The 268,907-nt window shown below is 44.7% G+C and overlaps 8 protein-coding genes and 1 long non-coding RNA gene across 31 annotated transcripts in view; 3 read left to right on the top strand and 6 right to left on the bottom strand.

Moving 5' to 3' along the window:
- Positions 1 to 1,338: 1,338 nt before the first annotated feature.
- ARHGEF18 (Rho/Rac guanine nucleotide exchange factor 18) lies at positions 1,339 to 50,730 on the bottom strand. Of its 4 annotated transcripts, XM_064637444.1 has the most exons (31): positions 50,553 to 50,730; positions 45,328 to 45,464; positions 44,398 to 44,915; positions 42,309 to 42,519; positions 41,576 to 41,702; positions 40,869 to 40,926; positions 40,610 to 40,654; positions 40,251 to 40,331; positions 39,764 to 39,869; positions 39,080 to 39,254; positions 27,003 to 27,070; positions 25,431 to 25,494; positions 22,258 to 22,402; positions 21,351 to 21,463; positions 21,057 to 21,194; positions 20,348 to 20,598; positions 19,483 to 19,608; positions 18,228 to 18,345; positions 17,171 to 17,419; positions 16,274 to 16,350; positions 14,336 to 14,514; positions 13,832 to 13,923; positions 13,328 to 13,516; positions 12,545 to 12,682; positions 11,406 to 11,521; positions 10,921 to 10,977; positions 10,230 to 10,277; positions 9,198 to 9,671; positions 8,146 to 8,473; positions 6,306 to 6,428; positions 1,339 to 6,214 (listed from the first exon to the last, which is right to left on the bottom strand). In XM_064637444.1, the coding sequence occupies exons 1-31, from the start codon at positions 50,713 to 50,715 to the stop codon at positions 6,054 to 6,056; spliced, it is 4,875 nt and encodes a 1,624-aa protein (XP_064493514.1). In that variant the 5' UTR covers positions 50,716 to 50,730; the 3' UTR covers positions 1,339 to 6,053. The 4 variants fall into 4 exon arrangements, with proteins under 4 accessions (XP_064493514.1, XP_064493511.1, XP_064493512.1 ...); XM_064637441.1 differs by lacking the exons at positions 39,080 to 39,254; positions 39,764 to 39,869; positions 40,251 to 40,331; ... (5 more) ...; positions 45,328 to 45,464; positions 50,553 to 50,730 and adding an exon at positions 32,867 to 32,932; XM_064637442.1 differs by lacking the exons at positions 39,080 to 39,254; positions 39,764 to 39,869; positions 40,251 to 40,331; ... (5 more) ...; positions 45,328 to 45,464; positions 50,553 to 50,730 and adding an exon at positions 32,867 to 32,900 and having other exon boundaries at positions 25,431 to 25,491.
- Positions 50,731 to 55,550: 4,820 nt separating this feature from the next.
- On the bottom strand, positions 55,551 to 114,416 carry INSR (insulin receptor). The gene is made up of 21 exons (XM_064637187.1): positions 114,139 to 114,416; positions 105,417 to 105,968; positions 81,414 to 81,729; positions 79,752 to 79,897; positions 79,029 to 79,173; positions 78,567 to 78,781; positions 76,322 to 76,448; positions 75,500 to 75,750; positions 74,593 to 74,760; positions 73,705 to 73,906; positions 69,069 to 69,340; positions 68,719 to 68,861; positions 67,504 to 67,663; positions 67,102 to 67,201; positions 66,774 to 66,841; positions 65,908 to 66,137; positions 65,519 to 65,629; positions 65,021 to 65,180; positions 63,809 to 63,938; positions 63,445 to 63,579; positions 55,551 to 61,079 (listed from the first exon to the last, which is right to left on the bottom strand). Exons 1-21 carry the CDS (start codon positions 114,215 to 114,217, stop codon positions 60,725 to 60,727), a joined length of 4,065 nt encoding a protein of 1,354 aa, XP_064493257.1. The 5' UTR covers positions 114,218 to 114,416; the 3' UTR covers positions 55,551 to 60,724.
- A 6,314-nt stretch (positions 114,417 to 120,730) lies between these two features.
- Positions 120,731 to 126,015, bottom strand: USE1 (unconventional SNARE in the ER 1). Of its 2 annotated transcripts, XM_064637042.1 has the most exons (8): positions 125,842 to 126,011; positions 125,650 to 125,699; positions 125,011 to 125,089; positions 124,388 to 124,540; positions 124,135 to 124,153; positions 123,396 to 123,426; positions 122,994 to 123,156; positions 120,731 to 122,764 (listed from the first exon to the last, which is right to left on the bottom strand). In XM_064637042.1, the coding sequence occupies exons 1-8, from the start codon at positions 125,941 to 125,943 to the stop codon at positions 122,582 to 122,584; spliced, it is 780 nt and encodes a 259-aa protein (XP_064493112.1). In that variant the 5' UTR covers positions 125,944 to 126,011; the 3' UTR covers positions 120,731 to 122,581. The 2 variants fall into 2 exon arrangements, with proteins under 2 accessions (XP_064493112.1, XP_064493113.1); XM_064637043.1 differs by lacking the exon at positions 124,135 to 124,153 and having other exon boundaries at positions 124,393 to 124,540; positions 125,842 to 126,015.
- A 466-nt stretch (positions 126,016 to 126,481) lies between these two features.
- Positions 126,482 to 170,405, bottom strand: MYO9B (myosin IXB). 11 transcript variants are annotated; one of them, XM_064637038.1, is made up of 43 exons: positions 170,247 to 170,405; positions 164,792 to 164,901; positions 161,280 to 162,173; positions 153,939 to 154,033; positions 152,690 to 152,752; positions 152,474 to 152,573; positions 152,225 to 152,325; positions 151,877 to 152,006; positions 150,795 to 150,884; positions 150,441 to 150,557; positions 150,021 to 150,155; positions 148,051 to 148,172; positions 147,348 to 147,489; positions 146,911 to 147,106; positions 146,142 to 146,217; positions 145,606 to 145,695; positions 144,466 to 144,576; positions 143,337 to 143,376; positions 142,693 to 142,815; positions 142,162 to 142,242; positions 141,923 to 142,033; positions 141,311 to 141,433; positions 140,701 to 140,850; positions 140,430 to 140,596; positions 138,462 to 139,919; positions 137,868 to 137,934; positions 137,370 to 137,500; positions 136,568 to 136,725; positions 136,266 to 136,444; positions 135,720 to 135,818; positions 135,036 to 135,212; positions 134,520 to 134,561; positions 133,873 to 133,984; positions 133,614 to 133,684; positions 132,969 to 133,161; positions 131,515 to 131,643; positions 130,817 to 130,922; positions 130,020 to 130,151; positions 128,980 to 129,103; positions 128,474 to 128,521; positions 127,847 to 127,986; positions 127,490 to 127,629; positions 126,482 to 127,363 (listed from the first exon to the last, which is right to left on the bottom strand). In XM_064637038.1, the coding sequence occupies exons 3-42, from the start codon at positions 162,114 to 162,116 to the stop codon at positions 127,491 to 127,493; spliced, it is 6,705 nt and encodes a 2,234-aa protein (XP_064493108.1). In that variant the 5' UTR covers positions 162,117 to 162,173; positions 164,792 to 164,901; positions 170,247 to 170,405; the 3' UTR covers positions 126,482 to 127,363; position 127,490. The 11 variants fall into 11 exon arrangements, 9 of the variants coding, with proteins under 9 accessions (XP_064493108.1, XP_064493102.1, XP_064493105.1 ...); XM_064637032.1 differs by having other exon boundaries at positions 127,502 to 127,629; XM_064637035.1 differs by lacking the exon at positions 128,474 to 128,521 and having other exon boundaries at positions 127,502 to 127,629.
- A 945-nt stretch (positions 170,406 to 171,350) lies between these two features.
- Positions 171,351 to 191,712, top strand: HAUS8 (HAUS augmin like complex subunit 8). 4 transcript variants are annotated; one of them, XM_064637029.1, is made up of 11 exons: positions 171,351 to 171,536; positions 171,815 to 171,870; positions 172,128 to 172,224; positions 173,175 to 173,285; positions 173,803 to 173,885; positions 174,502 to 174,573; positions 175,058 to 175,216; positions 175,815 to 175,956; positions 177,035 to 177,176; positions 177,916 to 178,060; positions 191,690 to 191,712. In XM_064637029.1, exons 1-10 carry the CDS (start codon positions 171,467 to 171,469, stop codon positions 178,034 to 178,036), a joined length of 1,053 nt encoding a protein of 350 aa, XP_064493099.1. In that variant the 5' UTR covers positions 171,351 to 171,466; the 3' UTR covers positions 178,037 to 178,060; positions 191,690 to 191,712. The 4 variants fall into 4 exon arrangements, with proteins under 4 accessions (XP_064493099.1, XP_064493100.1, XP_064493101.1 ...); XM_064637030.1 differs by lacking the exon at positions 191,690 to 191,712 and adding an exon at positions 184,797 to 185,644; XM_064637028.1 differs by lacking the exon at positions 191,690 to 191,712 and adding an exon at positions 185,753 to 186,013 and having other exon boundaries at positions 171,352 to 171,536.
- Positions 188,568 to 244,023, top strand: CPAMD8 (C3 and PZP like alpha-2-macroglobulin domain containing 8). 4 transcript variants are annotated; one of them, XM_064637024.1, is made up of 43 exons: positions 188,568 to 189,491; positions 191,690 to 191,841; positions 193,067 to 193,089; positions 194,015 to 194,180; positions 194,308 to 194,360; positions 194,841 to 194,858; positions 195,776 to 195,830; positions 195,964 to 196,077; positions 196,395 to 196,479; positions 196,737 to 196,845; positions 197,302 to 197,529; positions 197,668 to 197,838; positions 198,229 to 198,357; positions 200,382 to 200,571; positions 202,138 to 202,310; positions 202,397 to 202,546; positions 202,656 to 202,817; positions 204,765 to 204,907; positions 205,905 to 205,967; positions 208,809 to 209,040; positions 209,646 to 209,799; positions 210,407 to 210,549; positions 210,987 to 211,038; positions 211,715 to 212,013; positions 212,411 to 212,636; positions 213,196 to 213,372; positions 216,138 to 216,219; positions 218,016 to 218,172; positions 218,620 to 218,694; positions 220,542 to 220,707; positions 221,405 to 221,491; positions 222,374 to 222,510; positions 222,826 to 222,981; positions 223,349 to 223,411; positions 223,781 to 224,019; positions 227,105 to 227,192; positions 232,582 to 232,656; positions 233,266 to 233,371; positions 233,461 to 233,571; positions 234,198 to 234,410; positions 234,838 to 234,912; positions 239,706 to 239,885; positions 240,125 to 240,240. In XM_064637024.1, exons 1-42 carry the CDS (start codon positions 189,055 to 189,057, stop codon positions 239,876 to 239,878), a joined length of 5,907 nt encoding a protein of 1,968 aa, XP_064493094.1. In that variant the 5' UTR covers positions 188,568 to 189,054; the 3' UTR covers positions 239,879 to 239,885; positions 240,125 to 240,240. The 4 variants fall into 4 exon arrangements, with proteins under 4 accessions (XP_064493094.1, XP_064493093.1, XP_064493095.1 ...); XM_064637023.1 differs by having other exon boundaries at positions 205,902 to 205,967; XM_064637025.1 differs by lacking the exon at positions 239,706 to 239,885 and having other exon boundaries at positions 205,902 to 205,967; positions 240,125 to 244,023.
- F2RL3 (F2R like thrombin or trypsin receptor 3) lies at positions 243,974 to 248,518 on the bottom strand. The gene is made up of 2 exons (XM_064637027.1): positions 246,642 to 248,518; positions 243,974 to 246,046 (listed from the first exon to the last, which is right to left on the bottom strand). The coding sequence occupies exons 1-2, from the start codon at positions 246,808 to 246,810 to the stop codon at positions 244,968 to 244,970; spliced, it is 1,248 nt and encodes a 415-aa protein (XP_064493097.1). The 5' UTR covers positions 246,811 to 248,518; the 3' UTR covers positions 243,974 to 244,967.
- Positions 248,519 to 251,272: 2,754 nt separating this feature from the next.
- On the bottom strand, positions 251,273 to 267,282 carry SIN3B (SIN3 transcription regulator family member B). 2 transcript variants are annotated; one of them, XM_064637330.1, is made up of 19 exons: positions 267,264 to 267,282; positions 265,433 to 265,539; positions 264,500 to 264,653; positions 262,823 to 263,086; positions 262,278 to 262,421; positions 261,973 to 262,095; positions 261,387 to 261,476; positions 260,838 to 260,956; positions 260,036 to 260,243; positions 259,246 to 259,362; positions 258,643 to 258,881; positions 257,990 to 258,173; positions 257,171 to 257,765; positions 256,515 to 256,684; positions 255,638 to 255,811; positions 255,277 to 255,369; positions 254,889 to 254,983; positions 254,215 to 254,419; positions 251,273 to 253,832 (listed from the first exon to the last, which is right to left on the bottom strand). In XM_064637330.1, exons 2-19 carry the CDS (start codon positions 265,453 to 265,455, stop codon positions 253,602 to 253,604), a joined length of 3,228 nt encoding a protein of 1,075 aa, XP_064493400.1. In that variant the 5' UTR covers positions 265,456 to 265,539; positions 267,264 to 267,282; the 3' UTR covers positions 251,273 to 253,601. The 2 variants fall into 2 exon arrangements, with proteins under 2 accessions (XP_064493400.1, XP_064493398.1); XM_064637328.1 differs by lacking the exon at positions 267,264 to 267,282 and adding an exon at positions 266,158 to 266,280.
- Positions 267,283 to 267,378: 96 nt separating this feature from the next.
- The window catches only part of LOC135403358 (uncharacterized), a 3,850-nt gene continuing 2,321 nt past the window's right edge, over positions 267,379 to 268,907 (top strand). For both annotated transcript variants that reach the window (XR_010425372.1, XR_010425371.1), the window contains exon 1: positions 267,379 to 268,384. This is a non-coding gene — a long non-coding RNA (uncharacterized LOC135403358). The remainder of the gene's footprint in view (positions 268,385 to 268,907) is intronic.

The following is a 268,907-nucleotide window of genomic DNA, read 5'->3' as shown; positions in this document are numbered from 1 at the left end:
GCTGTGTTGACCCTGGATCTCCCTGAACCCTGCATCTCCCTGATCCAGGCTCCTCTGTCTTTCTACAAACAATTCCTACAGGTCTGACACATGAATTTGCAGGAGAACACAGTGCAGCTCCTTGTAACTTCTCTGCTACACTGTCCCTCTCTGCTGCCCCCCACAAAATCACTTTGATTCCATTTCTTGCTGCTGAAAAGTATTTAGAGATGGACATGGAGTCACTGGCCTTGCTCTGGTGACACAGACACGAGGTCTGGAAGCACAGAGGCAGTGACTGCACCACAGCTCAGCTCCTGGGAGCTCAACGGGGCAGATAGAAGGAATATTCTCCTGAAGGAAGCACAAGCAAAAGCTTCTACACACACACAGACAGACACACAGACTGTAAGACATCATTCTGTCACACATCAGTCTGTTAGTTCCCATGAAGACCAAGTTTTAAACACTGGTCTGCCTAGAAGTGTTTGATTATTGACATATGCTGGAAAAGTAGAAAAACTGATATTTTTCCAGTTGAGTTCCAGTTTGTGCTGCAACGCAGATGTCACATGGACTTCAGAGACTGACAAATGCTGACTGATCCTGTACAGAGAGACTCCAGGTCCCCCAAAGCTGCTCTGATAAGCCCCAAAGGCAGGGATGGGCAGACAGCCCTGCTGGCACCGGCACCAACCCTGGCTCAGAGTTCTCAACACTGGCTGCACCGCAGGATTTTGATGATAAAATTCTCCCTCTTCCTTGAGAGCACCAAACCACATCCCAGTTCTCCCACTCTCCCCAGTTCTGCATCTGTTCTCATCTCCAGAAATGATTCCAGGTTACAGCTCTTGGGCTCCCTTGCCAGTGTGCCACGAGTGGGGATTTCACCAGGAAGCACAGCACAAGCCAGAGGCTGTGGGATGGTGCTGGCAGGTAGGGCTGCCAAATTGGCACAGGCACCAGGGAGAAAGTTTCTATTTTTATTATACTTGTTCCAAGGGGGAACCGATACTGCCTGGGACAGAGCCAGGCATGTCTCAGGCTGGCACCATGCAAAGCACCTCCACACTAATGTAAGCAACTCAACTGAGTTCACCCTCTCACCAGTGAGTTCAGATGCTTGGGAGCAGCTGATCTTTCCCTCAGGTGTTCACCTCTCTGCCAAGGGCTGCAGCTATTGTTATCCTCCACTAAACACCTCTCGTGCTCCGTCCTCTTCTTTGGAAAATCATCGGTTTTGCTCATATGGCACATTATTTCTGTCCAGGGCAGAAAATGAGAAGCACGTGAGAAGTGGCAGCTGCTTTGATCTTCAGTTCAAATAGAAAATAATAAATAATTATATAAAGGCAGACAGTTTTGAAATGTTCTTTTTTTATTGCTAGAAGTTGGTTTCAGTCCTATTGCAGCTTTGAAATCCTTCAGTGGAGAAACATTGCAATCATTGTAAAAATCATCATTTGGTGTGCTAAGATCAAGTTTACAATTAATCAAGAGTGCACAATTCAACAGAATATTAACATTTAACCATCAACTTTACAAATAAAATAGACTACAAAGATGTTGCTACTGCAGTATCAACAGTAAAGGAAATATTTACAATGTTTACACCCTAACAAAAAAACAAAACCAAACTCTTCCCCAACAAAATGGTCAATTTAACCATGGACCATGATTATTTATTAAATCTTTACAGTGCAAGGTGGGCCTAGAAACCAGACCTAAGACTAAAGAGCATCAAGAGAGTTCACAGCTCTGAGTGAGATGCACGCAGCTATGCCAACAGGATCTCCATCCGTGAGAGATTTCCTTCCGGGCACAAACAGAAATGGAATTTGAAATAAACTTTTCTAAAGTGCTCCAATTGCTCTCAGTACAAAAATATAAAAAACTGATTTATAAACATGGCACAAATGTTATGAATCAGAGCTCACGCAAATGCTGTCTGAAGAAGGAACATGCTGATGGTGAGTGATGAAGTTGCCAGTGGTTACGGAGTCTGGTCTCAGAGCAGGGGAGAGGCTTGGCTTTACCTACAGCACATGTGTAACCTGGCATCAAGATTTGTTTCCTCGTAGATGTGAGAACTGCTGGGGAAGACAACAAAATCTCCAAATTCCCTTGCACAGGGGCACAACACACAGGGACTCCACTGAGCAGCACCAGGGAGCCACAGCTCCCATTCTGCAGAGTTAGAAGAGAAACAAAATACGGATTTTTAACCCTTTCCTAGTTTAAGCTTCAGCTTTCATCATAAATGCAAATGACAAACACCAAGCTCCATGTATGCAGGATCATCTGACTATTACTCAGCAAGACAAAACTGCCTGCAAATTATTTAGAAATGGCTCCTACCTGTGCAGGAATGCAAGTACCTGGATGAGCAAGCATCTCTAGGAATACCAATTCTTCTGCCTCATGCTGGGGGATGATGAGTGATCTCAATTTGTGGGACAGGCCACAGCTACAATCCACAGACAGCACAGTTAAAAACTAGGGAAGCTTTCACAACACACACAGGGCAGCTGTGCTCAGCACTAGTGACCACAGAGGGATCCTCAGCCTGGAACACAAGGATGACCACATTCCAGGTGGGAAGAGAAAGAGGAAGCCTCCTTTACACCAGCATCCAAATTGAAATCAGAACCACAGAAACAGCCTCTACTCTGCAACAGCACAATATTAAAGGACAAACATGCTGCTAATTTTAAGGCTGTGACACACCAAGCAAACACGGTGGCAATTCAAAGCTCATGCTGGCATTTCCTCCACACCCCAGCTCAGGGAGAAGCCAAAAGGCACCTGGGAGGCACAGAATTTTCAACTGTCTAATCCTCAGAAATCACTTAAAAGAAAACTTTTATCTGAAGTGATTGAAAAGTCCAATGGAAAGGATGTGACTCAGAATCAATAGCAGGTTACTTAGCCCAGGACACAGCAGTATTTTGCGAACTAATTTGCCTGGAAGAGTTATTTTTCTAGGACCAAGATCTGAGCAAAGAGTCCAAAACAAGTTACTCAGCTGGAGTGGTTTGATAACAATTTCACAGATTCAGTTTTGCACAAGTGAAGAGGCTCTTTATTCATTTAAAGAAAATCATATTTATGTAAAGAAAATAATTCACTTGCTTCCCTCAGCCTTCCACGAATCACCTGCCTATGCTCTGGTAGGGTAACCCTGCACTAGCAATGAGGTATCACAACACCTGCTAATTCCAGAACCTTCTCTAAGCTGGGTCCAGTCCCGAGCAGGAAGCCACACCAATACCCATGATCCACACCCAAGTGAGAGAAGATGCTGTCTCAATTCTGGGTGAAAACAGGTTTCATAAAGCCAACTGCAGCCAGACATGTGGACTGAAGTCAGAAAATTACTTTTAAGGTCATTTCCCTATTACAGATTGAAGACCCATATTCCAAGGGGCTTTTGGGGTTGAAAAACGGCCTGGCCTGTCATGGGCCTGGGTCCATTTATTAACAGCCAAAACTTATTCAAAGTACTGCTGACAATGAGTATTAATATAATTATGTTTAAGTTAAAACATTAAAAGTAATGAGACCTCACTGCAGACTTTACTTTCCAGATGTCACTGTTCTACATTCAAATTCATCCATTGCACAGAAGTAGAAAGCAGACAATGAGCTGCTCCAGCCATACTTTAGGACAGGCACAAAATTAAACTAAAGAAATGTTTCCAAAAATTGTTTCCAAACACCCAAACTGACATCCTTTTTAGCTGAGGTGGTTTATTCCACTGATGCAACTTAGCTTTAGGCTAAAACTCCTAAAAACCTGGTAATTTAAGGCAAAGGGGGCACCAAGTTTTCACTAGGAGTGGCCCAAACCACAGCACGAAGGGAAGAACATACAGTGCATTCCTGCTGCTTCCCTGTGTGCTTCCAGGAGAAATTACAGGGAAGCAGAGGTGACTGGACTGTTGGATCTCACACTGCTGGCTTGATCAGAAGTTACGCTGATTTTAAGAATTCCCCTCCATTCCAATCTAACTTTTAGAAACACAAAACTGAATATAGGGTAGAATTATGTTCTAACCAACACTGTATCACAACAACACAAAAATCACCATGTGTAAATTTTGCAGTGCTGCTGATTTACCAAGCAGTCCTTCACAGCAAAGTGTGTCCAGTTTCACAGCACTGCTTTGTTGGAAGCTGAGGGAGCATCCGCAGTGTGGTAACGAGCCACGTGGTTCCGAGTTTCCTCTCACTGAACTCAGTGCCATTGCCTCAGGTTTGTACCAGTATCACACAGCAAAGAAAAAGACCCTTAAATCCAACAAGTGTTCCAGCAGGAGTGCTTGTCCCTAAGACCAATTCACTATTTTGTGGCTTATCTTTTCCCCTGACCAGTGAATTTAGGTTTTTCAATTTCTCATTTGAAGACAATAACCCAAATTATCACCACTTGAAAATAAACTCTGTTTTCTGCTGAAAATTTATGTTTCTTGCACTGTAACTACTGCAATAATTTTTAAACTCTCAAGCAAAGTGAAGTTACAGCCTTAAAGACATTACTAACATCACACAGGGCCTAACCAGAGACAGCTCAATGATTTGAGACTGGCAAATTCCATTGGATCAACTGCCATGGATGGAGAACTGACTAGGCCTTCCATCCACTGCTGCTAAAAATCACTTTAAATCAGAGTGAAAGATGTAAAAATAATTATTATCAATCATGCTCAGAAAGGTATTAATCCAAGTTTTTAAGCTCTGAGATACTGATTTCTTTAATTCTGTAACAATACTCCTAAACAATCTCTCCCGTGCATCATAAATCTGACCAGCCACATTCAGCATATACCAGAATGCACATCCCTGGGTGAGGTGTGTAAAAAGGATCTGAGATACAGAGTGAAAAATACAACACAGAACAATTGTGCAAATCACTACAAAGGAAAATAATGCCTTTTCAGCAGAACATTTACTGTCATCACCATCGCATGATCAAGAACTGACCCATTTAACAAGAGGTATCAAAGCTGGTTTAGCTAAAAGCAGCTAAACACAGGTTTAGCTAAGAGTATTTTTTTATTATTATTATTTTTTTTTAAATTTTAAAACCAAACAGTTCGTATTCCCTTCATTCCTAACACAGTGCTGCAGAGAAGTCTCTGCAGTAACAGCAGCTTTGATATCTTCTGGTACTGGGAGTAAAGTCCCCACAAATTAACAGACAAACAAAAGATGCAGAAAACAGGATTAAACAAGACAATAAATTACTGCATTCAAAAGCTTCTTAGACATGTCTTCAGCTAAGAGCAAAATCCAAGTCTCTAAGCTCATTCTGAACCAAGCCATAAGTATTGCCTGGGTACCTGCACTCCTCTCATCAACACAGAGATAGATCCCAGCCCATGCTGGCAGCCAGTGAAATATGCATTCAGTCCAACTCTTCATCACTGCTGTGAATCCTCACATGTCCAACCCTCCTCCTCTTCTGTCTTGAAGACGCTGTCAGAAGCTCACCTTACCTTCTCTTTCCCTGTACCTGGCCACTAGGCTGGTCCCACTGGGCTCACAGTGCCTGGCACACCTGGCTGGAAGGAGACTGGCTCACTGTCACCTAATTACCAACAACCCAGTACTGACCTGGACCTGGATCTGGGAAAACAGATTTCAAAATATGCAGCCATTCTGGGGCCTACTACTAAAACTTTTTACATAAAAACCTGTGTGATGTTATCAGTTCAACATCACTGATAACAATTCACAAGATGGTGCCCACAAAGAGTGTACATTCTCCAAAAAGAGCACATTGCAATAAATGGCAGTATTTTTTACCATGCTCTGAATTGATATATCCATGCCATGTGTCAATACATTTCCATGTTTGGAGAATTTGAAAGCAAATTGTTACTACTGTGCCCTCATTCTGAGCTGCTGGCAGAAAAGCCAGGAAAGTAGGACAGTTAATCCTGGTCTGGTCCTTGCTAGTAGTAACTGGGCAAGGACGAGAAGACATCCACGTCAGGTCTCCATCACGGTGCACACTGGGGCCTGAGTTCTTGAAACAGTGTGTCAGGAGATTCATCTTTAAATGGAAACAATTAGAAGAAAATTACATCTTCTTTGCTGGTATCATCTTGCACATTCAACAGACTTGGCTGAGAGGTCACCAGGGTCTGAACCTGAACGTTATTGGGCTTGAATAGGTTCGCTGAGGCAGGTGAAAGTGCTTCTGGCTGAGCATCTGTGGAGCCATACAATTCTAGAGGAAAAAAATGGAAGAAGACACAGTCATGACACTGCACAGAGAGCCCGAGGCATTCCCACAGCCAGGCAGGTTGGTTAAGACATACCTGGCTGGAATGCAGTGGTCTGGCTGCTCGGGAGGACTGGGCTTGCTGACCGTCTGCCTCTTAGGACACCCTCCTCTCGTTGAACAAGCCTGGGGGGAAGCAGCTGCTTCTGATCAACAGATGCTGAAGAAAATATTTTATAAATTAGTATTTGAGGTGAGCAGTACCTCACAAACCTCACTGTTTCATGCTGGGGCCCACTGTACTGACACCTTATACACCCAAGGAAACTGTAATACCACAAAGAGCTGGTCCTGCTGTTGCAAGTTAAATTTTCACTTCAGCTGTTTAAACCATGAATACTTTCTCTCTCCTCTTCCTTGAGACTTCTAATTCAGTTACTAGCAGCCCCTGACAACCTCAGATTTAAACCTCAGTATTATCAAGCACAGCAGAGAGAAAAAAATCTTTGTAGCATTCAAATAGCAAATGGCCATTTGTACTACTTCTAACACACAGAGCTGCGATGAACTTTTGTCTCTGCTCTCCATCTGTCTCACAGCTGCTCAGCAGCATAGCACATTGATTCTGCTGTTACAGACTGTCAGTTTCTTAATTCAACAATAAAAGCAATTCATGAAATGGTTATTCTGGACCCAAAGAACTTCTCTCCCTCTCTCAGTACGCATTCCTTACACGTCACAAAACCCAAATTCAATACACAGCACTTTGCCTCTGGTACAGAAAGTTTTGTTCCATTTTATTCTGAGATCTACACATGGGCATAACCAGCGTGCAGCCCACTAATGCTCACAAGAGAATAGAGACCAATGTATTTGTGGTTTATACCTTTCATATAAATTACAGAAAAACACCATTAAGTACATTTCCACTGCAGAGACCATTACGTAAAAGCTATTAAAAATAAACTTGGGGAGATGTGGTATTGGAGCTTTATTTACCATGCAGGGTAAGAGGATATTAGGCTTCATTTACATGCAGAATCATAATGAAGTTTGCAACTGCACTAAACTTCAGGCATGTAGAAATAGATGTTTCTACAATGTGCCAAAGCAGTTACCCCTCCCCTCCCTGACAGCTTTGGCCCCAAGTCTGCTGTAGCAGTGCAGGCCCAAGTGATGGTCAAACTTGCCAAGTCTGAATCCTACACAATACTAAAAAGATAATTTTATAACTTAAAATTACAGGCCATTCCCCTAAGCTGGCAATGAGGCTATTTTAAGTGGTAGAGACAAAGCGGTTTTTACTGCCTCTGTCATTGGCAAAGACCACTACTCCAGTACCCAGCAGTCAGCAGCAGAAATTACACCAGGACAGGGTGACTGTATTTTTACTTGCTTCTGTTTGTGACAAAATTAGCCCTTTCCAACTCTACAACACACGCAGCATCCCAATTCTGGCCTGGAGATCTGTATTTAATGACTGACTGGTGCTAAGAAAGGCACTGCATTCAATGTCACTACAACTCTGGACAGATAGTAAGGAAAGGCTAAGCCAGCCTCAAAAGATCCCACTTGTGCACAACAGCTTTTCTTTGGTTTTGCTGTTTCCCTTTAACACTACAGTTAGACAAGGAGATTTTACATCCAGGTGTACCACCTCTCACCGTCATTCTGTCGTGCTGGAATACACAATTCCATTTTCAACATTATCCCTTTGGGCTGTATTTCTAACTTAAATAGCACTGACATATAAGTCATAACATAAGGATTTTAAGAGGTTAAGAGATTTTAACTGCAGCAAGCACACTAATAACTTGTAGCATATTAATTTCTGGGTTCCACATGGGTAGCCAGAGGTTTAAACTGCGGTGTTCTGTCTCCTTGTGATGCTGTTAGAGAACAGAAATGCATTTAAATGGATTTAAATACACACATACCTGAACTGTCTGTCCTCTGAGATGCTTTGTTCTTCCCACCTTTCTCCTTGCTTCCTTTTGTAAAGGTGGCCAGCTTGGTAGGGATCTGCTGCTGGACTGCAGCTGGTTTCTGGATCTGGTTGGTTGCACTCAAGAGATGTATTGGCACTTCATTCTTGAGGGCCAGAACGGGCCGGTTCTCCAGGGTGGTGCTGTCCCTGCGGACCAAGTCCGGCCGCTCCAGGTAATCCAGCCCAGCCACGCTCACTCTCACAGAGGATTTCAGCATAGGCGGAGAGGGTTCTATTCCTTCCCCGTTGAAGCTGATGGAATGACTCAGCATCTGGCTCTGTGTGAGGAAAAAGGCATTTTAAGTCAAATAGGGGTTTTCACCCTCTCCAGGACAACAAGGAGAGACCGCTTTCAGCCCTGAGAACATGAAGCACTTCCTAGTGAAAAGGAGAATAGATAAGATGAAGCCTGAAGCTTGCTGGGAAACAGAAGGAAGAGCAAGAGTGTAAGTCCTTGGGCACTGAAAACAACCTCAGCAGCTTCAAACTGCTTAATACTGCACGTAGGAAAGGAATGCAAGAGCAGACTGCACTGAGTGATGATAGGATGGAAAGCAGGACCTTCAGATGGTATCAAAGAACCAATTTAATCAGACTTCGAAGTTCCCATTATGAAACACTGGAAATGCTTTTAGAAATCAACTGTACAAAATGCTATAGATGTTGCATAGCTCCTGCAATCACTTGCCTGCAATAGGGCAGTTGCTGTATTTAAAAAATCCTCTGTCAGTCACAATCAAAAATAACTTATTCTCCATTTCTATCTTTAAAAAAAAATATATTCTCATTACCAGAGATTTTCTGGTAATTGTGGAATTTCACAGACTCTGGGGAACTGCCAAGCTCTGATCTCTCTGACAGCAGCCACCACCAGCTATTTCAGGTGGCGGTTCAAGGAGCCCAGTAAAATGCAAAAATGGGTTAGTGCTGTAACAAGTGCAACCTTTATTCGGAAGCAAGTGGGTTAACAGAAATAACCCTCCAAGAAAACAAATTCCTCACCTGGCCCATTTCTGGGGAGAACGTGCCTGACACTGTGTTCTGCTTCTTCAGCTTCCTCAGCTGATCCAGACGCTCTTTCTCTTTCTCGACTGCTCTCTGGGCTTCCCTCAGCCTCTCCAGGTTGTGCTGATAGGCTTCTTGCTGCCTGTCCAGTTCTTCCCTGTCCTGATTCACCTTCTCCAACTTCTGCCGAGCCTCCTCCTCGCGCTCCTGCAGTCGAGCTTCCCTGATTTCAAACTCCCTCTGCTGCCGACTCCTTTCCCGCTCCAGGCGCTGCTGCTCCAGCTTCAGCTGGTTCTGAAGCTTCTGGACATTCATCAGTTCTTCCCTCTGCTTTTCCAAGTTCCTCTGTTTCTCCTGCTCCAGCAGCAGATTCCCTCGGGTGGACTGCAGCCGGTATTGCTTCTCCCGGTCTGCCATGGTGGCGGTGGCTCTCTGCACCTCAATGTAACTGTCCTGCTGAGATATCACTGCCTGGAGGGGTTCAAAAAACATGCACAGCTCAGCAGAAGACAACAGCATCTACCAGGTTAGATCACTGAGTCTTTTGTCTTCCAGAGCAGATCTAAACTCCAGCTTGTACAGCCCATGGTGACTGACACAATATTGAAGATGGCCAAGCAAATAAATTATGCTTATGTGTGTCAAAGTGAATGTTTCTTGCACCTAGAATTGTTACCCCAAATCAAAGCAGGCAAAATATTGCTGATTACAAGGCTGCAGCAAAAACAACTAATATATACACACATGGATATCAATAATTTAAAGAGGAAATGAGCACATGGAGCAGATGGAGCTCAAAGCAGCAAAATAATTAAGTGGGCAGGAAAAAGGGAACAGTTACTTCAGACAACAGCTCTAACCCTTCCTTCAAAATACCAGACACAGTGTTGGTTTCCTTGAATCTCAGGTCTAAACTGCACTTCATTCTAGCTTTAGGGGATATTCTCAAGGTAGCTCCTCTCCACACCTGCATACATTTTATTATATTTAATGCCTAACAAATCTCTTGGATAGCAAACAGTGGTTTACCTGAAGGCTGAAGAGCAACTGTAACAGTGTTTGTATCCTTTGCACAAGCTGAAAAGGAGGAAAAAAAGCATTAGGCACTTAAGCAGAGCTGTTTGGATATATTAGACTTTAAAAAAATGTTTAAACAGTGAAAATAGCCCATGGTATCTGTACAAAAACACACACAATGGAAGCATGGCTACCAGAGACAGTAGCAGCCAATACGCAGGCACAAGGAATTTCAGTGTATTATTCTTGTGCAGATGTGAATCAGTGCTCAGCAACTCTCCTTGGGATTCCACAGATCACTCCTCACCATCTTCTCTACACCTGAGCTGTGTAACAATCACTTCCTCCCATGCTTCAGCCCTGAATCACTACACAGATACAGCCCTCACAGGAGGCTCAGAGGCCAGTTTGGTCACAGGGCTGGGAACATGCAATTGCTCCAAAGATGCAGGAAAAGTAGTCATCCAGCTCCTTGAAATGTGTGCTTACATCCCCAGAACTCATCTTTGGTTTCTGTCAGGACTTTTATCTTTGCATTCATAATGTGTTAGAGATACAGGCTGTTAATCTGCTGGAATCCATAGACATTACAAATAATGACTTTTTGGCGGGTTTGTTTGTTTTTGTTTTGGTTTGTTTTTCCATGCTCTTATTATAACATGGCTTTTTGCCATTAGATTTCTTAACAGCAGAAGCAACCTACCTGTGCCTCTATGGCAGGCTGAAAACCACTGCTCTCATCCAGCCTCATTCCGTCACTCTGTAAAAAAGACATAGAGACACATGTTGGGCACTGGCAGTGCTGCCAGAATAAGCTGGAAGGGTTCGTCCTATGAGGGAACAGGTACTGCTGGAGCACAGATTCCTCCCATGCACTGAAGGACGTACATCAAAAATACTGAAACCAGGGGCCAGGCTGGAACAGGAGCATGGTGATTAAAGCCAGTGTTAATGGTACAGCATCAAACAAGCAAATGGAAAAGCGATTTATCTCGTCTCTCAAGTGCTAAGCTACCAACTTACCCCACAAAGCATCCTTAATAGAGCTGAATAATTTGACAGACAAAACTGTTCCAGTCCAGTCCTGCCAGCTATCAGGACTTTTAACTTTGCAAGATTTGTTCTGCACCATTACTATGATGAGGAACACAAGGAAATGCATTTAAATCACTCATAAAATCAACATACGGTTTGAGATCCTTCTTCTGCATCAGAAGGGAGGTCATGGACTTGCACATCTGAACTTGCTGCAGGGCCTCTCCAGTCCCACTGTCTCTGGTCACCAGCACTGTTCTTCCTACCACCTGAAAGAAGAGAGGAGTCTGAGGAGCTCACACCAGCACAGGGCCTGGGAAAACTCAGTGAGTAACAGAGTAAGCAGAAAAACATAGTGAGTGTGAAGTCAGAACCAATACACAACTGCATGGCTTCTCCATGCTGATTCCAGCTGGCAGATCAGACAACAGTGGACTGCTCAAAAAAGTCTAAAAACTTGAGGAGAATGGGTTAAAATAAATTGGGACAGTAAGTTCAAATTACGTTATACTATTTTCAGTCAAGGAGCCACGATGTCTGCATGAAAATAATTGGCTGTGGCTCCCAGAATTGCAGACTCATAACATGGAATACTGGTTAGTAGGAATATTCTATTCAAAGCAGCACCACTTTGAGTGTGGAAGGAGGTAAAGGAAAATGGAAACTATGCTGTAAAAAGTACCTCTGTTATGACACATACAAAACATTTCAGAGACGACAGAAGTATTTTAGAGATTAATAATCAGTGAAATAAAGACCATTTGGTTTTTCAATAAATGCATGAAGCAAAAATGGAGATAAAGAGTATCTAGTCTTTCCTCACATTTCATTAATTAACTGATAAATCATCTGTGCCATAAGGAGAATTTATATTATTTAAGGATTCAGCAAACCTCTAGTGACTGTGCAGATACAAAGTGGGAAAAAAGTGTTCATGACTCAGTAATAAAAGCAGACAGCTGAATTCAAATTTTCTAGGTTTTCAGGTCAAGCTCATTTTTTTCAACAAAATTAAAATTCTGTGTGGAATTGTGGTAATTATAAAATATGGGTTAAGGCAATAAAGTATGGGTTATGCTCTTAGCATAACACTGACAGCCCTACTCTGCTCTCTAGTGTTGGTATCAGGAGTAAGAAAATCCAACATGCTGCAAATTTGCTCTGATCCTCATTTTAGAGCCAGGTGAAGCTTCCTTACATAAGAGCCTCAATTCCTTGTTCTCATTCTCTGTGCAGTGAAGGCATTAAAGAGCTAAGGAGCTCAGGAAAATGCTGAATGGTCCTTTTCTTACTTTTACTTGAAACTGAGGGACTACTGTCATGTCCTCCAAAGGTCTCTGCTCTCCGGGCGAGTCCTGACCCAGAGCCATCCTCAGGCTGACAGGATCCACTGCCAAAGTGAGTGAAGATAAGGTCCTGGAGGTTTTCAGCTAGGAAAGAGGAGAACGTGTCACGTAAACAGCCATGTCTATGCTGCCATACAAGTTGTCACGCTAACAAGTTTTAAAAAAAACATTTAAACCATCAAGTCCATTAAAAGATCAGGTAGTCAGAGATGTCCTGCAGTACAGATGAGTTTTTCTTTGAGATTCGCTCTGTATGACAGGCTCTTTGTATACAGATGAGCTCTTACCTAACTGCAAGTTAAGATTATTAAGCCTTGAATGTTTGGGTTTTCTTTTTTTTTTTCTCTTCAAAAGAGAAATTATGCTTGTGCTTATTTTCTTTCTAAATATACTATCTTTAGATAGGCTATTTTTTATATATAACCCTCCTATAATATTACATTTCAGGATTGGTGTATTATTAGAGCACCTAGTTACCCTTTCTGAACAGACTCATCCCAAGACTCCATTGGTTGATCCTTAACAAATAAACCAATCCAAGCTGTGCAGGTCTTCTACCTAAATTCACAAGTGCACTTCACCTTTCTTGCAGATTAGTTGTGAGAACAAGGAAGTCTGAACTATGTTACATAAAAGTATTATGTTATTACAGGACGGTTTTCAGGACCTGCTGCTGGTTCCCATCCCTGCACCTGAGTGAATGCCTCCACAGCCTCACATTCCATCTACCTTCAGTCACTGCAGACTTCAAAATCGTCTCTCCTTGCAGGTTTTCTGAGATATCTCCCCGAAAAAGCAGCCGAGCTCGGGATCCTTGGGAATGGTCTTCAAAGCCATTCATTTCAGACATTTCTGCATAGATCTGTTGCTTCTCAGTCAGACTTTGCAGAATCAGGTCGTCTTTCATGTTCAAACGCTCTAAAGGAAGAAACAAATCCAGTCAGAGTACACTCCCTGTAAGAGTAGAGTGTTCAGTTTGGAAGATTATCACTCATTTTATGATCAGAGATATAATTAATTAAATGCAGAGATATAATTAACAGTTAAGGGGAAAACCTATGGAGCAGGTAAAGCTTATTAGACTCTTTAGCTACTATTTCTATATAATCTTACACCATTGTGAAAGACTTATGAAGGAGAAACTTGATCACATCATGTGATAAAGAATTAGACAGTCATAAATCACAGATGATGCTGAAAAGCAGCTCATGGAATATATAACTAAGTCATTACCTTGAAAATCTTTTAACTTTGCAGCTCTCGCTTCAGCCATCCTCCTCTCTGCTTCAGGTTCATTAAATGTTCCTCCTTCTTCATCAGGACAGCTGTACAAAGGGAAAGACAGATCTATGCTTGATTTGCGCATTAGATAATTTAAAACCATCTCAGGATTCAACCTGAGATTCAACCTTTTGCCTTGGATCTGGTTTATCCTGAGTGTCATTCTTCCTCCTTTATCCAAAGCCCTCTTGCATTTGACATCTGTGAACCAAATTTCTTGTCTCTTTTTTTTTTTTTTTTAAAGATAAAAGCAGACTAAAGTCTTTGACTGGTTTTTATTGCATCTTTATCAGTAGCTTCTTCTCAATGAACACAAACAGAATTGCACACTACAGTCTTAAAGAGAAAGTCGAGGGAGAGTCAAATGGATTTTTAAGATGAATTTACATCTGAGTGCTGCAAAAAGAAGACAGATGAGCAAGAAATTAAGCTCTCCTGCTTTCCCTCCTGACTTACCTTTCCACAGCCCTGCGGATGTGTGCCATCCAGGAATTCCTCTCCTCTTTGGAGCTGGTGTGAATTTCATACATTTCTGGTCCTTTTAAGGAAGCACTAATTAAAAACATTGCCTTTTCTTCATTAGCCACCTCTCTCACAATCAGCTTTTGTAATGAGATAACTGGTGGTTTAGAGTCCTGCAAAGTAAAATATCATTTATTGCACTACATTATTTATGTTCTTTAGGATTTCTGCTTCCTAGCTCCCCCCTCTTCCCACTTATACAAACCCACTAGGAGCTGCAATATCACAATATAACTCCAACCTTTTCACATGACACTTTTGACATTGTTATTTTTTTACCATCAACCATTGATGAAAATGTGGAATGAAGAATGTGCATGTCAACACCTGATCGAACGTTAAACTGTGTGTCAATTTAAACACCTGAGGATTCCCATTGGGTCCCAGAAGTCAAGAACAGGCTCAAAAAATTTGCTCAAAAAGAGGCAGATGCAAAATTTGAAAAAGAAAGCAAAAACCTAAATGACACCTGAAGAGAAAGAAGAGATCAAGAGGAAGTGTTAGAGGTTCGAAGTAGGCAAGTTAGCCACAAAAGAAATAAAACCCTAACACAGAGGTGTTACAGAGTGTCACGCCCTGAGAATAATGAAACAAGGTGACAGATAGCGTATTGTATAACGAGGATCAATAGGATTAGCTGTCAGTCTTTGCAGGGAAAACACATTTACAGAGGGATATTAAGTTACTAAAAACCTATCTAGGCTTCATACAGCATAGGTCCAACACATGTAGCCTAGAAAGTTCCTTCCAGGATAAAGCAGCTCTTTGTAACTGCTGAACCTTCACAGAATAATCTAGAACAGTAAGGAACTGAACTGTGAAGTAACATCAGGAACACTAGGTTTTTCCAACTTCCCTGAGCAGCTGCACTGCAATTCCAGCCATGAGCAGATGTCACTGGAAAAACAGAATCACTAAGCAGATCCATTTGCTCCTCTCACTTGCTTGATTTATTAATGGAGAAGTAATATTAAATTTCAATTGAACTGTATACATAAAAATATGCAAAAAATTGGTCAGTCTCTAACTGTAGAGCATGTTTCCAGAGGGGAAAAAAATACCACATAGCACCCTGTTCTGTGCATTAGGAGAAGGGCAATTTGAAAAGCAGTTGCTTTTTTTGAGGTCATTAAAATAGCTTTTGCCATTAGAATTCAGCTTTAATGGTAATGTCTTAAAAAAAATACATTCAAGAAAACAATTACATTACTGGTTCTATTACAGCCATAACTGAACTAGATCAGAACAAAATGTACACAATTAACTGCTCTGATGATACCTGTGGAAATGCCCTGGGAAAGCAAGTAAATCCACTGAATGTTCTAGAGTGCTGCAGTAATATCTGCATTTCCTGTGTTTCAGGAAAGTTCTCTGGCCCCAGTAAATCTCAGGGCACTGTGACCACGGTCACCACATCCCTAATGGAAATGACAGATTCTTTCCCTGCACATTAAACAGAGGCAGGACTTATTTACAAGTGACTTTCAAAGCACAGTTCTGGTGTGTGTAATGTCTATGACTTGTACAAAACCTCAGTCTAAAAAATTTAGTGAAAGGGGAAGTCGCAACACAAGAAGAGGAGAAGCAGAGGTCTGAGTGTGGAAATCACTGGAGAAAACCACTGGAGATGTGGATACAATGGGCTGATGCGAGGGAACACTGGTTTGCACTGGGAGACAGTGGGAGGGATTCAAGAAGGACCAGAACTGCCTCAGAAAAAGTGATTCTTAATAGCTGGCTGATTTATTAACCTAATTTTCTTTCTGAACCTCTAACAAGTATCTACCATCTCTAATTGTGTTTTTTCTGTAGTTACTGTCACTGCCATAAATACTTTAAGTGGATCTATTAAATACGGAGAACAATACCTACCACTGATGCAAATGTGTATTTTTGGTCCTTTTCTTGTAAGAGCAACAGTACATCAGTTAGCAGAACTGCCAGAATATCTACAGTAACAACAGAGACAAGAAAAATCAAAAGAAGTCACATTTTAAAGCAGAAAGACTGGTCCAGACTCAAAAAATCACTTAACTTATATTTCCTGTGGGTCAGGGAACAGCACATCAACATTTGCAGTATTGGGTCTGCTACTGCTGTTCACCTGGGCTGTTCACACTGTTCAGAACCAGCACAGCACAAATAGAGCTGATTTAAAGCTTGAAAACACCTACACAGGCATCCTACCCATGGACTCCAGCACTCCAGAGGGAATGTGTCTCCCTCAACAGCAGATTCTTCTGGAACTGCAGCTGTTCACAGCACCACCTACTCTTGGCTGAATTTTCTGTGCCACTGAAGCTTCTCCTTGAACACTTGAGCAATAAAGTTGTTCAGATATTCCCTGGTGGCCCACTGTTTTGATTTTCTAGCAAAACAGGTATTATGCAGAACGAAGGTGTCATGGGGCTCACACGACACAGGTTTTGCAAAGTGTGAAGCAGATAATGCCTTTCCACAGGAGACTAAGTCAGAATGACTCAAAGCTTTGTCATCCACCTGAAGACCTTCCTCTTGAATTGGGAAGCAGATCAGCCAGATAATAAGCAAACAGCATAAGGAACTTATCATGCACCATTGGACAAGCCAAGAATAGAACAAGTGCTATTTCCTCCAATAGCCTATTAAACAAGCAGGTTATTGTCATCTTATTTTATACCCAATCGATCAGTAATAAACAGTTACTAAAAAAAAACCCAAACAAAACCAAAAAACCACCCAACATAAATCTTGTTTCTCAGTTGCATTTTCCCCCTCCTGGTCCTTTACCTTTGAGTCTCCCTGATGCAGCTTTCCAGTACAGCATCCCATCCAGGAGGAGCCTCCTCTGTCCCATGTCATCCTTCCGGAAAAAAAGCCCATTCTTGCATTTCCCAGATGACTTCACCTCCATTTTGTGCATAATCTCCTTAAGTCGCTGCCCCTTCTCACACTCATTTACCATGGCATCTACATGAGTGATGGTGTCCTTAATTAAACTAAGGGCCTGGGTCAGCTCTTCATAATCTCTAGTTCCAGCTAAGGGAAAAGAGCAGCAGTCAGCCACATTTCCAACTTTGGAATGCAAGATAAGAGCCATCCAAACATTTTTTTAACATGAAGGTTCCATACTGAACATCTAACCGTATTTCCTAAGAGCTTAAGTTTAAGAATAAATTAAAATAAAATAATCTCTAATAAACCAACACGCTTGACTAATATGGGTTTGTGGCTGCAGACTTTGAACACTGTCCTCCTCCGATGAGAAGGGGCTGAGAGAATTGGGACAGTTCGGCCTGGAGAAGAAAAGGCTTTGGGGTGACCTAATTGCAGCCTTTGAGCACCTGAAGGGAGCCCACAAGAGAGCTGGAGACTATTTACAAGGGCCTGGAGTGACAAGACAAGGGGGAATGGTCTTAAGCTGAAAGAGGGCAGAGTTAGATTAGGTATTAGGAAGAAATTCTTCCCTGTGAGGGTGGGGAGGCCCTGGGACAGGTTGCTCAGAAGAAGCTGTGACTGCCCCATCCCTGGAAGTGTCCAAGGCCATGTTGGAGAGGGCTTGGAGCAACCTGGGATAGTGGGAGGTGTCCCTGCCCATGGCAGTGGGGTGGAACACGATGATCTTTAAGGTCCCTTCCAACCCAAACCATTCTGGGATTCTATAATTCTCTTGACCCTCTGATGAGGTGAGACTGCTCTGGATCCACATCTAAAACAGCATCTTCAGTCAACAAAGAAGTGAGAAAGCAGTTACCAGCCTGTCCCTGCTTGTGTGAGGAAAGAACATGCAAAACATGGCAGAAAAGGTATCAACAGACAACTGTGAGGCTTCTAGAAAACACTCTACCTTCTGTGTTCTGAATGATCCGTTCCACCAGCACTGGGTACTTGGTGATGCGCTGGGTCACCAGGAGGATGCACTCCTGGACACCGAGTCTCCTCACGATGGGACAGTTCCCAATTTTCTAGAAAACAAGACACATCACACCCATTGTACATGTTGCTCTTCTAACTTCCTCTCCATTCACATGTTTTCTGTTTCAAATCATTTCTGTACATTAGGCATAGCACCACAAAATTAGCCGTACTCTTTTACTAAGGTAAAATTCCTGACAACACTCAAAAAATGGCTTTTATTGCTGGAAAATATTTTAGGTATTTTTTTCAACTACTGTTAACTAAATGTGGAGTCAAGCAGGGAAAGTTCCAAATCTGAACTGTGTGACTGCCTATTGCTAACTGATTGTCTCTTTTTAAAGGATCAGTCCTTATATACATAGAATAAGTATTTTTTAAAACCAGACACAACCACCTAACAGCCAAATTAGGCCAATAACAAAGAAATTAAGTCTCTATTTTACCACTGTATGTTCCCCAGCAGGTTGACCTAAACATTCCTGTTTAGGCAGGGAGGACTGTAAAGCATAAGTTAGTGTGGCTGCAGACACAGCACACATCTGGCAGGAGAACACAGTACCAAGATCTATCTTTAAAAGGACTGAGGTTACATATTTTAAAACTCTGGTCACTTATTTAGTTCATTGAAAGTAAAGAGCTCTCACTTTAAAGACATCTAGTTAAGATGAGCTATAAGTGTAGAGCTATGCTGGAAAGTTCACACAGTATCACTTACTGGTGACTGGAAAATGAGAATATTTACGCCTCTGCAGAGCCATAAGATTCAGGTTACAGCTTCCACTTTGACCATGTCTCTTCAGTCCTTCCTCCTACTTGCACATTACAGTGTGCAGCAGATATACAAACAACCCAGGAGCCAATCTTCTGGGTTTATAAGGATGATGTCGTGAGCAAAACCTGACTAAGGGTCTCTGCTTTTTCTATACTAGCTTGTCAACAGCATTTCTCATTGATTTAATTTATTATCAAGCCAATTTACCACGATGGCCACGCAGCAGGGCAGCCAGAGACAGAGCCATGAAAACAATCTAAAAATACAAGAAGCCAACAACCCCTCAGAAAATGAGAATATGCCTCCCACCCTGCTCATTCATATTTAAGAGATCTTCAAGTACAAAACAAAGCCTAAAGCAGTGAAGTATATTTTGCATAGTCAGAACGGGAAACCTCTGGTTGTTGTTTACCTTTATTAAGTTTTGGAATTTCTTATTGCTTTGGAGCAGGTCTTTATAGTGACTAACAGCTTCATTGTGTCCACAACAGAACACACCGTATTTTTCTTTCATTCTCTCCCCATTTTCACCTGAAAACTAATCAGAAATATAAAAATCAAAGACATGAGTCACTCAGACTAAACTTATCTCCACTACAAACTCCAGGTTGTAGTGGTTTTTTAACATGCTTTATGGTGACTGATTTCTGAGACATTTCTCCAATATTTCAATTTCTTCTGTACCAGAAATAAGATTTATGCAATTCGACATGTGAGAGCTTGGAATACCAGAAGGTAACCAAAAATGAAATGATTGTAATTATGAGAATTTTTTAAAGGATTTCTGGGCCTCTGCACTTAAGAAGTCTGAGGACTGTAAAAGCTGAAAGGCAAAAAAGGGATCATGATATAATGATAGAAATTTTTGCATCCACTCCATGTAAGAATGGCACTAAAGCTCTCATGAGTTCAATGGATCTTGACTGCATTTTCTAAAGGTTAGAACCAAGAAGTTTGGCATTAACTGCAGGAGAGCCATGTTTGGGATGGACACCAGGAATACGTTACTTTCCTTCTGGAACAGATGAAAAAGAGAAACAAAAAATCTGCAGTCACATATCCCACAACACGTATAAGCACATGCCCAAAGAACATTCAATGAACATTTAATGTTATTTGTGATGATATATTCCTGGGAGTTATGCTCCCACATTGCACTAGGAAGATAATCTTAAACCCAGGATGAAATCAATCTTTACATAACATCGCTTTACCCTTACAGTTAGCTTTTTAGGAGTTTCATAGTGTCAACATCACTGGTAGAATTTAATTCACACCTGTTTTACCAAGAGGTCTCCAACGTTCTGGATTATATAATTCCGGTCACTGCCTTCTTCCAAGGATTCCTTCCGTCGCTCCTTTAACTGGAGCAGGAATTGCCCGTGCATCTCCAGCAGCTCATCCACACAGGGGAAGAGCTTGTTGATCACTACATTTGGGAACTGCAGCTCCTCTCTCATGGCTTTGGAGTACACCTTCAGCATGATTTTCAGTGTTCTAACATGGTGCATTTCAGTCTGCATTAGTTCTGGGCAAGGGGAAATACAAAAATAAAATCAAAAAGTCATTTATATGCTGTGCAGTGACTGCTGAGATATAAGAGCTCTGAAACCCACCATCATCTTCTTCACCACAGTCTTTGTAACACTCATGTGAAGCTCTTAAATTTGCCTTGTTAATGTCCCAACCCAGCAGTGACTGTCCCCACTTACTTAACGACATCTCCCAGTGGCTGTTGAGCTGCTCCCTAATTGTACAGCAGGGCTTTGCTGCCTACAGAGGCACACTGAAACCTGTGGGTTGCTTAAAAGCATTCACAGAAGAAATTCTGCACACTAAGACAGGTAACAGACCTGAAAATCTTCACGTGGTTTTAGTTTTCAGGCACAAGTCAAAATTGAAGCCCATAAGAACGATTTCTGCTTTGTTTCAAAACAGTGGCACTATGAAATAGAAAAAGTTTTAAGAATAACAAATAACTCTTACCATAAATGACATCTTGCCTTTTTTTAACATTTTTGTGTCTATTTGCATAAGCTTGTTCCACTGCAACACTCCAAGACTCTGCCTCAAACTCATGAGCATCTGTTTCTATTTCACTCCGGAGGGACACAGAATATGCATCTAGACCAAAAGCACATTTAATTTCAATTATTATTGTTTCTCATCATATCCTTCATTACCATCATTAACAACAACAAGAATAAAAACATCTCAGTGCTGCTTCAGGACTGTGTAAGAAGTTGCATAATAATCCTGAAAAGCACAGAAATTCCATACCTTCCAGAAAAATGGAGTCTGCTGTTGAAGGTGCAAGTGAGACAATGTCATCTGAAGTCTGCTTAAATTTTATAAAGCCTGAATCCCCTTCATCCATGTCTCCTGCAATCAGTCTAAATGGCCAAAGAAATTAGACCAAAAGACCAATACAGAACATTTACATTTTTTAAGTTACTTGACACAAAAAAAAAACAAAACAAAAACAATCCAACTACTTTAACAAGCATCTTTCCTAAACTATAGTGCAATTATCTTACAGTGAACAAATAAAAGGCATCATTGCACTCTTTAGACAGTTAAATCAATTTAGAAACTCCACACTGAAATATTACAGTTTAATTAGAGCAGCATCAGCAGAGTTTGTAACTTCTGATTCGACAGTTTAAAAGGACATCACCTGGAGACAAGCCACAGTTCAGAGTACAAGGGGCACTATCACTGTGAAAGGAGCATTACTGGGACACAGCAAAAGTAAACAGCTACTAAAAACAATTGATAGCTTTGAGTTAGTCTACTATTTTCATCAAGGTATTCTGCAGTTTAAAACACTGCTGTCTCCTATACCAGTCCCCAGTAGAACAACCTAGAATAGCTGAACTCAGAGGAGATTCCTGAATTTCACAACAATTCCTGACAAATACATCCACAAAATAGATCATTTAGACAGATACTCAAATACTGCCTTATTTATAGGATATCTTTTGTCACACAGGACAGAGGAACTAAAGACAAGGTGATTTAAACAAAAAAAAAGCATATTGTTCAGGGAAATAGCTTTCAGCATTAAAAGTTCAATAAAACCCTTCTAAGCTTGAAAACCAATGTTCTGTAACTGCTTTTCTTTTCACACTGGGGAAGGGGGGCAGCAGCTGAAGCCAGAGAGTTAGAAAAGAAGCAGTTTACTCACCCAAATTTACTAACAGCTCCAGCAGCGTTCAGTGAAGCCTGAGAGTTCCCTCTCTGGGCAATAGTCATGCCGAGGTTCCGGGACAGTGCTGGGGTGCCATCCGCTCCCAGGAGGAGACTTCGGGGCTGCTCTTTCAGGGAAGTGGCTAAAGAGGCAAAAATGGAATTGGTGCTCAGAAAGTGAGGCGGGCACTGCAGCTCGCCTGCCCTCAGCCCTCGCTCAGAGTGCGGCCGCAGCACTGACAGGATCTTGGATGTCAAGAGCTCATTGTCCAAAAAAACATTCTCATTCCATTTTCTCGAAAAGGAACCACAAAAAGACAGTTCGGGATGAGCTGGAATCGCATTGCTCCTGCCGCTGCTTTTTGAATTTGTATTCCCCATGCTCACCACTGGCTGCCCTCAGACTTGGCACAGTAAAGTGGCCCCAGAGATGCTCTGTTTTTATACTACCTGTGATCCTTCTAGAAATGTAAAGCTGCCACTTAACTTACTGTATTGGCTAAATCAGCAGGTCTGAAGTGCAGGAAATTGGTCCCTACTGTGCCCATTTAGTGTGGAAATTGCAAAGTATCTTCTCCTTTAGTAAAACACCAGAACCTACACACAATTATTCACACCCCACCGTATAAGGGCATAGAACATTTCATGGCAAACAAGAAAAATCAGAGATCACAGAAAAACCACAAGTTCTTTGCAATGCTTATTGCTCGCAGCAATTTATATCTGCATGCACACACACTGCACATAATAGATACAAGAGCTAAATTTAATTTTAATAATGCAACTTTTTAATGCTTTTAAAATCTAGGCAGTCTGTGAACTGGAAAGATATTTGAAACTTTAATCACTATTACACAATACGTGGAAGCCTGTAATAGACTTATAAAAAATGGATACAATTATTTAGTACTAACGTATGTAATGAATGGTAAGGACCAGGACACAAAATACATCCTTTTAAAAAAGGAACTTCAGTGAAGTCAAAGACAAAGACTCAAGCAGATGATCTTTAGAACTGGTCCCTGACAAGGTCTGCAGCTGGCCTTTTTTCAAAGTGCTTTTAAGGACATGGGAGTGGGAGAGATCTCTTGGATCCTTGAACCCAGGGCTCTGCCACTGCAGGCACAGACCAAGCTCCTGTCACAGTTCAGTGTCAGGGAGGCGCTCCAGGACCAGGAGGCTGCTGCTGCAGGACTTCAAGGGGGTCTCCAGTTCCCAGACAAGGTTTATGCGTCACCAATTTACATTTTTTCTAGTAAACACTGGCGTCCACCCATCCCCGAAAGTTCCCCCTTCTTAGTCTGCACTCCTCAGTGTACCTTCACTGATCTCTTCCTCCACATCTGCCTTGCTCAGTGAAGCACAGTTAAACCAAGGTATTTGTGGTTCTTCTCATGAAACAGGTTTTCCCACATTTTTTCACATCCCGTGCTCTACATCTGCTTGTCTCTCATTTCATCTTCATCAACACACGAATTGTTTTAGGGCTGCAGGGGAGGTTTCATCAATTACATTTAACAGAAATTATATCACCACATCTTTTCCAGCTGGAAATACCCTTCCCAAAAGCTTGGCTTTGAAAGCTCCTGGCTAAACACACAGCACATTCTCAGTCTACAATACACTGGGTAAACTGAGTCCTTTCCATCAGCTCCAAGTGATGAGCTCCAAGCGATGAGCTCCAAGCGATGAGCTCCAAGCCCCAAGAGGAGACTAATTAGATATTAGCATGATTTGTCAAGGCAGATTTCTTAAACAACGGCTTAATAACCAACACCCTCCCATTTCCATTTGGGGAAGTACTGAAATCATGGCCATCGAGTTCTCTTTCTGTGCTCCACAAGCCAGGAACATCAAGTTCGGTTTCACAATGACAGGCCAAACCTAAAAATCTCCAGAGGCAAAACGTGGGGAGAGGGATAGGAGACACACAGTTTATATCTTTCTTAAAATTAATTTCTCTTTTACATTGATCCAACATCTTTGGGGTTTTTTTGCTGGGCACTGCAGCGTGCAGGGTTATGCTGTGGGTAAGAACATACAATGCCCAGGCTATTAGCTGTTCCTTTAATTTCCAGCCTCTGCTTTTGACTACGGAAAATGAGCACTGGCTGCCTGGCAGAGTCTGCACCGAGAAAAAGCCATTTTCTGAGTTCAATTAGCACTGTCTGCTCACTGCTGAGAGCCCTCATCGATCACTGTTACCCTCACACAGACCAGGCTGTGGTATCACAGAGCTGCTCACAACCAGCCCCACAGCCAACTTCTCCCATTTCATTAGTCCTTTTTCCTATTTTAGCCTCTGCACTTTCTCCTAAATGCACAAACCCATTCTTGGTAATGCAAACAGCCACTTATCTCCTTATAACAATTGTTCCCCGTGTTACTTCTTGGTAAGAATTGTGTCATGAAAAAGCACCTTCTAATGTAAATGTACCTGAAAAAACCTGAAATATCCAGAGCGTTGCCCAGAAACCCATGTCAGCTGTGTTCTGACAGCTGTCAATCAAATAACTCTGCTCTAGTTCCACTCAAACACCTTAGAGGAAAAAAGTCTGTTCTCTTAATGCAGACCTTGTAACGTCTACAAATTAAAATGCCATTTAATACACCTGCGACCATGATGGTCTTTTCCAGGAGCAAAAAGATATTTCAGAGCCTATGTTGCAAGAGAGCTGTTCTTTCTTCTTGGGGTTTTTTTTCCTCTCAGATCCTTTTTTCCTACTTTGTTTCAACAAAGACTTATGTTCTGACTATTAGTGCTAGCTTGTCTTAGAGATTTCTAGCAACCACTAGCTGCAGGCAAGTTTTAAATAGACAATTATGAAAATCTGATGTAAAACAAAGTTCACAGTTCTAGTCTTTTCAGAGGCCAGAGAATAGACAATCAATGAAAAACGAGCTTATTGATCCCTTTTCACCATGATATTTTGAGGTTACACAGCAAGAAGGTATAAAGAAAAATAAAAAGATAAAGAGATAAAAACACACAGGAGATTGCCAGGAGCCTCTAAGCCATTCCCAACAGAAAAAAAAATGAAGCCATCTTATTAAAAGAGACCTTCTCTATACTTCAATAACACACTGTGTATAGCCTTTAAAACATATTAAAGAAAAAAATACAATCGAACAGATAAGCCTTGAGCACAGAAATCACTCTTTAGTACAAACCTGGGGAAATGCACTGGGGCGAACTTTGTGGAGATCCAGAAGGTCTGTGCTGCAAATCTTTCTGCTATAGGAAAAAAAGACAATATTCTTACACATACAGACCAAACTTTCAGTTCAAAATGAATCAGATTTTTCCTATCCTATAGCACTGACTGTAAGTGAAGCTGTACACTGAAAATACAAAAGATTTAACACAGCAACAGCTTCGAGTTTTTTCATGTGTCAGAAGAGTGGCATATAGACATTAACACTTTGAGTAAAAATCCCATGAAGAGTAAATCAGGCTGAAATACAACTAAAAACGAAGCTACAGCTGAACTAAAGCTACGATAATTAATGTATTGAATGAAAGCAGACCTTTTATGTTGACAGTCTTCATCTACTCTTTGTTGTTGTTTAATTTACAGCAATACTGACTAAACTAACCCAGCCAGTTTCCATAAAAATTTCAAACTGCATCTTTGGTAATTCTTGCAACCTTCTTGCATATTAAAAAACATTGAGATACAATTAAATAAGTAACACAGTCTGTAACAAATGGCTTTTGGAGAGCTCCTCTTTGGGGTTCTCATTTCTGACTTCCTTCCTCACCCCCATTTTGTGCCACTCCTCCCTCGCTGCTCTCTTCAAGGGTGGTTTGTCAGGGCTCATTCAGACGTGAAACTTTGGGTGATGGTGATGAGTCAAAATGAAAGCACCAGAGCAAGTGAATCTTTTGGTTTAAAAGGAAAATGCACAATGCCCTGAGATGTTTAAAATTATATATCAAAAACCCCACAAGAATATTTCTGCCCCCAAACGAGTTACATTCTATATCACCAATTGCTGAAAGCACTTCCTCTTACCTCTAATTGCTCAGGTCTGAGCTGCTCTGCTCTCTCTTTTCCCCCTCACAGTACTCCCTAATCTGCTATCAGTCTCTGAAATCATCAGCACTTGCAGGTTAAAACAAACTAAAACTCCCTCAAGTATTATTAGTTATAAGGGGAAGGAAATGCTTTTCAAAACCAATATCAGAATAAAAGACCCTGGCTGGCAGACACACATCTATCTGAAACCAACCTGTGACCTTACATGCAATCACAGGCACCACAGTGACACAGATTAAAAATGAACAGCTTTGCAAGGCAAAGTTCATCACAGTTCACAAATGAAATCACTTATTCTGCATTGCCCAGCTTAGAAACAACATGCAACTGTTATGCCCAAAGTGCCCTCCACTCCTCAGCTCTGAGACGGCACAACCTATTAAAACACAGCGGCACAAAACTCAAAGGTACCATATAATTTAATTATGTTCCCTAAAAAAGTGATGGGTTTGAGCATTCTTATAAGGGTTAGTCACAGTTCTGAAGCACAAGGTAAGTAATTTGCAGTACAGCAATAAAATGTTTCACTTTATTTTCCCTACGTACATTATCATTAATTACTATAATGACAAATTAATAACTACTCGATGTCTTGAAGATGTAGGGCAAGATTCTGTATTGATGTAAATTAAACCACTCACATAAATTAACTTACTATGTCAAGCCTTGTCATTATAAAAGAAGAACAAATGTTAAAGCCCACCTTGGGTCTGATGCTGCTGCATTCAGCCAGCAAACTCCTGCAGTTCTTATGGACATTCACTGCACAATCTGAAACACACACACCAAAAAAAGTCTTAATTATGCTCATCATTCCCACTGAGGGAAAGGAAAAGTGACATGTAATGGATCTCAATTTTGAAAGAGATGCAGAGTAAGCTCAGGTGTTCTGGCAAGCATCCTTGTTGTGTTTGTTGTGGTCTTGATTTTACACCAAACACTCGAGTTTTTTCAGTAAGACTCAGAATCACTGATAGTGCAAGTTGCACATGGAGCTGTACAGAGCCACTCTGGAATGCAGGAGCAGTCTTCTGCTGGACCTGCACTCAGAGCACAGCCTTCCTTATCTTTGGAAAGGCTATTTTCCCCTGTCTCTCCAGTCAAAATTGACACCATTCAAGAGGGCAGCAATTTCTTTGGCTCCATAGGAATAGCTGCCTTTCTGCATGGAGTATTGCTGGGAGCTGAGCTCCAGTAAATTAAAGATCAAAACGCACCCCAGAATCATGAGAGCACTGCCAGCACCACAGCATTACCCCTCTTCCAGCTTCACAAAGGAACCACTCCCAGATTCAGGAATCAAAGCAGCCCTCTCACTCAAAAGCCATAAACCCATTAATAGTACAGTAAAATCCGATCCCTTTTTTTCCTTGTGATAACTACTGCTTGACAAAACAGAATGGCAATTGGTCGTGTCAAATATTTTCCACAGTCTTTCAGCCCATCTAATAATCAAAATCCCTCATAAAAATCAAAGCAGGACACAGCAACTCAGTAAAGGACATTAGGATTTGTGTCTTCCCATATATTTCAGGCATGCCTGTTAAAAGAGAAATTGAACAAAACTGGGAAGATGAACACCGTATCTGCCAGAGAAAAGCCTGTTTATGTTTAAAGCACAGAGGAAAAACTATTAAAGGTCTCTTCAGAACCATCCCCCCTGCCTGGCGCCAGGACTGGTGATCTGCTTTAAGGCTTCTGGCTGGCCTAGAGAAATGCTCACTTGTGTTTTCCATAATTTCACAAAGAGTCTGAAAACAGGCCCAAAACACTTACATGGAAATAAATTAATAAAGACATAAAAACAGGACTGAGAGAAAGACTGAGTGCACAGACCTGCAAGATGCTTACACATTATGCAACTTCCTCGAGTGTGGGAAACAAAGTGCACAGTTCTGCTCACCAAAAAATTCCACAAAAACAATCACCTCCCACAACTTTTCTCTTATTTGAGATATTCCTACCACTACCACACCACAAGCCAAAAGGCACTTCATCTAATTTCAAATGTGTCTCTGCAAACGCATGAGAAAAATGTATTGAAATTATTCACTTGCTAAAACCATGTAGAGAATAACATATATTCGTTATTTCAGCATTGATAAGGCCCCCCCCCTCACCAGGAAATGAAGAGCTTGTTAAAAGACATGCCTCAACAACAAACAAGCAGTTAACAATGGAAACCACTTTTCTCCTGAGACAAAGGAACAAACTGGACAACAAAAATCACCACACAAAAGGAAATAGAGAAAATTCTCCATGACATCAGAGTCCTGCTCACAGACAGGTTCCTTTCAGGGCAGAACATGAGGACTGCTGGAGGCAGTGTTCCTACAGCCACTGCCTTCCCATACAGTCCTGGAATCCACTGCATTTATCTAGAATTCTGTAATATAGTCATCTTTATGCATTTTATCAAACTTCAACTAGATATTCCCTGACATTTACCTATATTCAGTGATTACATTCAGTAATTCTTTTCCTATCAAAGATTAGTGGGACCAATTCCAGTTCAAAAGCTTGAGAACCTTGTTAAGGTAACTGTAAAAGGGATCTCACTTAAAAATGGGTTTCAATTTTAAAACCACTACTTGCTCAGTTAAAAATAACAACTTACAGCGCTCTTAGTAGGTATTTTTCACTTAATCAGCTGACATATCTAATAGTGCTGTGCATGACTTTCCTTTGCTGCAGAAAGATTCTGCAGCATACTGGAACATACTGGAAAACAGGAAAATGCTACAGAAAAGCCTCAGAAAACTGCAGCTGAATCCAAGGACTTGATTATCCATGAGGTTATTTGAAATGCATTTACTCCACGACTTCCAAGGGGCATTATTTTTGCCCACAATTTTGAAACCTGACAGAAGAATCAGACTGTTTTACAAGCACACTTCATTTTATAAGACATGCTCCACCTTCTCCTATTCAACACACTGTTGCAGTCACTGCTGAAGGAAGGACACCTCAATTCAAGATTAGAACACACTTTTGAATACTAGTGAATGTGGTTTCCTTTTTCTGCATGTAAGATCTCTATATTCTTTATTCCTATTACTCTGCATTCTTATTCAGCCTCTCCGAACAGGGTATCAGAGAACTGCACGGGTCAAGAAACAGTGAAAGGAAGAATGAGGGACAGGGGACAGTGAAGGAGTGACAGGAACCCGCATACATGGAAGCTGATGTTTAAGAATGTGAAGGCTTGTTACAGGTGTATAGAAATATCAGACCTCTAACAGGTGTATAGAAATAACAAAACTCTACCCTCTCCTGCCATCCAAAGAAAAGCAGCATCAGTAAACTCAAAACTGACAAAGAAAAATATTTTTGCACGTACCATCAGTAACTGGTAGCATTTGGTCTTATTCAGATCAAGAATTTGCGAAGGTACAAAAATTAAATGGATAGTTCTTTTGGCAAGCTCTTCCCAAACTGGAGAGGCACAAAAGGTATTCCTGAGAAAGGCAGAGATAAAAACTCAGAGCACTGCAGCTGGGCTCTTCCCTGTCTTTTCCCTCCATTACTCCCTGGAATTGCAGGAAGATTTATTTGGCAACAAAAAGCAGATTCTCTAAAGGATGACAGAAGAGCCACAGCTCTGGCCAGTGCTGAGAACACCAGGTAAAGTGCCAACACACAGAGAGGATCCAAGGATTTGGGTCACCTCGATTGGATGGGAACAGCACCACTCCTACAGCTAAAGGTACAAGAGCCACTGACACCTCACAGAAGGTGGGAGCCGAGCAAACCCACTGTGGTTATGTCTGGGCTTTAATCAACAGCTTTGGAATTAAGGCTGAGAATTTTGGGAGCATCACATTAGCCCAGATCTGCTTACTGCAGGGATTGTCACTCCCTCGGAAGCATTTTGCAGGGGCCAGTGCCAGCGATGACCTAATGACAGAGAAACTGAAACAGGGGCCTCAACCAGCAACAAAATATTTAAGAGTAAAAGGCTCATAAACACCATAAAAGATCCTGTTCACGATTGAGAGTAATGAATTTAATAGCTGGAATAACCAAAAACCTTCCCTTATTAATGAGATGTTTTCCCAAAGGCTCACAGTAACTAATTTACAGCTTAGGAGTATTTTATTGGACAACACCTGATAACACCCAAAAGCATCACCCCGCTCACAGTATGTAAGAGGGCACCAAAACACGGTGGAAAGGAGCAGGCAAATGCATTTTCTTCCCCAGCTGGAATACCTTTCAGGGGATCAGACACTGACAATGTCCTATAAATATCTCCCAGAACTGGATTCCAGGACAAATCTATGACTCACCAGACATTATGAGCACTATGACCCTGACCTTTGGTCTGGAGCGGTACTGCCCAATAAAATAACTCTTAAAAGGCCATTTGCAAACAACTAACACACAAAACCACTGTGATTAATCTAAAATTGAACTGTTGATTTTTTTTTCTCAAGGAATTTTTTTTGTGTGTTTTGTAAATTACAGATTAAAAAAAACACTTTAAAGCAGTGTAAGTTCAGGCAGGGACACCTTGTAACATTTCAATGATAAAAGCAGTTCAAGCACTATTTTAATGCTATTCACCACATATTAAATCCAAGCATCAGAAGAGAGCCAAGGACAAAGAGCTGCCTTGTGAAATTAATAATTTTCCTGTTTTCAAGTGTCCAATGCTTCAGGGATCAAAGAGAACCTCTTCCCTCTTTCTTCACCCTTATACCACATAAGGAACTCCTCCCTCTTGAACTGACAAAGGAAACAACCTGCACATCAATGATTAATCCAGAATACAAAATCTGACTCTATACCCAGAGATACACAAGACAGCAGCTGAGAAACATTTTGAACCGCTACTGCATTCCAGAATAAGCAGAGGCACTTTGTGATAGATCTCCTCAGGAAAGAGGAGGAGTCTCAGTGGACCACAGGAAGTTTCTGTGCTGGGTAAATTCAGGTCAGGTATCTTTAGGAACTTGGAGCAGATTTAACTTTGTCCTAGTGGCTCTGGTGGCCAGTGTTTACTTGTCTTCTCATCTGCTTAATTACGCAGAGGCAGAAACCAAAAGCTGGAAGGGTACAGGGAGATGAGATACTTCACATTCTGAAATAGAGACACTCCACGCCAGAGAGCAACAGCATTAAATTTTCAAGTTTCAGCCTCCCTCTTAGAGCATTCCTCTTTGTCTCCAAAACAACCTATAATTACTTTCTCACTGTATCTGGTTTTATTGTCAAAATATCAGCAAAACAAATCGGGGAGAAGGGTTGTGTTATTCCTAACACTGCAAGTTCTGGTGGCCAAGGGGTTTTCTTTACAAAAACACATAAACAACTGATGTTTCTGTTTTTCAAATGACACCAAGTGAAATTTCCATATTATCCTAAAGAAAGACAAGTCCCAATTCGATTCTCTCATGCTGAAGCCTTCCCCCATTGTAAGAAATGCTACAGAACTGAAGCAGCAACTATGACAATCATAAAAGGTATTTAAAATATTTCATAGGTAAACAGGAGGTGGAACTACAACACACAATGTCCAATGGCTCCTGTTTGAGAACCATGTTTCTTTTTTTTTTTACCATGTCAAAGAGAAACTACCAAACTACCACTTGTAATTTCATAAATTTAAACAAAAAGTGCCAATTAAAAAAGGTACCCACAGAACTCTCTAAAGAGGGGAGTGAGAAGGAACTGAGAAGCAGGCATTTCTCCTCTTGGTTTTACATAGATGACACACAAAATCTTCAAACAATATTCAGAAATTATGCTTATTTATTAGAACAGCAACACCAGATATAGCACAAGAAACAGTCAGAAAGTTATTTGTTCAAATCACTCCCTGTTTCCCACTACCTCCTCCAAAATCCCTCACCGCCCTGACCTCCTGCCAGGGGTTCCTTTCCAACACACCTGAGCTAAGCTGATACCATCTCCCGCTTCTCTCCCTAAGGTGCCAGGGCTGGGGAATATTTAAAATGGGTCAGTCATCGCAACTCCGGATAAAGAGAAGATTTCACTGTTTTTTTTCCAAACACATTTAAGGTCTTTCACGCACATCCCGGACTTCTGAAGGTACACCAGTACCTGCAATGTGTGTAAGCACCCAGAGGACGAGGTGCAGGATTTAATGATCACAAGGATGCTCAGACTAAAACTGTGGCAGAAAGGGACACAACTTCACACCACGCTACAGCCACTCGCCTCCCTAACAACACACAGCAACATTTCACTCCTTCTTTAGCCCCTAAAAGAGCTTTCTAATGTAAACACTGGATCTTCCAAGCTGCGTCCCGCCCCGCAGCTGAAGCCATGAGCTGCAAAGTTCGGGACGGCTGTAAAACCTAAGGGATTGTCACAAAGGGACGATCAACCCGCCGCCGCGGCCAAACTCCGGATCCCCCTCGCGCCGCCCCCCCCCAGCCCCCGGGGGGCCGCGCTGCCCGCCCAGCGACCGGGGGCGGCGGTCCCCGCAGCCCCGGGGAGGGGTCCCGGTGGCCGGCGACTTGCTGAGGCTGGGGGGCCGTGGGGCCGCGGGGAGTCGGGGGCTGGGGCCGGCGGGCGCACTGACACAGCCCAGTCTCTTACCGGACTCCCCGGGGAGCCGCCGGTTCCCTCTCGGTCCCGGGAGCCGCCGCCACAGCAACAGGAAACGCCCCCGTGTCCCGGAAGGAAAAGCGGGATGTGAGGGTGCGCCTGCGCGGGCGGCATGGCCGGGGTGGGTCTCGGCTCCTCGGGGAGGGCGGGTGGACAGTCACAGCCTGTGTCCTGCCCTGGAGGAGAGCACACAGACCCTTTCCAGACCGTGTTTTCCCTCAGGGAGGGCACATGGCCACCGCCGACCAGTGCCTGTCCCTCAAGGAGGACACAGCCACCACAGCCCGCGCCTGCCCCCCCGGGTGGGCAGAGCAACCCATAGCTCTCGCTTTCTTTCAGGGAGGGCACACAGTCCTCTTAGCCCATGCTTTCCTTCACGGAGGGCACATGGCTACTGCCGACCAGCAGGGAGTGCACGGCCACACATACCCTGCATGTTCCCCTAAGGAAGGGCACGACCACCCACAGCCCGTGTTTTCTTCTCGTGGAGGGCTCACAGGCACCTTTAGCCCACACCTTCCCTGAGGGAGGGCACACGGTCCCCCCGACCCACGCTTTCTCCTCAAGGAAAGCACAAGCACCCCAATCCCACATCTCTTCCTCAGGGAGAGCTTACGGCCCCCTTAGCCTGTGGCTTCCCTCATGGAGGGCACATGGACAACCCTGAGCCCATGCTCTGTCCTCTGAGAGGGCTCACAGCCACCCATAACCTGCTCCTTCCCCTCAGGGAGGGCACATGGACACCCATAGCCTGCTCCTTCCCCTCATGGGAGGGTACGACCAGCCCACACTTTTCCCCTCAGGGAGGGCACACGACCACCCATACCCTGCACTTTCCTTCAGGGAGGGCACACAGTGTGTGTCTCTCAGCCCACATCTGCCCCTCAGGGAGGGCACAACCACCCATAGCCCGTGCCTTTCCTGAGGGAGGGTACACAGGCCCCCCCCAGCCACACGTCCCCCTGAGCAAGGTCACAAGCATCCTTAGCCCACATATTCCTCTCTGGGACAGCACATGGCCACCCTTAGCCCATGCTTTCCATTCAGGGAGGGCAAACAGCTCCTCTTGGCCCATGCGTTCCCCTCAGGGAGGGCATGACCACCCCCAGCCCACGCTTTTTCCTCAGGGAGGGCACACGGTTCCCCCCAACATCCATAAAAACTAAAGAGGCCCATAACAGCTGGGATGTGGCATCCCCAGTGACAGCTTTAACATGGTACTTCATGTGTACACAGCACACAGCCTGGCACTTGAAATACATAACTCGATATTAAAAGCCTGGTGGGATTTGCCATCCCAATGTACTGAAGTGTTTATGGACACCCTTACCAAGGCAAGGCTGGGGTGCCCGGTGGGTTGGCAGATGCTGGCTTCCCTATCTGCCCTCAAGACCAAGTGCCTGCCCAGGCCTTTGCCACTGATCCTTGCACAGACAAACGGCGAGAGCAAAGGGGAATTATCTTCATTACCAGCAGATCCATGCACTGACTTGTAGAACCAAACTGTTTGCTGGAAAAACCATCTTTTCCCTGACACCAGTGTGGTTTGATGTATTAGCACCAGGCTCCTGGAGTTCTCAGTGCAGGGAAAAAAACTGGGAAGAGCTCACTATCCAACCATACCTCCCGATTTCACTCTGAGGATTTACAGTACTGATCAAAAGTTTGTCGTATTTTAAATCTCACATATCCAAGTTGCCTGTTGAGCCTGAAAACACAGCATACACGATTGCAAAACAAACTTCCCTCTCAAAATCCACCCTGCGGCTTTCCCATGCTGCTCTGAAAGAACCTGCCACAGGTTGGGCTTGAAATGTGCTGAAATCCTGCCATGGGACCAATACGGTCTCTGGTTTCCACACTGCCACCTGTTTAATTGATTTTATTTTTCTCTTCATCTCATAGTTGCAAGCTTTTCCAAAATGTTCCCTTTTGTGCTGCTTCCCTACAGGACTGAGTACAATGAGGTCCCAGTTGTTTATTTGGGCCTGTCAGCACTACAGGGACATAATCATTAAATAAAGCAGTTTGGGGGTAAACAGCTGGCTGTCACTTGGTGACTGATTCATCCCTAGGCGCTTCAAACTTTGTGCTTCACTGTAATGTAAAAGTAAAGCATTGCAGATTGCCCAACTGCAGCTGTCACAGAGAGGACGTGCTGTGCTTGTGCAGCTGCCTCAGGGCATCACTACAAAATCAGTGCAAGATCTGGCACAGCAGCCAGCTCAAAAACTCCATAGCTTTGAGCTAAGGTTTGGATTGCAAAGAGGAGAAGAGCACCAACTCTCTAATCCTGTGTAATTCTGTAATAACAAAAGGTTTCTTGCTGAATGTGTTAGAGGTAGATTACTGTCCTGCAGCCTTATGTATTTGTCAGCCTGAGTGGACAAGATCCTGAGGTTTTATTAGGGAATGGAATGGGCAGCACTTGGAGATGCTCCAAATGAAGGCAGTACTGCCCAGTTACAAGAAGAAAGTGAAAAGTAGAAAAGGAGAAGCACTGAGAATAGGATGTACTTTGGTTTCCTTTTCTAAAACCTCTTGAGCTCTGTGTCAGCACAGTCATAGCTCAGTCAGTGTTTCCTCTGCAACCAGCACTGCAGCCGCTTTCGCATTTGCTTCAGATCCTTCTCCATTGGCTCATAACCACCTTAACCCACGGCTTGATGCAGTCACTCTGGTTTAGCCTCTGTTTGTTTGTAATTTTGTTAGTAATCATTTATTCCTAGTGGGACTTCCAGTCCATTTATCACTGTCATCATGTTACAGCAGCCAAACCTCCTTTTTTCCACCCAAATAGAAGGTTTTTGGCACCTGTGTCTCTCTCCGGAAACACAAAGTTCCAGGTTGTCTGCTGCTTTTCAGATATCTCAGGACTCTGTGTGGGCTATGAGCAGAAATTTCAGGATAGAAAAATCAAGTAATTCCTGTTTATTATAAGCCAAAACTATCTTCTTATATTAGTTTATTGGTGCTGCACTGGGAATCCAGAAAACAAAACCATGCAAGCACAAGTGCCAAGTGAGAGGTGAATTTCACACAAATTTCAAGTCCAACCCAAAAGCTATTCTGGCCTCTCCTTGGCCATGGATGGAGGATGTTTGCCTGACAAACTTCACAGACCCATGTCCTCTCACTTACCCATTGTGAGAAAGGAAATGGGTCTCCAAACCTCTTTCACAACACGCCTTAAATAAGTCCTAGTGACCAGTTGTTACGGCAGTCTGTTAGAAATCAGCCAGTGCACTGAAGCAGCCAGCAAGGGTCAGCCTAGGACAGTCCAGCATAGCCTGTATGGTTCAGGAAGATTTATTAAATCTAGCACCTTCTCTTAAAGAAGAGGAGTTTGTCTGAAGCCCGACAAACTTTGGTTGCAGCTGCAGGTTTCCTTTTGAGGAGGATGTTTGATCTGACCCCGCTATGGGGCCCAGGCTCTGTCTCTCCTTTAATGTAATAAAGATGTGACTGTCAACTAAAGAGGATGTGGAAGACCCACCTCTACCCCAATGCTCAAGTCACTAGGAAGGAAGCAATCCTTCTCTTCATCTGTATTCCACAGCATATCCCTGGCTTGCCTCCATGGCACAGCCTGCTTGGAGAGCTCTCCTCCTGTCAGGGCTTTCCTGGGACTAATCTAACTCTTGTTGCATAAACTCTGGAAGCATGTTTATAAGAGAAGATTAATTTAGGCACAGAACCTTCTCCACCCTTGACAGCAGAGGCTCAGAAGGAGCTTTCTCATTTCTAGGTGAACAATAAACCCAGAGGCTCTCAGCTCATAGTTTACGTAATGGCAGAGTTTGGGTGGCCACTGTTGTCGAGATCCCAGTGACTGCAACCATTCCTCTTTGTTTTTCATCCCTGCCAGGTTCCTCATAGCACATCTGTGAGCTGCAGAGACTCTCCTGTGTCCATACTCTTGACACACAGCACAACCTCCTTCAGTCCATCCCTGGGATACTCTGTATCATGTGATGTAAGGATAGATGGGAGGAATCAGATGAGACAGGGAAACAAGATACCACGTACCAGGCTACCTGGGCTGCCTACCTTCTTCACATCTCACATGCATGTTTCTAGCAGAACAATGGTTCTTTGTTCTGAATTAAAAGCCAAATTCCTCCTGCTATTACTGTCTCTAATAAGAAGTGCTCTCACTTCTCTAATTCTTAACAGCCATGGAAGCCACCAGACTTTTTGTGTCTGTTTTGCCTCGTACCACATGTTGGTGCTGCAGTTAAGAATACCACGGAGGCAACATCAGCGGCAGCACCTGACCAGCGATGGACCAAGGGCTGGCCGGGGCCCAAGGCGTAGAGATGGTGAAATGTGAGTTCATGACAAGAAAATAAGAGCAGCAGCCAAATCTCCTCAGATCCTGGCAGCAACTACAGCTCAGACCGAGCCCTGACAGAGCAGCTCACACTTCTGAAAAGTAGGCCTGCTGCTCCAGCTTCCTGGTGGCCCTGGAGCTCCATCAGGGACTACTCAGGAGACCATACACTGCTCTGAGCTGCAATAATGGGAGCTGGTGATAGCAGCTACCAGCTCAGAGGCAGCTCACAAAGATTCCAGCCCAGCATCATCCCAATATAGGCACTGTCAGCCAAACAGCTGTCACACAACAAGCCCTAGTTCACATCTCACCGCAGACAGGCCATTAATTTAATGAACATCTCCAAACCCTGCCCAATTCAGCCTCAGTTCAAGCAAAGGGAACACAATAAAACAAGCTATGCTGCCCTGCTGCCCATGTTATCCTGGGCAGCACATCCCTGAGCAGCTGAGAGCCAAAGGAGATGCCACAGAGTCCCAAACACAAACCAGTGCGTCAGCCACCTTGGAGTTTTTCTTCTGAATGTTAACTAGACAGAACACAGGTTCCTCATGGAAGGGCTGAGAAACAAGGTAAAAGTTACTATAACTTATGTCCAATCCCCACACATTTATGATGGATAAAAATATGCTGAGTCACACTCCTATTTTGACAACTACCTCCAACTCCAGACCACAGATCTCCATAGCAGTTGTCCAGAGGAGAATCACTCATACTAACAACATCCTCAGCATTCCCAAGGCCATGCTTGGAGCATGGCTCCAAGCTCTTGATGCACTGGGACTATCTTGTATCCTCTCAGGTTAAGGTATTTTTGCAGGACTGCAAACAGAGGAGGTTCCTCAGACAGGAATGACAAGGCATAACTCTGCCTCCTCTCATAACATTTAGGTTTTCTCTAAATATTCCACAAAGCTTCCTACTTTTTGCTGTGTCACCTGAAAACCATTCACTAATAGCCAGGTCTGTACCCCTTTTCAATTTCCCTCCAGCTGCCCTGAAGGGAAAACACACTTCTCACTACACATGTCCAAGGTCAGCCAGTCCTCTTATGCCCCAGGAAGGTTTTACCGACCTTAAGAACCTCTGAGAGACCCTCACTAGAGAGCGAGCATTGCCAGAGGGTACAGGGTGGAGAAAGAGAGCAATTCTTTCAATTCCAGAAATTTTCTCTGCCCACAGACAATCCCTTTTAAAGTGTTCTTCAGTGCCCTGGGTACCTGCCCCAAAGAGGAGGGACAGGGTTTGTCAGCCAAAGCCATGTCACAGTGGATGCAGTGGGAGCACAGAGGCCCGTGCAGATGGTACCACTACTTACCACTACTCAGTGGTAAAAAGCAACAGTCTCACCCATGCAGGTCCTAGGAGGCACCATTTGACTTTTGTGTTTGTTAATAAAGTTTTGGATGCTCTAGAAATCCCTGTGCCCATGCATAGGGCAGATGCTGAGCTGAAACATCACTGCAGCTGTGACAAACAGCCTAAAAGATCCAGCTGCACTCAGGCAGTTGGGATATTTGTTCAGGCAAAGCAGAACTTCATGGAAAAAGAAAATTAGTGAAGGGGAAGTTGACCTAGAACCCTCCTTGGGAGAAAGGGGCAGGAAATGGTCAAATGACCAAAGAAAATGAGGATAAATCCAGGCAGGATTTAGAGATTGTTTAGACTCTTCAGAGAAACAACCAAGCCAGGCCAAGCAGGGTGGTGGGGTAGAGCCAAGCCAGGCAGAGAAGTGAAGCAATCCAGGAGGCTGCTTTGAGCAATTCAGGAGGCTGGTTTAGGCAATCCAGGAGGCTGGTTTAGGCTGGGCTGGAGGGGAGGTGGGAGCAGAGGCTGGGGCAGAGCCAGGCAGTGACAGCCATACTCACTCAGACACTGCAGACCACTTTTATTCACAAGAGGTTTGGCACACAGTGAGCAGCTGGTGCAGCTGGAGAAAACCCCTGGCACAAGCTGGTGCCCACTGATCTCTTTCCACCTCTCTTTTGGCTCCTTTGTGTCTTTCTCCTTCTCTCTCTCCTTTGGCTGCTCTTTGTTCTTACCCTGGAAGGAGAGAAGAACACAGCTCGTCACAGGCCTTGCACTGCCCACGTGTTCCTTTCCCCGCTGCTACAAAGGAGTGTGCAGGAAGCTGGTGGGTTCAGGTACAGTGGGATGGCAGTGCTTTCCCAAAGGTTTGAGCAAATTCCTCTAGTCTAGGTCCAGTCTAGGTGTGACAAAGGGCAGGATACAGCACTTGGCTGTGTCTCTGCAGGCTCTTCCCTGCCACAGAGGGTGATCCAGGCAGTCACCCAGCCAAGGCACTCCTCTTGCTCTGCACAACTAAGGCAGCACAGGAGCATTTAGAACATGCCCTATAGAGAAGGGTGGGATGGAAGTTGGGGATCACTCTGTCCCGTGCACTATGTTAGGAGGCACAGTGCATCTATTGACCAAGACAGAGGCCTTGGCCACCCAAAAGCAATCCAGCCGACTACTCTCTGGGGTCAGATCCCCTTTTCTACTTGAAGAATTTCACAATTCCTTTCACAAATTCAGCATTTCTCCCTCACCTTATCCTTCTGCCAGGATCCAGTGACTCGGCTCCGTAGGGAACTCAGGCGTCTCATCACCTTTGTGCCTTTCTCTGCTTTATCGCTCTTCCCACTGTCCTCATTTCTGAAATAAAACAAAAACATCTTAATGAAGGGGAAATCCACTGGCCAAGCCCAGCTCAGGGAGATCACTGATAAAGTTCATTAATGCATTATTTTAGAACCCCAAGTCTGAGCTTTCCATCTCCTGGAGGATCTGGTTTGGCATCAGCCATGTCATTTATTAATGAGACACTTGCAAATAAGGAGCTGAACTTTCAAACTGTGTGTGCAAGTTCTGTCTGTGTCTGTGGTGTTATTCAGTGCCCCGATCCTGGCTGAACCCCTGCAATACCAGTGTCCTGCACTCAGGATTAGCAAGGCAGTAGAGCTTAGATGGAGGGGGGCTTGAAATCAGTCTGCTCTGGGAACATGAAGTGTGTGGGTTACCCTCTGTGTCACTTACTCGTTAGACAGGAACTCAAACCAAGTGATGTTCTGCTGGGAAGAGTCACTGCCTTCTTGCACACAAGCTCTCTGCTTCACCCTGGTCAGGGAAAAGGCATCAGACACACAGCAAAGAACACAAGAGCAGAACTTCTGGGTCAGCAGAAAGTCTTGTCTTTGGAGATGGGGCAGGAACACCTTTAGAGTTACAGAAGAGGCATATGAAATGTCCCTTCTCCTTGCAATTCTACCAGAGTTTCGCTGGAAGAAATCAGTGATTCTGGTACCCTGGGGATTTGCCCCTCAAGGAACCGAGTGTCCTTTGCCAGATGGGTCCTGTGACATCCCCATCCACATCCCTCTCCCACACACACTTACCCATGGTAATGTTTCAGCTCCTGAAGAACCTTCTGGACGTTTAAGCTACCAGGGATGGGGCAAAAGAGAAGGGAGGGATTAGAAAATGTCCTTGCACAGACATTCTGCATCCCACAAAGCCTCAAGTGCTGGTTTAAGACCAACTACTCAGCTGTGCCCCAGCATGGAGTGGGATCTCCATTGCTGTTGCATCCCCAGTAGCTCAGATACACCCAAGAATCTCTTTCCTCTCAAAACAGCCGGGACTGACAATACCTACACGTGGTCTGGGGACACGTGGTCCTTCTCCAGCACCTCCAGAGCAGGGGGTTCAACACCTGGAACACACAATGCTCTCAGCAGAAAACCTGGTTTACCTTTGTAGAACACTACATTGCAAGATATGCAACTGGACCCTGTTAATCTTGCTGGGCTCCCACTCTGCCTTTAATGAGGAGGAAGAAATGCTAGGAGCAGTTAGGAAGGAAGAAGCTGCTCTGCATTTCTGTGGGCGAGGTGAAGGCTACATCATTTTCTATGTTACCCCTCCCCTCTCCAGTCTGTATTAAAGTAACTACTGAGGATCCTGCTTTGCAGCCCAGGGATAGGAGCTGATCCAACCCCAGAGACCCTCCCCATGACACCCAGCTTCCCCTCCACTTCCCAGGCTGTGCTATTAAGTCTCTACATTTAGCTCTGGGCCAGTCCTCACATGTGGGCCTTGTGTGAGTAGGGAGTGACCAACACACTGCCACAGAGAGGTTGTGTGGCATTGTGTCACTGGGGATGGGCATGACTGAGCTTAGACTGCACTGTTAGCCAGGGCCAGACTCAAAGTCAGCTTGGCTTTGTATTTCTGCAGCTATTGAGACCATGTGGAAGGGTAAGCAGAGGATGTCCAGGCTTGCAGAGGCTACAGCTCCAGTTTTTTATCTTCTTAATCACACCTTGAACTCATTTAATGCCATGGATATAGTCTATACCAACCTTCCACAACTGGAAGAGAAGTGTTGAAACTGAGAGGTATCTGAGGGGAGGCAACGGTCTCACAGGCAACGGTCTCTGTCTCTGGGACAGACTTGGACCTCAGTCTCTTCCCATTGTTGACACATTTCTGGAGAAGTAAAAAGTCATGGACATCTTTGGTGCTTTGTGTACCAAGGGAGCCTCCATCACAGCTGATTCCTCACCCCTTGCCTCCTGTTTTGTCAGGGTTATGATGCAGGATACATAAGGCCCAACTGTTTGTCGGCCTCAGGTCTGGGCTCCAGGGAAGCTGGAGCAAGTGACATTTGGGACTGAAACCTTCTTAGGCACTTCTCACTTTTTAGAACATGTATCAATTGTCATTGAGTCCAAAGAAGGGGAGTGACACTCCCGCCTTCAATTCACTGACAGAGGATTATAGAGTAGATAGAGCTAGACTCTTCTTACAGGTGCACAGTGACAGGAAAAGAGGCAACAGGCTCAGGCTGCATTAAGGGAAATTCCCGCTAGATATATGGGGAAAGAGGGCTGTGCTTCAGCATCTCCCAGGGCCTTTATCCTGCAAGACAGGGCAGTTTGCCCTGGAGCAGAGGAGGCTCATTCTTGCTGAGATTCCTGCAGACCTCCTGGCATACCCGGTTCAATGCTGGCACTGAAGGAGCCCAGCATGCGGCAGACCCTTCTGCCCCCCCAGCTCTCCCTCCTGCCCCCGTGCACAGCCTTCCCCACTCACCACCTCCTGCAGGCTGGGGCCCATCGTGAGCTTCGGGAGCAGCGGCTCTATCTCCACTTTGATCACTGTGCCAGCCCTGCTACTGCTCCAGGCTCCCAGCACCCCTTTGGGCAGCTGAAGGGACACGTGAGGCTGCGGGCAGGACTGGCTTCTCTTCCCCACATCCTCCTGCTCTGGGTCACTGCCCATCTCTGTGACATCCAGGCTGAACCTGATCAGGGGAGAGGAACAAGCCAGTTTAGCAGGCATGTCCCAATGTGCCGGGCATGGCATAGCTCCTGCAATGTTCTTGGGTGGATGGTCCTAAAGCGCTCATGCATCTGGGACAAGGAGGGTCACAACAACAGGCACATGGAAAAGGAAATGCCAGGAAGCATCAGCCTGGACACCAAGTCCTGAGCCTGTTAAAAACAGCTCCTCTGGCTGCCATCAGCGAGTCCCTCAGCTCCTTGGTCACCCGGGATGTTTAGTGCTGGATGGCTCACACTCATCTCTTAGCAACCTCTGAGACTGTGCAGCCACCTGGGCTGCAGCCTGGCCTGCCTGCCCAAGAGCTGCTGCCCTGTCAGCTGCCACACCAGGAAAGTCCCTCTGGGCATTTAGAAGTGGTAGATGATGATGTTTATCACATCACCACTGTGGCATCATGTCCTAAATCCTGCTCCCACAAGGGCCCAGCTTCGTGGAAGGAAAAAGAAATTATTTTCTGGAAAATGAGGGGTGGACCAGCTCCCCCAGTGCCCACAATGTCCTGCACACCAAGTGCTGTTGCAGTGCCAACAGCACAGGAGCAAAACGATGGATAGAGCTCAGTGGAAAATCTTAGTCTCTGCATGGGTTCTGTTTGCAGATCACAGTCACCTCATTCCTGCTGCCACAGACAGGCTTCAGGAAGTGTTTGCTTAGGGAAGAGTGGGGCATATTACCCTTCCCTGGCCTCATGCTCACACGTGCTTCATCACCCAGAGAGTGGACAGAATATGTCCCTGACACAGCTGCTCCAGGCTGCTGTTCCTCCTGTGCCTCTTCCAGTATAAACTGTGAATGATCCACAGCGCATGGGGCAACAAGAGGTCTGAGAACCAAAGCCTGAGCTTGATAAAGAACTGCCAAGATTTCAGGCTAAGATAATTTTGAGGTACCATATAAGGAGGAGAGATAAAAATAGTCCTTGCTGGCTTGCACCTAAATCCCAGTCAGCTGGGAGATCAATACATTTGTCAGCAGGGAAAGCATTCATGTAGGAACCTGGAGGTCAAGGCATTCTTGTGGCAGGAGCAGAGGATGGCAGGAATTCCAGGCCTGACTCTGCTCCCAGAGCTCAGCATCATGCTACAAAACACAACCTCCTCTGCAGTCACGTGGAGGGCAGAGGGCTGGAGCATACAGAATCACAGAATATCCTGAGCTGGAAGGAACCCACAAGGATCATCCAGTCCAACCCTCAGCCTTGCATAGGACACCCCAGGAGTCATATCCTGTGCCTGAGAGGATCATCCAAACACTCCTTGAGCTCTGTCAGCCTTGGTGCTGTGACCACTGCCCTGGGGAGCCTCTTCAGTGCCCCACCGCCCTCTGGGGGAAGCATCTTTTTCTAATATCCAACTGAAACCTCCCCTGACACAGCTTCAGGCCATTCCCTCACGGTGACTGCAGACACAGGCCTCACCAAGCCAACTCACAGACAAGAAGAAAAAGGATTTGACAGAGCTCTCTTAATCTCTCTGTGATGGGAAAAATTCCCTTTGAGCCAGAGGATGGAGGTCATCGGGGCAGCTGATGCTGTTTAAGGTTACCTCCAGACAGAAATGAGTTCTCTCCAGATGAGAGATCCTCATTCTGGCCTCAAGATCAGGAAAAGAGGACCTTCCTACTGCCAAAGAGACATTAAATCCTCTTGCTGCTCTAGCATCTGCTCCTCCACATCCCACCCAACATGAGCAGTGGGCGTCCAGCTGCTCTGGCAGATGCTGACAAGTGAGGGAGACCACCCAGCAGCAGCCCCAGCCTCACACACCATCATTGCACTGTATATATCAAATATCTCTCACAGTCTCTGTGCTCGCAGTCCTGCGCAGTCTCACTGTACCTGCGCTTGCAGTCCACTGGTGACAAAGGGCTCTCCCAGCTGTGCCTCCGAGAGGTGGACATAGATCTCACCAGTGTGGGGAAGGAATCCTGGGCCTCCTGCAGGTCCTGGGCCTCCTGCAGGTCCAGCTCTTTGTCTGCCTCTGCAGGACACTCAGGAGTGCTGGTTCCATCTCCTGGCCCCGCTGCACAGGGGCACACGTGGCCTTTGTTGAGAAAGCAGCATTCGACCTCGCCGTAACGCATCAAGCAGGAAATGGGGTTGGAGAAAGCAACATCCACAGACAGTTTGCTCAGAGTTCCTGGTCTCTCTTCCAATAAGCAAACAGCAGGCACGGCCTGGGATCCTTCTTCTGGCTGTGCTGCCGTCTCTGGAGCTGTTTTGGCAATGGGCGTGCTCAGGAGCCCCAGATCTTTGTAATACTCAGTGCCGTGGAGAGCAGAGTCTGCGAGGAGATCCTCCGTGCTGCTGTGCGAGTCTGCTGCTGGCACATCCAGCTCTGTGGAAGATGAATCCTCCTGCAAAGGCAGAACAAATCCCACCTGAGAGCCTTGCACTGATCCTGCAGAGAGGACACCTCCCATGCGGAACTCAGGTGCAGAGCAGGACCAGACTTGCAGATGCGTTTCTTAAATCAGATTTTCTAATTGCACCCCTCTCTTACTGCCTCTCAAAGTCATACCTGCCCCAGCCCCACCATCTCAGGGTCCCTCTGTGCTTTATTTCCCCCAACACCAATACAAAGCACTCAGGAATGATTTTTCCCAGCGACAGAAGTAATATAACCTTGTATTCCCTGACAATCTGGATCAGTACCCCTTTCCCCCATTCTTACTCTGCCACAAATCCCTCTGGATGTGGAGCTGACCAGCCAGCTTGCTGACCCTGGCTCTTGCCTCATGGAATAGCAGAAGGAAAGAAGACACTTGCCTTCTCTTCAGCCATGTTGGTGCAGAAGGAGTCATCCTCAGCAATGAGGGATGGGAGGAAGCTTTTGAGGGTGGGATACTCCAAAGCAGGAGTGCGGTGATCAGTGAATTCCCGTAAACATGGCTTGCAGTCAGACCCTGCAAAACAGAGAAGGTCACAGCGGGTAACCAGATAGCTGGGAGAGATGGAAAATCAGCTGCAATCGGGTGTTCTGCTCCCTTGCCCCTTAAAGATAGACAGTGCCAGGCAATCTCTAGACCACAGCAGCCTTGATCCTGGTGCAGGGATTCTGTAACAGCAGAAATCTCATCCTTTGAACTGCAGCATGTGCAAGGACAGAGACCAGGCTTTCGCCATCCCAGCCAGACCCATGTCAGATGTCCTATGCTGCAGAGGCCATTTCCACAGTAAAAGAAGAAGACTCAAACACATTTTGATGGCTGTTATTGATATTATGGACCTTTGAAGCAGAAATCTAGGAATAAAAATACTGTCAGAAATTTTCTTTTCATCCTTAAGGAATAAAGGATACCACTGGGAGGCAACTTGGAGGCACATTATTGACTCCAGACAACACTGAATGTGCAGAGCAATAGTGGGAGCACAGCTCACTCCTGTGCATTTTCCCCACGCAGGAATGTGAACCTGAGTGTGCGTACACCTCCTGATAACTCATTGAGAAACAAAGCCATGGTCTGAATGTGTGTCATGGTACAATAGATCTTCCAACTGAGTGAAGCACATTCCTATGGAGCGAGACACACTGTAAACCTCAGCCACAATCTCTAAACCATTGCGTGACTCACGGAGGTCTTTTTATTCTTTTGGGATACACACAGCTGAGGTGAAGGGAAAACAGCCAGGCTGTTGGCTGAAGAACCATGGTGGATCTCTGAAGATGCAGAGAACAACAGCAAGAGACTGTAAGTGGCCATATCTATCTAGTGGGAAAAACCAGCAGGAAACTGCTAGAAATCGCTCACACACCAGGAAAGCCAAGTATAAAAACATTAATGTGAGGAAGACATTGTTAAGAAACACACTCTTGGAAATCTCGCATCCTGCTGTGGGTTATAAAGCTCCACAATTCAGCCAGGAATTGTGTGGTGCCAACTAAAAAAAGGCAGCAAACATGAGGAATAGTTGGGATGTTTGTTCCTTGGATCCCACTACACACTGCAGATGCCAGATTTTCTGTTTTAAGGGGCGTTTGGTGTGTTTAAATGTCTGTGGTGGTTTCAAGTGAGGGACTATAAATAATATAGAAAGAAAACACTCTGTGAAGGCACTATTTTAATTAAGGGCTTTCTAGCTATAAGAGCAGGGAAAATCTGAAACAGGCTTTCTAGCAAGGTTGTAAAATTTACTTCACAAGACATTTTTAATGAATAGACAAATTCTTGTCCAGGATGTTCCTGAGCCACACCTGCAAGCAGCAGAGGTTTAGTAACTTACTGAACATCACCTTTTGCTTTCCTTGAATTCATCTGGATTCAGCTCGTAATGAAAAATCAGCATTTTGAAGTCAATGCACCTTTAAACCAGCACAGGTTTTGGCATGAGCTTGTAGGAAACAGCACCTAAAAGTGTCAGTGAGCAGTAAAAGCCATTGAAGTCCCCAAACAGGCTGGGATGAAGGCTAAGGAAGAATGGACCCAAGGGAAGGAACCAGGAGGTGGGGAAGGTCCCAGGGGGACCAGGACCCTCATACAAGTACAAGGAAGGAAGAAAAAGGAGATTCCCTGTTCTCGCCATCCCTTCAGCAGCGAACTGCCCACAGTTAAAGCAGCAAAGGCCCGGGAGGCAGCAGGAATGTGGCTGCTGGAGTTGACAAGGATGGTGGCCTGACAAAGACCAGAGCCCTGGCCCACAGGTTTAGCGAAAACAGAGAGTTTTTTCCTCCCATTCAAGGTCTGGCCATCCTGCCAAGGCTACTCTGGGCCTGCACAAGGCTCTGTGCAGCTCTAAAGTGGATCCCTGGAACAGAGTCAGCTCCACGGAGGCCTGGAAAGTATTCCCTGTGCTCTGCCTGTGCCATGCAGGGCTCAGGATTTGGCCAAAGGCATAGGCTGCAGTCAACAGAGCCCCTCCAGACCCACCAAAGGACTTAAATCCTCCTCGGAGGCTTCAGACACTCGGTTCAACACGCGATAAATCAGCTCCAGGGAGCATGGTGGCTGTGAGGCGGAGACACGCAGCTCACAGGCTGCAGCCATGGGGAGACCATTTTAGGCAATATGTGAGCACCAACCACGGCAATTCCGGGCTCCCACATCTCAGTCTCAGCCAGTTGATGCTAGGCTGGCACCAGGAGCAGAGCTGAGCTGTGAGGGTGCTTGGGCAAGGCAGTGATGGAAAGTTGTGGGATGGTGAGCAAGGAAGGAGCAGCGTGGAGCACACACAGGAGGGAGACAGGTTTGGGGGGCTGTGAACATCCCTATATCCACCATCAAGGTGGTCACCCAGTATCAGCAAGTGTGGCAAACTCTGGAGCCCCTTGAGTCTCTTGGACCATGCGAGTGCATGGAAGCCTGTTTGGAAGGATCCATGTCCAGCGTGGTGATAAGGGGATGGGGAATCTTGGCCCCCCAGGCACTGGCAGACAGCAGCAGTCACCTTCCCTCAGTTTAAGCTTTAGACGGGATGACAAAATGACACTTTCAAAAACAAATACTCTTTGCTTTAGGAGAACATTAAGCAGATTAGGAATTGCAGTTGCTTAATTCGCCTCTGGCCAGGAACCATAAAAGGTTATTGCTGCAGGGAGCAGCCTCCTCAGAGGAATTCCCAGGGCAGAGCTGGGGAGGAAGCTGGGCTGGGATGGTCCCTGCACTATGCCAGAGCTTCCCACAGGTGAAACATGAGGACCCTTGGCTGCTGCGTGCGGAGGAAGGAAGCAGTGACAGGTGTCCAGTGCATGTGACAATCTGGGACAATCTCGGGGAGTTTGATGCCGTGGGGACAATGGGATCAGCTGGATGAGCTGCCCTGGCTATAACTTTGTGCAAGGCCACTGGGAGCTCAGCAGAGATTTTAATAATTCCAACTCAGACCTATAGTCAAACCCTCCCTCCTACTGCCACCTCTGCTGCTTTCCCTCGGACAGGCTGGTCACTGGAGATGCACCCACGAGTGTCACAGCAGGTGACAGCACCAGAGCAGCCAGCACTGGAACGAGCTCTGCCAGCAGTGTCCTGTCCTCACCTGCCCCCAGCTCGGTGCTGGATGCTACAGGTCCCCAGTTGACGCTGGAGCCAGGCTGACGCTGACAGGGAAACACGTCAGAGGAAAAACGGATGACAGCTCTCACCACGCCAGTCACATCCTCCAACATCAAACATTGTCTGCGTTCCCACCAGGGAAAGGCCAAACCAAATGCACTGGGATAAAGGCACTGGGCAGTTCTGCTATGTGAAACAATCCCAGGAGGAAGGAAAGACCAGAATGTCTGGGCATTTCCCAGCAGCCAGGGTAGAGACTGTTGGAAAACCAGGGGGAGCATCACAGACAAGAAAAAAAAATGATTCCATCTCCCCCTGGCCCCTGGTCTGCTGGCCCTGCACCAGCTGCCCTTCACGTACTGTGTTGCAGGATGTCCAGAGCCATAGGGAAAAACCTTGGGAAAGCAAGTGCTGAACTCCCTGTGCCAAAATGAGCTGAAGGGCAGACCCTGGCCTGATCTGGGCCCCTCATTGTCCTCGTTGGCAGTGGTGGGGATTGGCTCCTGCAGCCCAGGCAGGGGAGGGGGACGATAAGCTGTCCCACACTGTAACACACTGTACAGGGAACTGCTGCCTTATCACCTTGCCTGAGGCCTGGCTGTTGGGTGCAGAGGAGCAGGCAGCCAGCACTGTTTTCTGCTCACTCTCAGCTGAAAGGTCTTGGCGGGGCTGAGGAGGATTTGCAGCCCCTCTGATTCACTCTGGAGTGAGACCCCAATGTTTTGTGCCCACAGCTCAAGCTCCATTGGGACAAACTGCTCTGAAAGCAGATGCTGAGAGGAGCTGATTCTACCCAGGTCCTCTCCAAAGCAGTCAGTGCTTGAGAGCACTGTGAGGCTGATTCATCTGTTAGAGAAATCAGCTCACCTGAGCTTTCCCAGTGAGCACAACCACCCCAGCAGGCACGGCACTGGGGAGGCTGGAGTGGGGTGTCCAGCTGGACCCTGCCTCCTGCTCTGAACTGACGTTCCTTCAAGTGTTCAGTTCGGATCTTGGTCTCCTGCACATCCACATCAGAAGAGAACTGGGAGGGGTCAAGGAATAATGGAGGAGAAAGAGTGCCAGAAGCTCTAATGCCACAGGTAAAGGTATCCAACATCGTCAGCCTGAAGTAGTGTTTGGAGGCAAGAACAGCAGTGTCCAGCTTCTCTGGAACTGCAAATGTCAGGACTCTCACTTCCCTATTTCCAAGTCATGGCACCACATGCAGGAATGAGGTCAGTTCACTCAATTGCTGTCACTTCCCATCCCTGCTGTCAGACACTGGGAAGCCCAGCCAGGGCCACCCAAACTGCACAGCTCTGGCAGTGCTCACCAGCCCTCACTGGAAGACCAGAAGAATCTTTCCCCAGCATCTGCTCAAACCCCAAGCTCTCTCCAGGCAGCGTGCAGAGACAGCTGTCTGCAAGAACCAGGACCTCCAGCTCACTGCCAGCCATGAAACAAACTTAATACAAAACCAGAAGGCTGATATTCAACCCATTCCTCAGCTCCTGAAGGCATTTATGTGCCTTGAAAAGAAGATGAAGTGGAACAAAAAGCATTAACCAGCACTTAGGCAGTGTCCCCTGCAGGGAGGAGGGGTAGCACCCCAAAACAAGCTCTGCCTGGGGACCCCAATGTTCTTTGGTACTTACTCAGCCCAGGACAGGCTGTCCTCCCATCCTGCAGCAGCCCACCTCCCAACACGCTCTCAGCCCACTCTCCCCACACACAGGCCATTACCTCGCTTAAAGGACCATCTCTTCTTCCAGTGCTTGGAAAACGATGGCCAGGAGTGGTTGAGCAGCGAGTCTGACATTTGGGAGCCCCGTGCAAGGTACAGCCCAGAGCAGGAGACGCCAGCACAGAGCACAGCAGAGCTCAGCGCGCTCTAAGGCAGCGCTGCAGGGCTGCAGCCCAGGGGCTGCCAAGGGGGGAGTGGAGGAGCCAAGTGTTTTGTCAGAAGTATCAGCTGATGGAAGCTGTAGCCAGGGAGAAATTCCTGGTCCCTGGCGTTCCTACCTGTGTGATGGGTCAGTGACTTCCTACAGCTGGACCTGGGGATCAGCAGCCGCAGAACACACACAGCCCCCAAGCACTGTTCAAGGCTTGCAGACTGAAACAGAAAACATGCTGTTAGCACACCACAACCCCTTTCCCCTCTGCCAGAGCCTCCCAGCTCCATTCATGGCTGTCAGCTGTCAGCATGGCAAATCACCACCTTCCAGGCCGTTTGGCAGGAGCAGAACCTGAAGTGACACTGGGTAAGAGTCACCTGCAGTGCAGAGTAAGAGTTAAGACCACAGGCTTGACATTTGTACCTTTGTTCTTGGTTTCAAGTGCTGTGGTAGAACCCCTGCAAGGGACCACACGAAACGCCGTCCGTCTGCAACATCAGCATCCTCCTGCAGTTCACAGCAAGTCCCCATCTCCTGGCAAGGACCTTTCTCCAAGCCCTCCTCAGCTCTCCCATGCAGGGAGGCAGGTGGGAGCAACCTCAGCCAACTCCAAACTGCCCCAAGAGAACAAAGTCCCCATTCCGAGGTCTCCAAGGCCACTGCTCTTGACTGGCACCATCCCCACAGCCAAGACTGGCTCCAAAGTTTGCTCCCAATCCCTCAATTAGGCTGAAGAAGTCAAGTTTTATCCCAGTGCAGCTGCTGGGCTCTTGGGCCAGACCAAACCTCCTCCCTGCTGTTTACCTGACACTTGTGGCCTCACTGAGCAGAGCACAGCCAGTTTGGGAACAACCACAGGTACCTCCTGGCTTGGAGCCCAGGCTGGGCTAGTGTTGTGCAAAGGCAGGTGGCAAAAACCATTCCCTCACCTGGCCACAAAACCCAAAGTGTCATCAGTACACCCCTCCCCACATCCCCTCTGCTTCCATCTCCCCAGTAACTGGACTGGGCAGTTTGGAGTGGAATTTGGGGCTCCCAGGCACGGACCCCTCTTGCACCCAGCCCAAAACCCAGCTGTGCGCAGTGCCAGGGTGTCTTTGCAAACCTTCAGCTGTGGCCCAGCAGCAGCAGGAGCCAAGAGCAGCACCTGAAGGGTGCCCAGCCAGCCCAGAACTGCCCCAGAACCAGCCATGGGGACACACTTCACTCCTAGACCTTGTCTCCTCCTCTTCACTCCTAGCAGAGTGAAGCTCCCTGTGAGCTCAGACTCCGAAGCCCACGTTGTGCCCTTAAGCCTGTGCAGGGGGGAGGCTGCACAAAATCCAGCACTGGGACTTTTGGCTTCAGGACAAGCTGCTTCCTCACAAGGCCTTGAGGAAGACGAATGACAACCCCGTTGTGGCATGGAGCTTGTGCAGGGAGCGACTTACCCTGAGGGCTGGAGGAATCCCTGTGGTGGGTTCCCTGTGCACATCTGGATCCCACAGCCCCGGCTTCTCCAGCTGCTGGAGCAAAGCAAGAAGCAGAGCCTCACCAGGGGAGCAGCAGCCATGAGGGTGGTTTGCTCACGAGGGCTGTTGGCTCAACCCTCTCACCGCTTCCCCTTTCTGACAGCACAAACAAACCCACCTCTCCCACGCTGCATTTTCCACAACAGCGGCCCCAGTGCTGCCCCAACAATCCCTCTCACCCTCCGGAGGGTCTGGGCTCCGGGAGGGTCCAGCAGAGTCCCCAGGGGGGTTGCAAACCCCCAGAAACCCAGCAGGAGCCCTGGGAGCTGCTGAACTTGCAATGGCTGCGAGGAACAGCTATTGCCACAACTGCTTCCTGTTCCCTTCAGAGAAAAACCACTCTGTGTGTGTGCATGTGCCACGAAAGCCCGGCACACCCAGCCCAGCCCGGGGGCTCCTTGCACCATTTGAGCCTCACAGGGCTCCTATGAACGAGTCTTTGCTGTCATGGTTTGACCTTGGGCTGCAGCAGAGACCCGAAGCCCAGCAGGTCTCAGTCTTACAGAGAGTGAAACGACAGCAAAGCACGGAAATGCCTGTGATGGCCAAATTCATCCACGCAGGTGAGAGACAGGGACTTCAGCTCCAGGGCCAGAGGGGTGATGCCCCTGGTCCAGGTTCAGGTTTGTCCACACAGCCATTCCCTCCTTCCCAATGAGCCCCGTGGCTGATGCTCACACACCACTCATCCCAGAGCCCCAAGCACTAACCAGCCCCAGCCAAGCCCTAATCAGAACAAGATCCACTCCACACTCCAATTACTCACAGACCGCAGCTTTGGCAGCACTTAGAATAGCAATTACCCCGTGCTCCAGGAAACCACAAGAGCAAAGAGAAATTAAGGTTTAATTTCTCTGAAGTCCACAAGAGCTCGATTAGCATCAGAGATCAGGGCTGCTCCTAAACACCAGGCAGCTGCTCCAGCTGATGGGATGCTGAGTTGTCCTCGGCTCAAATCAGGACAAGCTCTTCTCCTTCAGCCACGTCTGACACAGTTTGGGGATTGCCGAAGCTGAGCTATGCAGGCAGACTGGAAGGGATAAGGGCAGGAGGGCTGGCTGAGCCTCAGCAGCCTCCCCACAGCATCTTAGAGAGCCCAGCAGGCAGCAAAGCTCCCAGGACAGCAAGGTCAAGCTTTGTGGCTTTCATTTTGTGTTTTAGGATCCCCAGAGAACAAGCTTGTGCCAGAAGAAGCAACTCCAAAACATCTTAAAATACTAGTTTGTATGCCGTCATTCCCCCAGTAAGAGAACTCCAGATGGGCTCAGTAAAGAAATGGCACTGGTGAGGCCTTGAGTTCTGTGTCCAGTTCCAGGCCTGGAAGAAGGACATTGAGGGGCTGGAGCATGTCCAGGGAAGGGAATGGAGCTGGGGAAGGGGCTGGAGCACCAGAAGCAGCTGAGGGAGCTGGAAGGGGCTCAGCCTGGAGAAAAGGAGGCTCCTCTCTGCAACTCCCTGACAGGAGGGGGGAAGCCAGGTGGGAGTTGGGTTCTTCTCCCAGGGAACAAGGGACAGGACAAGAGGAAATGGCCTCAAACTGTGCCAGGAGAGGTTCAGGCTGGACATCAGAAGAAATTTCTTCACTGAAAGGGTTGCCAGGCATTGGAAGGGGCTGCCCAGGGAGGTGGTGGAGTCACCACCCATGGAAGTGTTTTTGCAAAATCGTGCTACTTGCTTTTATAGCAACTCATTGCATGGGTGTACAACTCCCTGTATCCTCTTGAGGGGCAAGTCAGGGAGCAGAGCTCCACATGTGTCCAAAGCAGACTCCAAGGTTGGGCAAGGAAAGAGCATGAGCAGGGCTGAGGCAGGAAGAGCCAGGGCCAGAGCAGCTGTCAGGGAGGAGCTCAGCAAACCACACTGTGGCTGGATGGAGTCACGGGGAAGGAAATACTAAGCCATCATATTCACTCCACCAGATGCTTGGCTGCACCACATCACCTGGCTGGCAGCCCCACGAGGAGCTGGCACCAGCAGCAGCTCCTGCTCCTGCTGAAATGGCCATGGCAATCCCACCTGAGTGATGTCACTGAAGGGAAGGCAAGCAGGACATCTTCAGTAAGCAGATAAGGAGAGGAAGAGCAAGTCCCTCACCTCGTTGGTGCAGCTGAACAGGAGGGAAATCTTGGCTTTGTTGAAACAAAACCAGGTCTAAATTAGAAAGATTTGACACACCGGAAGGGGCCTGGGCATGATGGGAGGCGAGACAGGAGGTTCCTGGTGCACATCCCATTACAGCAGCTCCACCCCAGGACAGGGGTGAAGCTGATCCTCTGACTTCTATGCTTTAAATCTGCCTGTGAGGAGTTTGTCCCCCTCTGAGGAAGGAAGACTTGGTCCATGCACAGAAAATAACAATTACATCACAGAGCCACAGCTCTTACGATGTATCAGGCAGAAGGACCCCAGTACCAATGTCCACCCGATGGCATCAAGCTGCTGAGAACCCTGGGATGAGGGCATGGCACATCAAGGAGAATTGCACTGCCTTCACACCATATGCCTGTGTTATTCGGGTTTATTGGGGCTTATTCCAATAATTATTTAGTATTAATTTAGTGCTTTCTCTATGGCAAAGCAGCCTTCAGGTGCTGCACAGACAGCAGACAAAAAATGAACAGTTATTCTTGAATAATTTATTCATAATTTTAATATAAACAGTTAATTGTTCAATACTCTGACACAGCAAGAATTTTTTTCCTCAATATTCAAAGATATTTTCTGTACATGTCACTGCTTGGCTCTTAGATATGAAAAGATTGAAAAAATAAATCAAGGGGGAAGGTTTTCCTTTCTCTTCCTTTTTAAAAAAGAATAAATTGTGGCACATTTGATCCTTTAGTTCAAAGGAGAGGTATCTGCAGTAGTATTTGTATTCTGGAACCTTAAATATGCAGAGGGAAAAGTGAAAGGAGCAAGAATAAACTGGGAAAGAAAATAAAAAAACCCCAAGGCCTCACAGAATATAGTTTAACATGCAACTGTGGCTTATTTAAGTGCAAGCAAAGAGCATTTGCTCTGGGCTGTGTTTGATGAAGCCGATGCCCAGTTTCCCCATCCATGCGGGTCCTAAAACACAAACCAGTTCTGATACTCCAAGAATAAAATCATTCCCCAAACTTAAGCCAAAGGTAATGCTTTCCCTGTTTAAAGAACACTCTTACTTTTCCAGATTTAGAGGTGGCCTTTCTAAAATTCTCCATCAGTTTTTGTCACAGGAGAAGCCCTTGAAAGCAGAGATGGTGGAAGCATTGGAATCCTTCTGGGAGAGTCTGAATTAACAGAGCTTTGGTGTCGAGTCCAGCTCGGAGCTCTCAGGTAATTAGTCCTAAGCTCAAGACTTACTGGTGCTGCTGGGACTTACCAGGGGTCGGGGCTCAGCTAAGCAAGAGCATCTGTGCCCACTGGCGGGAACCTCCACTGGCGGTTCCTCTTTAGCTGCCAGGACTATCCCAAGTCTTCCCAGCCACCTGTTCCCAAGGGACCTTCAGGGCTGAGAAAAGAAACTATTTGAATCCCACCGGCTGGAACCTGGACTGGGAAAAAAACCACCACCAGGAACAGAATTTTTTGCCGATTGCGAACCTGTTGGCAAAAAAATAATAACGCCATAGGAGTTAATACTAACTTTATTATACAATATTTAAAAAGTCATTTCTCTACCTGTCCCCTTACAGCTTACATTGTGCTGCAGTGAATTTGCCCAAACTGCAAGAATAAGTGCTTCCTTCCAAGAAGGACAAGCAAATTCATTTTAAAAAGAAATACACATTTAATGACAGCAGATTTGCTAAAAACGGTAACTTTAGAGTTGTTTTTCAACAGTCAGGTTCCTCCAGAAGTCAACTGGATGATTGGCTTCACTCTTGTGATGCTTGTAACGAGGCTGAACACATCAAGGCCTTACACCAACACTCACAGACAGAATCCAAGCAGAGGGAACACAGAGCCAAGCAGAAGGTAATAAAAAGGCCAAATTCCATTAAATTCATACAAATAACCAAACTAATCTTATTTCAAATTTCATGAAGTAACTTATTTCTTGATTCCAATCCATTTGACAGTTCCTTTCCCTGGACCACACACACAGGACATTATGAGGGGCTCTTTCGGAGGGACCGGGGTGCCTGCACATCCTCCGAGGGCACAGCAAGAAGATCACAGGGTTTATCTGCAGTTCCTGGCTCACTCCAGGCTCGGAACCAATCCCGCACGGATCACGGGAGCACCTAGTACAGCCTTGAGAGTAAGGTTTTATGGCACAAAGATATTTGACTTTCTGACTTGTAAAAACAAGGTTCCAGTCTTGGTAGCAGGAATCGCCACTTGCAGTGAAGGGCCTGGGGGACCTCAGGGTCCGTCTCTGTGTCACAGTGGTGTTGAGAGGGAACTCGACTGCCTCCCTCCCTCCCTCCCTCCCCTAAAACAGAGGCTCAGCACCCTTCTGGCTCCTGTCGTTTCCTACTTGCCTTCATCACAGTCAGCTCAGTAACACAAGAAGCAACTTTGAGATTTTTTGTTTCCCAACATTATATGCAACATACTAAAATTAAGCAAAGTGTCCCATCGCTATAATACAAATTTAGGAGGAAAGAGATAAACTACCCATAAATTAAGAGTACCCTTTAGCAACCTAAAAGCAGCCTCTTCCACATCCACACAGCTGCTTTACGATCATCGTTGCAGTGTGGTCTAGTTCCCATCACTTTTCCCAACCCAGTGCTGGCACAGAGTTTTAGCTCTTCTATTTTACAACACAATAGAGTATTTACAAGCAGCCAAGACAGACACGTTCCTAACCTGGCAGCCAAGCTTTGCAGCACTGCACTGGCCTGCAAGAGAAGTTCCAGATTGGCAAGAGTCATTCAGGAAGTGGCAATTGAATTTATGTGGAAACCTTTCTGAGAAACCTCCAGCCTCACACTTCAGACATTTTCTCAGTGAAAGCTCAGCAGAGCACAGAGAGCTGTTTCTTGCTCCTCATGATTCACCACAGAGTGAATTTCTGTCTATGCGGGGATGTCAGATTGTGTCCAGGAGGCTCCAGCTGCTCCTGGACAGGCTGAAGAGTCTCTTGTGCTGCGAGTGAGACGTTCTCTGCACACAAAGGGCAGGAGCCAACCCTCCAGTAAATACTAATGCAAGGAAAGAAAGAGCTCCCCACTTGCTGATGCTGGCTGCCCTCCTCCAGCCATCCCACCTGCTCTCCTGCTCCTCCTGAGCAGCAGCAGTGAATGTTATTCTTCCACTGCAGCTGGGAATTCTCGCTCCATAAGGATCTGGTTGGAGCAAAAGCAGCAGCTCACCCCAAGAAAGGCTCAGCTCAACGCCCCTGCCCAGGCTGGGGGCGCTCACAGCACCCCAGAGCTTTCATCTGGCACATGCAGTCTCCACTTGTATAAAGTCCTCATGTCTCTGAGCAGGAATCAGTGAGAACCAAGGAAGGATTGAGGCATCCCTGGGGCAAGGATCGTGTTGGCTATGGGCTGAGTAAGGATCTTCCAGCAGTGAGAGCTGGGCTTTATGGGTGATTTTATTCTTCCTAATTCTACAGCTGAGTGTGATCAGGAACAGCCATGAGCAGCAACTACTAGTGTTATTTGTTTTTAAAAAGGAGAAACACGACACCCTCCCCCACTGGTACCACACACCTCTCCACACTCCGGGCACAAGGTAGGAAGGATGACCAGAGGAATCTTTACACACAGTGCTGGGTACAAACAACTGCTCCGTTTGGTGCAGAGGGAAGATGAGCCATGGGAATGGACTCTTGTCCATGGAGCAACACACGCTCCCTGGTTCAGTGAACTGAGTGTTGCAAACCATGTGTACTCACAGGGCCAACCAGTATCAACCACGTGGAAAAGCCAGACCCAACACGAGGTTCCAATATTCCTTTAGATAAAAGAGCTTCTCTTTCCACAGTTATGATCACTGACACTGGAAATGTTATCAAAGCAAGGGTGTGCTGGGAAAGATTTATTTCAGGAGGTCACTGGCAGGACCAAGACACCCCAATCCAACCCCAAGAGCAAGGGCTGGTCCCAGTCCCCGCTCCATGCTGGCACATGCTGCTCCAGGAGGAAGCAGCCTGCTTCTTTCAGGTCATGAGTTCACTACAGTCCAAACATTTAAATGGCTCTTTTGTTGTGTTGTTTTTTAAAAATCACAACAGAACTAATAGGACAAGATCAGATCCAAATTCGAAAATGGGTTCATTGTCACTACTGCTCAGATTAGGGATCAACAGTGACGAACTGTTCTCTTTCCCATTCCCTTCATGAATGGTCCCTGGTATTGGAATCAGCTGATACTGATTTTCCCTGATCCACAATAGGTCCAGACCAAAATATTTAAACAGGTTTAGAGGTGCGTAGTATTAAAAATATCCTTAAGAAACACTGAGGTAGACTGCACCAGAACAGGACAAAAATAATCCCACCACATCCACCTGCCAAGATTTTACGGATACAAATTTACATGTTCTGTGTGTTTAAGAAAACAAATTGTTTGTTGCTTTTTTTTTTACAGTGTTTTATATATTAAAATAAATAAAAAAATTCTAATAAGAAAAGCTTCTCTTCCTTAGAAAAGTGTGAGAATATGTCTTCTTTCCTGCAGTGTAGTATAGAGCTGCTAAACAGTTATGACTTTGTAAAGCAGAAGAAATGTAAACAAGGCCTTTTGAAATCCAGAGGTTCCCACCCATGTCTGGACTGAGTTTTCCACCCAAAATTTTTGAGCAAGCTGTGCCCTCCACCTGGGTCTGCACTGAGCAGCCTCCAGCAGCAAAGGGCCTGACAAAGGGCTCGTGGTGGTGCCCAGAGTCCGTCATTGCCCCTCGAGGCTGCGCCCACCGGTGTGGGCTGGGAGAGGTGCTTCCCTACGCATTCCAGCAGCCCCTCTCCTTGGGTTACAACAGCAGCTCTGCCCGGGCTGGAATCAAAACCCACACACCAGCTAAGCTTCCCTGCTCTCCCCAGGCCAGGGAGCCTCGTTTTCTCCAGGCAGAGAGCACAAAATGGGTCTTGGACTTCTCCAGAAGTGGAGGACTGAGCATCTCTCCCCGCTTTTAAATCATCTCCTGTCTGACATGGGCCTGCAACATCCATCATCATCATCTTCTTCATCTCCTGCTTCCGCCCTTCTCCAGCCGGACTCGCTCCCTCCACACCACGAGACACACGTAGTTCCACAATTATCCTCTAACATAGTTTGCTATCAATCACCTTTGCCTTTATGCAAACAGCAGCACAACAAAGCACAGTCCAGAAGGCCAAAGCTGACATCCCAACGAGCCGAAACGCCGCATCCCAGGAATTCTGCAGCAGAGATCTCAGGGAACACAAAGTTGGACACCTGCAAGCACGGACAGGCAGAAAACCAGTCACTTCCAGCTTCTGCTGCATGTGCAGAGCCCAGAGCCTTGTGCTCCCCCCTTCACATCGTGTCCCTTTCTCGGCTGCAGTTCGTGCTTGTCCTCTCCTGCTGGCTCCATCTGTGGCACAGAAGGCAAAGTGAGGGAGGAGCAGGATCAGGGCTGGGATGTTCTGGTGTCCTTCAGCTCCCAATGCCCAAATTCAGGCTTCGACTGGAGCCAGCTGACTGCGTTGTATAAAGCACGGAACTATTACAAAGCCTTGTCAAGTATGAACTTAACATGTGCTTCATCGCTCCTCTGAGGCTAAAATTAGTTCGTTCTGAAATCTTTGGACCACTTTAAGACCAAACAATCCCCCAAACTCTCCCTTCCCCGAAAGGATCATAAACAGTCAATAATTTATATGAAGTTAAGATTTAAACTAAAGACATCTTTAAATATGTTACAACAAACAATATATATACTCAATGCTGTAAGGACAGAAAACTCCGTGTCTCAGGTCAGGGGACTCCTACTCCGTTTGGTCTTAAAAGTACCCACAAATCTCAGATTTCTGCTCCTTTGGCTCCCAGCACGTTTTCTTCATTTGTGAATGAGAGAAAACCTACTCCCAAGAGTCCTCGGTATAAAAATAATCTGTTTAGGATTCAGTCCCTCCAGGGAAATGGGAAAAAAGATAAGTACACACTTCCGAGAAGAGGAAAGGTCCTGTGAGAACACAGAACAACTGAGTTGGAAGGGACCCTTCAGGATCATTGAGTCCAACTCCTGACCCTGTGCAGGACACCCCAAGAGTCCCACCATGTGCCTGAAAGCATTGTCACTTGTGTACAAAACCAGAAGTGTCTATTTTGCTATAGGTTCCACCCCACACAGATATACTGCACACACACGCCCACGCACGCACCCCTGGGACTTAACCCCTTGAAAAAGGATGAAAGCAGCAGCTATTGGTCAATCTGAGGATCTGGCGCATCCGACTGAGGTGTTGAATCCTTCAGCTGTAGCGGAGAGTCTGCCTGAAAGCCTGGAATTCTACTGGAAATGCTTTTGTCCTGCAGAAGGTTTGTTCCACACTGTGAGGCTGTAGCTCAGACACCACCAGCAAGCTTCATGTCTTCTATTGGCAAATGCAGATGCTTCTCCTTCAGTTTAGCTCACACAGTTGCTTCCTGTTGTGAAACCATGGTTACAGAAGGGACAGCAGCCATGGAAACCTCTTCCATTTATGTTCACAGATAAGTCCACTGACAACCAGTCAACTTGGCAAAAAAAAAAAAAAAAGATTAAAAATCTGAAGAGTTTGTAGATGTGTGTCATACACTGTGGCAGCAATAACAAGAGTCCTGAGATTTGTGGAGGGGGGGGGAAAGCAGACAGAACCCTGGGGCCCAACAGGAAGTGTTAGGAAGGACTTGACCTGGGCATAGAGAGAATCCGCCCGTTTTTCTTGCCACCGTTCATGTGAGTGTAAGGTATGTGCTCCTCATAGTTCCCCTTGAGGGCCATGGAGGGTCCATTGTCCCTCCCCAGCGCTTTGTCCCTCTGGGAGTACGAGGAGGGGTCAAGGGGAATGCTCTCCATGTTCTCAAAGTCCATCTCGTACTCCTCCGTCTCCAGAGGTTTGTTTTCCTCGCTGTAGAAGAAGGAGACCTCGTGGAAGCTGGGGTGCAAGTCCTCCTTCAGCATCTCGATGATCTCGATGAAGGTGGGCCGCATTTTTGGGTTGTACTGCCAGCACATCTGCATCAGGTTGTGCCTGGAGCAGGAGAACCAGAGTCAGGGGTAGGAAGAGACAATTCCATGTACCAACCAAGGCTGGTATCCATGGCAGACCACCCCCCCTCTGACACCCCGAGCTGTTTGTTTTCTTTCCAGCCTCCACACTGCCTGTAGATCCTGACAGTCCTTTATTTCTGTCTAGATCAAAAATTCCTTCCAGTTCCTTCAATTGTTCTTAACTTGGCTTCCGAAGGAAACAGGGCTGTGGTTCACAGACTCTATGTGTGTGTGCGTGCATGCCCTTACAGCCAGGTCATAGGTTTTTAATTAATTCTATTTTAATTTTAACTCAGCCTGAAAGACAACAAAGCTCCTAAAATTTCAAGGAAAATAAGAGGCTGGGCAGAGGACAGACGTGCTGTAAACATGCCACCCAAAAGAAAGGCTGCAGCAAGAGGTCACATGTTATCAGACACCATGGAGAAAGAACTTACAAATACAAATAGAATTTCAAACTGGAGTTTGTAACTGGCCATGAGACAGATGTCCAGCACAGCAGGCTTTTTTCATAGGGATACTCAGCACAGCAGGCTTTTTTCATAGGGATACTCACAAAACATGTTTATTTTATGACTCTGGAAGTGCTGTTTTGGCCAGAAGCAGATGTGGGAAGAGGTTACCAGAACCAGCAAGTTACCATCTGTACTCTCTTTTCCAGCCAAGGCTCCTTCCCCTCACCACTGCTCCAGTGTGACTCCTTACACAGAATCCCAGGATTGTTTAGGCTGGAAAAGACCTCTGAGATCATCAAGTCCAACCTGTACCCAATGCCCACCTTGTCACCCAGCTGAGAGCACTTAGTGCCACATCCAGTCCTTCTCTGGACACCTCCAGGAATGGGGACTCCACCACCTCCCTGGGAAGTCCCTTCCAATGCCTGACCACCCTTGCTATGAGGAAATCATTCCTGATGTCCAACCTGCCCCTCCCCTGGCACAGCTTGAGGCCATTTCCTCTTGCCCAACTACCACCACGCCCGCCGACTCCCCCCTCCTGTCAGGGAGTTGCAGAGCCAGAAGGTCCTCCCCGAGCCTCCTTTTCTCCAGGTTGAGCCCCCCCAGCTCCCTCAGCTGCTCCTGGTGCTCCAGCCCCTTCTCCAGCTCCATTCCCTTCCCTGGACTCACTCCAGCCCCTCTATGTCTTTCTTAGGGTGAGGGGCCCAGAACTGGACATAGCACTCGAGGTGTGGCCTCCCCAGTGCTCAGCACAGAGGGACAACCACTGCCCTGGTCCTGCTGCCACACTATTTTTGACACACCCTTCTTTCCAAATGCCCCAGCTCAGGTTAAATGCTCATTAAGGGGATTTTTTTAATTACTCTGAGAGCAGCCATTCAGGGAGCTCCTGGGCCGTGCCGGCAGACCTGGGATGCAGGAACCTCCAGACAGCAAAGATCATGAGCAGCTGCAAAGAACAACCCTTGACGTCGGCACAGGGAATGTCTGGCTGCAGTCTGTAACCTCTTTGAGGTGTTTTTCACTGCCTCCCTCAGTGATCTCTTCTCCCTGACCTTGCAGGCAGCCTGGCCTCATCCCTTCAATGGGGCAATGAGAAATGAAATGGCTTCAGGCAGGATAAATAGCTCATGGCTCAGCACAGCATTCCCCTGCTTCTCCTCCTCATTAGCCACAAAACGCATTTGTGAAAATCAGTGGCAAAAAGCTGTAATTCTCCACACTATTTATGGAGAGATCACAGAAAACCTCATCAGACCTTGGAGAAAGGAGAAGCTCCTCTCTGGCCTCTGTAGCCACCTGAATGAAGGTGGTGGCCACCACTGCCATGTGACATGAGTCAACTGCCATCCACCGGCATGGAGTGGAGGAAGAACATTTTCTTTGGGCCATTGACCCAGTGCTTATCTGTATTTTAAGTTTTTCCTCTGCTTTGTACTTTGTTCTCTTGCATCCGCACTCACGATGCAAGGCCTTGGCTGTTTTAATTTCCCTGCCATTGAAACACACTGGCTCACGTCACAGAATCATGGAATCCTAGAATGGTTTGGGTTGGAAAGGACCTTAAAGACCATCTCATTCCACCCCCCTGCCATGGGCAGGGACACCTTCCACTGGACCAGGTTGTTCTGAGCCCTGTCCAACCTGGGTTTGGACACTTCCAGGGATGGGGCAGCCACAACTTCTCTGGGCAACCTGTGCCAGGGCCTCCCCACCCTGTGTAATCCCTGTCAGTGGAATTTCTGTGGGCGGTGCCTCCCCTAAAGTCTGTTTTGGTCCTCCCCAGTCAAGGAGGGGTTAAGAGGTGCCACAGGTGGGGCCATCCCTGTTGGCCACACTTTGGCCCAGGAGTGCAGCCTGGCTGACTGTCCCTGGTTCAGCACTTACAGCCTCTCTGGGCAGTTGTCCGGCTGATCCAGGTATCCTCCATCCATGACAAACTTTAGCACCTGTTCGTTGGAGAGTCCCTGGTACGGCTGCTCTGCCAAACTGCTTATTTCCCAAAGGACCACACCAAATGACCTGAGAAAGAAAGAAGACTCCTGGTGAGAAAAGAACATCCTGGAGCTCTCCAGGCGACAGAGTTATTTTGGAGAACACAAACTTCAAAAGCGCTATATTTTTAACAAGAGGGTTTCAAAACAATGGCTTTGTTTTGTCTGTGCTCTGAACAAGTCAGTTTAAACTATGTGTGTTAAAAAGAGTGAGCTCCTGAGCTGGAATCCATCTGGGATTGCAGCACACAACTTACCACACGTCAGAATAGGTGGTAAAAACCCCATCCTTCAGCGACTCGGGGGCCATCCAGCGCACAGGTAGCAGCCCTTTGCCTCCCTTGCGGTAATAATCCGTCTCATAGATGTCTCTGGTCATCCCAAAGTCTGGGAAAAGCAATTGGGATGTGTTAAATAGCTCCCTCCATCCTGCTTTTCTCATCTCCAGATGGATGTTTCCTTCCCTGTTCTCGTACACCCAGTGACACTCCCCCCACGGCCCTGCCTACAGTCATCTGGCACCTTGTGATTAATGTTCAAAATATTTCCCCTTCCCTGCATTTTTTCTACAGAGACTCCAGAGTTAAATTTTTCAGTGACAGTTTCTATTCTAAACATTATATTATTTGTCCTCTGCAAGGAAAAAAAGAGCTCCCTTTGCCTGAAATCCCACTGCCTTAGCTTTACCTCCAGAGAGCTCTGAAAAACCACCACACTGTGGGGTTTTGGGTTATTTTTAAATGTTATATTTATTTATTTCCACAAGGATTTGGGTTAAAAACCTTTCTTGTGGAAGACAAATGACTTTTAAAAGTCACTTGACCTAATGATGGGATTATCGACACTGTGTTTGTTGTACCAAACGCTTTCTTTGTCATAATTCTCATGGAAGCAAAGACCAGTGAGACAAATTCAGGCAGCTTTTGGATAGAGGTTTGGGAATAATGAATTGTACTTCCTTCTCTTGAATCTGCAATCATGATTTAAGGGCCAGACTGGTTTAATTTCCCTTCTAGTGAAACAGGCTGGTTCATGTCATAGAATCATGGAATGGTTTGGGTTGGAAGGGACCTTAAAGCTCAGCCAGTCTCACCCCCTGCCATGGGCAGGGACACCTTCCGCTATCCCAAGCCCCATCCAACCTAGCCTTGGACACTTCCAGGGGTGGGGCAGCCACAGCTTCCCTGGGAAAGCTGTGCCAGGGCCTCACCACCCAGAGAAAAGCTGCTCTGGTTCTGCAGATGTTTTTCTCACTGAAATCCATTCAATTCTGTCAAGGAGAAGAAAAAGAGAAAGTGCTGCAAAGGTGGCCAGTGAGAATCACCCAAGTTTGCCACATTTGTTTTGGACTTCATCTATTTGCCTTCTCAGCAAATGTGATGCATAGAATCATCTGGTGATCACAGAATCACAAAATGGCCTGGGTTGGAAGGGACCTTAGACATCATCTATAATCCTGCACTATCCACCTCCGATTTTCACAGTGAAGTCCTCTGCGACCATACAGTTCCGAGCTGCCAGATCCCTGTGAACAAACTTCTTGGCATTCAGGTAGGCCATGCCATCTGCAATCTCTGCAGCCATCTGGATCATCTCCCTCAGTGTCGGGGGCGGACGACCAGGGTTGTTCTACAAGAAATCAATCACAGAATCACAGAATGGTTTGGGTTGGAAGGGACCTCAAAGATCATCCAGTTCCACTCCCCCGCCATGGGCAGGGACACCTTCCACTAGCCCAGGTTGCTCCAAGCCTTGTCTCACCTGGGCTTGGACACTTCCAGGGATGGGGCAGCCATAGCTTCTCTGGGCAACCTGTGCCAGGGCCTCCCCACCCTCACAGGGAAGAATTTCTTCCCAATATCCAATCAAACCTACCCTCTTTCAGCTTAAAGCCATTTAATAAAGAAGTATTAAACCTGAAATCAGGTCACCCTGTTGCAAAACAGACCCCCCTCTCCTGTCTTTACCTCAGCTTCAGGTCTCAGAGAGCGGAGGTAACTTTTCAGGTCCCCGTGTGCCATCAGCTCCATGACCACCAGGGTGGGTTGTCCCTTTGAGACCACCCCGAGAAGGCAAACCTGGAAAATAAGGGAGAAACTCCCTCAAGGCTGTGTCCAAACACACTGGACAAGGCCAAGACCCCCTGAAACAGAGCTGAGAACAGCCTCAAAAAGCCCTGTCAGGCTGAGAGGTTTAGAAAGAGCAGACTTGGGCAGATGTGTTCTGCAGAATCTGACAGGGAAAGATCCCAGCTCTGTTTGATCTCTGCTGCTTTGGGGAGCTGAGAGTCAGGCTCTGAAAGAATGACGAGCTGTGTGATGGGATGTGTTAACGAGCCGAGGCACCCAGCGCTTACCACATGATGGCAGCTGAAGCCTTTCATCACAGAGGCTTCGTTGAGGAACTCGATGCGCTCGCGCAGACTCGCGGACTCATTCACGGTCTTCACGGCCACACGGGTCTCAGGCTCTCCCTTCACTATGTCCTTGGCAATTCCTTCGTACACCATTCCAAAGGAGCCCTGTCCCAGCTCTCGGAGGAGAGTGATCTTGTCCCGTGGAACCTCCCATTCGTCAGGGACATAAACTGCAGCAGAGGGGAACATTTCTGAACTGAGCAAGTACCTTGTGAAAGATGCTCCTGTGGCAGCTTAGATTACAGAATCCCAGAATCCCAGAACATACTGAGTTGGAAGAGACCCACAAGAATCATCCAGTCCAACCCTCAGCCCTGCACAGGATCATCCCCAAGAGTCACACCCTGTGCCTGAGAGGATCATCCAAAGGCTCCTTGAGCTCTGTCAGCCTTGATGCTGTGCCCACTGCCCTGGGGAGCCTGGTCAGTGCCCAACCACCCTCAGGGGGAAGAACCTTTTTCTAATATCCAACCCTGACACAACTTCAGGCCATTCCCTGGGTCCTGTCCCTGGTCCCCATGGAGCAGAGCTCAGGGCCTGCCCCTCCTCTTCCCCTCCCAAGGAAGCTGTAACTGCAGTGAGGTCTCCCCTCAGTCTTGTCTTCTCCAGCTGAACACACCAAGTGCCCTCAGTGCCCTCACAGTGTCCTCAAGGCCCTTCCCCATCTTTGCTGCCCTCTGCCACAGGACACTATGGGTATAACTTTTAAAAAAAGACTAGAAAACCCCATGAAGACAATTCCAATCCCATCCTGCTGCACTGACTGAAAAAAAACAATCCCTGCAGGAAGCCCTGGTTACTCTCACCATCACTGGCGCTGATGTATTCAGGGTTGGAGGATGCATACAGGGGTCCGGTTGGTCCTTCAGTTTGTCTGGAAAGGACACAAGTTCTTCAGTACATTTGCAGCCTTTGACACACTCCAGGTGAAGGCAGTTTGATAAACTCCCAAAACATGCAGCAAACACAAACTCTCCCCATTTCCAAAGGCACAAAGTATTTCCTACGCTAAATTAATGTTCCAATCATTAAGGAAATTAGAAAATAAACAAAAACTGACTCCTAGCAAATCAACAAAACTTCTGGATGTAAGTTTTGGTTGCTCTGGTGAAAACAAGATGAAATTGCACTCACCTCTTTTTCACAAGCACGTAAGCAGCTCCAATAATTCCAGCAATTATTATGGCAAAAATAATAGGAACGATTATAACAGCAATATTAGGCTGAGAATTCACTAAGAAAGAAAGAGAGAGTTGGAGGCATTACAAAGGTCCAAAATCCAAGTTTTTTCCTCAATACAATAAATGCAACAAATACGAAACTTGAGCTATTTCAGAATATGGTGGGGCTGGTCAGAATGAGAATGCATGAAGAAAAGCCACGTTTCCAAGTAATTCCAGGTTCTTGAAAGTAGATACTTTGGTAAATACTTAATGACTCCCTGTAGTTCTCTGTGCGCTGCTTGCTAAACCCCATTCTTCAAAAAACCCCTGAGGTTCTATCAGGGATTAAATGTTGAAAATAAAATGAACTCACGATAATCAGCCACGTAAAAATAGGTGGGTTCTGTCCACGAGCCATTTCCAGCCAGGGAGGTCGCCCGGATCCGGACACTGTAGTTCCCAGGCTGAAGTCCTCGGAGTTTGCAGCCGTGCTCGGTGGCAAAGTGCTTTCGGGACACACAAAAATGGGCTTCCTGCAGGGAGAGGAGGCTGTGTCACCCTCCCTCTGCAGCATCTGGCAGCTCCCTGGGGTTCCTGCAGCATCCAGAGCTCCCTGACAAGCCCACTGGGGCTCCTGCAGCATCCAGAGCTCCCTGACAGCTCCCTGGGATTCTTGGAGCACCTCTCTGGCTGGCAAACACACACAAATAAAGGCTCTCACAGGCTCAGGGCTGCTCTAGTTTAGTGCTTTGTGCTGGATTTGTGTTTTACAGAGCAGTAGTTCACGTTACAGAGAATAAGAGCCATGTGCTGTACCAGCCCTCAGCCCTGAAATTGGATCTGGACCGGAGAGTCCTGCTCTCTCCCTGGCACTGACACCAGCACTGTCCCCCTGGCACTGACACCTGTCTAGGCACCAGCACTCCCACAAGCTCGTGGACTGCTCAATGCTTTCCTAATTTCTTTAAGCAACTTAAATGCCACAGAATCATAGAAATATCAAGGTTGGAAGAGACCTTCAAGGTCATCAAGTCCAACCATCAACCCAGCACCGTCATCATCAACCCTAAACCATGTCCCCAAGTGCCACATCCAGACACCTCCAGAGATGGTGACTCTACCACCTCCCTGGGCAACTTGTTTCAATGCCTGACCACTCTTTCTATGAAAGATTTTTTTCTAATATCTAATCTGAACCTCCCCTGGTGCAACTTAAGGCCATTTCCTCTCATCCTTTCACCTGAGACAGAGCAATAACATTTCTAAAAAATTCCATACAGAAAGTTGGAAAATCAGCTAAACTTGTTTGGCAAATGGACACCACAGGGGTAGATTATTTCTTGATGTTATTCCAGACAGATTTCCAGAGGAGACAAATTCAACAGTGAAGTTTTGTGTCCCATTGGTTCCTGCACCAGGAAACCAGACTGGACAGGGCACTGTATGCACCGGGACTATTAAATCCTAAACAGCCTTGGGCTTTCAGGTGGAGTCACTTCTCCAGAGGTGCTGTGGAGAAGCAGAAACTCTCTCTGTCAGAAATTCTCACTCTTCAGCAGAAGCTGAAGGGAGAAGCAGAAACTCTCACCTCTGTCTCCCCGAGCCGTCCGTAGTTCACCTCGTACAGCACGATCAGGCCGTTGGGCTCCTTTGGCTCCTGCCACCTCAAATGCACTGTGTTCTTTTCAACCACTTCATGGGAAACTGGACCAACGATGTCATCAGCCTTAGCTAGAACCAAGTTCATGATTAATAAGTTTTATTTCACACCTTTGGCAAAATTCAAGCCTGCCAACCTCATCCATCATCCTTTCCCATCAGGACTCAAGGACGGCCCTGGTTCTATGCAATTTCTCTATACGGCAGCTGGCTCCCATGGGAAAAGCAGCATTTTGGGAACAGCCACCAACCCAAAACAGAGCTCAGGGAGATCCTTACCTTCTGGCATGGTCCTAGCACTGACATAGGCTGCCACGCTGCACCGGGACTCCTGAGCATCGTGGTTGCAGGCGTGGAGCTCGATGCGGTATCCGGTGAAATGGCGCAGCCCCGAGATCACGAGGGACTCCTTGGACAGGACTTTCTCAAAAGGTTTCTGCTCCTCTGCACCCTCAGCTGCTGCTGCAGAGTTGTTGGGAGAGGCTGGGATGGTGGGGATCACCACGGTGGTGTTTGCCACAGAGGCGAGGTCTCTCCGTTTTCTTGACGGCCTGTTAAACAACACAGGTCACCATGTTATTTGTTACATTCAATGTGAACACATTCACCTGAAACGGAAGAGTTAAAATGAGAGAGCTCAGGGTGCTACAGAAAACTCAAAGCCTCATATTTACAACAAAGAAATTCAGGATTTTTTTTTTTTAACCAAGCAATCTGTCTTTTTAAAATTCTGTATCTATGAGACTCTCTCCTTGCACAACTTCATACAGGGAAATAAAAATAGATCAATCTGAGTCTCAAGCATCTGCTTGAGAATTCCAGTTCTTCTGGATCTCTCAGCTGGATCTAACTTTGCCAGGATGCCTCGTGCAGGGTTGCAATGCTTTGGAGTTCAGCTCCCACATGTTTTAACTCCAAGCAAATGAGGCACCACAGCCTCTGACTCTGATGACCTTAAATGTGCCCCATATCCCAAGTGTCACTAACTTGCATTTATAAAGCCTAAGGCCAGTTTCACAGCTCACTGGAATACATTTGCCACTCTGAACCCTATGGCTGAACCTCAGTGGATACATGAATCAGTTTTAGCTTTTCTTAAGAGAACAAATCTATTAAGTCCTTTTCAACAGATGCATTTAAAATTCATGACCGATTACAAATTAGCTGTGTGGTTTTGTCAACCAAATGTTGCTTCTCAAATTATTGCATTTCAGTCTGAAAATCAATTTTTTGCAGTTGTAACACCAGCACCAGCAGTGTGACCCTGTCACCTTCCCTGTCTGCAGGTGAGTGCCACCAGTCAGCTTTAATGTCAGGTTTTATAAGAAATAAATAGAATAAACTCAAAAAAATTAAGAGCCATTCACAAATTTCATTTTCTTGGCAAAAAAAGAAAAACAAGGGAGCAGTACTAAACCAGAACTACTCCTTCTAACACTTTATGTCCTGCCACACATTTGCCACGGGGAATTCCAGGTTTGGAACCAACACATGGTGAATCAGTAACTGTATTCAGTTACACAAAAGGAATTAACACCATTGAAATCCAGACTATGTATTTTAAGGGGGGTGATGATCTTTTTACGTGTGTGCAGCTATTAAAGGGTACAAAGAGTGACCTGAACTGAACCCACACTTGAGGCATCTCCAGTCTCTAAAAATGTAACGAGCTGTTGAAGCTGCTGAACTGAACTTTCCACTGCCACCCTCTGACTACCAGGCAATGATCAGCCAATTCCAGCCATGGGCAGGGACACCTTCCCCTATCCCAGGTTGCTCCAAGCCCCGTCCAACCTGGCCTTGGACACTTCCAGGCATCCAGAGGCAGCCACAGCTTCTCTGGGCAACCTGTGCCAGGGCCTCATCCGCCTCACAGGGAGAAATTTCTGGATGCCAAATGGCAGGTTCAGTGAGCACATTCCAGTTTATAGTTTTCTCTTTCTTAATTACTAATTAACTCCCTTTGGAGCTGCTGTTCCCTCAGCCTGTGCATTGTTCTGAGCAGTGTCCCCTCAGGAGGGGGCAGAGTTCAGAGACCCAGCTCTGGGTCATGTCACCTCCCTCTTTGGGAAGGATTCCTTATGGTCAACCAGAGCCTTGTTTGCATAAAAGCAAATCTACACCCGCTGTTTACAAAGTGTGGATTCAGCTGGTCCTCGTGTTTAAGGGAATTTTGCTTTTCACAAGTAAAATTTGACCACTGATGAAACACAGAGTAAAATGCAAGAATTCCTTCCTTCCCAAGTCACAGAAAGCAAGAAATACTTGTGAAGGTGTAAAACCCCAATCTTCCCATATTTATTATCCTGGATTTGCAGCAATTTTCTTGCCAAATTCTCTGTATTTTCAAACATTTGATTCTTCTCAGAGTTATCCAGTGCAATTTGCATTAGAGCTATTTCAGCAGCTCCAGTGAACTTCCCTGTGAAATCCTCAGATCCAGGCTTCTCCTGCTGTCACAGACAACCAGTATGGGGCTCACAGAGGCTGGAAGTGACAAGTCGTCACATGCAATATGGCCTGTGCTGGAGGATTTTAAAAATGCCTTAAGTACCTTAAGCTAAGCTTTTCCACCTGAAACTAGCCCGGGACACCTGGCCTGGCTTCCCTCCTGTGCTGGTAAAAGCAGTTCATATTTGTGTGCACAATTAATTAATTGAACTGGGAAACCTGGGGGGGGAAATTAGTTTCAATGTGAGTAATTTCCCAGATCTTACTCACTCTGTAACCCAGGAATACTGAGAATGGCACGAGTGAGTGTGACACAGAGACAGAACAGTGAGTCTGCTCTTTCTCTTTTTGCAGTAATGGAGAGAATACATGGAATGACATCCTAAACAGTTCCCATTTAGTTCCCCTTTGCTTCTCAGGACTTTTCTTACTTTTGAAATCTTTCCATGCTTTCCACAGAATCATGGAGCAGGTGAGGCTGGAAGGCACCTCTTGCCCAAAGCAGGGGCAGCTGCAGCAGGTTGCTCAGGACCATGTTTGAGTATCTCCAGGGATGGAGACTCCACACCTCCCTGGGCAGCCTGTTCCAGTGTGTAACCATCCAATCTGTGCAAAACTCTTCCAAAATAAGAGCAAATAAAACAGGAAAGAAGAAGCAAACCATCAGCTTCTGATGGCCCCTTTGCTCAGCTCCAAAGGGAAGTCACAGAGCAGCTGGTGTGAAGACACCTGCCAGCTCTGCCAGAAACATCTCAAAATCTCTGTTTTGCCTTGTCAGTGCCAGAGCAAACTGACCCACAAGAGTGATAGCGTATCCTGGTAATAAATGTGCACAGGGGGAAGGAACAGTTTCTGATTTCCAGAAGGGTGAGATCAGCCCTGGACTAAGCAGAGCAGGGCAGAGCCATGTACAGGCTGGATCCTGCACAGGGATCAGATGGCTGGGAGCAGGACAGGAGGGGAGAAATGGCACATGGAAAACAAGGAGACAAGGCATCAGGGAGAAACTGCTCTGATTCTGCCCCCCTGCCATCTCATATTCCCTGCTGGCTTCATCCCTGAGATCCCTCCCGTGACTGGCAGGTTTCTTCTCTCCACGAGAGGCCACACAGCACCTCGGGAGAGGTCAATGAACTCTAAGGAGCCACAAAAAAGCATCTTAAGTAAACCACACTCCTTGCCAGGCTTTGTGAGCAGGTGATAGTACAATATTCACAGGAAAAATAATTTTGATTTACATGACAACAGCCTGGAGCTGCTGGGGAAGACAAGCAGGACACATGGCAGCAGGGAGGTATCTTTACCACGGACTTTTAACAGCAAAAGAGCTTGTTTTAAAGGATTAGCCAAGCCTAGGGATGTGGAGATTTGTTTCTTAGCAGGCTGACAAGGTGGCACATCCTGGTGGATTGGTTTCTTCCTAAAATACATACCCCAGAAACTGGCCTGAGAATCATCCTGGGCTGGCTGCACAATAAAATTGGGAAAAAAAGGAAATAAAAAAGAAATCAGATTGTCAGAATTGTCTGCCTGCATCAGGAGGAGGTTGGCTTTTGCACATGGCTTGGACTCTCCTCTGCCTCAGAGTATGTCATGTCCTGGCATCCTTTGGCACAGTGAAACTTGTCCTGATGGGCACCAACAGCCAGGGAATGGCAAAAGGAGGGACTCAGCCCAAGGCACCAGAGCAGCCTCACAGGGAACACCCCAGTAATGCATTCAGTGTATTCAAAAAAGAAAATGTTCAGTGCAGCGACACAGCTTCTGCCAAGGAGCTGCAAATAAAGGTTTGTTAGCTCAGGGCAGCAAGCTGGGAATAAATTTAGAGCACAAAATGCATGACAGGGAAGAGGGTAAATCATCACAGATTCTAACCTGCTTCCCAGCACTTCCTCCCTGAGCTGCATATGAAGTGTGAAGACATTCAACACCACTTAATGTGACGCTGTGTGTGCCACTCAAAACAGGACATTCACCACCCACAGCACTCACATTCCTCATGGTATTGGAGGTATTTCCCACACTAAGTGCAAGGAAGACCACAAATACCATGCTGAAGGACGAGGCTGTGGCCTCATAAACTGCCCTTTTCCTTTCTTTTCAACTCAATGAAAAACTTGACCACAACATTTTTTGACAGAAAAAAAAAGTCGCTATTTTTGGCATCATCCAAGTTTCAATTTGCTGCAGGCATTCAGCTGTTTGTTAAGGATTCTCACTTTATTCTCAAGCTGAGGAGGATTCAGAGACAGGAAATTAAAGCAGGATCTTCCCAATTTGCAGAAACATCAGTGTAGGTGCTCAGCTGTCCCCATTCCAACACCCATATCCAGCTGGAGTAGACAGGTCCATGGAAGCCCAGAGACTGGCCACATGACCACATCCAACCTAATAATTGTGTTTAATAATCAGTCAATCACAGTTCCCTCCCCCTGACCACATGAGCACTGTTTGATGTTCCTACCTTGGCACAAAAACCTCGTTGTGAAGGTAGTTCTCAAATGTCTTGCGGAAAGCAGATTCCTCCAGCTCCTTCTGTATCTGGGAGTCTGTCTTCGGGCAGGAACAACATTCCCCACTGACATCCTCATTTTCACTCTGATTATACTTCTGAGGGTCTTCAGATTCAAAAGGAGGAGACCAGGTCCTTGAGGGAAGTTTTAATCCTGTGGACAAAAGAGTTTTAGTGTCACTCATGCTTAGCTTGGCAGATGTTCAACCCTACAAAGAACCCAAACCAGTGTGCACAGGATTCATGGCACATTGGGGCGTCCTGAGCTTTCACATCCAGGGCTGAGCAGTTCCCTCTTTTCTGATAGGCCTTTGATTCAAAAATATTTTTTGAAACAAAGCTCAGATGCTGCTGTAGTCTGTGAGTTCTATCCCAGTTCATCCCAGTTTAGGTAACACAGGGCAGCAGGTGAGATTTTGGGAGTCCTCAGTGAAACTCTGTGTTCTCAAGGAATCCCAAACCAGGCACAAGATACCTTCAAAAATTAACTTGGCCCTGAGGTCCAGAAGCACTGAAGTTTTTAACTTTACCATCTCCATAGCCGTTGTTAAACTTGCAACTCAGTTTAAAAAGAACAAGGGCAGCAGGGAGATCCCCAAAGGAAAAAAAATGTCTGATTACTCCATAAGAAATGTTTTTGGAGACCTTTTGCACATACCTTGGCAGTAGCACCTAATGTATAATGAACAGGGGGAGGACACAGCTGCATCTCAGCATGTTTCTTGAACAACATCCTTGAAAACAGCAGAATTGGGCCCCCAGAGCATCTCCAAGGCAAACACTCCAGGGAATTCTGAGAGAGACTGAAGGAAAGGCCCAGAGAGAGAAGCAGCCACTCACCTTTCAAGCAGTAATCAAGTTCATAAAGCTCACTGTCTTCTGCCTGCTGCTGCCAGTACACCAGGTAGTGCGTGATGTTCCCGTTGGGCTCCGAGGGTGGTTTCCACTTCAGGATGATTTGGGATGAAGAGTTGGAAACAGATATCGGATCTAACGGCACTGACGGAACTGTGTGGGTGGGCAAAGAGGCACAGGTCACTGCACTGCCCTGCCAGAGGGTGACAGGATGGGGGACAAACACAGGCAAGTTGCCATTCCTATGAGAATCCAGCATTCTCCATGGTAGGTTCCTGCAGCAGAAACACCAGAACACTCAGGCTCCCAAAGGCTGCACTTGATGATCCTGGAGGTCCTTTCCAGCCTTAATGATTCTTACACATGGCCGCATGAGCTGGATAGAAGAGAACGCACTTGGCAAATCTCCCTGTGCAGGGAATCCCACATTCTTCCATTGGTTTAGGAATTCCTTCCTACCAAAGTACAGCAGCAATGGAAAGTTTCATGGATGTGGGACTATCACAGCTCCCAGGCAGAAGACTATTTACATAAGCACAGAATCTGCTGAGTTGGATGGGACCCACAAGGATCATCAAGTCAAACTCCTGGCCCTGCACAGGACCATCCCCAAGAGTCACACCCAGTGCCTGAGAGGATCATCCAAACTCTAGCAGCCTTGGTACCATGCCCACTGCCCTGGGGAGCCTGTTCAGTGCCCCACTAGCCTCTGGGAGAAGAACCTTTTCCTAATATCCAGCCTAAACTTCCTCTGACACAACTCCAGGCCATTCCCTGGGGTCCTGTCACTGGTCACCACAGAGAAGAGATCAGTGGCTGTCCCTCTTCTTATTTAGGACTTATTTAGAACTCTTTCTCCCTTGCAAAGCAACATTAATGTGCTGGTACTGACCCGTGGCGTTGGTCTGGATGTAGATAATCTCACTCTTCGCTCCATATGTCCGCCGCTCATCGGAAAAGGTGACCAGGGTTTTCACAAACACAGCATATTGTGTCCAGGGCTTCAGGCCCCTCAGAAGCCAGCCTGGCTGGGCCTGGGCTTTGGGCTCATTGGACCGTGGGGGTGGGTCAACATCCACAACTGTCCAGCTGTTTGACCCACAAGCGTCCTGGCCATCGAACTCCGTCACGTTTTGGTACGGACTTTAGGACAGAAAAGGCTCAAATTAACAGAGTCTTCACTCATCTTTTAAAAACTTCACTCATCTTTAAAAAGTTCTAAGGACATCACTGAAAGTTACCATTCTTTACTCTTTGGAGAAAGTATTAATTCTCTCGTTGTATTTATTCTGAAAGTGAGGCATCAAAGAGCAAGTCCTGTGCCACACATGATCCCAACAACTAAATCCAGGCTAATTATTTTCAGCTTTATGAAAACCAGTTTCTGAAAGAACCTTTCCCACCTCAAAGGGAATAAAACCCTAAACATCCCATGCAGGTGGTGGGGAGATGAGAAACTTCATGGTTAGAAGAACTGGAAGAACTCATGTTTGGATTGTTCTTAGATGAGGAATTTTGACTGTCCACAGCTCGGTAAGTCAGAGATCTTAATGAACACTTTTACAGAAGGGTACAATTGGGAACTGAAGTGTTGGAGCCACACAATCAGAGATTAAACAGCTTTGCCTACAACAGGTTTATTATCCACTCTTCAAGGCTGATTGTGGGAACCCAACATAGCCACTGGTTTGTGATCGAAGGGTGGGTCACTTACGCTTCTTTGTAGAACAGCATAAATCCCAGGAGATCACGGAAATCAGGAGGCCAATACGGCTCCCACTTTAACAGGATCTTGTCGTGAGAAGTCCTGATGTAAGAAAATTTCAGCAATTCATTTTCACCTGAGACAAATGAGAAGCGACAATGCATTTATTAATGCTAAAAAATAAGGGTTTCAATTTCTATTATCTGAGAAGTGTAAGCTAAAGATGAGAACGCTGGCACTGAGAAGAGCTGCTTATCTTACTTCAATGCTATTCCTACCTTAAGTCAGGGTTGGAATAGATGCCCTACTAAGATTCCTGCCAGCTTAAATTTTGCAATGATTTTATGAAAATGTAGAAGAATTGAACTAAATTCTAAAAAGCGGGAAATCTAAAAGCAACATATTTTACAATTTATCATGATCTACACAGATGAACCTAGCAATGGGGTGTGCACAAAAATGAAGCACATGATTTCCCAGCCTTGCCCAGGAGTAGTTTGGTCCCTTTGCAAACAGGAGGGTGTTTGCAGCTACTGCAGGAATAGCAAATCCAGTCAGAGCCACAGTTTGTCCTTCTTGGGCTGCTGGGACAAACCTCCTGCAAAGGGAGGAAGAACACTCATTTCACTGGCACCACATCCAGAACAAACAAAGGCTTTCTTTTTTTTCTCTATTTTTTTCAGTAAACAGGATGCTGCCAATATGAAAACTAAACTTGAAATGTAAAAGCAAACAAAAAGCCAAACACCCTAGCAAGCTGTGGTTTGAGGTGGGGGTGGCACAGACACCAGCTCAGCAGAGGAGGGGCAAAGTTGGCAAAGAGGAATACAACTGTCTCCTCCAGCTGCCTTCAAACCAAACACCAGCCCAGGAGCTGCCACATGGCAGAGCTGGGTCTGAACTCCAAACCCAGGTTCATCCCCAGTGCAGGAAGAGCTTTTCAGTGTCTCATGGGAGGAGATGAACTTTACAGACAGCTAATTCCTCGTACTCCTTCCCTCTGCCCAGGTTGGAGCTCTGCTGCCCCTGAGGATAGGGCTCTGTGTGTGTTTTTCACTGGTACTGCCAGTTTTTAGGTCATAGCCATTGCATTCCCTTCTCCCATGTGCATGCATGGCTGCATGTGTTGATATGTGGAAAACCAGACCAGCAAACTGAGTCAGCTGAAAGATCTTCACTTTTTAAGTCTGTTCACAAACAGCTACATCAGGGTAACAAGGGCAGAACTGAGGGATCACAGAATCATGGAATGGTTTGGGTTGGAAGGGACCTTTAGCAGTGCTGTCCCCAAAAGCAGAGGGACAGAGCATCCACAGGATGATCCAAACTGCACTGCAGGGTGTGGGCAAGGATCTGAAATCACAGTTTAATTAATACTGGGCTTTTTGCTGGCAATACCTGCATAAGCATCTCATGTTAACCTGTGTGTGCTCCTGTTCTTATGTGCAGGCAAGTAAAGAATCAGAGCAGAGATACCACCAGCTAAGAACAAAGCTGGGTATTTTCTATCCCCACAGTCTGCTTCACCACACGGCCTTGTAAGTGTCTTACTGGCACATACAGGGAAAGGAGATTGTGTGCCACAGAAAGGGAACAAACAGCAGGGTTGGGGGGGCAGAAGGGGTGCATTTATGGCAGCACTGCTGCCAAAAAAACTATCTTCAAAACTACATCTTCAGGAGCACAACTTCAGTGCCTTAACCATGCTGACACAGGCACTGCCTTATCATTGTTCCTGAAGAAAGCCATTAGCTTAAAAACCTCTGAGAAGCACAGCAAAAACTGTTGGAAAATTTCCCTGACTGTTGTATTTGCAATTTCCTCACATGGCTCCAGGGATGGGTGGAAATCCTCTTTCTCCCGTGTTTATTCTGTGTGCCCACTGTCACCTCATGACATGGGAAAAGGAGGTTATGACTATTAATCAGGTACTCGGCAGTAACACGAAGTCCCAGCCGGACCAAGGTTATGTTGTGCTAAACTCTTCAAAAATAATACTCTCAGCCCAAAAAACTTCCCAGCAGAGCCCACGGAGAGCAAACTTTGGGGATCAAAGCTGGCAAGGCAGGCACCTTCCAGAGGGAGAACTGTGAGGACTTTTTCTCATGGCATAGGACTTTACTCAAGTGGCAAGTCTGGTGCTTTACCAAAAGTACAAGGACAGTCCCTGGACAAACATTATGGGCCAGGCTGAGGGAAATAGGAGTGTGAGGATGGTACTGAGGCAAGTCTGGCTGCATTCTGAGACTCTTACATGAGGCTTGATCCCCATTGGTCTTCAGGGCTATGTCATTCCTCTCCTGACGCCCCTTAGTCCCAGAGATCTCTTCCATCTTGTGGATTTCTGACAAGCACAGCTTGGGGTTATAGTGGAAGAAGAGTTTGCCTCGCGCAATAGTGAGGTTGTGTTTACTCCAGTCCCAGAGCTGGCGGAGGTTCTGGTTGTCCAAGGCATAAAATGAATAATTGCTGAAAGAAGAAGAATGAAAACATGGGTTGGGAGGGGATCCACTGAAAACTCCTTTTTCTTCGTGCACTAACCCAGACACCAAAGAAAAGTGAATGCAAACTGTCTCCCCTGGTAGGGCACAATCCGTGGGCAGAAGAATGTTTAAAAATAACTTATGAATTGTTTCCAAATACAAATCGTTCTGATAGCACTGGCACTCCTTGCACTTCAAAGCATTCAAATACAGTGTCTTTTGAGGGAACTCACCCAGCTTCAAGTGTTTCTCCTCTAATCAGATGGAGCTTCCGGAAAAAAGAAAGAGAAACCAAGGCATAAGAGCGGCGAATTTTGAGGTAACCTGAGATTTCTTCTATCAAGCCAAGATTTGCTTCCAGCTCAGCTGCTATGTTATCTATGAAGAGGAAAACATTGGGATTAGTTCTCTGATATCACTGAGAAGAAACATCGATATCAGAGCCCAAATACATTAAACAGAACTGGTTTATGTTAATTCATGAGACCTTAAAAAATTCAATTAACACAAAAATCCAAATAACCAATAACCTCAAGAGCCTTTGCTTAGTGGTTATTTTTCTGAATCCCCCTAAGATTCAGGGTGGTCAAAGCAAAAGAAAATCCCAGAACAGACTGAGTTGGAAGGGACCCACAAGATCATCCAGTCCAACTCCTGGTCATGCACAGGACACCCCAAGAGGCACACACTGTGCCTGAGAGGATCATCCAAACACTTGATGAGCTCTGGCACCCTTGGTGCTGCAACCACTGCCCTGGGGAGCCTGTTCAGTGCCCCACCACCCTCTGGGGGAAGAACCTTTCTCTAATATCCAACCTCAAACTCCCCTGACACAACTCCAGGCCATTCCCTTGGGTGCTGTCACCGGTCACCAGAAAAGCCCCAGCTCAGGGCTGGTGTCACGTTCCCTGCCCTGCCATCCCGTGCTGCCCAGTCCTCACTCACGGAGCACTTACTTCCTCCCCGGATATTTATAACCAGGCTGCCGTTGACAACTGTGCAGCCCCGGAGCTCCTGCGCCGATGTCACTGAGTCGATTGTCTTCTCCTTCCCAAAGTCACAGACCTTGGGACAGGGCCCCGCACAGGGCGTGCAGTGCAGGCTGGAAAACAAGACAGTTGGGATACAGGGATGATGCTTAACATGGAATGTCACCTGGGGCATCCCCAGCAATTCCCAAAAGCACTGGTGTCCTGGGAATACGTCATGGGATTCACTAGACCAGGTTGCTCCAAGCCCTGTCCAACCTGGTCCTGAAAAAAATTCTTTAAATTATCATTTCCACATTTCAAACATAAATCACTCCCTCTCTTCCTACATAACAGAAACCAGGACAAAGTGATTTTTGTTATTCTGAAGAGTCCATTCGCCACGATGCTGCTCAGTGCTCTACATACCAAGGGTTTCAAGACCAACAAACCCAGTCTTCATCCCAAGATCGTTAACCAAACATGTAATTGATGAGCTGGCCCTTCATCTGGGAATCCTCTGATTGAAGACTGTACATAAAGCTGCTTTAAAAAAGGCAAGTATGTGCTTTGTGCTCTGGGGAAATACTGCGAGCTCATCGCTTGCCCTGGTCGCGACACCACAAAAATGTGTTCCCAACTAGTTCAGAGAAAGAAATGCTCTAGGAAAAGCAGGGAACAGAGCTGTGAGGTCCCACTGGCAGCAGCCTGGAACAGCACGGGAGAGGCCATGGTGCTGTTACACAACCAGCAGAGCTACTTTGGGGCTGCTTGTTCATTTTTCTGAAAAGCAAAACAGGAAATGGCATAAAAAGTCCTGTTAGAGTGAATTCCCTGAAATTTATTATGGCAGGAGCAAATACATGCGATCACAAAGCTACCAATACTCATAGGAAATCTGACTCATCACAATATATAATGGTGTTACGGGACAAACAACAAAGTTTTCAGTGATAAACAGCTCAGCAACATAAATTATTTAATTCCTTTGTCGAAAAACCCTGGGAATAGACAGAATGGCTGTCTATTTTGTTTGTTACATTGTGCATTTATGTCTGGCACAGCTTGAACCTGCTCAATGAAAGTAATTACAGGGATGAGGGACAGATATTCTGAGAACGATCCACTCAAAGGATGCTGCACTCTTTTGATTAGCCATGACCTCTCCCTGTTGCACTTTCCAGCCACAACCTCTCCCTGTTGCGTTTTCCAGCCTAGCTTTCTGCCCTGAGGCTGCTCTAGAGGGGAGGAAAACAGGGCTGCTAAAGCCTCTCCACTGCCCATCTCCCTCCTCCCACTCTACTACAGAAAGACCGTTCCAATTTGAGGATGCTCTTCTTCCTTGTCCTCTCTCTCAATCTCCCTTTTCGCACCTTTTCCAAACTTGAGAGGGAACAAGGGAGGCCAAGGGAAGAATAAACTCCTAGCATATGGTAGGTTAGAGCTGTCTGCTTTTAATGGATTGAATTAGCAAGGTATTAGTTTGTAAATCATATTAAAGGAGACCAACCAGGTGATTGTTACAGACGCTCCAAAGCCGGAAACTTTTCTTGGTGTTCACAGAGAACACAAACCCCATGTCCAAGCGAGACGAAAGCACAGCCCCAAAAACCTCAGCATGGATTCTTTACCTGCAGACCATGTACTTACTTGCTGGAATTCATGATGTACCCCGAGGGGCACTCGTGGACACACTCATTGTTGTGGATGACATGACACCCTGACTCCCTGGCGTTCTTACACTTGTTGTGCAGCTCCTGGCAGAAGCTGAAGGTCACACAGCGCCAGCCCTCGAAGCGGTAGTACCCAGGGGGGCAGTTGTCCACACACTTCCCTTCCAGGTAGAAGTTGCGACAGGCCACGCACTTCTCGGGGTCGCTGGGCTCCGTGCAGTCCCCGAGGCACTCACTGTGACAGCACTGCCCGTCCGAGGTGCAGCCCTGGGACTTGCAGGCAGCTGGACAAACTGGGGAGAGAAAACATCAGAGGCAAGTGAGAGTCACAGAACAACCCAGTGATGTTGTGACCCTGAAAGCTCACAAGCTGTGGCACTTGGTCCTGCTTGCTTTGGTATCTTCCCTTTCAAAGAGGCAACCACAAAGCGCAGGTGCCTCATCTCCACTTTTCAGTGAAAATTCCACAGTTTAATAATGTTTTTGAAGAGTGTTATCATTCATCCTCACAACTCATTAATGCTCATCTTCAAAAAGAGAAAAGTGACTTTCCTTTTCCTGAGTTCAGCGCTATGAGGCTCCAGGAGAGCTTTGGTGACTCCAACACTATTTCCGAAGCTCGGGAGTGATCGGACTCTACGGTAAGAGCTGTAGAGTCCCAACCTGGGACAGCCTGTTTCAGCCAGAAAGTTCTTGCTTCTTAGTTTAAGAATTTTAAGTTTCCCATAGTAATGCTGTGAATAACACGTGTCCAACAATTCTTTTAACACAACCCTTCAGCTTTATCAGGAATTTTTTCCCATCTCTCTCTCATCCTGTCACCAGTTTCCCGGAGGAATCCTACTGCCCTGAACCAACACAAGCTCTTCGGTGACTCTCTCAACAGCTCCATAAAGAAGAACACCCATGAGTGTTATTGCTTGAGATTTTTATGGTTTATTTTTTAATTACCAATTACTTAGTGCCCCACAATACCTTTAACGAGCGGTTTGGGCTTTGAAACCAGTGGCACAGCCCAGAGCAAACACTATGAGTAACGCGGTGAGGAGCAGCTGAGCAAACCCAGGGAAGCTCCCGAGGGAAGGTCAGTCCTGCCCCTCAGCACCTCCACGCTCAGTCTTAGTGGTTCAAACAAGGCTGAACCGATTAAATCCAACTGCTTAATCCAGAACACGCCACAGAACTTCACGTCAGGAAGGACAGAACAAAGCTGCAATCAGCACTCTGAGAGCAAGAACCAACACCAAGCCTGGCTCTGACACAGCAAAAGGAAGGGCTTTACGTGGGGGATGTGGGTCTGGATTTATCCCCATCGTCTTTGGGATACAGCTGTGAATTGCCAAGGCACAGATCAAGACACCACCTTGTTCTCACTAAACCAGAGGGTTCTGTCTGAAGGTACAGCTGAACAGCTCCTGATGTCCTGCCTCAGTGAAGGGATACAGAGATAAGTCCTGAATTAACACCATCTGCCTCAAGATTCCCCAGGCTTTGTGTCCAATACTCAGTGTCAAAGCAGGAAGGGCTCCATTTGGGGAGGCCCCAGCCACCCTAGTGTTCAGGGGTGAAGTGTTATCTTTAATTTCTGGTTAACACATGTGAGCAGAGCAGTCATGGAACGTGGTGCAGTTTCATTCAGCCACAGAAGCAGCATGTGGGACCCCCAGTATGTGCTGCCCGTGTTTGGAGGATCCAATCCCCAGCTGTGGTTAGGAAGAAAATCCCCCTCCACCCCACGTTAAGGGATTGCAGAATTAAGTGTGGTAAAGCTGTTAATGCCATTCTTGGAATAAGCAGCAGTAGATGAGGTAGTAAAGATGAGCAACCACTAGTTTGTTCCAGCTGAGGAAGCATGAAATGGACAAAGTAGAAATTCTATCTCAAGGATAATTTAATCTCAAATATCTTACTGCTTCCATGTCAGTCACTCACTGCAGGTGTTTTCTCTGTGCATCCCTCACAATTCATCCATTAACAAGAAATACAGGACCGTGTTTCAATTAATTTTCTTTCATGCTGACCAACTTTTTGCCCTTTTCTAGCAATGTTTTGTGAATCTGTCACAACTGATTGAAATGCAACAGCCAAATAGCAGCAACTTGCAGATGACACCTTGTATTAGACTTAATATAAAATAAGAAGCTTGTTTTAAATAGTTATACATAGTCTTTTTAAATGGTTACACATGGATGTTTTAAATGGTTATACATTCCTTACCAGGCCATAGATGAGCACTGTCTAGCAACAGTTTATTTGAAATACTGGCAATAGAAAATTCCAGAATTTAGTCCAAAACATTATCAAACTTACTAATTCCAGTCTAAACTAAGGTTTATGGGTGGGGGAAAAGCCTGGGCTGTTTCTCCCACACCTCCCCTGACACAGAGATGTCCTGCAAGGACTCATACACTGTCTGGTACCTCCCTGGAGCAGGAACAGCATCCAGCTGGGAAGCAAACTGGGAAATGCAGGCAGGAATGGTTTGTGGGAGCCGGAGAGCGAGTGCTAGCAGCACAAGTCCCAGTGTTCCTGCAGAAGGATATTTTCCTGGGTTTTCAGAACTACAAAGTTTAAACTATTCAAAAGACAGCCCTTGTTTCCCAAGAAGTCAGGGGAACAGACGGGGAACTGGGAAAAGCTGGCCCTCATCCAAAGCTCCCGGTGACACATGGCACCTACTTAACATTCTGCCACACAATATTTTTATTTAATTTGTTATGGAAACTAATCTTCAAAGCCCTGTGCTTATTTACACATTTTGAACTCAGCTGCAAATATTCACAAGGTAGAAACTGCTTCAAGTCTCCACTCTAGAGGTTCTTAGAAGGTACAATTGAAATACTTTTAAACCGTTCTTAACGTTTCTCTTTTTCCTGTTCCACAAGCTTTTGATGCCTCAAAGACAGCTCAAAGAAAGCAAAGCACCCAAGGCAACAGCTTTTTTTCCATTAAGCACTCAAGACCAGAGATTGTCAATCACTATTTTGTGCAAATCCTCATTACCCAAGATCCTGAACAGATGTCGGTGTGACATTATCAAAGTCTGCATGTCAGGGAGTCATGTAAAACCTCTCCAGAGTATCTTCACTATGGCTTTTTATAACTAATACTACAGGTTTTGTGACTCAGACGGGTCAGATGGCAGGTTTTGTTTGGGTTTTTTGCTGCCATGTTGTGCTTTCACTGCAGGACTACACTGAATAGGTTTGTGCTGAGCAAGTGCACCCCAATTACCCCTTTGCCACTGAGGTCTGCAGACTCCAATAATTGTCTTTAGCCCATGTAAATTTGCCCCTTTGCAAAAAGACTGGCTCCTCAGAGCAGTGGTCACAGCCCCAAGGCTGCCAGAGCTCAAGGAGTGTTTGGACAACACTCTCAGGCACAGGGTGCGATTGTTGGGGTGTCCTGGGCAGGGCCAGGAGTTGGACTCGATGATTCTTGTGGGTCCCTTCTAACTCTGCATACTCTGTAATTCTCAGATGGCACTTTTAGAAGCTGTGGCATAACGTGGTACAATGTGAGGAGGCTCAGATGTGGCACCCACACCCTCCCAGCCTCTGGTTAATGCTGTGGGAGACTTTCGGGCAACGCAGTGCCCTGCTCTCAGTATGACAAAAAATTAACTCTCTTCATTCCTCATAGAAAATCAAAAGGGAACTTCATAAATCCCTGTGAGAGACAAGGGAACAGCTACTACAGGGAAGGGGCAGAAGCCACCACACCAAACCACAAAAGCTGCTGCAGAAACAAGGGCTGCAGCACCAGAGCAAAGCTGAGCAGAACAGCCACGACACCTCGGCAGCAGATCTAGAAGAACTGGACATTTAAAATCCCCGTCCCAAAGCTGACAAGCAGCCTGATTCCTAAATAACGTGCCCTGGACGGGGGAGAAACCGAGACGACACAAGATGTTCAAACCTGTTGTTCCATGGATGACTAAATATTTAACTCTCTGCAAATGTGGCTCCCAAGACTGAGGAAACAATGCATTTTCCAAACCTTTCTGATTAGGGATTCAGACAGACATTTCTTCATGGTGCTGAGGCCCAGCTGGGGGGAACAGAAGGCAGCAGAGTCAGCGCAAAGGAATTTCTACCTCTGTGATTGCTCCCATGTTTCACCACTTCCCTGTGCTCCAGGTGGAAACAAAACACACTGATACTGTAAACATATTCCTGAGCCAACACAGGTAACCAGGAGATCCATATTTAACAGGCAAGTCAATTAAGCATTAAGCTGTTCAGCTAATGAACAGTTTGTCTGAATACTGAAGTAAGATTAAAAACATTTGTGTTAGGTCTTTGCTACCAAAACAGTGAATTGTCCGAAAAAGAGGGAAAAAAGATCACTCAGGCTGAGTTTTGCTGTTCCTTTGTGATTCTCTGCCATTGGGTGGGTTTAAATAGAATCACAGGAGAATCACAAAATATTCTGAGTTGGGAGGGACCCACAAGGATCATCAAGTCCAAAATAGCAGTGTCCTGGGTGAGTTGAACCGGTATTCACAAGGATGGTGGTTTGGGTGTGATGAGAAGATGACAGTTCATTAAGGATAAATTCTAAACCACATGCATGAAAGTCAAGATGCTTCACATGTGCTGCCCAGGGACAGAGGTTCTCACATGATTTTGGGAACGATTTGTTATGGATCGACCTGATCTTTCTACGATGCAATAACAAGTCCAGCAACAAGGAGCAAACCCTCCTCGCACTGTCTGTTCCGAGTTACACAAGCTGTATTTTGATTACAGACAAGGCAATTAGGAGGCTCCAGATCCAACAAAGTCCAGGACAGAAAACAACTGTGGCAGGAGAACCGCCCTCAACCTCAGCCAATGCATTTGCTGCCTGCACAGGGAGGCATCCAACCGCCTGCTATCTGCACAAGGCAAACACATCTTAACCCTGCCAGCTCCCAAATGAGCCCTCGCCTCCCACCACGGGCACAAAACTCATCAGCCTAATGCAATTTAATGCAATTTAAGGGCTACCATGGGTTTTGATGCCCAGCGAGCATTTAATTCACATGGTGTATTTATAAGCAGGAGGAGGAAGGGAGGAGCGAGCCAGCACGAACCCCGCTTTGCCACAGCTTAAAATGCCTTCTTTGGCTGCCACACATATGGGCCGGTGCCAGAGCTGGGCTTAGGGTAACGCTGGATGACGTGCACACGCGTAGGATCCAAAGCCAGAGTCCCACAGAAACAGGATCGCAGAGCTCTGCACGTCCCCATGGCATTTTCCTCTTACTGTAAATGGCTGCGATATCTGACATATAAATTTATCCATGAGCAGCCCTGCACACACACACCCCCCCACACACACACACCCACACCCCCCCACACAGAGGATCCTACTCGAGTTACTCTCACAGAGGGAAGTGTAATTTATTTTCCTAACAGTGTCATGGCAATAATGAGCTCCACAGCAATGGGTTCTTGTGGTTCTAAACAAAAACAAAGCCAACAAGGGGAAAAAAAAAAAAAAAAAAGAAATGCAAGGACTAATCGCCCCCGGCAGTAACTCCTGGGAGTGTGTTGCAAGCATGTGATCTTAATTTAGTACTACAGAGCTTGGGCTTGTTTCCTGAGCTGCTGCGAGTGCTGAGTGGCATCGCTGTTATGGAAATCCATATGGATCTTACCTCCTTATAAAATGTATTAAATCCTGTTGTACATGCATAGTGTTTTTTAATTGATCGCTTTTCCTCAAGATTAACTCATACTCTTCCTGTCAAGACTCCAGATTCACAATGTTGTTGTGTCCCATTTGTTACAGGGTTCTAGAAACATAATTTTTACCCCTAAAACAATTTTTAACTTTTTTTACCCATGATCCTCTATTTCCTTATGAGTATTTATTTGATCTGAACATATCAAGACAACACCTAATCCCAGTGCATTAATGTGCCAAAAGGCTGAAAAGAGCTATTAAATTAAACAAAACTGTGTCCAATGAAGACTGGGTGTAAATCTAAAACCCACAGCAGAGAGTGTGGACAGAGGGTTGGTGCCAACCCCACTGGATGGTGGATTATTCCTTCAATTATTATTTCATGTCACCAAGACCAGAGAGGCAGAAACCTAAACCCCAAACCCACCTGCAGCAGTTCTGGGCTTTCCTGGACACACTGCTCCCAGGACACCACGATGGCATTAATGTGCCTGGGAGGAATAGGGTTGGAAAGGTCCAGTGGCCTGTAAAAAGCATAAGGACTTTTGATCACCTCAGTGACCAACAACAGCAGCTCTCCCAGCCCTTCCTGAATCTACAAAATAAATGCAGAAACTAGAACAGAACAAAAAATAAGAAGTTAACACGCTGCTCCCAAAATCCTGCTGGCAATGCCCAGATCAAGCAAAATTCAGGAAATATCACAAGATGCTCAAGTGAATTCGATGTCACTTATTCCCAGAGCTCAGCTGCTCTAACAACATTCATCCCTCCCTTTCTCCCAACACCAAAGACAGCGAAGGAACAACCCTCCCAAAAGCCACCGGCCCAGACACCGTCACCCACACGCAGGGCTGCAGTTCTCAGCACCAACTCAGGAAGGAGCAAGTGCCAAATAAATCCAAGATTTTACAATCAGCACTAAAATAAAGTGTTATTTATAAAATATTACAGTACATAATGCCATGACCCCACTGAACTGCGAGTTGGGAACGTTAGGAGGTCCCTATTTACACAGGAACAGATAAAATTAACTGCAGGTGCCTCCCTTCCCATGGACAGTGACTTCCAAAAACAACACACTTTCTACAACGTAAAGGAAACTCTTCCCATTGACATTTCTCAGGACAACATTACAACTCTTATCAGTGAGGATAAGAAAAAAATTGTTTCTCCTCCCAACCCTTTCACAAATTACGTGCTCGAGTGGAGCTACACAGAACCTCTCCAATATTCCAAACCGGAGCCGGTGTTCCCAGCCAGGAACAGCCACTACAGCTAAAGCCAGTGGGGATGCTGGTACTGTTGTGTGGACCTGTGAGGATCAGCAAACGTGAGTTCAGACAAGATAAAAGGGTTTGGAGCTCTGTGCCACCTTGTCCAGGCGCGATAGTGGAGGACTTGGAGGTCTGTGGAAGTTGTTGAATGGAGATAGGGGGAAAGGTTGAGTTGGGCTGTTTACAGAGGAAAGGGGTGGATAACAGGAGATCTCTCCAGAACCACAGTCCCCTCCATGCCAACCTTCTGCTGTTTAGACTGTGGAGTAATTTATTATCATCTGTACTACACCTGCTGGTGGGCATTTCTCTGGAATTTACGTATTTGCTCCTATGGGAATTGTGCCAGGGAACATGGAAAACATGCCACGAGGAGCTCACATAAACATGCACACATACGTATTCACGCCCATACTTTTATTTATATAATATATAAAATATGTTTATATCTAAGTCATCTCAATATGATGAAGCCCGGAGGAAGCCACCAATGGCAATGGATCCATGATGCCTTTGGTCACTTGTTCCTCATCTTCTTAGGAAGTGACAACCTTTGTAAATGAGCTTCTCCAGCTCCACACTGAGTGCACAATGTACTCAGTCCCTGTGCCCAGGTGTACAAAGCCCTGTGTGAATTCGGATCTAATGGCTGGACTTAAACAGCCCAACTATTGTCTCTTATTTTTAGGGATGGGACTTAGGCTACAACCCCTACAACCCTCAGCAATGCAAGTCCCTCAGCTTCTTCCACTGAACCTTCAGGACAGGCTGTCATTTAATGGATTTTCTAGACCTTTCTGTATCTCTCCCTTGAAGGTTTTCACTCCTGCTGTCCTCTGTCACCCCAACTATTTACGCAAGTAACTGGATGTCTCCCACTTGAGTATCCCTAACGTTGCCCAGTCAGAACAAAGATCCAAGAAACATCTTCTTTTCCTGTGTTTTATGCTCATGGTGCTTACACCATGGCTGCAAGTACCTCATGAGGTGAACTTACACAGCAAAGCATCTTGAGCTGAAAAAAATAGAACTAATAAAGAAATTAAAAGTCAAGATTAGGTCTGTTTGCATTCTCATGGCACCTTTCAATCAAGTTGATTTCCCAAGCAGGTACAAACAACTTGCACAAATCAGGCTAAAGCTGTTGGCCATCAAGCTCAAACTACCAAAACATGGAGTTTGATTTGAAAACACAGCAGCACTGTTAAAGGAGGGACAAGTGTCACAAAGTGCACACCAGGATAGCGACGAGAAGTTGTAAATACTTTACCCAGAGTCCACAACAGTGCTGTTGTGCCATTCCCTGGCAAGCAGATCAAGCCTGCTCCTTGTACTTTGTGTTCAAAATTACATGGGAGCTTAGCACAGTTAAGGGATCAGGAATAAGCACCCACTTCTACTTGCCGGCTTGTTTTTATTTAATATGTAAACCCCCAAAATTGACACTACATCTTCAGGCAAAACCTGGAGCCCACAGACAGTTATCTCTGTGGATAATACCCTGTGCAAATTGATACTAACTCCAGGCTTCGGTGCTGTCAGTGCCTTTGATGGCTTATAATTGAAGCAGATTAAGAAGCCACCACTCTGATTTCTGTCCCTCAGGTACCCAAGGACTGCAAGGCCAGAAGTTTCTGAGCCCCAGCCCCTCCCTGATTTGCAAAAGAGCCACTAAATGAAATCTGTCTCCCTACAAAAAGGAGCAGAAATGCTCAGAGCACCTCTGGGGAACATGGGGGTTTGTAAGGAGGAGTTCATCTTAAAGTAGTTTGTACCTCAGCCACCTCATATTGTAATTGATTCTCTACATCAGAAGAGACTACTTGTAATTTAGACCAAGACCAGAATATTTAACGTTAATTTGGAGCATTTTCCTGTAAAGCTTTGATCATAATTTTACTCCCAGCAACGAGGCTGTTTTCCTGTTGTTATGGTTCGTTAAATTTCAATCCTTATAACAACCTGAGGATTTGGTGTTATCATTCAATGGTTCATGCCACCTGGGAGCCTCATGAAAGCTTCACGTTAATATTTAACTATATATTACTCTCCAATGTACAGCACCTTGCAAACATCCCTCTTCACTTTTAATTGAATATAAAGTCTCTATTTTGAATACAGATCTCCTCTCTGAACCAACAGGATGTGAACCACCTCTCCCAAATCAGTGCTGGGGGCAAGTGTCTCATCTCACCAATTTATTTCTTAGTGATGGGCAGCAGGGACTGACCAGAATAAGGAGTCAGCAGGTCAGTGCTTAGTGAGAGAAGGTGCTGCATCAGGACAAGACACTAAGGCAACAGCTGGAGCTGTGTCAGGGCAGTTTGGGAGGGGTATCAGGAAAAGGTTCTTCCCCCAGAGGGTGCTGGGGCACCAACCAGGCTCCCCAGGGCAGTGGGCACGGCCCCAAGGCTGCCAGAGCTCCAGGAGGGTTTGGACAACGCTCTGAGGGACAGGGTGGGATTGTTGGAGTGTCTGTGCAGGGCCAGGAGTTGGACTGACGATCCTTGTGGGTCTCTTCAAACTCAGGATATTCTGTATTCTCTGATTCTAGGAGCTGGTACCTGAGAAACAGAGACAAGACCCACAGAGGGGCTTTAACATATGGTCATGGTTTAAGACCAAGGTCCATCTGATTTTTCCAAACACAGGTCTAAGACAAGTTATTACTTTTACCTACAAACCCCATCCTGAAAATGAGGAGTGATAGGATTAAGGCACAAGGCGAAATGTCTAACCTTTGCTTTCTGCAGAGATAAGGGAGGGACAAGATTCCTTTCCTCAAGGCCACAGGGAAGGATGTGGTAGTAAATAAGCCATGAAAGAACAAAAGCTAAGCTGACACAGGCAGCTGTGTGGGGCTGAGGAAGATGGAATTTTAGATATGTTATTGTAAATGTAATCCGGACACACAAAATAACAAATCTACACCAAAAAGCACACAGAGTTCACAGCAAATAGGAGAATGGAGCTGTCCGTAACTGGGAAAGGTAATGAAATGGGCGGAAGTATAAGATTAACCACAAGGAGATTACGCTGATAACTAATGATCTACACAGAAATGTCAGGTAGAGGTTAAAATTTTAATCTGGGCAAATTTCACGGTGCATTTCATGAAGTGTAAACATCGATACTGAAAGCGAATTTGTGTTTGTGGGTGACGAGGCTGAAAACAAGCAGAGAGGAAAATGGAACAGGACTTATCCCAGATCCCCCTTCCCACCTCACCTCCCAGAAAGGATGAGGAGAGAGAAAGGTAAAGTATCACCTGAAGGCCAGTCATGCAAAGAAATATCTGGAGGGTGGATTTTCCCGGGAAGCAGAGCTAGCTAGCTCTACCAACCAGATCTTTTTTCCTTCCTTAAATTACCAGGACACATAAACCATTCAGTGTGCAGTCATTTAGCTTGCTGCCCAAATCCACGTTAGCCAGGGAATGGGATCACAATGCCAGTCTCTGTCCCACTGCAGTCACTTCGAGGATAAAGGGCTCTGCTCTGTGCCAAGGAGAGTATGACCACCGGAGACAGCAGTGCACGGATGGCGACTCCAGGGCTCCAGCAGCCTCTCCCAGCAGGCAGAGTCCTTGGAAGAAGCTGCTGGGCAGCTGCCCTCTCCCAGCACAGCCCAGCCTGGCAGGAATCAAATCAGAACAGTCCTACCCCGAGCGAGCAGCCAACGCAGTCAGGACTCACCTCAGGGCTAACACACAGATCCTCCAGTTACCAGTTATTTCCCACGTAGATACCTCCAAAACTCAACAGTGTCCAGCATGTCTTCACTCATTTCATAGGTGTTGTGGTTTTCCCTGAACTTACAATAGTTTTTTCCAAAACAATATTTGAACTGTAGAAAGGAGAAATCACAGAATCACAGAATATGCTGAGTTGGAAGAGACCCACAAGGATCATCAGTCCAACTCCTGGCCCTGCACAAACAACCCAACAATCCCACCCTGTGCCTGAGAGCGCTGTCCAAACTTCTTGAGTATCTCATTACCAGGTACACAAGTATCAAATACACCAATTATTTGCACGCATACAAAATTCTCTCAGCTACTGGGGTTGTTTTGGCCTCCTCAGCTCCTGCCCATTAATCTGTTCACCCTCCCCTTTTCCCAAACCTCTGTGCATGCTCGCCACAGTTTATTTCGAGGTATAAGAATTTCCTTAGCAGTACTGAAATAGATACTGCTTGCCTGCAGAGCCAAGCAATGTGCAATGTATTTTTATTTACTACTCGCCCTCGTCATCCTCGGCATACCAGCATGCCCATTTTCAACTAATTCACTGTATAAGAATATGTGGCACTGCATAAACCCTCTAGCTCAGCTCTCCCCAGATATCCACATATCCTTTGGCTTACCAGCTTCTCCTTGCAAACACACTGACCCTTAGAGTTTTTTGTGACCATGCCACATCCCTTTGCTGCTCTAACCCAAGTGAGAAGTGATAAAAATGACCAAAAGGCACACAAACACAACCCCGAGGAAAAAACCAAAAAGCTGGAGATGAGTAAAAAAAACATTAACTACATTGCACAAGCCACCCTTGGAGGCCATTAATCTGTTTCTCCTTGTAAACTATGCAAGAGAGAATTGTAATCTGAAGGTATTTCATGCCAAACCAGTTGTGCCATCTCAACAAGGCCAACGACGGGGGAACTGGATCATCCCAAGTTACATTAAACTCAGGGGAGATCTGAGTTTCTCAATCCTTCTTCCACAATAGTTAAAGGCTCCAACTGTCAATGGTCAGAACTGTGAAAATTCTGCTTTATCTCATCCCACTGCCTTGGTGAGCTCTTGAAATAAAACTGACTGTCATTAAGGTCACTTTGTTCAATGACAAGGAAGTGGAGGAGTAGCAGAAGTCTCATTATCTGCCCGTGAAGCTGCGCTCAGCTATGGAGAGGAACAGGATCTGCTGACATCACCCGGCCGTGCTGGCGTGCGCCACAGTGCTAAAAACCTTCAGCTTCGGGGATGTTGGGAGTCAGCTATGGTCTAATCACCAGTCACCATCAGCACTGTCCACTGCAGAGCAATTAGGACTATTCAGAGCTGCTCTAATTGATGCTACAGCCATGGATCCCTCAGCAGGCAGTTACTGTGGAAACATATGGAAATCACCTGACAATGGACAGAGTCCTCTGTGGGGGGAGGGGGGGGAATCACACAAAACAGCTTTATCGAGCAAGAAAAAGAGATGGCACTCTCCTCTACAAGAAACCTGAAGCCATATCAGTTTCTCCAGGGACAAAGGGTCTTTTTCTTAAGCGAGCTTTGGAAGTTTCATGTCTCAGCTTGGAGCTGACAACACAGGAGTCAATCTGCTACTGGAAGGGAGCCCAAGAAGTTTTGGAGATGCCCCCCAGTCCATCCACCTTGTCTGAGGCCACATCAAACATTTCCCCTAAGACATTGCTGATGGTTGTTTGTCTAAACCCATCTTACAGTTAAATTCTGCCTCGAGGCACTTCCTGCATTCACCAGTTGAAGTTTATTGAAGTCACAGAGAAGGGCCCAGAACCACCCAAGAACAGTTGGCAGTGCCAAGAATAGACTGGTGGTACCAAAGTCCATATCCAGCACTTGACTTGCTGCAGAACACTGAGTACAAAGCAAAACACTTGACAGTTGATTGCTGAGTCCTGCTCAGTCTCCCCCAGCACCAAAGTGAGTGCGTATTTGAACCTGTGCTACTTCAAATCAGGCCTTGGGTGGATGGACATGTTACCACAGCGGAGAGTCACTGGCAAATCTGAGCACCGAGAGACCTAAAGCATGTTTGAAAAACACAATCTGGACTTCTTTTTGTTATCACAGATTAGAGCATGTGGAAAAACAACACGCTCTTCCTCGTTGCTGATCAACAAGAGCCGTTATGCAGCAGCTCCTCCTCTCACCAGCGGAGCCATGCAAAACAAGGGGACATTTTTCTTATCACACCCTCCAAATTCACGCACTCAAAGGAGAACATTTTATATTTCCCAGAACAAAAACTGACTCTTGATGCAGATACCAAGTTCGAATAGACTGGTTTTGTGGACTAGAAACTGAGTATCCAAGCACCGAGAGAGCAGCCAAACATTACACGAATTATTTAAGCAGCCCTGGAGATAAGATTATTAGAGTGTGGAAGAGAAGCTCAAGGAAAAGGTAATCTGCACACGGCATTTCTTTTGCTAATTTAATAATTGTGCAGACACTGATGAGGTGAGAAGTTGTTTCAGATAAAGCACCAGTTTCCCCATAAATGCTTTTTCCTGAAGTCTTTAGGTAAGACTGTACCATATGCTACACTTCCCCTCTGCCAAAAACACGGATTCCTGGAGCCTAAAATCCATGGAATTGAAAGAACAGAGAAACAGTTTATGGAGCTTTAAAGGCTTCACTTCAAGTACAGTTTTAAAACAAAAGCCTTATTCCTTTAAGCCATGTTAAGGCTCCTCTGGGCGAGACTTTCAGACAGTCAGACATCACACTGAGGAGTTCCATTTCCTCTCTGGCTTTTGGGAGCTTTTGAGGGGTACTTAAAGGGAACTCTTGGACTCCTTCATCCCCAGCTGAAGCTGTGTAAACACATCAGTGTGATCAGCCTGACTTCAGAAAGAAGACATTCAGAAAAGACTGAAGACCAGAAAAAACAACCCTGTTCATTCTATTAAATCATTGTTTTCACTACCCAGAGAATATAATTGGATTGTCTTCACAGAAAAAACAAGGAGAACATTTGTCTAATACTCAAATTTTAATGAATCCTTCCACTGCTCATGAAGTATTAAAACTCTTGCAGTGTTGTAACACAACATGGATGTCCTTAATGAAGTTGAAAATGGCAACAGAAAAATGCTTCATTATCCCAGGATGTCTGTGGAATTGCATGTGCCTTATTCCTGGGAAACCCAAAACACAGGGATAAAGCTTCCTGCATCATTCCTGAGATTTTCCAGTCAAGCCCACTTTCAAACCCAAGCATCCTTTATGTACTTCTTCAATCATAAAATGCTGCTGATATGACAGAGTCTGTCTGAAGCCTCTGTGTGAGGGATTTCCCAGTGCCCAGGTCAGAGCAATAGCTGGAATTTGATTTTTCCTTGCTGCAGGTTGCTCAGTAAACTCTCAGTTACTGCAGATATTTCAGAACGAACAACTCAGAGCTGATGGCATCTCCCTCACATTATCGGAAGTGACGCTGCCAAATTCAGACAGACCAAATAATCCATCCCTGGAACACCCAGTGTCATTTGGACTCTTCACATCAATGGGGGAAAAATCAGCCAGCAAATGGGCAACCCCATTTTGTGTCATCAGACTGCCACATGATAATGTCACATCCTAGCACTCAACTCCTTCCTCTCAGCAGGAAAGGTGCATCTGTCCCTGCACCACTGGAACACCTTGGAGAGCCCAATCCTTCCATCCCATGGTTACTTCCCTGTGACCCCACAGGGATTACACCCTTACACTGCTGTGTGCTGCTAATGTAATTAAACTCCAACAGCTGCAAACCCAGAGAAAGTATCAAAAATTAAGTTGGAAATTGCAGCCACACAACTCCAAGCCGTGCTTGCTCCCTTGCCCTGTGAACCTTCCCTTCCTCACACTCCTACAGTCCAACAGGCTTTGTTCTGATGAATACATTGGGACCAACCTCCTCCCTCCATGCCCCAGACAATTCACATTTTAAAAACCACTACATGAGGAATTGTGCTCAGGGGTCAGATCAAAGCGAACTGAGAGAAGCACGAGGGACCAGAAACCAGAACCGCAGAGTTTACTGCTCAGTCTGAAGGTATTTTCTCTGATCTCTGACAAACTTGCTCCCTAAGTTGCCTTAACTCTGTGTGTTGACTTAAAAACCATCAGTCTTGTGCTGGAACTTGAGCTCAGGCTCAGCTCATCACATCAGAGACCCGAAATTCCAGCATGGCCGCACACCAGCGGCAGTTCTGTGGGAGTCCCAGGTGACCAGCACTAGGATGTGTGCAGCTCCAGAAGCCTCTAAATTGCACAAAAAAAAAAATGGAGTAGTTCTACAAACAGATTGAAGAAATTCCTCTTTCCCAGCTAAAAAGACCTTGCAAATTTTAGTGTTCATCAGACCAATCTCGCTAAATACCTGTCACCCTCATTAGGACTATGAACAAGGGTCATAATTCCTGACAAGGGTCTTAACTCCTGACAACTCACCTGCCCAGTCCCTGTCAGTCCTTCAGCACCTGCAGTGTGGCAGCTGATGTCTGCAAAAGCTTAAACTGCCCGAATCACAATTCCAGTGGAGCAGTATTTCTTGACACCCTTAAAAAAAAGCACCTCTAACCTGATACACAAGATTAAAATCACTTTTTTTTTTTTTCAGGAGTGCACCAAAATGATGACAATGAAAGCACACACACCCTGAGTTCTTTAAAAATAAGTAGAAGAAAATTAACCCCAACATTATTTTAACCGGACTTTCTTTCCAAGTCTTCTGTGGGTTTTTCTTCATAACATCATCTTCCTCCAACCCCTCAAGGTGCCCAGGAGGCAGCCTCTGTGCAGGGAAATAAGCACAATCTCAAATTAAGGAATTCCCATGGAGGGTACAAAAGCTCCATGTTAGTCCATGGAATCCTCTTGCCCTGCCCGTGTCACAGAATGACAGAATTCCAGAATATCCTGAGCTGGAAGGGACCCACATGGATCATTCAGTCCAACTCCTGCCCTGCACAGACACCCCAACAATCCCACCCTGGCCCTCAGAGCATTGTCCAAATGCTCCTGGAGCTCTGGCAGCCTTGGGGCCGTGCCCACTGCCCTGGGGAGCCTGGTTGGTGCCCCAGCACCCTCTGGGGGAAGAACCTTTCCCTGAGATCCATCCCAACCCTCCAGCACAGCTCCAGCTGTTCCCTCAGGTCCTACCCCTGGTCACAGAGAGACTGTCCTTCTCAATAGCAATTCTAAACCTATTTTGAAGAAGGAAGAAGGAAATTCCAATGATAAAACTTTCTGGACATGAACAGGTGCCGAGTGTCCCGCCCTGTTTTGTCAGTTCATTTAAATCTAGATTTACAAGGAATCCAGACTCTTCACATGAAACCATTATACCCACTCAGTCAACATTTAAGTACCACATGGAGCCAAAGTTAAATCTCTGTTTGTTTTACATGTCACAAGCCAAAATAAAGCCATGCTGACGACTCTCCAATGACGTCAGCCCAGTGCCCCTCAGTACCCTCTGCTAAAAAATCAAGATAAAGGCTCTGAAGGCACAGGGCTGTGATCCAGTATCTCCCTGCACACTTATGCAATACCAGAAGAAAACTTGGGACCCAAGCCTGGAATAACTAAAGGTTCATCCCAAGCAGCTCAGGCAGGATCCCCACAACCTTCCCTGACTCAACCTTTTTTCTCTCCCACCCACTGGCCCTAATTAAGCAGCATAAACACCCCAGCAAGTCCATTCACATCCCTCCAATGGGAACTCGCAGACAATTATAGGATATAATTGGGAAGTCTAATCATTGAACTTGTACCCAGCTATTGTTACAAAGCTGAGAGGAGGGTGAGTGTTGCTTCCTCCAGGACATGGTTGGTTATTCCCCAGCTCTGTAATTAATCAAAAGGTCCTGAAATCCTCAACCTTTCAGTGAGAAACAGTCTTTGTGCTGGTCACACCTGGGGGGTTTTGACCTTTTTTGTGTTTAGTTTTGTAGTTTTTGTGTTTTGTTGGCGTTTTTTAAACACAAAATTTATTTACAAAGGCAATCCCTGTCAAATCCAATTCCTGACAGAGAAAGATGTTTTAGAAAACTTTGCCAAGTGACATATTTCAGTGAGTCTGCTCACACTCTCTGAATACACTTCTTTGTATGGACCCAACAGTTCACAATCTCTTTACTGCCTTGAACAACAAATATTTCCAGTTCTTTCCTTGCAAAATCAAAGAATATTTTACCATCATCCAGCTTAAATTTATTTTGCTCTATTTGCCTAAATTCGTGAAGGGACATCAGAATTCCATCTGATTTAGAATACTCTAATAATTAATTACAAGTTTTAATATTTAAAATACAGAACAACTGTTCTTGCCTTCATGAAGGAGGGGTGAAGAGAGGAAAACATACAGGACATATAAGCTGGCTAATTCCTTATCCTCACTTACAGCACCAAAGCACCCCGAACATCCAGTAGGATTTGCTGTGAAGGAAACATCTCCTCCTCCCTGAGCAAACACCTCACACCACGTGAACCATTTCCTGCTCTCCCATTCAGGCATTAACACACATTAACTGTCGCTCAGAATTATTACTTTATTATTGTTTTTACATTCTCTGACTTCCCATGTCCATGCCTGTGCCCAGACAATGGTATTTTGGTGTCTGCCAAGTGTGCTCGGTCTCCTGTATTTTATCTAACAAAGGGTAGTGCAGGTTCCCTTGTTTAAGCAAATAAGGAACTGCTCTTGGAGCAGGATAAGTAAGTGTTGTACCTGAAGCACTTGTGGCACAGCACCCTTGGCACTCACAAGGGCCAGCGTCACCACTGAGGATCGAACAGGGGTTTAAAAACATCTCCAGTAACGTCAGTGCTGAGCCACTGCACGTGAAGCCTTAAACTCCTCTCAGCCTCCTCAAGGGCCCAGACTTAAATAACAAGTGTTTTGGAGAGAGGGCTAAGGGTAAAAGAATTAAAATAGCAACTCAGATCAAACCAGATGAAAACTTTTTCAGTTTTCACTGTATCAGCAGCAAAATACCTCATTCTCCTTTTTAACTCATAAAAAACCTCTTGCCTTGACAAGACCTCTGTCTATGTGGAGGAATTATCTGTATTTAATGTGTATTAACTGTCAGATGAGTAATTTTTCTATGATGTTATTTTTCCAAAGTTCTAAAGATAAAAAGGATCAGACAGTGTGGTTGGGAATTGTGACAGGAGAAGAAAATCTTCACTCCCAAGTAAAGGTGCAGCAGTGAAGAACCTGAAGAAACATCAGTGTGGTGAGACCACGGGAGCTGCAGCTGCGTGTGAGAGGATTTCTCAGTGAGTTGAAACCTTTTTGTATTGAAATCCTACAGTCTTGTGTCACCCCAGGGTAGTGGAGAAAAGCTACTTCTTCATAAGTTTTTTTTGTTGTTTTTAAAGTAGAATACTCTTAAATAGCCATTTGTATGGAGGGACTGTTTCCACCCCTTTTCCCCCAATTCTGGGCTGTATCACACCCCCAAGCACCATAAATCTCTTTACTACTCTTAATAAGTTCAAGTGAATTAGTTTAGGGTGTCTCAGTGTTGGTGAACACCCCAACAACCCCAACCAGGGGCCCTCAATGAAGCTGTTCCTTGGCAGGGGTCAGCACAGACACCCTGGTGAGATTATCTGGTGTCAACTTCCATCTGGCTTTTGTCAGGGCTAGCAAAGAGAAAAAAGGCAGCTCTTATCAGATCTCCAAATAAAAGGAGCACTTCCACTACTACTTCATGTAGTAGCAACTGCAAAAATTTCCTTTGTGTTTGAAGCTTTAAAAATATCTTGCCCTTGGGGTTGGCTGAGTCTGTTCAGTGCTTCAAGCCCCCTTTCCCATACAAAGGTAATAAAACCAAGCTGATGGTTACAGACATTCCCAGCACATAAAAATTACAGGAAGCTGTTGCTAAGTAATATAAACACCACAAAATGTTTCCCACACACACCTCTGAACTTTGTTATTCAAACCTGCCTTGAAGACATTCAGAGTTGTACAGTTTCTGCTGGCATTGCTCTCTCTGAAAGCCCTCGGTGCTATTTCACAGTAGTTGAAGGACATTTCAGGCTGAGCAATTTTTTCCTCAGTGCTTTGTCATGTTGCTTGTACTTCCTCACCTGTCCCCTATCTGTCACAGAATTTTCCCTGGATAAATCACAGGAAAATTAAAGAAAGATTAGGTTGTGTCCCTTTGTCTCCAGATCTGCTTTCCCAACATCACAGAAAGAAAAAAAAATATCATGGAATATCCTGAGCTAGAAGAGATCCACAAAGATCAGAGTCCAACTCCTGCTTTGCCCCAAAAATCACAGCCCAAAATCTGGACAAACATTATTATCTTCACACAGAATCTTTCTTTAGCAGCTCCTCTACATGTCAGTTATTCCAGGCTGTCATCCCTTCCATCTGCTGTTTTATGTCCCCTTCAATGGGCCCTAATTGTTTCATATACTTTCCACAAATTTAGTATTCTGCCACAACTTCCAAATTGCACTAATTGAGAGACAACTTTTGTTTTTAACACACAAAGCAAGATAATAAATGAAAGAAAGAGTCTGTCAACAGACCTGGAATGGCCCAGACACTTAGTAACTCACATTTCCTGGTAATGAGAAATCCCAAGACCAAGAATAGATTCCTGCAAAGGTTTCGTTCGGGATGAACAGAACTTGAATTTCATCATATCCTCTAAAGAATGAAGTCTGTATTTCATAGAACTATAGAATGAATCCTAAAATGGTTTGAACTGCAAGGGACCTTAAAGCCCACCTTGTTCCACCCCTGCCATGGGCAGGGACATCTTCCCCTATCCGAGGTTGCTCCAAGTCCTGTCCAATCTGGCCTTGGACACTTCCAGGGATGGGGCAGCCACAGCTGCTCTGGGCAACCTGTGCCAGGGCCTCACCACCCCCTGAGTAGGGAATTTCTCCCTGATATCCAGCCTAAATATTTCCTCTTTTAGTTTAAAACTATTCCCCTTTTTCCTATCACTATCTGGCCCTATAAAAATTATTTCAGACATCCATCCTTATATTCCAGGAATGTGGCCCTTCAGTATCCACCAAGGGACTGTCTGAGATTGCAGATAATTTTCCTGGTAACTTTTATTTGGCCATTCTACTTTTCCTTCCTGTTACCTTACTCCACTTCCAGATGACCCAAAATGCAATAAAAGGCTGAACTTGACTTTATAATTACACTGTCAAACCCAGCAAACTGCTAAAAGTTTTGTATGGACAGAGCAGCCTGAATGCAGAGGGAACTGGCAGGAAATCCTATTTCAGAGGGAATTGTTCCTTCCTCAAGTGGAGTGACAGACACATAGAAAGAAAAAAAAAAAGTGGAAAAATGCAAAATACGAAAATCATGTTTGGCAGATCCAGACCAAGGTCTAGGACGTGGCATTTCCAGCATTTTTGTTGTCTGCATTCTTCAGCAAAGACTCTCTCTGCAGGAACGTGCTGCACAGAACCAAAAAGTGTGGTTTTATGGCAGTAAAAGTAAGAACACATGGGGAAAAAAACCTGTTAAAAATGTGAGTGGAGAGGTACAAAACCCACAGAGCAGGAACAGCACTTGGCTGCCATAAACAGCATCAGGCTAGACCCAAATTCCAACCAGACTACATATTTCCCTCCCTTCCTACCCAAAATATAACATGAGTTGGCCTTAACTGAACCGACTTGCTTTTCACACCAACACAAGTGACTTAGGGGAAAAAAAAATAAAACCCCGAGGAAGCACATCCCGACGGATCCCAATCCATGGTGAATCCACCTACACACCCCTACACTCAGACACAGATTCCTCAATATTGAAACTGGTTTTTTAAAGGGTGCAGTTGCCCACAAATGATTTCAGTTCCTCCCCACTGGTTTCATCCCTAACCTTCGCTCCAATGTCTGGAAGAAGATCCTTTACTTTGTTGTCTCCAACATGTTATCACCAAGTGAAAAAAATTTCCGGGCTGGAATTGTAGCTGCAAGGATGATTCAGAGCCCTGGATGTGTGCCTTGGAGATAATTCTATGCTGTAACTGAAAGTTAGTCTTGGAGTTAACTGGGATCTTTGGGCTGATTAAATAAATACCAAAGAGGCAGGATGGTGGGAGGGATAATGGTAAGAGACCACGGAGAGCTGGCAGGGGAAGGTCAGGGAATGGTGTGGAACAGATGGGGGATAGCCGGGAACACACTTCAACCCCAACCACTGCCATCTCCCTTCCCACACACAAGGCATTTCATGGAATTACAGAATTGTTAACGTTGGAAAAGACCTTTAAGATCATCAACACAGCAACTCCACTAACCCATGTCCCTAAGTGCCACATCCACACATTTTTTGAACACTTCCAAGGATGGTGGCTCCACCGTTGCCCTGGGCAGCCTGGTCCAATGCTTTCCAGCCCTTTCCACGAAAAAATTTTCCCTGAATATCTAACCTAAATCTCCCCTCTGGCAACCCGAGGCCGTTTCCTCTCATCCTGTCACTTGTTACCTGGGAAAAGTCCAACGCCCACCTGGCTGCATCCTCCTGGCAGGGAGTTAATTTTCTGTGACATCCTACAGCCTTCCCACATGTGCTCTCCCAAACTTCTCGCCCACCTAATTTTCTCCAGCAACTCTCCAAGCTTTGCAAGCTGGAAAAGCTGGTCAGTTTGGGACTTGTCTCTGTCAATTGATACACACTCTGTAACATCAAAACCATCAATATTTACATATCCTTTGGGATTTTTCACAGTCCCAGGGCAGCAGTGCTCTCCATCTCCAGCAGTGCTATGAGTTTAGACAGCAACAACTTCCCATCCCGAGATGCAAACCAAAAAATAGGAAGCAGGAGATTCTACACCAAAACAAACCAGAGGTACAAATAACCTATGTTAAAACACACAAACCCAAACTTCCCTATGAAAATGATACTGAAATTGCTACATTTAGAAGAAGAAGAGAAAAAAATAAAAGAGAACGCACTTAAAACCAGAGAGCCAGGAGAATTCAGACCTGCTTTAGCTGTTGAAGATTCCCAGATAAGCTGAAAAAACACAGAGGGAAAGATTTCATGACATTAATTCCCTGAGTACTGGGAGTTGCTGTGAGGCTCTTCAGGCTAAGGAAAGCCAAAATACAATTCACGCAAGCTCTTAACGATCTTGACACAACAATTACACATGCTAAGGATACATTATGGGCTGGCATGAGAACAGAGGATGCAGCGATTCCACCAGCAGGTTCACTAAATAAATGTCACTTAATCTCCACCGCCTTTCCCGTCGCATGTGCTCAAGAGTCTAAATGCTCCTCACAAATAGTCTAAAAAGTCCAAAAGACCACTCAGGCTGTCAAAATAACTTCAGAAATACATGGGAAGGTGTCACAAGGCCCAGGACAATTCACATCCCAGTGTGCTGAAAACACCAGGTACCAAAAAATTAAAGTACAAAAAATTAAAGTTCAAAACAAAGATGAACCCAGCTTGTTAAGTGGTTTGGGAAATGCAGCCCAGTCACTGCCCAAATATGCAGGAGCACTGCTTCTCCACAGCTTCTGCAAGGAAAACCAGATGGGAGCATCTGTATACAGTGACTTTTGGAACCATTTTCCAATTTAAATCTCAATTTCTAAGTCAAACAGACGTAGTAACTGAGCTCAGTTACTGAGGTGCTGTATTGGTGTCCTCCAACAAACTCAGTGAACGTGTACCAGAGGCTCAGGAGCTGAGATTCCTGTCCCAGTGGTAAAATATTACATTCCTACAGTTTCATGGATATAGGCAGTTGTATAAAGGAGAGAAACCATACATTCCAGTCTGCTGTAGCACAGAAAAATTCACGGGAATGAGGGACACCATGGCCTGGCCACTGAAAAGCATCACTCAGACCTTTAACCTTATGAAACAGCAGAAAACAGAACACATGAAATGCATAAGAAACCAGGTTTCAGAGCTGATATAACTGTATACCCCAAAGTTTATAAATAGAACGTTTTTTTTATTTTTAAAAAGGAACACACGTACACACTTGCATCTTCTTGCTCATACCCTGTTATTCTGGCCACAAAAAATGACCACTTTCTTTAAAAGGAAGCTGGACAATTTTGGGGTGAAGAGTAGCAGAGGGGAAACCACATTAATTGCATCAGTTTATGCACACTGGTAGGAATTCCTTCTCAAATTTGGCACTTAGCACTCAGAGTTGCCATTTAAAGCTTGGCAAGAAATTTTCCCCAGCCCACAAGTTTCCTAATTTCATCTCAGGACACACTGGTTCATTTGGATGTTCGACCTCCAGAAAGGCAGACAACCCTAAATGTGTCAGTCTCACCTCAGTTCACTTTGCTCCCCGTCAAGTCAGATTTGACATAAATCAAGGTAAATATATAATTAAAGCTAAACTTAAGGTCAGGTCCAAGTTCGGAAAAAACAAATCTGCATGAAATTAAAAGCAACTCTAGTAGAGTTTGAGAACTGGAGTTCAGGAGTGGCAACAAGCCGGGAGCTTTCTGAACACACCTTCTCACCTGAACCATGACCCTGGGCTCAAACTCCATTATTTCACCCTCCAACCCATCCAGGTCCTCTCTCCTCCTTCCCTTTTCCTCTTCAGGTCTGACTTGGTTTCCTGCTTCTTACTCTATGCAAACACTGCTCACTCATCCAGGTATTTTAAACGGTCTTATGGCGGGAAGGTTTCAGGAAAAATGTTACTGCACCTTTCCAGAGTCATGTTTATTCCACAAAGACTTTTCTCTGCTGTCCTGTTCCCATTTGCTGCAGCCTTTCAGTCAGTCTGGACTTTTAAATCCCTACACAAGCACCAACAGAGATATTCAGAGCACCAACTATTATGCAAGACATCAGTTCCACTCACAGTCCACTAAAATGGGGAGCTCCAGGCAGCTCCTGACTCTCCAGAGAAACCAAACACACATTTTTGGATTCCTCATATATGCAGCTGAAAGAACTGCTCAAACAGCCCCATCACAAAGGTTCTCTCTTCACCTTCTAATGCCAATTTTTAGCCTGGCTTTTATGAACCTGTGCTTAAAGACAGCAATCAACAGGTACCTGTTAGTTCTCTAACAGATCATAGAATGGTTTGGGTTGGAACAGACCTTAAAGATCATCCAGTTCCCACCTTCCACTAGCCCAGGTTATTCCAAGCCCCATCCAACCTGGCCTTGGACACTTTCAGGCATGGAGCATTCAAGACCCCTCTGGGCAACCTGTGCCAATGCTTCACAGGACTGGAAGGTTAAAAACTGACAGCAGACCCACAGCTGAGCTCCACCACCGTGCACTCACCCCTCTGGCAGCGATCGTGTGTCCAGCAGCGCTCGATGAAAATGCCGTTTATCACAGTGGGGGGACAGTTGCTCTTCCCTTTCACAGTCCCAGGACACACATCTCCACACTCCTCCTTGTCATCCTTGTTGGCCACAATGTAGTTGTCCTCTACAGAATCCAGAATCCTTGACCAGTCGATGGTGGACAGGTAACACAACTCATTGTTCTTCTCAATCCTCACGGCACCCCGGGTGATGTTCATGAGGTTGTAGAGCCCGATCTCCTTCAGGTGAACCATCTCAAAAATCACCAGGGCATAGTTAAAGAACAGGTGAGTCCCCCTGATCACAGTGAGGTTGGGGAAAAGGCCCTTTAAACTCTCCAGGCCGTACACACGGAAAAGCAGCAAGTAGTCTGTGATCATGGTCAGCTTAGGAAAGCTGAGCTCACGGAAATCCTCTGGCTTGGTTTTAAACATCAGCAATATCTGCAAGTGGCCCTCGATCACAGTGCAGTTCTCCAGCATGTTCAGCCGGGTCAGGTTGTTGCGGATGTCCATGCTCCTGCAAACTGGGAGGCAAAGGAAAACGTTATTTATTTATTTAACAGAAGCTTAATTGTTTTGAGTTTCCTAAATACACAGTTTTGTCCAACTGCATGATAACCAGGACACGTGGCCCTCTAAGCAAGCAGGCCTCAAGTGTTAAGAAATACACTGTGGGGAACATTCCCTGGTATTATGGTTACAAAATAAGACTGAAAGAGTATTTCATCATTTTTTCTGCCATTTTGAGTGTCTGTCTGTTGCCTCTGTCACGACTCAGTGGTAACACCAGTCCTGAGACATCCCTCAGGAAAGGAAGAGACATCTGAGCAACTGAGGCTGTTTTCTCTAGACAGTTGCCAGCGACACACCTACCTCGTCTCAGATTGTGCAATTAATGCCAGTGGATTAGAGGGAGTAATTTAGAATAGTTGCAGGGAGGGGAAGACATGAAAAGAATAGTGGCCAGAGATGGTAGTGCTTGGGAAGAGAGCAGAAAAACCTGGAAATACACACAGGCAGGAGCACAGCCCACGCTTCTGCCCAGACTTTGCTGACAGGAGTCATTTACTACATTAGTAAGTTTTGCCCTGAGCATTCTTTTCAGATGAGGTGTTGGGGCTTTTTTGCTATTATTTTCTCAAGGGTGCAAATCTCCCTGTCTTGACTACCTGGGCAGTTTATTTAGCAGAACCAGTAACCCAAAGAACTGGCAAAGTGAACAACTACATGAAGCATAAATTAGAAGGTAAACAGAACAGTAGGAATCCAGGCACCAGCAGAAGGAAGAAAAGTTTGAATAGGAAAATATTTTTGTTAACTCTAAGCACAGGTAAGAAATCAAGAAGGAAATTCAGAGCCCCACACCAGCACAGCATAACAGAACTCACTTTTGAAATTAAACATCACAGAAACATCAGCCAGACCTTAATATTCAAATCCAGGTGTATTCTTCATGAATTTTTCTTTTTTGAACACTGCACCCACTTAAAGGATTCTCCCTTTTGTCTAAAGCTTAGAGAGCATCTTCCCTCCCCGCTTAAGAACAAGAAGCACAGGATCTTCTGCCTTTTTGTCACTGCATTTAAAGCTCATCAACTCTAAAATCACTACACCAGCTTCAAGAGATTACCCAGCAACAACCAGGCCTTACAAAACTAATGCAGACACAAATATTTCATTGTTAGGATTGCCTGACTCCTCCTGGTTTCACACAGCCCACTGCTGTAGGAGTTAAAACCAAATTCTATGCAAATGTCTTAATGATTATTCAAAAATTTGCTCCACCGTAATAAAAAAAAAATATTAAATTTGGCAACACTAATATGGGACTTGAAGCAATGCTCTGGCCCAATGGGACTTTTTGGCACTGTATCCAAGTCGTTTCATAAATTGCTTTCTGGAAGAAAAAGTGCCTCAAAGATTAGGGATGTACTTGAAAAAGCAGGAAAGGAAGCCCGATGAGCAGCAAGCAGCAACCTCTCTGTCCCAGACTGGAAGTAACTCCAAAGCTGTCCTGCTGCACATCCCACCCTGGGGCTAAAAGAACTGGGAGAGCAACAGATTCAGCTGAAATACTCTGAATATTTATTGCAAATAAATTGGCATTTCCAAGGAAGCAAGTGCATGACAGTACGGGGCAGTGGTTTCTTCACGAAAGGAGAAGTAACAGAAGGACAAATAAAACTCACTGTACAAGTCACCACAACAGTAAAACTCAGATAAATTCAAAATCCAACATCTTGGTTCTTATTTATTAGTGGTTCTCATTATTGTTGAGCACACAGGCAGTGCTGAGGTGGTACCCAGGGCCAGCTGCTGTCTCACAGGATAAAGTCCTGCCTGTTGGAATGTGACCTTAAGGAAGAGGAAAGGGAAAAAAATACAGCTCAGCTCTCCAGACTAAGAATTACTTTGTAGAGTAAGAGCTGCAGGCTATTGCTGTGGCTCAAGGCCATGAGATGCAGATACACACTGAGCATAATTGCCTCAGTCTTTCATCCTTTTGCCTAGAATTAGGTAAGTCACCAGGAACTGGACACAAGCTGGCCCCAGACAAGCCCTTCGCCCACAGCCATCCCTGCTCAGCTCCATGGAAAGAGAACCCTGAGTTTGGGTGGAAAGATCTCCAGTTTGGTACAGTCAGGACCAGGCCCTCCTGGTGCTGTGGCTGCATTTCAGGCTGTAGAGATCTTCCTATCGTCCAGGAGCAGAGCTAAGGAACTTGGTCTGAAGGAGCTATTCTGGGTGGGAACTGTTGCATCACCTCAGCACCTCAGGGTGGGTGCCCAGCACTGAGGGAATTCATGATCCTCTTTGGCAGAGGAACAGATACACACCCAGCCAGGCTTCACAGAGAGGATTATCATGGAATCACACAATAGTTTGGGTTGGAAGGAACCTTAAAGCCCATCCAATCCCACCCCCTGCCATGGGCAGGGACACCTTCCACCAGACCAGGCTGCTTCAAGCCCTGTCCAACCTGGCCTTGGACACTTCCAGGGATCCAGGGGCAGCCACAGCTTCTCTGGTCAACCTGTGCCAGGGCCTCACCTCCCTCACAGGGAAGAATTCCTTCCCAATATCCCATCTAACTCTGTCCTCTGGCAGTGGGAAGCCATTCCCCTTGTCCTGTCCCTCCACCCCTTTTCCAAAGGTCTGCTCCCATCAAACCCCAGCCTGGTCTCTGCAGCCCTGGAGATCACAGCTCTCACCACCTTCCTAAACACTCAAAATCAGTTAAATTACACTGTCCGTGAACCTGATTCAAATAATTCTGGGTTTCTAGAGATCACCACTAACATAAGCCATGCTGTTCCTGGTCCAAACAGCCTGAAAGCTGCTCAAAGATCTGCTAACCTCCTCAAAAAATCCAACAACTTAAACATCCACACAGGACACAAACCTCCCTCGCTTCTGACACGGATTCCCCACTGGAGGTGGCCAAAGGCTAAGAACACCCAATATTTTGAGATGTGTGACAGAACAAAGGTTTGCTGAAGCTGAATCTAAAAAGAGACAGGTGGAGCTTTTGAAAAGTTAAAGAACCATATAAATCTACCAGAGCTGGGAGTACAACATCCACAGTCCATCAGCTGTTTGCATTTTACAACTATTTTTGTATTTTTCACCCATTTTAAGCCCAAGACAGAATGCATTATTGGTCATGAGTGCTGCCAGCAGACTTGACAGGGGGTTCCACACATTCTAGCAAACCAGGATGTCCTCTGAGTTATCCAAACTCTGCTGCTTACAAAGCTGAGCAGCAGCAATGGAATAATGGTCACATCCTCTGCTCCAGCACTGGGGGTTCTGCACCAGCCCTTTAGTGGAAGGATGTCAAACACTGCTGGGAGGCTGGTATGGAAACTCAGGAGGCTTTCAGAGTACATTAGAGGTTTGTTTCTGAAATAAACAACTGAATAAAAGACTAATATAGTTGTAAATCTACACAGATTAAATTTTTTTTACCATTTTTTTTCCACATTGAGATAAAAATCACAGTTAACTATTTTTCATGTACTACTTCAGTTTAGTTTTTAAGTGGTAAGTACCACCAGAGTATCTGAGCTCCTTTTCTTTACCCCCTCAAGTAGAATAATAAAAAATATGTTTTTTGGTTGGAGATTTCTCCATCTTTTCACGTCTCTGAATTTGCAGCAGTTTGTATCTCCTGTTCATGCAGTAGCTGTTTATGTCATCCCATAAATTTATTGTTACCAAGACAACAAGAAGCAGTTCAAAGCAAAGTAATAAGCATTTTTCCACTGCTTCCCCCAATAGTAGTTCTTCTGCAGGGACAGGGGAATTACTCAACCATTCATGATGAAGGCAAGGCAAGTCTGATCCAAGAAGATGGAGAGCAAAGCTGAGCCATCAATTATAGCACAGACAACCTGGTTTCAAAAAACACATAAATCTGTTTTCAGGGAACTAAAAATCACAAATTGATTCTCCAGTAGTAGGGCCCAAAGCTACTCCTATGCAAACTACTGGCAAAACCTCTACTACACATAAATTCCTGAATTTCAGCAGAACCAGCAGCACAGCTGCCAGAGGAAGCACATCCTCCATCCATGCTACCAAGCTACTCACAGGAACTTCAAAAACGGAATAAATCATTGTAGACATGTTCCATCAGCCTCTCTCCCCCTCCCAACACCAAGTTGAACACATGAAACAAACAAACAAACAAACAAACAAACAAACCCCAAGATGCTGAAGCCTCTTGGACAAACTGGTTTGGTAACAACCTTCAAATCCTGAATAAAGAAACCAGATCTGATGTCAGAGGTTAAGTTTTCAAGATAGAGTCTAACCAGGGGAATAGGTGGAACTTAAACCTTGTTTATAGTAAATCATGTGGATACCAAACCTTAATGATTCACTGCTTCAGAGTTCTGGCCTTTAACAATAAAGACCAGTGTAATCTGGCACAGAAGGCTCACAAACCATTTGAGGTAACTATCAGTTAATTCTGCTTTTTTATAGTGTTTGCTGCCTACCGAATAAACAAATTATTGGAGAAAAATCACACTCACTTTGGTCGAGCCAAAAGCTTTGCAATTCTACATAAGGTAGTGGTATTAGGAAACTGGCAAAAGGACTTTTGGGTTTTTCTTGGGATAACTGTTGAGACAGGAAAACATCCTGTTAAGTGACATGACAGTGGCAAGGACTGTAAGACAGTTCTACCTACTGCAGCAATAGTTTCATAAACATACAAACCATCTAATTGTGAAATGTGAATTTTTAAGCTTCAGTTTTGCACCTCAGACATTTAGATCTGAGTAATGAGCTGGATATGGACGTCAAAGTGAGCCCCTATAAACCCCCAGCCCCTCAGGGAACATCTCAGGTGCCTGTTACCTCCCACAATTCACATTGGCACCACTGAGTTGAGGGAAAACCTCTCACGGAGGTCACCCAAAGCACAGATAAGCTCCCAGCCTGGCCTACAAAGCCTGGTTTGGGCTATCTTTATGCTCTCCTCATTCAATTCAAAACACAAGAGAAAACAGGACTCATCCTGCCCTGTTTTCCAGGCAAAGATAATCAGCAGTGAGGTGACAACGTCCTAGGACCACGGAGATCACTCGGGGTAACGGCTCAAGTCCGTGTTGATGGCAACAGACCTAAAGATCCTCCTGCTTCAAAGGCAGCAGGAACAGGTTCTACACATTGCCAATATCAACATCATTTACATTCCACAAGATAGTCACCCCAAAACTAACCTCCAGAAAGCTCTGGGGTTTTACACTGCTCAGAGACAGTAAGTGCTGCCTCTCTCCAGAACAGTGAGAGGACACATTGGGACAGCGCACGGACACGGCTGGTGCTGGGTTTGGTACAGCCTTGCCCTCCTGCACTCACTCTTACTATTTTACACTCCTGGGAGCACAATTTCATTCTAGACTGAGTCTCTCAACACCAAAAATTGACACAGGGTTGAGGTGGGACAAGGGGGCAGTTTCTTAATGAGTTTCCAAGCCTTCTGTGTGAGCCAGATATAATTAAGAAGCAACCTACTTTTAAGGGTAGCACTACCGCAATGCCCAATGAAATTTGTCCCACATGATGATTTAGACGGAGAGATCTCAGTTAGATTCCCAATTCCCACATCAGCAGCAGGTAATGCATGTGCAGCACCCAAATTTAGGGCCCGAGTTTAGAAGGGGAGGAAGTGTACTCCAAACTCTAGAGAGTGCATTGATTAGTTTTCCACTAACCACAAAAGGAGCCCAGAGTAAGTTGTTCCATTAGTAGATGCCTAAAACTAGGTGAGGTAAATCCCACCCCAAATACCACAGCTAATGAACTGACAGGCATGAGTCATATGTGAGATTTATTTCAAGAAGCTGCATTATGTTTACACAGTGACAAAAAAATACACAAACCTACTTTTCTTCCCAAAACAAGACGTATGGATCTTCATTTCATGCACAGGTTGGGTCTCCTTTCCTTAACCCTTGTTTCTGCTTGTGTCAGTAACTTCTGAACTCACCAACTACCTTCAGTCTCACGTAAGAGAGGAAGAGAGCTCTCACACAGAGTATTCCTAAAACACTTAGGGGATGGATTGAGGAGGGAAAACTCAGTGTCTGCATCCAAAGGACGTAAGTGTGAATGTAAACCACCCCCTCCATTTGCCTTCTGAACCACTTACACATTCTACATGCTGCTTTCCCCCAAACTGCTGCTGTCTAAAGGGGGAAGGGAAGGGAAAGACTATGGATAGGGGGAATACTGTCACTGGAAAACAGCATTATCTCGGGGCCTGTCTGTGTGAGCACAGGGCTCCAACAAAGCTGCTCTCATCAGCCCCGTTGCTCAGGGAACAATTTGTTTGCTTATGCAACTCCTGTAGGTGCATTTCCCCTCCGAGCCAGGCTGGTGCCCTCTCGGTCCGGGTTGTTTTCCATCCCCACCGGAGAGCTCCATGACCTAATCATTCCCAGAAAACTGAGTCAAGCACCACAGCAGCTGAAAACCTTTTGAATTAGAGACTTGATGGTCCGAATTGTCTGCAAAATACTTTACAAAGTATTTGCACTGTATGAATAACATGAAAATATTCCAGCCCAGACTTTGCTTTGGTATCTTGTGCTCCTGTTTCTCCATCCATGAACTCAAGAACATGTAGTAATCCCACCAAGTACTAACACAGCAAAGATTATGGAGTTAAGATCATAAACACATTTGCATCCCAAAAAGCAAATATGATTTAAATAAAGAACTAAATAACATGCTTCACTGTAGCAGTAATAATAACATTTTCAAATTAGGAACTGCTGGACTCAAGCTATATATGTATTTATTTATTATTAGTGCTATATGTTAACTGCCTTCACCCCTCTGATGGTAAGGGGCAGGTTTGCCCACACCAGTGGGACTGACCCTCCCAAGGTAACACTGAGCCACCAGCCCCCTTTAAGGCTTTGACCATAAAAACATATATGAGGAAGAAACTGGGGTATTTTTGAAATATGGAATTTGTCCTACTGCTGGAAAAAGAGGCTGTTTTATGGATAAATCCTGCTTTATTCCCTGAATACCATTCACATCCCAAAAATGTCACTGGATTGTCTATACTTGAACTGATTCTCTTGCTACCACCTTTTCCAATGGGAATGTTAACAAGCAGATTGTCTGTGGGAGAGACGATCCACAGATCCAGTCAGCTGTCTTTAAATAAATATTTCCCTTTTGTTAAAAAATCTGTAAAAATCACCCCAAATTAAAGAACCTCTAATTAAAGGGATTTCCTAAGCAAGTTTATTTAACGTAACCCACCAAAACAGCTCGTAATTCCTAACCTCGAGCCAGCAGTGGGTTTAACAAGCTTGTGACCTCCACCCCAACATCTTTACGCTCCGTTTTTTTCTTTTTTTACAAGCCCCTGCGTAAACACAGACCATCCCCTCGGAGCATTTCCCCCTTTATACCTGGGGATTTGGCACCACTACCCAAAAGTGGTTAAAGACAAAACCTCCCCGTCTGGCCACGCTAAACCCTCCTGAAACCGGAGCCGGTTCTGAGGCGGCCGAGGAGCGGCGGGGGCAGAGGGCTGGAGAGGGGACCAGGAACGGGACCGGGGAAGGGGATTGGGGACAGACCCGAGAAGGGACCGGGGAGGGCGACCAGGGAGGAGGGAACCGGGGAGGGGACCCGGGGAAAGCGACTGGGGTGGGGGACCAGGGAGCGGGGACCACGGAGGGGAGACCAGGGGAAGGGTTCTGGGAGAGGACCAGAGAGGGGAGCCAGGGAAGGGGACTGGGGTGGGGGATCAAGGAGGGGGGACCCGAGGAGGGAACCGGGGAAGAGGCTCAGAGGAAGAGAATCAGGGGCAAGGACTCAGGGGAAGGAGCCCGGGGAATGAACCCGAGGAGGGGGCCGTGCCCTCCCCCGCGCCTGCCCCGGGCGCGGCCCCCGGTGACCCCCCGGCCCCATAGCGGGGCCCCGCGGGCCGGGACGCGTCGTCCGCTCGCCGCCGCAGCCCTTCCCGGTGCAGTGCCTCTTTCGATTCCAGCGGCCGCCAGGCCCTCCCGAACCGGGGGGGTGAAGGTGACCCGGGAGCGCTCCGGGGCCGCGGCCGCGCTGCCCGCGGGCCCCACGCAGGTACAAAGGGCACGACGGGGCCCGCTCTCCCGCCGGCGCCCGCTCCTCTTCCCTTCCCTTCTCCCAGCCCCGACTCACTCTCTCCGCGGCCGCGGCCGCACCAGGCTCCCAGCACCACGGCCACGGCCAGCGCCGCCGCCGCCGCTCTCGCTCCCATCCCCGCGCCGCCGCCGCCGCCGCCCGGCGCGAATCAGAGCCCGCGGGGCGGGCGCGGGGGCCGGGCCCGGCCGAGCATCGCCGGTGGGAGCCCCGCGGAGCCCCCCCTTTATAGCGGCCGGCCCCTCCCTGCCCGTGCTGTCGGCCCCGGCCCGGCGGCCCCTTTCAGCGCAGGCCGGGCTGGCGGCGGCGCCCCGGCCAGTAAACAAGGGGCTGCCCCCGTCAGCTGGGAGCGGAGCGGGGCGGCGGCAAGAGGCGGCGCGGAGCCGGCGGGGACGGAACGGGACGGCCGGGGGAGGAGCGGGGGCGGGGCGGCAGCAGCACCATCAATCCATCATCCATCCCTCCCTTCATCCCTCCATCGTCTATCCATCCCTCCCTCCCTCAATCCATCCACCTGCGATCCCCGGGCGCCTGTGAGACCCGCTGATGGGGAGCCGCTGTAGCCGCGGTAGCGTTTGAGAGAGTAAAACGGGGCGGTTCAGCAGCAGCATCGCGCCCTGGGTTCGAATGGAAAGAGAGGAGGTTGAGGTTGGATGTTTGGGAAAAATTGTTTCCTGGGAGGGTGGTGAGGTCCTGGCACAGGTTTTACCAGAGCAGCTGTGGCTGCCCCGTCCCTGGAAGTGTCCAAGGCCAGCCTGGACGGGATAGTGGAAGGTGTCCCTGCCCATGGCAGGGGGTGGAATGAGATGAGCTTTAAGGTCCCTTCCACGCTAAACCATTCTATGATTGTATGATCCTATCTTGCTGCCCCTGGCTGTGCCCGTGTCCCTCCTCCTCCTCCCATAAGGCATTTGGAGAGGATGAATTGCCCCCAGACCCCCCTGGACAGAGCTTGGGGTGAGGGCACTGCCCACTCACCAGCACAGAGCCCAAAGACCACTGCAGATTTCTGGTTCTTTTTCCTCTGAGATTCACCATTTTGTGCCTTTTTTAATCATCTCTGCGATGTGCTCACGCTAAGCCATGACAGTACGTTTCCTGGCAACTTCCAGTAAATTTATCTGGCTCTTGCTTTCAGCCATTTCTGCAAGACAAATGAGTTATAAACTGTTGGAATAAAGGTTTTTTAAAATTCAAATATGCTTGGTAACTAGACACGTTTCTTTAAAATCTTTCCCTACCCATCTTCAGCTTACAGCATATCTCACTTTGCTCACTCAATGGCCTTGGGGCAGGCCAGCAGTGACCAGCAGGTCACTGTGCCTCAGCTCCTGTGTCTGGACATTGAATTGCACTATGGGTTTACACCCTTTAAATAATTGGTGTTACTTCTCCACATAAAGAATCATTGCAGTCGTCACAGGGCTGTGACGGAGGTCAGTGAAATCAGGGCTCTGTTGGTGTGATTCACTCCCTGACGTTGTTTGAGGTTTCCCTACTGGACAGGGCAAGGCTGAGGGCCTGCTCTGACCAGCATAAGCAAGATTAGCTAGGATAGTACCTGTGTGACAATAACTCCATCTTGGCATTCGCAGACTATTTAAATGCTGAGATGAAAGGCTCTGCCTTAGTGGGGATGCTTTCTCTGTGATCAGCACAGCAGATGCGTGTCTGCACAGCACAGGAGCTGTTGATTCAGCCCTTTTGTGTGTCAGAACCGCCATCATGGGAAGGCATTTCCCCCATTTCTGTCCATTTTCCCAAATCCACACTGCTGCCTCGAGCTCACAAGTGCAGAGGGACTGGGAACATCACTCATCCTGGAATACTTCAGGAAGTAAGGGCAGTTAAGGAATGGAAATAAACAACAAAACTATGCCTTCTCTGCTTGCAAATTAACCTGCTTTATGACTGTAGACTTTGCATAAAACAGACAGAGCCAAACATCACCTAGACAGCTCGGGCTGTGTGGAATTTATACTCTGACTCTAATAGCAATCTCTTCCTGCTTACTCACTTATGTTCTTATTGCCTTTCATGTAATAATGATATCAGCTTACACATTGGCACAGGAGGATTAACAGCTACAGATTTATTATCTTTTCTTAAAATACTATTTTTAGTTTCTAATTACTGATTAAGAACATCGGGTTGCAATCTTTCCAGCATCTTTCCCATACACTCACTGCTACATATTCATCACGCTACAGCGCACTTGGTTTGCAATCAGATAAACCAACAGGAGCAATGTGGGTGCAGAGAAACTAAGCCAACACCTGCTTACTCTTTTTTTTTTCCTAATAGCTGCAATGCAGGCTCTTCTCTCATTTCTGATTCAGGAAACTACTAAAAATCAGTAGTTTGGTATATTAAATATTGACAACAGTCACATTTCTTTCTCTCCTCAGTGGCTAAGTGTCTGCTATGAACTGTGATACTTACAACCCATGGGGGTTCAGTTCTACATCCTCCTAATAAAATAAATACAGAGAGACTTGCAATAGAGTGTATCCACCTACCTGAACCAACAGAGACTTATTTATTTTAGTTTGTTTCATTCCTTATTTACATCACAGAATGGTTTGGGTGGGAAGGAACCTTAAAGCCCATCCAGTCCCACCCCCTGCCATAGGCAGAGACACCTTCCACCTTCCAATCCAGGTTGCTCCAAGACTCATCCAACCTGGCCTTGGACACTTCCAGGGACAGGGGAGCCACAGCTTCTCTGGGCAACCTGTGCCAGGGACTCATCACCCTTGCAGGGAAGAGTTTCTTCCCAATATCCCATCTAACCCTGCCCTCTGTCAGTGGGAAGCCATTCCCCCTTGTCCAAAGCCCTACTGCTCTGCCCTAAAGATGCTTCCACATCAAACCAACCCAAGTGTACCAACTTCCTAACAGATCCCAGCCCCTCCAGATCAATGCTGCCAGGAACTGAAGTCCTTGGAAGCCCACCCCTGGCAGCCACATCCCTGGAACAGGAACCCCCTTTGCAGGAATGAAAAGGGAAAGTGACTTTGTAAACCAGCTTGATGTTCCAGCAGTGACATCCTTACACTGACACAAGTGGACATGGAGAGAACATGGCTCAGCTTCTCTATCACCAGCATTTGCTGAAAGCTTCACACCTTGAAAACTGAACATATCTTTCTCTCTGTACACTGGAACCAAGCACACGTGGGTGGTTTTAGGCTGGGTGGTTTTAGTCATACAAAATAAAGTTCCTTGCTAATTAATCAGTCAAGGAATAGTTAAGGAACACAAACTTTGTACCCAAAAGGAGCTTTAGAGCAGTTGACTCACCAAGAAGTTACGTTGGTACCAGTTCTGTTTAAAGAACAAAACAGCTGAAAACCAGTTCAAGAGCCAAAGCCACACAGCAGGAGGCTGAGCTGAGGGCCATAATTCTCCCTTTCTGCTTCACCCACTCAATAGTGGCCTTCTCTTAACAACAGGTTGCAACTGCCTGAGTGAAGAGTCACCCCATGACTCGAGTTGCTCTGTTTTTATTGATTTCCAGATATACTTTCCTACTCACAAGTTTCTCACTGTGCAGAACTCATGTTATCCAGCCTCCTGTCCTTTGAAGATGCAGCAGAGTTGCTGTTGAAGCCACAACAGCCAAGTCTCTACATCACTGGCAGGATGTTGCTGCAAAGGTTACAGAATTGACTTCTTGGTGACTAAACCTAAAGCTGAGAGTACAAAAGAGCTGACCTTGGAAAATTATCTCATCCTGTTTAGAGTCACACAGAACCATTTGCCAAATCTCTCAATATAAAATATTTCACATCATGGATTGACAGTTCCTTTCTTACCCTTCCTTCCGTCCACACCAAATCCGATAAGTGACTTTTCTTTCCTCGATGGGAGAAGGCTCAGAGGATGGAGATCCGGTCACTTTACATGCTAAGGACACAAGTCCCAGCTTTTTTACTATTGAAACAGGAAACACTGTCAGATCCTTCTGGAGAATTCTATTGTTACATGAGCAAATAAAACTTTTGGCCAAGGTGAAAATGGCAGAGGGCATCTCTCTGCTACATGCAGGTCAAAGACCCTGGAGATGGAGGATGCAAATGAAAATCACAGCTCTCCATGGCCAACGGCAGCACTGCCTTGTTTTATCTATTTTTTGTCTGGTTTCTGGGTTTGTTCAGTTTGATTTTTGGATGCCACAGAGGCAGATGCAATATTAGATTTACTTTCCATTCCTTGTCAGAACATTTTGATCTAATTCAACATCAAACTTTTCAACTCGAAAGAACTACGTGAGCTGGGCCCAGATGTGAGACAGTCAGACAGACTGTCCTTATCCTCCATCCTTCCCTACAGCTTCTGCCCTACCCTGAGCCAGCCCCACGTGTGGTTTGCACAACCTGCTGCCAGGCACCCTGTTCTTTATCAGCCACCACGTGCGAGGCAGCGGCTGCAGCCGTGTCACCCACTCACAGCGCAGGCACACTAGGCTCCAGGACACCCACTGGCTACACCAGTTCTATCCACAGCTCACCCCCTCCTTCTTTGGTTCTGTATTTCCTTGCACATTTTTGTTGATCTAGAGTCTAATTTGGAGGGATTGATGGCCCCGCTGGCAGCAGGGATTCACAAACCCTTGGTGCTCTTCACTGCTTTAGCTCACAAGCTGCATTTTGGACAACGAGAACTCCCAGTTCCCGTTTGATAACCGGTTTGTTCTGTCGCTGGGAGACACGCCCTCTCTCTGTAAATGTTACAAATCAGGCACATCTGATCCATTATTCACTAACTGCTGCTGCTTCCCACTTCCAGCTCCTATTAGAGAGAGCGCTCATGCCAGAAATGTCACAGTGGCATCATGTGACAGGTGGTATTGATTTAGGTCCAGCGGGGTTTAATGTCACTCCTGTTCAGTGGGACACAGGGCAAGAGCACACGGAGCCTCAGCAAGGGGGCAGGTCAGGGCAGGAGCTCCCAGCCAGCCCCTGCACAGGCTGCAGGACTCAGGAATGGGCTCAGGCAGGACTCTGCTGCACACCAGGACATTTGAGGATCTGCTCCCAGCTGCTACAGCATTGTGGTTACATTTTTCTTCCCAATTCACAGAATCCCAGAATGGTTTGGGTTGAAAGGCACCTTAAAGCTCATCTCATTCTACCCCACTGCCGTGGGCCGGGACACCTTCCATCAGACTAGGTTGCTCCAAGCCCCGTCCAACCTGGCCTTGGACACTTCCAGGGATGGGGCAGCCACAGCTGCTCTGGGCAACCTGTGCCAGGGCCTTACCACCCTCACAGGGAAGGATTTCTTCCATAAAAGAAACTAGATTGCAACTATTAATCGCAAGACTCAATTCTGAGCTTTAACGGCACGTTTAGAGCAGACAATGAGAAGGGAGTGTCACAGTGAACAGTCAGGAGCAGAAACCTGCTCTTGCCCACTCCCTTGTTTTCACTCTTTACAAGATGCTCCCTTTTGGCACAATAGCTGCCGGTTTGGGAAAGCTGCCCACAGCCTCTCAAGTCTGGTGCACAGAAACTGCAAAGTAAACCCCAGGGAACATGTGCCCAAATCAAGCTGCCCAGTCACAGGAGCCTTCATATCCAGCGTTCTGCTCCTGCCATTCCAGCCAATCACCTGTACACAATCCTTCCAGAACATCCAATTTGGCTGGGATTGAGGATACTGCTTAAACATTGAGCATTGTAACACACAGTCTCTGCCACGAAGGATGTTTGCCAGAAAAGCTTAGACTGACCCAGAGTTACTGCTGCTGCCAGACTCTGAATCAGTGCATTCACCGGCCTGATGTGACCTAAACCTCCAAAAGATTTTTAATTTCATTTTCCTTGCTGTCTCAAAGTAGGTAGTCTGCCAAGAAGCTAAGCAGGGCCCAGCCCTGTGCCTGATAAACATCTCTCCATCTGGATTTCCCAAGCTTTTGGGAAAGTTAGGCAACTCTCACAGAGAGTGATTTCTATATATAACATTATTCTGTGGAGAGCAGCACATCAGAGCCCCGTGCCATGGAATGGAGCTGGAGCAGCAGAGCGTCCACCACCGCCCATAGGTTAGTCAAAAATAAAAGCTGTCATTCATCTGGGAAATGTCACAAAGCCTTGAGTCATTGTTTATTCTAAATACTACCGGCACCCATCTTCAAAGTGGTGTTGAATTACCGTAATTGCTAAATGAACTCGAGAGAAGCCAAGACAACGACCCCGTGTGCAGGGATCACCGGCTGCTGAGACAAGGGATCCGTTGGGATTGGGGCAGAAGGGAACATTCTTCCATCGAGGCAGAGAACCCCCAGGAAGCAGAGGCTCAGTGCTTAACGGCCACTCGAGATAACAAAAGGTGTTATTAGTTACAGGGTTCAATCCTGGCAGTTCATCCTTCAAAATAACAAACACCCATGAAGCCTTAACGGTCAAGAGTTAAATAGTTTCTGAACTCACTCTGTGCAGGCTTCTTTGTAAAGCAGCTCCTATGACTTGGAGGGGTGGATGTTTTCTTGGGGACAAGCTGTTACTGATAGCTCCCTTTCAGGTCTTTCCAACTGAGCTCCTAATTTCTAAGTGCCAAAAATTACAGGCAACACATGGCTGATGACAATTCAGCTTTAAACTTGTCTGCAATGATGCACCAAATCTTTTGCAAGCTAGAAAAAAAAAATTTATTTCAAGTAATAAAGAGGAAAATGTTATAGACTGTGAAGCATTAATGTTGCATCCCAAAAAATCTCACACACAAAAAACATTCCAGCACCACATTCAGCCTCTAAGAGAAGAGCTCGGCAGGGAAAGTAGTAAACAATTAGAACTGAAAAATAATTTGATGACACAGCATTGACTAACGAAGCACAGTGAAATGTCAAACGTTACAGTGGAAGAAAACAACTGGGAAAAGTAGGAATGTCCATAAATTGGTTGTTACAACTAGAAATCTCTATAATAAAGTTCAAGGTAAGTAATGAATTTGCTTGGAGGGGAGCGTATCAGACAGATTTCTGAGTAGCTGGACATAAAAAGCTGTACTTCATATTATATTTATTAATTTGATTCTGTAAGTGAATGGTGCAGTAAATACCAAACATCCTGTTAAATGAACTGAAATACTTTTATGTAAAAAGTGTTAACTTTCCTCATTACCACAGCTGGGTTTCGACAGGACAGAGCACAGCTCCGACACACAGCCTGGTGCTTTGGGATGCGTTCAAAGCAAAGCCAGATTTTCGTTTTCGTAAGAACCAACAAACAGCTCTTTCCCTACCTTTTCCTGGCCTGGGGCTGCTGGGATCACCAGCCAGGCCTGGAACACCCCATCTGGTGGTTCCTAACAGCAACAGAAATGGCCAAAGCACACCCGGGGTCACCTGGTGCCCTCCCCTCCTCCGTGGAACACACCTCACTCCTGAACACCGACCCTTCCCAGAGGGGGACTCCGTGAACACCAGCACAGCTGCAGAAGGGTTTGCTTTCCGCTTACCACAAGCGCCTACAAAGACTCTTACACTGTCACATAAACCTTGCTGTACTGCAAGCTCTAAGTTTTTCTAGCAATACCAGTGTTTTAAAAATATTAATTCTAGTTTATCTGTTTTACTGTAGTGAACCCTTAAGAAGACATTTGACAGGAACACTCTTGACCAGAATGATTTGTCTCAAAAAGGAAAGGCTGAGTATTTTTTTAATTATTACTTCCATCTTGAAGACACCACCTTCCTTACACCCTCATCTTAAGTGAAAACATGTTTGCACAGGTGAGGTCTGTGCCACCTGGGGTTCTGTGTTTACAGTTCTGTGGTGCAAGGTCAAGGTGTTTTCTTCCTGCAACGGAGTCGACATAACAATGAGAAATGAGAACATTTGCACATACAAAAGGGAAGCAAACATTGCAACAACCAGCAACTCCAGACCTATAAGTCTAAACTGGAGAAGATTGTGAAGTCCTAAGTCCCAAATATCCATCTGGGAAAAAGGTGAGCCTGAATTTACCTGTTTATACCTCTGAATCTGAGCCAGGCAAGCACCTCAATGGCAGAATTCTCTTCCTGCCCCTACAGCTCTGTATGTACAGAGCTGAAATTAAATATCCTGTTGGCAGCAAGTCCTAGGTCAGTACAGAAAAGCTGTGCAGAAAGAGCATAAGACTTCACCTGTTATTTATATTCATATTGACTAAATGCCTTTTAGGAGTCGTAACATTTACCACAACCACATTAAAAATGACTGTATGTGTCCATTAAAGACCTTGTCAGCAGCTCCGTGTAAACTCTCATCAGCAACAATAGTCACCAGGTAAGAAGTAGCCAAGTATCCAAGTGTGGAAAACCTTCCCCATGAAACCAAGCCTGCACAAGGAAGGAATGCAAGGGTAGGTAGGCCTTGGACAGCCTCTTTAAGGACATAACAAGTGGCAAAGACATTGACTGCTGACAGTTCTCACACCACCTGAGCTTTCCAGCTGCATTGCTGGCAGCTTTAAATGAAATAAAAAAGCATCATTTTAATTTGGGGAAAATCCTGATGAAGAGAATCATGCTGATGAATATAAAGCAAACTACAATTAACATTATCCACAGCAGCCAGTTGACCGATTTCTTCGCGTGCTGCTCCAGGCGGTCGGATTCATCCTTGAGCTTCTCAAAGTTCTGGTCTGCCATCCTGAGGGAATGGGACAGTGTCTGTGGAGCAAAGAGAGCAAACGGTGTCAGACTCAGAGCTGCATGTGCTGGCTGACATTTCCTCCAACAGAGGAAACATTCAACCACACACAGCAGCAGATAGGTATTGCCTCCAGACTCCCCACTCTAATAACACCTGGAATCGAGTTATAGGTACAGAATTTCACTTATGAGCACTTTAACCTCCTGTGTTGGAAAGTTGAGGGGTTACAGCTTCAAGGTGTGCTACCTGGTTGTCCTGTTTGATCACGTTCTGTGCAGCCAGGGTGTTGTTTTTGAGGCTGCGAGCCAAGCTGAGCATTTCCTCAGCCAGCTTCTCCTGCATGTCCTGGTGGTGCTGCAGCACAGCATCCAGCTCCACTGCCGACTGCTTCTCGTCTGATTGGAGGCCTCTGCAAGTGCACAAGGGGAAAAAAAGGGATTTGTACTTCCCTCCGGGTCAATCTCCCAAGGTTTCCTCAGATTCTGCAACTCTACGGTACAACAAGGACAGTTGAATCAGTTGAAGTCATTACAGTTTGGTTTCTATCAGCCAACACTTCACCCAAATCAAAGTACATCTGAGATTTAAAGACCATTGGGAAAGTAGTTTCCAAAATGCTGAGCATTGGAATGAGAAATTTTAACTTACTTCCGCTTCCTTATGTTCAACTCCTCAGAATCTGGGAAAAATAAAAAAAAAACAGTTTAATTTGTGCTTTAGCACCTTATAATTTCCCATGCAATCACAGGCTGAAAAAACAAGTCTGTAAGGGATTTTCAGCTGTCCAAATCCTACCTGGCCTCTGTCCCAAGGAATATGGATGTCAAATGCCTACCTACTTTCCGCAGGGAAAAGAGGACATGTAACATCAAAAGAGGGAAAAAAACCCCCAGATGAATCACATCCCTGAGGGCAGGGTTTGAGCCCTGTGTATCTTAAGTGTTTTTTCAGGACAGGTTAGGTTGGCCCAGCTCCAGCCACTGTAACAGCAGCCATGGAAACTACAAATTAATTCCTCCCAGTTCCCTACATGAAAAACATGGCTGTGAATTCCAGAGGAACCACCTACTCCAAGAGCCCAAAATCACATGATTGGCTCAAAGCAGAAGGGAACAGGAGCAATAATAAAGGTAAATTGTCCTTGCTAATTCTGTAACTAGAATGTCTGTTTCTGTACAAATTCTACAAAAAGAGGTTCCTGCAAGTCCCTGCTACCATTGATAACACTTCCGCTTTCATCTAGTTTTCATTTTGTGTGTTTTTAAAATCTATATTGAAAAAAGGTGAGCCACTAAATTAAAAAATACATTTTGGGCAATCCCTTCCTCCTCCTTTCCCTGTAAGACTCAGGTTGACTAAAGTTAGAAAAGCAACACATCAAACTCACCATTGATAGCCAAAGGGTCCTGGGAGGCAGAAAGAAAACCATAACAGCAGATTACAAAGGGTCATTGGTAAGAGACAGCCCTGCAGGCCTGGTACAGTGCCTGTGTCCAGGATTCAGACCACCCAAACCGGAAAAAAGGTGACTCCCCACCCAGGCTGGGACACAGCTCAGGCACAGCCACCCAAGGCAGCTGAAGGCAAGGACAATCTGTAAAGTACCAGCAAAGCAGCAGCAGCAGCAGCACCAAACGTACTGTACCAAGCAGCTCACTCCTCATCTGGCCCGTGCAGCGAGCCTTGGTCTGCAGATGGACTGTTTTGGTCGCTGGGGTTCTCTCCCTGGCTGTTGTGGGGGTGCGCCCGGGGGCCAGGAACTGGTTTGCCAGAGCCTTCTCTGTTGATGAGGACTGTGAGTGGGAAGGAGCAGTGAAAAGTCACAGATATCACACTCTGCAGTGTGAGGCACCTGGGTGCGTGATCACCCTCATCCTTCAGCAGCACTGATTGTACCCCATGAACTAAAATCCAGCTTAGTGGTACTTCCCAGCTCTCCAGGTGCACACGGCACTATCCAGAGAGGTGTCAAGGCTGAAGGACAGTGCCTGCCCCTGCATCTCATAGCTAAGGAGTGAGAAGGATGTAGGCAAGCTGTACTTTGCTTCTGAAAAGGAGGAAAGAAGATTCAGATTTCATACAATACCTCCTTTTAACAAAACCTGGAGCCAATACATTTATTCAGTTTTACAAGGGCTGCCTAGTAAGACTTTAACAACTATTATTTTAAGATACAAGATAAAGGCCAACATAGGAACTATGCAATAAGATGAAATAAACAGAGAACTCTGAAGTCTTTTCAAGCTGAACTAGTAGATCTTACCAATTTTTCAGCTTCTAGGAGTCCCTTTAGGAAGTCCACTTTGCGAGAGTATTCATTCAGCAGTTCTGGGGCTGGCTTGCTATTGGAGTTGAAAGATAACCAAGAAAACCAAAAGTTACTGGCATTTGCTACTGTTCAGGTGACTTTCCAAATAAAATAAGACAGAAAAAACCAACACGTGGTTCTTCAAAGAAGCGTCTTTAACAAATGTAGCCTCAGGATAGGAACCCCCTGCAAATCACCTTTTCCAAGACAAGGAGAGCTCAGAGCACAGGCATTTCCACAGGGAAGAATATACTGTGGTGTTTGTGGGCTATGGCAACTAACAGATAAGATTACTATTGAATCACAAAATCATTAAGGTTGGAAAAGACCTCCAAGATCATCAAGTCCAACCTTCGACTGAATCCCCCCATTCCCACTAAACCACATTACAAAGTGCCACGTCTACTCTTTTTGAACACTTGAAAGGGATGGTGACCCCACCGCATCCCTCGGCGGCCCGTTCCAACGCTTAACCACTCTTTCAGTGAGTAATTTTTTCCTAATATCCAACCTGAACCTCGCCTGGCACAACTTGAAGCCGTTCCCTCTAAACCACAAAACCACAACGGGCACCCAGGGACTCAGCGCACTCACCTCGACTGCTTCTTCAGCTCCCGCAGCATGTCCTCGAGAGCAGCCACATACTGAGGAGAAAAATAAGGCTTTAAGCGACAGCATTAAGGAGAAACAGCCGGTGTGGCAGAGGCAGTGGGTTTAACACCACGGCGAGGGTTACAGAGGGGCCGCCCCGCGGTGCCGCGGGACGGAAGGGCCGGGCGGCCTCACCTTCTCCAGCCGCCACTCTTCGGGGTCCCGCCGCTCCGCCGCCAGCGCCTCGCACCGGCTCAGCAGTCGCATCAGGTTCAGCTCCAGCCGCGTCGCAGCCATGGCGGCACCGGATCCTCACTCAGGCGCCGCTCGCCATCTTGGGGCGGGGCGAGGGGCGGGAAGGGAAGTGCCGGGCGGGCGTTACCGCCCCTGTTTATTTAAAAAAACACCCCCAATCAACCCGAAACTACCCCTCAAAAGCAACCCCTGCGCAGGTGCACAGGGGCGGCTGCAGCTCGGGGTGTTGTGGTGGCTGAGCTGAGCTGAGCTCTTCCCTCACCCCAACGTGGCGCAGCCCCGTGAGGGGCCGGGGCACAGAGGCGGCTTCAAAGCGATAATGAACGATGGCCCCTCGCCCTCAGGTGTGTCCCCGCACACAGGTGAGGGGTGGGAAGGATGAGGCAGCACCATGCTGGCTTGTGGTTCACTCCAAGAGCACCAAAACCCTCCCCGGTGCCACCAGAGCCTTGTTAGTGCTTCCCCCATGCAGAGCTTTCCCCATCCTTTATCAGTACTTCATAAAGGCAGCAACACCGATTAAAGGCTTCCCTCGGAGTGAACTGCTCATTAGACAGACACTGATAAACCAACACGTGTATTTTTTTTAAAAGTGCAACGTTTTAATAAACTTCTTTATACATTTTGGTCTCAGTTAAGGCTATTACGTTAAACAGTTCTGTAAACCACACAGAAAATTGTCATAAAAAAAATTAAGGCAACACACATTGACCTAAACTCACTGTTGGTCCCATGAGAGTCCATTATAAGACAAATGGAAAAAGGCACAGCAGCGGAACTGGGGGGGCTTGTTTCCTGTACACTCAACCCATATATTTTACTCAGCATTAAATTTTAGTTTTTTTGCAAGGTTTTAATTTAAAGTGGAAAATATTTGCTTTAAACAACCTTGCTGAACCTTTACAGTACTGTACATTTCCAGGTTGCCTTCCTGGCAGCCACTTAAACACAAGTTTACAGCCTTCAAAGGGTTAAAGCCAAAAGCTGTGGTCAACTTCAAAAAAAGTCCAGACAGCTGAAGTATTTCACTTCTCCATACAGGGAATGTGAGAATAAGGATCTGAGAACCTCCGTTTGACTTTTGCAGTTGGTTCATATTCATCCACGAGTTCCTGAGCGTGGGCCAGTGCAGACCCTTGTGCAATGTATACCGAGTAGATGCTGTCAGTCCGCCTTGCTGGCTGCTCCCTACGTCTCACCACCTGAGACTCCTTGTTAGCAGAAACCTCATCCTGGGATTCTGTACATTTGAACATCCCAGGAGGGAGTTTTATATTTGCTGTTGGCATCACTGGAGTTCGACGGGGCACTTTCATCTTGGACAGTGTTAGAGAGTATCTGCGCCTTGAAGCCAGGGATGCAGAGTAGGAATGTGAAGAGGTTTGTGGGAGAGAAGGCACTTTGCAAATGTCTTTGGCAGGCAGGCTGGAGTTCTGAGCACAGCAGTGTAATCCGATAATTGCTTTACAGAAACAAGACACTTAGAGACTGATAGCAGTAACTTGATACAAGCCACCATGAGCAGATAGCATCTGCTCACCTGGCTGTATGTAGCAAAAGATGGAGAATAAAAAAAAGCACACACTACCTTAATACTGACCTTCGGTATCCATCCGGCCTGTCCTATCCTCAAGCAGGCTCTCTGTGCTTGCCGACGTCTCCGAGTCCACGTTTTCCTCGTCGGAGCCCCGCTGGTCAAGCTCAGGTAACCGGTAAGTTATGTCCTCTCTGCATCAAACACAGGCTAGAACACTCAACCAAGACAACGTCTTTAACGTGAGCTCGCGTTAGGAGGCAAAGTATGTAGTCATTAAATATTAATTCTCGTGGTATTTTCTCTCAGCTAGTCCTTTGTATTTTCCCTTTCCCCTCTACAGAACAGAATTAGAACCCTTTGGACAAAAGGTATTCTGCTTTTATGCTACCCAGGTGAAGGGGGACTTACTTTTCTTCTTTTATTGACTGTATGCGATCGATGAGAATCTCCTTTTCCCGGTTATTGGCTTCAGAAACTTCTTCATCTTCATGCACCGAGTCCAGCTCTGAGGTGCCACTGTCATTTCCTTTGACCTGAGAGCTTTTACTCTGCAAGACAAATTCATGCGTAACACTTCTCAGTTACAAGCAGCTACACAACTCTTGGTCTGCAAGTTTCAGAGTAGAAGACAAATGAGTAGGTCAAAGGAAAGGCTGTGAGGGAATTAATGAAGAGCTGTTAGTTATCCATACAAACATTTCAAAGAGAAAGAGAAAATCTCCTATTCACCTGGTTTCTGGGGCTTTGTTACCTTTTTTGATCTGTCAGCCTCAGCTTAGTTTTAGTAGTCACTTATAAGTAATATTATTAAATCCAATAAAAGTTACATACAGTGTCTATAAAATATCAGGTGAGGACAGAACAGGCCAGCAGCCCTGCATGCAGTCTGGGGGTGGGAAGTTGCACCAATACATGCAGTCTTGATTGTTTAAAACAGTGTTTAAAACAAAGTTACAGCATGTGTAATAAGTATTTTAGTCATGCAATAGTACCATAAGAAAAGCCCATGCACTACACCCAGGCAGTTGTACGTACCAGCTTCCCCTCGTAAGGGGAAGAGAACCCAAGTTTTACAGGCCAGAGCTAGAGAGAGATGGAGACCAAATTAACTATATGCCGCTTCCGATCAGACACAATTTGGTTGGTTTTAATCAGTACAACAAAAACAAAGAATAAGTTTATTTGCCCTACTAGAACACAGCACATTTTTGCCCACCAGCCATCTCTGGAGTGAAGGAGCTCCTCTGCCATGTCAGAGACTCTGTTAGTTCTACTGATGGAATTATATGGGAATAGATTTTGATCACTGCAAGAGCAGATCCCCACACCTCTGCACCCCTCATTTATCAGACTCCAGTCCAGCTGTATATTTAGCTCCTACCTACAGCTCCTTGGGCAAGTCCTACTTTGGGCAAGTCCAAATCCCTTTTCTTCTTATCTTGCAACTGATTTTTGACTTACTGAATGAGATGGACAGGATAAATAAGTAGTACTTCATTTTCCAAAATGTGGTGGGATGATGGGTTTATTTCAATACTTACTGTATTCTGCCGGAGCAACGAGAGCCGTCGGAAAGCAATGCTCTCTGCTGCTTCCAGCTGATTGATCTCATCCATTTTTATCTTGTACTTCCTTATCTGTTCCTTTATGAGCATCTCTACACACCTGGGAAAAAGGGCAAGAGCATATTGAGCAGCCTCATACCATAAAAGCTCTGGAACAACCATGGTGGGATGAGATGCCTCTCTTGGCTTGGGGGTGTTTATCACACACAAAGTGTCCCAACACATCCCCTACAGGTGGCACTGCAGGGTGACAGGGTGGAGAGTCCAACACAGCAAGCAGAACAGGACAGGTAATGGTTAAATGTAATGGCATATGTTCCTCCTGGGATAACCAGAGCCTCCTACGCTGACTGTACACAATGGTGAGCAGACAGACATTACCAGGACTGTCAACAGCTTCTGCTGCTTCTACCTGTCTTCCCTGTGCTGGCACAGAACGAATCTGCAACTGCCCTTTTCCACCTCCTTTTCCACCTCTGTGGTCAGCAAAAAAGTTACAAAAAGCTGTCATTTTTCAAACTCTGTTTCCACTGGAGGCAGATGCACAGCGAGGGGCACTCAGAGAGCCAGAGCTGCTGGAGGGTGAGAACAGAGAGGATCAAGGACAGAGCCTTCCCCAGTTCAAGGAACAACACAGAAGAAATTATCAGGGAGTTTCATGTATACAGGAGACAGCTTAACTCTATCATACTGTTTATTATGGCTCGTATCTCAGCAAAACAGATGATTGATGTACAATCCACCCAAAAGATTACCTTGATGTAAAACACAAACCTGATATTTAAGACTTCTAAGTCATCCTACTTGATGCTTTGTGAACTGGAGACAGGTGGAAGGCCTGAGAGGGGCATATAAATTGGCAGCACCGGCAGAGCCAGGATTCAGCAACTCTTAACCCTCAGTTTCTCAGCTTGATAGGAACAAGGTCATAACAAATGCAAGCAGTGGTCCTGGCCTTCCATCCCACTCTAAAGTACTTTTTTTGAGAAAGTACTTTTCAGACTGCTAAAACTTACATGGTTGTTTTTGAAACATCCTTCATGCTGGTTAAGGGGTCAGAGGTATCCGGACAGCGCAGGAGGCATGGAGCAAACACAATGGCCAAGGCATTGGGTGACATACGGTTGACATCTTCTATCAAAGCCACTCTGAAATCGAACATTCAGGAAAAGAGATTTTAAGCAAACCTTGCTAGAACGCAAGCAACCTGATCGCACCTTGCCAGAGTTCCCAAATAACACGCAAGGAGGCCTCTCAGGCACTCAGTGCATATAGCAGTTCAAAAAAACCATTAAAATTATTTCACACAAGTAGACAAAATTTTGTGCATCAGAAAAAGGACCAGGGAGTCACCCAGGTTAAACTAGTCTGGTGGCCTCCCAAAGTATGTCTGGTGATTCAGTGTTTCATCTCCAAGAACCATGTTCAGAGGGCACTTGGAAAATCCTCAAGTTCCTTAGATAAGAGCAGCCTCTTTTCCAGCACCATTAATCCCTGCTCCTAAGACTCACATACGTTCATCCTTCATTACGTACTATCTGTATAAATCCTGGTGTTCAGATGATTCACCAAGACTGTGAGATCTACCTTATCTTCAAAGTTGTTCTTACCCGATTTGATCCAAACACACGAGGTTGTAGAAGTCACCCCGTATCTGTTCTCAAGCACAACTATCAACTTCAATTCTTTCATGTCTAAACCAGCAGCACAAGTCCTACACTAACACTTAAGGAGTTTAAGACTTTAAAAAGCTTCCAAGAAGCACTTAAGAGTCACACAGTTTCTCTACAAATGAAGTAATTACACTCATTACTTGACAAGATGGAAGATGAGTCGCTCCAGGGTATTATGATTTGCCTGTGGGAGCTGTTCCAGGACACTGTAAATGGCACAGAGTTGCTCCTGTTTTTCTGGTAGTTCTGCACAAAGGGAGAAAGCACAAGGTGATAAATGCGCAAGGCTAGTGGAAAGCTAAAATTTGCAAATTCTTAGAAGTCTCACTGTCATTTCATTCACCAACTGTTATAATTGAATGTTAAAGCATCCCTCATGGCACTGCAATTGTCCTGCATTTTCAAATGCTGCTGCTGTTAAACATCAAGTGACTGATCAAGACCTACAACAATATTTAGGATGCCTTAATCCCACTGAAGTTAAAAAGAATTTAAGGATTTGGGATATTTGGATATTAAGATCTGGTTTAGGCCATCAAAGAGGAAAAAACACGCATGAAAGGCAACTTATTTACAATCTCACTGTTTACAGAAAGATCAGCTGTATAGTGATATTACACTACAATCCCTCCCCCCCAAAAAAAAGGAATCTCGAAGCAAGATGAAGTAAGCTAGAGGAGAAATTCCCTGAAAAGTGCTTTATGTAAAATGTCTAAAATCTTTGCCATAACTGCACTGGAAGGAGCTGTTTATCCAGCATGAGCATCTTAAGAGTTTCTTCTCCCAAGAGCATAATGAGTTAAAGAAGAAATGTTTATAAAATTACTTTAAAACCTACCTACAGCTCGGAGGAAATCATTGTACTGTGCTGATGTCATCAGTGGGTCTGGCAGCTCCCGCAGCCACTGCTTAAGGATCCCCGTGATGGTGTGAATAGGGTAATTCTCCAGCTTCACTGAGTTTGGATCTGAAAAGGAATGTTTTATTTAGAGCAATTCATTCCTCCTCACAATTCAACTCTCCCATTCACAGAATCCGAGTGGCAATTCAGAAGAAAAGAAAAAAAAAACAACAAACCAACAAAAGATAGTAATTTAGAGGTACTAAGCAGCTTCTGGCAGCCAACAAAAATACTACAGCCTGCATGGTCACCAAAAAGCTGTTTTTAAAACACCAGAACGTGCCAGATACTTTCAGATAGAAGAGAATTGCAGGGAAAGCTGATATCACAAGGAAGTGCTGGTGAATGGAGCTGCATCCAGCTGGCGGCCGGTCACCAGTGGTGTTCCCCAGGGATCAGTGTTGGGCCCAGTCCTGTTTAACATCTTTATAGATGATTTAGATGAGGGGATTGAGTGTATCATCAGCAAATTTGCTGATGACACTAAATTGGGAGGGAGTGTCGACCTGCTGGAAGGCAGGAGGGCTCTGCAGAGGGATCTGGATAGACTTGAGAGATGGGCTGATTCCAATGGGATGAAGTTCAATAAAGCCAAGTGCCGGGTCCTGCACTTTGGCCACAACAACCCCATGTAGTGCTACAGGCTGGGCAAAGAGTGGCTGAAGAGCAGCCAGGCAGAAAGGGACCTGGGGGTACTAATTGACAGGAAGCTCAACATGAGCCAACAGTGTGCCCAGGTGGCCAAGAAGGCCAATGGGATCTTGTCCTGTATCAAAAATAGCGTGGCCAGCAGGAGCAGGGAAGTGATCCTTCCCCTGTACTCTGCATTGGTGAGGCCACACCTTGAGTATTGTGTTCAGTTCTGGGCCCCTCAGTTCAGAAAGGATATTGAGGTGCTGGAGCGGGTCCAGAGAAGAGCAACAAGGCTGGTGAAGGGACTGGAGCATAAGTCCTATGGGGAGAGGCTGAGGGAGCTGGGGTTGTTTAGCCTGGAGAAGAGGAGGCTCAGAGGTGACCTCATCACCGTCTATAACTACCTGAAGGGAAGTTCTAGCCAGGTGGGGGTTGGTCTCTTCTCTCAGGCACTCAGCAATAGGACAAGGGGACACGAGCTTAAGCTCCGCCAGGGGAAATTTAAGTTGGATATCAGGAGAAAATTCTTTACAGAGAGAGTGATCAGGCATTGGAATGGGCTGCCCAGAGAGGTGGTGGATTCACCATCCCTGGAGATTTTTAAACGCAGATTGGACGTGGCACTGAGTGCCATGATCTAGTAAATGGACTGGATTTGGACCAAGGGTTGGACTCGATGATCTCGGAGGTCTTTTCCAACCCAATCGATTCTATGATTCTATGATTCTAAGTCCAAAGGGTGGACAAGAGTGCCTGACCTGCTTGCAGCAACTGTTTGAGCTCCTTCATCCGATTTGCTGACCCTGATTTCCTGTAGATCCCCTCCGTGTAGAGCCCGTGCATCTCCACGTACTCTAGCAACTTCTCCATGACAACAGGGACCGAGTTCCTCTCGCTGGTCAAGGAACTCACACTCACTCCGAAGTGTCGTGGTTCTGCATCCTGCTCATTCTGGAACAGATACAGGCCAAGTACTGTGAATCCTGTTCTCAAGCTGGGAAATTCCACTCTTTCATGCTACAATTATCTTATGCTTCCAGAAACTAAAGCTGAGTGTTTTATTCTAGCTTGCTACACGCAAGGCATAAGGCAGATTTCCTGAGCTGCAGCAATAAAGAACGCTTATGGTTCACACTGAAGGATTTCTTTATCAGTTTGTCCAACACTGCACACACACTCTGAAAGAAGAGTTCCCAAATTAGCTCAAGCATCACCTCTTAGAAGAATGTTCTGCCTCTGCACGTGCAGAGCTGCACCTGACTATATGCAGAGAAGGAAAGTGTTTAGGCAATTTTTATTCAGTGCCTGGACATCCACTGTTCCTTTGCTGAGAAACAAAGGCAGCGTTTTGCATGCAAAACTTATGGTACCACAGAACCCCATGCCAGATCCACAGGCCTTACCTTTTTCCCACAGGAGGTACAGCTGCTCTGGATTTTGGACATGCACTTCTTGTGACAAGTCAACTTGCAAACTAGAGAGAAAGAAGCAACTGCTACAAGCATCCAAATCACATTAAAAAACACATTAGCACCTTGTTTTATTCACCTGCCTATATAAACCACATGTACTGTTCACTAAGGCCCATCTGCAGCAGCCGAAGTTACAAGCAGTTTGCACATATGGTAACCTAAGCAGGAAGGCTGAGGGGTGTTTACTCACCACTGCACAGACAGGCTTTTTCCATGGGCCAGATGTAGGATGAGCAGTGCTCACACGACTGCCGGATGCTCACTTGGTAGTTTGTGAACACATGGCCATTGTGTTCTTCAATCTGGTGGGAGACAGAAAGGAATGAGTGAATTTTTTTGCCTTTTAAAAATTATTATTATTTTTAATAAAACAATTTACCCTGTATCAGATTTTTCACTTTATTTTACAATTACAACTGAAGGCTTTGAACTTGAAACCAAATTTTGCCCTATCTTAAGGCAGTTGGGTTTGCTGGATCATTTCATAATTGGCTTGCTGCCTTAAAGTTCATCAGTGCAATACATGAGCTCTAGTTTGTTGTTACTATTCAATAGCTGTTTTCCTTTAAATAGTCCATTATTGAGAAAGCCATTGGCTTCTAAAAGGTGCTATGGACAAGCAAGAAAATATTTGAGTACCACCTATCACTGCATAAAAGCAAGATTTCTGATTTATGAAGAACAGTTTTATATCATGTCACATCTTCATAAGAGGTAAGTGAATTAGTATGCAAAATGAAACAGAATATCAGTACAAAAATCAAACTCTTCCAAGGGTGCTTGTGTTCTGTGAGTGCACCTGAGGACTTGGACTATTGCAAAAGAAAAAGTACTCACTGCACGATCTTGTTTTCGTTTCTTCTTCTGGGCTTTGGTTTGCTGCAGCAGGATACAAAACCACTGTTAGTCTTTGAAATTCAGATATTCCATTCCCTTTTTTTGCTATTCAGTTTCCCAGGCTCTACTTCACCTCCAGACATTTGAGACACTATCCTGCAGCTTCAGCTTGGGTTGTCTGACCTCACACTACCAACTTCCTAAAAACCAGCTGAGCTCACTGCCTGATGACAAAGTAATTCCAGCTCTCAAACCTCCAGAGAACTCCTATGATTTTATCAAAGAAAATGCACAAACACTTACTCTTAACATCTTCAGAATCTGAAAGTTAAAAGATTAACAATTCCAAAAAGGTGAATCAGCAAATCAGAATTTGCTACACACATAATGTGTGTATGGCAAGTGTTTGCCAAGTAACAAAGAATGCTCTGGAAAAGGTTTCTAAGGTAACTATTATGCTGAGACAGTAACAGTGTTTCATCATCCCATAAGCCAGTAACAGAATAACTTTTATACCTTGGGCTGCTCAGATTCCTCTTTTTTTGTATATCCTCTTATGAATTCATCCAGAAGGGATTGAAAGAGATTCAAAACCAGCTTGACTTCTTTCTCTTCTCTTTTTTGGGCCAGATTTGTAACTAGAAGCTGGTAATTTTCCACCAGATCTTTGTAGCCAACATGGATTTGTCCATTCTAGAGAAGGGTAAAATACTTGTAAGACAGTCTTTTTGGATAGTGTTGAGGCAATTTCATATTTTCATGTGTTTAAGTTCAGAGGTGAGAAAGCACAGCCATGATCAAAGTCAAAGATAACAGCCCATGACAGAAACAAGTTCACAGACTTGTCTACTGCACTGTCCAACAGCACTTGGCTGAGACAAGGCAGTGTCAGAAGGACACTGGAGAAGCTGTTGGCACCTCTCATTGGTGTCTAAACACAGCAGCATTAAGAGGCTGAAGACAGCAAAATCCATCCATTTCTAAAAATAAATTTATGGCTGAGTGAATGTGAAAAGGGAAACAAAGAAATCTGCTTAAGATTACAGCAGAACTGTAAAATGAGTCTAACATTCAGCTTCGAACTTTACGCTAAGAATTGCTGAACTGCTTTGTTAAAGAGCTGCAGGCCAAGCCGTTAACCTGCACACTCAACTCATTTATTGCCTGCCAACTTTCCTTTACTGAGACTTAACTACTTACAGGAGCAGAGTACATGGTCTTGATGTTTCCTCTAAACTTCTCTGTAGCTTCAAAAAACAAACACTCAACACCAGACTTCTGGGAGCGTAAGTCATTGATCTAGAAGACAAATAAACCTGCATCAGATGTCATTAAAACAAGAACACCCCACCGGAGTTGAGCTTCCAATCCAATTATTTAAAACAATGTTTCTTAATACACTGTGCTGATGATACAAAATAGGAGAGTCGGGTAGTTCAGCTCTAGAGAAATATTTCCTTACAACTCATGCTTTTTTTTTTTAATACAACTTTTGCTGCCCACTCATTTGTAAACAAATGAAGAACTAACATGAATGGCCTGAGTATTTAATGCAATATAATGCATTCAGAGACTTCAAGAACGGAATAAGAAGGGCCCTAATACAGACTTAACTGTCAAGACATCCAATCAATTCCACTTTGCTTTTAATTATAACAAAAATTTGCAGCTAGAAAAGTAGGCTCTAAAATTCCACAAAACCAGTGAACATAGATTTGAATTTTATCACGGTTGAGAGCCTCTTACCTTGTTGAGGAGGAACTCATCCAGGTGTTTCAGCTCATTGGCATTTGCAATCTCGCGGACCATGGACGCTCGCCAGTTCTGGGACACGCTCGAGATCTTGCTGATCTTTATGGTCCTGTTCTTCTTTGCTTTGCTGATCTCCTTCACTGCCTGGGGGCGGCCTGGCTGCCCAGAAGGAGCTGGGAAAGAAATCAATTTGCACATTAAATCAGGGTGAATTCTGCAGTTTGTTTCCTCTATAGCCATGCAAAACCTCACAGAAAAGACATCAGCATGCTAAGGGTTAAATCACACAAACTCACCTTCTGAAACTTTCTGAGTTCCTCCTGTGTCTGTAAAGAGGACACAAGATACAAGGGAGAGGCCATCTCCTTCCTCAATCATATCAGAGCTCTCCTTTGGAATTTTCTTGTCTGGCTTTTTCCCCAAAAGTCTACGCAAAGGACTTTTAAAAGCAGACCTGAACACAAAAGCAGATACAAGTGTGTCCCATTAGAAATGGAAGCTGGTTCTGCTACAAGAACAGGCTCATAACAGTTACACACAACAGGATTAACCTGTATTAGGAACATTTTAGGTCCAACCTGCAGGAAAAATGAGCAGCACAAAAAAAGAAAGACAATGTGAAAGCACACACAGACTTTCTGATATTTACTAGATTAGAGCACAATTTTCAGCACACACAGAGACAACACATCCCATATCCAGAACACCGTTTCTGGCTCAGGAAGTCTCTGAGCTGCAGAGTGTCACAAACTGGAGGAGAAGGCCAGGGAAGTGGCATGACATGCTTGCTGGGTTCTTCAGCTTTTCTCTTGGGGTCTCCCTACAAGAGCCTTTGATCTGAGCTGTAAATTGGTTCTTATTTTAAAAAGAATCAGTTCAAAGACAAGTGTTATGCAAGAAGCAGAGAAACTGTTCCCCAGCAGGGTCAGATATCAGGCCCACTGCAACATGAAGCAGTAACAGTCACTCCGGTAGCTGATGCCAACACGTGTCTCTTCACAACTGCAGTCTCAAGATGCCCAATTCAAGCACAAGTGGAAAATATCCTTTTTTTCCCCATTTTCTCAAACACAGGCCAGTCACACACACAGTACATACTTGGCATCTCCCTGCTGACTCGCTGGTTGCACAGGAACAGCCGTGTCCAAGGTAGGTAAGTGGTCACTGGGCTTCTTCTGCACAGGGTATTTCTTGGTGCCTTTTTCTTCTTCTATCATATCTGGTGACTGCTACAGTAGAGAGGAGGCATCAAAAACTACATTGTGAGTGAAATAGATTGTCTAAATGATTTTAAAAAACAGAATGGTAAAAAAACTTTGCTTCATTAACACAAAACACTTTAGCTAAAAATATTAGCATATTAGTATAAGATCCAAGTATATTTAATGCTTTAACCACAGATCCATTTATTTAAAATTAAGTTTTCAAACTCTTGTATAATATTTGCTAAAGATTTTTTTACATGGATATCAAACAAAAAAAAAAAATTCAACCTGAAGGAACACAGGCACACAGAATACTACAGAATTGTTTACAATTCTTTGATATTTATAAGCAAGGATAATTAGGTATAAATATGCACAATAGCATCAGTACCTGATTCATGGCAACAGTCTGGGCCAGTGTTGAGAGATCACTTAATGAAGCTGAACTCCCCTTCTTCCTGCAATGTTACAGGATAAGTTTCCGAATATATATTTTAGTTAAGTCTGTAGCCCCTTAATATTTAACAACTTTTAAATAACATACATATCGATGTTATATCTGAGACAGAATCTTGATCAGCTCTTGCAACTCACTTTTAAATGCAAAATTTACTGGACAAGTGAAAAAAGATGGGAATGTCAGATTTCCTGCCATATCAGAGGGATGATGGTTGCAAACTGCAGCTCACTAAAGTTTTGTTTTCAGTGGATAAAAGACACATGAAAATACACTCCAGACTCTACTTCATCTAAAGCCCTGACTCTCCATTTTAATTCAGCCAGTCAGGCTTTGTATCTTTTGTAAGCTTCTGAAAACATTGTGCCCATACAGATTCCCTGCAGGACTAGGAGCCAAGGAAAAGCAGTTGTTCATAGCTCCATTTGCTCCCATAATATGGCCAGGCTCCCAGGAATTCTCCATCTATGTTTAAACATTCCAGATATCTGTTTTCTGTAAAGTAAATAAAAAGGAAGCTGCCCTTACTCCAGTTGATCCTGAGGAGACTTATCCACACGTGTCCTTCCATCCAAGGATTGACTCAGCACATCATTCTGACCAGCATCAGACTGTCTCTTGCCTTTCCACTTCTCCCTCTTGTACTTCAGCTTCTCTGGGTCATCCACATATCTCTGGATTGCAGAAGAAGTGGGACTATCCAGGTCTTTGGTTGCCCTCTGACCAAGACGTTTGTTTTTATCTGCCCAGGGGTCAGATGGACTCCGAAAGCTCCCAGTAGCTGACAACATGTTATGAAGATTCAGTGCAAGATTCGTGGGCCTTTCAGGGCAGGTAAAGCTTTGGCTGCCTTTTATTTGGTTACTCTGATTCCCTTGTGTTTTTGTTCTATCAGCTGCCACATCACCCTCTTCTGATACCGGTGGTTGCTCAGGAACAGAACCACTTTCCTTTATCTCACTTGATGGTGGCGTGTCTGGAAGGGCTTTTTCTTCACTTGGACTTTTCTCTTCCTCACTGCTTCCCTGAGGGACAGTATAATCTTGTGCTGTGGATTTCTCTGGCACTGGAACAGTTTCCAGGGCCTCTTCAGAAGTGGTTTGTTCCTCAAGGCACAGCGAAGATGGTCCTTCGAAGGACAACAGGACGTGCTTGTTCTGCAAGTCGTTGTGTTCCAGCCCCCTCTGCCGACGAGATTCCCTCTTCTCCCGGCTGGTGGTTACTTTCTCCGAGCCCTCTGTCGTGTTCTTCTGAGGTAATGTGGCTATCTCAGATGAGCTCAGGTTTTCAGATGAACCTAGGCTTTCAGCTTGTTCATTCTGAGCTCGATCTTCAGCTTGTTCATTCTGAGCTCGATCTTCAGCTTGTTCATTCTGAGCTCGATCTTCAGCTTGTTCATTCTGAGCTCGATCTTCAGCTTGTTCATTCTGAGCTCGATCTTCAGCTTGTTCATTCTGAGCTCGATCTTCAGCTTGTTCATTCTGAGCTCGATCTTCAGCTTGTTCATTCTGAGCTCGATCTTCAGCTTGTTCATTCTGAGCTCGATCTTCAGCTTGTTCATTCTGAGCTCGATCTTCAGCTTGTTCATTCTGAGCTCGATCTTCAGCTTGTTCATTCTGAGCTCGATCTTCAGCTTGTTCATTCTGAGCTCGATCTTCAGCTTGTTCATTCTGAGCTCGATCTTCAGCTTGTTCATTCTGAGCTCGATCTTCAGCTTGTTCATTCTGAGCTCGATCTTCAGCTTGTTCATTCTGAGCTCGATCTTCAGCTTGTTCATTCTGAGCTCGATCTTCAGCTTGTTCATTCTGAGCTCGATCTTCATCCCCAGCAGCCTGATCCAGCTCTGTTTCATGTTTCACAGGTAGCTCATGTGTTGTTGGCTCACTCTGCTCATGCTTGCTCTTATTATCCTCTCTGTCTTCATCTTCCTGCATTTCTCTCTGCTTTTCTTCAGCTTTCTGCCTTTCTACAGCCATTTCCTGATATCTGTTAAGAATTTGTAAGATGAAACCACAAATATTTAATGCCCAGTGGTCAAAGAAAGTACCAACTGCTTAAATGCAGCCCAAATAGCAATACAAGCACAAAGTACAGCTACAGTCCCAGTGTGTCTGCTTGTCAGGACTGGCAGCATCAGTGCAGCTCAGCTCAGTAAAGCTCAAGTCCTGAGCACTTAACCAGTGTCCACACACCACTGGTCACTTGATACTGAAATATTACATGGTAATAACTACCTTTAATTTCATAGAGTCCCAAAATGGTTTGGGTTGGAAGGGACCTTAAAGCCCATCCAGTGTCCATAGGCAGGGACACCTTCCACTAGCCCAGGTTGCTCCAAGCGCTGTCCAGCCTGGCCTTGGACACTTCCAGGGATGGGGCAGCCACAGCTTCTCTGGGCAACAGTTTATTAAGTTGTTTATTCAGTCAAAACATCACACAAACTGAGCTTGGCAGGTGAAGCCGAGTAGCTGAGTCATATTGCTCCTCCTCCTTTACCTCTTACGTGTCAGGTGCCCTCTGACCAGGGCCTGCAGGAGACAAATCCTCCTCCTGTGCTGCAGGAAGTGTTTCCGCTCCCGGTACCGTCTCCAGGCTGCCTGGATCTCGATGGCAGCATTGCTCCTCTGCAGGGCCATCCTGATACAGCGGGAACGCCAGCAGGCCTGGAAGGGATATTTCTGAAGTAAGAAAGAGAGGGCTTCTTCAAGGTGGGGAGCGTTACATAACAGTTTGTTGGGAAAACAAGGTTGGCAATTCTTACAGATACCTGTAAAACAATGGCCGCCTGCCGTGTCCTGAGAAAGCGCCTCCTTTCCAAAACCATCCTGAGCCAGCTCTGGAGAAGAATGATTTTCCTGATCACTTCTTTGTGTAGTGTATCCTGTAGTATCTGCCTTTCAGCCTCTTTCATAAAAACCTGCCCAGTTAAAGAAAAGTTCATCAAAAAGCAGTTAACAGGAGCCTTTGAGCCCTCATTGGAGGTATAATGAGATAATGGTAATGCTTAGCACTGCATCAAACCTTACTGGTTGACAGTATGCCCAAAAAGTTAAAAGTCCTTTTAAATTTCAGAGTTTGCATTCTAAAACATAAAACTGTATTTACAGCCTTCAAATCACAGGTCCCTTCTAAAATGAAAACATCGACCTGTTTGACAAATGCCAATAGCACCATATAATACAGATTTGTACTGTGTCAAGAAAACAGGTTGACATTAAAACCAAGGAGGCAACTGTAACATCTGTGTCAACATTTGCTAGTTAAAACAGCTCATTTTAGTACAAAATGCAGAGAAGAGTAACACCTGTAAAAGAACGGCACTGAATTTTGCAGTGTACATCAATGTTTCTTACTGCCTTACAGAAAGTTTCACAGACCTTGGTCTTCCCTATTTGATAGTAGCTTTCATTCAGTTTTAGTTTATTCAAATAAGCACAAATGTCTTCCTTAGAGGCTTTGGCATCTTTGGGCAGTAACACCTGAAATTGGTCTATGAATTCCTGCGAAAAGCAGAGACAGCAAGAGACCAAAGTTAGAAGACAACTCACAAGTTTAGAGTTTTAGCTTTATAACATAAATCTGATTAAGACACTTATGCTACAGAAGCCTGAAAATACTTCAAACAGAACTATTTTTCCTATTCTGTAAAATGCAGGCTTCAGTCCAGTTAATGGTAAAGATCACCTGTACGTGATCCCTAAAGCTACCGGATTGTTTTACAGAAAACTAACTCCCACATGGAAGCAGTACTGTGCAGCACTGACTGAATGCTTTCCTTCATGCAACAAGGAACAACTTACTGGCAGATGACTCACAATAGTTCAACTACAACTTTTTACCACGCAGGCTCTCTCAAAACGACAACGCATTTTTACAGTTCACCCCAAGTCATGAGTTTCATATGAAGAGCCACAAAAGACTCTGAGGCAACATGTGCTTTTCCAAATAGAGCAGATATTTCTGAAAACACAATGCAGTTCCTTACATACCTGGAATGTGTATTTGGCACTGTAGCCAGACCTCCTGATCCTCACAGTTTCTAGCATTCCCGTGTACCGTAACTGCTGAAGCACCAAGTTTTCATCAAAAAGCATTTCTTTCTGAAAGACATCAGCAGATAACATGCAGTGAGCGCCTGAAGAGTGACAGTGAACAAGTTGAAAGAGAGATATTACAAGGCTGGAGCCTTAGACCCTCAGCACCCAGCTCAGCTCCAGGGCAGCCTCACCTTCTCTGCGTTGGAGCGGATGCAGCGGATGAAGAAGGGCTCAGCTCTGCCCAGGGTCTCCAGTAACTTATTAAGTGAATTCTGAAATGAAACATTCAGAAATATTTTTCTTCTTCAGATATCAGCATTTTGAGTTGTGTTTGACTGCAGTGCAGCTTCTGCCTCAGGAATAAGATCTTTTAGGTCTCTTGGCTATATAAAATCCTTTTTCATCCAAGCAGAGGTTCTCCCACACTCCACGGCACATCCCTGTCTTTGCTTTTTACCTTTTCTCAAGAGACTTTAAAGCAGGGTTTGCTTATGCTGTAACAGTAGCACTAGATCTGCATACAAGGATGAGGCTGGTTGGCACAGAGAACTAACACATTTCACAGCATAAGGGGAGTCTTTAAATGCACTGACTTTAATCAAGTAATAACCCTACTTCAGACAAATCTCAAGAATAAAACCCATTGTTTACCAAGCAAGACTAGCCTAGATTAGCCCAGGAGGGCCTGTTCCCTCAGGGTGCACCAGGGGTATGTCACCTACCTGGAACTGGGCACTTATGCTGGGGGGTTTCTTCTTCTTGTGCAAGTGCAAAAGGGACTTTGTGGTTCGGTCGTGCAGAGTCATGCTCACTATGAGCTTCAGCGATTTGGAATCCAGCAAGTTCTAGAAGAAATTTTTCATAATCAACAAAGTGCAGGTCTCAGTTAAAGGGGAAATACTTCTGTCTGCATCCAAACGAGTAAAAATGAAACCAGCTACCTAGAGTTCCACATTCAATGGCATGTTACATTTTGTAATTATTTCTATTTTGGACAAAACCACTCCTTAAGAGGGAAACTTTTCTACTGCCTCATCCCAAGAATATAAGGTAAACAAGAATTACATAATCACTGTGTTTGCCTTCCCTGATTTGAAGTGACTTTATGCATTTATGGCACCTCCAGTCTAACTAAACAGATGCTAGCTCACAATTTTTTCCTGTTTAACAATTCTTATGAAGGTGAACATTTATCTATTCTTAGCTTGTCAGAAGAGCATAAACAACACAACTTTCCTATCCTGTGAAACAATATTTTCTGCAGTGAGTTCTGGCAATCAAAATTAGGTTCACACTGCAAAAAAAAAAAACCAAAAAAACCAAAAAAAACAAAAAAGAGAAATCTAAATTTTCTGAATAACTTTACCTTGGGAATGATCTGCTTCTGTTTGATACCTTTACTTTTCCTGTTAAAATAAATATAATTTAGGAAAGAAATACACATGATTTTTTGTTATTTCAGCAAGCCATAAGTTATATGAGATAAGATGAAGGACAGAAGAAAATGAGCACAAACAGCAGCAGGGTGTGTTCACGCGTGTCTCTCGCAAGTAATCAATGCAAGAAATGCAAACTGCTTTGCAACAAGAACGTCTTTTTATTAAAAAAAAATACTCTGTAGGTATTGGAAGCTTTCAAAAGTGAAAGATTTTCTCTGAAGTTAAAGCTGTTCCAAACTGCATTGTTTCAGAGACTGTTTCAGTGTGAGTTATTCTATTGAACTGTACAGTCACTGAACTCTTGTTTAATACTAAGGCACTACCAAATAAAAACATTTGACTCACAAGTTACTATTGCTTGCAGCAGAACCCCTGTGAAAGTACCTAACTACTCCCAGAAGGACAATGCATGTCCCAGCACCCCACCTGGGAATTCTGGAATGTCTGAGCTCATTCCCAGAACTGCCTGGAGCAGGATACACCTCAGGCACTGCTCCCATCCACACACAGAAGGTGAACAAGTGGAAGCCCTTAGAAACAGGCCTGCAGTTCACATCCTCCTGACTCCAAGCATGTGTGAGGCAGGTTCCAGCTCCGTGCCACCAAGTTTACTTATTATACATTTACTTATGTATTATACAATTATACAGTTACTTATTATACAATGGAGCCCAGATTCATTTTCTGACACAGGCACAGAATTGTACATGTAAATACTCTTAACCCAGGAATATATCCAGCCTCTGCATCCTGAATTTCAGGAAACCATTCCTTATACCTTGTGAGAGATCTCACTGTTGAATATTTTGCAACAACAAGCTTGTACTTGGGTTTAAAGCAAGCTTACGTGAGAAGCAGGCTTAACTTTCATCTAATGCAATGAAGCAACAAAGCGTTCCCTACAGGCTATTTTTCAGAAGAGATGTTTTATTCTTCATTGTCTTGCTTAGTTTTTTGCAGAAGACAAGCTTGAGACAGGTATCTTTTTTAGGGAGTGGAGTAACTGCTTGGTTCTTGTTGCATTTTCAAAGCAATCACCAAAGCACCAGAACTCACATGAAGTGGGAGTGGTGTTGAAGGTGGCTGAGTGACCGAAGCAGCTTGCAGGGATCCCCCCCCTGCCAGGGCAGTCCTTTAATACTGGCGATGATCTGCTCATGCATGTCTCTAAAATGGTCCACAGCAACACAAAGGTGGCAAACAGAGATACACAGCAATGAGGAGGGGGGGAAAACAGGAGTTAAAACCCCAAGAGATCCCATCATCAAGTATGCTCCAAACTGTGGCAGGTCGATCTCAGGCTACTTCTTCCTAAGCGTGAATGATTCTGATGTCAAGTCAGCACTTTCTACTCCATCAGTGCCCTAAAATTTAATTGCCAGGGTCTCATTCTAAACTTACTCTCTAATCCTACCTTTTAATGCAAATTCTTGAGCCATCAATTCAGAAAATGGAGAGAAATTTAGCAAAATGTACTTAACGGGCAGGGAACCCTTTTGTTTAGCCAAGTAGTATCCTTTTCAGATAGATATAAGCTTCTTAATAATCAACAATAAATATTTTTAACATATATTTGATTACTAAAATGAGGCTACTTAAACACACATCAGAAAAGTAAGTTACAAACAAGTTGTTAGGAAGATACTTGAAGAAATTTTGGTTTTCATTTCCATTTCAAAGTTATTCACGTTTAGCTTTTCAAAGTAAGCCTGGGGTGGTCTCTAATTCGTGGTAGATTCCATTCCTTAAGCATGCACTGTGCTTGTGAAGTGTTGTGTCCTGGCACAGAACTTACCTTCTTTACTCTCCAAAGAGGCACAAATTAAAAATAACAGAAGTGTAAGAATCACTTCTGACTGTTAGATGCTCTCACCATTCTGAGCAGCAGCACTATTACAGACACCTGTTGCTTCCCTTGGTACCTCTGAATATTTTGGAATATCAAGATTTGTTTTAAGATGTCCCAAGGAAACAGATCTGTTATTCTATGACTAATCCTTTCACCCAAATTGGATCTTTAGTTCTTAATTGCCCCAAGTGACAGAGGCTGTCCAGGATGAAGTAATTAGGAAGCAGCATGAAGTCACTGCTTTATGTGCTCCATAGCTTCACTGTTACCCAGAGGATTCTCAGAAGGTCAGTATGGCCTGGAAATGTGCCTCCCTGGCCTGGAAGTTCAGGCCTATTGCTACTTACTTCTTGTTTTCATGGAAAGGAATGAAGTCTTGGAAAGCATTTATAGTGTAATCCTCAGAACAATCAAATGAGAAATCAAGCACTGAGTAGCTGCAAAAGGAACATATATAAAGCCTAAATACTCCATAGAAAGGCAAATCTGCCTATAGAGAACACTGGAGGCAGTTCTGTAGCACATGCCTCCCTCCTAATGATGTCACAAGGCTGCAAAAACATGAGTGCTCCTATGAATCCTTCAGTGACACAGACTGGCTGCAGACGAACACAATGCTAAAAGCAACACACACCAAGCACAGAGAACTCAAAACCCCAGTGGTAAATGGGTCTGAGGCTGTCCCCAACATGTGGTAGCACTGGGTCTTACATAAAATGAGCTGGAGTGTTGTTTTCATAGTATTATAAAGGCCAAAGAAAACAAGAGAGAAGAAATGAAACTTGCTCTCCTTGTGGAAAGATCTAGTTGATAATTTGATATATGAAAATGCAACTCAGCAATTCAGCTCTTTTCCTTGGACAGGTTAAGGATGTTTTCTCACCGATAAACTTTTTCTACTGGAGTATTGGATCTCTGGAGTTCAGCAAGGGGAACTCTGGGTCCTTGACGTACCACTCCTGTCAGGAAATAACCAACAAGTTGCATTTTGACAAAGATATGACCATAACAGACAGAAAAAAACACCCCATCAACTGTAACAAGAAAAATATCTATCCAAGGGCCTGGAGTTTTTATTTAGGATTTTATCGAGCTACAGCACTTTGCTTCTCAAACTCCCTACTTCTAGAAAGTAAATTGAAGCTTCTTAAAATTAATAGTTATGAACTATTAATTTTAACTATCAATACTCATTTGAAACTGCAGAGAGGTCTAAGAAGATCAAACTAGTGATGAGAATGCATACTAGAACTAGAACTATCTTCCCCAGCTTCACAGAACATCACAGAATATTCTTAGTTGGAAGGGACTCACAAGGATCAGAGTCCAACTCTTAAGTGAATGGCCCATGTGGGGATCAAACCCACAACCTTGGTGTTATCAGCACTATGCTCTGACCAACTAGGACTTCAAATTTGGCACAGCCTGACATGGTGCACTGATTGGAGCTGGAAGGCTGAATAATTTCAGGTAAAACAGTGACAACCTCCTTGATGCGTGACTGTTAAACCATTTTCACCAGTCGCTTTGCCCTTAGTGCCAAAGATTGCGACCAGTTGATGCGGTTTTACCACAAACCTGCTGGTTCTGCCAGCGAGCACTAACCAACTGTAGAGGATTCAGTGTTACCAGAGCAGTTTTCCCTGCCATACCTGCAGTTTTCTGAGCCCTCTGACGTCCCCCCTCTGCAAACACAGCCATGGCCCTGATGGCCGCGCGCAGCACGGCCCAGCGGAACACGGCCACAGGGTCCATCCCAATGAGCTCCCGCACAAACGCACTGTCGCTGCCCCGCAGCAGAGCCACGATATCCGGCCTCATGTAATCCATGTTCTTCTCCCTGAAATCCTGAAAAATAGCCACATTGAACTACAAGCTGTGCTTTGACCTAAGGTATCACTATTCAGAATAACTCATTATTCCAAATAATTCTCACTATAGTGTTACCCTCCAGTCTACACTACCACCACCCAAAGTACAACTGAGTACCCCTTAATCCAGCTCATTCCCAGCAAATTTTCTACACCCTTACAAAAAACTCCCTCAGAAAGGCAAGGATTATTTTATGGCCATCAGATCCATCACCTACTTTGATCTGGTATTTCACTTTTCCAGCAAAGTGGCGGATGATAAAAGCGGGCTCCATCACCGGGGTTCCAACAAAGAACTTGTTCTCCTCATGCTGTTGTTTGAATTTCGCCAGTAGAGTTTGGTTGGTGGCATGTGGAAAACTGGGAATACAAAACAAAAGAGGCCAGCTACTTCTCAAATATGGGTGTGTTAATTATGGTGACAGAGTGAACACCTATTGATCCTTGTGAAAAGTATTAATTGTCCAAGATCTCTACACCTGCTCTGAATTTTAGAGGTGGGCTTAATTTCTGGACCCAAACCAAACAGCTCCACACACAGCAGAATATTCTGTATGTCAATGTTTCCTCCCATTTCACCAGCCAAGTTTAGTTAGGACATTAACTATTTGCCACATTTGCTACTTAATGTTCCAAGGAATTACATACATGCATTTTATTTTAATAATTAGTAATTCCACGGTAAACCACAAACATGGAAGTTTCTAAATTTGCTTAAGCCAAAGTTCAGTTCTAGCATTAATTTATATCACCACCATATTGGAGTCATTAGAAGCAAACTGCAGTGTAAATCAGGGTCATAAAGGACCCTTTGCTTCCCACAATATTCCTCTCCTTTTTCAAGTGCTGTATTCATGTTCCCATTCAGTCCTTCCCTCCTCCCTGCCACACATGTTTTTCCAGAAGATGTTTGTTGCTTACTTGCTTTCTTCATCCAGAAGATAGAACAGGCCAGTGGGCTTCTTGCTGATTAAGTGAATGCAGGCCACATTATCAGTATAGTCAATATTGTGCCAAGTGATCCCTTCACTCTTATATTCCTCCTGTGTAGCTCAAGAAAATTCCCTCATCAGTACAGTGCCCTGACCTTTGATGTCCTGTGCTCTAAGTGCTTAAAACACATCCTCAAACAGCTACAGCAAGTGGAGTTTGTTAGTTCAGGCAGCAGACAGAAATAAGGAAAATTTATAAATTAGAACAGAACAGCAGGCAGACTGACTCAGATTAAAGGTCCACTTAGGCACATCACTCAACAGTGCATGTTTGGGGTAGAATTATTTAAAAACAAAAGTAGAGAAAAGAATGTTCTGCTGTGCTCTGCCTTCCCAGCAATCACAGCCTCTGACTCTGGACTTAGACATTACATCTACAGCATTCCAGTAAAGCCCTGTGTAGACACATCAGAGGAGTTTAAGTCTATTTTTCTCTTCCACAATTCTTGTATTATAGGAAATGACAAATACTTATTATCAAGTTCCAGAATTTTCAAATTACACTGTCAGAAGTTTCAAAACAGGCAGTTAAGCTCTACACAAACAGCACCAGAACTTCCCCAAGGAAGCAATGGATATTGCCTAGGTTCAGAAAATTTGGAGCTCTCTGACAAGAGAACATGAAGCTCTTCTGCTGAAATGACAATGCATCAAATGCTCAACAGGACAAGCTTCCTGCTAAGTTACAAATAAAATATCAGATTTTCTTAATGCTGTAAATACCCACAAACTAATGATAAGATACTAAAGTAAAAGAAGGTATCATACAGAAAATCAAATAAGTTTTATATTAAACAAAGGACAAAGAGCACCTCTCAGTGCTCTAGATGATGATGATAAATGCATTATTTTTAAGTAGGTAGAATTCAGCCTGCCCAACAGACTGCTCAGTGTGTGCTGCCTTACACAACTAAAGTGCCATTTTCCACAGACAAAAAAGCCTTTCTTTAAAAAGATATAGAGATCCCCCTGAGGGCCCTCAGGCTGCAAGAGATACAGGAAATGGGTCATTCAAGGATTAATCTTATTTGGAAAAACAGCATTAGAAAAAGAAAGAAGACAATGCAACTATTTACTCTGGTCAGCCTGGATAGCCAGTTCTGTCATAAGTTACAAAACACGGACCTCAACATTATGTTTACACACAAAATTTGGATGTTTAGTAATTTTCCTTTCCTTAAAATGCTTGTTTAAATTTATCTACGTGTTGTTGACAAACTGCCACATACTACAGAATGACTTCTTCCTTTTAGCAGAGTGACTTGAGAACCACATTTTCACACAAAGCAGAAAAAAATCCAAGTTTCTAGAGCAAAGGCCCCCAGAGCTCAGTCTAGAAACAGGATCTGTTCACTCCTGCAGCACTCAAAGTGCTCTGTAAGATAATACCATCTGCAAACAAGTAAATCAACACATGCCAGTAACATCAGGATCTCAGAACTACTGCCAGTATCAACATACAGTTGTATCCCCTAAATGCACTTGGGTGGGAAAAGCAACAAAGACTTATTAAATACTTAAGAACTGATAAAAATAAGAGAAACTGTTTCCTACTCATTAAAACAAAGCAAACCCACCTCACCTACAGACTTTTAATATCAAACTTTACAGTTTCACTTGGGATCACCTGAATGTTGTCTTAGTTTTTGCAGTTAAACAGGAACTTAGTGCCAGCCCTCTGAAGAAAGATCTCACTTCCATGAGTACACACAGAGCACTAAATAGATGAGCAAAGCCACTACTTTCAAACAATAACAAGCAATAATGAAACAAGAAGTTAAAAAAGTAAAACTTCCAGAAATATTCAAACAATTATGCCAAAGGATTTTGCAGAATAGAGGTTAAGTTTGCATAATACAGGAGCTCTTGATAAAAACAGTCTTATTTCTTGTTTCTTACCTGTTCCAATTTGAAAATGTGCTGATTGAAATAATACTGAAGCTGCTCATTTGCATAATTTATGCAGAACTGTTCAAAACTGTTGGTTTCAAAATCTTCAAATCCAAAGATATCAAGTACACCAATCGACAGACACTAAAAGAAGACATGGAAATCTAGTTAATAGTCTGTTATACAGTGCCTTAACCCCCAAGAGATAAACAGTACAGAAAGCATTGCAGTCTAAGCTGATAGATTTTGAATACTTGAATATTTAATTTGAATATTTAAGAGTTTTGTCTATTTTAAAAACAGAGATGATTAAATATTACCAAGAAATTTACCATGGGCTTCTTGATCAAAATTTATCCCAGATACCTGAACACATCATTGATCTAAGGACACAACTGCCTGGAAAGACTTGTTTTGGGAGAAACTTACTGTAACAGATTCCTCCATGTCCTTCTTATTAAGAAGTGCATGATTGATTCTTAGAACAATCCAATCAAACAGAGCACTGTACAGAGACTTTGCCATGGAATCACGAGCTGTTATTGCCTGCAGATCAAACAATGTTCAGAACTTCATTTAAAGAAAAGCATTTCTGTTTCAAACCAGTGTCACTCACAGATTGGAATCCCAGCAGAGACAAATAAAATCACGATTTTTTTTTAATGTCAACTTCTAACTTTCCTAACACCTTCACAATGTCGAAGTGTACTATATTAGCTTTTTTAACCCAAAAAAGTAAGTTTCAGTTATTTAAAATCATTCTACTAATGTTCTTTTACTCACCTCATTGAGACTATAAGGCAAAATAAGCTTATCATTAGCAGTCACAGTTTTTCTTTTTGTTAGCACTTCTACCAGGATTTCTCGTTTAACCTTCAAAACAAGAGAACAAGAGTTACTGTCACCCTCCAGCTCCTCAATGAGTAATTTGACAGCAACAGTGGACATAGAACTTCCTCAGAGAAACCCAAGCTCTTTGACAACATCCACATTTATCATCCATTTACAACTTCTTTAAATTATTCTCAGCTTGGATTCATTCAGATGTTTCCCCGTGGTGGCAAAGAACACACCTACACTGAATCTACTCCTGATCAGCTCTATTATTGGTGAGTAAACAAATTCTGTTTCCATGCTACATGTCTAACCTAAATGATTTCCCCAATTTCATGTTTCCCCTCCCACAAGACAAATGTAGCGGAAGTACTAAAAAGAAGATCAAGATACAGCAACTGGGATATTATGAGAAATAAAATAGTCTGGTTTTATTATAAGTAGAATTAAGTAGAAAGCGAGGGTGTTGGGATTTTTTTTTTTTCTTTTCCTATCTTTCATTTGACTACAGGAATTTAGGCGCCCCGCAAAGATTGTAAGGTGGAAGAGCCCCATCAGGGCTTGACACCAAGGGAATGTCGAGGCCAAGGTAGGATACAATATATATAAAAATGAAAAATTTACTCCGGCCACATGGTAGGTCTTTGTATGCAAAACACCCCTCTGTACTGTACAGGGGGATACGTCATCAACCAATCAGGTGGGAGGGCGACACCCCTCCCCAGTTTGAAAAACTACCTTTTAAGGTAAAATACCTGTTACCTGTTGAATATTCAACATCTTAGGTGGCCAAGAGTACAAAGGGGCGCGGGTTTTTGAATTCGGGGTGCTTTGTCCAGGCATGTAGCTTGGGACTGCACCCAGCGCTGCAATAAAGTATTCTTTCTTGTAAGTTTCCCTGTCCTGCACATGTTTTTGCTATTTTATAAATTGGAAGAAGAGATTTTTCTCACAGATATCCAAGTGAAATGCTGATGCAGAGCATGACAAACAGGTGTATCAAACATTAGGGATTAAGAGAAATACTTTACTTTTAACAGCTGGGAAAGAATGTCCAACACTTCAGGAGGTCCCACGTCCAACCCTTCATCCCGACCCGTGGCTTTCTTCTTGTATGTGACATTACCCAAGTAGAGAATAGCTGAAAGTATTGAAAAAATCCTAAGGAAGAAAAATTAAATTTCATAAGAATTTTTCTGATGAGATCATTATAACATGTTAACAGAGCCAATTCTACTTCAAGAATTTGTCTGTAAGCCCTGAAACACTCAGGTCTCCTTGCTTCCTACTGAACTGCTTGTGATGCCAATGCACATAGAGCTTATTGCAACTCATGAACATCAACTATTAGTAACAAAAGTTTAAAGAATTTTACTTACTGTTTCTTTGTTGCTGAAAGGAAGCCAACCATCTCCATGGCTTGTTTCAACCTCTCAAATTCATGCCGGAGATCTTCCCCATCTTCAATTTTCAAGTTATGCTGTGAAGAGAGACTCACAACTAAAGGCAGAGAACGAAGCCCAAACATCACAAGAAAACAAGCATAATCTGTCCTGCTTCCTTTCATCTTTAACATAAAAGGCAGACAAACCTTACCAATGCACTGGTAAACCCCTGTCACAGGTTACCTGGTTGAGGTAGAAATAATCTTCAGGTTGCTTGAGGTGAAATTCTTTACGTTCTTCCTCACTGACTCCAAGTAGCAAATAATAGAAGACATGGTAGTTCCTACAAAGTCAATACATTTCTCTCATGAAAATATGATTTTTATTTTATGTACTTCAGATGCTCTTCGAGTCTTCCATTGATTGGAATTCTTTTGGAAAACTGTTTTAATCTCTTACCTTTCATCTTTCTCTTGAGAAACCAGACGAGATTTTTCAAGCAGGTATTTTTCAACAACAGCCCTAAGGAGCCACCAGAAAATGCAAAAACATGAGGGCAAAAAGAAAAGACTTCAGAAAACATCAGGCAACAACTGCCAAGAGAGTTCAAATAAGTTCAAATAATGAGATCTGCACTAAAATATACAAGAGAATAACTTAGTCACTACCTTAAACCTAAACCAGGAATTTCAGCAGGCCTATATTATGATTGGAACACAGAGAAATATCTAAGGACATCTATCTGCAGTGTTTGGGTTTAGTGGAGATAACTGGAAACAGGCAGACAAAGCAAAGAAAGTGCTGATGAAAATTGTAAACAGAAACAAGATATACAGAACAGTAACAACATGTTATCCCGGGAGATTAACAGTTATCTGACAAGGAATGTAAAGGCTACAAAACCCCCAAAATATTCCAGGTAACTGTGTGACTCTCAGTTCAACAGGACAGTGTGTATGCCAGCCTAGAATGGAAGCCAGACAGAAATCCCCTCCCGGTGTGATATAGTAACCTCCTGAATGAGATTTAAAGTCCTTGACGTGAGATACAATGACTGAGGACAAAGTTTGAGCAGCTTTTTCTCATGCTAAAGACAAAACAAGTGTATTCAAATTGTATCAATCTCCTGAGCTAGTGTGACTTCGTCTGAAAAGCTGCCAAACTTGTTCAGAGTAACACTCAAAGCAAATGTGCTACAGAGTTCCCAGTCACTTATGTGATTGCAAACATGAAAATGAGCCAAAGGAAGGAAATATTGGAGCACAAAGATCAGTGATGGCTCCTGCCACTCCATAGTGCAGCAAAACTAGCAAATACAGGCACAGGATATTTCACGTTTGACACACAATTTCAATTAATTAAAGTAATAATCTTATCACTTTTTTAATCTCTCTTAATTGGTGTTTAAACTGTTCTTTAAAATGGCTTCCTTAAATATATTTCACTTCTCTCCAACTCCTCTTAAAAACTCAGATCTTCTGTTTTTCCATGCAAAATGGAGTGTTACGAAAAAGCCCTCATTTAGCAGGAAGGTAAAGATGCAGCAGCAAATCCTTAACCTGATCCAGTTGTACAGCAAAGTAAGGATATTATGCATGACCTGACAATTCCATAAAGCTCAGTTAGAGACTCTCAAACATTTGATATCCAGCAAGGCTTCCCCAGTTCCTGCAGAGATCACCCCACAACCACCCCGTGCTGTACTTACCCCCTGACAATACCATTCTCTAAATAGTTGACTTGAATGAACTTCCCAAAACGACTGGAGTTGTTGTTATGTGCTGTTTTTGCATTTCCAAATGCCTGTAATAAAGCAAAATGAGTTAATTTTGAATTAAACTTAATGTGTCAACTGCCAGCTTTCCAAGCTCTTCTGTGCATTGTCCAGACCCCCATTAGCTTCCAGTATAAACTTGGAATACTATGGAAATGGCAGCACATAGATACCAAAAAGGCAGCTCAGGAAGCCCCCATGTTCCTCACAAATCTATATATGTTTATTATTTGCCCCATGCAATAATATTTTGAGGGACTGAGGGAAGGGAATAACACATTCAGATATTTTCAAGAGCACAAGACAGGTAATCACAGCTAGAGAGTACAAATCAGCCTCAATCCCTAACAATTAGGACCTTAGAGAGGATATTCAGCTGGAAGGAGGCAGCACGACTACCATGAAACTGCTTCTCCCATACAAGGGACACAAGCTACATCCTATTCCCCATTTTTTCTTTAAGTGAGACAGAACGTTAAGATCTCATTTATAAAGTTAGCCCAAGTTGTGTATTCAAGAAACAGGAGAAAGACAAACAAAACCACTTCGGTTTACAGAACCACTCACTCATTGGGCAGCTACTCTGCTACACAACATCAAAAAATGTAGTCTCATATTGAGGTCCTAGGAAAGGGGGAAAAAATACGTATGGCACAAACCCTAATTGTGCATCTCTAATATTTCTGTCGGATCACGAGTCCTCTGATATCACAAAATATCCTCAACATGAGCCATGCTTAAAAGTAAGTTATTACATCTAAAAATCCAGTAGAATTAGTTATCGGGAATGTCCTTAACTTTATCAACTCTTAACTGTGTGTTCCAAGCTTAAGGGGAACTTGTCACCCTGTACCATGAGCAGGCAATGCAGCACCTAGAGCAGAAACCCTGTGTAAGATGTAATTGTTTGCAAAAATACCCTGCTCAGGGTAGACTATTCCCAGCAATTCCTGCCGCAGATATTTCCTCTTAAAGCTCCAAGTAATTAAAGCTGCCATTAGGAAATCCTCCTCCCTAATATAGAACATTCAGGGAATGACTGCACAGAAATGCCACCTTCTTCCTCCACACACATACATCCGGAGTAGGAGTGATAAGGACTGTAGACAACACAGAACTGAGCTGTTTATACACAAAACTGCCCAATTATGTTGTATTTCCCTACATACATATCATGTTATTTGTATATTGAAAGCCTTCCCTTCTCTTTTGGTTTTGGGGCTTTTTTTCCAAAGCACCTTAAGGGTTGCAGCCATACTGCAGTGGGACTCCAGGATCACTAATTCCCAAACAGATTCTCCCAGCTTTCTACCTTTCTATCTCTTGCAAGATTTCTGCCACAAGCTGTCTCATGTTCAGAGAGCCTGAGAAACTTCCTATAAACTGGGAGAATGTCCATAATTCTTAAGGCAACTGTTATTTTTGACCTAAAGGACTAAGCTAAAGGAGCTCTTCCTGTGCAGGTGGACTGTGCTATAACCGCAGAAGGGCTCCTGGAGGAAGAGGATTTGTGTCCAGCAGTGGCTGAAGAGACAGGATTTGTATGCAGAAGTGCTTACCTATGGCTGGAGGGAGAGGATTTGTATCCAGCACCTCCCAGATAGCTGAGCTCAGCCTCTGGATTTTCCAAGACCACACTAGATATCTCACAATGCCAACAGCACCCCCACTCAGATTTTTCAAAGCAAGCATTGCCCAGCCATCAGTATTTTTTTGTAGCTTCCATCCAAAGTATCACCCAGATTTCTCTTTTCAAAGCCCATCTTGCATGCACATGCATATTAATATGTGCATAAAAGCCAGGTCAACTCCTCAGCAGGGACCAAACCAGAAGTGAAAGTCCTGTGACATGAACACAGCTCTGTAAATCAAACCCCTCTTCCTCTCCAGGACAGTGGCTCAGCTCTGGCTCTCTGACAAACATCGTCCAACTTCCCATTCTGTGCCTTGGGAAATCTGTTGGAGTGAGCTTTGCCAGACTGTAGAATAATGGACTTGCAAATTGATCTCACAGAAACCTCTTTTTTTAAAGTTTTCTAACCTAAGCCACCAGTTAACCATCAGTTCACTGGTTATATCCAAGAAACCAAACCACAGTACAGCTACATTTGCCACATTATTTTGTAAGAACTAATTTTTGGCATTATAGAGTTAAGAAACCCCATAACTTGGGCTTCCTGACAAACTTTTCTTAGTGATTACTCATGTAAGCAATGAATACAGTTTAAAACTAAAGGCTCTTATGATCTCATGTGTCTGGTATTTGGTCAAAGCACACAGCAAATTCTTAAAAGCTGATCTAATATTAACAGTTTTTAGGAAAGTTTTCATGAATGCTTTCCTCAGAAGAGCCTTTAACATCTACAACGTTTTACGTTCCAAGTCAGTTAACATTTTGGGTAGAGAATATTTTTTTTGTTACATTTAACTTTTAACTCTAATCACTAATCACTGTTACCATGTCCTTCCATATACCTTGGTGAGTACAAAATAAATTCAGAAGATGTGAGGGGACAAGAGAATCTCAGGTAACGAGAAATAAATACTTTATACAAGCAAATTCATACACTGTTTTCCCTTGTGAGTCAATGGAGACAGATAAACCCAAAAAATTAAAACAAAATTATTCCAATGCACAACACCAGCAACATAAAAAGAGGGTGAGTCAAAAATAGTAGAGCAAGGGCAGTGGGAATCAGAGCTGGGACAGCCTATTCCAGGAGGCAGAAAGTCATCCAACCCATCTTCTTAGCCTGGAATGCAAGAGGCATAAAGTGGATCTGACGCTCTAAACTCCTACAGCAGTGACAGATTTAAAAGTATTCAGAAAAACATCAAATTCTCCCTTTATTTGTTGTCAAAAAAACCACCCCAAACCAAGCCACACACATGCTCCCCCCTAACACAGGAACACAACTAAAAATCTCATTGTATTAATTCCTAAGAGTTGCCAAAATCTGAAAAAGCTATTGGAGTTTCCATGTAAATCACAGACAGAGGCCACCACTGCACAGCCCCATCTTCCAACGTGCCAAATGACATGGAAGACTCAAATTCCACACCCTGGAAGGGGAAATTACTTCTTTGGAGTTGAGCTTGGTTTAACAGTGGTCTTTACAACCATGCTGTGAAGTACGCACTCACCCAGTGTTCAGGGTCATTTTGCAATTCCATGTGCTGTGGGATGTTCCAGGGAACTCCAAGCATGGTAAGAGTAAAAACGACCAGGTGATTTTTTTCTCCAGGAGTTGTGTGCAGCAGGGAAAAGCAGCAACAATGCATTTTTACCAAAAAAATCAAGTAACATCCAAGCAAATGGAAAAAGGAAGTTCCATTCCTCCTCTGATTATGATTCTTAAACAAACAGATGCAGATAAATGTTTAAAACAACCACTTTCCCTGGAATAGAACAGGCTACACCCACAAAATGCATGTACAGGCTTTGATGGCAAATACAAATGAAAACCAGAGTTGAAGCTTCAGTCCATCTTATCCCAAAGCCACTAGCACAATGGGAATGTCATAAGGAAAACAGAGCTACAAATGGCTTCACTGTGATTTCCATAGAACTGTAAGGCATAAAACTTTCTACAGTTAAATTTGATAAGTTTTTTAATGTGGTGAGTTCTAGAAAATCTGATCCCCCCCCACCTGATTACACTGTCAATAAAAATTCTTCTTTAGAAGACCACTTAATGAATGCTTCCTGTTGGACTTTTCATTTCATTTGGGCCTTAATTCTTCCCAAAGAATGGTTCAGTGGCATTAGGAAATCTTCAAGAATACATCCAAATGGGAACAAGCAATGATTTTCCATATAATATAGGAAAAATTAGGATTCCCCCAGTATCTGTCCCACCTCTCCTCAACTCCCATTTCAGAGGGAAATGAACTTTCAGCACACTCAAAAAGTAACTGGAATTCTGTAATAAACCCAAGATACTGAGGGCTACAATTAAGGACAGACAAGTCAAGAAGAGCTCTGCTGCCAGAAGAAAAGGCTCCAATTCCCTCTATTCCCTCACCACATGCTCCCATCCCCTTGCTCAATTCTCTGCCGCTTTATTAAATTAATTGGCTTGAAGAATAAGTTAAATTTAGGTTTCCAAAATAAATTCAGTCTTATATTGCACACTGTGCATTTTATAGCCAAAACATGCAGTTAAGACATTTTTCCCTGATGAAAGGAAAATATAAGTTTATTAGAAACTTCTTCAGCGTATATGGAAAGGTTCGATTCTCTTGTTTGAGAGTTCATAAAATAAACAAAGCTTTGATTCACTAGTCCCAATTTGACCCAAATAATAGTTCCCAAATGTAAATTCCTTTTTAGGATTCCAATCCTAAGTAAATTGAACAGTCAATACAAGAAGGCAAAACTCCAAGTCAGGGAACTATATTTTAATTACTAGATTTAGAAGAGGATGAAAAAGTTAGGAGTATCTTAAAAAGGAGCTTATATTTATCTTCCCACTGGTTTTAAAGAAATTGCTCTTCACTAGAGATGATCTCCCTTATCCTGGAGATATAATTAAAAAACCCAAAAAACCAACAAAAACCACAGCATAATCTGAGAGTTAAAGCAACTGAATGTCTCCTGAACTGTTAAAAATCAGCACAAACCACAGCTTGGGGCTGTGCTGAAGCATCACTGCACCATGGAAGGACCCAGCCTTTGATTCCTCTTCTCTAGAAAGCTACAAACAGTGCCAAGTGTAATCAGAATTATTGGAATTGAGCTCTGCTTATTAGATCCTCAACCAGGAACCCTGGAAACAGCTGAGATTGAGCAGGAAGCATCTGAGGCTCAGAGCTGACCCATGACAACCTTCCTCTCCCCAGCCCATGTGACAGCACTTGTGCTGATACCAGATTTAATTTTTTAACTACACTGGCTCAGTATCATGTCTTTCGTTTCCCAGATGTTCGACAAGGTAATATCAAGCATCATTTAATGTCAAATCTCCTTTCCTGGTACAGCTATAACTCCATCCTTCAAAGCCTAGAAATTGTGAGCAAGGAGCTAAAATATTAACAACAGTTCATCTGTAAATCACTTAGAGATTTGAATACAGATTAATGAGCCAACACAGAAACAGTAAAAAGTGTTTCCAAGTTCCCTAAGCATGCAATAATAAAATTATGAATCCACCTCCACACCACCCTAATCGTGCTCACCCCTCTGTGCTTTAACCCCTTGAACTTTTACAGAAGGTCAGCTTAGAAACAGACACAGTTTTACACCACTAAAATGAGGAAGTTCTGACCCAAAATGCAACCCACTTCTACATCATGAAGGTTTTTAGTCAAGAGTACATGTTCAACTCTGATGAGGACTCAGAATAAAACTTCAAAATCAAACAGAACATTCTCAAATAGTTTTGGCACAATGCAAAAAATCCCCCGAAACATCCATGTAAGAAAAATTCCCTTGTAGCACTTTAGTTCCCTTCAGTAAAACCCCAAAGTGAGTCACCACGGATGGATTTAGACGTGACCAACTCTGGCAGGAGCCTGCAGTAACTTCCACAAAGCAATATAAGCTTTCTGTGCATCGCTCCCCAGGACTAAGGTTTGACTTTTTTTTTTTTTAAATTAAGCTTAGTGACTGGACTGGGAAACATGGAACTTGACTGTCAGCGGAATCCACTCTGCTGAATCCAATCAGGGTGACTGGATTTCACTTCTTATGTTCTAAACCCACCATAGTGACACTTTTTAATGCACTCTGGATTTACATGAATATATATTCAATTCTGAAAGATACTTTAGGATTCAGATGTTTCTATTGTTTACATTTAGTTGTGAAAATCTCTTATCTTTTATATTTGGGAGGAGAGGCTTACACTGAATCAACTCTGACTGACAAACACCCTCAGAGAAGCAGATCAAGAAATTTCTGAGAATTTCATTTTAGACAACATGTTAGAGTCTATCTGGCAAGTCTGCAAGCTAAGCTTTCAATCAGTCATCAGATTTCCAGCTAACAAGACTATTTTCTCACGCAAATCATTCCTAAATGCTCAGTGGAAGTCTGAAGTAGTTGTGGTACTTAAGACAACAATCTTAGAGTACGAAATCACAAGTATCTCCTCATGAACATTCCCAGATAAACACAACCCTGACCTGTGGCTCCACCAAAGTTAGGAATTTGAGTTTTGAACCCTGAGCAGACAAACAGGCACACAGGGTTTTACATCTCTGCCTAGTTTGACACAGCTGTATCACGTCTGCAGAGGAGGATATGAAACAGTTAAATTTATCAAAGGCAGCAAGATCAGCTGATCAAACAGGGCTTTCCACAGTGACCCCTTCCTGTTTTCTGGTTAAAACTGTAAAGGTGAACTCCAGCAACCAACAAGCCTCAATTTTACTTCTTCTTTCAAGCAGCAGAAAGCAAGGCAAAAAAGAACTTGCACATATTCCTTATTCTTTACAGAAAAGCTCTAAAAAAGCTTAAACTTCTTTTTATGAGAGTGCTGTTACATTTGAAACTATTTAAACCTAAAAATTACAATGGCTGCATTCAAGCTCTTTGCTGTTGAAGATTTTATTAGGGTTGACCTTTACATCCATCCACACTTCCAGAGTTTTTCCTTTTAGAGAATAAAAGGGAGAGGCTGAAGCCTAAGAGATCAGTTAAAGTTTGTCCTGCTGTTACCTAATGCAATACCAGCTGTGCCCTCTCTTCTCACATGTTTAGTTTTGCTTTCTTTTGGAAATGCTGTAATAATTAAAAGCCTAAACACTTTCCCACTTTCTCCTCAACTGACAATGATGCTCTCTTCCAAACAGTTGTAGAAAGGAAATAAATCCCTCAAAAAGTGAGTTCAGAAAAATGCTGCAGGACATGCTCACACACAAAGGCAGGATCACACTAAGCACTTGGTGTTTCAGTGGAACAATCTTTATAAAAACATTTGCTGACAATTCTATTCAAATGCTATCAAAGCTTTCAGATGGAAAACACAGGTAACCTGTGTCCCAGAATATGAGTGTTTAGTGGTGGGAATAAGTCACATATAAATTACAAGCAACAGGAAGTCAACTGAACAGAAGGACGAATTAAGGAAAAATCAATTAGAAGCAGCTGGGTAACACTGCCAAACACCACGGCAGCCCAGTGACATTTAAGCCTAAACCAAGTGACAAGCCTAAAACCAGTGACATTTTAAGCCTAAACCAGGTGGGTGACTCAAAAGCAACATTCAGCAGCAGTTATTTGAAGTTTTCAAACCCCAATTTTCACAGAAGGCAGTTTGAGCACAGCTTTACCTCCAGGACTGGTCCAGCTCCCAGGATGGTTCTCTCCACACCACTGGCGTACCCTTTCTGGCTCAGAGCCGTGAGACAGTGAATTAAAAAGTTTGTGCTTTGGGTTTTCCCAGATCCACTTTCACCTGATATAACAATGCACTGATTCACGTGTTTTTTAAGCATTGTGTGATAGGCCACATCGGCAATGGCAAAAATATGAGGCTCCAACTTCCCCAGCTGATGATTCTCGTACATCTTGACATATTTGGGATTGTAGATGGGCAGGAACTTGAAGGGGTTAATTGCAATCAGGATACTTCCTGCATAAGTGTAAATTCGGTGCTTTAAGAAGCGGCATTTGAGATTCTCCAGGAGTGTTGTCTCTGTCAGGTTGGGGAGATTGCACAAGTCATCAAAGTCCTCCTGGTGCCAAGGAAGAAAGCCCCGTTCCACCAACCTCCGAGCATCCGTCTCCTTGGAGAGCAACTGCATCTGCACATACTTGATGGTCCCATCAGTGTTCCTCTCTTGCAAGAGAAAGTAGTAGCCATCCTTCTGTGGATGCTCGTCCTGAGCACGACGAGGCCAAAGCAAAACCCTGTGAACAGGAGAATCATTTATATCAAGTACCCATTCCTCTCCTCCAGATTCTTTCACCTCCACAAGCACATAATGTTTGGAGACATCCAAGTTTAAGATGCTGATCACGTCCTTGATGACATCTGATGATGTGCTGTCCTTGGTTGCTGTCACTTTGCAGCAGGGAGCACTTTCTGTTGAGAGTTGGGGGTAAATCTGAAGGTTATAGGCTGCCTTTGCCTGGCAAACTGCACTATCAGCATCTTTTAAACTCATTCTGTCCCCAAATGGGCTTCCGTCTTCCACCCCTGCTTAGTATGGAGTGCCCATTGTCTGAAAAAAGAAAAAGGAAAAATGAAAAAATCAGGTGTTAAAAAGTGTGTACAAGATGTATTAGGTATTTTCTGGAGGATGAGAATACAATTATTACATAATTAAATTATTAAAAAGCAAATGCACTATCTGTGCACATCAGTAATATTATTCCAAGCAGCCTGTTTGACATATCCCATGGAATGGATAACTGTCACAATACTTATCCTCCTTTACTTTTCCTTTATTCCATGCCACCCCTTCTTCCCTGTTCTGGCAGCAAAAGCATTCATACAGCCAAAACAAAATCAACCAGGATATACATCCAAATTAAAACTTCCGTGTTTGCCCAGGTTAGTTTTAACCCAGACACTTTCCCTGTCCTGGTTCACTGTATGGCTACACGAACATTCATCCACTCTCCCACACAAACTCTCCCTTAAAGCTGCACAAGCAATGTGATGTAGCAAGAGGGTTTGTGGTCACTTCCTAATTCAGCAGTGACAGTTCAGAGCAGCCATGACCTATGGCAGAGGGATCAGTGCATGGGTGCAAGGAGGAAGATGGTTCTGACAGAGATCCACCCTTTTTTTTTTTTTTACTCTTTTCCCCCAGATAACCTCTTTTCATGGGAGGGTACAAGACATCCCACTCATCTTGAAGGAATCAGAGGCCAGAGCTGAGCAGAGCTCAGCTCCCTCCGACAAATCGTAGAGATTTCTTGGACACACATCACTTACACAGACTCATTTGTGAACCACATCCTTGCTAAAAGTTCATAAAAGGTCTGAACCTGCCTTTTATCTTCCATTTTAGGCAACAAAGTAAAACTAGTCTTATTGCAACTACTTTTCAGCAGTAAACAAGATCCGAACCCACTTCATTCACAGGCCTTTATACCCCATCACATCAACTCCACCCTCAGTGGGTTTAGGAACCTCATCCATGAGTCTCTAAAAATCATTTGGTGTGATTGCTTTTTGCTCCTTTCAGCCTCAGTGCAGGCCAGACATCTAACTCCTATCAACTAACCGAACAACAGCCTTAGAATCAACTTCTTCCTCACTGTTAAGTTAGAAGTCTCCAGACTCAGTTACCGCCTCTGCCTTTTCCGATGATTTTTCTCTCACCTGAAATTCGGTGCCTCCAGATCACCAGGACTAAGTTTACTCGTATTGCTTTAGCTCAACACTTTATTTGCTCATCAAGGGGTACTAAAAGGAGGGGGATAATAAAGTACCCCTTTGTTTTAAGTCTGTAAAGCTTCATATCCAGAATAGCAGTTCAATTTTTGTTTCAAGAACAAAGTGTTATATTTATACATTTACATGCCAAATACATTAAAGACAAAAAAAAAAAAGAAAGAGGAAAGAGGCAGAGAAATGCCAAAGAAGTTACTTTTTGCCACTAAACAACTGCACGGGAACTTGTACAAGGCCACAGAGAGTAATCATTTCAAATTAAAATCAGCAGAGCTGGAGGTATTTAAGCTGCCACTTCCACTGCAAGTAATGAATCACTTCACAGAACATATGACATAGTTGTGCCTCATGAACAGCCTCTGAGAAGGGAGTTGTGTTTAAGGGAACACAGAGCTCACAGAAGACACCATTAGATAAGCTGGATCATTTTTAGTGGCTACTCATCAAAAGGAAGGCTGAGCAAGCCACAGAAGGCAAGGCAAACCACAGCAAATCTCTGACCAAATGGTGTGATCCACCCAAGAATGTTTTTTCCACATTAAATTTCATTCTTTTCTCATTAAGGAGGGCTGATTGCAAGTGCTGGTCATACAGAAGGCTGGAGCAGTGAGCTCCAAGTCCCTTCCTCATTTCCTGTAATTATCACTGACCAGCAAATAAGTCTGAAGTATCTGTGAAGTGCAAGTGTTAAGCTTTCTTAATCTATAAAAGCTCAGACCTTGACATACAGTAGAATCTACAGCAAACTGTTGCTCATGGGGAAGATCAATCTGGAGCTCAGATAGAAAAGTAGAACAACAGCGAACATTTTCCTCTCGAGTCACTCAGTTCAAGGGGGACAGCCTTTTGCAGACTTCCTTTTTCCACCCCCCAGCAATTAGTTTCAGACATACAGTCTGGTAAGATAGAGGAAGTGCCCTCAGTAACCATTATGGCCAAAACAGCTCCCTAAAAAACGTGGCAGCAGCTTCTTGCCACCACAGAAGAGCTGGACCTTGGTGCTGACCCGTGACTTTACTAACACACATTTCCTAACCTTGCCTCATGTCAGCCACCAGAATGTGGTACATTGCTCAAGATCCCAGCTCATACTTTGGAAAGAGGAAACCAGAATGCAGATGCCACTGCTCTGCAAGTGACAAACTCAGGGCCCTTACAGCCAGCAGCAGTGTGACAGTTGGGAGGGTCTGCCCAGGTGTGTACAACTGGAAAATTCAATTCTTCTGTCTGAGAATGTCTAATCATTACAGAGGTTTGAGGAAAACCTGCTGGTCTGCAGCTACTTGTGATTTCCTTAGTGAGAATATCAAATTTATTTGATGACAATACTGCTCTAAAAGAGACAGACCTCGGGCTTCACACTAAACAATAGTTCAAGCCACAAACTAGAGTATAAAAGCAGAAGAGCATTCAGTGAATAGATTTTAAGTTGATTACCTAATGAGTTCCAGTATTCAGCTAAGGACAGGGTATCTTCAAGTAACTGGAGGATTAGTTCCTAGTGAAGTTACATTCCTGGCATCAAAGTAAACATTTTCATGATGGTTCTAAAAGAAAGAAAAGAGTTACTGATAAAGAGATATTGAGAAGGCAGCAAGTAATCAAGAAGTTAAATCAATTATATAGGTCAGTCGTACAGGAGCAAGCAAATAAATGCTAAACAAATTTCAACTCAGTTTACAGATACATAACAACAAATTTATCCAAGAAAAAATCCATATGAGAGGGATAGAAGTTATCCTGAAATAGGCCTGAAAACCATAGCAAGCAATTATTCAAACAGTGTTCTGATGTAACACCACAAGTATGACAGGGAATATGATTCCCAGATAACCATAAATTAATATTTTGTTAGGCAGCCATCCTACCCTTTTACTCAGAAGATATGTGACCAATACAGCATCTAGGATAAATCCAAAATTCAATTAAAAGCTGAGATAAGAGCAGAAACAACAACAGAAAAACCTGTTAGAAAATGCCCCCCTTAGAGCCAAATACTCTCCAAGCCTTGTCTGTAAGGAGCGCACAGAGGAGTCTGTTATCAGAGTCAGTCGCTGCATGGGACCTGGAGTTTGGTACAAGCATCAGTCTGGAGGACAAAGCCACAACATGGCTGGAATTTGAAGCCAAACAAACTCAGGCAAACATAAGACATAAACGTCACCAGAAGGTTAAACTGCACTGCAAAAACTTAACTGACCACAAGGTCTAGTTGCCAAAACTCATTTTGGAAAAATCAGCCAGTCCTCAGTTACAAATGGGCCTCACAATTAGAAAAGTTAATTAGGTACCATCCCCTCATTTATGTCCAGAATGGTCTGAAGATATGATTGCAAAGATTCCTTCTAATTTTATGGGGAGAAATTTTAAGCAATTGAAATAATTATTCAATGTGATTGGGTCATCAAGGAAGCACAAGCGCAGGCAGAGAATACTGGGAGAAAAGCAGAAATACAAGAGAGAAGGTAATACTGAAACCATGCAAATCCTGCAGCCCAACCACCTCTGCTTGGTTCTGTCTGTAGATGGAAATTCTGCAGTTACCTCAACCTCTTTCAATACTCTTTCTTACAAGAAACCCCTTTCCAACGCATGGAGGATAAAAATCTGTAGCTTTACTTTTTGCTCAGACAATTTTAATAGAAAAACCAAAAATTCCAATTCTATATGATAATTTTGATGGTATTTTATAAGGGTTTTCAAGACTCCAATTAATTTTTTAATAAGCCAACACTGTTCACTTCATAACATAGCAGAACTCTAGCAGAGAATTTCACCCCTATCAGCGCAGGGGATCTGTTTAGTTTAAATAAGGCCATATTTTGAAGACACATATTTAGTCAGTGAATCACAGAGAAGCTAAAAAGGGAAAGCTACCATTACAGCAAAATTGTTGAGGATGAACTTTATAATATTCCAGTTCTTCCCATTTTCAGTGCTGCATTCCTCAAATGGAAAGGTTCAAGCTTCTCCCATTGTTCACCACGTAATTTTCAACGCAGAAGGAGAAATGGATCACAGGTACTTGACCTCTGATATTCTTAAACACCAGAATTGCCAATGACCATCCCCAAAAGAGGCTGCTCTGTCTGATCAAATTGAAAACATTTAGCAATTTCAAAAATATCCATTTATTACCCATCCTTGATTTCCAAAGCAAGGAATTTCCAGCAAAACAGGCTGCAGAGACACCTTAAAATTTCCACAAATAACTATGCAGTGCAGGTAAAGCAAAGATTCTTGTCCTACCTCATGTCATAGGGACAGAAGGTGCTGTTAGTTAAGCAGAATTAATTTTAATTTTTCCCAATACTCCAGGCATTTATAGATTACCTGAATATTGCTTAGTAAAAACACTTCAAGGCTTTCCTTGGTTACAAAAAATTCCAGTGGACTAAATTTTACACCCTTGGGGTTTTTTTAACTAAAAGCCCTTGGCTTTTTCTACTCCAAAGGGAGGAGTTCTGAATGGAACATGCAAAATTACAACACATTTGCAACTACTCTTTGTAATCAGCCCTGGCAGGGAACTTACTGCCCCAGAGTGCCTGGCAAAGGAGAAGCTGGGCTGCAATGTATAACATAGGAAAAAGGCAAAGAAATTACCTTTGGTACAGGCAGTTCCTCCTCAGTTACCTGCTCCCTGCAGAGAGATCCCAACTCAGACCCTCAAACCCCCCCAGGTACAGAGACCTTCCTCCGAGTGACTCAATGCACAACCTCACCTGAAGACAAGGATGCCTTATTAGGCTTTACAGTGACATTAAAAGTCTATTTATGACATGTCACTACCTTATAATAAGTGCAATGTCAGAGTTACAGATGTACACGTAAGTATGATTCAGAGGGAATGAAAACATGGGCCTGTTGAGGAAACAGGAATGAAGGCAAAACAACTTTACTTAGAGGTAAAGAACATAAACCAAAAGAATCTTGGAGACTATTCTACCACCTTTTGTAGCTTTCTTAATTTTATCCTTAACAGCATTACAGCTGTCAACAAAGGAAGTCAAAATTTCACTGTTCTAATGCTGCATTTACACCGATGAGAAACTTTTTAAAGAAACTTCGGGTTGAACTTTCATGTGAACAGAACATATACATGTCAAAAATACCTTTAAAAACACTTTTATTGTAAAATATCCTTGGTCTTTAAAGGAAGAGCAGATTTTTTTAGAGTCTGCATTGAGTTTCATTTGGTAATCAGAGACACACAATACAATAAAGCCTCAATAAAAGGAACTCCACAAGCCACGCTTAAGTCACTTGATACACCAAGAAAACACAATATACTAGACACAAAACCTCTGAATTTTCATTTTCTGAAATAAAGACATTTCTAGTCCTTTCTATTAAAAATATAAATTCTTATCAGCATCTCAAGCTTTATTTCTCCTTGGTATTTGCATAAACAGGCCTTGTTTCTTAGAAATGTGATAAACTCCTTCAGCCTTCAAACTTGCAAAAAAAAAAAAAAGTTCTGAACCACAACCTTTTCGTTGAATCAGAATTTTTCACTCCTTCCCTTGGCTGTTGGGACAGCCAATACTGTTGCATTTCTTAGGAATTTTTCCTTTTTCAATGCCTAGGATATGCAAATGCTGCCTTTTGACCTTCTAGCTGGCAAAGGCCATACTGAACTATGTGCATGTGAGTCAAACAGTTATTCAGACATGGAATTATTCAAGAAGTCTAATGTTTGAATCACTAGCGGTCAGAAAACTCTGCCTGTACAAAGCATTGCTCTCTAGGTGAAGCTCATTTAAATTTTTCATCAGCTGCATTTACTCTTCCTCAATTATTCAGTCCTGTAAGTGTTTTCCACCGAAAACCCAGACCTGGTAGTCTTCCCGCCGTGTTTGTGCAAACAGCTGCTCTATCACTGCAGAAGCCGCAACATCCAACTTCTGGAAAAGCTTTTTGTTGAGACAAACGTTCAAGTAGGGTTAAAAAAATAAACCAAACCCCAACCAACTAAAACTGTATAGTTCTACAAACACAGTTCTTTTACATTACTGCAGTAAATCCTGAGTCTTACGCTAATAAGACTAAAGACAGAGGAAGTGGCCTTAGATGCATCATCCTGAAAACCAAGATATCAGACTTTAAATGTAGAGGCAGAGAACCTCATCACAGTTCAAAGACAAAATAATCAAGATGAATTCTTTTCTAAAAAAAGCCAAAATTCATCTTGACGATAATATGAATATGCGTTAAAAGTTCCCCAAACTGTTTCCCCTACATTAAATGGATTTGCTCCTGACAAGATTCTGAGTGAGACACTGAGGGCCTACTAAAACCTGATGGATGTGACACCAGCATCCCAAACCAGAATGCAGAGTTACCTCACACTGTTACTTTAGGTCAAGTTCTTCAGCCATGGATTCCAGCTGCCAGGCCTGAAATCAAAGTTCCTAATTACCCATGACAAACTCCTATTTGCAAACAGCTTGGCAGACACTCCGATACCAATCCACCTCTAGGAGTAACGTGGGAGGATGCTGATGACATCTCTGAAAGGCTAACTGCATCTGCCGGAAGCCTGAGATCATCTCCAGCCCTTTTGCTCCACTGCCACCCATTTCCACGAAGTGAAATCAAAGAATACTGAGCTCATTTGCATCCAAAGGACCTCTCACTTTTCACAAATGGGACTTGCAAATAAAGTTGGGTAAAAATTTTGCCTAAATATTTAAGGAGTAGTAGAAAACAAGGTTAAAAATGACACTGGGAAGTCATCTTACATTAGGATCACACACACCTATGTCAACTGTATGGTCAGGAGAGTTATGAGTCAGGGTAGTAGTGTGCTACTTTTAATCTAGAAACATGTAACAAAGGATGTTCTCAGCTTGCGAAAGCTTTACTTTCCAGAGATTGCAAAACCAAGCTTACCAAAAAGCCCGAGCACTACCGACATACACACAGCTAGAGGCATGAATCAATTGGGCAACGATGGTCACCACGATAAAGCACAACCCCAGCACGGCAGCAGCGCTGTCAAAACAGCTGCCCGAAACCAACACAAACAAAACAAAAGAGCTCTGAGAGTTTTAACGAAACATTTGAAAGATGCTGAGATATTACAGGCTGTTCATACTGAGAGTCAGAGGCGGAAAAGCAGAAGGTTGTGTGGTTGAAAGATGGGAGGAACAGGAGGTGGAAGTTAACACCGTGCCCGGCTCAGCGGCCAGGTCTGCCCCGGAGACGGGAGGCACAGTCTGGCATCAGGAACATCCCTTCCCCGGAGCACCTCCAGCTCCTCGGGCTCGGCAGATGCAGAGCGGGTCCAGCAGCACCGCATGTGCCCCCGCACGGTGCAGCCCCGCACCCGGGCACGGCACCAGCCCCGACGGGATCCGCTTCGGGGGCGTCCCGGGGAATCGCTCCGGCCCCGAGCTCCGGAAGGCTGCGCAGGAGACCTGCGGCTCTCTCCGGTTTGGCACCGACCCTCAGATATCCCACGAGAACAGACCCCCAGACACCCCCTCGGAACTGCCCCAAGGCACCGATCCCCGCATAGCTTCTCAGAACGGACCCTCGGACACTCCGTCGGAACCCACCCCCGCACAGACCCTCAGAACCAACCCACAGCTCCACCCGCCTGGCACCGACCCGCAGGTACCTCCTCGGAACTGCCCCACGGCACCGACCCTCGCACAGCCCCTTACAACCCCAGACACACCACCAGAACCCACCCCCGGAATCCCCTCAGAACCCAGTCCCAGGCACCCCCTCGGAACTGCCCCAAGGCACCGACCGCCGCACACCCCCCGGCCGCTCCATAGCGATCCCTGCTGCCGCCACTGCAGCGCTGAGTCGCCCGTAGTGAAGAAGGAGGAGGCAGAAGAGACCGGAAGGACGGGAGTAGGAGGCTCGCTGAGCCCGTTACCTGCGCCGGTGTCGAAGCGCGGACGCCCCAGCCCCGCCGTAGCCCCAGGCCCCGCGCGCGCCACTTCCGGGTGGGGGGGCGCGCCCATTCAGAGCCGTGCGCGAATCGCGCACGCGCCGCCTCGCTTAAGGGCCGGGGGGGCGGGGGTGGAATATGTTCATGGGGCCGCGGGTTCGACACCCGGCCAGGGTTATTCCCCTGCCCGAGGCTCCAGGCACAGCTGGGCAGCGGGAGCCAGGTGCTGTCTGTGTGTCTGTCTCGCCATCTGTCTGTCAGCGGCAGTGGGCGGATTCCTGTCAAAACTCAAGAACCTGTGCTGGGAGCGTCGCCGCCCGGCGCTGTGAGAGCTCCCACTGGGGGAGTGGCTGCTGCTCGATGTGTGGCAGCGCTGGGGCAGCGCAGAAGCTCCCGAGCATAGTGTGCTTGGGTTCACTGAATCACAGAGTGTTTAGGGTTGGAAGGGACCTCTGCAGATCGCCCGGTCCAACCCCCCCTGCCCAGGCAGGGTCACCTGGAGCAGGTGACACAGGAGCGCGTCCAGGTGGGTTTGGAATATCTCCAGAGAGGGAGACTCCACGCCTTCCCTGGGTAGCTGTTCCAGCGCTCTGCCACCTCTATGGAAAGAAGTTCTCCCTCATGTTGAGGTGGAACTTCTTGTGGTTTATTTTATGGCTGTTGCTCCTCATCCAGTCGCTGGGCACCACTGAACAAAGTCTGGCACCATCATCTTGCCATCCACCGAGGAGATATTTATATGAATTAATGAGATCCCCTCTCAGTCTTCTGCTCTCTAAACTAACCAGGCCCAGCTCCCGCAGTCTCTCCTCATCAGAGAGATGCTTCATGGCCTTCTGGACCTGCTGGACCCTCTCCAGCAGCTCCTTGTCTTTCTTGTCCTGAGGAGCCCAGAACTGGGTTCCACCAGCTGACGTTGCAGAGAGCGGCCACCAAAGGCCTGAGGGAAAAAAAGGTTTCGGGCCCAGCCAGGAACTGCCAGACCCTCATTTAACCCGGAGGGCAGCAGCCGCCGGGTGCGACCCCTCAGGCTGCGGTGGCTCGTTTCAGCCCTCCGCGCCGCCAGGGGGCGCTCTGCCGCCGCCGCCCAGGGCGGTGCTGCGCGGGCGCGTTGGTTCAAACGCGATGGCGGCTGAGGCATCTCAGGGCTGAGGGGGAGGGACCTCCGCCCGGCCCCTTCGCTCTCCCGCTACTGCCTTGGCAGGATGTCTGCGCACAGGAGAGACCCCGGCACCGCGGCGGCGGGCGGACAAGCGCCTGTAGCTAAGCGGAAAGGTAGGCGTGTGAGGTGAGGGGGTATCCGAGCTGGCTGAGGGCGGGAGCCCGGTACGGCTGAGGGGGGAACCTCGGCCCGACTGAGGGGGTTGATCCAAGCTGGCTGAGGAGAGGGATTCGAGCCATTCGAGGGGGTTGATCCAACCCCCTTGAGGGCGAGGGATCCGAGCCGGCTGAGGGGAGAGCCCTGTACGGCTGAGGGGGGAGATCCGAGCCGGCTGAGGGGTGAGGAGCATCCGACCTGTCGGGCCCAGCTGAGCTCTTTGCCCCTTTTCCAGGAGGAAGAACGGTGCAGTCTCGTTACCTGCAATACGACAAGAAGAACACCGAGAAGGTACCTGGACTACCGCTTAGCAAAGGGTAGAAATGGTGTGAGGGGCGGCTCGGACATAGGGCAGCGAGACCTGGGCAAAAAACCCGGCTCTGCTGGGGTTGTGAGGGAGCTCTGTGTGTTACCAGGTGGGAGCTTGGGGCTGCACTCAAGTGACTTGCAAGGTGCCCTGGGATTGAGGCTGTTTGTTGTCAGCATTCGAGTTGAAGATAAGGTACATTGCTGATTATGGTCTGTCTTACCTGTGTGTTCATTTGCAGGGTGCTTCAGCAAGTTCCTCTTCATTGTGTGCTGCCCCACCATCTTCTGCAGCTAAACCAAAATCAGTTCTTTCTCAGAAACATGAAACTTCTGTTGGTAGGTTTTACCGGTATTTCAAAGCTATTCTTTCTTTTTTCCAACCTCTGAAACTCTTAACAGCTCTAAGATGGCGATACTTTTTATTACTTGCATCTCTACCAGTCATTATTTGTATAAAAATGGGAACTGAGAAGCTTGATGTGGGATTAAGAGATGTGAACTCAGGTGCTGGATCTAGAATTGAATGCTTGGGCTGCCTGAAAGCATCTTTCCTGCCTTATGCAGAAGGTTTTGAACTGTTCTTCTCCTATGCCCTCACCTGTACTCTGCCTTTTTTTTTTATTTAATCTTTTTATTAAACCCAATGTAAATGCCTGAAAAATCCCTGTCTGCAAAACAGTCCATTTTTATTTCTTTTGTAAGAATTGCAAAATAATTCTCTGGTAAGGCCTTGACTTGAAAATCATGAGGAAATCGGGACATCTGAATTGAGAAAGGTTGCTCCTGTTCAACATTCTCCAGCCAGTCTTTCTCACCATGTGTTAATTCCTTGGTTATTTCCAACCATTCTTGTCTGTCGTTACCCACAGTCCTTGGTTGGCTCCAAGGTGTTTGGGACATACACATTAGTGTATTATCTTCTGGAAATTGAGAGCTTGGAGGGTCTTATTTTGGGCTTTAGTCATAGCAGTTTTTCATCCTGGCTGGAATTCCATTGGTAACTTTCTTTGAAGGTTCAAGAAAAATAAGTTTCCAAGGCTTTTAAAAAGCAGGTGTTCATTAGAGAGCGCTGGTTCCTGAGAACAGTGTTTCTGATCAGCTCAAGAGGAGCTTAGTCCAGTTTGTCAAGGCTGAGCCTTAAGCAGCATTTTTCAGATCATGGTGTGGCCTGAGATGAGGGGGATTGTGACTAAAATCAGCTTCTCTGTGCCTCTACAACATGTAGTTGTGAATTTGTGCAGAACCTGTTCACATTCTTTTAGTTTGATAACAGCTTCTTTTCACAGGTGTTGGCCATAGCTTAAGTCAGAGTATCTTTGAGAATGGTGACTTGCAGTCCACCTTATTAGATGAAGAAAAAATTAAAAGACCGGACCTTGATCTCTCAGCTATTAATGGTACATTTCCATTTATACTTGATTTCTAGTTTTATTCTTTTTAATGTACATGCTGAAACACGGTGATAAGAAATCACTGTATTCTTGTATACTCACAAAAGGATTTTGTTAAATGAAGTGAATGTTGTTTCTGATGTCCTTAAGCAGAGCTACTAAGACTTTTAAGGTTTAAATTAACCTCTCAATTTGTAATATCTTTTGGGTGCCCTGTTGGTTTTGTTGAAGATAAAAAATTAAAGTACTCTCAAGTCTTTATTCCTGTAACAGGTGGGTGTTGGACTGTCAGCTCTTCTGAAAAGTAGCTCCCATCTGTCTGTAACTGTCACTTAAAGCTAAATGCTCACATGTTCCACATCAGTTCATGAGTATATCAGAGCCAGACATAGAGCCCAAGTCTTCTTTACCGGTGCACATAATAATTTTGAAATTATCTCTGCCTTTAAAGACCCTGATGGTATGTTGATCCACCCTGTAGACCTTGGTAGAAGAGAGCACTGACTTTTTTGTTGTGATACAGATAAAACTATCCACAAGAAGAGTGATTGTTCAGAATCAGCTGAAGAAGGAGATGCATGGACACAGACAGAGAAAACTGGAGCAGTGAGTCTCACTGCTTTCATTTGTAAGGATATTTATTTCGAAATTTGCAAAATGAAGATTTTCTGTCTCTTTAATCTGGATTACAACTGAGGTCCTGGGATGATCTAAACCCTCCTGACAGAAGTCAGTTCTACTGGTGGCAATGTGTGGTTTGTTTATCAGATCTCTGAACACTGACCAGAACTTTGCTTCTCTCTGGTAAAGAATCTGTTCTAGTTATAGCATCTCCTCAGGTGGATTCTTTTTGCATTCCTATCCTGTTTAGTTCTATCACCTTATCTTTGAGATTTATCTGCTTAAAGAACTAACATTGATTCAACGTAGTTTGAAGTGCCTTATTTAGAGATCTCATTCAGTGTAGGACTAAAACTTCAAATTCTCTGCCAGTATTATGAAAACGTGCTGAAAATATTATAAAATGTTGTGGAACAATAAGGTATATTTAATGAACATGAGTTGTTTAAAACCCCAAACTTTTCTGATCAAACTTACTGTTGTTGGTGATGATTCCAGGCACAAATCGGACTATTGGTAATTTATTTGACCACTGAAAAAATTATTGCTTAAATACCAATTGCTTAAATATTGATGCAGTATATTCTTTTCTTTTCTGAAGGAAACTGATTCCAGTGATTCAATGACAGAGCTGGAATCTGAGACACTACTTTTAACTTACTTAAGAATAGAGGTGAGAGTCAGTCAAATATTTGGTGTTTCAGGTAGAACCTGATATTGAGGAATTGTTTAATTTCTTAAATGCTTCCTGATCCATAAAAGTTAGATTTTTGTGACTGTATGTGATTATGGTTGTAAAAGTGTGTTATTTGCTTTGAAAACTCTTAGTGTGAGTTTAGTGCCAGTTTATTATCTGGTGCTGGTTCTTAGGAATTGGGGGGATGCAGAAGTTTTGGGAAAACTGTGTGAGTCTGGCTGGAGTTCAAGGTTATAGCAGTGACTTTTTTCCCTCAGTGCTGTATGTGTGTATTTTCCTTTACAAAAAGCAGTAGGGGAAAGAGGATTGAGGGGGGCTTTAATTCTGATGTTCTGTGCTTATTACGTGATGTCTCCTATTCATTAGTTACAGCTCTTTGACCTGGTTTACATCTGTTTACTCAGAATATGTTAATTGCTTAGGTGTAGCATTAACTGTGCATATTTTTGGGATGTAATAGACAGGAAAAAATCTTGCCAAGCTGGAGGAAAAAGCAGAAAAAAACTTGATGATGTTGTCTGAAGAAAAGCAGAGACAACAGGAGAAGCTCTTGGAGTTGAAACGTGAAATTCTGCTTAAAGAGAGAGAGCAGAAGCTCAGTGAAGCATTAGACAAACAGGTAGGTTTTAGTACAATTTATACTTCTCTTACATTTAAACAAACTCGTATATGAAGTAGCCCTTTATTCAGAGAATATTTCTCTGCTGGAGCTGAGATGCCAACCCTTAATGAGAAGCGAATATCTTGTGTTCTTTCTTTGTCTGGTTTGTCTGTGTTACCCAGCTCTAATTTGGCTGTAAGAAGACAGGTTTCTTATGAATAATTAATGTTCAAAACTGTATTTCTCTTTGCTTTTTAACAAATATGCACTGCAAAAAATTAAACAAGGCTTTTGGAGAACACTCCTGTTAAGTACAGTTAAAGTAATCGAAGCATCTGCTATAAAACCTTTTGCCTGCTGTGTTGCTGATACCTCTGAGCTACAGGACCAAAGAAACTGGTATTGACCTGGGCATTTTGAGGTGGTAGAGGAAAACGTATTAAACAGCATGATGGGATTATTATTCAAATTTCTTGAATTCCTCTGTCAGTGAGCATTTCAGAGTGATATTTGGTTGGAGGTTTTCTAATAAATTATTTTTCTGTATTGAGCCATGTTTTTAATTACAAAGTAGCTGCTTTTGGAGAAGTCTTGGTTCATTGTGTATGTATTTCAGATTGAAGTGCTGTCTCCTCTCGTTCCTGTCTGTGAACAGTTTCAAAAGCAATATAAAAGCTTTGCAGCTTCCCTGGATGCCACTAGACATGAATTACCCATAAAGAACATTCACATAGAAGGAGATAAGCAAGCATATCTTGGTATGAAAACTTGATTTACCAAATTTACTTTCAGAAATAGTGGTTTTATGCTAAAAAAACTTCTTATATTGTTATTGCTACATGTGTCTATGGCTATTGGAGGAATTTTGAGTGCTCTTAGAGCTTATGTGAACACTGGGCTGCAGCATTAGTCACACATTGTGCTGTGTGTAATTCTTATCTCTGTTTAACCACTTCACTGCACTTGAACAGGTTTTTTATCTTGCAGCAGGGAAGAGATTAATTTTCTAAGCTGGGTCAGTCTTCATATACACCTTCTTTAGCAAATTTCTGTATATTTTAACTGTATTCATGACATTACTCCTCATTTCTTGTCTCTACTGCATAAATAAGGAATATGTAGGAATAAATAAGTAAGTAAGGAAAATGTTAATGAGGAAAATGTAGGAATACTGTGATCTCTTCCTTTTTCTGTGTTTGAGGGATACACTCACCTGGGTAGACTTGCTCATGTTTCTTGTAGAACTGGAGCTTAAATATTATTGTGTTGTGTTGAATCAGAATGTTCAATAAATCAGTACATGTGTTTTGTATTGAAGTCTGGACAAAAAGTTACATTTTTAAACTACTGGTCTGCAAGAAACAATTTACAATAATCTTGCACTTAGAAACAAGTGGAAACATTTATTAAAGACCTTAGAATTCTTGTAAGAAGACTTGAAATAAATAGGTTTATGTTCCTTTTTGGTTTATGAATGCTGAAGGAAATGACTGGATAAATTTCTTGGGGGGCTACATGCCAAGAGCAATACATGTAACTGGCCAGGGAATTTTGGATGTTTAAAACTTGTTTTTTCTCTCGCATTTGTCTTATAAAAATCTTTTGCATACTCTAAAATTGCTAATCAACCTCTCATTCAATAGCCCGTTGCTAGTGCTTGTCACAATAATGAAAAATAATTTGGCTTTCACAGTTTCACAGTGTGTTTGTGAAAGCTGAACAAACAGTAGTTTTTCATTATCTAGTTCACTTGCCTCTGGGTTACTCCAGCTGCTGATATCCTGTATTAACTGGTGGCACTGCATTTTAATAATACCTTTAACATCTCACTTGTAGATGAACTGGGAAAGCAATTAAAGATCACACGGGAGCTTCTGACAGAAATTATGCCAAGCCACTCAGAAGACTGTGCAAAAGCACTTACTGCACTGAAAGAGCTTAAAGAAGTGTCTCAGAAACTGGATAAAGAGCTTCAAAGGTAATTACAAAAGTTGGGTGGAAGACTTGTTGACTAAATATTCCAAGGAAAATCTATCAACCTTGCCAGAATATATCCAGAACATAGAATGGAGGAGGATTAACTGAGGGTTTGGTAGCAGTAAGTTTAATTCTCTTTATAGCAGCCCATCTGCATTTCTGTCCCTGCCCTACCTACAGTCAAAGTAGGATGGTTGGCTTTGTTTTTGTTTGTGCGTGCCAAGTGAACTACTTTAGTGTGCTATTCTCTGCTGCGTTAGGTGAGAATTTCAGTGAGCAAGAACAGACCTGGTAAGTGCAAATATGTAGGAGTGGAGAACTCTGGGAGACAGAGAAGTGAACTGGAAACAATGTCTTAAATAACAACTCTGCAAACGTATCATCCTTTAGGAGCATAGAATAGTGTTTTTTTTTTTTTCTCAAGTATTGTATCAACAAATACAAAGTAGCACTGGGAAAGTGAAGAAGAGCTAAAGCATGACATATTCAAGAATATTTCATTCATTGCCCCGGAAGAGATTACAACTCAAGTCATTGAAGCTACTCATCTCCCCCACCTGCCAACTGCCCCTGTATTCTCCAGATTCTTGTCTTAGGGAAGAAAATTCACATTTTACTATTTTTTTTATTCTGGTGGGGCCATAGTAGGAGAAAGACACCAATGTCCAGGTGTGTAGTCTTTGAGCTAAAGCAGAAGTCACTGTCCTTTGGAGTCACTGATTCAGCTTCATGTGTTCCAGGAGCTTCAGAGAAGTGCAGAACCTGTCGTTTGAAGTCAGTAAAGAAGTTTCTCTGCATAACCAAAGTGCATGTGAAGAGAAGCATGGGCTAGATGTTGTGAAACGCTGGTATTTCAACTAAGTTTCTGTATAGTTTTACTGCTGGGTAGGTACTAACTCAGTGCCATTGGACATGCTATCCTTTTGCTTCTTGTATGAACATACAACTTGCCCAGTTTTTCAGTTATATGAGGATGTGAAACCAGCAGCACTGATACAGAAAATGGAGTGTTGTTCTGCCTGCTGTCCCATCAGGACACATCACAGCTCTCTTTTAACATGGATTTCTGTGACAGCTGTTTCATCACTTTCTGCCTTGACGATACTGAAAAGTAAATAATAAGAAATAATAAGTAAATAATATTCCTGGTGTTGCCTAAAAGACTGCGGAGAAAAAGACTCCAGGCCAATTTATTGTATAAGATAAGATAAAGAGAGCAGGTCCTTTAACCTCAGGCCTAAGGCCCAGGGAATACATACCTCGCATGCCCCCTCAGGCAGTCGTTCTATGATTTTATAATAAGGTCCATCCAATCCCAGTTCTGTCCAACCCTGGTTCTGCCCCATTCTGCCCCTGACACACCCATTTGGGAATTGGGTCTGGGGGTGTTTGGGACCCCTTCTTCCTCATCTTCATCTTCTTCAAAGCACATAGAGTCCTTGGAGTTCCTCCAAGGTTCTGGGCTTGAAGGTCGCTGTGTCTATGTGATATCTTCTGGTCCAGGCCTTAGGATGTTTTTCTACAATTCTACCTTGAAAAGAAGACTAAACATGCTAATGAAATTTTAGAGGGATTGATATGAAATAGGATAATAGGGTTGGGTATGTGTAAACATTATGCTACAGGGTAAGGGATATCATCATGGCCAGTCTTTGCGAACGAAGATTTGGGAAAGGTCTTTACCCTTTGAGCCTGCGCAGTGGATTTTTTAGGTGAGACACAGTGTGTGCTGAACTGAGCCCACCCTTTAATCCTAAGGTTCATCTGCCGGGGCCAAGCGAGCTCGGACGGTGGCAGTGAGGTCCTCAGGACGTAGGTTTGTTTAGAGTGACCTTCTCTTAGATGGATGGCCTTACGGGGCTGACGAGCTCCATCTGCCCGGGGAAGTCCCCTGACCGGGAATCGAACCTGTGCTGCGGCATTGAGAGCGCTGCATCCTAACCACTAGACCACCAAGGGGCCCCCGTAGGGATATAATACAACTACATTAAAATCTACGTTCACTACACATCTACTTCTAAAATCTATAAAAGTTTAAAAATCAGAAAAAAAAAGCTCTGAGGCATCAGTCTCCCCTTTAGAGATGGATAAAACTCAATCTTGTCCAATCTCTACCACTTATACCTATCATTATACCAGAGAGATGGCCAACATCTACAACATCAGTTCATGCAATGAGCTATTATACAAACACTAATTATGCATATCACTAATATAAACAGTTGTTTTATCCAGGTCCAATTCGGTAACCATGAAGTAAGTTTGTGGAGAATGTCTCCAAAACCCAGTGAGACATCCTCAGGAATTGCCCACTGTAGAATTTAAACTTGTTGCCAAATTTCAGCTGAATCCATAGTGCAAATCCAGCACTCACTTTCATGAAGGATATTGGATCCATTTTTGCTAAAGCCACATGTAAATTTTGGTTCTAAACCTGAGTCATAGTTACTAACTGTACAGATAACATATACAGAAGAAACAGTCTAGGCCACATGCTCTTCATCGGTGTCAGGCTCTGATTTGCTAGTAGTTCCAGGAACTGAAACTTTCTTAACTCTGGAGTAATGAAACCAGGGTCCTTTGCCAGCAACTTGGACTGCAGCGAGGGAAGTCAGCAGGACTCGGAATGGTCCTCTCCACTTGGCTTGCAGTGGGTTACTGTCCCAGCATTTAACGTAGACCCAGTCTCCAGGCTGGAGTTGATGGGCAGGGGTGTCCAATCCTATAGGTCTGGATAACTTAATGAATCTCTGCACTTTCTGTAAAGTAGCACCTAGAACCATTAAATACTTTTGTAGATCAACTTTCCCCCTCATGTAAATGTCCCCTGGAATATGTGGAGCTTGGTATGGTCTCCCATATAATATTTCATAAGGACTTATGTTGTTTTTCCACCGTGGTTGTATGCGAATTCTCAACAGAGCTAGAGGTAAAGCCTGAACCCGTGACATGGATGTTTCCTGACAAATTTTACCAATTTGCATTTTAAGAGTACCATTCATACGTTCTACTTCTCCGCTTGCCTGAGGTCTGTAGGGAGTATGCAGGTCCCAGGCAATTCCCAGGACGCGACAAACCTCCTTCACTACTGTTGCAATAAAACGTGTCCCTCTATCTGATGACATTCCTAGAGGAACCCCAAACCTTGGAATTATATGGTTGAGCAAAACTTTTACCACTTCCCTTGCTGTGTTAGTGTGACAGGGGTAAGCTTCAGGCCATCGTGTCAACCAGTACTAGTATGTACTTGTATCCCTCCCTGGGTGGTAACTCAGCAAAATCTATTTGCCAATAATCTCCGGGAAGGTCCCTGGCCTTTGTTACCCCTGGCACCACTCTCTTACTTGTATCAGGATTATTTTGCCTGCAGATTTCACATTTACTTACAATGGATTGCACGACTTTGGTCATACCTGTCCCTATTACTGCCTTCTTCATACCTGTCCCTATTACTACCTTATTCAAATGTTTTAGAAGGTTTTCTGTTCCCCAGTGGGTAGCCTCCTGTTCCCGCAGAGCTATCTCCCTAAGGAGTTGGGGTGTGATTACAACATGTCCTGTAGGTGTAACAGCCTGTCCACTTTCTTTCATTTCAGCGTTAAGGGTCTTAATTAACTGGTGGTCTTTCTCATCATATTTTGGGGTGAACCCTGTCTGATCGATTTCCTTCTGTGGTATTACTGCTAGGATACCTTTTTCTGCAGCCCCATTTGCCGCCTGGTTGGCAAAATGATTTCCTAATTCGGGAGTTGTTTTTCCCTTCTGATGAGCTCTGCAATGCGTGATAGACACTTCCTCAGGCTTCCACATACTCTGTAGGAGTGCATGGATTTGGTCTGCATGTTTGATCCCACTGCCTTGGGCCATTAGTAGCTCGCTCTCTTTCCAGATGGCTCCATGGGCATGTACAACACTGAATGCATATTTAGAATCAGTCCATGTATTTACCTTCTTTCCTTCGCTCAGTTCGAGAGCTCTTGTCAGTGCAATCAGTTCCGCCTTTTGGGGTGATACATATGCTGGCAAGGCCTTTGCCCTGACTACCTCGTCCTTGGTTGTCACTGCATGCCCTGTCATTTGCTTTCCATCCCTCATGAAACTGCTTCCGTCTGTGTACAGTTCCCAGTTTGGGTTTTCCAGAGGCACGTACTTCAGGTCTGGTCTGCTGGAAAAGGCCTCCTCAATGGTCTGCAAACAGTCATGCTCAGGCACACTTGTCAGTCAATGCTGAGGACAGAAACATAGGAGGATTTACAATAGATGTTGTTTTCAGGGTAACATCATCCTGTTCCAACAACTCAGCTTGGTATGTAAGCATTCTGCTGGGGGACAGCCAGTGGCCCCCCTTTTCCTCAAGCACAGCTTGGACTGCATGGGGTACATACACGACCATGTGCTGCCTAAGGGTGAGTTTTTGGGCCTCCTGGATCAGGATAACAGTTGCTGCTACAGCTCTCAAACACCCCAGCCACCCTTGGCTAACACTGTCTCGCTGTTTGGAGAAGTAAGCCATAGCCCTTTGCTGGTTTCTCAGGGTCTGTGACAGTACCCCCAGAGCAACATTCAGTTGCTCATATGTGAACAGTTCAAAAGGCTTAGTTAGGTCTGGTAGTCCCAATGCTCTTTAAGGACTTTAATTCTTTTTAATAATAAAGAATATTTTCCACTGCTGTATCATGCTTGAATATCTTCACTGATTTCCTACAGAAGCTTTTGTTTCCAGCTGGGCTGATACTACACAGTCCAGCAATGGACTTGTACACACTGAGTGGTCCCAGTGGTGAGCCATGAGCACCCGAAGTGCTCAGGCCAAAGGATTGGGAATGTGGAGGGAAACCACAAGCCTAATGACTGAGAAGGTGCTGGAGAGCAGGTGTGCTGGGCTATGAACATACATGCCAGATCTGGCATGCTTTCCTTTTTTGTACTTGGAATGCATTTTTCTCTGGAAGACATGCTGTATCTTGTTTTTTATAAGCTATGGAACGTCTTTCTGTGATGGTTTTTCAAAACCTTTGCTTTGTGTTGTGTTCAGAGGGGTATGTTTCTGGCTTAACCTGTGTCTATAAGGCCTTTTAGCCTCAAAAAAGTTCTTGGAGCATTCTCCTTGCACTCCTTCAAGTGCTGTTCAGGCTTTCTTCCTGTGTCACTAACGGTCTAACTAGATTCTTGTCCCCTTTTATTAAAAATTAGGAGTAAATTAAGTAACTGGATCAGTAGAATGCTGTGCACTGGATGAGAAGCCAGTGTATAACAACTATTCAAACCCAACTTGTATATAATGGCAGTGTCATTTTTTTAGCTGCAACTTACCCATAAGCCAGTTTTATTGTAGGAACATATTAGATGATCTGCACCTAGTAGTTCACCTGTGTGTGCTACCATTCAGCACAAAAATAAAATAAAAATAAAATAAAAGTGAGTTGTAAGTGTTGCAGGTAGATGGATCATGCTCTGGATCAGGAGCATGAGCTGCATCCATGAATTTGACCACTGGGTGGGGAACTTTGCCCAGCAATCATAGCTTAGCTACAAATAAGTAGAGTAGTTAGTTTTGGTGGATAGAGATGTGGGTAGAAAGGCTCCAATGTGATGAAAGTGTTTTTTCCTAGGGTTGGATTATTGTTTAGGGTGTGCGTCCTCACACCTTTAACCTTCTTATGATCAGTGTGTCATTCTGAGACTCTAAAAGTCATGAAGTGATGTCTTAAACATGAAGGAGATGAAATTAAAATCAATACTGTAATGTCTTGGTAATAATGTCTCTGAACAGACATACCAAAATGTCTTTCCTAGGATTTCTTGATTGTACACCTCATTGCTGTTCTAAAAATTTATTTTTCTTTAAGAAATACTTTTAAATTAAACCCATCCTCTTCAGTCAAATGATTTTCTACCACTGAGATACTATTGTGTGTGTATCTATACACCCAAATGTTACTTGAGCAACAGCCAGCCACGCAAATTTTCCCTCTAAAAAGGAGTAGAATGCTGTTAGTTCTCCCCCAGAGACAGTGCTTGCTGTGACCACAATTAAAGGCTCTAAATCCTCAGGGCAGTAGTTCATCTCTGCTGCTGCAGGTGGCAGTCGTTATCCTCACACAATTCCAGGGAAAAGGGGAGTCCTGGAGCTGGAGCCAAACTACTTGTCCAGAACAATGCCATGCCCGGGGATGTGCGCTCATTGTTTCAGAACAACCAGAGGCATTAATTTGAGCATTCTGGCCGTTCTTTGCCTTAAATTGAACACTTGTGTAATTCTTCATACAAATGGTAGAACAAGTGTCAGCTAAAGCAGCTCAGCCTCTCCAGGAAAGGCTTTGAAACTAGTTTGGACTGAGACTTTTCCTTCTTGATTTTTTCTGAATATTCTAAGTGGTTCTGCTTTGGCTCTTTGCAGAAGGGTTTTAGGTTCCTCCACCTTGAAACAGCTACAGAATTGGATGCTGTCATTTAACAGTGTACAAACAACAACAAAGAGCTGCAGAATCACTGGAGCAGGAGCTAAACAGATGTGACACCACTTATTTTGTATTTTCCACTTATTTTCTGACAATGTTACATGCTCTAAATCGGTTGGAATCCTAAACAAATTAAGGGCTCTTTTTTATTCAGGTTATCAATCTTTTTCTTTTCCCTCCCCCAGAATTAATAATGTTCTCCCTTCTGTAGCTTGTACCAATGAAGACTTAGTTTTGTTTTGTCTGAACTTGTGCAGTATTTGCTGCCTATTTATTCATCTTTTAGGCAGAAGTTCTTCTTAACCAATTATTAACATTCATGTGTTCTAAAGTGCTTTGTGGGGGGGAGAAAGGGATTTTAAGATTGTCTAAAAAGAGATTTGCAGCTCTTTTAAGCAGGGTTTGCAGTTGCAGATTGCCCTGCCTGGATCCTGGTAGAGCTCTGACCACATTCTCCTGAGTTCCTGGCTGATGTTGCCAGACTCTTTCATTGAGCTCTATAATTTAGGTCTTCATTTCACTGTGTTCTTACTGGACTAAAAAATATTTAAGGGTTATGAGCAGACTATATGGCTTGAACCAAAAGCCATGACTTTCCATTCTCCAGCTCTGCATTAAATCTCTTAATTTCATGATCTCCAGAACTCCACTGTCAAAGGTACATCACCTTACTGCTGCATCTCCTGACTTTTATTTTATTTACCACTCCATCTGCAGTTAACATGGTGGGTCCTTAGGGGAAGCCTGATGGACCAGGAGTATAGAGAAGGGCAGGCTCCTGTGCTAAAGGCAATGGAGTTTTCAGTGCAGCTGAGGGATCCAAAGTACCACAGGTTCTCATTTCTGTTCACTCAGCAGAAAGCTACTGACTAGAAAAACAACTATTTTAACTTGCAGCACATCACATGGGCAGTGATTTCAGAGGAGATGGGACACCAGCTCGGGAGGGCTGAGTCAAGGCATTTTTTGGCTGTAATTCCTGTTCTCTAGGGTCAAGATAAGGCAGGATCCCTCCTGCCTGGGGTGCCCTGGGAGATCCTCGGGGTTCCTGTTCCCCTCCCCCCAGCTCGTTTTTCACACTGCTGCAGAGGGTGCTGGTTCTGTGCTCATCAACAGCACATAAGCAGCTCATGACCCCAGCAGATGTTTCTGCATTTTAGGCTAATGAGAACTTATTGGATTACTGCAGTCTTCCCTGCCTCAGAGTAAATACCACTTTGTTGGAGATCCGGAAATTCATCCTGAATATGATAAACAAACTGCTGACTGGGCTGGGACTGCCAGAACATGAAAAGAGTTCCAGAGTGGCAGAAGATCTAATAGCTCTGAAATGCACCACTGAGCCACACCAATTAAGAGCATTTCCAGTGATTAAGTGAACGTTCCTGCTCAACTCAGGAATGGTTTTGGGTTGTTTCTTCCACTGCATTTGTGTGTGGCCTGCAAAGCAAGCACAAGGTTTGCAGAGGAGTCTCAGCTGCCTCTTATTTTAAAATAATTCTGTGATAATGTGTATGCAAGACCTATTGAGTTTCTTGCTTAAATCTTGAATTTTTTGTATTAGGGAAGCAAACACAACTTGCCTCTTCAGACTTTTCTAATCTTTTTATTTTATATAGATAACGTGTATTTGGAGGTGGCCTGTAGGATATCAGAACTTAATTCCACATTTTAGTATCTATTGCACGTGGGAAGTGACTTCACTGTTAATCGGACTATGCACAAACTGTGCCAGTCATATGTTGGGGCTGAGAAGAAAACTGTGAAACTATTTCAAAGGAAACTGGGAAGTTATTTCTGACTAAATGTCTCAATGACAGCCACTTCTGATAAGCACAGTGCTCTCCTTCCAGATGAGCGTCTGCCCCTTTGAATGCTTTCTTAGTACTATTTCCGTCACTTTGTCAGGAATTAAAATGTTTTATTACTGTGAAAGATCAGGCTTTCCTATTCTACAGATGAATAATAACGATTTTTGACAGAGCTATTTAATTATGTTCTCAATAATTATGTTTAATTTTGTTCTCAATATCATTATCCTGTTATATGCTACTCAGATTACACTCTAATTTAAAATGTGCTCTTTAATTATCCTTTCCTTATAATTTTGTTCTAGAGATGCCTGTTTTCCTGGAAGGAGGATCAGTCTGGTTTCCACCACTGTGGACTGATGCATTCTCTGTTAAGCCTTTACCCTGGGGAGCTTCCAAGAGTGTGGCAAAGCCTGGGACATTTGTTTTGCAGTTATCGGTTTCTGTATTTGCTATCTCTGTTTGGCTGTCCCAGAAACACAAAGGGAGAACTAAACTGGGAGTTAAAGAATGAGTGTGGCTTTTTTACCATGAATATAATACTATAAAAATTAATTAAGGCTTTATTCTTGTTTGGTGCTATGTAATGACTGAGACAAATGTTTTTCCATTGGGGAGTGGGGACAAATGATTCTGGAAACTGAGGACTTGTTCTTTATTTCTCGCCCACCTTCTACTGAAATCTAGCGCTTACAGGACTTAACACAAAGCTGAATAAGTAATAGCCTTGGGTTTAGTACAGTATCTTTTCTGTGCACGATTTACATATATACTCTCAAAATCTTTAAATAAGTGAGTATTACCTTTTATAGATCTGATCTGATCATCTATGTGACAGGTTGGTGACAGCAGTTATGCTGAGGCAATTAACAAGGGCTAATTATTAATGGGGTGGTCCTACCACTTGATTCTTGGGAGTAATCTCACTGATTTGAATTTTGCAGTTGGAGGGGGGATCCAAAAGGATTCACAGCACTCAAAAATTAACGTTTTTTGTTTGACAAATATCTGTCTGATAATTTTCACATTGCATAGTTTACTTATGAGGTAGATGGGACATCGGGGCGATAATTTCTTCTGTAGAGAAGTGACAAGATTGTACAAGGGGTCAGGATGTAAGTTAGATCTAGTCAGAACCCATATAGGTGTATTCGCACCTTCTTCTCTTAACTGCTGTCCCTCCCTCACCTTTCTGACACCAGTATGGCCCCACATGTTTTCAAGTGCCTGAGATTCCTCAAACTTCATGAGGAGCAGAATTACGCATTCAGTAAACGAATAAAAATCCTAGCTATGCACAGTGGGTGAATATGACCCATGGATCTGACTGATGAATAGTTTTTATACATGAGCAGTTCTTACAGCTTTTAAACTCCTTAACCATTCCCAGATGTGGGTTGCAGGCGGCTGCTGGAATTCCAACACCTGTTGCATCACACTGAATGGGATTCATTTTGGCAAGCACAGAAAATTCCATTTCAGTAAGTAAATAGTTTGAAATCATATCTAAAGCCTCCTTTTTTTTTCAGACGAAGCTGATTCCAGCCTTATTTACAGGATTGCACATACTTTCATAATTAGAAGATGGTTTGCTTTAGAGGTTGTAATTGCCTGAGATTTCTTGTACTCAGTAAATGTCAAACAGAAATTCTTCAGTTTAGAAGAAATCTCACCTTTAAAAAAGTTAGTTATTCCAAAGGGCTCTATTCCACATAAGGGGAATTTCTAGCTGTGCTTTTTGAAATGTAGAAATACACATTTGTGTATTATTCTGAAGATGATGGAGCTCCATTTTAGAGCTACACTTTGCTCCATTTATCAATTCATTGCTGAATCCTGTTGCTTCTTTCGAGTCCTTACCCAGAGCTTTCTCAAAGATGAAATGTGGGTGACAGGATGGGTGTTGAGTGGCACTTGGTGATTTTTTTGGTACATATCCTGCAGATCTCAAGTATGAGTCTGTAATGAACCATTTGTGGTTTGCTCTAGAAAGGTATGTGTAGAGATAATTATTTTTTCGAAAGCATGATGATGTTTCAGCCCAAACATACCTGATCTCTGCAGGGCTTCTACTATCAAAGTCAGTAGTTTGGTTGGTGAGATATTGTACTTTAGTTTGAGGCTGCCATACCATGAGAACAGCAGAGGTGCTTCATTTTCATTTTTTGCCTCCTTTAATATGATGAATATTATGAAGCTGAAAAAGAATTTGGAATTAGCAGGTTTTGCTTTTTCTTTAGTTTGTCTCAAAAACCCCGAACAAACAAACAAACAAAAAGCCAAACCCAAAACATTCCCCCTTTAATGTACTTTCTGATAAGTTCCTTCTCACAGTGCATGGTTTCCTTGGGAAGTGATCCCTGTGGTTCTAGAGTCTAGTCTTGTCTAATTTGTCAAAATGTGTTCATTCTTCTTCTAGATTTGTTCTGCCTCTCCACAAAAATAAGGCAGGGCTGTTTTAGGTTAGATTTAAGTAGGAAAATGTAACCATGTCTAGCAGTGTTATCCACTATTGAAGATAATCTGAATTTATCAAAAACCTACTGAGTTAATGATTTTATTTTAAAGAGAAGACATATTAAAGTAAGTTTCAAATAAGATAAAAATTTAGGCACCATTTATTTATCTCCTGGTTAAGGACCAATCAGCCTCTGAGTCCTGTTGCTGAAATTGTCGGGGAATCCTTGTTCCTTTTGATGACTTTGTGCTTTTAGGGAATGGATTGCCTTGCAGAAAATGTGGTAGCTAGGAATGACAGTGCTGAAATATATGGTAGCTGAAATTATTTCAAGATGGAGAAAAATAACAGCAGCTTTAGCAACTTGCTCTTTTTCTTGTCAGAAGCCAGAAGGAAGGGACTTTGGGAAACTCTTGAGCTGACTTGGATACAAATGTGTATTTTTGCTAAATAAAATGCTGAGGTCCATACCTGTTATTTTGAGAAGAAATGAAACTGAGGGTCAAATATTGGAGCCAACCTAGAACAAAAGGTTATAATTTTTTTCTGTTTTCCTGGTACTTTACCTTAAGCCAGGTGTGTAGTATTTGGGGGAAACATGTTGGGGGAAACAAACTGCCTATATTGAGGGGTTTCATTTATTTCTGGGGCAAGAATTCCTCTCTGTTGGAGCATTTAATCCGTCACTGTTGTGACATTTTTCATCTCGAATCTCTGCTCTTGCTTTGGATTTGCTTTCCCCCGGTTTGTGTGAGCTCTACTCTTAAGCTGCACCTCTTCAGACTGGTGCAGGGAGAGCTCCCTCTCCTGTCCCGAGCCCCTGGAAGCGCTGGCTGGGACAGAGGGATGGAGATGGATAGACTCGGGCCTAGGGATGGAGGAGGATAAAAAAATCCGGTAAAAAAACAGAGTAGCATCAGTGCTGGCACTGGATTTTGGGTTGGGAAGCAGTTCTTTGGCAGCGCTCAGTGGAGTCCCTCGGCGTGCAGAGTCTCAGTTACCGGGAACACACCGTGCTGGGAGTGCCGGATCGTTGGATCTTTGGTAACCTCGGCTTTCGCGTCTGTGGCACCTCAGGGACTCGGGAGGAAGGCGGAGGAGCCCGGGCAGGTCTCCGGGGGCACTTTGGGCTGGGGAGTAGAGGCGCCGATGCCGCAGCAGCCCCGGGGACAGGCGGGGACACCCGGCCCGACTGCGCTGTCAGCGCTGCCGGAGGTGCGGAGCCGGGCGGGAGCACACCTGGGGCCGTGCGGGGCGGGCCCCGCTGTCAGGAGCGGGCGGGGGAACGGCAGACAAAGAGCAAAGAGCCGGGGCCGAGCGGGCACCGGGGCCAGGAGGGGGCGGCCCGGGGGCGGGGACGCGGCGGGGGCGGCGGCCAGAGGCACCGGGGAGCCGAGCCGAGCCGAGCCAAGCCAAGCCAAGCCCGGGCGCGGGCGGCGGAGGCTCGGGCTGCACTCAGCCACGAACAAAAGGCTCCTGGAGCTGCCCGCCCCGAACGGGATTCGCGATACCATGTCTCGCTGCAGCCCCTGGGCGCTACTTTTCGCCCTGGGCAGTCTGAGCGCTGCACAGCCCCGAGACCGGCAGTAAGTACCGGGAGGAGGTCGGGGCAGCATCCCCGGGCAGGGCGGCGGGGCGAGAACCCCTCTGCGAACCCCTCTGCTCGAGGGGAGCTGCATCAACCTCTTAACAAAGCCCGCGGAGCCCGCCGGAGGGGTTGGAGGCTGCGGCAGCGGCACGTTTGTACTCGCCGGTGCAAAAGTGCACAGCGAAGGGAAAGGGAGGGAGAAAAAAAAAGAAGGAGAAAGCTCCCTTGCAATACCTGCCTCCAGCTGCTCCGGCGAGCGGCTGCAAAGCTTCTATCTGCGAGCAATTATTTAAGGAATCCGGGGTGTTGCGCTGGGGGTGGTTGAAGGTAATGCTGGGCGCTCACGAGGAGCGTGTGAAGGTCCTGTGGGGGAAGATTAGCCGGGGAGAAACTGCGGGGAAGTTCTCTGGCTTTCAGCTCGTTCTGCGTGTTTAGGTTAATGTTGAACCTACAGCTAGTTCTAGTGTGTTTAGGTTAATTTTGATTAAGGTTTGCTTTGTTCTTTATGCCTAGCTTGTTGTAGCCCGTCAGCAACATGAATAACTGCATTAACTGAGTGCCATGGAGAACTTATTTTCACTTGCTTACTAGAAAATATTTCGTATCCTGCCAAGTTTTGGTGTAACCTGACAGAGCTGATAGTCAAATGTGCTTAAAGGATCTGCCCCGTCACTGTCAAGTTAATGCTTTGAGTGCAAAGTTAAATATTTAATATTTAAATGCCACTTAAAAAGTGATTTAAATATTTGTGTCAAGGGACTGGTACTTCAGAAAGAGTTGCAGGGATTCAGAACAATATAAGTACATGTGCTTCACATATGGCACTGCAGAGCTGGGCTTATGTGACAGTTTAAATCCTATCATTTCATCCTGAATACAGCTAGTAGTCTTTCTTCCTCTGCAACTAGATCAGCTATCTCTTTCTTACCAAGAATTTGCAGGCTCAGTAGTAACTTTTTATTGTTATTCATTACTGCTGTGATGAACTTTCAAACCTAGCAGCCAGAAGGTTTTGAATCTGCAAGTACCCCATGCAATTTAACTTGAATGCCACAGAGTTCTGAACTTCCTTTGGGGGTAATGGGATCTCCATGGCAATGAGGCCTGCTGAGAGAGAAACATGGGCTTGGAATTTGATAAAAGATGACTTGGGGGCTGTAAAACACCATCATCCTCATCCCAAAGTGATAATTAATCATGAGCTAAAGCAACCTGGTTTGGGAGACTGTAGAAAGGCATGGGCTGAGAAACTGGGCTCTAAGAGGCATCTTGGGAATTGCCTCATATTAAAAAAAAATCCTTTTTGGTAGAAAAAAACCCCAGAAAGGTGTGTCATGAAGAGAATATAAATGCATAGAAGAGCTCAGAGCCTGTAATGCTTTTAGTTGACAAGTTCCTGGCACAGTGCCATTCTTGGAGGAGTGGTGCAGATTCCATTCACAAATACTCAGGTTGCAGCATCTCTGGGAGGTCGTCTGGGGTGGCTTTAAAACTCTGCATGTGCCTGCTAAAATAATGCCTTTTTGCTGGTGTTTTTATACTTGCAGGTCATGCTTGTTTAAATAAAAAAGTGGGAATTTGAGCCTAATCTTGTAACTGCTACTTCTGTATAAACTGGAAGTTCAGGTGTGTTACATGTGTGTGAGTCTGACTTTTAGAAAGGGCCAAGTATCAGCTCTGAGAACTGTGAAAATGAAGCCATGAAAAATGATTGAGGCAAAAATGTTACAAGTATCTAAACTGTTTCAAAACAAAGCATTAGCCGCAAAACTCTATCAGAGGTTCAGGTACCTCCTTATCCTTCATGGACTTTATGATTTTTTATGATTAGCTGGTTGTATGTTTAGTTTGTTACATATAATATATAATCAGCTCATTGTATCTTTAGTTTGCTAGATATAAATGTATATTATATATATGCAATAAACATTGATATTGAACTCTTTTTATTTAAATCTTAAGGATTTACAAGCCATTTGTAAGCACTTAGGTTTGTTTCTGTGTGCATCCTGTGTTCTCTTATTCATATTAGATACAGGCTTAGACTGCTGGTGGTCACAAACGTGACCATACAGGAACAAATATGTCACAGAGTAGTTTGTTCTTTTCCTTTTGCTACACATAAAGTGGCTCACAAATGACGATAATGCTCTTATTGCTGAGTCTTGACTGATTACTTCTAATTTTGGTTCTCAGGGGTTATTTGATTGCAGCACCTTCTGTTTTCCGAGCTGGTGTGGAGGAAGCCGTAAGTGTGACCATCTTCAACTCTGCCAAGGAGACAACAGTCCAGATCCAGTTAGTGGTCAAAGGAGAAACTGTGGCACGAAGCCACGGAACAGTTCTGGGTAAGGTACTGTGATTCTGAACTTGAGAACTAGTTTGTAAGTTGAGGTGCTGTGGGAGAACAACAATATCTCTTAATTGCTTTAGGTGATAATGGAACTGGAGGCAAACTAATATCTAATTAATTGGCTACTGCTACACCACCTCAGTTGATTGTGTCAATGTGTTTTTGATGTATGTGATAACAAACAGGTCAATAATTTTGGAACACCAAAACATACACAGATGTTGATATTCAAAAGTTTTATAGTGAATATCTTTCCTTTTGAAGCCTGAATATTTGTCACTGGGGGGCTATATGAGGAATAAGATAAGTTTATTTTAAAGAAAAACATAAAATCTGCATCATTATCATCATCATTTTCTTTCCTTATTTAAAAATAAGTGCTGGGAATACAGTCTCTCCATCTTCAGGATTGAGTGTGGCTGAGAGAGGTGGTAATATTTCTGCAGTTGGATAAGTCATTAAAATCCAAGGCAGATAGCTCTATGCTGTGAATAAAGACAGAGTGTTTTGATTACATCCAACTTAATGCTGAGTGAATTTACACTGGTGAAAGTGGAGTCCAGTAGCACTGTTGTACCACTGCTAGGAGTGGTGTGAACTGTGTTGTCAACAAGGCTCAGGCAATCAGGCTCTTTAACTATCATATATTTTAACCCTTCTGTGTGTTAAAATTGGGAGTTATATAAAAACCATTTCCTTTCTTGGAACAGATTGTCTCTGGTTGTATCCTCCCCTTGTTGTCTTTGAAACTGGCTGACAATTGCAAATTAATTCAAAGGGAGTGATGCTTATCCATATGGACAGCGTATGCTCAGGACAACTCTTAGGTATGCCCATATCCAGCAATCAAAATAGATCCTATCAGTGTTTTGAGAACTATTCAAGGCCATGTTCCTTTTAACAGCAAAATACTTCTGTAAGCACAGGCTGCTCTGTGGTGAAACCTCAGCCTTGCTGGTGCTCTCCCACCATAGAGAATTTTGCAGTTTATCTTGGGCAAAAATTGTGAATAAATGTGGACCAAGTTTATTTTGGAGAACTCTGCTTGGTCCAATTTGCTCACCCTGCAGATTGTTTTACAGAGCAGGAAAATTATTTTAGGTGAAATCGTAATGAGGGTGTGTCAGGGAGCAGCTCTATGGTATTTGCTAAACTGCAAATATCTAAAATCTTAGTGCCTTACCTTGAGAATAACTCTCTCTCTTGCTCTCTTATTTTAGATAAAGGAACAATTAAACTGAAGGTAAGTGTCAATTATTTTAAGATGTTTTTGGCGAAAGCGTGAGGGACTTCCCTTCAGCCACATCAGGCATTGGTCTCTGAGCAGCTGAGGCACAAATACACGTCACATTCTGGTGCACACACTGAGGAGGAAGGAACCTGCTCAAGAGGAAGAGTGGAGAGTGAAAAGAGCAATGCTTGACCCATCACAGCTCACCTGTCAGGCCCTTAGACCACTAAAGAAAATCAGTGGCTCATGGCTCAACGTAAAGTTCTATGTTGGGGTTATTTGATAAGAATGGCAGTACAGAATTCTGTGTAGGTTATGACTTCAAATGTAGGCAAAATTGAACTGGACTGAAGAACAAGCCTTTAAAAGTGTTGGCTCTTTTAACTTAGGGCTCACTTTGGACTTGTCTTCTTTGGGATGTAAAGGGGACGGGTGGAACAAAATACTAAACTGTGACCTGCTTCTAGAATTGTATGATCAGGTTTTTTACTGTGTAATTTTTAATCTTCTGTCATTTTCAGAGTCTGAGGAACTGGTTGAAAATGTGCAAGCATGCAATTTTTGTCGGGGGGGGGGCTTTTTTTATGTTGGTGGTTGGGGTTTTTTTCCTCTGTTGGTAGAGCTGTGTGTTCCATAGCAGGAACACACCTTTTGTAGTGGAAGCTGCACATGCAGATCATAGATCAAATATCACTTTGCATGAGTGATAAAGGGCAGAAGAGAATTTCCTGCCATGTTTTTAGCATGACTTTGCCTCCTTTGAAGTTTATATGTTCTAGAAGGTCTAGTGTGTTCTTCATTTTCTCTTTTTATTACTAACACACTGTTACACTGAAACACAGCAGGTGGCTGCTCTTGCTCACTTCAGTGTCACTTATATTCCCAAAAGCTCAAAGGCTTTTTCTGTGTCTTCCTCACCTCCTGGTCTGTTTTCTAGGTGCCCTCAGGGCTTCGTGGACAAGCCCATTTGAAAGTCTGGGGCAACAGGCACCTGACAGAGGAAGGGTACATCTTCCACAACTACACCACAGTCACTATTGACAGTAAAGGGTCCTCAGTGTTCATCCAGATTGACAAACCTGTCTATAAACCCAAGCAGAAAGGTAAATTTTGACAATTTGCCAGATCAGGGCTGCTTTCAAGCAAAGCTTTCTTCAAGGGTAGCTTCTAGGATGAGCTGTTCAGCCTCAGCTCTGATGACTAATAAATGTCTTCTTTTCCTTTTTTTAGTGTTGATAAACCTCTTTATGGTGACTTCTGACTTGAGACCGGTCAATGACAGGGTAAAGGAAACTTTTTTCTTTCACAGTGTAAAATATGCTGGAATACTTGATAGCCTGGATTTTATTCTAATGTACATCTGTGCAGAAATATCATTGGCTTTTTTAACCTATTTAGTCTTATCCTGTGGTAGCTTATTGTATTTGCAATTTAGTTTTTTTTCACTTGGTCACATTCCTGTTGAAGCAGAATACAGGCTTTTGGAGTGCTGGAAAATAGGATGCAAATATGCCAGAGCAGATAAAGAATTTTTCAGACTTGCACCTTATTTGGGTAGTGCACAGATATGCAAAGTATTACTTTTCCACTTAGATGTGTGGATGAAATGTGTGTTTCTCAGGCTACTCTTGGCAAAGAAGAGATGTTTAAACTCTATCACTTTGTGTATCACACCTTGCTTGTGCCAAGTCAGCTGTTTGTCACAAGAAGCAGAAAAGCAGCTTTGTTTCATAAAGTCTTTTGTTGTTTTTTTTTTCTTTCAGATTGAAGCTTATGTGGTGGTGAGTATCTGTCTGCCCATCTCACATGTGTCCTGTACAGGCAACAGGTTCTCGTAGCCTGAAGAGGGTCTGCAGCTTTTCAAGTCCATTATGGCCATTCCCAAACTATCCTATGCAATTATCTCTCTCCCTGTGTCTTTAACTGACAAGACTTTGTGTCTTGCTCTTTTGTTACCACCAGCAAATATCCTGGTTTTCTACCTCAGTCTCAGAAATCCATTCCCATTTTTCAACCTGAGAGGAATTGACTATATTCACTGGGACTTGTAAGGGTAACAGTCCCACTCAATTTTCCCCTTCAGATCCACTCCTATCCTTCCTCTGACTGGGCTGGTATAGCAGGGCCAATCTCATCTCTGCACCCAAACATTTTGATAGTGGACAATAGAAATCCATGGCGAGGAAAGGGCGCTCCTCTCTTCTTCCTTATGAGGTGAATGAGAGGTTCCTTCTGTGTCTAATCTTAGTTTTTTCTTTTTTTTTTCTCTTTTTTTTAAACCATGTGTTTAAACAGAAGAATCCACCTTCTTCTCTTGTTTGTGTTTAGCACAGATTTAATGCTGGTAAAACCAGTAGAATTCATTTCATCTGACTATGTCACCTAAAAATTGTCTTGCCTGTCGTACCCTTTAGGAATAAAGTGTCACCAGAGGTCAGTTCATCCCATCTGAAAGAGGTGTCTTAAAACAGGTGGAAGATCTGTTGCTTGACAGCACTTGCTTGTGTGCATTGCTTACAATGCTCTTAAATAATTTTAGAAAGCAAATACCCCTGGTAAAGTATCTTCAGAACACATATATTAGTTACATTTGGACTGTTAGTGATGTGTGTATGTTAAAAAATTAAGTTCTTTGTTGCAAACTGAGTTCAATGCGTTAGTGATACTGTGATGTTTCTCATTCCTAAACCATGTGCAGGATCCTCGGGGGTCACGGATGATCGAGTGGAGCAATTTGAAGCCATTTTGTTGTGGTGAGTTTTTCAGATACCTTTCCTCCTTGTATTGTTATTCACCTTTGCTTCTGCTTGCCCTGAGTTGTGTTCAATAAGCCTTGGCAATGTCTGAACAGCAGCACAGAGTTCACAGTTCAATTCCTTTTTTCAGGTATTGTCAATATGACTTTTCCTCTGTCTGATCAGCCAGTGTTTGGGGAATGGCTCATCTTTGCTGAAATGCAGGGACACACGTACAACAAATCTTTTGAAGTTCAGAAATATGGTGAGTTGGCTGGAACCCAGGTGCATTTGGAAGAACAGAACACTATGAAATGTTTTCTCTTGAGGAAATACCTGAAATAATGCATTTAAAATGTCATGAGGAAAACTTCCTTCGAGCTGTGGCATGGGGACACTGGTAACTGGGTGTTTTGCTAAGATGGTCTTGGTTTGCTGCTGTTGTCGACTGATGCTCTACTGGTTTACCCACTCAGCCCTGATGGACCACAAGAAGGATCTGGTCAGAGCTGTGTGGGCTTTCTTTATAATCTGGGCAATGAGTTCTTCTTCAAAAGATTCTGCTGTATTTTTTCATTGTAGTATTACCAAAGTTTGAGCTGCTCATTGACCCCCCTCGCTACATTCGGGACCTCTCACTGTGTGAAAAAGGAATTGTCCATGCCAGGTAGGAACATATCCCAAATCAAGTTTCATACTCTGGATTGTAGTACAGTCACTGGAGCTTGGATACCATCTGCTGCTGAATTTTCAGATTATTTCTTGTCATCATTATCAGCTTTCTTGTGTAAGAGCCTTCCTAGAATGTTAAAAATAAGCTGGAAAACTGTCTGTTTTCTAGATGTGCAGGTAACATGTTATTGCCTTGATATAAGTAGGAAAAAAACTATCTGGAGGTTATTAAATATCTTCTTTCTATTTCAGATACACATTTGGAAAACCAGTGACAGGGAAGTTAATTGTCAATATGACTATAAATGGTGTGGGGTACTACAGGCATGAAGTGGGACACCCTGTCCTCAAGACCACCCAGGTGAGGAAGACCACTGACTCACCTGTGATCTGTGTTCCTTAATCCCACAGCTCTGTTTTGTTACTGATGGGAGATCAGAAAATAAAGAATAAAATGGGATAATTAGGTCCAGCATAATAAAAAATATTACTTGTTTTTGCATGGTCTGTTTATGATTTGGGGGGATGGGAATTTATTGGCATAGTATTAATCTGGTTTTAGAGCATATTGGGCTGAGGAGAACAAGAGATTGAGGGACTGTGACAGAGCTAGTCCAGACTAGGGATAAGGAGGAAAATGAAACTTGCTTACTTCCTTCCTTCCTTCATCCACTCCCCAATTAACTCTCTCCACTCCTAATCCTGTAAAAATACTGCTGCAAACTCCTATCTAGTGCCTGTGATTTAGACTTGGCTTACAGACCTTCTCTGAATGTGAATGCAAACCTACATTTCTGTTCCCCAACACAATTTGTAGATTGATGGCTCTGCTGTTTTCGATGTGTGTGTCAAAGACATGATGCCAGCTGATGTCCCAGAGCATTTCCGAGGCACAGTCAACATCTGGGCCACACTGATTAGCTCTGATGGGAGCAAACAAGTCACATTTGATGACTCAACACCTGTCCAGAAACAGCTGATTGATATCAAGTACTCCAAGGACACCAGAAAACAGTTCAAACCTGGACTGCCTTACAAAGGGAAGGTAAGATTAAAATAGAGCGACCATGAGATTGTACTGACTTGATCTCAGGATGTCACACCATATTCTCTGGTGTGTTTTTCCCACCTGGAATTGCTGGTCATGTAAACCCTGTTGTTCTATAAATGTCACACTGTGTAGGTAGAAGTCACTTACCCTGATGGAAGTCCAGCTGACAGGGTCACCATCCGAATTAAAGCTGAGCTCACACCAAAGGACAACGTTTACACAAGTGAACTGGTATCAAGGAATGGCCTGGTGGAGTTTGAAATCCCCTCCATCCCCACAGCTGCCCAATATGTCTGGCTGGAGGTGGGTAAAAGATCTTTATAGGATTAGCGGGCTTTAATGTAACTAATCTTGTCAAACCTGCACTTTATAAAATCAGTGCTACAAACAGGAAATTGCTGCCTTTTTAGCTTCAGCTTCTGGATTTCAACATAGCAAGCACTTGCTTTGTTTCTTGCTGCCAATAGAACTGATGTTGAGAACCACCATGAAAAGATGCTTCTCCAAATACAGCTTAACAAGGTAGTAAGGGTCTGATATTTGGGAAGTAACATTGCTGTTTAAAGATGACAAGAGATGAACAGCTGGAAAGCATAAAATGGGAGAAGGGGATACAACATAAAAGAGCACAAATCAGGATTTCTATGCATGATTTCTATGCATAACATTCAGATGTAACTTTTTTTTTAAAAGACCAAAGTGACAGCAATTGATGGGAAACCCTCTGGGGATCAATATCTGCCCAACTACTTGTCCATCAGCAGCTGGTACTCGCCCAGCAAGTGTCACATCCAGCTCCAGGCACCAGACAAACCTTTCCAGGTATGTTGGCGTCATATTCGATCATGGCAACGATTCTCGGCTAAAAGTTCTTAGTTCTAATTAAATATTTCTAGGTGTTTCTGGGATCCTGAACTGTTTTTGTTTCCATTCCAAAGGGAGGAAACTTCAAGGAGCTGCACTTCAGCCACCAAAGAATTGTTCAGTATGGGTCACACACAGTGCTAAGCAAAGCACCTTTGATGCTTTATGCAGCACCTCATTCTCCTTTGTGTTGTGGAGATCATTGGAATTCATGTTATTGGGGTGGCTTCATTACTAAAAATCAAAATTAAGGCTGTGTAGTCTCACTAGAACTTCCAGTGTAAATCTCAACTGTATCTGTTTATTCTTCCAGCTACTGAACTATGAACACAGTTACCTTGTCTTTTGTAGGTTTCGTAGGAGCCTCTCTAAAATTGTAATCCTGCCCTATAAAAGTTGCAATTTCTCTCATAAAGGTCTGATTTAATCATGGTTCCTGTTGCATATTGTTTTCTGAGAGTTGTTTAGGGTTTCTTCTTACCCAGGAAGGTGTTCTGAGGGTCTGCATATTGCTTTGTGGAGGAAAAAAGTGTGTTTTGGTAATACACACACTTAAATTTCTGTTATCTGTCAGGTTGGTTTCAGATTCTTTGTATCCAAATAAGAGCTTTTTTTTTTTTATCGTTGAATTTCATGGAAGTTTAATGGCTAATTAATCTTTTACAAGTTTCCTGAGGTATGGAAAGGGGATTGTACACTGCTAATCTGAACACATTGTTCTTATTATAACCTGATTAGAACTAATTCTTCTGTGGGAAAGCTAGGAGTTGGATGACCAGCTGATGTGGGAACTGTTTCCCTGCATTGCCAGCTCTTACTGGGTGTTCCAATTAGCTACATTCATTTTTTAATGAATTGTTTCATCATTTGCACTGTGGGGATTCTTAATACTTCAAATATTTAATGTCACGAGGCACTTTTTGGACTTTGTGGCATTCTCACTATATTTAACCATTAGCAGCTCCTTGTAGTCAAGTTCTGCCCTTTTGGTTTGTACCATGTGGACATTCTGGAAGGAGAACACTTGGTGCTGGAGAAAGCGAAGTTTTTCGAAAGATTTTTTTGGGATTTAACATCTAGCCTGAACAGTTTTAATTGAGAATTGTTCTACTTAAAATGACAGGAGGGTCAGGAGTGGAAGCTTCTGCAGAAATCTTGCTGAACACCAGTGCCAGCTGCTCCTCGGGTCCCTGAAGCAAGAAGTTTGTGTTCCTAGGAAAGGGGAATTATTGCCGAGTCCTATTTGGGGGGATTTTTTCTTCTGAGCATTCAGTACTTAGCGAGCCCCTCTGTATACAGGGCTTCAGTGCCCAGAGTGCTGCTCTGGAGCCTATTGCAGGCATCAGATGAGCTTACCCAGACAAAAAAAAGCTTTCTTCTCATTTATTTGTGTGTTTGACACCTCCCTGAGTGCCAGACTTACAAGTTATTATCAAGACTTGTGTAATTGGAAAGCATTTTCCCTCAGATCTATTCCCAGAAATTTCATGCCGCGTTGGTTATGTTTGAATTAGTATTTGCCACATGAATACAGTCCCCGTGTATAATCACAGTTAAACTGCTAAGACTATCAAACACACATCTCTTTCTACCCTGAACCTATCTATCTCTTTCTTTTTTTGGGAGGCTGGACTACTGAAGGGGTGTCTAAAATTCAACCAATTCTGACAGCTGCTCTGTGCCAAAAGGCTTAACTTCCAGGATTCCAGAGATTCCTTCATTGTTTCATTAATGCATACAACCCCCAGCTCATTCTCCTGTAGATTTGCAGGGAGTGGAGAGCTGAACACTGACCTCTTTTTACTGTGAGAAAAGCCCATGACAACAGTGCTAATGTCACACACTTTTCAATGCTTATGTTTGTTAGGAGAGAGGGGTCACACCTCCCGTGGCCTGAAACCCAAAGGGGCTTCTGTGCTTTATAAATCAAAAGTGTACATTGCAACAGACCAGATCTTTTGCTTTTCTGTCTCTGGGTGCAGGTAGGAGAGGAGGCTTGGATTGCAGTGAAGTCCACATGTCCCTGCAACTTCACTCTACATTATGAAGTGGCATCGCGAGGCAACATTGTCCTCTCGGGACTCCAGCCCAGTAACGTCACCCAGCAGAGGAGCAAAAGAGCCACCTTCCCCTCTGAGAAGAACATTGGTATCACACATTTCCCAGGAACAGGTAGCTAGCAGCAGAAATGCAATCTCCCTCCTGTTTTCAGGGAAAAACCCACCTTTCCACAAACCTAAGTATCCACCGTTTTTGAACTGGATGCTCCTCAAAGAGTGTAGAATCATTTTGTGCAAGAAAAATAGTGATACATAGAAAAAATTCTCTGAGGGATAACTCTTTAAGAGTTTTCTCTAGTCTTTCTGCAGTCTTTCTCTGTTAAGAAAATTGATCTTTGCTTGCCTTTGGCTCAGCAGAGTGTCAAGGAAGTGTGTGATGGGGCTGGGGCAGTTTGCTGAGCTGGTTGAGCTTGAACTGAGAAGAGAACATTAGATGGACTGATAATGTGGATCAGCCTAAAGAAGATCAAGCAGTCCACACAGGGAAGGAAAATGAAATGTGGACTCCTAGTTTGTCCAAGGAATAACAGAAGAATACAAATCTGGTGAACTTAGGGACCAGGGGGATAAAGAATGGTGGAATTGGGAGATGCATGTAACAGCTGCCAAAGAAAATGTCTATCCTGGTAACCTGTCTGCAGTAGCAACCAGTTTGGGAGTCAGGCAAAGAGTAAAACATGTACCCAACCCAGCTTCTGGGAATCAGAGGTTTGGGAATTTGTAATGACTTTTTGCACTGAAGATTTGTTCTGAGCTGTTGCATTTACAGGCTACCTGAAGGCATTGTGATTGCTCTGTCTTTGGAAGTGTTCCAGGGCAGGTTGGATGGGACTTTGGGCAACCTGATCCTATGAAAGATGTCCTTGTCCACAGCAGGGGGCTGGAACTAGATGATCTCTAAAGGTTCCTTCCAACCCAAACCTTTGGGTGATTCTATTTAACTTCTGCAGTGATTATGTGCTCTATAAACTGCATAATCAGGGCCCCCTGGTGGTCTAGTGGTTAGGATGCAGCGCTCTCACTGCCGTGGCCCAGGTTCGATTCCCGGTCAGGGAACTCCTCCGGGCAGATGGAGCTCGTCAGCCCCGTAAGGCCATCCATCTAAGAGAAGGTCACTCTAAACAAACCTACGTCCTGAGGACCTCGCTGCCACCGTCCGAGCTCGCTTGGCCCCAGCAGATGAACCTTAGGATTAAAGGGTGGGCTCAGTTCAGCACACACTGTGTCTCACCTAAAAAATCCACTGCGCAGGCTCAAAGGGTAAAGACCTTTCCCAAAAATCTTCGTTCGCGAAGACTGGCCATGAAACTGCATAATCTTTTTCAAATTAATTTATACCTTTTCTCTCAGCAGAGTTTTGCAGCAGTAGATATCCTTTTTTTGTTTGTTTTTAATGGCTTAATAACTTGACCGTGTATTTCCTTGATTTTTATGGCTGTAAGAACACTGAGTAGTCATTCCCTATCCACCTTCACTGTGCTGCTCATTATGTTAAGGGTGCTAATTTCTCATCAGCTTTCACAAAGAAGAGAAAAAGGGAAAAGACTGAATTAAAGAAAAACGTGCAACAGGGAAGAATGCAAGCCTTGGGAGTTCTGTGCCTCTCAGCAGCAGGATGGGGCAGGAAGAAGAGATATTTTGATAAATAAGACTATATTTTTCACCATTTCTGTTCCAGCACCTACCAGCACACCTACAGCAGAGGTTGAGGTGTGTGTGACATTCCTGAGATTCTCGGTCCTTCACTCCATGACTCCCTTGGGCCGTCTCCTGGTGTACTACGTGAGGGAGAACGGGGAGGGGGTCACAGACAGCCTGCAGTTCACTGTGAACTCCTCCTTTGAGAACCAGGTAGGGGCTCTGGAGCCAGCGGGGAGGAAGGGATGGGGTTTCGTTCTTCCCTGTAGACATAACTGGGCTTAAATGTTCATTCCCAGGTTGCAGTGGTGCTCTCAGCAAATGAGACCAGACCTGGTGATGTCGTGAACATCAAGATCAGAGCTGCAAAATCGAGCTGTGTCTGCATTGCCACTGTGGATAAGAGTGTCTACCTGCTGAAGACAGGCTTTCAGCTGACAGCCAGTCAGGTATAAGGAGCTTAAGGCACTGATGTCTTTACCTCAGTGCTGTGATCCACATCTACCTTGTGTTGTACCTTTATACCCAAGGACAGCAGCCTCTGCCCTTTCCCTGCAGGTTTTTCAGGAGCTTGCAGAGTATGATGTATCTGATGCTTTTGGAGCTCCAAAGGAGGAAGGGCACTTCTGGTGGCCAGGCATGTCCTCACATAGACGCCGTAGATCTTCAGTCTTTCCCTGGCACTGGGACATCACCAAGGATGCTCGCTTCGCCTTTACAGTAGGAAGAATGAGCCTCCCTTCTCTATGGAGTTGTTTTGCTTTCATGTTTGCAGGATGATTTTTCAGCTCCATATTTTGCCCATACCAGAGCTATTTCTCTGAGAGGAGGCTGGAAAGTAATTTTTGAGAACAGAGTTCACTGTTCCAGCAAAAATGTTGGAGAGACGTTGTTTGATTTTGGCCAGTCTTGATGAGAGGGCCAGTTACGCTATTGGGGGAAGGAATTCATGCTGATGCTCTGGAGAATTAGAGGGACCAGAAGGTTCCTCCAGCTGTGGATGAGCTTGCAGGTCTCTTCTGCAGCTCCTCTGACAGGGAAGGAAGGTGGAATGTGAGTCTTTCCTTGTAGTCTTTTCCCTTTTGGACTATCCTTTGGAAATCATTTACATTTCTTTCCTGCCCAAGCTCTGCCAGCTTCTGTGGCCATCTGCATGAAAGATCAGGAATGTTTTCTTTGTATCCTCAATCAAGTTACTGCTTAAATGCCATATATTTAAGTAGTTATGTTTGCTTGGTGTCTTTCTATAGTTAAACCTGACCAGATTTTAAATATCTTATTTCTTTGATCTGTGCTGTGTATTTGCATTAACTTTCAAGTTGAGCATTTAAAACAAGTTCTTTTTCTTTTTTTTTTTTTTAAAATTTATTCATGCACTAATTCATCTGTTCATTGCTTTGGATACTAACAGTGCAGTCCTTTAAGCTGAGAATAGTCACCTGTGGGTTTTAAGACATGCTACTATTTCCATTAGCTTCTTGCTTTCCTTTTGTTTAAAATGATGTTACTTCATCTATTTAAGAAGTCCTGCTTGTTTGCCTCTTCTTTTCCTTCCTGGAGTTGCACGGTAGAGTCCATCCACCCTTTCAGACTCTGCTGACATCCCACTTTTCTGTCTTCCTCACCATGCAGGGTGTAACCTCTGCTCCCTGATTGCCTGAAATAAGAACATTCCACGTGAAAGGCTGTGCTGTGAATGTTTTATATTCTTTACACAGACTCTTACTGCTGGCTGCTCTGAAAGACAGATTGACCTAGAGAACCAGTGTCACAGGTCTAATGTTTGATGTTCTTTCCGATTTTAATCCACGTAACTGCTAATAATTGTGATCCTTGCTTCCTACAGCTCCTCTGTCTCCTCATTTTTTGCCCTTTCTGGGATTTTTAGCTAAATTGTTTTATTATGTTGCCTTAAACCCCAAAGGCTTTCATACATTCCCCCAATGCCTCAACCTCTCCCTGGGATCTGGTTTTGTTCTGATGCTGCTTTTTTCCTTCCTGAGAGGTAGAAATTCTTGGGAAAAGGTGCATATATTGGGAGCTGCTGTGACTGCAGGGCTGCATCCCTGGTGTGTGATAACTGGGTGTGGATGTGGAGAACAAAGCTCATTCTTTGGCGTCTGAGAGCTGCTGTCTCTTATGAATAAGTGCATTTAGGGGACAGAGCTGGCAGAGAGCTTTCTCAGGAGTTCTGTGCTTTCCCTGTGGAGCTGTGTGGACAGTTTTCATTTTGCTTGGCATCCCTGGCAGTACAGAATTGGTTATGTCTGATGTGAGAGCTGCCTGCTAAGTGCAGCAGAACACTCTGGAAACTTTTAGGAAAGGTAAAAAGCTGTAATGTTGCATTCTAGGGGAAAAATTTGTGTAATTATTTTTTTACCTCTAGCTGCCTAGCAGTCACATATGCCCAGTAATGTTAGATAGTGATTTAAATGCATTTTCCAAGCAAACAAGAGCTTTCTCATAAAACCTCTGCGGATGTATCTTCATTTTTATATAAAATTTTTAAAAAAATCCTCAGGTTTCAATTGAGATTTACCCTATAAATGTTAGAACAGGATTGAGGAATTCTATTTTAAAAAGTTTTTCTTGGTACACATTTAATTCTCTTAATTTATTTTTTTCCTTGCTGGTTTTTGTTTTGTGGTCTTCATTTGCATGTTCTAGGAAACTGGTTTGGTGGTAATGACTGACATAGTCAGCTTGAACCACAGGCAGAATGGAGGAATGTACACAGATGAGGCTGTTCCAGCCTTCCAGCCACACACTGGGACCTTGGTGGCCACAATGCATTCTAAAATAACAGCAAGGTAACTTTTTTTTTTTTTGTAATATATATTGTCTATGTTACTCTGAGCTGTTTTTTCTTTCTTCTATATTATCAGCTGCTTTCCACCTCCATACCCCCAGGTTTAAAGGCAGTGGTGGAGAAACTCTTCTGACGTCTTGATAGACTTAACAAAACTTACAGCTGACATCACTTTGTTAAATTTAGTTTAATTCTGGAAAAATGTAGAAAAATATTCTTCAAAATGAAGATATGAATATGATATGATTTGATAAGATATGATATGAATCATTTGACATTCTTTCATATGTCAGTTTTCTGGGAATTAGTTGCTGCTTTCTCAATATTTTCAAGCTAGAGCTGGTTTCACAGAGTTAATTGTTTGTTATTTTGGCCATTCAGCTGGTGGTCAAAATGAGGGGCTGCAGGAAGAATAAATCCTGAAGTGCAGTGGGTAATTCTGAGCCTTCCATTTGCATCCTGAACATCCTGGGAGCTTCTCTTAGCAGAGCCAGGGGGTTAATTAACAAAAAGATAATGAAGCATCATAGGTGTAGAAAAACTGACTAAATTATTAAAATATTAGAGGTCAAGACAACTCCAAGAGAAGAAGTGGAGAGGAATATAAAGTAGTGATTGTAGTAACTGCTGTTAGTTAGGCCATATCGTATCCTGGGAAGTCACATGCTCAGTGTGCTCCTTTTGACTTCCTTTGGTGAAAGAATTTGGATCATAAAATCAGATAATCTTTAAAACTAGCAGAAATAATATAATCTTATTTGTACTGGTTTTTTTTACATTCTTATTTATGTCTGCAGAGTGTGTGTGTGCACAATGGGATTGTTTGGGAGGACCATGTAATTTGTGTTATGGGTGATCGCCCACTCACTGAATGAGTCTGTAGTGAGCCAAAATGTTGGTGATGTGAGCTGCAGTCAGGTGATAACTCTCTGATTTATCAGTTAAAACTGTCTTAATGAAAGAGTTAATTCACAAGGACTTCTTTCTTGTTCTAGCAGAGCAGAGAAGAGAAAAAGAACCTTCTTTCCCGAAACATGGATTTGGCATTGCCTTAATGTCAGGTATTGACAGGGAATTTTCTTAATTATATCCAGAGGGTTGTATCTGTTCAACTACAAAAAACAAAGCTCTGTAAAACCTACTAGAGTTATATTGGCATTTTCTGATATTTTTTAATTGTTTTTCTTCATTACCACCTTAATCAATACTCTTTGCAACATTTCATCTGGTCTTGAAGTGTATTCACCTGCTTCAAGTGGAACCTGTCAATTGTAACCACATTGATTCTCTATTGATTGCTTTTCAAATTCCTTCTTTCTCTGTCATCTGTTGCAAAAGCATCTCCCCCAAACCTTAATTTACTGCCTCATAAATAGTGGTTTCCTCTGGGTACAGTTGGAACTAAGAAAATTAATAAATAGATAACTAATCTCTCCCACAACAGCACACCTAGGATAATTTGAAGCAATTATTAAAAGACTTCTCCAGGTTTGCAAGTAAACTTCCTTCTCAACAAATGATTGTAAATTAAATTTGACAGGAACTTGGAGCAAGTGTATTCAAATCTGTTCAATTGAGCATGAAATATGCTTTGTAGAAATACACAGAGAATTCCAGAAGTGCCTGTTTGGGCCTCAGCAAGCTGGGGCAGTTAATTATAAGTAGGAGAGTGCGGAATAAAAAGTTGCAGATTGCATTTTCTCCACTTCATTTCTTTAGAAACAACTGAGTTGACCATTTCTTCACTTCCACTCTCTTGAACAGAAAGAATTTATTTTTTTCTTCTACCATTTATAATTACAAAATACAATCCTCAAAAAAAAAAAAAAAAAAAAAGAAACAAAAGCCTAATGTCAACTTCCCAAACCAATTCTAAAAATTCCTAGAGCCTGGCTGGAGGGTCTAATGGCTGGAAATGAGTGTGTACTTTGGCCCCCCGCCCAGAAGAGTAAGTGCCCTCATGTGTGAAAATAATGTTAATACTGGTTATGGGCTGAAATCCCAGTGGAAAGAACATCAGCTGCAACAAATTGTCCGGTTAAACAAACTGGAATCCTGCCAGTCCTAGAGCCAGGACACCCTTCTACTTATTCTTCAGGGCTGGGGATTATTGCAGGTACCAGCTGCATAACTCCAGTTAGTATGAGGACCTAAATATTAAGGAATTAGTCTGCTTAAAAAAAGTTAAAATAGCTTTAATTTTTAAGTAGGTTTGGGTTAGATAACAGGAAGAAATTCTTTACTATAAGGGTGATATTGGCACAGGTTGCCTAGAGAAGCTGTGGCTGCCCCATCCCTGGAAGTGTCCAAAGCTGGGTTGGACAGGGCTTGGAGCAACCTGGGATGGTGGAAGGTGTCCCTGCCCTGGAATGAGGTGAGCTTTAACGTCTCTCCCAACCCAAACCATTCCATGATTTTGTAATAACTTGGTGTTGCCAAGCCAAGTGCATTTCCCAGGCTCTCCACTCTGAACTTTGAGCTGGGGAACCACATTCATTGGCCAGTGCTTGGAGCCTGACTGAGCTTAGCATGTCTACTAAAAGGCACAGTAATCTCTAGTTTTCATCAAACCATTTGTTTTAATTCTTTCCCCGCTGTACTATAAATACACAGATCAGTCCATGACCTCCTGCCTGGCTCCTGACAGTTCCTGCAGCTTCAGGCTCAAGGAGAATTGCAAACAGTTGATGTAGAGGACCAAAGTGAAAGTGCTCCATTTATGCCAAAAGTGAATCACTTGCATGTGAAGAGCAGTGGAAGTGCAGTTCTTGGGGGTGGCCTGGATGTGGATCAGGCAGCTTTGCAGGTGACAATGTTTCATGGAATGTTCTGGGTTGGGAGGGACCCACAAGGATCATGTCATGTTATAGGCTCTCCAAGTTCGTTCTGAAGACCTTCCTTTCTCCTTTTCCATGCCCTCAAAAGCTCACAGGGCTGACAGCATGTGTATCAAGCTCTGGGGAATAAATAAGAACTTGAGAGCAAAAAACCTTGGGTTGTACTCGTAATTGCACCAATCATGCTGTCAGTTGAGCCATGAAATAGCTTTTGTTCTTGTGTTGGAGGAAATGTTTTCTGTTCCAGGCAAGGCCAAAGATGCTTTGCAGGAGGGAAATTTTCTTCAGAAGAAAATTGAATTTCTGTTATTACAAAGCGTAGAAGAGGATACCAGGTTTATGATATCCTGTTGGGGTATGCACAGGAAAACTAAATACTCAGAGACTTGATTTTTAATAATTAGTTTCAATCCCCACTGGAAGAAGATGATGGGTTTGGAAGTTTTCTAAGTGAGGCATTCCAAACCCCACCAAATCAAAATGCTTCTGAATCAAAACAAACAGTTGCTGAACTTGGTGTCTAGAAAATTTCTCATTTGACCTTATATTCAAGCAGAGTCTGCAGTGTAGAAATGGACACAGAGACAACAAAAAATACTTTTATTTCACTAGCTGATATTGATGCTGAGATAATTAAATAAATTGTTGTTGAACTGCTTTTATCCAGTACCTCATTCTGGGATTCTTTCTTTTTTTGTTGTTGTTTTTGGGTTTTGGTAGTTTTTTAGTTTTGTTTGTGGGGGATTTTTATGACTTGATGCAGACATTTGCCTCTAAGAAAAGTCACTTTATAATGAGGCTGCAAATAAAGTTTTTAAACCTGTACAAATTTGTATGTTAGATTGTTTCACAGAACTAACTACTTGCTGTTCTCCTTATAAATGTTTACAGGTCTCAACTGATAAAAAACATTGAGCCTTTTATAAGCTGCTGCTCAAAGCAGACACTGATGTTATCTTATAAATTTGGATGTGGAGGGAACTCCCCAAAATGTGTACTTAAATTAAATGCTTTGGAATGAAGTTAATCTGCTGAACCCAAATTATTTCACATTCCTTTTGACAGTAACACATCAGGGGAAGCCCAGCTGCACGTGGACGTGCCTGACTCCATCACCACCTGGATCACGGAGGCTGTGGGTCTGTCTGAAGAGAAGGGTTTGGGCATTGCCAGACAGACAGAGCTGAAGACATTCAAGCCTTTCTTCATTGATTTCACCCTGCCCTACCACGTCATCCGGGGGGAACAGACCAAAATCCCACTGACTGTCTACAACTACCTGGCTGTGTGTGTAGAGGTAACAGCCCCCTCCTTTTGCTGAACAACTCAATTCTGGTTTATCAGCAGAACCTCATAGTGATCCACAAGTTACATTAGATAAGGTACCAGCCTAATGTAGAGGTAAGCTCAGCAGAGGGGCCTTGAAAAGATAAATATTGCTTTTCAATACAAATAAAAGTCATTGTTTTATTTACTTTCAGCTTGAAACACATGTAGTGGTCTGGAGTATCTTGCAGCACTTCACAAGTACAAATATTGAAAAATATAGGGAAAAAATATAGAGAAGACAATTAGGAAACTCATTGTGAATCACAGAAGAAATTCCTTCGTGATTGGAAAGCTGCCAGAAGTAGTTGTTTTGGTTTTTTTTCCCAAGAAATCCTGTCTCCCAAGATGTTTTCTTCTCAAACTCATTGTCTCCCTACCCTCAGTAGTATCTCTCAGAAATACTTGTAGAATTGCTGAGCTGAAAGTACTGCTCTCAGTCAAGAACATGACTAGAAAGCTTGAAGAACAAATAAATCTGTATGCTGTGATTTTTGTGGAGCATTTTGTGGCTTTCAGAATTCTTACAAGTGGCTTTGCAGCTGAAATTTGTAATGAATTCCAAAATTTTCACAGGTCCATGTGAAGATTTCTGTCCCAAAAGGTATAAAGTTTGTTGGACATCCTGGGAAGCACCATCTGACAAGAAAGAAGTGCGTTGCCCCCGGGGAAGCCAAACCCACCTCTGTTGTTCTCTCCTTCAATGAGCTGGGACTGAGCAACATCACTGGTAGTATAGAACTAAAAACAGCTTGTTGCTTGAAAGAGTTTTACAAGTGTTTCTTTTTATTTCTCTTTCGGCAGAAAATTCTTGTTTCTCCACTACCCCAAAGGGGAATTTTTTATTCCACTTGCTGCCAACTTGGCTTTTCAACCTCATTTATTGTAGAAACACATTCTATACCTATAATGCAGAGAAGAGCCTGTTACAAACCTCAGGAGATTCCCTGATTATCAGTTTTCCTGTTGTGGTATTTGCTCATGTTAGGTTGGACCTGATAGATTTCCCTGAAGAGAATTTTTAAATTTCCCTGGGAATTTTTAAATAAGAGAATAACAACAGATTTTGTACATCTTTCAACAAATAATCCCAGTACAAATTGGCCAACACCGAAAATTAGAGAAGAGTTTCTCTGTTGCCCCATGACTGGCCAAATATTGCCTGTTTTTAGATGTGATCATTCAAATATGGCATAAGGGTAATAGGAGAGAGCTGTATTTCCAAAACACTTGATGTACTGGTAATTAGCTGTATCTAATTCGTTCAGATCTTCTCTTAAGTTCGTGGAGATCTTCCTGTCTCAAAATACCTCCTGCTTTTCCCTTCTATTTCTTAGCAAAAGCTTTTGCTTATGGTGGGACTAATTGCTGTGAGGATGGCATGCAGAGCTTAAAGAATGACAAACACTCAGAGGACACTTTCCTGGACAAAAGAACCCCAATGGGAGTGGATTATGTTCGTAGTAGTGTGATTATTGAGGTAAGAAAATAGGAATTTGCAATAATTCAGATAAAAATGGGCAAATTGTGACATTTTTTAGGTAAGCAAACATGGATAGGTTTATCAGAATCCTCAAATTGATTTGTAGTTTGTTTCCATGGTTGGAAATAATGTAGTGATACTTGTACAGAAAGAGCCTATGTGGTTCTGAGTTTACCTGGTGAATCTTCAATACTGTTCAGGAGAAAAAGGAATGGAAATTTTATTGGATAAACTTACCCTGTTAATCTAAAATGTGCTGTGCTGTGAGGTTCTCTGCTGGTGGTTGGCACATGGTGTCATCTCTTTTCCTATAAAGGACATAAACAACTGTACAGCAGCAGAATATCATTTCTGTGTTTTCTAAGTAAAACTGAGATCTGTTCCTGCTCATCTAAGCCCTGTGGGTTTATGTGTGGATTTCTGTCTTTCTATAGCCAGAGGGACTGTCCAGAGAATACACCTACAGTGTGTTCTTCTGCCCAAATGGTAAGTTCATGATTTGAATGAGAGATTCAGTTTGTTTGATTCAGTTTTAAATAGAAACATTTGGCTTCATCTCCTTTAAAAAAAAAAAAAATTAAAATTTTTGTGTCCGTTTCTCTGTGATTGATGAGTTATGGTGTGTAGGAAGAATTTCTGAATAAAGAGTCTTTCTAACTGGGCTGGCTAATTATGAATTTGTTCTAACTGCCCAAATGATTTCTGGAAATGGCCATTAAATTCCTTTACTTTATGAAACAGTTTGAGTATTCAGCACTGTGGACAGTAACTGGGACTGTACTATATTTTCAGTTGGTCTTTTAAAATTCAGTTCTGGAGTCAGTATGTCCTTTCTGCCAGAGATTTGGGTAGCTCAAAATTGGCTCCAGTAGCTAAACAGAGCTGCTTTTGACTACTAGATTTGAACTGAAAAATCACTTGCAGACTTCATGAAAAATTCAGCTGAGCAGTTTGAAGTATCTTCTTTATTGGAAGGATGTAAAAATAAAAGATGAGAAGAAACATCCATGTTTACTTTCATAGTTTGTTTTAAGAGAAGCTGGAAAAAAACATTACTTAGGAAAGGTGTGTTTGTTTAAATTTAGTAATCAGCAGTGGGTTATTTTTGAAGTCTGTAAGCTCAGCTCTAATTCTTACAACATTCCGTTATTTTTCTGGCTAGAGAAAATCCACATATCTACACCTAACAAATATGAGTACCAGTACATGCAGAAACCTGCCCAGATGACCCACTTTGATATTGCTGTGAAAGCCCACAATGATGCTCACCTGGCCTTGTCCTCTGGTCCCCGCGACATGGCAGAGATGACAGAGATTGTTATTGGTGGACATCAAAACAGCAAAACATGGATTTCCGTAAGCAAAATGGGTGAACCCGTGGCCAGCAGGGACACACCTGGGATCCTCTCCTGGGATGAATTCCGCAGCTTCTGGATCAGCTGGAAAAACGGAATTATCCAGGTACTGAATTCTTGTAAGGGTCTCAAAGTCTCTTTTTAAACAGAGTCTGAGCACACAAATGGCAGGTTTTCCTTAGGTTGGTGTAAAAGGTGAAAGATTATCTCCTGTTGTCTCTTCTGTTTTAATTCTTTAATCAGAACAAATCCGCTCAGAACAAATCAGTTTGGTGTGTCCTCAGGACCTCAGTCTTCAACATTTTTAGTCCTTGAAGGTCAAGCCTGTGGAATTCTCATTAAACTTCCTTGGATTGTTTTGTGGGTGGGAAAGAGAAAGGTATTGATCCATGTGCGATGTTCTCTGATGCACACATGAGTTATGGGGTCCAAGGACACCTGGCAGAGTGACTCCAAATGTATGTATGGGCTCTTGGAACTGCCTGGTTTTCTGTCCCTTTCAGGTTGGCCACGGTATTCGGATGCTAAATGAGTCTATTATTGTGGAGTGGACAGTCCCCAAACAGCTTGAGGTGAAGTACGTTGGCTTTTCCACAGGCTGGGGGTCAATGGGAGAGTTTAAAATTTGGAGAAAAGAAGAGACTGATGAAAATCACAATGAAGCATTTACTCTTGGAGTTCCCCACAACATAATTCCAGGATCAGAAAGAGCTACGGCTTCAATCATAGGTATCAATTCTGAGGAGGTATCACTGGGTATCAAATGTGAAGAGATACTCCAGCTGTTACTTGCTTCTGACCAGTATTTGAGTAATGCACACCTGATAAGATAGACATAGGCATTTACACTGATAAGATAGTCATAGGCATTTACACAGGTTTATGCCACTTAATTCTAGGACAAATGATTTTTTGGGGGGTTTTTTTGTCACTTTTTTGAAACCTGTTTGAGTTGACAGTGATTTAAAGTTGATACTGAGAGCATTGCAGAGGCACTGTCTGTTAGAGTTCACAGTATTTATTTCATAATCATCATAATCACAAATTGTGCTGTGTTCTAAACTCACCTTAATTTGGGAAGTCATGGACAATCCAACTCTGAAATGCGGAATTTCTTTAATCCAACAAAAGATTGAAGGGCTAAGATTTAACGTATGAAGGACTTCCCACTTATGATACAGTTTATTTAACCGGTGATATTGGTGTAGTCAGGCGGGGTTTAATCATAAGACACCAAAAGTCAAGTCTAACTGCCTAATACTGAGCATATCACCTCTTTCTCAAACAGGAGATGTGATGGGTCCTACTTTGAACAACTTGGACAACCTTCTACGATTACCCTTTGGCTGTGGGGAGCAGAACATGATCCATTTTGCTCCCAATGTTTTTGTCCTGAAATATCTGCAGAAAACCAAACAACTCAGTCATGAGGTGGAGATCGAAGCTACTGATTACCTTGTTCAAGGTAACTCATTACATTCACAATTTATAAATGGAGAAAAGTTAGAAGAGAGTTTTACTTGTATCCTGTCATGCTTTCTAATCAAGAGTAGCCCAAGTGATGAGGATTCATCATTTCTTGTAGGATAATTTCACAGATTAACAGATTTTAATGGCAAGACATTTTCCCTTGATACATAACCTGTGTTTCCCTTCAATAACTCTAAGTTTGGATGTTTATTGATTTATCTTTTTTATTTTTTTCCTTAGATAGCTGATTTCTATGTTCAAACATCTTAGAAAGCCAAGGAAAACTAATTTTCTTAAAAATCCATACCTTTTTTTGCCTTATTCGTGAATTGTCTTTCCATCACTTTAGTCAGGACATGACTCTTCTCTGGACTTTCTTTCTTTAACACTATTTTCTTAGTAACATTGTACCCAAAATCAAAAGTTAGTATGCAAAATAGTTATCCTAGAGGCATATAATGAGGGATTTTATCTGTCCTTTCAGTGTCCTGTCCTACCTCACTAAGCAGCTCAAAGCAATCTATCTTTTTCTTTGCACTGTTTTTCTCAGCATTTGTTTAAGAAGAGCCACATGCAAAATAGTTTTATAACAAAGTGCAATTTTCAGTAAGAATTCAGAGATCATTAAAAACAAGAATGACCCAAAGGGACAAAGCTCTCTTGTGTATGAGTCAGACAATAGTCATGTGATGAAATCAGAGGTGACAGGATTAGGTGGTTCTCCTCTGAAAATATAAATATAAAATGGAATATGCCAGATATTTCTTGTATTCAGCAGCTAAAGCCCAGTGCTTCTTCCTTTGCCTGGCTCCACTCATTCTACTTGTAATGTTTTGTGCTTGCTGAGAGCAATGAGGCAAAGGGAATTTGTTAATAGTCCAAGTCAGTGTTTCCTTTGCAACATCTTTTGCTTTTGTTTCCTTTTAAGAATCTGCAAACCTTCCAAGTTTTTGGCTCTAAGCTCTGCTTGCTAATTAACCCTGACAGAAGAAATTCTCAAGAGTTTTAAACTCTTCTGTGTTTATTGGAGCCCTGCCAAGTGCAAGGTTTAGATGGAGAAAGTCTGTTTGCTCACTCCAGAAGGCTTTTGTGACTTACCAAGCCAGAAAACTTCTTCGCTTAGTCATCCATGATGGAAAGTGCTGATACCCAACAATTTCTGTGTGTTTCCTAAACTTTAGAAGTGGCCTGAGCTAAACCAGTCAGCATTTTTTTCTACTTCCCCACAACACAGTTCTACAAAAGCAGATGAACAGGGGAAAACTGGGAAGGTGAACCTCTCCAGTGAGTTCCAACATCCACGGAGTGTTTGAAAGGGAAGATTTCAGAAGAGCTAGCAAGACATCAAGTCTACCACTCCCTACCTTGGAAGCAAAGAAGAATAAGTGTAAGAGCAATGAAGCACAACTGAATTCAAAATGAACATTCCAAGAGACAATGATAAGAGAGGTATGAAGACTCAATGTGTCCATTTGCACACTGGAAAGGGACACTTAGGAACTATTTAAGCAGGAAGGGCTCAGTAGTAAATTGAACCTGAGGCCTGCAGAGAAGAAGAGGAATCTAATTTAATGTCACACCTATTGTTTGGAGGAAGAAAAAAATTAATACAATTATTTAGGTTTTCTGCCATGTGTTTGTAGCTGTGCCGCAATCCTCGGGCAAAGATGTGGTTAATACAAGAGCATCAATAATCTCTAGGGCTTTGTTCCTCCCATTCAAACCATTCCACCTGCTTTCCCTGTGAGCACTGGAAACCTATAGAGCAACTGAAAAGTACAGAAGTCATGGGCAGTCCTTACTCAGGGATTGAGGAGCTGCCTGTATCTGGAGAGGTCAACAAGGAAGCTTCACCTCTGGAAATGAAAAACTAGCCCATTCTCATGAAAATGTCATGTGGTGTGGAATAAAACATCTACTGATGTGTTGGAGAAATTAGCAAGCAGTAAATGTCTTTTGACACCATCTTCTTGCAGGCTTGACATGTTTCCTTATCAGAAATACCCACTCTAAGGGGTTTGATTCCAGTGGGTGTTTAAGAGCTTTCTCCAAGTGTGTGTTCTGTGTTCCCCAACTCATATATTCCTGTATTCCTAGAGTGCTTTATTAGGAAGAGCAGTTTATGGTTATAGACAAACAGATTTGAGAAGCAAATTATTTTCCTGGTAGGAAGAGCACTTTGACTATCTTTCCTAATTTTCTGTCTCAGAAGACATTTCAGGAGAGAGTTCTTATCTTCAACTTGTTAATAATGTTGCCTAAAACAAGCCTTAAGACAGTCCTGGTAGCTTGGAAATCTTCAAGGGCATCAAGATCACAGCTGTTATTGTTATGTTACAGTTACCTTAAGTTGTCCCAAGCAACAGCTTTGGAGAAAAGTCTGAATCCAGCTGTGCTGTTGAAGAAAAACCATTTTCATCTGTATTGTGCATTCAGTAGAGCAGAAGGAGAGTGGCTGTGGACTTAAGGAAAAAAATCTTTCTTTTGATACTGCATTTTTTTCAGAGGAGTATCACATTTCTAACATTTCAAGTGTCTAAAAGGCAGGAGCTGCAGTGTCCCAGATGTTATCCTGACCGGATTTCTGGATAAGCTGTATGGACACAGAGCTGGCTCTCACTCACAGCAGAACAAGAGGCTGCCTGGGGCAGCAGAATCCCTTACATGAGTGCCAGATGCTCTGAGTCTTCATTCACTTGAAATTCTTGTTTTTCTCTGTGTGAGGATTTTGGACTCCCCCAATTCTTTTGTGACTTCCAGGCTACCAGCGCCAGCTGACCTACAAGAGACAAGATGGCTCATACAGTGCTTTTGGGGAGAGAGATTCATCAGGGAGTATGTGGTGAGTTGCTATTTAAAACAGAGTTAGAAAAGTGTTAAGTGTTTGCTAAATGGGAAAAACACACAGTTGGCTGGGAAAGAAGAGGAATTTTCCAGCTTCTATCGTGGTATTGCACACAGTGGAGAATAGAAATAAAACAGGAAAATAGAAATAAATACTCAGTGAGTACAGAATTACTGCTTCAGTGCTGCTGAATGTTCTTACTACCCTAATAGGTGTGTTCTAGTTATTTCAGGACTCAGGAGCAGATAAGATATTCAGATCTACTGATATGCTGTCTTGGTTTAAGCCCAGCTGGAAATTAAGCACCACAGAGCCACTCGTTCAAACACCTTCTCTTTCCCCCCATCCTGGTGGAATGGGAAGGAGAATCAAAGTAAAACTTGTAGGTTGAGATAAGAACAAATTAGTAATCAGAAATAAGGTAAAAATACAGTAATAATGGTAAATTATAATAATATTGACAGTAATAAGGCAAAACACCAAGTGGTGCACAATACAATTGCTCACCACTCCCTGATCGATGCCAGACCCTCCCTCCCAAACCCAGATGGGCCCCTCTTTCAGGTAATTCCCCCCAGTTTATACACTGGACATAAAGTTCAGGCACAGAAGCCCTATTTAAGGTTCCTATTTGGAAGTGGAGTAGCAATTATGGAGTATTTAAGCACCAAATTCCATCAGGGAATGGAGCTTCACCATTCACCATGTACAGAGAAATGGGCTGTCTCTAGAAGTGGCTGAGGCTTCTACCAGGGTAGGGAAAAAACACCCTACCAAAACCAACTCAAAACCCCCAAAGAATTCTTATCCCCTGTGCTTTATATCCCCTCATGGATGAAATGGGGTGGATTTATGCTCTGAGAATAAGAGTGGGACCTTCAGAGTCAAACAACAGGAGAGCTAGAAATTAAGGAACTAAGGAATCAGCTCATCTCATGATGTGCTCCTGGGAACACCATGGCCTGGGTGGTTTCTGTTACATCACCTCAGTGTTGCTGACTCTGGCTCAGCTATAGTGGATCCTTGTCTTCATTCATTTACCTGTGCTGTCATCTGACTTCTCTGTCTGCTTCATATTTTGGTTTTAACTGATTTACTTCACAAACTCATTGGAGGGGAACCACCACTGCTGCTGCCTCACTGTTTCTGAGATAGTGAACTTTTATCTCAGCTCCGGCATCTCCCAGTCCCTCAATGTCCAATATGGTGACATGGAATTACTTAACACTTGAAAACTCCCCTGCTAGGCCATATTTGCTACCCTCCCATTCCTCAGGGGCTTGTAAATGGGATGACTCAATCTCCCAGAGCTGGCCAGTGCTCACACTTTTTGTCAGAGGTTTAGAATTCCAAAAACACTTCTGGTGCTTTCTTAAATCTTATTCTCTATAAAGTCTAACGCAGCCTCAGACTTCAGCAATGGATCTGGATTTCTTATAAGAAATATATTGATTCTTAATTTAAAAATATTGATTCTTGACTTAAAAACTTTAGTAATTTAGGTGGAAGATGAGCACTTATAAAAAAAGAACTATATTTCAGGGTGTGCCACAACTACAACAAATATATCTTTGAGTTCTACTTTTCAAGTTAGTTGACCCCTAACCCTGTTCTTATCAAGAAGTTTGGGCGGTGTTCAGGTGCTTTTACAAATGAACTTTCTAACAACAATATTGAATGTTTCCCAACATGATTTTTTTTAATTTGTGCTTTCTAAGAATGTTGGTTTTCCCTTACTGATAGTTTATTCTAAATTTGTTTTCTCAGTAAAGATGATACATTCCTATTTACAGGCTCACGGCTTTTGTCCTCAAGTCCTTTGCTCAGTCTCGTGGGTTTATTTTCATTGACCCAAAAGAACTGACAGCTGCCAAAGACTGGATCATCCAGCACCAGAAAGAAGATGGTTCTTTTCCTGCTATGGGCAGGATACTAAATAAAGACATTCAGGTAAAAACCATACAGGATCCAAATCATGCAACAAGAACATTTTTGAAGTTATTATCAAAGCATGAAGTGATGCAGTTTCCTTATGCTCAATATGAAATTTGCACTTGAATGGCTGGAAGAAGCAGGAGAATTTCAGTTTAAACAAATCTGTCAGAATGTGCCTGTGTGGTGTCCCCAGAGGAGGGAAAGCAAGATGTCCAATGTTACAAAACACCTGAGTCCTGTGTGCACTGAGTGTGTCCTCAGGCCACTGCCAGGGACAGTCTTGGGTCCAACAAATGTTGGATTGGGTTCCTAAATTTCCTACTCTTTGCCAACCAAAAGAGATTCTGTGATGCCTCAGCTTCTCTAGTTCTAACATGTTCTCTGTCTTGCTTCAAGACTCTTTTTATCCAGTATCCTCTTCTCTAATTTTCATCCAGTGGTTTGTGTTGTTTGCCCTTCCAGGGTGGAATCCATGGGAAGATCTCCCTGACAGCTTATGTGGTTGCATCTCTTCTGGAAACAGGTGTCACCTCTGAGGTAACAAAAACTCAGTTAAAACAGCTCTCAGTTTTTCATGTTCTATGAAATTCTCTCTTTTTTTATTTAAACTTCACTTTACTGCTGTTTGCTCTCAAAGGTTCTATGATCAGTTGAGTGACAGCATCCAGGTAACAGAGGGTGCTGCAAAGCCTTGAGATTATTCTAAAGTTAAGGAATCTGGTCTGAATTTATTCAAGGTGATCTCCCACCCCCCTACCATCAGCTCATGATTATTCTACCAGAGCAAAACACTTCCCTGCAGCCCCATCCCTCAACCTCTCCCAGAAATTCCTGCAAAAAGTGTTTTCTGCCTTGTAACTTCAAGGTGTGATTTCAGCCTTTGCAGATCCTGGTTGCTTGCCTAGAAAGGCTCAGAAAACCTGGCTTAGTGCTAACAGCAATTTAACTTGGGGATACAGCAAACTCCTGTGGTCTGGCTTGGCTGCTGTGGCCAAAAAGCTACTGCTGTTGGATTACAGTGCCTTTGGAGAGCTGCTCTCCTGCAATATGTGGGATTGAGGGCTTTGCAGAAAAGTCCTTTTCTTCCTTGTAGTGAGACAGAACAGGAGCACTACAGAAAAGAGAACAGCTATGTCAGAATGTGCAATTCCACTGCATGATTTTTGAATTAGGGAAAAAAACCCCCACAATTTCCAGTACAACTGGTGTTTCAGAAATTCCTTCTTAAAACTCATGGTAAAACAGTGTTCCTGTCCTCTGTATTTTTGCCTGCATGCAGTTTCACTAGGATGGAGATGCTCAGATGAGATCATAGTTAAACATTCCCACTATTTAGGACTGGGAACATGTCTCCTTGAGCAGGCCATGGATCCAGCTCTTCCCTTGCTCTTCAGCAGCCAAGGGAAAGGGGTGGGGTGGGTGAAGGGTGTGGACAGTCAGAACTGCCTGGAAGATGAAAGGAGGAGGATGCTGGAGCATCTCTTGGTGATTTGCACTCAGACAAAAGGATTGTCCATTGAGGCACAACCCTGAGAGTTTGGGGAGATGTTGAAACAGCCAGTGCAAACAGAACTATCCCTTCAGGAACTCAGATAACCTCAGCACTTCTGATGTGGAGCCTGAAGAGAAATCATCCTGCTGTTGCAAGCAGATGCCCCTTAACCCCTTGTTCTTGTTGGAGTGGAAGGCTTTCAACCTTATTAAAAATTCAGAAAATCCTCCAATGCTCCCAGAGGAACTTCCTCCTGCCCTCCAGTGCCCCCCTCTGAGCAGTGATGTGATGCTCTCCCTGGGTTGCAGTGTGGCAAGACAGCCCCAGCATTTTTGCTTACTGGAAGTGCATTTTCTGTGGATCTAATGGTTTTCCATGGAGGAGATTTGCAAGTGTTACTAATGATCTTTGCTAGGAAATGAGGAAGGGGAAGGTTAGTGCTACAGGGAAATCAAAGGAAACCAAATTACATCAAGTCCAATTAAATTGTTTCTATAAATTATCAGAGCCACGTTCCTACACGGTGAGGTCATTGAGGGAGTTAATAAAACATGTTTGTTGGCTGCAAGGACCCCTGGGAACCTTGGCCTTTATTATCCTCTGGCGTCTGCCAGACGCTCCGGAGTGTCAGGAACACAAGCAAACCTACAGTGGAGAACTTGCTTCTGCTCTGTTCATCTGCCTTGCAGGGGCATGGAATTTCTTCAGCTTCTGCAGAGAGCAAAATGCATCTTTCCTAGTTCGTTGTTGGATTTTTAGTGGTTTTTTGGTTTGTTTTTGGTTTTTTTTTTTTTTTTCTTAAATGGACATGATATAGTGAGTGATAAAGTGATTCGAACTTCTGAGATGTAGAGGCTGGTAACATGTCTGGGCTCTTTTCCCCGAAATACAGGAAGAAAGAACAGCTGTTGACAAAGCAAAGCACTTCTTAGAGTCCAACCTGTACTCAGCAAAAGACCCCTACACCACTGCCCTGACTGCCTATGCCCTGACCCTGCTGCACAGCCCCTCTGCAGCAGTGATGCTGCGCAGGATGAACAGCATGGCCATCACCCAAGGTACTGAGCTCCTGGGCCACCCCAAGCTCTTAGTCCTCCTGCAGGAACAAGCAAATACAGAGCGAATAAGGTTCTTCCTCCAGAGGGTGGTGGGGCACTGAGCAGGCTCCCCAGGGCAGCGGGCACAGCACCAAGGCTGACAGAGCTCAAGGAGTGTTTGGATGATACTCTCAGGCACAGGGTGTGACTCTTGGGGATGGACTTGTGCAGGGCCAGGAGTTGGACTGGATGATCCATGTGAGTCCCTTCCAACTCAGCATATTCCATGAGTGCTGTGTTTGAGTTACTGGAGAGGATGGAGCCTGTGAGATGTTTCCTCACAGCACAGTTTCACTTTGTAACTGGGGAGGGCTTAGACCTCGGTCCCACTGATGCTGAGGGAAGACAAGTGTAGCAGAGGCTCTGCAGCGCCTTTCCTGTCCATGAGTGTTTGCCCTGTAACACCTCACATTCCCTGATGGTGTATTGGTGTATTTTAATCCAAAATCCAAGAATTATCTGATTTGTTATGTTGAGTCATTTTTGCAATTCAAAGGGAGCCTCTTGCCCAGGGACTGCTCATCTGACAGGAGGGACAGTGCAGTTCAGGGCAGGGATGGAGTCAATTCTAAAGGGGAATTTGACTGTTCCCACACACAGAGGCTCAGCTGAACTCCTGGTCTGATAACACACATATCCCACCGTCCTCTCTTTCCAGATGGCTTTACACACTGGAGCCTCACAGGAACTCTTGTTGCTGATGAAGATACTTTCATGGGATTTAATGATGGACTCTCTCAATCAGGTACTTGTAGTGCAAAGACAGAGACAAAAGAAAGGGCTGCATCACCAGCCCAATGGCTGCATGAATTTTATTGAATTGTTTTTATAATAGAGGGTATTCTGAAATTGTCAGTCAGTCAGGGCAGGGGCCAGAGGAAAGGAGAGCTCACAAAAATCAGGTAATGTTATGCTGAAAGAACAAATGAGACAGAGCAGGATGTGGCCCAGAGAAGGATGGGCTTTTCAGCCCCAGCTATCTTGCCAGGTTTCACTCCAGTTTTATAAAGACAGAAGAGTGAGAGTCATATGGGATTCCATCAGGAAGGAATCATTTGAAATGGAAACCTGAGGGAAGTCAAATACATTTAATTTCAGAGCTATTTATCTTTGTGTTTTCAAATGGGCCTAAGGATTGTTCACCAGTCCACTGACGCTTCAGCTGTTTTTTCGGACTTCAGCTGTCAAAGCCACAGCAACTGTTGAATCATGCTGTAATTTTCCAATCACTTAAAGCCACTGACAGTGGATATGATGTAGATGCACCAATGTTCAGGATGGATGTAGCTGGATATGGAATGAAAATCTCAGGACAGGAATACAGTAGGGGCGGCAGCAAAGTAGAACTGGAGTGGGAGATAAATTCCTTATGGGATACAGTCAAGTAGAAAGAAGGTAATCTGTTATGTGAAGGCAAGAGCTTGTGTTGGAAGCAAAGATATATTTGGAAGGTGATGTATCTTGGGTGCAGACATATTTTCCTGTGTTTGCTTCTACAGACTCTTAAAATTATGGTTTTCATTTTTCATTTAATGAATATTCATAGAACTATCTGTAGATCTGCCTAGATTTTCACTTCTAGATGGTATTTAGATATTTTATTTTTTTTAATCCCCCTCCCTTTCAGTTGTTTCTGCAGAGGTGGAAATGACATCCTATGCCCTTCTGACCTACACACTCCTGGGAGATGTGGCCTCTGCGCTCCCCGTGGTAAAATGGCTTTCACAGCAAAGGAATGCCCTGGGAGGATTCTCATCTACTCAGGTGGGCTGCCTCTGGAAAAAGATAGCTTTGATTCATTATCAATTGATTCAGGAATGCGGAGTTTTCATCTAGAGTCCAGACGGAAATTGTTTGTATTCTGGTAAGAGGAAAAACTTTCCCAGACTGATAATTCGAAAGGAACCCAGACTCGTCCTTGTCCTCACAGATGCCTATGACAGGAAAAGTGAGCAAACTCCTGACATCTGAATTAAGGAAGATTCTGCTACCAGAAGCTGGTGACTGTAGAGCACAGTTGTTTGGAAGTTTACTCCTGTGTTCTTCACTATTCTAATCTCTCCTGCTTCTGATCCCCAGGACACCTGTGTGGCCCTGCAGGCTCTGGCTGAATATGCCATCCTTTCTTATGTTGGAGGAGTCAACCTGACCATTTCCTTGGCTTCTACTAATCTAGACTACCAGGAGACATTTGAGCTCAACAAGATGAATAAAAAAGTCCTCCAGACTGCAGTGGTAGGTGGTTTTGTGTTGCCAAATTTTTAAAGCAATCCATGTGAGCTGATTTCTGACTGAGGACTTGGATCTGGAATGGTAAAAGCACAAGTTAAACACTGAGATCTGAGGACTTTCTGCGGTTTTATGGCTGGGTTCTAGTATGAAGGAGGCAGCACTCAAAATTAAAGGCATTTTTCACCCCTGAGGCTTATTTTGTGCGGCTGCTTTTTTCTGTCATTGTAAATGCAGGTGGCTGAAAGTCACCTCACTTCTGCAGTCTCTTTGATAACCATAAAGATATTTGTACAGGATAAAGCTGAATTGACATTAATTTCCATTCTGAGTGCCATGTCTTATCTATGTCTTAACTGTGGATTCTCCCCAGATCCCCAGTATTCCCACAGGGCTGTTTGTGAGTGCCAAAGGTGAAGGCTGCTGTCTGATGCAGGTAAGGCTGCCATGGGGCTGGAGAAAGGATGTGAGCAGATGATCTCTAAACTCAGTCTGCTTGCTACTTGTAACCCCATTTTGCTATGAGAAAGGAGTTACACTTGGAATTTCTCTCAAAGTAATGATGTAATGTGGTGTTGCTTTAATTTATAGAAGTAAATGTGGTGGTGCTAGGGTGGATCTGGTCTGGTTCAGCTTTACCTCTATATAACTATGTGGTAAAGCCTCTGCTGCCTCTCTTCCTCCCATTTCCTCTCTCTGAAGAAATCTGGTGTTTATTCTGGTCTTCAGGGAGTATTTGTAGATGGTATGAAACATTGGGGTCTAATAAACTGATTTGTTTTGCTTTTCCTCCTTTCTGCTGCAGATTGACGTCACTTACAATGTACCTGATCCTGTTGCCAAACCAGCTTTCCAGCTCCTGGTTAACCTCAAGGAGCCAAAGTCAGAGCAGCATCTCCAGGCTCCCAACCCCCTGAACTCTGGCTCTCCAGATGAGAATCGCTCTGAAGCCTTGCACAGGGAGAGGGCTCTGGGGGATGATGATGACCCAGCATCAGACCAGGACCATCGGGAGTACAAAGTCATATTGGAGACATGCACTAGGTAGGAAAGGCCAACCCTGTTCCTCACCAGAACATTTAGTTTCCTGATCAACATCACCAAATTCTTCCTTGCTGCACTGTCTGTGTCTCAAACAGGGTAAGAGAACTTTCAGCTACCGTTGTGGGCTGTAGGACAGAGTCATCCCGTGATCATTCTTGAACGTTGCCTGCTGGCTTTGAGCATTTTAGTGCCAAGTGTATGTCAAACATAGAGAAGTAAGAAGAAATTTACAAAAGTGGCAACACCTTGGGTTTTTATCACTAAGTTTCATTATTCCCTCTCCAAAACCTGAAGATGACAAATGGAATGTTTGAATGCTTGTATCAACAGGAAAAGAAAAAGTTCTGGATTATTTTCTAGGTCTTCAGTAACAGGCTTCCTTTAGCAACCTCAAAGAGCGAGGTAAATTCAACTGGTTAACTAATATCTTAATTGTGTCAATAGTTTTATAAATATTATTGACGTGACTTTGTTATTTGAGTTCCTTACTCTTCAGTTTTGGATACCAAAAACCCAACAGGAGATGCTTATTGCCATGGTATGAATTTGAAATCTGGTAAAGGCAAAATGCATGCAGAAATTTGTTAATAAGCTTTCAAAAGCTCATTCCTTGTTTCCTTGTTCCCTATAAAGAAATTTAAAATAATTTTTGAAGATGGCATGAGCCAGAAGTTCCATTTCTAGTTCTCAAAGCACTTTGCAAAGACATTAGTAGTTCTGTCTCGTTTTATAGTTTGGGAAACTCAAGTTATTATGAGAAAACAGGTTGGCTATAGACAAACAGCAGCAAGAATAGTTTCTGACCTGAATTCAATCCACTTACATATTTTGCTTAATCATATTAGTACTGCTGCAGGTGTCAGGGATTGCTGATCTCTCTATAAAATGTTTGGATATTTAAGGAGGTTGTTGGAAATTTGGCCCAGACAGGGAAAACCACAACCAAAGTAAATAAGGAGGGCTTACAGCAGGAGAAACCATTCCCAAGAAATTAGTAACTAATCTGCATATGTGTGACTGGGAGTGTGGCAGGTAGTGGGGGTGCTGCTTCCCTGAAACAGCAGAAATCAAGTGAAGGGTTTGGATGTGATTCATGAAAATGGAAAACTCTGGCTCCCATATCAGTTTATCCCTTTCCTTCCTGCAGAGGCCACACAGTGACTGCAGTCCTGGACACAGTTGCTTCAGGCAAAGCTGAGATCTTATTTTCCCTGTCACAGACTTGCCCCTTGCCCCTCTCGCTGTGTTGTGGCAAAGACTTTGCCTCCCAATGCCCCAAGCCTGGGAAATCTTTGGCCAGGAATTTTTGGTGTAGTTGAATTTTTCCTCCCTCCACTGAGAATAACCAGTGACGAGCAACTCAGTCTCACCATCCAAAAGTTTGCCAGAGCCAGACTGGCTGTAATAACACAATATCACTGTCCCAACCTCTTCTCCCCTGGCCCGAACTTTCAGCTTGTTTTAGGGAAGGGTCAGGCTTATAAAGTCTTGTCGTATCAGTGCCTTGAAGATGCTGAGGAGGCTGCCCTGCATCAATGCAACCCCTCTGCTGATATTTCTGAAACTCCTGCCCTGGGAATTGCTGGAGCAAAGGCAGAAATTTGAGAGGAAGCCCGGTGCAAGGAGATGGATTGCTTGGAAAGAAAACAAAAGCAAACGAAATCTTCCTTTCCTCCCCTTCTCCCAGTAATGATGCTCTCAACTCCATCATCATCTTATTTAGGCACATGAAGAGAGGAGTGTCATCTAAGGCTGACAACTGAGATATTTTGAGCTGAGGGTGTTCTCAGGGTGTAATGAATTGTTGTCATGCTCAGTGAAGTCATTTGGGTGCTTTTGAGGAGTTAAGGAGAACACAGGAATGTGATATATAACAGAGAAAGGGGAAAATGCAGGCAAAGGGACACTGTGATTTATTAGGGAGTATGGAGCGTGGAGTTAGGTCATGGAGTTAGGTCGGAATTAAGAAGGGTTAATGTCTGTGGGAGCCTGTCAGGCCTGGAGTTCCTCACCCAGAGCCAGCTGGCTCTGTCCCCAGGCCACCTCATGCTACTGCAGGCGTAGAACTGGGGTGCGGTGTTCCAGCCTCAGCCAGTTCACCCACCCACCCCCGAGCTGGGGGGGTCTCCAGAGAGAGGGGCCTCCAGCTTAGAGCTGGCAGATTTGGTCCTGGAAGCTGTGAACTGTGTTTTCTCAGTGCTGGGCATGAGCTAATGAGCCCTCCTGGGTCCACGCTTACGGTGGTGCAGCTGAACAGCAAACAGGTGAAGTGCCAAGGGGGAAGAGCTCAGAACTGGCTGGGAATGCAGAGAAAAGGAGTGTTGTTCTGGGATTAGCAGGAGCTGGGTTAGGATGTCGACTCTTCTGCCTTGCTGCAAAAATTGAGATTTTGCAATGGTCCAAATAGACTTTCTCTCCACCCCTTCCCGTGTGGGGTTTTTTAATGAACTCTTCAACAGTAAGAACTCTGAATTTCAGTGGGTTTTTGGAGTTTTCATTAATAGTATAGAAGATAATATGGGCAATGAATTCTTTAACATCAGTAACTACAGAGTGAGTTTGCTGACTTGTTAGCAAAGATACTTCAGTGTCAATTAGATGCTGGAGGGAAATGGCCTTTATGAAACTCCAGGGTTGAATGACTCTGCCTGGTGTTGGGAAGTAACATTCCTCTTCCACCACAGTCTATGTATATCTACTTAAAAAAGAACAAAAGTTTCTTTTACTTCAAGGGTTGTTTTCCTTTTACCAAGTGCATTTTCTCAGTGATTGATTGAAAAAGAAAGCAAGCAGCCCCACGGGTGACATTTTGCTGCTTTTCTGCTTCCATTTCCCTGGACATCTCCTACATCTCTGCCCCCATGAGTTGGGCATAATTTTGTTGAATAAAAGCAGAAAAGAGGATTTTGTAAAACCAAGTAGTCTGTGCCTTTCCATAAGCACTTCAGAGAAAAGTAGATCCTTTTAATGATTCTTTTTCTTCTGAAGTTCATTTTGTTTGTTCTCCATCATGAGTTGTCCATGTATCATTTGTTTTCTCGGCTGTTGAGTTGGTTTTTATTCCTGTTTTTGTTCCCATGGGAAGATGGCTGCACTCTGGATCCTCAAACATGGCTGTCTTGGAAGTGCCCTTGTTCTCAGGTTTTCGGGCAGATATTGAGAGCCTGGAGCAGGTAAGATGCTGGAATGGGAATGCAAAGCATGACCTTGAGCTGGGATATTAGTGGGAGGGATTCCCTTTTGGGGGCAAAAGCCGTTTAATGTCAGAGCACCGCTGAAAAGATGGAATTAAAATGAGGGGAAGGCATGAGATTTCACTTGTCAAACCTTATTTCTCTGAAATGAGTAACCAGATGTTCTGAGCAGGATGAACAAATGCACCACCAGGGCCAGGGCAGGTTCTCCCTGAGCCAGTGCACAGTAATTAACGGAGATCCCTTGGAAAAGCTGAAGTGCAAATGTGCTCTAACAGGAGCTGTTTATGGCTGCTTAGTGAGCTATGTTATCTCCAACATCTGGATCCCATTTCTTTGGAGGCTCTATGTCTTGGAATTTTTTGCCTTTTTTTTTTTCTCTCCTCTCTGCAAGAATCATGTTTCCTGCAGCCAAGCTGAGGTGGACAGAATGTGCCTTGTGCCCAGCCAGCCCTTTAGGGCAGATGAACTGTAATCTTGAGCTTTGCTTTAGATTCGTGGAAGTACTGCATTCCTTGCATTTTGTGGAACATTACATTCACTGCTGAGGTTTTTATGCAGCAAAGAGTTTTTAAGGACTATTTAACCAAAGAGGTGTAAAATCTTTGCATCCTTGAGAACTGGTAAAGAGCTAAAAAACGTTTTGCTTCCAAAAGATCTCTTCTGTTAATAAGTTTTTCTTCATTATACTGCGGGGGGAGGGATTTGGGGAAGTAATTTTGAAGTAGAACCATGGTAAAGAATGGGCAGTTTTATTTGACATCCTAATTCAAGAAAAAGTGCCCATGGCTTTGTATTCTCTAGGATTTCGCTTGATCTGGCTAATTTATATTATTATATTATAGATTACATATTATATATATTACTTCTATTATATTTATATTTTCTTGGGGAAAATGAGGCAGATACATGCCTCTGGAGTGGCTGACAATCCATGTCAGAAGCTGCTGTCATACGGTCTCCTGGGCTGTCACTGAGGCCACAGAAACTTGTGTATTAATCCCTGAGAAGGAATTGCATCCTTTTGGTGTTAGGGACCTGTGCTGGAATATTTCTGTGTTAATCAGATATGAAATTATTCCTGTAAAGAGAAATATCGAAGTTATTTGTATCAGTTCACAAGCTGCATGTTGAGAATTCTGTTTTCAAATGTATGCATGTAAAACACACCAATTTTTATCTGCCTGATGACCTTCTGGGCCTGATATTCTCTCTCACGTGCAACAAACAGTTCAACAAACTGAATATGATTATTCAGGTGAGTCAAGGCCACAGGTAGGAGTCTCCAGTATCTCCGTGGTAAGAGAAAGGAGGACAATCAGGTGAAGGGACCTGCAGTGGGTTTGGTTCCTGTTTTCTCTGCTCCTACTGAAGGTGCTGGAGTCATTTGTACTGCTGTCAGATAAGTTCTCTTTATGTAAATAATGGTGGAAAAAACATGGGTAACAACCTGGCTTAAGGCAGAGAGCTCAAAATGGCACAGGAGGAGAACAACAGGATGTCTTTATGGTCTTAAACCTCTGGAATGTCTTATCAGTGGAGGGAAGGAGTTGAAAGAAAGAACATAAAGGGATTTTCATTGCAGAAGAACAGGAAAATTGTTAGGTTAAGGAACAAATCCCTCTACTCATTACAAAAATAGGAGTTCCCATCCTCCAGGCTGTACTGGGCAAGTGTCTACTTCTCTGGGGTCATCAGGGTACTGAGTTAAAGGTTTCTAAGCTGAGGACCTGAGAAGGTCTCACATGTTTATGTATTATTGTGCAGGTTCTGTCCCTTTGGTCCCTAAACACTTTTTCCTTTGCCAGGGCAGCTGTGCTCTGCTCTGAGGTTGTTTACAAGGCTGGGCCAGACACAGGTGTCCCAGAGAAAGACTTGGAAACCAAATGTGCTTATTGTGTTTGTAATTACTACTGAAAGGCTGCTCCGTGCAGCCCCTCCTGTGCTGTGTCTCCTGGTTTGCACTAACCTGTGTCCAGGGAATGCTGCACATGTTCTCAGTTGCAGAAACACTGGAGATAATTGTAAATATGTGATTAACATTAGGAAGCCGGATTCTGATTCCCTGATGAACTGGCTCTATAATGTTTCAAAACACTTCTGTTTGGGGTAGAAGCCCAGAATGGTTTGGGTTGGAAGAGACCTTAAAGCTCATCCAGTTCCACTCCCTGCCATGGACAGGGACACCTTCCACTAGCCCAGGGTGCTCCAAGCCCCATCCAACCTGGCCTTGGACACTTCCAGGGATGGGGCAGCCACAGCTTCTGTGGGCAACCAGTGCCAGGGCCCCCCCACCTTCACAGGGAAGAAGCACCATGAACACTTTGTTCTGTCCCAGTCCCAAGCCTGACCTGGGTGGAAGCACACAGAGGGTTAAAACAAGCTACCTGCTGCTGCACATGAATTATTTTGCCAAAGCTGATCTCTCCAGCACATGAGGCTTTCTCCAGCACTAAGCACATCAGTTGGTTGTGCTTTTCCTTGTGGCATCTTGCCTGAGTCTCATGTTTCTGCCTCTATGGGTAGAAAGGCAACAGTACCAGTGTAGCCCCAACTGTTCAGGTCTCTGGGCATGGAATAACGGGTGGTTTGTTTTCCTTTCTCTTCCTGTCTTAAGGGGAAATGAGCTAATTCTCCTTCTTAACTGGTAAGACTGAGTTCCTGCAGCAGAGAGCTGATCAGTCCTTGCAAACGCCAGCAGGATGTCAGGGGCTTCTTGCAGTGCATTCTGCTTCAGGGCTTGTGGGACACAAGAAAGCTGGTTCAAAACACAATTTTGAAACTTCGTTGGGCAAAGAACATGTAGTTGGTGCCTCATTTTGGAGAGAGGATTGAATTCTTGGGAACCAGTACTGGGCAGTCTATTCCCATAACCAGATCAGAACTGCTTCCTTTGGGGCAGTAGGAGATTTTGCTAAATTCAGAAGAATATTGCACCTTTGAAGGGGAATGTTCCCCTTGAAGAGCTGAATTCCACCTTTCCTATTGCAGAAACACTTTTGCATCTCTAAAAATGAAATGTGGTGACAAAGCTCAAGCAGATCTATAGGTAGGGAGCAAAGATGAGACATAACCCCACCTGCACAAACACATCTGCTCTGGAGCCAAGCTGGGAGACCTGAGGGTGTTCACCTGGAGAAGAGAAGGCTCCAGGGAGATCTTAGAGCCCCTTCCAGTGTGTAAAGAGAGAGAGAGCTCTCTTCAGGCTGGGAGAGCTGGAGAGGGACTTTGGACAAGGGATGGAGAGACAGGACAAGGGGAATGGCTTCCCACTGCCAGAGGGCAGGGTTAGATGGGAGATTGGGAAGGAATTCTTCCCTGTGAGGGTGGGGAGGCCCTGGCACAGGTTGCCCAGAGAAGCTGTGGCTGCCCCATCCCTGGAAGTGTCCAAGACCAGGTTGGATGGAGCTTGGAGCACCCTGGGCTAGTGGAAGGTATCCCTGTCCGTGGCAGGGGGTGGGACTGGATGAGCTTTAAGGTCCCTTCCAACCCAAACTATCCTGTTATTCTGTGATTGTTTCATGGCTATCAAATGTGGGCCCAAAATAAAATTCATCCACTGTATTGGTTTCATGCTGTATTTTGGACACCACCTTCAGCAGAGGCAAGTCCTATCATTCCCTGTGCTGCGTTTCCCTGCCATCCCAGCCATTCCCTGTCCTGGCTGGGAGGGCCTGGGCTGTAAATCACATTTCCCTGTGCGTGTTTGCCCTCCCAAGGGAACAGTGTGGGAGCAGCAGCCCCACGTGCAGCCCCAGGGCAGCACTGGTTAATGAAGGCTCTGTGCACACCCAGGGCAGCCCCGGGCTGTGCAGCCACAAATCCTCCTAATAATGCTGGGTGTCGACAGGGTCAGGAGGTCACCCTAAGCTGGTGTATATCAAACCTTACCAGAAAAAATGCGACTTTAGCTGAGCTGAGCAGTTCCCAGTGGCGCCAATCCTTCTGAGCCCTCATAAAAGGACTGTCTGCAACCATCCACTGCTGAGTAATAACAGCCACTACCAGGCCCCTAAAATTATAAGGACAAATTAAATTGGCCCTTTCCATGTTGTGTGGGACTTAAACATATGTTCCTTTGCTTGTTATAGTAATAGCAGGAAGCTTGGGAGCAGGGTTTTACAACTGGGAGCACTCTGCTGAGGGAAGGCACAGTTAAAGCCGATGGTTGCAGGTTTGGGCAGATTTCAGTGGAAATGCTTTTTGCTTCATGTAATTCTAAATAATAATAATAATAATAATAATAATAATAATAATAATAATAATAATAATAATGCTTTGTTCCCCTTTCCACAGAGTTTTTAGTCTAAGGTCTCAAAATAACTTAGGAACACTAGAAGAAATACAAGGGAATATTATCCCTATGTTACAAATGGGATTGTCTGACAGAGGTTAAAGTAATGGGACTGAGAATGAAAATATCTGCTCTGACCCTTACTCAGTTCCCCAAGCTGGGATTAAAACACGCGAGTCCTTTTCCACAGACCCTCATCATCCCCAGTTTCTGGATTAGATGTTTTCTACATGGCAGACATGTTCTGAATACAGTTTATTGCAATAGTAATGACTGATCAGGCAGGACAGTCATGATATTGAGATATTAGTATTCCAAATGCAGAAACCACAGGAATAAATTCTGGAAAATTTTAAATAAAGCTTTGTAGATATGGGAAGTACTCTTAGATCATGTTCTGATATTCCTTGGATATGCAGATCATCCCAATAAATAAAAAACAGAAGAGGTGAGTCTGGAGGCCAGGCTGGTACAACGCAAATCCCAAATTCCTGGGCCTTGGAGGGACAGAAGATGAGGAGCAGAGGCCTGGCCTGACCCCATTTGTCAAAAGGGAGGGGTGCCTGGGGCTCTTTCAAATGGCTGCTCTTTTCAAATGTGAGGATTAATTTTACTGGCAGAAGAATGTTTTGGATTTTTCAGCTGGTGGGAGAAGGAAACCTTTAATACCCAGCGCGATTCCCTGGTGATCTGAAGGAGAGACTTTATTGAGTGTTTTGGGATCTCCAAGGTCTTGCTGGAGCCTTAGTACTGAAAACAATCTGGGAGCTACTCAGGAAGGGGGATAAATTCACCAGGGACCAGGAAGAGCCCTCAGCGTTGTGCACCTTGCAAGCAATTCCTCATCAGGTCACAGGGAGACACAGATGGCTTTTCCTCAGCTGTGTGACAGCAACTTCAGTCCTCTTTCCATTTCCCTTCTCTTATGGAAACATCCTTTGCCTGCAGAAGAAATCCCTGGGGTTTAATGTCTGATCAGTTTTCTAAGCAGTCTGAAATCTTTCTTATTCTCTTGTTTCTACCTCATTTCTGTAAAATGAGATGAAACTGAACCTGTTATTTTTTTTTCCCCAGTTATTGATGAACAAGCAAATTGGATTAAAAAGATATGAAATGGATGGAAGAAAAGTCCTATTTTATTTTGATGAGGTAATGACTTTGTTTCTTATAAAAAATGACTGAAAGGCAAATAACCAGTGGATAAGGCACAGGTACAGCGTGTTGGTGTTGATGGTCCCTCACAGGTGAGGATCACCTTTAACTGGCCATTTGCTTGAGCCTCATTTGATGCGTGTGAGTTGGAAATCAAAGCATAATGGAGACAGGTGATTACCTTCAGCCCATAGAGCATTTCTAGGCATATATCACTTAGTTTTTGCCTCAAAATAATCTCACTTTCAGGTACAGCTAGCATTGCTAAAGGCAGTTTAATCACACCACAGACCTGAGAGTGGAAGATGAGAGCTCTCTTGGCTTGGTCAGCAGCAGGAAATTGTTAGTTGGTCAACCAGCAGCCTGCTGACAGGAGTGGTGATGGGTGACCAGCTGGAGTGTCAGGTTTGCCATTGTTGTGTGGCAAATATGTGTTTTAAAGGTCGTGTTTTAATTCATCCTGTTTGGCTTGTATTCATTATCTCTGTACTAAGAATTGGAGGGGCCTTCATGCTCAGCATGCTACATTAGAGCACATGTTGTGTTTATTTGTCTCTCTCTTCACTTAAAGTGCAGGTTTTGAATCTTTTACATCATTTCACACAGATTCCCAGCCAGTGCATGACCTGTGTCAAGTTCCAGGCTTTCAGAGAGCACATAGTTGGGAAAACAGCTCCTGTTCCTATCAAAGTGTACGATTACTATGAGCCAGGTATGTGCCTGTTTTCCTCTGATTCCTGCCAGCAGTAGAGCTCCAGGCAGGAGGCTCAGCTGTGATTTCTCCTTCTTCCTGACCTGCAGCTTTTGAAGCCACTCGTTTCTACAATGTGAGTGAGAATAGTCCCTTGGCTCGGGAGCTCTGTGATGGCCCAACCTGCAACGAGGTGGAAAGCTCAGCCAGCCAGTGGGTTGGTAAGTTAGACCAAAGCCACACAGATCTTCTGGAAAATGGAACCCAGAGGCATGCAGAACTCAAAATTATGTTTAGAAAAATGTTCTGTTTTGCTATCTGTGTTAGTGGAAGTTTTACAAAGGTTTGTGGGATTCAGCTGTTAAACTGATGGCACCCAAACAGAGCAATGGTGCTCTTCATGCACCAAAGTGACTATGATTTGCTTCAGAGGCAAGCTATAATGTCTAGTTCTGGAAGAACCTGCACAAGGAGATGTGTCAGTAAACAAAAAGGTAAAAACTCTTTACCGTGCAATTTGGTTTTCTTTCTCTAAAATACCTTGCGATATTGTTCCACAATTAACTGTAGGAAGATCGAACAATTTCATGCATCAGTGAAAGGAATAACTCCCCAAAAACTCTCTGTTCTTCTCTGTGCTCTGTGGCACACAAAATAGTTGCTTTATCCCAAGTCTGGAAGCTGTTGCAATATATGGTTCTTTCAGAAAGGCTTTTTGTAAATTTGTGGTAGAAGTCTTAGGGAATTCAAGATGAAAACTTACATCAGTGAGATATTTCCATTCCATCTTCCCCTTTCCCTGTGCTATGCAAAACTACTGCTTTGGCTGGTTTTGTTTGCCTCCCAGGCTTTGTTCACTCTGGGCCTTGCAACAACATTTTTGGCTGCTTGGAGGACGAGTACTTTGAGCAGTGCCTGTGCTCGCGGGACTGTGGCTACGACGGGGAGCCCGTGTGTGGCTCAGACGGACAGATCTACCCCAACCACTGCCAGATGGAAGTGGCATCCTGCAGGAATAACACCAGGATAGAGCAGATGCCCATGTCTCAATGTTCTGCCTGTAGGTTTCATTCAACTCCCCTTTCGTGATCCTGTTGCTGCAAATCCTTATCTAAGAGAGTGATAATTCCATATCTGTGGCAGGAAAAGGAGGAGAATCTAAATCTCCTCTGTATTATTTTGCTACAGAGGATTAAGTTAGCAGAGCAGCTGCTTTTCAGCTTGAAATAACTGGCTTTCCCTTCTCATATTTTACCAATCAGAATGAATTTAAGAGAAAATTACTGATACCGTTTGATCTGAAATAAATAATTCTAGATAAAAATTGAATCCATGAAATGTAATGTTCTGTGGAGATTCTGCATGGGCTTTCAAGGTGTGTAGCAGCTCAGGAAACTCACTATGCCACCTCTGGAAATGCAAACATTTTCTATAGATGCATTAAGAAATTTTATGACCATTGAGTTTATTTTTCTTTTTATTTGCAGCCAAGAATTTGCCAGAAGAAAGGGAGACACACTCCCACACAGCTGAGCAGCCCAGTGTTCCACAGACTCCAGCAGGTAATACCTTTGCATTTATCCAAGGCCCTTTTCTTTAGCAAGGTCAAAGCTTGTCCTATTCCTGTCTATATATATATATGACTCTCAAACACACTGTAAGTAAAGATGCTGCATTTCTTCATCTTATATAAAAGACAGAATATTCAGAAATCAGGAAATAAATAAAGAGGTCAAGGAAACCATGGATGAGAACTATTCAACAACAGACAGCTCTTCTAGTCCTTTTTCCTTCAGAAAATCTTGCAGGATACCTGCTCAGTTCAGCACATGCAGGATTTAGGTGATCGTTCATCGGAGTAGCAGGTGACTCTCCTATTTTCTCAGCCTTGCGGTGTTTGAACAACACACACTCTGTGATCTTTTCTTCCACTATTAATCTGGAAAGATCACATTTAAAACCAGGCTGTTGTGTAATATGTTCCAACAAACAACTGGACAGGACCTGACAACAGCCCAAACCATTGCAAGAACCAGGATCCAGGTGGATTAACTTTGTCCCTTAAGTTCTGTACAAAAGTGGAGCTGGCAGCCTTGATTCTCTCTGAGATGCTGTTTGAAATAAAGGGCCTTAGTGAGCAAAACTGTTAAGGTCAGTAGATAGAGTAGCCAGGAATTTGGCTGCTCATTTTATTTGGTGCTTATGTTCATGCACTTTTTCCAAGACTTATGTCGAACTTGCTCATGGCTTACAATAAATCTCATCAAGAAGCAGTGGAGGGTCAATAGAATAGCTTGTTTCATGCCGTTTCTAGTAAATAAACTGGACTAGATTTTTCCTGGCTGCTTTCCGCTCATTAATTTTCCCCTGGCTTCTAACTCTCCTGACAAATCGGTAAAACAAATTTAATTCTTCAAGAGAAGTCTCCGTGCCTTCTCATGTCCTCCTTGTGCACAAAGCTCAGAGTACACATGCCCAGTGTGAGTCTCCAGCCTGTTCTTTCCCTTCTGAGCAGCAGCTGATAATTTTCCTTATTAAGTGTAAAAACATAGTGAATATTCCATTATTACTGTTTCTATAGGTCATTCAGTCTTAGTGTTTGATGTCTGTCCTGCTTTCCCTCCCTTTTCTTCTGGACTAATTGTGAATATATATGAGATTGCAGGCTGTTGGGGATAACTGAGATGAGGGTTTGTTGCCTTTTATTCCATGCACATACCATGAACTCAGCACGGAAACTCTGCAATCTGAACCCTTTAAAGCAGCATTCCCAAACTGCTCTGTGGGGCGCTGCTGGAATGCAAGGCCATACTAAGTGTTTTGCTGCTTCTCTACAAAATGAGGCTGCAATTACATTATTTTCAAGTAAAAATGTGGTAGTAAAAATATGGTTACCTGGGGAAAAAAATTGTGGAACTTGTGGTAGTCCACGATCTAAAAATGTTCAGAACACAGAAATGTTCAGAACACAAAAATGTTCAGAAAGCACAGACCTCCTGACATTTTCTAGAAGTTTTATCTTGCAGTTCTCTCCTCTGGACAATTGGCAGCCACCCACCCCAGAGTCACAGCCCATTTGGTGTGGCATATGTGCTGTGAGAGTACCCTGTCAGTGTCTCAGATTATTTTCTGAAATAATCTGCATTAAAGTGTCTGTCAAAAGAAAATACTCCTCTGGTTTCTGTTCTGAATGGACAGAAGCAGCATTGGCTCAGGAGGATATTTAAGAGCAAAAGGGGAAATTCTGATTTCTGTGTGTGGCATTGTCATACAGATTTTAGATGAACAAACCTGAGTGGCATGAGGATGTTTGTCAAAGCACAAGCACTTGGAGCTGGTTTTGTCCTGGAATCTGGGAGTTTTGAGTCTCCTGGCAGGCAGACCCTGGAGCTGTGAGCAGCCATGGCAGAGTGAGCATTCAGAAATAAACCTGAGTAAATCCTGCATCAGGAAAAGGGCCCAGCATGTGATTTTCATTAATCCCCTGGGCTCCTCTCAGGTCAAGCACACAGGACATGAATCATAGTGTAACAGATGAATGAATCCCTCCCCACACATGGCTCTCATGGGCTCACTGCTCCGGCAGCACTGGAGCATGAGATTGGTTTAAGTCAGCTCATGTGCTCTGGGCTTCCAGGGAGAGCTCTGATGAGCCATGCCTAAAGCTGCAATTTCCTAGAAGGATACAAAACTCCAGGAAGCCAAATCAAGCTTAGGGCAGGTTGGTTGAAAAACTGCCTGAGTGTGTTAATCTTCAGGAAATACCATGTTCTTGGAGAAGCGTGTGGTGTTTGTATTGTCTGGAATCCTCCTGGCTTTGCCATGAGACTTTTGCAGATCATCTTGGGCTGATGGATGTTTTCACTGGAGCTCTTGTCCATGTTACCCAGCAGTGGGAATAACGAGCCAGCTGCCACCCAGCAGTCAGTGGGAACTGAGTGGGAAATGTGTTGGGGCTCCCTCTGGCACTCACAGACTCAGTGCAGTTCCAAACACACCAGTGGGTTTGGTAGAATAAACCCCAGCTTTGGAGTTAAGCAGTATAGATGGTCCTGAAAAATCTTGTAGCACCCAGCTCTTGTCAGAGTATCTGAAAATGCCTTTCCAAAGTCTGCAGTGAGGGAGAAATGGGCTGAGGTTTCATCTTAAAACTGCAGCCTTTTTTTTGTACATATGGGTGGATCCTCTTTACATCTGTAGATTCTCTTGACTGAGAGGAAAGTGTGCACGGTGACAGGACTCAGCTGAAACTACTCTTGTCTGAATACCCTTCTTTAGCTGTTCTTTCTCACAGGTGAATTACTGAGTCTTTAAAGAATGAAGCAGGATTTTGATGAGTAGCATGGACCCACCTCTGGCTGTCAGCACTGAAGCTGTGCTGGTGTTCCTTCACAATCTGTTGCAGTCCTATTTGTTTGGACTGAAAGCCCTTGGAGCAGGAGCTGTCTTATGAACAAGAGTATCAGAATCTCAGTGCCTTTCTGGCTGTGGCTTTCCTGAGATCACTGTCACACTTGTCTACAAAGATTTGAGTGGATTTTAGAGCCTCAAGGATCCTCTGTAACTCTGATATCACCTCTCTTATGAGGTGGTGCTTTGATTGCTTTCATAGATCATTAGCTCTGTTCTGAAACTTCCTAAACCTTCCCTGCCAAAAGCATTAAATATAGAGCCAATGTACAGCCAGTGATGTTGGAGGACAATATGTTGACATCACACTGATGTGGTTCTGCATGGATTTGTTAGAAAAGCAATATCCAAGTGTGGGCAGCAGTACTGGGGGTATCAGGGAGCCCACTCAGGCTCGGGTCTCTGACCCCCCGCCCTCTCCCCACATGTTATTTTCACAGCTCTGCTCCAGCAGTTTGAAGGGCCAGTAGCTGGGAGAAAATTCTAGATGGAATTATGATACTTTTATTTGGTGCTGGTGTTACTTTTCAAAAAATTAAACACGATCAACTGGACCAGCTCCTACCAGGAACACCAGTGTGAGCTCTGCTTCCAGGTGGAGTCATCCCCAGCTCTCCTTACTGGCCAGTGTTATCCCTGGGGTTACACTGCTCTTTCAGGATTGATTGAACTGGCAAGGGGCCACTTTTCCCTTCACCCCATCGCTGCTCAGCAAACATTGGCTTCGGCACAAACATTTGGGGATGGGGGGAGTGGTTTGTGTGCAGCAGGAAACGCTGGCCTTTCCTCTTTGCTTTGACTCCAGGTCTGAATTCCTGGGAAGAGTGAGGCCTGTAATGTTGATTCCATCCCTGCTGGACAGCAATCATCCATTCATACAACCATCTCATGATCTGGCAGGTTCCCATATGGAGAAGGCCAGGAAGGAGTGAACACAGAGACTGACTGATGTTGCTTTGGGCCGAGCCTGTTGCTGGGAGGATGTGGGAGGCAACAGGGAAGATCCTTCAGATATTTTATTCCTAGAGAACAAACATTTTCAAAGGCCTTGATGAGTATTCTCCTAAAATAAAGCCAACTTTGTGGGGGTGGGGGACTTTTCCTCCCTGCAGTAACTCTGCTCCAGTGGTTGCTTTGGTTTGGATTAGAGTACACAGACAGCAAACAGGAAGGATGGGCAGCTGAGGCAGCTGGCTCAAGGAACAGTTTAGAAAACACGGACCTACTAATGTTCCTATAAGTTTTGTCTTGCAGTTCTGCCCTCTGGACAGTGGACAGCCACCCACCTCAAAGGCACAGCCCATTTTGTGTGGGATCTGTGCTGTGAGAGTGCCCTGCCAGTATCTCAGGATGGGCTGATAATGCATTTGTCTTACTGTGTACAGCCCTCAGGGTGACTGGTCCAAACTTCAGCACCTCGGTGAATTCCATACTAGAAAAGGAGACTTTCCCCTCCCTTTTTTAACTCCTTTCCCCCTCTTTTTCCCTTATTTCCCCCCTTTTTCCCCCTCTCCTCCCCTTATCCCCTCCTTCCCTCCCTTTTCCTCCTTTTCCCCCTTTTCCTCATTCCCCCCTTTTTTTTTCCTTCCCCCTTCTTTTTTTTTCCTTCCCCTTTCTTTTTTTTTCCTTCCCCCTTCTTTTTTTCTCCTTCCCCCTTCTTATTTTCCTCCTTCCCCTCTTTTCCCTTTTTTTCTTTCCCCTTTTCCCATTTTTACCCCCATTTTTTTTCCACTGCCCAGGTCTTATGGTCTTACACCGGGAAGCTGAAAAATCCAGTTTTGTAGCAGCTCTTCTCCTGGGCTGTGAGTTCAAGCAAACCCGTGCAGGTCCAGTGACACGTGGCCTCACCCCTTCCTTCTCCTGTCGTTCTCCTTCTCTGTGGTGCAAAATGTGATGCAGAAATGCAGTTCCTTTGGCTAAACTTGGACTCTGGTTCCCTCCACAGCTGAGGGAGGGCCCCCTCTCCACACAGACCTGTCCTACTACTCCTATGAGTACGACCCTGACCCCTTTGCTGCAGAACCCGATGTGTTTGAGGTGGAGGCAGAGCTGACAACAGGGCGCACCTTCAGGGAAGGGGATGGAATCCAGGGAGAGGTGACCATGGCAGAATGGTGAGCCCAGGGTGAGTCATAAATCTTCTTTGAGACTCAACCTATCATGTCCTGGGTCAGATGTGTTTACTTCCTCAAAAGGGGCATTTTTACACTTCCCTCTTTAGCAAGGAATCCCTGGGAATGGGATCTTGAAAGGCTTTGTGGCTCCATCCCCAGCAGAACAATCTCTGAAGCTTTTCCCTGCCCAGCTCCGGCGATGTCTCCCCAAGACACATAACTTGTCTTCACTGTGTTCTCTTTTCAACAGAAATCTATAATTTAAACCAAGAGAAGAGGCTCAGAATCAACTCCTGTATGAGTTTGTTCCTCCAGATGACCTGCTGCAGAACACAAACTGAATGATGAAATGATGACTACTTCCTGATGCCCTCAGAACTGTTGGCTTTGCTGCCCCATGGGGTGAATCCGGAGCTCTAAGGGGGACACTCAGCATGATTTTTCTGTTGATTTTCCTGCCTTTTGTGCATTCTCCTTGGAGCCCTTCCAATGATGGGAGACCAATATGCTGTGCCCTTTAGGTGAGAAAAATAGGGGCTGGAATTCAAACCTATAGAGCATTTCCAAGTGTTTTCTCTGCTATCAGGATATACTGCAAGTGCCATTTCCTAGATACATTTAGAAGCTAAGTCCAGGCCTTGTGCTTAGCTGAACTGCTGTTTGAGGAAAGATGGCTGAGAAGTTTTTGCTCAAATTATAATAATAAAAATCAGTGTGTTTTGCTAATTATGACATAGCAAGAGGCTAATTATCTTTCCCAGCCTGTAAGTCTGCTGCACCCACAAGAGAGACACTTCCCTGTGGCTCCATGTTCAGAGAAGCTGTTGGGAGGTACATTTTACCAGAGAAAACTGGAATCCATTGCCAGGGCTGAAAGGCTTTGTGCCTACCTTATGTCTGCAGGCTCAGGTGGGAGTTTTCCAACTCCAGCAGTGACGAGGATTAGGTGGGGGAACCGTCTTTGTGTTGCACTATGTGCTGATAGGGGCTGCTTGCAGCCTTCTCAGCCCTTTCCTCCTCGAACCTTGGCATGAAAATGAAGCTGACCGAGGCACAGTCCTTTTAAATGTTTGCCTGACTTCACCAATCCCTTTTATTCTGCTCCCACTGGGATCCAGCACAATGGTTGTTCTGCTCATGGTACTCTCTGCCCAGCCCAGGATCTGCTGGCCGGTACCAATCCCTGGGGTCACAAGCTGGACTCCCTTAGTCTGACCTGCCCCAAGCAACGTGGCAAAACTAAAAACAAAAGCTTTGTGTTTCCAAAAGTGTAGGAGGCCAAGATTTTTTAGTTTCCCTTCCTGCCTGGAGCAGCATTGTTCTCCTTGGAGGAGTTACATGCAATTGCCTTTTGCAAAATAGTGTTAATATTTTATCTTACCACTTCTATTGTTACCAGGACCCAGAGCAGGGTGGAAACTGCTTTTGAGGGTGTTTATTGGTGAATGGAAACAGAAAAAAGCCCAGCTCCATTCATTTTTAGGGCTTGTTTACACAGGAACCATGACAAGAATATATCCCAGTATAGATATTCCATTCCAGAATAAAGGCAAGTTTATTCCAGAAAAATGTCCACATGGGGACAGACCAGGAGGTATCCCAGAGGTTAAGCATGTGTAGTTTCCAGTCTTTTTTGTTTGGGACCAGACATTTGCAGAATGTAGTTGACATGATAAAGGTCTGGGTCTTGAAGTTCCCAGAAATTTCAGAGCTGCTTTGTTGGCAAGTTTTTTCATGGCTGCTCCGAGCTCTCCTCACGGGATCTTGGCATGGCTGCTGCTCTGGGTGCCCACTGCTGCCCTGCTGAGGGGTTTGCCACATGTCCTGGGTATGCAGGGGGGGGAGATCTGTCCTCCCTGTGTCTGCACAGCACAGTGGAAGCACTGGTGGCTGCATTCCTGCCTGGCAGGTAAATAAAGACCTTCAAACTAAATTCCATCTCCTGTAAGCAGCTGACCTGGCTAGACACTGGTTATTGTGTACACACATAGGGCTGAGTCAATATTTATCCCCTGGGTAAATAACAGACCTACTGTGAGCTGCAACAGGATTTTTTTTTTCCCTTTTCTAAATCTGAAAGCTGCACAATACAAACCCTGCTCTTTGCTGGTTCAGGCTTCAGCTGTTTGGTGCTGTGAGTGTGGGAGAATGAGACAGTCACCCTGCTAATGTCTGTGATTGGCTTCCCCTAAAAGTGGGGCCTATGCTCGGGATTCTTCAGTCTCCTGTCCTCAGTCACTTTCTGGCTGGACTTTCCTGCTCTCATCCATTGTGCATCTTTGTATATCCATTGAGAGATGTTTGAAATAATTTTCCATTGCTTGGTCTTCTCATAGGTCCTTGGGCAGTCAGACATCCCCCTTGGGGATGAGGAGGTGAAGGTGGGGAGTTTCAGCCAAGTATTAAACCTGACTTTCTTCACTTTCCTCAGGCTCTGGTACATGCAATGTCCTAATTCCAGATTCAGACACCTCCTTGTTTCTGCCAGGTAAATAATTTCAGCTGGTGGTGCCAGCCCATCAATCATAGCCCTGTCTGAGGGATCTGTGTGTGCCTGTGCACTCACCTGCTAAAGGCAGAGGAGTCTTACTTCTGTTTTGCAATTCAAAGTAAAGCCAGAGAGACCTGGGCCCTCAGAAGGCAAAGGCAGAGCAGCCTTAGAGCCAGACAGAGCAGTTCAGTGTGTGGGAGGTGATGGGACAGGATTTCTGGATCCTGCCTTCATCTCCAGTGCTTCTCCTCACCTTTGGCACTTTCAGGGCAAGCACATCTGCTCTTGGCAACCTCTGCCTCCCCTGACTCTCGCCACACCAAACCAGTTCCTTTCTGTACTGAAAAAAAAAGTCATTTTATTTAAGGAATTGCATAAAGGAACCTGCACTTACACCATTGTGGTTGCCTTTCCCCTCTTCACAGGAGTAAAGGAGCAGGTCTCTGCTCTCTTCTTCTCCACCCTAGTTCATGGTCCCTCTGTCCAGAGCTTTCCCCTGTCCCACATTTGCTCTTCATGTTTCTTGTCATCATCATTAATTCTTATCTAGGAAAAAATAATTCTAGATTATTTTTTCTCCATTCTTCAACATCTTACTTGGAATACAGACACTCTTTAGGCCTGGGGCCCCGAGAACCACTGGACACAGCACAGCTGTATCAGACTCCAAGCTGTTCACAGGCTTTGGTCCAGTTCTCCCTCTGGAGCTAATAAGTCACACTCCTGTCCCTGAGAGCGCACAAGGACATCCCAGCACTGAGAACTCAGGCCCCCGCTTTGTGCACATCAGCCAGTCATAGTTTGGAGTGAAGGATTGATTTTGTTTCTTTTTTTCACCAAGGAAAAGACAAACTGGGTCCTGGAAAGCCAAGGCCAGCAAGGCCAGCAGGTTGTTTCTGCCTCAAAAACAAATTTGCCTCCCTCTGTCAGAGAGATGTTTCTCCTTTCCTTTCCCTGATGGTCCCTCACTGCAAAAGGAGAAAAGTGCCAGTGGGTTTGTAAGACACAGAAAAAGCTTCTTCCATTGAGTTACTGAATAGCTGCAGCAGTGCTAGTTATCAGTGATTGATGCTTCCAGTCCTTTCAAGGAGATTAATATTTATATATTTGTAACTGTACATTATGCAGAGTAATCATTACCATGGTATTTATTTTAAAGCAATGGTTCCCTTGTTCTTTCTTGTCCTAGTGTTTTGGTCTTGCCTCTTTTCCTCCTTCCTAATAAGCCTCAGTAGAAAACAAATACCAGAAGAATGTTCAGCTTGCTTGGTGAACATCATTAACATACCAGCACTTGCTTTGCTGACTGTTGCCTTTTAATGCACAATAACCTGGTTTTCATTATTGTGAATAGAGCAACTATTTAGAAAAACCTCAGCTTGGGTTGGGTTTGTGGTTTTTTCAATACCTGCTGTTTCTGAGTCCCCACAGCCCTGGATGCCCCAGGGCTCCTGGTCAGCACCTGGTGCATCCCCTGCACCCGGAGACTGGCTCTAGTCTTTCACCTGCCCTTTGCCCCTCCCCCCGCCCCCAGATACATGCAAGCAGTTCTCTGACCATTTTTGTTTTGTTCACACAAATCTTAGCAAGTCTGAGTCCAGAAAAGTGTTTGTTTTAGATTCTGATAAATATTTTATTAAAAACTTATTTTAAGACAATCTTGTCTGCCTCTTTTTATTCACGCTGTCAAGTCTGTACCAGGAAAACCATAAAATTCAGGGACTTTAAGGAGGGTTATTGTTCATTTTCTACCTTGCTTCTTACTGGGCCTATGCCCCAGTTGTGTCTGAGAGATGAGCCTGTTGCAGTTTGATAAATATGGTGAATTTGCAACAGATTCCAATAAGCAACAAGCCTGAGCATGTCTTTCAGCTTTTGGTTGTGGGTGACATTACACAAAAGAAGTATGGAGTCCTAGAGCAAGAGTTTGCTCAATTCCTACTTTAATATTGCCCTTCAAGAGACATAATTTTTTTAAAAAATCCATTAATACAATCTTTGCCCCAAAGAAATTATGGATGTCAAGGGTCATTTGCAAAAACAGGGATGAGTGAATGGGATTTCTGCACTTGTTACCAACAATGAGCTGACATTACTGTGGGGTTGCTTATGAATCAAGCCAAGAATGTCTTTCCTAGAAAAGCCAGTGCTCTACATTCTCTTGACTGTTTCAGTCCAGGAGAGTATCTTTTGAAACTTTTGAATCTTTTGAAATATAGAAATTTGGTTTTGCAATGCCTGGTCTTTTTCAGTTTTAGGTGAAGGGAATATGTGTTTAAGGAGCAGGAGCAGAGCTAGAAGGCAGAGAGCAATCAGCTGGCAGGGTCAGAAGAAGCAACCCCGGGTGTATCAAGCAAGAATATCCCTGGTGATACCTGACCAGGTGAGAAGCTGCAGTGTCCCAGTAGTTGATGTATGAGTTCAGCACTAAGCATCTCACACCACAAAGAATCCCACAGACCAGGTTTATTCACTCTTTGCTGTGCAGACAGGAAAAAGGACTTGGCTCCTGGAAGAAACTTGTGGAATTCCAGTGTTGTCTTCATCTTTATCCCCACTGTGTGTTGGGAGAGCCCTGGGAGCAGGAGCTGGGTTGGGGGCTTTACACCAGGGAGTGTTTGGAACGGGGGAGTGTTTCCTTGGAGAACTTGGAGGTCTTCAGGGAAGTGCTGTTTTGCTTGCTGCTCCTGAAGAACCTTTTCCTGACCTTATCCCTGAAGTCTTCTGACACATAGTAGTAGACAAAGGGGTCAGCACAGCTATTGCACGTGCTGATGGCCAGGCTCACCATGTAGCTGATGTAGAGCTTCCCGTACAGCCTGGAGCAGTAGCTGGAATAGTGACCCAAGAGCAGAACGTTGCTGGGAGTGTAGAAGGCCACGAGGGTGAACACCACGAGCGCCGTGAGCTTCATGGGGTAGGAGTAGCGCTTCCCCCCGTGCAGGAGGACGCGCAGCACGGAGCAGTAGCTGAACAGCACCACCAGCAGCGGCAGCAGGAAGGCGCAGGCGATCAGGCACACGAAGTAGTAGAAATAATACCCGTCATCCTCATGCCTGGGCAGGACGTCGTGACAGAGGGTGAGGTCTGCCCCGAGCAGGGGGTAGGACTGCTGCTGCAAGGCCAGGGGCAGGGTGAGCACAGCCGAGCAGAACCAGACAGTGACACAGGTCCAGGCGGCGAAGGCAGGGGTGCGGAAGGCACGGGAAGAGAAGGGATGGACCACAGCCAGGTAGCGGTCCACGCTGATGCAGGTGAGCAGCAGCACCGAGCAGTACATGTTCCCGTAGAACAGAGCCGTGGTGAGCCGGCACAGCCCTTCCCCGAAGGGCCAGTCATTCCCCAGGAAATAGTAGGAAATCTTGAAGGGCAGCACCAACATGAGCAGCAGGTCTGCAGCAGCCAGGTTCATCAGGAACACGGTGGAGGTGAGCCTCTCTGCCCTGGTGGCCAGGACGCACAGGGCTAGCCCGTTGGAGGGGAGCCCCACCAGGAACACGAGGGTGTAGAGGGCAGGGATGAGGCGTACAGTGAGGGCACTGCCCAGCTGGGAACGTGTGGCCTCGGGGATCAGCAGGTATGTGATGTTGTTCACGGTGGCCTTGTCCCCAGGGATGGCTCGGGGACATGGGGTGGTCTCTAGCGTCTTGTCCTGGTCGTTGGTGCTATTCTGAGAGTAATCTGAGAGACAAGGTAGCCTGTAATTCACTCATCCACAGTGCTCACCCCAAAGGCTGCTCTTTGCCATTTCTGTTGGGACCCCTGGAACTGGCAGTACTCTGGAAAGACTGGTGTGTGGTGGGGAGAAAAACTTGACTGACAGACAGAGTCACCTCAGCAACCTTTCGGAGAATGGACCCAATTCCTTTGCCATGTGGTTTCCCACAGCTCACAAGTGACTGTGGTGCTGTACAACCATCAGCAGGCCTGGGAGACCAGAGAGCAACTCCTCTGTCTGGCTTTCACAAGAATCTGAAAGTCTGGAGCCATTCCAGTGTAAAGTCATTACTGTGGGAGTCTAAATTTGGCTTTCAAGTGCTCTGTTTTACTGCTCTGTTTTTTCTTTCTAGTTTCTTCCACCCCAGCTTCCTTCTCTGCCATATCACCTCTGTCACCTCCTGTCACCTCCTGCTTCAGCTAGAGCCTGCACAAAGCTCAATCAGAGTGTGCTGCCATGTAAACTCATTAAAAAATGAGTTTTCAGGGATCTTATAAAGGTACCAAACACCCAGTACTTCAACAAACAGCAATTTTTCACCCAGAGACACACACTCACCATCGTAGTCCTGAGAGGCCACACGGAGTCCCCAGAAGGCACAGCACAGTAGGAGCCTGTGAGACATCCACCCATTCCCAAGGTTCCCCATCCTGGTGCAGGATCCAGTGCCCCACTGCAGTGTCAGAGCTCTATGGGAATTGCAGCACCAGCGACCCTGCTTACGCATTTCCTTTGGTTAGTCCTTAACTCACGGAAGCAAGAGGCAGATCCCAGAATGATGAGGTTTTGGGGGCTGTCAGAGCCTGCGCTGCCCAAGCAGACACAAGCCCAGTGTCAGAGGGGCACTGGGAGGGGCATAAGAATCTAGATCCGAACTGTACCAGGGCTGTACTTCATCATCAGAGCTCGATGATGCCTTGAGTGACTCATTTGGGTCTCCTTCCTGCTCCGGGATATTCTTGGAAAGCATCCTTCCCCCACAGAGACCCAAGTGGCTCTGGGGGAGATCCAGATCTTTTCCCACGTGCTAGTTCACAGTGTTCTCTAGTCTCACAAACAGGAAAATAGAGCTGAGGATCAGACAGACCTCCCCAGCTCCCAGGGATTATATGGGGGTCTTGCAGACTCGTGGTCTGGCAGTTGAAGGTTTTTAGTGTCAGCCTTGCAGCCTCCAGACCAGGCTTGGCCCTTCAGAGGTCTGCTCCTTTATTTCTGCTCCTGCTCCCTGACTAAACAGGGGATGGAGCTCCTGCACCTTCTCAATTTTACTGCAGAGGGTGATTAAAAGTCTTCTGGGTTGGAGCTATTTGTACTTGAAAGAACCAGCAGGAGCACCATGCCATACCAAAGGCAAGTGGCAAAGTGAGGGAGGACACTTGTGCTTCCTCTGATAAACCTGAACAGGGAGAGCAGCTCCATCCAGCAGGAAAGGGGCCTGAGAAGGGCTCAGGAAATCCCTGCAGTTGGGTAGATAATGGTGAGTTCCAGTCACTCTTGCCCCAGAAAAGCATGTTTCCCAAAGCTGTGTAGTTCCACCCTGGAGTACTGAGCTCTCTCCCTGGGTTTGGAGCTCGGAGCAGCATATGGAGCTGCCACAGACCTGCTGGTTGTACCCAGAGGACAACTCAGATAATGCTGGAAGAGGCACTGGCAGATGTTACCTGAGCCTTTAAGATCCTTTGCTGCCCGGTCCCCTTTCTCTAACCCCTTGAGCAAGTCCCTTCTGTGCTCTGCCCTGCACAGCAGCACTGGGAAGCTCCCAAATCCTCTCTCATCTCCTTTGTTGGAGCCCAGTGTGGTCAGCAAGCAGATGGGCCAATGGGACAGTGTCTCATGGATGGAGAGGGTGCTGGTTTTTAGGTTCTTGCTCTTCAGTCCTTGCCTGGCTCTGCAAGGGAGGAAGGAAAGGAGCTGAAGCCCAGCAGTAGGAACTGTAAATTTGGCAACCTGAGGAGCAGCTCGTTTCTTTCTCCTCAGCTTATGAATGGCCTCTTCTTTAAAGGTTGCAAATCTGAGCCTGGCTGATGTTTGATGAGATTCTTCTATTCCAAGGAGAAAATGATCCTATTTCCTTTGCTTTCACCATATTCCCACATCCTTGTGCCGAGTGTGTCGAGAGGTGGAGTTCCACTGGCCGGGAGAGGGAAGATACAATGTTAGATGTTTTGCTTTTGTGATTCTCTCAGGATTTATGAACAACCATTACAGAATGACTCATGTGGCCACATATTTTCCATGCCTCAGCCAGGATCCTTTCCATGGTCTGTATGCAAAAAATTATCCATAATCAGGTTCAGATAGTGTGCAAATCACAGCCCTGCTTCCTATAGTCAGGTCTCTGGAGTGGAGCACAGAGAGGTTACTCATCACTGCATCCTTCATTTTTCAGATGCTGTGTGATCTTTAGTGACTGCCTTAGATGCAGAACAGCTTGCTTGAAACTTCCAGTGCCAGAGGTTTGTCACGGCTTGTTAACATCTCTTTAAGTCGTGTGATCCTTGCCCTGCGGGGTAACAATTTGGTTTTCAAGTAATTCATTGTGCAATAGATCATCTCCTGGGAGCTGGCTCTTTTTTATTCCACGGCTCTGAACCCAAAAGATGTAATGCTGGAATACAGGCTGGGGACTTGAAAGCTCAGAGGGAGGGTAGGAACACCACCTGGCCTGTCTCATTTATCTTTAAGGCTTGGAAGAGCAAACTTTGGTAGGGAAATGATGGGACTCTGTTCCAGCAGCTCCAGTGGGTTCCTGAGCTAAAGGCAGCAGGTGAGAGGACAGAAATCTCAGGGCAGGGAGTACCTGCCCCAGGCTGAGCTTGGGTTTGAGATGGAGACATGAGAGGCAACAGCTCTGACTTGACACCAGCAACACAAGGCATTTCCACCCTCACAATTTTCCATGGATGTGGAGCTGGCCCTGCCAGTCCCACCACTTGTGCAGCATCTGAGCCCTCAGAGCCACAGGGCACAGAAACACCCACTGACTGCTGGAATAGAAATGCTGGTCCCCTGGCCCAGGCTCCCCCATCCCAGAGATGTCTCTGCAGGCTCTGGCAAGTACAAGATGCCTTCACTCCCTGGACACTCTTCCTGACTTTTCTAGCACACCAGTTCCCCTCCTTCTCACTCTGTCAGGTCTCTGCCATCACCCTGAGACTCTCCATGGCTCCAGAGAATCTCCCTGCCTCTCTCTTCTGCTTGTCCCAGCTTTCCTGTTCCACTGGGATCCCACCCAATCTTTTCCCTTGGTTATTCCACACATTCTCCTCACCACTTGTCAGCTTTACACTGCTGTAAGTTTTGGGGAGACTAAGTTTTTTCAGAACTACTCTTCTGCTTGCTGACAGTTTTCACTTCACAGTGTACATATGAAGACATTTTTCCAGGATTATTTGAAGCTTATTAACATCAGTGCAACCCACTGGATGTTCTGGAATTGCTTCTTGTGGTTCTTTCTCAGCAAGATAATGACACTGGTGCAGGAGCTGACACACTCACCATCATCATCCCTTGTCAACACCAGGTCTCAGATGAGTCTCTTTGGATTCATTCTTTAGCACAGGTCTGGTTTAGAATTGCTAGACTTTAATTTGGTCTTTAAATTGGTAGACCATACCCTTAGTTTCATTAAGGTTGAGTTAGTTCTAATCCAGAGGAATGGCTAAAGCTCAAGGAAAAACTCAACTCATGTTTTCACACACAGTTCTAGACTCTCTCACTGATTCACAGCCCCGACTCTCTTGTGCGTCACTGATATGGAAATGTTAAAAAAGTCCTGAAATATTAAATATTGAACTCAGGTACTCCCTTTAGCAATTCTGAAATCAATTGCAAAAACCATTTATTCTTATCCCATCCTGCAAACCCTGTTTTTAAGCTGTTTGTCAGTGCCAAATCTGTCCTTGCTGAGACCTCCAACTGCTCTTGGGTGATGTCACATCCGGCCACCCCTACCCTCAAGCACAGGGAATGTCCTCTTTGTGAGAAGGCCAAGATCTCTGTGAGAACACCTGTGTAAAGTGGGCTATGTCCTCTGAGACCCCACCACCATCCTTTTAATCAAATTATTCTGTGCAATTTATGCATCAGAGGGTTGTTATTGGGAGAACAACAGTTTGTTTCCCTGTGAGGCTGCACAGAAAGCAGAGCTGCCTTTTGTTATGGCAACGGAAGTGTTGGGGATGATGTAAAGGAAACTCCTATCGGCTCTGGGTCACATAGGCTTAATTTGCAAAAATCTACTCATTCATTTGTTGTGCAGAGCTCACAGGGAACATAGTTAAACATCTAATTACCCAGGAATTTGGGGAGGTTGAAGGAAAGGCGGGTAGAGGGTTATTTTCGCAGTTCTGTTGCCTTAACCTGTAGCAGATGTTCTTATGGGTTTCAGAACTGGGATCAGGCACTTTTTCTGACGGTTTGTTGTGTTGAGTGTGTGAGTTCCTGGGGGCCAGGCCTGAGCCAGTTTTGTGACTCAGCTCTGTGACAAAGGTGTTGCTGTAAATAAACCAAGCTGCAAGATGCTGCTGTCTGGCAGGACACAAATAACCTGAGCGGGAAGGGACTCACAAGGATCATCCAGTCTCTGCCCAGGACACTCCAACAATCCCACCCTGTCCCTCAGAGCATTGTCCAAATGTTCCTTGAGCTCTGGCAGCCTCGGGGCCATGACCACTGCCCTGGAGAGCCTGTTCAGTGTCTGACCACCCTCTGGGAAAAGAACCTTTCCCTAATATCCGTCCCAAGCCCCCTGACACAGCTCCATGCTGTTCCAATCTTTTCTTTTGAAACCTCTCTCTGCGCGGAGCAACTGTGCCACCCCATGGACTCCCCACTCCCCTCCAGCCGTAGGCCTGGGTTCCAAGAGAGATTCTGGCAGCACAGATGTGAGATCCTGTGTGGGAGCTCCACTGGAGGCTACTTGCAGGAAACATATTTCCCTTTCTCCTTAGCAAGTGCTCTGTTCACACCCTTACTGAACACTGGCTGCCCCGCTGGAAACAAGCTGACACACAAGACACATCAGCACATCCTACACTCTGCTCGGGAACTGCTGGAAGAGAAGCTCATCCACCTTTTCAATTGCATTCTTCTACCATTTAAAATCCAGCTTCAGGTACAAGACAATCAATTCTAGGGATTGTCAGAAAGTTTAAATTAACAGGAAAGAAATTTAAACCAGCGAGAGCTGCAAACTTTTAAAATCATTATTTTATTTTACTTGAATGTGCAAATAAATATAAAAAAAACTACATTCAAGGAGCTGGCAGAGCAATTACAAGCCCAAAAGCAAAGATCCTTCAAACAAATGGATGAACAAACTCTTGACTCAAGGTCGTGCAGATACACAGCAGTCGAGTTGAAACCCCCAGACATGAACAAGCCCCTCTCAAATCCCGCCTGTTATTCCCTTCCCATCCTTGCTACTCTCCGCTTTGAGACAATATCACTGCAAAGGGCAAAAGTCTTGCTTAAATTAAGGTTTACAAAATAAGGATGCTTAAAAATACCTGAAGTACACTTAAAATGGGGTGATGGATCAGGACAGTGCACAGGGGTGTTTTCCACCTCAGTACACCTGGAATCAAATGCATTTTAAGCCACAAGTTTCAACCTATTTTCCAGTAAGTAGGTTTTCTGTATCATAAAACCATAAAATTTGGCACAGTTGTCATCTCCACTGGGAGTCAGCAGAGAGGTGAGGACTGAGGTGTGTTTTGGTGAGCTGAATGGAGGCGAATGGGGGACGCTGTCCTTTGCACTGGGTTTGTCCCCCGGTTCCCCCCAACCCCTTGGTGTCTCTCATCCCTTCCTGCAACAAGAGCAGGGGAGGAACTTTCAGATCCTTTCAGTAACCAAAATTTAACAGAGACTCAGACCAGGAAAACAGGAGTTCTTGATGAAAAGTCTCTGCTGGCAATGGTTGTGCAAGTGGCCACGAATGCCAGAGGTTGGCCTCTCTGCTTCCCTCCCACAGATTATTTTGCAAAACAGACAAAGACTCAGGACAGTTTTCTATTAAACATACCCCAAAGGCCAATTTTTCTACTCTCAAGCGAAACAATTGCGAAACCAAATGTTGTACAGTGGAAATAACCCAGGACAAATCCTCCAGGCTGCTCCTTAGGTCTGGCAGAAATAATAACCTAAAAATCAAAGCCACAAAAAGTATCAGGGTGGGGGGTTTTATTGCCCCAAAAGCCAGAAAAGAGTTGGAAGAAAAGATGAAAGGAGGCTGGATATGCCTCAAGACATTATGTTTGTAATACACTCCATGGACAGTGTGCTTGCCCTTGGCCCCTGGAAAACAGGAGTGAAGTCCCAAGGACAGACACAACTAAATTTCTTCAATTTCTCACTAGATGAATTAGATGATTGATGTAGTGTTTTCTGTACAGGTCAGGGGAGGGTTTGTTAGGTTTCATGGCAAAAAAGCTTCGATGGCAGTACAGTGGAAAAGCTCATCTACGATGGCTGCAGCTGGATCTCACACCCCCTAGGACAGATTTCCATGTGTCCCTGCAAATCCAGCGGCTGTGCTGAGCCAGCAGAAACAGGAACGTTCTCAGGACACAGCTCAGCTCCAGCACACGCCACGCTCCGGGAGCTCCATCTGCCGATGGAAGGATGCGGTACAACCCAGCGAACCCCGTGCATGCACAGGGGAGGGGACCGCCGGGAATGCTCTGGAGCTGCCGATCAACATGCAAAACACAAACCAAAAAACAGGCCAGACCTCGCAATGGATATTCCTCTCTCCTGCTGAAGAAGGCAGAGGCTACAGCAGGTCCTCAGTTCCCAAGGCAACGCCAGCCGGTGGGTCCTTGTGCCGCGAATCGCTCCCTTGTCCGGTGCTGCAGCTCAGTTTCCTCCCCTTAGTTCATGCTCCAGAATTCTTGGTTAATGAGGGACAGTCACCCTTGTCTCAGTTTTGGCATTTTTCTCACCAGAGCAACAGTAACAAGAATCATCCCTTGCCTTGTTCACGTGAATAACGGAGCTGCCCGGAGCGAGGCTGCTGAGCTGTGCCAGGTGCTCTCAGCGACCCTGGCACTCCCAGGTTACATTGAAGAGTTCTGCAGGCTCCAAGATGGCATAAATTCAGGAAGATGGGGAATATTAAACCCTTCAAAGTGGAAGCAGCTGCCAGCATCTGCTCAAACACCAGCTGAGCTCCATCTCTCCAACAAAGCCACTAGTGGTAGTTCACCCCCTCACTGAGCCTTCCAGTTCGGGCTGGTCAGCAGTGGCCTAAAGCCAGGAAAATACTCAAAAGTGTGTGGCAATGCCAAGAGCCCCCTTCCCATAAAGCTTTTAAGAGTCTCTTCATGATGGCTGGAGGATTCCACTAAAAGGAGACAAGTCTATGCCATATGGAAAATACATCATAATCCAAAGTAAAATGCTGTTTGGATAAATATCATTAAGACATACATTGCATTCCCATCACTATTCTCAGAGTAAATGTGCTTCACCAGCAATGCTCTGACTTTTATGGTGCCAGGGACAAGCATGTGCTCAGGGTGAAGCGGGACGGCGGCTGTACTGGACTCTGTATCTGTTCACTGGCACCCCATGGACGTTCACTGTCTCACACGTGGTTTTGCAGGGCACCATCTCCTCGTCCTCGTCTCCCATTAGCCAGTCTTGAACCACATCCACGGCCTCCATGGACACGTTCTCCTCCAGCCACCGGTTGTGCCACTCCTCAAACTGCTGGTGGTGCTTCAGCAGCACCACGGGCTGGACCTGAAAGCAGGACAGTAGAGGTCACTGAGAGGTTTCTGGGGGAGAAGTCAAAGCTCTCGCCTCTCCACACAACTGAGATGTGCATGATTTGGACACAACACAAACAGGGAAACAGGAAACCGCATACCTGTGTTCAATCCCTGTTTCTTAATGTTTGCCACTCCCCCTCAAAATTTGCATGGTAAAGAAAAGGCTGCTGAACTAATCCAAAATACAGAGCATTTACCAGCTCTCCTCCATGTCTCATCCAACACAGAGCAGTAACTTCCGGGTGTAGTTTGCAGGAATTTAGCCACAAGACTTCTTATTGGTACCTGTCTTTTTGGCTCCCATCCTCAACCTGCTACTGCCCGAGCTGCAGAGACAGTAAAAGGAGATGCACCTGCTTGGCTCGGCAGAGAGCTCCCCTCCTGTACATGTAATCCTCTGAGTTCATGATGAACATCATCTTGTGGGTGTTGAGTTTGAAGCGACAGTCCACGTTACAGGCGCTTTCCACCCCGATGAGCCTCTTCCAGGAGCTCTTCACCTCGCTGCGTAGGGCCCTCACCTGCTTGCACTGCCACTTGCGAAACTTCTTCAGGTTTCTGGGACAAAACAAGGATGACAAAGCATGTGTCACACCTGGCCATCCCTTCCCCTAAGCTGGCAGAGCTCACAGCACAAGTATGAAGCTTGTATTTACACATTTAGCTTGTCAGGCTCTCTCCAGGATCTTCCTCCAATCTGTCCAATTTGTGTTTGCTGTGACAAATATTTAGTGAAATGGGAACAAAGCAGACCTCACATTCCTCCCAGAAAGGACTGCTGAGGCAGGTCCACTCCATTCTAAACACAGCTGCATGAACAAACCTTGGTGCCGTGGTCATAAATTTCTTCCTCAGCATCCTCATGCAGTGCACTGGACTGCATCAATCCCTCTGGACCTCAGAGGTGAGGGCATTTCCCTGGGATTGCTGTATGGCACATTCCCCACATCCACTGCCACACAGGCAGAGAGGAAGCCTGTTGCACACCAGCTGTTGCAGGTGTGGCTCAGAGGACTGAGTAGCTCACCTTTGCAGAAAGACCGGTTTCAGGAGGAAGCCATCGTTCTGGTTGTTGGGAGCTCCTTCCACCCCAACGTACTGCTCCATGTAGTTGGCCAGGTGCTACACAAGGGAGACCAGTTCCAGTCAGATTTCACTTCATCAGGACAAACATCACTGCAAAGAACCTGCTTATTTCCAAGCTGTTTATTCTGAGGCTGATTTATGATGAAACTCTTTTGCTATCATCAGACCATTTCTCTCCATGACCACAACCCCACATGTCATCATCCCACCTCCCAGGTAAACTTGTCCTCCTGGCAAAGTCTCACATTTTGGAACAAGAAATCAGGAAAGCACTCTTAGACATCTGCTCTGTCTGTGGTACACAGACTCCATGATCTCTGTGGTATTACCTGGACCTCCACAGGATCCTCTGTCTGGGTTTCTTCTGTATCCAGCAGCTCAATGGTCATGATCACCTGTCCTTTCCGCTGAAGAAACATGACCTGTAATGAAGTTACAGGCAGAAGATATTGGCCACATGGGTTCACAGTAAAATGCTATATATTCACAAGTCATTTGGACAATAAATATGAGCTAGGAGAGAAGCAGTGGGGCTTCTCAGTGAGCCAGTCTGTCCCCTCACTGTCTACGCTCTGGTTTTGGTACCTTCTCTCCACGTTGTTCTCTCTCCCCATCGTGGGGAGCTTCCAAACCCACTTAGGTAAAGTGCCACAAGTCACTTTACGAAGTTCCCTGGCAGCAAGTCCTTACCTTGAAACAGTTCTCATCTGCCATGCACCGTTCAGCCTTCCACTGATAGCTGGTCTCCTTTGCTGCCCGCACACACCTGGATGATAAGTTACCTCCAGCAGCTCCTCGCTTCCTCTCATTCAAGTAGAGCTCAACCACCTTCAAGCAGATGTCATCGCTCACGAGATGGTGAAGCTTCCATTAAAAAAGGGGGATTTCAGTCAGCAAGCCTGGGGCAAGAGTCAACTCTAGTGTGTTATGAAAGGAGCATCAAAGTCAGCACAGCATCACACCTCAGCTGAAGCAGCCAAGTTTAACTCCAGAGACTTCCCACATTTCTCTGTTTTTTTCATGATTTTGTAATAAAAGGAACAGAGAAGAATGAGGGGCTGTTGTGCCTTACCTGTAACACAACTACAACTGGAAGACACATTTGACTAAGAAGGATTGAACTGTTTTTGTTTTGCCTTAGATATATTTTGGGAATGGCAGAATTTTGAAATGACTGGAACTCAAAAAATGTTTGGATCACAGAATCACAGAATATGCTGAGTTGGAAGGGACACACAAGGATCATCAAATCCAACCCTTAGCCCTGCACAGGACTATCCCCAAGAGTCACACCATGTGCCTGAGAGCATTGTCCAAACTCTTCTTGAGCTCTGTCAGGCTTGGTGCTGTGACCACTGCCCTGGGGAGCCTGTTCCAGGAAAAGGCCAGGAAGAGTAAATCTTCTAAGGTGGGAAAGCTGAAGTCTCTCACTAAACTTCTGCTGGGGCATTTCCCTATCATATATAACTTTTTAATAATTAATTTTCTCTAAGTTTAGTGACACTGTGAGAAAGCTGTCTGTACAGAAGGGTGATGTGCAGCCCCACAGACACCATGGGTCCCTCACCTGGCGGACAATGTTCTGCACCAGCTTGTCCATAGTGAAGCCGATGTAGGCGTGGATGGTGAACATCTCCCTCAGCGTGTCCTCGTACTGCGTTGGGTCAATGTTCCCATCCAGCAGACTCCTCACCATATCCAGGAAGGCAGGGTAGTACTCCTCCAGTTCCACCTCACCTGGGCAGGGGAAAGTGCAGTCATTTAATGCATGGAAGAGGCAGAGTGAAGTTAAGAGATCCAAGGGATAGCACTGCTCAAGAACCATGATGTTCAGTGTGAGAACATCCTCACAGACAGGCAGTTCTCTGTGCCCTGACAGGCTGGAAGAGTTTCTCTCATGCATTTCCAGGACTGCCTTGTGCAATAACTATTTCTTTGTGGGACCATTTACATTTTAAATCAATGTATCAGATTAATATGAGACACCTGAGAACACCTCAGCACAGTGAAGTCTCTGTGAACTACACATGAGAGCCCTCAAAAGATAAATGGCACTGGCTGCCCTGTTAAATGAGCTGTGTCCACAAACCCCAAATATAGCAGGGGTTTGCACCTCTACACCCCTCACAGACCTGCCTGCTGGTCCCAGTTACTCAGATATACACAACTGGAGCACTAGCAACCAGAGCATTAAGAGTGGATTATGTCCTGGATTATTCTTACTTGGTTGCTTCAGCCTTAGCTCCATGGCTGGATCATTGGTCTTCTCTTTTCTTCCCTCACAGAGGAGTTTCTCTCTCTCTTTCTCAGTCCTGTATTCCAGAAGCTGCTTCTGAGCTTGACGATAAATCTTTAGGAGCCTCGAGCACAGAGTCTGGTGAAGGCGGAGGAAGAAATACCAATTATTGTTGACAAAGAAGAGGCTGTAAACATCATCCAGAGTGTTGTGGGGCTCAGCAGCTGTAACATCACAGAAGGTTGCTTTGGTCTCCAAAGGACTGCTTGGAGGCCCAGGTACATGTTTTTTCCGTAGCTCAGGAGCATCCAGGTTCTGCCCCTGGTGGTTTTCTCTGTCCTCATCTGTTGATTCTTCAGAAATGTTGTGCTCAGGGGGCTGGGAGAAGAACAGCTCAGGAATGAAGTGATGCACAATCTGCCTGATGGTTGCCTGATCCTCCTTTTGGATGGTAGGCTGCCTCTTTACATAATAGCTGATCAGAGCTGCTGCATCTTCCAAAATCTGCTTATCTTCGTAGATAAAGATAAGATGAGGCTCGTTTGTGGATGAACTTCTCCCCTCTGAATGCTGCTCCTGATGCTGTAATCAAGAGACAAACAGATAAAGATCCTTCCAATCCATGCTCAAGAGCCATTCCTGCCAGAAGAAATAAGCCAGTATTAACACTGAGCTTGGGACAGTTGTTTTTGACTGAGAACTCTCAGAGCACAACCACTTTCACATGGTCCCAGGTGCTATATACAGGTCTAGGTCACACTATAAGTGAAGGACACAGAGGGTGGGTTATTTAGTGTCATACACACCTCATCATAGACACTCTCAATTTCATTCAGCAAGCTCTTGGAGCGCAAGGCTTTGGTGTCATTCTGTTTGAAGTTGACAGCCTGGTGGTCCAGGGATTTCAAATAGGCCTTCTCATACTGCTCCCTCCAAATCTTGTTGAAGCCCTGCTGGGCCTCCCTCCATTCCTCCTCTTTTGCTTTCAATCTGCAAAATGTACAGTGTACTTCAGTTCACAAAGACAACTGTGATGCACCAAAAAGTTTTCAATATTCCTGGAAGCCAGAAATCAATTCAAAAAAGCATCACCAGTGATGGTGAGTTATGCTTTGAAACAACACTTACAGAAAACAGTTCACAGAATCACAAGAGCATTGAGGAAAAGACCTCTGGGATCATCAAGTCCAACCTGTGACCAATCCCCACCTTGTCACCCAGTCCAGAGCACTGAGTGCCACGTTCAGGTGTTTCTTGAACACCTCCAGGGATGGTGACTCCACCACCTCCCTGGGCAGCTCTTCCCATGTTTAACAACCCTTTCTGCGAAGAAATTCTTCCTGATGTCCAACCAGAACTTCCAGTGGCACAGCTTGAGGTTATGTCCTCTCATCCTGTCATTAGTTGTTTAAAAATGCTTTTAAAATTCTTTAAAGATACACAGGAGAATTGGAATTACCTCTTAAGAACAACAGGAACTGCAGTAACTGGGTTTTTCTTGAGACTCTCGATGATCTCTGGTGCTTTGTCCCCATAGATGCGATATATGGCCCGGCGCTGGATCACCTCCGATGTCCCTCCCAGGCAATCATCCAGGCGGAATTTCTCCTGATCCTCTTGGGTCAGCCGTGACAGTTTCTTCTGCACACTCTCCAGCACGCGAATTGTGGCTAAATTGGTCTCCAGGACAACATCCAACTGTTGAGAGTTCACAAAACAACACAGTGTCAGAACAGGCAGAGCAGGAACAGGCTGAACAGCAGCCAGGGTTTGTGGCAGCCATTCCAGCCCCACCGGGTGGAGCCAGGAAGCATCAGCAAGGTTGGTACTGGAAAACAGACCTCTGTCAGTTCTCCCAAAGGTAACATGCAATTTAAAACTGGACTCATGCCTAGGAAGAGCTCTTAGACTCCAAGCAAGTGGAACACACCAAACTCGAGCTCAAACCAACGAACATCAACAGAACTTTCAGGAACTGGGCACCAATTAATTCAGTGAAATCCTCATGGCTGGAGGTTTTGCTTTCTGAGGAGGCAGAAGGGGAGCTCAGCAGCAGAGGTACCTCGAATCGCTCATCCTCACAGCGGTGCAGCTGCTCCTCATATGGAGTCTTCTTGGAGCTGACAAAAGTGGAGTCTTCAGACCAGGATGGAAACGAAACCCAGGTATCATTTAATACCTGCAACAGTGCAAAGACATGACATGGAGCAATTGTGAGCCCAGAGCTGTTCTCATGGGTTCTGAAACTTCTCTCTTTTCGCACACTTCTTCCCTGAGTTTCTGCAGGACATTCCACACCTAATTTCCAAGGCACTGACCGCTCCCAGATTAGAGGTCTCTGTGGAACTGTGCCAGGGCCCTGCTCAGAAAACTTGAAGGCACCTTCTCTATCACCTCACACACACAGAGATCACCCTGCAGTCACCAACAACTGTAAGTAAAGGAGATAGTTGGGAGGAGTGGGAGCATCCACACTGCAGATTTGTGTTCTCAGTGGGAATGGTGCCTCAGGCACTGTCTCAGCGCTTTCCCAGGAGAAAAAATGTTTCCAAAGGCCATACTGACTCTCTGCTGGAAAACTAATTCCAGGATATTTAATATTCTTTTCTGTCTAAAAGAATAAATTTGTGTCTGCACACAGACTGAAAAGTATTAAAGATGTGATCTGAGGTGGGTTTAGATAAAATCAGTAAAATGTGGATATTATTTAAATAAATTAGCTGAATAATTGACATGAGACTAAAGCTGGTGACTCAGCACTGAAGAGGGGACTCCACACACAGAAGCTGCAGCACTTTATTTATGTGAGTGCAATGTGTGTTCAGGGGTTGAACAGGCTGATCCCAAAGTACCTCCTTGCAAATGGCTGTCCTTCCACTGCACTTTGGCTGCTGGTAGGTTTTTGGGAGAGCCCTGTAACTGGATCCGATGCGCTTGCAGGATGCATAATCGATTTCCCGGCTCATTCCATCCCCCGATCGGTCACTCAGTGGAGAAGCAAAGGAAAGCTCTTTCACACCAAGGAAGGACTTGAACTGTGCAAAGAGCTCTGGGAATTTCCTTCAAAAACACAAGTATATTGTTATTTCACTCTGACAGTTTCAGGGTGCTTAATGTGTGTCACAAAACAGAGCGAGAAATATCTAAACAAACTCAGCACTGCAGTGAGAGATCTTTCACCAACATTTTAGCACTGTCATCTTTCTATCTGAACTACTTTAGGGTCTTTTTTAACTTAAAGCAGGAAAATAATTTCCCTTCACTACTGCCTGAGGAGAAACTGATCCATGCCACATGACTCTCCCTCTTCTGTTGGAAGCCAAACAGCTTGGGAGGCTCACAGCAGAGCTAGAACTATTTATCCTTTTCACAGCTCTGTTCTCAGATTTCATGTTTATACCTTTCTTACATTTTGAGATAGTAAACAGAGAGTGTGGACAGATAGAGGAAAATATCTTCCTCAAAATGCTCTTTAAGAGCTGTGTAGATATGTTTAAAGGTTCAAATTTTATTACTCCTCTTTTTGGATTCCTCAACGGAGGAGATACTTCTGAAGTTAAATTGAAAACTTCAGTAACAAAATTCCAAATGTGTCCAAAAAGTAACAAGTAGGACCTACAAAGTATGACACAGCAGAGATAGTTGGTAACTTACCCTAAAAACGGTGTAACAAGCTGAAGCAACTCAGAGCCAGAGACCAACTCCTGGTTGAAGAGAGCGATGCAACGGAGGAAATTTTCATAGACCTCCTGACTCTTGAGCACCCTGCGAACCTACAACAGTTTGGAAAGAAAGGATCACATCACTTGAATGCCACTTGCATTCAGTTCATGTCTAAGTCATCTGAACCATGGATGCAGTGATCAACTTGTCTGCTCTGTAACATAAAACTGGAATACGCACAAACATGTCCAATTTCAAACAATAATCTAATTACTACAGATGGTACCATGAGGAAATATCACTGAAAAATAGAGAAAAACACATCTGTAAGGGACAAGCATGCAGGAAAAGGTTAATTAACATGTTCCATTTATCTTCCAAACATACCCCTTCTCACTCTTCTTGATCTATCTTTCCCTACCACTTGAAAAGTCAGCAAATTGCTAAGTGCTGACACACAAACTGCATAGAAAACCAGCCAATTAATAACCACATAAAAGGATGAAGATGAGACCACAGAATGTGAGAACAAAACCTGACCTTGTCAAAGAAGGAAAACTCCTGCAGTGTTCCATATTTCCCCACTGTTGCCACTGACAGATCTTTGGTACCCCGCAGCTTCATTTTCTTCTGTTAAAAGAACAAGCAGTTATATTTAACATGCTGTGGCTCAAATGCCAGCAAATTCCCCTTTAGTGACATAGAACAGCTCCCTGCAGAGACTGAGACCCCGTATTTCCCCAATGGTGATCTGGAATTGCTACGTCAAGCCCTTACAGCAATCTCTGTCAAATGTCTCCAAGCTAAGGAGAAACAACAAGAAAAAGGAATCACTTGAGAGAGAATTCCAAAGAAAGATTTTTTTTTTTAGAAGCAACAAATTTTCCCTTTCCAGAGTCAATACTTAGTACAGAAAGTCTTGATATTTAGCATCCAACATGCTGCCACACACATTTAAGCATACTTTAAAAAGTCCCTTTTTCTACAGCAATTATTATTTTAAAAATAACTTTGAAATTTTGTATCTCATCTCTAACACTCACATACCTGAAAGACACTACTTATTACACCTTTATCTAAGAAATTATCCAAACACAACAAGTAATATGAGATTATTCTAAGATACCTTTGCTGGGCCAGAAACAGGACGCAGCAGCAATGGTCTGGATCGCTTTTTGCTGTGCTCCAGATTCTTCTCATGCTCAGTCTTCTGGACACTGTTCACTTCACATGGTCCATTTCCTGTGAACTGCAGTAAATAAAAAATGACTTCAAGGTTCTATCCCAAATAAAGAAAGAAATAAAGAAACAGGACACAGAGAGTGTGGTTAAGCAAAGTTCATTACTGGCTGTATGATTTTCCATAATGTTTTGCACATTCTACATACAGAGAGTATTCAATATTCTGCCTTGCCCTCAGCACACACATACCAAAGACCTTTTTGCCTCTGGGAGGAACTGTCCAAACTCAGAGAGCAGATCCTCCTGTCCCCGGAACAGATTGGCCACTTCAGTAAACACCTCCTCCTCGGACATGCCTCGAAAGGGTCGGCCCTTGGTGTTCAGCTGCTCTTTCTGAAAACATACACACAGATGTTAAATAGAGTCAAAAAGTGCCTCACTCTGCCAGAAAACTCGTCCTGTGCCAAAAATGTTCAAGTTGCTACACAACTTGAAATGACCACCTGCCAGCCCCAGGTTCTTACAGCGTCTCCTTTCACACACAGTATCACTAAATCCACTGAGGGTTAGTAAACACAGATCTGGATACAGCCCATTTACACCTCAGTCCCTGCAAAGTGCCACAATTTTCACATTTTTGCCATTTCCTATGAATATCTATGAGATAGTTGCTGGATAATGACCAGTTCCTGGGAACTCTGTAGCCTGTTCAACAGGCAGAGATGAAATTTGACAACAACTACTCCAACACCTACAGTGCAAACCCACTGTCCCTCCCCTGGAACACTTTTTACCTGGTAAGTGTGAAGAATTTCTAGAAAGGATCTGTAAATTTCTGGATGGTCAAGGAAGCGTGTTTTGATCTTATTCACATAACTGATGGCATTGTTGAACTCTACAGAATCAGATTCCAGGGGAATTTGGGATTTATCTTCTTTGTATGGAAGCTGTTGCCTGAACTCCTCTGAGCAGTCACTGTGATTGTGTGAGTTCTCCTGGGAGTAGTGCAACAACATCCCACTGCCAGGGAACGCACCGGGAACAGGCTCTGGGGGCACCTGGAGACAGACAAGACAAGACACCCAAGAGAGAGACTTGTCAGAAAAGGAACACAAGTGCAAGTTCAACAACAACCCAGCATCACTGTTGCCAAGCTGTTTAACTATAACATATTACCACCTGAAGAAGAAAATGAAAAGAATTCATTAGCCAATCATTTCCCTATCTAGTTTATTAACTCCATCGGTGAATATGTGAATGTCTGTGAGGCAGTTGTTGGACAAAGACTAGTCCTTGGGAACTCTGTGGCCTGTACAACAGGCAGAGATTAAATTTGACAACAACTGCTCCCAAGAGCTACAGTGCAAGCCTACTGTCCCTTTAAAAGGAGGCAAAAAAATACCTCACTAGAAAATTCATCCTCAGCAAGGTGCACACAACTTGCAATGACCATCAGCCCAGGTTCTTACAGAACCTCCTTTCACATCTCCTTTCATTTTGAATAAATGATTCATTAGCCAATCAATTTCCCTACCCAGTTTAACTCCATCACCTAAAAAAATCCCCTAAATTCTACCTGGTGTAGGAACCACTGACTTGTGACTGTGATGGTGTTCTTGGCCTCACCTGAGATGCTGCACCAACACCACCCACTGCAGCTCCTGCTCCCACTGGTTATTGCACAGGAACTGCCCCTTTTAAGAATATTAAACTTAAGGCTCTTACAGATGGTAATTTCTAAGCAACAGAGAGATCTAAGGGAACTGAGATCTGAAGGATAGCTCCTGCTACTAACTGGAGTTAAAGCACAAGTTTATCAGCAGAATTCACTTTATGGTTCTATTTCAGCCTCCATAACCACACAACAGGAACACAAAACAAGCAGAGGCAACATCCATCTGTATCCCAGCAATTTTGTTTCACTGCAGGATGTTACCAACTGCAGGTCTAGGTGGACTCCAGGATCTTAAAGATCTTTTCCAACCTGAACAATTTGATGATTTTACGACTCTGTGTATTTTTGCCTACTGCCTAAACAAGTTTCTCAGTGGAAGAATGGAAATGCAATTCTTCCAGGATCCCTTCTTGAAATGTGCCACTGCCCACACCACATAATGAGAACCTGTATAACTATGTAAGGCCAATTACAACTTCAGTTTTCAAATCTGAAGTATTTGGACTGGAAGTGGTGTTTCAGGCAGGATCATCATTCCCTTGTAAGCTAAACAGTGGCTTGAGAATAAACTGGGAGTTGGGACCGAGTGATCTTTAAGGTCCCTTCCAACCCAAAATATCCTATGATTCTTTGAATAAATATTCAAATTTATATTAGAACCATTACCATAGGTTTGACAACCATCTAAAAACTTCAGCAACGTGCACTACACATAAATCTCCACAGTCTAAATCTCCAGGCAGGAGATACGTCCAGCAACACACAGAACAGAGTTTATTTAGAGACTATGACCTACCTGACTATTCAAAGGTGACTGTATACTCAACTTCCCATTCTTTGGAATTTCTATCCTGTAGCCCAGAGGGAGAAATGCATTGAATCCTACAATGAGGTCAGGGTGCTCATGGAAAAGCTGAGAAACACGACGGATGACTCCAGGTGTGTCAATGCTAAAATTGAGAAGGGTCTGTTACTTGTATAAGAATGAGAAACACATCTTAAACCTAGAAAATGCCAGAGGAAGTGAAGCATCTGGCTCCTCAGGGATGCAATTTTCAAGAAGTTTGGGAAATTCAGATCTAGATATTAGCCCAAGCAGAGGGAATGACCAGCCTCACATTGGGAATGTTATTCAGAGAGGAGAGAGGTGAGTGTGCAGGTTGCCGAAGGGGCAAGACACCCATGCCCTCCAGGGCTGGCAGGTCAGAGGTTCTGTGTTCAAGCAGCTTCACTTATTTTCAAGATCTGCATTTCAGAGTGAGAAATAAAAATAGATTTGCCTTTTCCTGTGGATTTCATCTCTGGGAAGCGATGGGATGGGCAGAGGCCCTCCCCCACCACTGGGGGACAGGGCAGTGAGGCAGAGGAGCAATGATGGTGTGAAGGCTGGGGGACCCTGCACAGGCAGAGAGACCCCATAAAGGCTGAGGTCTGAGACCTGAGGGAATGGCTGGAGTTGCATCAGAGGGGTTTGGGATGGATCTCAGGTGGATCCTTTGGGAAAAGGATCTCAGGTGATGGGGCACTGAACAGGGCAGTGGGCATGGCCCCAAGGCTGCCAGAGCTCAAGGAGCATTTGGACAACACTCTGAGGGACAGAGTAGATTGTTGGGGTGTATGGGCAGGGCCAGGAGTTGGACTGGATGGTCCTTGTGGGTTCCTTCCAACTCAGGATATTCCACAGTTCCATGAAAGGTTGAGAAGCTCCCCAGAGCACCCTGGGCTTTACCTCTGGCTCTTGAACTCCTTCATGATCTCCAGGAAGCCATTGTATGTGGCAGGGTCGCTGCCAAAACGGATCTTCACCTGGTCCAGGTAGGAAAGCGCATCCTCCACCTGCAGGGTGAGAACAGGGGTGAGGAACAGTCCCCGGGGCCCCCCATGGCCCTGGAATTGGGGAGGGGGCTTCTCAAGGCACTGCGGTAGGTGGGACCTGCCCCCGGGGGAGCCCCCACGGCCCCGGGGAACGGGAGGGGCACAAGGTACCAGGTGAGTGGGCTCCGAGGAGGGCTCCCGGTGGGCACCCAGTGGCTTCCTAGCACTGGGGGGAATGGTAAGGCACGGAGTGGGGGACACGGCACCGGGGAGCCGGGAACAGGTCCCGAGGGAGAATAATCGCGGTACCAGAAGGGCTGGGCAGGGGGCACGGCACAGGGGAGGGAGAACAGGCCCGGGGGGGCCGTGTGGTACCGGCGGAGGGGGACGCGGCCCCAGGGGACTCCATGGAACCAGGGGAGGACAGCAGGGGGAGCACATGCCCAGGGGACCCCCCACGCTACCTGCGTTGGGGGGTACAAGCCCCGGGGGGGCGAGTGCAGCACCGCGGCCAGGGCCGGGCCGGTCAGGGCGGGGCGGGCGAAAGCGGCGGGGACCGGCCCTTCGCGGGATAAGGTGAGGAGGGGAAGGGGGGTGGGCAAGGGTCATTCGCGCCCGGCGGGGCGGCCCTGCACTCACGTGCACCGGCAGCTTCTCGTGCGGCGCGGTCCGGCCGCCGCCACCGCCCCATCGCGGGGCGCTGCCCCCGCCGGCCCCGCGGCCGCCGCCACCGCCCCCCGCCGCCATGTTGGATCGGGCGGCCGAACGCGGCCCCCGCCGCCGGCGCTGCGTCAGCGCGCACGGACACGGGCACGCCCACGGCGGGCCACGGCCCCCCCATAGGCCACGCCCCCGGCAGGACCCGCCCCCCAATCGGTTCCACCCCCGCTGGGCCGCGCCCTCGGTCAGGCCATTTCCTCCGGGCCGTTCTAGCGCCGTGGCGGGAGTGGCGCTTGAGGGGACAGGGGTTTCTGAGGGCATACGGGGGAGCCGGGATGGAGGAGCCCCGGGTCGGGAGGAGCCCGGGGGTCTAAGGCGACCGGGGAAGATGGGCAGCAGCGGGAGGAAGGCGCTGCGGGTCTGAGGGAGCCCGGGGGGCTAAAGGGGACACAGGGAGCCGGGATGGAGGACCTGCGGGTCTGAGGGGACGGGGGAGCCGGGGCAGGTGGGATGGAAGAGCCCGGGCGTCTAAGGGAGCGCTGGGGGCTGAGGAGACCGGGTGAGCCGGGATGGAGGAGTTGTGGGTCTGAGGGGGCTGGGGGAGCTGGGATGGAGGAGCCCGGGGGGCTGAGGGAGCCCAGGAGGACTGGAGGTGCCGCCGGGGCTGGAGCAGGCGGGTGGCAGCGGTATGGAGGGGCTGGGGCTGGAACCGCGGGGCTGGAGGAGCCCGGCGGCGCTGAGGGAGCTGGGGAGGCCGGGACTGGAGGTGCCGGGGGGGGGAGCTGGAGGATCTCGGAGGGGCTGAGGAAGGCCGGTGTTGGAGGAGCCCGGGGGAGGCTGGGGTAGTCCTGTGGGGCTGGAGGGGCCGGGGCTGGGGGAGCAGGTCTGGGGAAGCCCGGAGGGCTTAAAGGAGCCAGGGGTGGAGCAGCTCCGAGGATCCGGGACTGGGGGAGGCCATCAGTGGTTCGCACTGAGCTCCAGGGTTGCTCTGGGGTAGCTGGATAAAATGTGGGGTTAGGGTCGTTTGGCGACTTTTTTTGTGGGTTTTTGTTTGTTTTGGTGATTTTGTTTTTTTCCTTATTTGCCTTTCTCACGGGTTATGGCTATGGTAGGTGATAGCAGCAGAAACACCTTCCAGGAGAGACGTGAGCTGAAAATGAATGGTTTGCATTAGATTGTTATGCTGTTACGTACAGGTTGAAGTAAAGATGCTTTAGAGCATTCACTGGTTATTCAATGCTTAATAATAACGGTAATAAATAAAAATTTTTACAAGAGCAATCCTGGAAGAAGCATGAGAGGTATCACAAAATACAGCTCCTGGCTGATGAAGCACCCTGTAACTGTGCAGGAAAGAGAGCATGGTGTGACTGTACAAAAGCCCTTTATTCCAACTACTGGAAGGAGTAGCTCAGACATATCCTTGGAGTACTGTCAGGTGAAAGAGTAACAGCATTGATCCAACCTCCTCCACCACTTTCTTTTTTTCCTAGTAGATTCTCCTGAGGTGGCCCAATTTCTGTCTTCTACTGGTATTATTAACTTGAGAAGTCTCCTTCTCTTCCCTAATTTGTGGCTCATGCTGGTGAAATGAGCAAAATCAGCTGTAGATAAATAACTCCTGTGACTTCTGTTTTCTGTCAGAGTGAGGTTAACAGCCCTCAGTCATTGACAGCATCAACACCTTGATGGTTGTCATAGGTTTACTTGTTCTAAAAAAACAGGCAGGAAATTTTTCTTTCCCCTGCATTGCTGTAAGGGGGGGATGTTGAAAGGGGGAGGGTAGTTTTTGCCTTGGGTGATTGACCCACACAAAAGAACTAACCAGCAGATCCACATTCCAAGCTGATGGCCCTCCGAAGACTGGGGAGGGGTGATGAGGTTTTTTTCCCTCTCCTCGGAAATGGGAGGCACTTCACTTTTGCTCTGACTGTAGGGAGGGTGTGTGTTGGAGGGGTCCGAGGTTCACTTTGGTTTTGGCCTGGTCATCTGGCTTGTTTTCTGGCCCCGGTGTGCCTCCGTTTTCCTGCGCCCTGTTCTGTCCCAGCTCAGATCTGCTCGGATTTCATCGGAGAGGCTTGACCCACTTGCAGAGGAACCTTCTTGGGAGGAGGTTGCCCTTTCCCTCCTCCGTTCCCGTGTTGGCAGCGGCATGTGTCCATCGAGGAAAAGGGGGAAATCCCGGCCACAGCCAGCCGCAAACAGCGTGAGTTTCGGGGGGAAAGCCCCCTTTTCCCCTTCTCGGTGTGGGGGGGAAGACCTCCATTTTCGGCTTCTTCCACGGACCGGGCCCCTGCGTGGCGACCGCCATGCCCAACAGCGCCCCCTGCGGGCCAACACCGAGCACTGCAGGCTCTGCTCCTCCAGTGATTCAACAGCGTCCCCTGCTGACCGTTGTTAGAATTGCGTCAAAAGGTGGAAAAGTACCGACCTGTTTCCTTTTGAGGAGGATTTTTGGGTACAGGATTATTGGTTTGATCGTTTTTTGTATTCTTTTGTTGTTCTGCCAATACACATATATCCTTTAATAAAGGGCTGTTATTTTTCCTTTCTCCATGCTTCCTCAATTAGAGCCTCTTAATTTTGGATTTACAGTTGCTTAGAGGGAGGAGTTTGGTCTTCCTCATAACATCCTCCTTAGCAAAACACTTCAGTCTCATTAAACTGAGACAAGAGGATAGTCCATGACATCACAAAGGGGCCCATAGCACACAGGTTGGACTGCACTC

This window comes from Pseudopipra pipra, chromosome 27 (genome assembly GCF_036250125.1).
Source record: "Pseudopipra pipra isolate bDixPip1 chromosome 27, bDixPip1.hap1, whole genome shotgun sequence".
Lineage (NCBI taxonomy): Eukaryota > Metazoa > Chordata > Aves > Passeriformes > Pipridae > Pseudopipra > Pseudopipra pipra.
Note: the sequence above shows the minus strand (reverse complement) of the source record. Positions and strands in the feature narration are given on the sequence as shown.

Excerpts from the sequence above, each read along its gene's own strand:
- CPAMD8 (XM_064637023.1), top strand. The coding sequence starts at position 189,055 with ATGCCGCAGCAGCCCCGGGGACAGGCGGGGACACCCGGCCCGACTGCG. Across the intron at positions 218,695-220,541 it reads AAACAGGTGTCACCTCTGAG|GAAGAAAGAACAGCTGTTGA; the intron begins GTAACAAAAACT and ends CCCGAAATACAG. Across the intron at positions 220,708-221,404 it reads CAGCATGGCCATCACCCAAG|ATGGCTTTACACACTGGAGC; the intron begins GTACTGAGCTCC and ends CTCTCTTTCCAG.
- USE1 (XM_064637042.1), bottom strand. The coding sequence starts at position 125,943 with ATGGCTGCGACGCGGCTGGAGCTGAACCTGATGCGACTGCTGAGCCGG. Across the intron at positions 124,541-125,010 it reads TCCTAGAAGCTGAAAAATTG|TCCTCATCAACAGAGAAGGC; the intron begins GTAAGATCTACT and ends TCCCACTCACAG. Across the intron at positions 123,157-123,395 it reads TTGAACATAAGGAAGCGGAA|AGGCCTCCAATCAGACGAGA; the intron begins GTAAGTTAAAAT and ends GTGCACTTGCAG.
- MYO9B (XM_064637032.1), bottom strand. The coding sequence starts at position 162,116 with ATGAGTTTAAAAGATGCTGATAGTGCAGTTTGCCAGGCAAAGGCAGCC. Across the intron at positions 147,107-147,347 it reads AAGTGAAATACCAGATCAAA|GATTTCAGGGAGAAGAACAT; the intron begins GTAGGTGATGGA and ends GCTATTTTTCAG. Across the intron at positions 131,644-132,968 it reads CAAACAGTTGCTGCAAGCAG|ATCCAAACTCAGTGAAGCTG; the intron begins GTCAGGCACTCT and ends ATTCCTTTTCAG.
- F2RL3 (XM_064637027.1), bottom strand. The coding sequence starts at position 246,810 with ATGCGTAAGCAGGGTCGCTGGTGCTGCAATTCCCATAGAGCTCTGACA. Across the intron at positions 246,047-246,641 it reads GGCCTCTCAGGACTACGATG|ATTACTCTCAGAATAGCACC; the intron begins GTGAGTGTGTGT and ends CTTGTCTCTCAG.
- SIN3B (XM_064637328.1), bottom strand. The coding sequence starts at position 266,265 with ATGGCGGCGGGGGGCGGTGGCGGCGGCCGCGGGGCCGGCGGGGGCAGC. Across the intron at positions 254,984-255,276 it reads AGGATCCTGTGGAGGTCCAG|CACCTGGCCAACTACATGGA; the intron begins GTAATACCACAG and ends TCCCTTGTGTAG. Across the intron at positions 253,833-254,214 it reads CTCTCTGCCGAGCCAAGCAG|GTCCAGCCCGTGGTGCTGCT; the intron begins GTGCATCTCCTT and ends TCCTGCTTTCAG.
- ARHGEF18 (XM_064637444.1), bottom strand. The coding sequence starts at position 50,715 with ATGGAGCTGGGAGGCTCTGGCAGAGGGGAAAGGGGTTGTGGTGTGCTA. Across the intron at positions 42,520-44,397 it reads CCAGTGGACTGCAAGCGCAG|GTTCAGCCTGGATGTCACAG; the intron begins GTACAGTGAGAC and ends TCCCCTGATCAG. Across the intron at positions 16,351-17,170 it reads TGCATCAGGGAGACTCAAAG|ATATTCTGGCAGTTCTGCTA; the intron begins GTAAAGGACCAG and ends TTGTTACTGTAG.
- INSR (XM_064637187.1), bottom strand. The coding sequence starts at position 114,217 with ATGGGAGCGAGAGCGGCGGCGGCGGCGCTGGCCGTGGCCGTGGTGCTG. Across the intron at positions 74,761-75,499 it reads CATCCAGACCAACGCCACGG|TTCCGTCAGTGCCGTTAGAT; the intron begins GTCAGTACCAGC and ends CCACCCACACAG. Across the intron at positions 67,202-67,503 it reads TTTTTACGTGGCTGATTATC|TGAATTCTCAGCCTAATATT; the intron begins GTGAGTTCATTT and ends TTTCTTTCTTAG.
- HAUS8 (XM_064637029.1), top strand. The coding sequence starts at position 171,467 with ATGTCTGCGCACAGGAGAGACCCCGGCACCGCGGCGGCGGGCGGACAA. Across the intron at positions 171,871-172,127 it reads ACAAGAAGAACACCGAGAAG|GGTGCTTCAGCAAGTTCCTC; the intron begins GTACCTGGACTA and ends GTTCATTTGCAG. Across the intron at positions 177,177-177,915 it reads CTGGATAAAGAGCTTCAAAG|GAGCTTCAGAGAAGTGCAGA; the intron begins GTAATTACAAAA and ends CATGTGTTCCAG.